Source organism: Pogona vitticeps, chromosome 1 (genome assembly GCF_051106095.1).
Source record: "Pogona vitticeps strain Pit_001003342236 chromosome 1, PviZW2.1, whole genome shotgun sequence".
Taxonomy (NCBI): domain Eukaryota; kingdom Metazoa; phylum Chordata; class Lepidosauria; order Squamata; family Agamidae; genus Pogona; species Pogona vitticeps.
The window spans coordinates 318,320,298-318,583,106 of NC_135783.1; the positions used below are offsets into that span (position 1 = coordinate 318,320,298).

The 262,809-nt window shown below is 40.7% G+C and overlaps 8 protein-coding genes and 2 long non-coding RNA genes across 20 annotated transcripts; 5 read left to right on the top strand and 5 right to left on the bottom strand.

Annotated features, from left to right (window-relative positions):
• Nucleotides 1–3,377: 3,377 nt before the first annotated feature.
• Nucleotides 3,378–22,628, bottom strand: FBXO33 (F-box protein 33). The gene is made up of 4 exons (XM_020807233.3): nucleotides 21,931–22,628; nucleotides 9,845–9,955; nucleotides 6,011–6,696; nucleotides 3,378–5,354 (listed from the first exon to the last, which is right to left on the bottom strand). The coding sequence occupies exons 1-4, from the start codon at nucleotides 22,611–22,613 to the stop codon at nucleotides 5,083–5,085; spliced, it is 1,752 nt and encodes a 583-aa protein (XP_020662892.3). The 5' UTR covers nucleotides 22,614–22,628; the 3' UTR covers nucleotides 3,378–5,082.
• A 10,049-nt stretch (nucleotides 22,629–32,677) lies between these two features.
• ZNF410 (zinc finger protein 410) lies at nucleotides 32,678–43,768 on the top strand. Its single transcript, XM_078392668.1, has 12 exons — nucleotides 32,678–32,895; nucleotides 33,765–33,954; nucleotides 35,031–35,166; nucleotides 35,800–36,018; nucleotides 37,258–37,449; nucleotides 37,738–37,897; nucleotides 38,395–38,576; nucleotides 40,315–40,404; nucleotides 40,831–40,956; nucleotides 41,515–41,652; nucleotides 42,514–42,646; nucleotides 43,097–43,768. Exons 2-11 carry the CDS (start codon nucleotides 33,922–33,924, stop codon nucleotides 42,636–42,638), a joined length of 1,401 nt encoding a protein of 466 aa, XP_078248794.1. The 5' UTR covers nucleotides 32,678–32,895; nucleotides 33,765–33,921; the 3' UTR covers nucleotides 42,639–42,646; nucleotides 43,097–43,768.
• On the bottom strand, nucleotides 42,745–57,386 carry FAM161B (FAM161 centrosomal protein B). Of its 5 annotated transcripts, none has more exons than XR_013544774.1 (9): nucleotides 57,206–57,386; nucleotides 55,734–56,047; nucleotides 54,678–55,228; nucleotides 52,547–52,869; nucleotides 50,413–50,540; nucleotides 48,379–48,546; nucleotides 46,588–46,683; nucleotides 46,366–46,499; nucleotides 42,745–45,510 (listed from the first exon to the last, which is right to left on the bottom strand). XR_013544774.1 is itself a non-coding variant. In XM_020807241.3 (9 exons), exons 1-9 carry the CDS (start codon nucleotides 57,272–57,274, stop codon nucleotides 45,432–45,434), a joined length of 1,866 nt encoding a protein of 621 aa, XP_020662900.3. In that variant the 5' UTR covers nucleotides 57,275–57,386; the 3' UTR covers nucleotides 42,745–45,431. The 5 variants fall into 5 exon arrangements, 3 of the variants coding, with proteins under 3 accessions (XP_020662900.3, XP_020662899.3, XP_078248760.1); XR_012082605.2 differs by having other exon boundaries at nucleotides 57,197–57,357; XM_020807241.3 differs by having other exon boundaries at nucleotides 46,588–46,687.
• An 81-nt stretch (nucleotides 57,387–57,467) lies between these two features.
• Nucleotides 57,468–71,262, top strand: COQ6 (coenzyme Q6, monooxygenase). 4 transcript variants are annotated; one of them, XM_072986412.2, is made up of 12 exons: nucleotides 57,468–57,742; nucleotides 58,643–58,777; nucleotides 59,698–59,756; nucleotides 63,030–63,153; nucleotides 63,654–63,734; nucleotides 64,197–64,304; nucleotides 64,414–64,476; nucleotides 64,712–64,819; nucleotides 64,974–65,176; nucleotides 65,707–65,822; nucleotides 69,743–69,909; nucleotides 70,562–71,262. In XM_072986412.2, exons 4-12 carry the CDS (start codon nucleotides 63,142–63,144, stop codon nucleotides 70,589–70,591), a joined length of 888 nt encoding a protein of 295 aa, XP_072842513.2. In that variant the 5' UTR covers nucleotides 57,468–57,742; nucleotides 58,643–58,777; nucleotides 59,698–59,756; nucleotides 63,030–63,141; the 3' UTR covers nucleotides 70,592–71,262. The 4 variants fall into 4 exon arrangements, with proteins under 4 accessions (XP_072842513.2, XP_020662902.3, XP_078248768.1 ...); XM_020807243.3 differs by lacking the exon at nucleotides 63,654–63,734 and adding an exon at nucleotides 63,492–63,622 and having other exon boundaries at nucleotides 57,507–57,742; XM_078392642.1 differs by lacking the exons at nucleotides 57,468–57,742; nucleotides 58,643–58,777; nucleotides 59,698–59,756; nucleotides 63,654–63,734 and adding exons at nucleotides 60,426–61,736; nucleotides 63,492–63,622.
• Nucleotides 60,195–63,494, bottom strand: LOC144588999 (uncharacterized). The gene is made up of 2 exons (XR_013544821.1): nucleotides 61,910–63,494; nucleotides 60,195–60,289 (listed from the first exon to the last, which is right to left on the bottom strand). It is a non-coding gene; the product is annotated as an uncharacterized LOC144588999 (long non-coding RNA).
• On the bottom strand, nucleotides 71,217–97,456 carry ENTPD5 (ectonucleoside triphosphate diphosphohydrolase 5 (inactive)). 2 transcript variants are annotated; one of them, XM_020807247.3, is made up of 14 exons: nucleotides 97,368–97,456; nucleotides 90,575–90,852; nucleotides 88,796–88,875; nucleotides 87,871–88,014; nucleotides 87,383–87,458; nucleotides 85,319–85,354; nucleotides 85,015–85,103; nucleotides 84,053–84,132; nucleotides 82,665–82,726; nucleotides 77,429–77,527; nucleotides 76,853–76,993; nucleotides 74,573–74,629; nucleotides 73,613–73,728; nucleotides 71,217–73,303 (listed from the first exon to the last, which is right to left on the bottom strand). In XM_020807247.3, exons 2-14 carry the CDS (start codon nucleotides 90,789–90,791, stop codon nucleotides 73,217–73,219), a joined length of 1,284 nt encoding a protein of 427 aa, XP_020662906.3. In that variant the 5' UTR covers nucleotides 90,792–90,852; nucleotides 97,368–97,456; the 3' UTR covers nucleotides 71,217–73,216. The 2 variants fall into 2 exon arrangements, with proteins under 2 accessions (XP_020662906.3, XP_020662907.3); XM_020807248.3 differs by lacking the exon at nucleotides 97,368–97,456 and adding an exon at nucleotides 96,492–96,623.
• Nucleotides 74,625–76,655, top strand: LOC144588994 (uncharacterized). The gene is made up of 2 exons (XR_013544804.1): nucleotides 74,625–76,016; nucleotides 76,400–76,655. It is a non-coding gene; the product is annotated as an uncharacterized LOC144588994 (long non-coding RNA).
• BBOF1 (basal body orientation factor 1) lies at nucleotides 97,433–111,482 on the top strand. 2 transcript variants are annotated; one of them, XM_020807242.3, is made up of 11 exons: nucleotides 97,433–97,592; nucleotides 97,690–97,957; nucleotides 98,387–98,452; nucleotides 99,073–99,216; nucleotides 99,949–100,029; nucleotides 100,722–100,792; nucleotides 101,042–101,186; nucleotides 102,099–102,592; nucleotides 103,702–103,806; nucleotides 108,422–108,487; nucleotides 110,730–111,482. In XM_020807242.3, the coding sequence occupies exons 1-11, from the start codon at nucleotides 97,546–97,548 to the stop codon at nucleotides 110,851–110,853; spliced, it is 1,611 nt and encodes a 536-aa protein (XP_020662901.3). In that variant the 5' UTR covers nucleotides 97,433–97,545; the 3' UTR covers nucleotides 110,854–111,482. The 2 variants fall into 2 exon arrangements, 1 of the variants encoding a protein (XP_020662901.3); XR_013544784.1 differs by lacking the exons at nucleotides 108,422–108,487; nucleotides 110,730–111,482 and adding an exon at nucleotides 106,087–107,627 and having other exon boundaries at nucleotides 97,439–97,592; nucleotides 103,702–105,377.
• A 785-nt stretch (nucleotides 111,483–112,267) lies between these two features.
• ALDH6A1 (aldehyde dehydrogenase 6 family member A1) lies at nucleotides 112,268–127,716 on the bottom strand. Its single transcript, XM_020807250.3, has 12 exons — nucleotides 127,601–127,716; nucleotides 125,342–125,401; nucleotides 124,813–124,887; nucleotides 122,293–122,454; nucleotides 121,314–121,392; nucleotides 119,203–119,505; nucleotides 118,508–118,629; nucleotides 117,866–118,055; nucleotides 116,120–116,301; nucleotides 115,188–115,367; nucleotides 113,886–113,984; nucleotides 112,268–113,733 (listed from the first exon to the last, which is right to left on the bottom strand). The coding sequence occupies exons 1-12, from the start codon at nucleotides 127,655–127,657 to the stop codon at nucleotides 113,629–113,631; spliced, it is 1,614 nt and encodes a 537-aa protein (XP_020662909.3). The 5' UTR covers nucleotides 127,658–127,716; the 3' UTR covers nucleotides 112,268–113,628.
• Nucleotides 127,717–127,812: 96 nt separating this feature from the next.
• Nucleotides 127,813–202,374, top strand: LIN52 (lin-52 DREAM MuvB core complex component). 2 transcript variants are annotated; one of them, XM_072986415.2, is made up of 6 exons: nucleotides 127,813–128,043; nucleotides 132,715–132,789; nucleotides 134,226–134,263; nucleotides 135,617–135,683; nucleotides 136,128–136,211; nucleotides 200,341–202,374. In XM_072986415.2, the coding sequence occupies exons 1-6, from the start codon at nucleotides 128,025–128,027 to the stop codon at nucleotides 200,394–200,396; spliced, it is 339 nt and encodes a 112-aa protein (XP_072842516.1). In that variant the 5' UTR covers nucleotides 127,813–128,024; the 3' UTR covers nucleotides 200,397–202,374. The 2 variants fall into 2 exon arrangements, with proteins under 2 accessions (XP_072842516.1, XP_072842515.2); XM_072986414.2 differs by having other exon boundaries at nucleotides 127,965–128,104.
• Nucleotides 202,375–262,809: the final 60,435 nt, after the last annotated feature.

The window sequence follows — 262,809 nt, forward strand, 5'->3', positions numbered from 1 at the left end:
TAAAACACAGTGGATTAGTATCCAGCCTCCAGCTGTTAACAGCCTATCCCGTTAGCCCTAACCAGCACAGACAATGGTGAGGAATAGTGGAAACCGTTGTGCAGTAACCTGTGAAGGGCAATCTTTTACCCACCCTTGACCTGAGCAGTTTAGAACCAGATTATTTGAAGGACTGTATACATCCTTGCTGAGTCTGCACAGGCCTTGAGAATCAGTTTCAGGCATCTTGCTGGCAGGGTAGATACAGTCGTGTCAATGCTAGCCTCGCCCCTTTCGAATGCTGTCTCCAAAGAGTATCAGCTTTTAAGTCAATTGACAAAATTTCTTTTTAAAGGCTCTATTCTGTTCAAGTTTGATAGGCTCCATTTTGCGCTGTTGCAAGTTTTACTTTGTGTTCACTTTATTATGGGGAGAGTCTTCCTTTTACCATACACACAAGGCCTGTTGTGTGCACTGTGGCCACCACCCAACATTTTTTTGAATAATACTTATTAACCTGTTACTTTGAACAGGGAGATTTCTGGCTCACATTAAGTGCAAGCCTGTGTTTCATTAATAGGATTTGACCCCATGTTTTAAATTTTTATAAGTATCTAAACTGATAAAGACTTTTTAAAAAAATCATGTTAATACAGTTTGCAAGAGCTTTGTCCAGAAATGCAAACTGAAGTTTAATTCTTTCCAGTTCCGCAGTTCTAAGATGATGATGATGATTAATAAGTACACCACCCACCACAATGGAATTCTAACATGCTAAACAGAATCGAGCAAAAGTTAGTCATGTGCAGTACTTTGGTCATAATAATTATTTTAAGCCAGATTGTGCCTCATTAGCTACAAACAAACATATAAGTGGAGATAGTCCAACCAATTTTGATCCTCTTAAAGGACACTAAACTTGGGAATAAATTGAGTTTCATCAGTGGAGAAGCTAAATCTTTCCTGAAGTAGATCCCTCAGAGTGCTGGCTACTTCCAACAGGTAACAAGTTGTTTTGGTCTTGTTTCTCTAGAATTTTTGCATTGCATTTGGACTGTTCCACTGTTAAGTTCCAATGCCATTTGCTTTTTAAAAAAAACTGTTGGTACATGAAGTTGACACAATAAAATAATTTGCAAATCTCTGATGTGCCATTTGCGATAAGTAGATAATTTTATAGGAGAGGGTGCTGAACAGTGATGGTTGTCTGAAAAACAGCACTGATTCAACACTATACCTGAGTGTGTTTTCAAGTTTGTTTTCCAGCGTATCCAATGGGGAAATCCATGCAACATTGGCTATATTATTCAGAACAGATCTGATTTGGTCAAAATGGTAAAATAGCAATGAAAAAAGTGTATGGCTTTCCATTTGGTTGAATGCATGAACACATTCAGTGTTTTGCTTGCAATGCATATGCCAACACTAGCAGAATCTTAAAGAGGTACACATTAGCATTAAAATTTAGTGTATCTAAAGACAGCATTAAAAAACACTCTAGAACAAACATTCGATGTGATGTGGCAGCTCTCAGGATACTGTAGGTGCTTTCCCTTTTTTCCATCCTGTAATCAGTATGTGTCACAAATGCTCCCAGTGGAACCTGAACTGTTATAGTTCTTCCTAGCCTAGGACCCAAAGCAGGCAATTTGTTCTACCTTATAATCTACACATTTCTGCACTTTTCTGGATGGTACTTAGATTTAGGGACCGTATATAGGCAGGGGAAATTAGGTTCTGTTAGTTTGTTAGTTAGTTAGTTTGTTTATTTAACTTATATGCCGCCCACACTACCCAAAGGTCTCTGGGCGGCTTACAACATTTTTCCATCTTAGGCGGATAGCCCAGCTGCGATCCTACCTCGATGTGGGGGCGCTCACTACCTTGGTGCATGCGCTCGTAATCTCAAGACCACTGTAATGCGCTCTACGTGGGGCTACCTTTGAGGCTGCTGCAGAAACTACAGGTGGTGCAGAATGCGGCGGCCAGATTACTTAGTGGAGTGAGAAGATACCAACATATTTCGCCCACTCTGGCCGCATTGCATTGGCTGCCCATCCGATTCCGCATCGACTTCAAAGTGTTGATGCTCACGTACAAAGCCCTAAACAGTTTAGGACCTCGATACTTGGCAGAACGCCTTCTCCCACCAAGATCTACCCGTGTCACTCGCGCGAGCCAGGAGATGAGGCTGAGGAGCCTAACGCCGAGGGAGGCCTGAAAGGAAAAGACTAGAAATCCGGCCTCCTCAGCGGTGGCTCCTCGTCTCTGGAACAACCTACCTCCTGAGATTCGCGCGGCTCCCTCGTTGGGTATTTTAAAGAAACAATTAAAAACATGGATGTTTAGGCAGGCCTTCCCAACAGATAATCCCTGACGACTTTTCCCTTCCTCTATAGCTCTCCTATTATGTTTAGTATCTTTTGTTATCTAAATTGGTTTTATATGTATATTATTGTATTATTCTTTTTGATGTTAGCCGCCTAGAGTGGTCCTAACACGACCAGATAGGCGGGATATAAATAAAACAAATAAATAAAATAAATAAAATACAATAAAAAGGCAAAATAAAAGGGCAAAATAATTAAAATGCAATTAAAAATATATACTCTAAAAATTGCCATGAGACCCACAGCTGATATTATTCAATTAAAAGCCTTTTGGAGCAGGAAGGTTTTGACCTGGTGCTGAAATGTCATCAGCGTCGGTGCCAGACAAATCTCAGTCGGGAGGGCATTCCATAGTCTGGGGGCAGCTGCCAAAAAGGCCCTTTCTCTACAAGCCCTCCCTCTTATCTCCTTGAGGAACGGCTCTTTCAAAAGGGCCCCCTGGTTAGATCTTAGTTTGAAGCATGAGCAGTACTGATGGGTCAGATAAGCATGCAATGTTGTTCTAACTTCAGCAGCATATACAAGTTTTAATTTGCTGGACTAATGTTGTGTTCAGTGTAGGGAAAGAGAAAATGTTGCTTATATGCAAGAATAAGCTGCTATTTTACTCTGAATCATGTCATCCCAAAAGTGCAGTACAAAATTTGTCAGAACATAAAACTCAAAAAGCTTAAAATATGTTAATGGTCTGCTTAACAGTACAACACAGATACAGACATTACATAGTTTTTAAAACACAATCTGATTTTAATATAAGCACTTGTGAGAGGAACTAGCTTTCTTTGTACTATACTCTGCCAGTTAAAGTATACCATGTCAAATTACTCTAATTGGTCTGTTTTTTGCTGAACTTATTTTCCTAAAATGCTCATGAAACAGACCAAAAATTTTTTTTAACTGATATTCAAGTTTTTTGGGCTTGAAAAATGGGAAATAGTTTCCAACAGAAAGTGTGATTTGTCTGATGTTAAATCTATCATGCTGACATAATAAAATATTTTGCAATGCTCAATTTTAATGCTTTATTCATTGATTAAAAGAATATACATTTAACATAAACCATACAACATCAGTCATCAAGTCAAACACTCAGCTGGTTTCCTTACATTTTCTGTCAGGAGTATACTTTAGTCTGATCACATAAGATAAAATCTCACCACATCTGGCATTTACACACACTGTGCCAGTGGATTCACTCTACTGATGTACATATAAAATCCGCATGGTATGTGCTCACTGGAGACAAAACAGCGCACACCTGTCAAAAGGTCATTTTAATATAAGATGGTAAAACCATTTGTAAAACACATATAAACTTTTCCATAAATAGAATCATATCTGGACATCTGTTGCATAAATTGTGTTTTCCAAAGCTTACAATATGGCAGCCAGGTCTCAGCACTGCTGGGCACCCACGTTGGCCACTTACTTTATTATTGCAGACTGTCCTTTAACATTAAATGCACAACATTCGTACCACTTAAAACTTGGTCAGGTGGAAGTCTCACAGAGACCACGTCTGTACCGCGGTTGCCCTGAAACAGTTTAAATCGGCTTTTAAAGCCTCTCAGATATAACAAGATTTTAAAACATACTTCATGGAATGTTCTTCATGCATCATAGCAGCTCATACCTGTGATAGGACAAGGTTTGTATCTGTTTTGCTTTTCCTTCCTTTACATTCACTATTCACAGTGAAACAGGTGCATGTTTAAGAGTTCTGAGGTTGCTGACTGAGCCACAGCACAGCTGTGTACCACAGGTCGAAATTCGACCTTATATATTACAATCTAGCAGTATCTGGCTGACCAAAAATTGGCCGGCCCCTGCCAGCATGTGGGCACTTCTTTATTTTAATCTATTCTTTGGCAGCTGACACAGGCGCTGACAGAGAAAATCCAGTGACTTAGTTGCTAGGGATTTCACGACTAATGTTTGTTTGCAAGCAAAGTAGACTTATAAATTTATATCTAAATTGTTACGGTTTTACCCCATCGGAGTGTATAGACTTAACTTTTTTTTAAATCTGGGCCCAAAGCTAACTTGTACAGAGAAGCTGACAGACCACAAGAAAAAGAATCTATAATACATCTACAATGAAGCTACAACTTATAGCTTTCAGAGTCAGGTAAACATCTGAAGGAGCTACACAGTGCAAGAGACTACTGATTCATATTCAAAGAGGAGATTGCAAAGTGGCAGTATTTCATGCTTCAGATATTGTACATGAAATCAAAGCAAAGATATACAGTAAATGGTATTGATAGTCCTGATTTCTTAAGGAAGCTTAAGTAGCATGCTACCAGTTTACATGACAATGACTACATTCAAAACCACTGGGCTATGGATAGGAAAAAGATTTTTGGCTCCTGAGCACAAAAACTCCGACAATAGTAAAATCAGTGAAGTTGCAGAGTTACTCAAAACAAAAGAAGAAAGTTAGCCGGCAACCTCAGACAACCTTCGGCCACATCTGAGTTTTGTTTGTTTTTGTAGACAAGTCCATTAACCGTGAAAGCCCTAAACATTGCCACTTTCAGCTTCTAAACCAATACCCGACTACGTTCTTTGATCAAGAAGTAGAATATACATATATAATTCTATATAGCTAATACTGATTAAACACAGCACAAGAGGGGTTAATTCACACTACTGAAAAACATAATAGGACCCTACTTGCATATGTAACCACAGGAACTGTAAATAAAGAGAGCTAAATGCCTTCACTGAAGCTTTGCATTTCTCTGTAAAAATGACGAGTTGGCTCAGTAAAGACACTGAGTAATTCTATGTCCATGACTGCATGCCAAGGTCGACCCAATCCAAGGGATACCTGCTCAATGAGATTGTGTACTGGATCCACATCCTGATCAGCGAGTTCACCTTGGTCAAAATCAATGCTTTCTTCTGTGACTTCAAGCACTTTCAAATCAGAGCCACGAAGACGAGCAATTGCAATCAGGTTGTGAGCCCAAACAGTATAACCTGAAACACAGAAACCAGCCATTATAAATTCAACAGACCAGATTTCATCTTTGTTTCCTCCCTACCCAAAATTTGTTTAACATATAATAGCCCAATAGCAAAGGCCTCATTATCCCTTCTTTCTCTCTAACAATTTCACCCAAGGATTTCTTTTAATAAGCCTCTCCTGCTATTGGTCAGCTTACCTACTCAGTTTCTAAAAAACCTGTACATATGGTATACAAACAAGAGGTTGCCATTTGTTTTTGTTGGGTTGTCTTTCCCCTCCCAAACATTTCTGGGTAAATGCAAGGAAATATTTTCTTCTGTCATATAGAGGGTGAACAGAATGGAAGGTAGACTCTATTAGAGTTTTAGATTAATCCAAACAAAAAAGAACTAATATTCCCTTCTTCCAATTAGAATAATTTTTTTAAACTGTCAGTCATGGATTCTAATTGTAACAGTAGTTTTCTCACCGTAGTCAAATACAGTATTCATATGCTCAGCGTGTAACATATCTGAGACTAGATAGAATACTCTTTCCCCTGCCCTATCCACTGGATTTTTCCCTTTGGGGAAAAATACTTGGGTTGAGATATTAAATGTATATCCACACAAATATTAATGGGTGTATTTCTAAAGTGTCAATGATTTGCACCTATAGAACTGCATACCATGTATTGCCAGAAGAGAGAGCCTTGTGCACCTCCAGGCCAGTAAAACCAGGGGATCTTCGGTCCGGTTGTCACTGAGATCTGGGAAGCCAGACATATCTATCACATCATTCATCAATATGAAGTGAGTGAGAAACTTATCATACTGCCTAGATATGAGATCAACAACGGCTCCTGAAACACAAGTGATGTAGCTGTCAAAGTGAATCCTCTCCAATGGGATACTGGGCTTAAGAATCCTTAACATATCATCACTCTTGATATCAAAAGCCATTATATACACCCGAAGATTAGTGCTGTTGCGCGTCAGTGCCTTCCAATCCTCATCTTCTGGCATGTTTTCCAAGGACTTGTGCATTACCGAAATATTGTGGACCAGAAGCGACAGTCGATGCAAAGGCACATGGTTACTATCAGCTAAGACTCTTGCCATTTCTGCCGTAAAATCACAGAAATCCAAGGCGAGTGAGCGAAGATTGACAAAGCGCTCCAATTCAACTGCAGTGATAAGAGTGGTATTACCAGGGATGTGGTTGTCCAGTAAACTCAGGTGCTCCATGGTGTTGGCAATAGGGTTTGAAAGAGATGACAATGATGTGGGTGTTACGATTTGCAACATAAACCCACATGACAGCCATTTCAGTTGCCTGCTATTACCCAGTATTTCTTCAAACAACTGCTGTATTCTGAAAGAAGAAACACAATAAAAAACTTAATTTTATAGTAAAAATGTTTTGTGGTCCAAGTTCAATAGATAAGTAATCAATGTACACTACTATTCCAAAGTGCACTGCCTAGACAAATATTAAGCAGCATGGTTGTTGTGGGTTTTTCGGGCTCTTTGGCCGTGTTCTGAAGGTTGTTCTTCCTAATGTTTCACCAGTCTCTGTGGTCAGCTTCTTCAGAGGACAGCCAAAGAGCACGAAAAACCCACAACAACCATTAGATCCCGGCCGTGAAAGCCTTCGCGAATACATTAAGCAGCATACCTCTGAAATAAAAACTGGATGGCACTAGTCACATGCTGAGCAGGGGTATTTTATAAATATTTTTAAAACTCTTGTAGGAGAATTCCCCCTGGGTCTGAAGCTCTATTTCTAAAAAGGAAAAACCCTTTCCTTTTTCAAAGCAGAAACTTTTTATTTAAGTTATGGCCACAAAGCTAAACAAACTCAAACCACAAATCAACTGCTACTCCATATGCAAAACATGGGCACACTATTGCTTCCTTCTTATACAGTACCTTAACTTCCACTCCACGTATATACAAACTGTAAGATCCACCATTTGATTCCCTAAAGAGAAAAGGCCTGGTTTTTGTAAGACTAAATTTATTAAACATAACTAGACATCCTTCCTCCAAATATGGATAGTTTAGACTGGACTACTGAATATTATGTAACAATAGATAAGACTGGCAATAGATAAGACTTCATGATGCAGTGGTTAAACTGCTGCAGCCAAAACTGTGCTCATTACCAGGTAGCTGGCTCAAGATTGACTCAGCCTTCTATCCTTCCGAGGTCAGTAAAAGGAATACCCAACTTGCTGGGGGAGGGGCAATGTGCAGCCTGCATAATTAACTTGTAAACTGCCCAGAAAGTGCTTTAAGCACTTTGGGGAATTATATAAACAGCATGCTTTGCTTTTTGCTAATAAGCCTGCACTGCAAATCTACTATTTGTAAACACTGGTGTTATCAATTATTATGCTTTCTTTCAGGTCTTCCTCACCACTAGTGTAATGCTACATAATGAATAAGGTGGCTAGTGTGATTATGCTGTAACGGTGTGTACTTGGGATGGAAATTAAGATACAAGAAGGATGTGTCAGTTATTGCATGTTATGAGTGAGGAGGTAATATATCCACAGATTGAATGTCCTCAGTTTTAGAGAATAGCACTACTTACAACTCTTCACTTTCAAATGAAAAGGCCCCACCCCTCTTTCTTGGGAATATCCTTGTTTTTTAAAACATAGAAATACACAGACATCAGATATGAAAAAGGCCTGTCTTTAGTGAACCAGGTAAGTTAAGAAAATGCAGCATAGTGGATTTGATAGTATTTGTATCTATTCTGTGTATTAGTACTTCGAATATCTTACTTAAAAAATAATTGAAATATGTGAAAAGTAGTTATCACAGAACAAATACCATAGAGCGAGCTTTGATTCCACCACAGTACTTCACTGATTCATTTGCCAATCACAACGCATGCTGAATTATGCACATGCCATTATGCACATGCTATTTGAATCATTCCTGACTTATATTTAAAGAGTACACAGGTTAGGCCAATAAATCCATGTTTACTATACTGAAGGAATAATAAAGTTGTTAGAAATTACATTCAGCCAGCTGTCAAACCTGTCAAACAGAAGTGCATGTATACCACTTATGAACCCTGCGCTCAACTTGCAGAGGAGTAATTTCCCTCTGAATTTTCTTCTGCAGCCTGGATGGCCTCAAGTTTACCTCTGGATTATATTATTGCTGTAGCAGGGGATAGAACTGTTCTTTGAAATCTTCTTGTTATGATTCTATAATTTCTTCCATGACAATAATTTTACAGAATAAGAACTTTTAATTGCAAATGGCTTATATAGAAGCTTGTCTTAGGATAAATTGTAACAAAGAATATACGTTTGGCAGAGTAGTGCTGTGATGCAGGATACAAATTGAATGAATGAATGAATGAATGAATGAATGAATGAATGAATGAATGAATGAATGAATGAATGAATAAGCGATACAGAGATTTTGAAAGCACGAATGTAAGACTCCCAGCCAGGGGCAGGAAGCTTATGTAGGAGTGCCGTCGCTCCGAGTTCAATCTAAGGAGACCCAGACTTCTCCCCCACCTTCTCCGCCTAGAAAGGAAAGCAAGGAGGTGGACACTACAGAATTGGAAGAGTTAAGCAAAGAAAAGGGTCAGAAACATCAAGGGGTAGACACCTGGGATCTGGTACACGAAATGAAACGGTTAAGTGTGTCAGCGGCGTCTGGGGGAGTTTTGGCGGGAAAAGGGAGAGAGTCGATAGAGGCGGGGCTGGAGATATAAAGGAAAGGCGGGAGGAAATCCCGGGCAGTTGGGAGATGATTTGGGTCCAGGATCCTTGGACAGGGAAATGGGAACAGGTTAAGGTACCCCATGAGGAGGAGGAAAGACGCCGACGACAAGGATTACAACCTCGCCCTTCTTATTGGGGAGAAACCGAGGCAAAGGAGTGGTGCTGACGTCTGAGAGAGGAGCGAGAGGCAGTGGCGAGAGAACTGGAGAACAAGAAAGCATGGCATCTCGCAGAGCTCCAGAAGATGGGGGTCTACCCGGACCGTGGCTGGCCAGGCCAGGAGAGGGTCCCCATTCTGGGGGTGGAATGGAGATGAAGAGACCTTACCGCTTCTAGGTACAGAAGGAGAAGAAGGAGAACCGTTGGTCTCAGAGAAGATATTATCTGGACCGTGGAACTTTGAAGAAACGAACCCTTTTATTTCTAATGTTTGGACACCCTTGCAGTCGAGGTTCACACCGCAAGAGACGTTAAACCCAGTTCAGAAGCAAGTTGATGTTAATGTTGAAATGTTAATAAATGAAAACAATGTTGGAGAGTTAAACCAGTCTCAATCTTTATTGGGTGTGACAGAAGACCCTAAAACCGAACCCTCACAACGAACACCTCTGCTCAATTCAGACCACTAAATATTCAGATAAGGTGACTTACCCAAATAACTATATTGACACAAACCCAGAATATTTACAAGCCAGTTTGTGTGAAACAATATACTCATTTGCTTTATTCCTGTCACAGTGCTGGAGTAATGGGAAAACTTACTGCTTAATCTTTTTGCCATCTGGATCCACTTTGCTGAGGTATGTATTCGATATACTTCCATGTTGTTGTAGAATGCTTATATCACCAAACAGACTTAATTTCTGGAGATTCCTATACATAAGAAAAAGACATGTGTAAGCCAGATGCAATATATTTGAAAATACCTCAAATTTTGTGTTCTACTATAGAAACAATACAACCAATTCAATACAGAAAACTAGATTTATTGAGGAAGAAAGAATTTGGTCCCTTCCAACCAAATCACATTTGAGCTAGCTATTTTGAGAAAATTAATACAGAACAGGGCTCAGTATTTAAAATCAGACATAATTTAGGGAATCACTTTCTGATCCATCTATCCCAATAGGTCAGAAATATTTCTTGTGAATACTATTAATAATGCATAAAGATGAAAAACCTGAGAGAGGTTTGTTGAGGGTGCTGGCAAAACACACCCCAAAACAAAGCCAGACTCGCCCCATCTTTGCTGTCTTTCCACAAGCAGCCAAAGACCTTTCTCTCCAGGCAAGACTTCCCTACCTGTGTGGGATTTTTAGATGGATTGTTATGCATTACTGCTTTGACTGGCTTTTTAGTACTACTTGTGGTTTCTATTTTTATGTTTTCCATTTCTCGGAGTGGTGTTTGGGATTTTTTCCTTTTTAATATTTGTATACTTATTGTTCTTAGCTTTAAATATTTTCTTTTAATGATGGAAAACACCATTGTATACTCATTGTTTTCAGCTCTAAATATTGTCTTTCAATATTGTAAGCTACCTTGGGTCCTTTTCAAGGAGAAAGGCAGGGTAAAAATATTTTAAATAAATAAATAAAACCCCCAGAGTGATATGATAGCACTTTTCAAATAAAGGCTGTCATATAGAGAAGGGTCAAGATACGTTCTCGATCATCCCAGGATGCAGGACACGCAACAATGAGCTCAAGTTAAAGGAAGCCAGATTTCAGTTGAATATCAGGAAAACCTAACTGTTAGAGTAGTATGACAGTGGAACCAGTTACCTTGGGAATTGGTGAGTGTTCCAAGACTGGAGGCATTCAAGAGAAATTTGGACAACCACCTGGCAGATATTCTTTGATTCCTATTCCTGCATTGAGTAGAGGGTTGGACTCAATGGCCTTATAGGCTCCTTACAACTTCATTATTTAGATAATCACCTGGCTGATGTGCTTTGATTGTATTCCTGCATTGATCAGGGGCTTGGACTTGATGGACTGGTAGGCCCCTTTCAACTTCACTTTTCTATGATTCTATGAATCCCATGTTTGCAGCAGATACAAGGCTTCTCCTTCTCCCAATGCAAAATACAGTGGTGCCTCGCTTGACAAGGATAATTCATTCCGTTCAAATTGCTGTTAAGCGAAATCCTTGTCAAGCAAAATTAAAAACCCACTGAAATGCATTGAAAACCGGTTCAATGCGTTCCAGTGGGCGAAATACCTGCTCATTTTGCAAAGATCCTCCATAGGGCGGCCATTTTCCGGTGCCTGTAAAGCGAGGAATCCGTCCTAAAGCACAGTGGGAAGCCATTTTGCATAGCGGGCGGCCATTTTAGAGCCGCCGATCAGCTGTTTTAAAATCATTGTGTAGCGAAAAATCGGTTCCTGAAGCAGGGAACCAATCATCATTAAGCGATTTTTCCCCATAGGAACATCCCCATAGCAAAAACTTCATCATAAAGCGTTTTTGTCGTTTCACAAGGTAATCAAGCGAGGCACCAGTGTATGAAAAGCTACAAAAAGCGATGCTATAAAAACTGAGGAAACTGGGGGAAAGGGAAATAAAATATTCTAGGATTCCCAATGTGCTGTAGCGGATAGAGTGACGGATCAGGACTCTGGAGAATGGGGTTTGAATCCCCACTTTGCCATGGAAACTCACTGGGGTTGTGGTAGACCTGGTACAAGCACTCCTTAAATATCCCAACTTGAAAACCCTATTAGAGTCGCCTATAAGTCGGTTTCAAGTTGACAGCACCGAACACACACACACACACACACAAAGAGGATCTGGAAAAACTCCCCCACTATGAAATGTTACTATGTTTCATCCTTTTCGCTTGGGAAAAAAGGGAGTAAAAAAGGTGGAGGCGTATAAAATTATACTTGGAGTGGAAGAAATGGATTCCACCCACCCACCCAATACCACGATTCACTGTCACCCAGTAAAGTTGTATGGTAGGTGAGTCACATCAGAAAAAGGTAAGTACTTCACCCACTTTTAGGTCAGTACAAACAAAGCTAAACACAGCCGAGCAAACACTGGTATCACTCATTTAACGGGTCTCTACTCAAGAACTGCCATATTTGATGAACATTGATCTGAAGACCACATACATGGTGCATCTCATATTACTGTATGACAATGTTTTGACTGTAGTGCTTGTTCTCAATAAATTATTTTCCAAAGAATTTTTAAGAGGTCATCTTTCATATCTGATCTTTATGTTCCACTTAGAAAAACCAGGCCACAAAAATAAGAATATTTAATTAGAAGTAGAAGCTAGCACCCAAGAACATCAAGCACTAACTATTTTTAGTACTGCAGCCTGGCATTTCTTCCTGCAGGTACTGTGGATGCTAAAAGAACAGCACTGTCATTTGAAAGTTGTGTGTGGTTGTGTAATCTATAGACGCTGTACTGCTTGAAGCCAAAATGAGACTAAAAAAAACCCCAGAGACGCCACTGCTTTGTCATTCTCACTTCTAACATTGAACACAGACAGTATATGATGTGAAGCCATTGTGCTGGGCTTTGCTTGCCCAGTTAGCTCTAGCTCTCATGTGAAGAAAAGGCAGGGAAATGCATGCTGCAGTATTACAAATTGTGTTGTACATTACAATAAAAATAAGCATCTCAAGGATTGGTGCCTGTCAATGGGAAGATAGAAAACTGCCTCATATACTGTAGTATGGTTACTGGTAGAGTTAGAATTTATCATCCCCTCCCTTATCCATAAAGTAAGGTAAAGGTTCCCCTTGACATTTAGTCCAGTCGTGTCTGACTCTAGGGCGCAGTGCTCATCCCCATTTCCAAGCCATAGAGCCAGCATTTGTCTGAAGACAGTTTCCACGGTCATGTGGCCAGCGCGACTAGACACGGAACGCCGTTACCTTCCCACTGAGGTGGTACCTATTTATCTACTCACATTTTTATATGCTTTCAAACTACTGTACTAGGTTGGCGGGAGCTGGGACAAGTGAAGGGAGCTCACTCCGTTGTGTGGATTCGATCTTACGACTGCTGGTCTTCTGACCTTACAGCACAGAGGCTTCTGTTATTTAACCCGCAGCGCCACCACATCCCTCTTATCCACAAACATATCATTAAATCTCTCCATATTTTAGAAGTGAAGAGTAAGTAACTCTTGCTATCATCAGTTTGGCTGAAGAGAAAGGAAAGACTGCTTTCTCCTCATCCCCTCTTCACTTATTACTAGCCAATATGTGTGTTTTTATACAGTCCTAAGAGCTGGCTCAGATCAAGAGGTCAACCACTTAGAATGCTAGAATTCTAACCGGCTCTACCTCAACTAAGTAAATGTGTTGGAGAGAGCTGATGTCTACAAACAGAGAAAAATAAGACATCAGACCAAATGGATTTTTCTGTTTATGCTCTTTTTAAAAATGCAAATGTCACCAGCTAAGATGGAGGCTGGTGGAGCTAATAATTGGAACTGCAAAACGCTTGGAGGGGAAATTAACTCATTCCTCATCCATAATTTGTATTGTGGTAGGTGGCAGATAACTGTTAGGAGTTATGAAATGCATAACTTAAACTTTCAGCTAAACACAGATAACATAATGCCTTGAAACAGTTCTATCTACTGTACTTTTAGGGATGCATGTTAACACAGAGTCATGGCATTATGATAAGTGAATGGGGCTACAGCCTACAATGTTCTCTGGATGCAAACTGGGAAGTTTTCTCAAAATCACTCAAACATGATCACTATAGAACTACAGCTATGCAGAATCATTAATAATGCAAAGTATTAATGGGTTCTGAAACACACTAAAAATCTTCTACATCCAGTAACTGTTGCTAGGGTCTTTTCAGTTACTGCATCTAATGTGCCCTTTTTGTTACAAAGTTCAGTGACAGAAATAAATGCCTTGCTTTACAGTTACCATGTTTCCCCGAAAATAAGCCCTAACCTGAAAATCAACCTTAATATGATTTTTCAGGATCCAGAAAAATCAGCAGTAGCTGAACATGCCCTAAAACAAGCTGAATATGAAATTCTATTTAAAAATACTGAAGTACTGGACACCAGCAATCATTATTTTAGACTGCACAGGGAAGTTGTTGAAATCCACAAACACCAGCAGAGTTTCAACAAAAAAGAAAGTTTAAAACTTAACAAACCCTGGCTCCCAGCACTGAAAATATAGCCTGCAAAACATCAGTGAACTCTACCCAGCTACAAGGACCGGTGATCACTACACACAAAAGACCAGCTAATGACACCCATCAATCAGTGACAGATCATCTCTCCCTTTTACCACAGCAATACACCCACAACAAAAAACATGCTGATCACCACAATCACCCATCTCCTGAAAAGGACAAAAGTTGATCCAACTATAAACATTCAACTATCCAAACAAACTGCACCAGAACACAGAGTTCTGACTCCTGTCCTCTGAAGATGCCAGCCACAGAGACTGGTGAAACATTAGGAAGAACAACCTTCATGGCCAAAGAGCCTGAAAAACCCACAACAACCATCAGATCCCAGCCGTGAAAGCCTTCGAGAATATATTTTTCAGGATGCTCATAATATAAGCCCTACCCCGAAAATAACCCCCAGTTAAGTGAAACCTCACTCTCCACCATTGTGCATCATTGTGCAGCAACCACAAGAAGATGACATGACTGTATTTGAATAAATGTAGATTGTTGTACATTTAAAAAAATCCCCTGAAAATAAGCCCTAATGCATTTTTGGATCAAAATGAATATAAGACCCTGTCTTACTTTCAGGGAAACACAGTAGTTACCTACTGATGCCAATGCAGTTCTTCATGTCTCACTTTCTCAGTTTTATCAGACAGCAGCTCTGATTAACATCACTTAATAATTTTTCTAGCGCACATCAAGATCAGACATACTTGCCCAGAAACTACACGTGACAAACTTAGCAAGATACTGGTGGAGAAAAAGACAGTGAAGTAACAGGAAGAACAGGTTCAGTATCTCTATAAGAGCTTGGCATACTTGAAACTAAGAGTGCTAGAAAAGTAAGGCCAGAGTTGCCATTCATAGACAAATTAAATCAGCACATTTTCACCTGCAAATATTGCAATTTTGCCAAATCAAAAAGGTTCAATCTACTAGTTTTCTACTATAATTGAGAAAAAGAGAAAATAAAAGTATTGAAAATTTTAAAGAGTATGGTCCTATTTTTCTTTTATTTCCATGTCTTAAACATTTACATGGAAATGCTAAGGCTCCAATTTGGCTTAAATGTGCATGATCGGGTCTGTGACTGCAAAATAAAGATTGTTGTTGGTGTTGTGAAATGTGCATGATCGAGACATATGACTATGCACGGCCCATAGTCTATAATGGTTCAAGTTACCTCTGGTTATTTACTTATAGGAAATAAGTAAGGCCTCTTCCAGTTTTGCAAAAGATAATTTAATAAAATTGGGTTTCAGATTTTTCAGCAGACAAGTGGATTTATATGTATTACCTGATAAAATGTAACCTCGCAATGGCGCTTCCCCCCTGCAGGGAGCAGGGACCTATTTTGATGGTCCGCCCTCGAAGGTTACTGGATCCCATGAGATTCCAGGATACCATGAGAGGGATTCCAGCGGCACTGTCTGGTGCTCCTGTCGAAGCTCTGGTTGATGGTTGGTTCTCCGCCGCCACTAGGGCTGTTGACACGATCGCACCCAAACGCCCTCTCCGGAGTAGAGCTCGGCCAGGACCCTGGTATAGCCAGGATCTACGAGCGATGAAGCGAATAAGGAGACGGCTAGAGTGCACTTGGAGGAAGGAACCGACGGTTTACAATAAGATTGCTGTCAGGATCGCAACTAACCGTTACCTTGATAAGGTAAAGGCTGCTAGAAGAGCTTACGTCGCTGACCGGATAAGCGAAGCATCCAACCGGCAGGCGGAACTTTTCCGTATAGTTCGCGATCTATCCGGAATTGGCCAGGGTGAAGGGCCTCCCACTAGCATCTCACCTGACCAATTTGCAGCGTTTTTTAAATCCAAAGTGGAGGCCATCCGCCGTGACCTTTCTCCTTTTTTAAATACAATGGATCGAGCAGAGATGTCCAGCGCTCCGTCCTGCCCGGTAATTCTCGATTCTTTTCAGCCTGTAACATCAGAGCTGGTAGACAAGGTGCTTGATCGCTGTCGGGCCACCACCTCTTCTCTCGACCCTTGCCCGGCCTGGCTAATCAAAGCAGCCAGGCCGGTAACAACTGAATGGGCCACTGCAATAATTAATGGGTCTCTCCAGGAGGGCAAGGTACCCCTTGCCCTCAAGGAGACACTCATTAGGCCCATCAGGAAGAAACCAAATCTGGCGGCGGATGAAATTGGCAATTATAGGCCCGTCGCCAGTGTGTCCTTCCTCAGCAAAGTGGTTGAGAGGGTGGTGGCAGACCAGCTTCAGGCGCTCTTAGATGAAACCAATGCTCTAGACCCATTTCAGTCGGGCTTCAGGCCACGCTATGGTACAGAGACGGCACTGGTCGCACTGCTGGATGACCTGTTGAGGGAGGCCGATGGGGGCAATGTGTCCTTGTTGGTCCTCCTCGACATCTCAGCTGCCTTTGATACCGTCGACCACGGTATCCTCCTGGGGAGGCTCTCCGAGTTGGGAGTTGGTGGCCTCGCACTTGCCTGGCTCCGCTCCTTCCTGGAGGACCGCCCCCAGAGAGTGCAGATTGGGGAGAATGTCTCGGCCCCGTGGAATCTCAATTGTGGGGTTCCACAGGGGTCGATCATCTCCCCAATGCTGTTTAACATCTTCATGAGGCCGCTGGGCGGGGTCATCAGAGGGTGTGGGGCATCGTGTCACCAGTACGCTGATGACACACAGCTCTACATCTCTTTTACTCCAACTTCAGTGGATGCCGTCCAGTCCCTTCAGTGCTGCCTGGACACCGTACTGGAATGGATGCAGTCTAATGGATTGAGGCTGAACCCGGACAAGACGGAGGTCTTGAGGGTGGGTGGCCCTCCCGTCAGCGGCATAGGTGACTCCCTTTCTTTTGGAGGGACGACCCTTGCCGCAAAGAGTGAGGTCCGCAGCTTGGGGATACATCTGGACCCGGCGCTAACCATGGAAACCCAGGTGGCGTCCGTGGTCCGCTCTGCCTATTTTCATCTATGGCGGATTGCCCAGCTGCGGCCATATCTTGATCGGGGGGCCCTCACTACTCTAGTCCACGCGCTCGTAATCTCGAGACTAGACCATTGTAACGCACTCTACGTGGGGCTGCCTTTGAGGCTCTTGCGGAAACTCCAGATGGTCCAGAATGCAGCAGCCAGGCTTATTAGTGGGGTGAGAAAATATCAGCACATCTCCCCCACTCTGGCTGCGCTGCACTGGTTACCTATTCGTTTCCGCATTGACTTCAAAGTATTAATGATTACATATAAAGCCCTAAACGGTTTGGGACCTCAATATTTGGCAGATCGCCTCTTCCCACCCAGATCTACCCGAGTCACCCGACAAAGCCAGCAGGGACGGCTGAGGGGACTGACGCCGAGGGAGGCCCGGAAGGAGAAAACAAGAAACCGGGCCTTCTCGGCAGTTGCCCCTCGGCTGTGGAACACACTTCCCACTGAAATTCGGCTGGCACCCTCGCTGGGTGTGTTCAAAAACCAACTAAAAACATGGTTATTCAGACAGTTCCTTCCCTTTTTTCTGGTTCTTAATGTTGCCATCTTGGATAATATTAATTATAATAATTATGTTAGTTATTTTTCTACATTGTTTTAATGTGTTTTAATGTTTGTAAGCCGCCCCGAGTAGACGTTGTCTAGAGGGGCGGGGTAGAAATTGAATAAATAAATAAATAAATAAATAAATATTTTTCTCTAAAAATAAGCAATTTTCAGAGATGCGGCTTCTGTGGTGTAGTACAAATACAAAAACTGGTAATTCCCACTCTCCCTCAAGACAAACTGCAGCCAACTGGGGTAGAACTTTTGCCTCATCCAGATACGCCTAAAATGAGTGCATGGAAAACAAAACATACGGACCTCCTGTGCTTTCCTCTAGTGCAGTGGTTCTCAACCTTGGGTCCCCAGATGTTTTTGGGACTAAAATTCCCAGAAGCCTTCCCCACTAGTTGCGCTGGCCAAGATTTCTGGAACTGTTGTACAAGAACACCTGGGGACCCGAGGTTGAGAACCACTGCTCTAGTATGAAATTGTGATTTAGCTTTTTATATGAAGCTCCCTACACTGTAAGAAGAATTTATGTTGCAGCAAGAATGTTTAGAAGTCTATTGTCACCCCAATCTATGAAGGCGATGCACAAATGCAATCAGTTTTTGCTGAGCAGCCTTTGGAGAATTGTGCATGCAAAGGTGCTGCCTGTTCAGATATTTTTCTAGATATCCTTTTCCACTAATTAATGCCACAACATAATGGAAATTATGTGTGCAGTGCACAACAATAAGAAGCACAGATTTAATGAAGATGCACATCCAACGTAAGTGGTTCCTGCTGCACTGTACAGTGAGGATGAGTGGGACAAAAGTGCTTATTACTCATGTTGCCCACAGACTGTCTGAACACATATCACACAGCTGAAGATAAGCAAGGGTGGCCCCATAAACGACCGGGGAGAGAGACTGACCAGGTGCCATATGCAAGTTTGTCTTTGGAAGAGCTGGATACAGTGACAGAAATAAAGAACAATTATTGGGCACAACACATTTCTTACATCACAATCCTATATATGTCTACACAAAAGTAAGTACTATTGTACTCTGGAAGATTTACTTCCAAGTAAGGATGCATAAGATTGCAACCTTTAGGCTTCTTCAGAAACTGGAACTTGCAATCCATACATAGTACCCTGGACCAGATACAAGATGTAAATAATCTTTAATAATATGTAAAGTTTATGTCCTTCAGGTACTACAGAAATGAAGAAGAAAATCTACTCTCCTCTACAAAAGTTATAACATTACTGGCATTAAAGGGCAAATGACACAACTCTCTGTGCCCACCAATTTAGTCTACATTAAAAACATTATTGAGATCCAATTTTTATAAAGCTTGGGCAAGCAGCTTGCCTGCAACAGCCTGGCTCCAGACTGACCAATGTTTTCTCCTGTATAACGGCTTGTTGCTATTTGTTCTTGATGCTCTTTCTCTCTTCTTCTGGTTGTCAACTTTTTCCTCCAATCAGCTCAACTCCCAATTTGGGAAGACAACTTTCCTTCCCTGCAGCTGCCTTTTCCACAGTTGAGTGTATGACGCATAGAATTATGAGTAACAATATGACTCTTATAGCAACTCACCTGGTGAAAAAATATTATGTGACAAGTTGTGATTTCCTGACTCACAGCTCACAAACTTACTTCACTATAGATGTAACCATGTTACCTCATGTGACAAAAGCTTGCACATCACAGTAGCCAAGACACTGAGAGGTAACTCAGGAAATTGCAGGTTCAGCTCTCATCTCACCTGGTTAAAACATGCCTTAATGATTTTATTTTATTTATTTATTTATTTGATTTGATTTATATCCCACCCATCTGGCCTGGTCGACCACTCTAATGTACTAATTGTGATTGTTTCATAAGCTGAACGATGATTTAAATAAAGTTCAACAACAGAATTTTCTTACACCTAAAACTGGAAATTACTTTAGTCAGAAAAAATGAAGAATGTGCTATCATACAGGACTGGCTTGAGAAGGCGGCAATATGGGAACGAGTCCAGAACCTCTTCTTAAAAAGAATCTTTGAATCTGGGCAAAGCAGAGAAACAAATGTAACAGAAAGAAACAAAGATACACATACATAGCCCTACATTTTCAATCAAATCTGGCTCCTCTTTCATTACATGGCCTTGAGAGAGTGGAAATCTTGGAAACCTTGAGTAAGACTGTAGTGTTAAAGGCTCACAAATGCAGAGCACACACTGAACTATGAGCACTTTGTCACATACTAGCTTATACTATTTTGACTCAAAGGGATATGAGCATAGATTTTGTACTGAGGTCACTCTGAAAAATTTGTGAGGTTCCTTAATTTAGGTTAGCCAAATATTTTGTTGTTTGTTGTTTAGTTGTTAAGTAATGTCCGACTCAGGTGACCCCATGGACCAGAGCATGCCAGGCCCTCCTGTCTTCCACTGTCTCCCGGAGTTGGGTCAAATACATGTTGGTAGTTTCCATGACACTGTCCAGCCATTTCGTCCTCTGTTGTCCCCTTCTCCTCTTGCCTTCACACTTTCCCAACTGCAGGTACTTTTCCAGGGAGTCTTCTCATCAGATGGCCAAAGTATTGGAGCCTCAGCTTCAAGATCTGTCCCTCCAGTGAGTACTCAGGGTTGATTTCCTTCAGAATGAATAGGTTTGTTCTCCTTGCAGTCCAGGGGACTCTCAAGAGTAGCCAAATATACCATGTGCCATAACAGAAAAATTTACAAGATGTCTATAGCATCTGATTTCATTTTAAAACTTCTGATATCTAAGATATCAGAACATCATCCTAAAAAGCAGAGACATCACCTTGCCAACAAAAGTCCACATAGTCAAAGCTATGGTTTTTCCTGTAGTGATGTATGGAAGCGAGAGCTGGACCATAAAGAAAGCTGACCACCGAAGAACTGATGCTTTTGAATTGTGGTGCTGGAGGAGGCTCTTGAGAGTCCTCTGGACTGCAAGGAGAACAAATGTGTCCATTCTAAAGGAAATCAAGCCTGAGTGCTCACTGGAAGGATCCTGAAGCTGAGGCTCCAATACTTTGGCCATCTCATGAGAAGAGAAGACTCCTTGGAAAAGACCTTGATGTTAGGAAAGTGTGAAGGTAAGAGGAGAAGGGGACGATACAGAATGAGATGGTTGGACAATGTCATCGAAGCTACCAGAATGAATTTGACACAACTCCGGGAGGCAGTGGAAAATAGGAGAGCCTGGCGTGCTCTGGTCCATGGGGTCACAAAGAGTCGGGTACGACTAGACGACAACAATATCTAAGAACAGGCATGACAAAGCCTTAATAATGCTTTTTTAAAATTTTGCCTGCAGCTTCTCACAGGATAAGGACAAGATTCTATTCTATCTTATTAACGCCTTAGAGTCTAAAAGTATGTTACAGAATAAGCCAGACTTGCCTACCTCGTACCCCAACATTTGCACCACAACTCTTATCAGCCCCAGCCAATATGCTTAGTAATGTGAAGCGCTGTCCATAACACCTGGGATTGCACAAGCTATAGCCCACTTCATCAGTTGCTAGCTTCTCCCCTTGATGTAGATGTCAGAATTATTACAGAAATGCTTTGCAATGGACAGGTCAGGAACGCTATCAACTGTTCATTTGCCTCCAGTCTAGGAGTCCAAAGCAACTCACAGGCTTTCGTTGCCACATCCAGCAAACGTATCAAATGAATTGAAAGCAATGGAAGCAAATGGCAAATATAATTGACCGGGTCCAAAAGCCCCCTCCTTCCCTGAGATGGGGTTAGAAGATGCTTCCCCTACTTGACCTGCTCGAGGAGCAGCCGCGTCCCTCTCGGCGGGGGATCTCTGTGGCTGCAAGTCAGTCGGCGACGTGCGTACGTGTGTTCCTGTCGGTTTCGTTTCCCCAGCGCGGCCACCGGCAACTTCTCCGCACCTCACCCCCCCCCGCCCGCATTCATCACAGGCGGGGACCCAACAGGTGGGGCTTCCCTTACAGAGGCGCAACTCCACCAAGATGAACTCCCCCCTTCCAGCCCCCCCAAGTCCGCCCCCCCCCAAGCCTTACAAGGCACACGGCAAAGTGCAGGGCAGCCGAAGGAAGGAAGGAAGGAAGCCTCCGCAGCCTCCTTCTCCTCCTTTTGTCCTGCCCCCGCGTCCCCCCTACCTGTTGTTGCGAACGCTGCTCAGCACGCACAGCACGAGCTCCAGGTACGTCCTCAGCAGCTCCAGCCAGCGAGGGCAGAGCGGCGCTTCCCCCTCCGAGGCCGCTGAGACGGCGGCGGCGGCGGCCGCGGCTGCAGCCGCCGTCCCTTCTTCGCCGACCGCGCTCCCGCCGCCGCCGCCCCCGGTGCCGCCGGTCGGGTAGTTGTCGGCGGCGAACTGGACGCGGAGCTCGCGCACGAACCAGCCGCACTTGCGCATGAGGAAGTCGAGGCGCGGGCGCTCGGCCGGGCAGACGCGCAGGCTGAGGCGCAACCGGGGCCACAGGGCCGGGTAGAAAAGGCACTCGCGCCAGTGGGAGCAGGCGGCCGAGGCCCGAAGCCGGTCCGGGGCGGCCAAGAAAGAGAAGATGTGAACCACCAGCTCGCTGGGCAGGGAGCCGGCGCCCACCGGCCCCCCGCACACCGACGACATGGCCGGCCCAGCCGCAGCAGCCGCCGCCGCCGCCGCCCCCGGCGGCCGCAGCCCCGAGCCCGAGCCCGGCCCCGGCCTCCCCTCCGGCTCCTGCGACAAAAACAACAACATCAATGACAAGGCGGAGGGAGGCGGGGCGGGACCGGACGGGACTCTGCTACTGCCGGAGTCAACCACCGCTCCCAGACGCGGGGGGAGAGCGAAGCGTACCATTCGGCGGGGGGGTGGGGGTAGGGAGGGAAGGTCTGGTGGGATTGGAACGGGATGGAGCGGAAGGCACCAACGCGCCGAGGACAGAAAAAGCAGCCCGGGCGGAGCATACCAACGTGTATCCAGGCGACGGGGGGTGGTGGGGAGGACGCCTGCTTTTATGACTCAGCAAAGAGAAGGCCCGGGAAGAAGGCGAGGCGCGTCACGCCATCGAATGAACTTGTCTCTGAGGCCGAGCGCTGCGCCGGTTTTTTAAAAAAGCAGCAACCATTTTTTTCCCTCTCTCCTCAGGGCCGAAGCGATGGGACAGAAAAGAAGACTGAAAGCTTTTGGTTGCCACAAATAAGGCGACTGGTGATGCTGCATTTTTTCGTAGTGCTCATGCCATTTAATTTACGATCCTCAAATTAGTGGGATAAAGCATTTGCTTCCAGATTAATAGTGATTTGACGATCGTGATAAATACCAAACATTGATGGTTATGAAATTATGATTGGCTGGCAGGGAGGGCTTTTCAATGGAGTGAGTGTTGTGCCCTGTTGCTTTGAAGTTGTTTTTTGGTGTTTATTTTGTATACCATTTTAGTGTGGTCTTTGATTCTTTTTAAAATTACTGTTTTTAGTTTTTAAATATTGCCTTTTAGTGATGTAAGCTGCCTTAGATCCTTTTTAAGGAGATAGATAAGTTAAAAATATTTTAAACAAATACTGTAAATAAATTCCTTTAGCCATGAGAAGAAGATTGGAACCAAAAGAAAAGACATCTGTTGGAGTGGGCTATAATTCACAAAACCTTATACGTAGTTCTTAAGATTTCAGAAGACTGTTGTGCTTATTCAAGAGGTTGACTCACAGACAAGACTGATGTGCTGACTAACCATTTGTTCACAGTGACTAAGGGCTGATCAGCAGAGGGGCGGCTGCTTCAACCTACCTTCATTCCCACAGACAAAGCCCCCCCCCCCAATCTTTTGGTGGATATTGAATTCTACCTCATTGTGCATATGTTTAGTTTCTTGTCACACCCACACTGAATCCTAAAAAAAAATTGGACTGCTCTGCAGTGAACAGAGGTTTGACATAAAAGTCTTCTTAATTGCAGTAGCCTAATCTAATTAATTCCAGTATTTATGTCCAATATTGTCTCAGAATCTGGACTGTTGTATGCTCGATGCTTGTGTCTCTACCCAGGATCAATTGAGGTGAATACTTGAATCCATAATTTGTGAGTTCATACACAGTCACCGTCTGCCAAATTGACGTAATAAAGCATGCATTTTTTTCAAGTGTCTTTTGTAACACTATGTGCTCTAACAACCATGGCAAGCATGTGTCAGAATTATATCAAATGAGGCATTTAGAGGCTAGATCAGGACTGTGAAAATGCACTCCTGTCATCCTTCCCCTCACTGATTATGCTAGTTAGGGTACCTGGGAGTTGCAGTCTCAAAAATCTTTGCTCACCCCTTCCACTAAACAGGATATTCTGTAGCTGAAACAAACATCGGAGAACAATTTGCTGGTGTCCATAATTCCCTTTCTCCCACATCATGAGGCAAAGGGGAAGCTAATTAACTCTTCGCCAGAAATACCCTTTTAATTCAAAGGGGCTTTTAAAAGCCTGCACCCAACCACCACTGAAATTCCCCACTCATTATTGTGTCTGAAGTTGTTACTGGCTGGCTACATTACAACCCCACCTGAACTAAAGCACTTAAGGACTTATACAGTGCCTTTCAGTTCAGAAACTGCAGTTGTACTTTGTTGGCAGTTTACATGAGGACATTCACAATACAAACCTTGAGCCTTCATATTAACTGAGATTAATTTATTTATTTTAAGTTGCTTACATTTACTATAATTTTATTATTAATATGATTTAATTAAAATATTTATTGAAATACCGGTACTTGTTTCATTTACACACTGCTTTTTTTCCAGTGCAAAGACCCAAAAAGATTTTTTTAAAGATATGGAAGTTATATTAAGCTGCTATTGAACATATAATAGTAAAACAAGAGCACTAAGGTATGATAATTAAAACCATTTAAAAAACATATCAAAAGTGTTTTAAAAATTCAGCATCTGCTATTAAAAGTTCCGTTCTCAGCAGCCCATTCAGTTGCCCAAAGTCTGAATGGGCTGCCAAAGACAAAAGGATAACAGGAAGAGGAGCCACCTAGTTTCCCTTAGAAAGGAATTCCTAGAACCTTGGGGTAAGGTAAAGGTTCCCCTTGACATTTAGTCCAGTCGTGTCCAACTCTAGGGCGCGGTGCTCATCCCCATCTCCAAACCGTAGAGCCAGCGTTTGTCTGTAGATAGTTTCTGTGGTCACGTGGCCAGTGCACTAGACACAACACCATTACCTTCCCACTGTGATGGTACCTATTTACTCACATTTTTACATGCTTTCGAATTGCTAGGTTGGCAGGAGCTGGGACAAGCAACGGGAGCTCACTCTCGCGTGGATTCAATCTTACAACTGCAGGTCTTCCAACCTAGCAGCACAGAGGCTTCTGCGGTTTAACCCACAGTGCCACCACGTCCCAGAACCTTGAAACCACCACCAAAAAGGCCCTCCCTCATGTCCTCAGCAGACATACCTTTGAGAGTCATGGGACTGAGAGGAGTGTGTTTACTCAAGAATATAAAACCCAGGGAGACTCATGTGGAGAGGCATAGCCCTTCAGACAGCTTGGACACAAGTTGTGTAGACTTTATAAGTCATAACCAGCACTCACTGTAATATAAGCTTTCATATATCTCGTCACTTGAGACATTTATATGCTATGCTCAGCTTCTAGAATGCAATATATAGACACAGAAGGAAAGGGAAGAAGTGCAAAGCCAGGAGGCTCAACAGTGCAAATGACAGATGTATCACACTAGTATGTGATGTAGAGATGAAAACAACATCTAGTCAGAAAGGCAAAAGGCCTGATTCAAAAGTCCATAAGAACAAAATGCAGAACAAAATGAATAGTTTACTTCAGGAGTGGGCGACCTGTGGTTTTCCAGACACTGGATCGCAGCTCCTTTCTTCTTCACCATTGGATTTGCTGGATATAACTGATGAAAATGAAAGCACAAACTCTGGAATGCTACAAGTTTTTTACCTTTAGCTTGCATAAATAGCTAGAGTGGGACGATTACTTTCTAGACTCAATCTATATTCAGCTCAACTCCAACAGTTTCAAAACCCACAGGTAAATTCCAATTCATTAACTAAGGATGGACTGGATAGGCCTTTCATCTGATACAGCACAACTGTTCTTATGAGGCTTGCTTGAGAATGTACTAAGTACGAACAATTTCTATCACCACATGAAGACATGAAGAAATATGCTTTGACGAAGAGAGTAGTACTGTAAGTAGATTTTATAACCTAATTTTGGAACAAGAGGAAAAAGAGAAACAGAAGGTTTGAAATAAATTTGGGAAAATGATTTAAAGACAGAAATTAAAACAGACGATTGGATAAAAATCTGGAGGATGAGAGTTTTAAGATTAATGTTGGTAAGAATAAAGGAATGTTAAAAAAATTATTTTAAGGTGGTATATGACTCCGGTGAAACTGAATATAATAAATTTAGACTATTCTAAAGCTTATTGGAAATGTGATGAAGAAATTGGCACGTATTATCATATGTGGTGGGAGTGTAAATGGATTCAGAAATTTTTGAAAATGATTTTTAAGGAAATATGTGATATATTTGGAAAATATATTGAATTCAGTTCTAAGATAGCTTTTTTGTCAATTTTTGAAAAGATAGAACTTGATTATTGTTCAAAGGAATTGATTTCCAATTTTATGACAAGTGCTAGAATATTAACAGCTAGATTCTGGAAAGATAAAAATGATATTAAATTAGAAGATTAGTATAATGAAGTATGGGACATTGCATTAAATGATAAATTGACTACTGAACCTAAGATGAAAAGAGGGGAAATAAGTTCAAATATTTTTATGCTATTTGGGGTAGATTTATTGAATTTGTATTAGTGAAAGGAAAGGGGAAAGCCTCTAAACAACAATCAATACAATTTCGGAAAGGAAGTTCTTATTAAAAGTATTGTTCCAGGGGTCCCGTGGGTATGGGGTGGTTTAGAATGGTTATATCAAGAGGCTTGCTTGAATCTCTTTTCCTGAAATATGGTGACCTTAAAGTCTGCAAAGAGATAGCTTGTTCTTCCACGGCAATTCAAATGTTGCCATTTTTTAGGGAGTAGTTGTATACTCTGCTTCAAGCAGAACAACAGACTACTGTGGATCCTTAATTAGAAAGTAGCAAGTTTTGTTTGGCAAAAAGCTTTGTGTGCTAAAGGTCTCCTCACCAGATGCATACCTGAGGTGACATGTGCTTGGCTGGATTCATGCATGGGAAGGCATGATATACCGTGATACAGCATTCTTTTTCAGGGCCTGACCAGTGGCTTTCACTATCTGAAAACTTCTTGCAGATGAAAGTATAGGGTGATATTTGTTGTCTCACTTTCTTTGCACTTCCACTCCTCCTATGTTTGTAGTCACAATAAAGGGTTTGTAAAAAATCAAGGGCTCTTTGTACTAAGTTAGACAAAAGGATGTTCTTAAGCTTCTGGAAGTTTTCTTGACAAATCTTGATTCTCTGAAACACATTGGACTATTTCTTCATCATGTTTGTCAGTGGAAATACAATTTGCCTATAGTTTGGGATAAATTGCCTGTAACGCACTCATAATTTTATTATACAGTTATTTGTTTGAGGTCCCTAGCTGAACTGGTTTAAATAAGCAATTACCATATTTTATAGTTTATTTTTATGTGTAAGTATCAGTATTATTCTACCTCATAGTATACAGTGGTGCCTCGCAGAATGAGCGCCTCGTATAGCGACAAATCCGCATAGCGATCCCTTTTCTGGGATCGCTAATGTGGAGGCATCACGTCGGCCCCAATGGGCGAAACTCACATAGTGAAGATCGGTAAGCGTTTCGCTTACCGATCTTCGCTTTGCAACGCCGCAGATCAGCTGTTCGGCGGTTCCAAAATGGCCGCCGGACACCCGAAATGGCTGCGCACAGCGTTTTTGCGCCCTCCCCTCGCTTACCGAGGGCGTGAAAATGGCTGCCGGACCCAGGAAACTTCGCTAAACGGTGAGTTTTCAGCCGATTTGGAATGCATTAAACATGGCTTTTTACTTTCCGTTGAACAAAGTTTTCACATAGCGAAGGTTAATCCGGAACAATCTTCTATTAGATAATACACTCCTAATTCTAATCCCACCTCAGATTTCTCCACACTCCACACTCTCCCTCTACTCATACTCTGACTCCTACACCCTGACTCTTACTCTCGCTGACTGACTCTCCCTCTCAGGCTCCGCCTCTTATAACCTCTCTCTTGGCTCTGCCTCTCAGTAACATGAATATGCATGAACAATTAACATAACAGAACATGAACCATTGAAATAATAAAGGGGCACACTACAGACCTCCCCCCTTAAATATGTTTGTTTGGGAGGGAAAACATGGTTTTCCTCCTAAACAAACAGGCACACTTGCATTTACTTACCATACAGCACAGTGTTCCCCAACCTTTCCCCGCCTTTGGAACAGTCTCCCTCCTGAGATTCGCGTGGCCCCTACGCTGGGTACATTTAAAATCCAACTAAAAACATGGCTTTATGTCCAGGCCTTCCCTCCTGCCAGCATTTAATTTAACTTAATTTAATTTTCCCTTCTTTATCTATCTTTCATTTACGATTTTTGGTATGTTTTGTTAGTAATCAATGTTTAGGTTTTACTTTATTATAATTGTATATTTTTTGTTGTTAGCCGCTCAGAGTGGTATAAATATACCAGATGGGAGGGGTATAAATCAAATAAATAAATAAATAAATAAATAAATAAATAAATAAATAAATAAATAAATAAATAAATAAATAAATAAATAACCTTTTCCGGTCCGTGGACCGGCTGGGGAAGGTGTGTTACCCCCCTTGCTCACGCACATGCGCAAACAAGCACACACGTTCTCTTGCACAGGTGGGCGCCTGCCCGCATGAGCACTGCACTGCCATTTGCGCATGCGTGTGGGGCGTGCGGGTCCGCACAAGCACTTGTGCACATGTGCAAATGGTGGTGCATGCTCATGCGGGCCCACGCGCACCAGTATGCATGCATACATGCTTATGGCACACGCTCGTGCAGGCAACCCAGAGCACACGTGCAGGTGCAAACAGGTGGCGCAGGGGTGAAGATGCACGAAGGTTGGGGGAGGTCTCTTTTGGTGGCCCGTTCTGGCCCAGGCCAGGGACCGGGACTGGGCCGGGGACCGGGGGTTTGGGGATCGCTGATATAACACATTTAACATAACAATTACTATACCTTATAATCTAAACATTTCACTACTATTCAACAATATACTTTACCTTATTATTTACATTTAACATTTTCAACCATACAGAACTCAAAATCATGAAACATTTACATAAATAATTAAACTGTGAATTATAGTCCATTTCAGTTTATAATAAAAGTCCTTGAATCATTCTTCACATTTCTGCCCATCAAATTCAATTTTTCATCACCTTTACAAACAGAACATAATACAGTGGTGCCTGGCTTGGCGATGTTAATTCGTTCCAGAGAAATCGCTGTAGAGCGAAATCATCAAACGAAATAAAAAAGCCCACTGAAACGCATTAAAACCCGGTTAATGTGTTCCAATGGGCTGAAAACTCACTGTCCAGCAAGATCCTCCATGGGGCAGCCATTTTCGCTGCCTGTAAAGCGAGGAATCTGTCCTAGAAAATGGGGGGGGACATTTTGAAAGCTGGTGGCCACTTTGATACCTGACGATCAGCTGTTTTTGATCGTCATAAAGCGAAAATCGGTTCCCGAAGCAGGGAACCGATCATTGCTAAGCGAAATTCCCCCATTTAGACCATCGTTTTGCAATCGCAATTGCGATTGCAAAAACCTCATCATAAAGCGATTTCCTTGTTAAGCGAGGCAATCGTTATGTGGGGCATGACTGTACAATATCAGCTTGGGCTATCCACCCCCATCAGTCATTGGGCTTTCGAGGCACGATCTGAGTTTCTGGTGCAAAGGCAAAATTGACAAAGTCCAAGTCTCTCACTTTTCCGTAGTGGTCTGGCCTACTGTGGACTGGTCCGGATGTTGTCATCTCCTTCAGATGGACATATGTCTGCAGGCACTCAGGAGTCCCTCTGTCAACCACTGGCTCCTTCCTCCATGACCTTTTCTGTTGACTGGTGGTCATCACCCACTCGGTTGACCCCTGGATGTCGTCTGCTGGTCATTTTATGGTGACGTCAGCTTTAAGTCTGACTTGGGGCTTCACTTGCTCAGCTAGGGAATGGACAGGCAGTTCCCTCTCCTTCTCCTGAACCTCTTTAGATGCATCCCTCTTTAAGGCATCAGGGCTTACATATTCATCCTTCTGTATCACATAATTGACATTGTTCAATTTTGTCACTACTTTATAAGGATCCTCCCAGGGAAACCTCTCTCTCCAGGCTTCTGTCTGATACTGTATCAATCTCAGCTGCAGAGGGTGAGGTTTGATACACACACCCTTGAGCATGTAAGCACTAAAGCACTCTTGACATGCTCTATTAAGTCCCAACCAAGTAGAAAAGCTGCTGGTATTTCGTCTGAAATGGCTACCTGCCACTTTCCAGACCAATTCCTATAGCCTATTTGAATCTCTGCCACTTTTAACACCACGGTTTCTTGCCCAATCCCTTTTAGGGTCATTGTTCTGCCTAGAATTATGTCATCCTGGGCTATCAGATCAGAATGTACTATGGAAATTTGAGACCCTGTGTCCCTTATAGAGATGTATCTCTTTTCTCCCACAACTATCTCTTTACCAGCGTTTCTGAGAAGGGTATTCTCATTTCTAATGTAAAAACAATGTACTACAGGGGCTTCAGGAATGTCCTCCTCCTCAAGATCAGTAGAAGCTATGGTTGTCATGGAAACAGGTCTCTGGTTACTTCTTCCCTCAGCCGATTCCACTTGTTTTAAACAATACACTTTTTGGTTTGATTATCAATCTTCCCTGTATTAGGTTTATTTTGCACACACTGGAATTGTAAATGGCCTGGGTGGTTGCAGTTAAAACATTTATAATTCTTTCTCTCATTCTGAGGAGATTTGGTGAACTTTGACTCAGGGTTTATTGGCTTTGGCGGATGAGGCTGGGGCAATTTAGATGAAGTACTACTCTGGCCTTCTCTTCCTGTTGTTTTGCTGAGGTAATTTTTATTAAAGGGCTTCTTATTGTTGTCCCGGTTTGGTCTGTTAATTCTTAGCTCTGAGAATCTGGGGTTCCTGTACTCATTAATATAATCTGCCTGTTCACCTGCTTCTAGTAGATTTTTAGGATTCTTGTCCCTAACTAAATAACGCAATTCCCCAGGTAATATGGAGTAAAATTGTTCTAATGCAATCAAATTCTTCATTTGTTCTAGAGAAGTGATCTCCTCCCTTTCCATCCACTTCTTAAGACATTGCAGCAATTTAGATACCCTGTGAATAAGATTCCTCCTGCCTTTTAGTAAGAGAGCAAAATTTTCACCTCAGGTGTTCAGCATTAATACAAAACCTTGAATAAACCATCGTTTTGTACGCCTCAAAATCTCTGGCCTTCTCTAAGGGCATCTGTGAATATAATTCAGCCAAATTTCCACTTATTTGAGCTCTCAAAACAATCATCCTTTCATCATCTCAAATTTCAAAGTCCCAGCAGGCGCACTCAAAAGCAGTGATAAAAGATTCGGGACAGTCCCCTCTTTTATATTGGTGAAACTTCTTAAGATCGATTTTTGAGAGAATTGCCCCTCCATCACTGTTGTTATTGTTAAGGTTATTGTTTGGAGCAGAAATTTCTAATTGTCTCATCTGTAATTGAAAGTCCATTTCCCTTTGCCGTAATTCCATTTGTCTTTGTTCTTGCTCAAAAGCAAATTGTCTTGCCTCTTGGTCAGCTTTTTCTCTCATTTCTAGTTCCCTTTGTTTGGTCTCTTGCTCAGCTCTGAGCTCTAGTTCCTTCAATTCTAATTCCTTGGCTTTTAGCATGAATTCCTGTTCCAGCTTCCAATTTTCAAACTCCTGGGTGCCTCAGGGGAACAAACTCCTTTTGTTCCTCTGAGGCACTCTCATCACTTTCCTCCTGTTCTATTTGAGTTAAATGGTCACCGTTTCCCTCTATTTCTTGAACCTCAGGACTCCCCCTTTTGGTACGTTTGGGAGGCATATTTACTTCTGGGATGATTAGTACAGATTTTAAAAGGTCCTGTCTTTCTTCTTTTACTTCCAGTCACTGAAATAGTTCTATTTCAAGCAAAGGCTTTCACCTCTCTTCCCTCAGATCTGCTCTGACCCCTGGCTTCTGTTTTTTTTCATAAGAGCTCTCTAAACTCTTAGAGCCTTGACCCTTAAGCTAGCCCACTGGGTCTTCAAATCTTGAGGTAAATACAGGAATTCTCTCTCTGAGTTGTTCCCTATCTTAGCCATCCCCCCCAAGATCTGGCTTCAGAAGCCCCCCCCACCAAGCTTTTCCTGAAAGCTCTAGTGAGGAACCAAACTTCTTTGCCACAGACCTCTGTCTAAAAGGTACCCTTGACTTAAGAAAAACTATTTTTAACTTAGGCTTGACTGGATTTCTTCGTATCCACGCTCAGGCTTCACTGGATTCCTTTGTATCTGTCCCTGGACACCAATTGTGACTACTCTCCCTCTCAGGTTCCGCCTCTTATAATCTCTCTTGGCTCCGCCTCTCAGCAATATGAATATGCATGAACAATTAACAGAACAGAACACGAACCACTGACATAATAAAGGGGAACCCTACACTAGTGTCCTGGCCCAAGCCATGCTCTGCTTAGCAAAAAAATCATACTCTCAAGTTTAGATGAACTCTGCATTATCACTCTAGTGTACCCTGAATATATGCGGGGTCATCAAAGCAATAAAAACAAAAGAGGGCATCTTCTTCTGGGGCGGAGCCGCTGTCCCATACGCATACGGGCAGCTCCGCCACGCCGTGACAGCAAAAGAGACCCAAGGGCAACCCATGTCACCGAGGCAAGGCATGACGCAACGCTCCGAGACAAACCGGAAGCGCCTCACTGGTCCGACGCTCCCCCAACCCTTTCCCAAGTCGTTCTCGTGCAATTGTTTGCTTCTCTCTATCGCTATGATTTTGCCTAGAGCGGCACGCGGCATTTCCGATGGTTGCTGCTTCATATCCGGACGGTCCTGAGATGCCGGTAAGAAACGCTTGTCCCGGGAAAGGGAAGTCGAGTTTACGCGTTTCTTCCGCCCTGCTTTCCTCCTTTCCTTCGTACATCCCGCGGAGAGGACAGGGAGCGGAGGAGCCCTCGGTGGTCGTCCCCGCGGCGGCGGCGGCGGCGGGAGCCCCGCGGCCACTCCCGCTCCCTTGCGAGTCCGGGGCTGAAGAGGGGAGCCCTTCCCTCGTCTCTGTTCTCCGTGCCGTGGGAGTGGCCTGCCGGCCTTGGCCTGGTCGTAGGGCAGCCGACATGGGCTAGGCGGCCCTTTCTCTTCCCAGCGCCCCTCTGCCTTCTTCGCCTTGGCCGCCCATCGGGGCGGGTGGTCCGCTTCCTGGGGGCGGTGGGGCAATGCCGGTGTGTGTGTGTTTGTGTGTGTGTATGTATGTATCCTCAGGCTGGCCTGGTTGTTTAGCCATTCAAATGTCGCCATTGTATTATAAGGGGTCGAATCGGGGTGGTGTTCACAATTGGAAAGGGGAAGATACAGTCTAAAGACAAGCCGATGTCTGTGACTCTTGATCCTTTCGACCCGGTGTGACCCTCTAGACTGTTTCATCTGAAAATACTGTAAGGTGCAATGGAGTAACGGAAAAATGTTTGTCCTGCGGGAACTGTCTTCTTTGAAGATCTGGGTCTCTGTCAAGGGGGCTTAACAGTTTCTGGATGCATCTAACAGCCAAGGGAATGGAAATAGGGAAGTGCCAAAAGAGTAAAGAGAATTCAGATTACAGGGCAGTTAAACATAGTTGTTTGTGATTTGGTGCATTAAGTATTAAAACATGGCAGTGCGAATAACAATATGGTAATCATATGATGTAATGTTTGTTTCACTTTATTTTATTTTCCAGGTGAAACTGAGCATCTGTTTCTTACAGCACCTCTTAAGAGGATCCTCACCAAAGTGTGAGGCTAGAATATGTGTATAAACACAGAACGCTGTTTGCTTTGAGCTATTAAGTTTTGTGCCTTACCAAAACCTGCTTTGGGAATCAGAAACTTGAATCGATGTTATCGGATGAGTTAGAATCCAAACCAGAGGTCAGCAACAGATAGATTTATAATTCAGTTACTGTATTCTGGAGATCATGTTACTGCAAATACTATTTCTAATGGTCTGTGTAGCGTGTATATGTTTACTATGCATGGCAACAGCATTGCCTGTTTTTGATTAAAAAGTCCCCAGCTTCTCATCTGATTTATATTAACATAGTGTAATTTGAAAGCCATGTGTGATGTAGTGGGTAAAGTGATGGACTAGGACTCAGGAGACCTAGATTTCTTCCCCGCTTAGCTATGGAAACCTACTGGGGTGGATGGGTTGGCACTGGTAAAACTACTTCGTAAATATCTCACTTACCTTGAATGCTGTATTTGGGTTACTGTAAGTCAGTTCTAACTCTGTGGGACATAACAGATATTTGAAAGCTCACCACTTGTAGATGCCACTTAGGCTGCATATTTAATTTGGAGTAAGCCCCATTGAACACATTGGGATTTATTTCTGAGTAAACCTATACAGGATTGTGCTGCATCTAAGATTTAATTTACAAACATTGTTCATATTCGATACAATTTTTATGCTACACATGTTGCCTGGCACAAACAATTCCTAACCATTTTGACATCAGAATAGCTACACTTAATGGCAGCTAGAATGACTGTGATGCTTCTCCTTAGACCGAAGTGTGAATAGGGAGTGGGATTTTAAAAGTAAAATTGTGCTCTGAAATATGAATAATCTTGTAGAATATATTGAAGTAAATTCATTTGGTAGTTTTGACTAGAGCAGTCCCATTGAATCAGTTTGACTTACATACTTCTGAATTAACAGATCCCATTCGTTCAGTGGATCTGTTCTAGTATGGATTAATAATACAGTATGATGTACTTCATCAGAAAGTAATGTTACAAGTTATGGCAAAATGTGGTCAGTGATAAAATAATGACATTATGTTGGTTTCTTGCAATGGCAAAAAATATACTTTTCAATCTCCAAATATCATTTTAAAACCATTTCTCTCTTTTGCTACCTTTTGTAGCTGAAGTTGTAGAATGGGAAGGGGAGCATTCTATGCATTCAGCACTGCATTAATACCTTGGCTTTCCCCCCCCAGCTGCTGGTTCAGTTTGTTCAGAACACATCCATTCCACTAGGACAGGGGCTTGTGGAATCGGAACCTAAAGATATTACCTGTCTTTCTCTCCTTCCTGTTACTGAATCCCCAGAATGCAACAGACTAATATTGCCAGGTAAAATCTGAAGCCTGAGTATTATTATTTTTTTCTCCTCCCCCTTTTTTTTTTTAAAAAAACTGATTCATGTGTTTTTGTGAGATTAACATTGCAACCCTATGCCTGGCTACTTAGAAGTGCAGAGCTTGAAGGGACTCTGTGGATCATCAAGTCTGGCATTTGTCAAGAAGACGTTGTGGGGGTATTGAATTTCCAGCCTCTAGCTCTGCAGCCAGATTCATAAACCACTGAGTTATACAGCAGTTGGAAGCAAGGGGGCACACTGTACTAGGTAATAGTGTATAGAACTGCAGCCTTATAAATCTGAGGGGAATCCATATTGAAGAGAGCTGTTGTGGCTAGAGCATTTTGTTTGGATGTGGGATGTCCCTGCAACAGAGATACAACTGTAATTTTTTAAAAGGAAGAAGGATTTTTGTATGGCTCATAGCAACTCAGTAGCTAGCAGTGTGCAAAAGTTGCTGGTTTTATTGTTGGTTTTTAGTGTTTGTGGCAAAATCATGATAACTGTTGTGGAAAGGATGCATCTGGTTGGTTTGTGTGGAAATAGAATCCTGGATAGTCCTCTGGTCTCATGAAAAGCTTTCTGCATTCAAAAACTTACATGCTAACTTTTTTTGCTTTCATTAGATGATTCCCCAAGTCACACTAGTTCTTCAAAGGATGTTTCTTCTTCTGCTGTTCTGAGAAGCCTCCAGGTGAACGTTGGCCCTGATGGTGAGGAGACAAGGGCACAAACTGTGCAGAAGCCACCTGAGCTTCTGCCAAGTCCTGATACTTCCAGCTTATTACAAGACCTCCAGCCCAGCGATAGCACTTCCTTTATTCTTCTCAATTTAACAAGAACAGGTAACTTACATTTTAGCACCTAGTTAATTTTTTCCTTAGTCTTGAAATGCAAGAGATGTACTATATTTTTCCGTGTGTAAGATGCCCCATGTATAAGACTCCCTCCACTTTTCTAACCCAAAGTTAAGAAATCTAAGTGGGGCTTAGCAAGTGTAGGGGGAAAGGGACCAAAGCACTGCAGGATCGCTTTGATCCCTGCTTTCTCCCTTCGTGCTAAGCCCCGCGGGACTTAGCAAAAGGAGAGGGAAAGGGATCAAAGCAATCCCGCAACTGCATGATCGTTTTGATCCCTTTCCCCCTTATATAGCCATGGGATTGCTTTGATCCTTTCTCCCTCCTTTTGCTAAGCCCCATGGGACTTAGTAAGCAGAGGGGAAAGCAAGGATCAAAGCCATCCTGCAGCACTTTGATCCCTGCTTTCTTTTTTCTAAGACTTGCAAGTTGAGGGGAAAACAGGATCACTTTGATCCCTGCTTTCCCCTCCACTTGTTTTTTTTCTCTCCTCAGCTTACTTCCGTGTATAAGACAACCCTCAATTTTTAGTCTAAAGATTTTAGACAAAAGTATAGTCTTATACATGGAAAAATCTGGCGTGTTCACCACATATTGTTATAGTATATGGTAAGTTTTTGGGACACAGCTGAATTTAAAATAGGAGTAGTATAAGTCAGCAGCCCCCAACCTTTTCGGGACTGTGGACTGGCTGAGCCTCTGAGGAAGGCGCCCCCCCGCAGGTTGGGTGCATGCGCGAAGCGGTGGGGGAGTGCCCACCCGCCAGTGCCAGCATGAGCGTTCCCCCACCCCTTTGTGCATGCACAAGGGCGCCTGCGTGCCCGCCCAGGTGCCTGTCCATCCCTTTGCGCAGGTGCTTGGGCACTTGGGTGCATGTGTGAAGGGGTGGGGAAGCACTCACGCTGGCACTGGCATGTGTGCAAAGCAGCTCTGGGGAAGGGAGTGGGGGGAGGAGAGGTCTGTCTTTGCAGCCCGGTCTGATTTCAGAAGCTAAATTTGGTCAGGTCTGGTGGACATCTTCCAGCAAGGTAGAAGGCAATTCTGGTTTGAAACCTTGGAGAGCTGCTGATAGAGTTCCTAATACTTGGCTAGATGAACCAGTGATCCAGTTTAGGAGCATTAAAGTCTGCTTCATATTAAGTGTCTATAAAAGCTCTTTGTTATATGATGGGAAGCAAAATATTTTGCTCATCTTATTAATGTCTGAGGAAATGGTTTCCTCCCTAGGCCTAGGTTCTCCCTCAGAGCACCTGGTGTTTGTCCAGGATGAAACAGAGGATTCTGGGAATGACTTCTTCTCCAATGACAGCACAGACAGCAGTACTCCATGGTTTTTACGTGTGCAGGAATTGGCCCATGACAGTTTGATTGCTGCCACTCGTGCACAGCTCGCCAAGAATGCCAAAGCAAGCAATAATGGTAAGAGGGCTTCTATTCCTGTCAGTCTTCCCATTTAAAAAAAAAAGAGTATGAGTTAATTTACTGCAAGATACTTTATATAACTGTTGATATTCTGCTCTTAAAATTTGCTGTTTAAGAATGAAATGCAACTACATTGCTGAAATTTGAGCATGCAAGTAACTTGAAGTATGGAGAAAGACAGGATTGGCTTCGTAGGGATGGTTGGACACCTCCATCAGAATTGCATCTGGGTTCATATTCTACTTCTCACACATCATTGCCTTACCATAATACCTTTTATTTCAGGTGAAAATGTTCATGTCTGCTCAGGAGATCCACAACCAAAAGAATCCAGCCCCATCCCTCACCTGCCTCGTGTGGAGAAAAAATTAAAGTGCACTGTTGAGGGCTGTGATAGGACATTTGTATGGCCAGCCCATTTCAAATATCACCTAAAAACTCACAGGTGTGTAGACTTCCGATACTGTGCATTTGCAGAGTTCTTCAGGCTATATAAGTATCCAAGCAGTCTATGTTTAACTCTTGCTGTGATACAATCTAACATTCAGATTCAAGGAAAGTCAGTGAAAATTCTGTAAAGAGGGAATCTTATTTGTATGCACACTGAAGACATCTTATAGCACTGTTTTTGAACTGTGTGGGGCTGTTTCTGGTTCGTAAGCCACTGATCCAAAAGAATTTTACTGTCTTGTTTTGCCTCAATTATGAAAGAAAATGAACAGTATGGCTTGGCATCTCTAAGCTTTTGACATGAACTGCTGCTTAAATTGAAGCCAGTAACTCTGGCCATAGCATTTTTAAGGTCCACACCCCTTGTTTTGAATTGAAATAAAGTGAAAATTACATATGACATTGCATTATGGACAGCCAAACAGCAACATGGGGACAGGTTACTTATAGTAATATGTATAGCAGTGTTAAGACAGCTGTTCTTTTTTTCAGGAATGATCGTTCCTTTATTTGTCCAGCAAAAGACTGTGGGAAAAGCTTCTATGTCCTCCAGAGGCTGAAGGTGCACATGCGAACACACAGTGGTGAGAAACCATTCATCTGCACTGAGCTAGGCTGTGGGAAACAATTCACAACAGCCGGGAATCTGAAGAATCATCTGCGGATTCACACTGGTGTGTTCCCCTCCTGCCTTTCCAGAAGTTTCTCTTATTCCAGTGCTCAAATATTAAGTTTTGCTCTGCACTTTTATCATAAAATTATGAACATAGTTCAGACTGTACATGTCGGTTTCTGTTCCCTACCCGCTGTAAAATATTTATTTTAGTAAGATAGAGGTTAATTCTGATTAGGCTAATAGTTAATATGTACTACACATGATGTTACTGTTATGTGCCATCAAGTCAGTTCTGACTTATTTCAATCCTGTGGATTAATAATATCTGAAAGGTCTTAGTGTTGCTGAAATCTTGCAAAAGGTCATGACTTCCTTTAGTGAGTCAGTCCATCTCCTGTTAGATCTTTCTCTTTTCCCATTTGTAATATATATAGAGAGAGGTGTACATGAAAAATAACGTCATGATCTGAAAGCATCAGTAGGGGAGGAGGTGCCCACAAATGGAACCCTCGTAAATGGAAGAGTAGATTGTTAATAAGCTTGGGGAACACCATGATTGGTGGCACAAAAATAAAAACTCCATGCAGTCTACAGGAGAGGACTTTAGCTTACCTTCAGTTCACCTCTAGTTAAACAGATCTCACACTGCAAAGCTGAGAAAGAATCTCTGCCTGAATCCTGCCTTTCTGAATATACTGGTGGACTGATTCAGCATATAGTTATTGTGACATGCAAATATGAAAGCAAATTAATTAGGAATGAAGAGTTGTTTCATAAGAATGAAACAACTCTTCACTCCTAATTAATTTGCTTTCATATTTTCATGTCACAATAACATTATGCTGAATCAGTCCACCAGTATATCTCATCCATTACTGTATATTCAGAAAGGCAGGGTTCAAGAAGAGGTTCTTTCTCAGCCTTGCAGTTTGAGATCTGTTTAACTAGAGGTGAACTGAAGGTAAGATAAAGTCCTCTCCTGTAGACTGCATGGAGTTTCTATTCATAAGAATGAAACAACTAAAAACTTTGGAAAAAATTGCAGTAAGAATTACAGTAGCTTGAAAATGAAAGGATATGGTCACTGTGGCAAAATATTCTTTTAGTGAGGGCATTCTGGATTAGCTGAGCGTAAATGGGATTCCATTTAAGAATACACTGTTGGACTGTTTGCTTGCTATTAGGTAAATGGCAGAAATCTGGGAAATAAAACTGGCTGAGAGCACCCTGGGTGGTAAAACAAAATAGCAAACCATACCTAAGTTTCTGGGGTGTTCTAAATCAGGCTTGGGTAAAATGTAGCCTGTGGGCGACGTGATTCCTCACAACAACCAAACCAAACTACATCCTGAAAAAATTTGGCCTTAAAAGTGGATAGACATACTTCCAGAAGCCATTTTGGGTGGGGGGGGGTGTTTACTGGTTCTGGGTGGCTATGGCCTTCCAGACTTACAGGGAGTGCTGGTGCAGCTTCGAAATCCTGAAAGTAGCCCTTTATATTCTAAATTGAAACAAACTGAACTTTGATCTGGATCCTTCATCTGACAAGTCAAGGGGCTAGAGATGCTTCTATGAATGTGTATATCCTGCGTTCACATGGAAAATTTGAACATTAATGTTTGATGGCCAGTGAAGAGCCTGGTATAAGTAAGTTCATAAACTAGAATTATACTTGAGAAACTGAAAAATAAGGTTCAAAAGTAGAACAGGAATGCATCTTTCAGGATATACTCCCATTTAAGTGGCTTTTCAATCAAGCAAAGCCAGTATCCTAATTATAACTTCTTGTAACACAGGGGAAAAACCATTCTTATGTGAAGCTCAGGGCTGTGGACGTTCCTTTGCTGAATATTCCAGCCTTCGTAAACATCTGGTTGTCCATTCAGGTAAGGAGATTTAATCTCTTCAAATGAGACATATCCAGTGGCATTGCTTTCCATGGAGACAGTCGCATATTCCCCAGCTTGTAGAAAAATGTCTGATAATTGCTTCTTTTCTTTTTATCTTGCTTGAGTAAGCCTGCTCCTTTTAACTCTGATGTTATTCAAACTGCATCTCATTGAATGTAATAATATTGTAAGATCATCTTTTCTGACCTGCACGCTATGAACTACGTATGGGCTTAACTGTGATGCAGACCTGAAGCTCCAAATAATTTAATTTTCTTGACAAAACCTGTTTGTGAACTTGTTAGGCTTTTTTTTTTAAGAGTGAAGTCTTTAAGTCTGTCTCAGGTTGAGAAACATTAACACTTCAGCACAAAAGTCTAATATCTTACTCCCTGCTTCAGTTGCTCTTGTGTCTTACTTCAGGAGTGAAGCCACACCAGTGTCAAATCTGTGGGAAGACATTTTCCCAGAGTGGTAGTAGGAATGTGCACATGAAGAAACATCACTCCAGAATTGGAACAGCTAGTAGTAGGCAGCACGAACAAACAGGTAGAGACCGACTAGTTTGGTAAATTATGAATGGGACCTTCAGGTTGTGTGGGGGGTGGGTCAGTTTAGAAGTATAAGCTGATCTGTAGGTTGAGAAGGGCTGGTGATAAAAATGGAGCCCTTGTTAGGAGGAGGTATATTGCACAGGGGTGGGAGAATTGAAGAAGCAGATAAAAACCTTTTAAATGGTGTCTAGGGTCTTTGCCTATATAGAATGGAAGGATTCCTTATGGTCCACAAACAATGCAGACTTTGATATTTGTGAGTCAAGTCTCTGCTTCTGTTCAAGGACAAAGATTCTATTTAGTTAGTTTCCTCATAAAATGTAACTTATCTGAAGTGTTCATGTGTCAAAATAGACTCCCTCAAAACCCACATTTTTACATTGACAATACAGGCCCCAAAGAGACAGAGAATAAGGAGAAACGAAAAAGCAAAATTCTCCACACAGTTCAGATTCTTGAGCAACAGAGGAATCCTTTTCTTTGTGGTGGTGGATGATACTGGAACAAGGCTCAGACTAACTGCTCAATGCGTAACAAATTATTTTTGCAACAGAATCACTGATGGGCAGTAGTTTGCTGGAAGACTCTGAAGTGCACAGCAAGAACCTGGTGTCATTAAGCCCTCCCCCCAGCCTTGGTGTGGAATCCTTGCACCTGCCAGACACAGAATCAATAATTGGTGTAAAAGAAGGTGAGGCATTGTTTCTGTCTTAACAGAAGGACTACTTGATATGAAGCAAGGGGATAAGTGTGGGAGGTTAGTAACATGAAATGATTTAGTGGACTGGATAAAGTGCAGTACTATAAACATTAGAAATAGTGGATTGAGGAAATCAGAGATACCTTTTTATACTTCATTTATAGCTTATCATAATTTCTACATTTTTTTTAATAAGTACAGTGTGAACATACTGTTGATTTCAGTGCACATATTCAGTGTTTTTCCTCCAGACAAAATATATGAGGGTAAGGTTTGAAAAAAGGAAATGTGATTTTTAATGCTTCTGTCCTTGTCTCATCAAACCAGATGTTCTATATTTTCCTTCTGAAAGTTATTTATTTATTTATTGGATTTCTATCCCGCCCATCTAGACCAAAGGTCTACTCTACAAAAGTTGGTGCTTTTTCATTCCTGACCAAAGCTGAATGTGTGGTTCTTCAGTAATCAGTTTTCTGCCTGTACCTAGACATGAGAGAACTATCTGGATATCTAAATTAGGGCAGGTACCAAGAGTGTATCTTACAGATAGACTAAAAAGGCCTCTGTAGTAGATATGAACAGTGTTCCAGTCTTGAGTGCAGATAATACACTGCCCAGCATTTACTAAAACAAAGCTCCCTAATGTGTGATAATTCCCAAAACTGTGGATACATATATTGCCTCCAGACACACTAGTGACATGAATACTTTAGACTACCCCCCCAAAAAAGTTTCTGATGTACTTCCAAAACAGCACATTTTTTGGTTTTTACCTAAAGACTTAAACACTTTGAGAAACAATACCCAAGGAGCATTTATGAGGTATAATTTATTTTTCTCTTTGATCTGCAGAGGTTCTTGTTGAAGCAACAACCAACTCACTCCATTCAGCATCTGATGTAGTTTTGCCATCTCATCACTTGATGCCCATGTCAACATCAAGGCATTCCTATGGGGTTTCTTCTTTACTTCAGTAAATCCACAGGTCAGTCTGGAAAGTTACCATTCTGTTTCAAATAGCATAATTTTTCTTAAACTTCAGGAAACTTTTCCTGATATTCAACATAAAAAAAAATTGTAACATTGTTGATCGTAAGTACACTATAGTTTTATTGGAGAATTTGACAACCTTCAGAACACGGCTAAACAGCCCAAAAAAACCTACAACAACCAATTTGATAACTCCTTAGATTTTAATTAGTATAATCCATTCATTTGTCTTCAAAATGTAATTTTGTAGCAAGAACTGGAAAAAAAGGTGGCAAAATATCCTGGATACATTTGTTTTTTGAACCATTGACTAATTTTGAGCCGCTTTGGGTCCCTTATTTGGAGAAATGTGGCATGTAATTAAACTAATAATAATAACCTTACTTTTCCATATTAAGTCCAAACAAATATTAATAAATGTAAAATGATTCTGTTGACTTTACAGTTACAAAAGGAAGAGCAACCTTTTGAAGCGAAGGAACAGGCTTGTATGGTGTGCTTAAGAAGCCATTTGGTACTTGAATTCCCAGAATTTGTGCTGTGCCTGTAAGTGTACTTCTCCTGACTTATCAGACCAGGGGCCTCCAGTATGGTTTTGCTTCAGACACTGGAAACTATTTTCTGAAGAGCGGAGTGAGGAGCTCATGCTGAAGTCTGAACAGTGTGCTATATGTTGCTGTTGAACCTGGGGCCCAAAAGCCAGGTGAAAATGCTCTTGTAACTAGTCCCAAGCCACTTTGTTTTTCTCCTGAAGCGGATCATAAGCTCAGCATTGTATCGGCTTGTTCTTCTTGAAGAAGTATCTTTAGATGGTAGTGAATTCTGCACTAAAGCACTGCAGTCCTGTTCTTGCTTCTGAATTATAGGGGTGGATCTGTGGTGCTCTGAGCTGGAGCTTCCATATCCCCTTGCTTTGTGTGGATACATTCACTAATGCTGCTTTTGCTCCAAACTGAAGACCTGATGTTATTCAGAGGAATGCCTCAGACACCCTTGCTTATCGCTGTGATATTTTCATTTCTAATTATTAGGTTTATTAGGGCTTTTAATTTAAACAGAATCAGAGGTAGAAACTATTCAGTTGTTCTTCTGGTGTAAATAAACTGTATACTTCCAATTCCTCGGGTGCTTGAGTGTGCCTTTATTTTGAGTAATTCAGATTCACATCTTTGCCCTATTCAGAGGTTCACGGTGGGTAACAAAGGACTTACAAACACGTAATGTCTTTGTGCAAGATCGGATATGCTTGGCTTATGGGCCAAACATAATTTTAAATTTCAATTTTTAATTATTTGTTGAAAGAGTCTCAAATAGGAAAACTGAAACATCTTGTGGAACGAGCCAATCTCTTAAGCACAGCACCAGCAGTCTCAGGCTTATATATTTATAGCTAGAAAGTCAAAATAAATTAACTACATATATAATCTAAACAAAGCTTGAATTGTAGCATCTCTTCCAAGATAACTACTGTATTAGGTGAATAAAGAACTTCAGACATGCTAGGATTTTCTAAGGCAGTGGTTCTCAACTTTGGGTAATCCAGGTGTTCTTGGACTGCAACTCCCAGAAGCCCTCACCACTAGCTGTGCTGGCCAGGTTTCTGGGAGTTCCAGTCTAAGAAATCCTGGGCTACCCAAAGTTGGTAACCACTGCTCTAAGGGAGACATGTGATTCACAGTAGGGCTTATTTCCCAAGGATGGAATGAGAGACATTGTCTAGCATTTCAGTAGTTGCTATTATAAACTGAAATGAAAGCCTCTTCTGGAGTGAAAGCATATCTGTAATTTATGTCTGTAGTCCTACCCAGACTCAGTAGGTATTCCTTCCAAGTAAGACTGCACAGAATCAGAATAGCACATCAGACTGTATTAGTATTATTATTATTATAAAGTAACCAGGATTTACACTCTTAATGGCTTCAGCAAATTTTTTGTTAGTCTTTTAGGGGAAAGTGAGGGAGATTTCTAGGGGGGTTTCTGTTCAGCTTGTTTTTTTTTTTACAAACAATGCAAGAGAGTTGCTGAAGGAAAAAATGAGGAGTGGTTGAAATCCTGTGGTGCAGCTGGACGTGCACAATGGAAATGATGCCATCATCAACAGATTGCCACTCCTTGAAGGTAGTTTCTGGATGCGTGCTATTCAAACACAATGGAACAAAGTCACACACACCCCGAAATCTACAAAGATAACCTTTAATCAGTGGCGATTCACCACTGCTGCTGATGTCCTCATTGTTCCACATGAAGAGCTGTGAAACCAGATTTCATCTAGCAACTCTGCTATACACTTCAAGTAAAAAGCCAGAAACGCTGAAAAATGAGAGGTGGTTGTGCCGGCTGAAAGACAAAGTGCAAACTCTAGTACCATTAGCAGATCATTGTGCATTCTGATATTACTACCACAGTATGGATTTGAGAATAAAAGTTTAGTCCAGAGACGAGACCTTAAGACTGCACGAGTACTATCAGCATACAAGCAGTCAGAGGATTGCAGAGGTCTGTGCCAGCACAGGAGGGTGCAAATATACAAGCAGGCTGCTTTACCCATTAACTAAAAGAGTTCCTGTTTGGAATAATAGTTCAAAGCCAAACCTCTGGACAATTTAACTTCTTAAATTGCCTAAAAGAAGCAGTATAATAGTTAGCATATACCATGATCAAACATTTTAATGAAAATAAATTTCAGCTTTCTTGCTGCAGAAGTTGTTGGAACCTGAATTAATTGATCTTGATTAAACAGAAGAATGATTGATAGGCACATGGAGAGTTCCACTTGATTTCTATTTTAATTCCAGTCTTCTTTTCCCTTCTTCAGACAGTTCCTTTATGATATCAGTATCCCTCTGGGATGTATGAATTCTGTAAATTAAAAACAACTATTCTGAATGTTGCACTCCATTGTCTTATTTTAGTAGGACTATTAACTCTGTAGTTGACAGTTGTAATATTATTTATCACACTGGTTCTTAACCTTGGGTTACTCAGGAGTTTTGGACTGCAACTCCCAGAAGCCTTCACCACCAACTGTGCTGGCTGGGGTTTCTGGGACTTGCAGTTCAAAAACATCCGAGTATCAAAGGTTAAGAACCACTGATTTATCACATGCAGTTGCCTGCCACTTTTTAAGGAGTGTACATACCGGTACATTTTTTCCTATCACCCTCTCAGTTTGACTTTCCCAATTTCAGCCTGTCTGATTTTATTATACAGCTTTCAGAGCAATCTGAAGGTCATGGGAGAGATTCATTGGTAGAGGAACGAACATGTCATAAGCATGGTCAGCCTACTGTAACCAGGATAGGTGGTTGAGAGATGGAGGATTCCTTTGTTTTCCCCATATCTCAGTCATTTACACCAAGGGAAAGAAAAATAACTAAAGTAGCTTCAGGCAAGCATAATGTACGGGCCTGATCTATGATCATGTTGGGGGAATAAGAGGCTATGAATCCTGGGGCTCCAAGGCTGCTCCTGATACATGTAGGAAAAACTTGTTTCAGGTCCTATCATGGATGGGAATGCTGTTAGGAGTATATCTGCACCTGTTGAGCTCTTTCTGGGTATAATGGAGCGTTCAGTTTAGAAGTAGTGGGCCACAGGCAAAGAGCAGTTCCATTACATCAAATTGTTTCCCAGTCTCTTGGCTAGCTTTAGGATTGCTTTGCATATCAGTATTACTATGCTTTTGTACATATGTATTATGTGTCCTGTAAATACCTTTGTGATGCAGAGTGCCCCTTTCTTATTGGACCAGTGGCTTTTTCCCCTTTATTTTTTACAAATTTTTCATTCAGCCCAAACTGCTGCAAGGTGTCTCGGAAATGCCTCTCCGCTCCCTGCTGAGCACTGCACTACAAAATCAAAGAGTAAGACATTATAATAAGATCTCTTTCCTCCACGAATACTTAGAATTGTTCTAAATGAATTCTCACAAATTACCTTTGTGACCTGTTCAAATAGATATGGTCTGTTTTTCACACGCATCTTCATCTCTTCTAATTCTTTTTTATACTCTCTTGTTCTTCTCTGGTCATTCTGCCTAAAAGAAAAGTTTCCTTACTACCAGAAATTATTATGACTAGACACGATTTCACTCATTATATATTGTGGGTGACTGGCCACATTTATGGTTATCATCTACCCAGAGATTTGCGAGTGTAAATATGCTGCTATGCAAGTACAAATGAGAAGTCTTCAGCCACACTTCCTCTAGGGCCTTGAAACTGTAGTTTCAATGCTGCTCTAGGTCAGGTTCTAAGAGGAGCTTTTGCTGAGGAACTCAGACTAATGCATAATTTGATGGGTTTTGCTCCCCCATTACTCAAATCTCAGTTAAACCGGCTTTATTGCACATTTAACAATTGACCCTACAATAACTTTTCGATCTCTTCTTTCTGAAAGCATACTAGAAGCACAATTCTCTCTCCATTACAGAAGAGGTTTTTATATTATATTTTCATATATAATATATTTATTATAATCTATATTATATAGCCCCTTCACGGATTGCTGCCTTGTCATGGCGAAGGGGCTTGAGTAATTCAGAGAAGCTATGGGCTATGCTGGGCAGGGACATCCAAGACGGACAGGTCATAGTGGAGAGTTCTGACTAGCGCTCCACCCGGAGTAGGAACTGGCAAGCCACTCCAGTATCTTTGCCAAGAAAACTCTATGGACAGAAACAAAAGGCTAAAAGATATGATGCTGTAAGATGAGCCCCTCAAGTCAGAAGGCGTCCAACATGCTACTGAGGAAGAGCGGAGGACAAGTAGAAGTAGCTCCAGAGCTAATGAAGTGGTTGGACCAAAACCGAAAGGACGCTCAGCTGCAGAAGCGCCTGGAAATGAAAGTCCAATGCGGCAAAGAAAAATACTGCATAGGAACCTGGAATGTAAGATCTATGAACCTTGGTAAATTGGATGTGGTCAAACAGAAGATGGCAAGAATAAACACTGACATCCTGGGTTGAACTAAAATGGACTGGAATGGGCGAATTCAAACGATTATCATATCTACTATTGTGGCCAAGAATCCTGTAGAAGAAATGGAGTAGCCCTCATAGTCAACAAAAGAGTGGAAAAAGCTATACTGGGGTTACAATCTCAAAAATGAGAAAATGATTTCAATGCAAATCCAAGGCAGACCTTTCAACATCACAGTAATCCAAGTTTACGCACCAACCACCAATGCTGAAGAGGCTGAAATTGTCCAATTCTATGAAGACTTACAACACCTTCTAGAACTGACACCAAAGAAAGATGTTCTCATTATAGGGGATTGGAATGCTAAAGTAGGGAGTCAAGAGATAAAAGGAACAACAGGTAAGTTTGGCCTTGGAGTTCAAAATGAAGCAGGGCAAAGGCTAATAGAGTTTAGTCAAGAGAACAAGCTGGTCATCACAAACACTCTTTTCCAAAAACACAAGAGGCCACTGTCTTCCACTGCCTCCCCGAGTTTGGTCAAATTCATCTTGGTAGCTTCGATGACACTGTCCAACCATCTCATCCTCTGTCATCCCCTTCTCCTCTTGCCCTCACACTTTCCCAACATCAGGGTTGATATATAATCAGGATTATATATATATATATATAATCTAGAAACCACTGATTGATTGATTGATTGATTGATTGATTGATTGATTGATTGATTGATTGATTGATTGATTGATTGATTGATTGATTGGAAGATGCATTATAGTATCTTGTCATCTATGACAATCAGAATACTGACCAGTTTTGTTTCAGCTTTTCTTTGTAAGTCTCCTCCAAGCTTTTATGGGGATCCATTGCTTTTGCTCGGGAATTCAGAGATTGATGCATAGCTTGACTTTTTTTTCTCTGTAGCTCTGCCCAACGAACACTTTCATTTTCCTTGTGCTTTTTATTTTCTTGGCGGAGTCTATAAAGACAGTTACATATAAAACATGCCGAACCCACCTTAGCAGTCCCAGATATCTGACTTTGGCTGATTTTGAAAAGCTAAATGGAATTGGGCCTGGTTACTACTTACATAGAAGATGACCAGGGATCCCCTGACAGGACTTAGAAAGAATCTTGCCTGAAACCCTGGACAGCTGCTATCAATCAGAGTTGACAGTACAGGGGTAGGTGGCCAAATAATCTGACACACTAAAAAGGCAACTTCTTCCATTCCTAAATGTGTTTCAGAATGAAATAATCAACCTTCCTCTAAACACTCAAGTCAGTATAGTGGTGCCTCGCATAGCGACATTAATCCGTGCAGCAAAAATCGCTGCTAAGCGATTTTGTCACTATGCGATTTTTAAAAGCCCATAGAAACACAATGAAACCCCTTCAATGCGTTCCTATGGGCTTAAAACTAACCTTAAAGTGAAGATCCTCCATAGGGGCGACCATTTTCGCTGCCTCTTAAGCGAGGAATCCGTCCCTACACACAGCGGGTGGCCATTTTTTTACCCGGTGGCCATTTTGGAACCGCCGATCAGCTGTTAAAAAACCATCGCTTTGCGATGATTGGTAAGCGAAACGGAACCGATCATCGCAAAGTGAAAAAACCGCATAGGAAACATCGCAATGTGATCGCTTTTGTGGTCGCAAAATCTTCGTTGCTATGCGGTTTCATCGCTAAACAGAGCGCCTGTTAAGCGAGGCACCACTGTATTTCTAAATTAAATAAGATGTAAATTATATGAAGCTGTGTTAGTTTTCTGTAATAAAGAGAAACATGTTCACTGATACCTTGAGACTAACTTTTTAGAAGTTTTTTTATCTCTGTCTTTCATATCTGAAAGCCTACTTTTGATGAACAGCTAAAATGGGAATGGATAATGGAAATTATCAGTTGACCTGGCCAGAAAATGTCCTCTTGATCAGTTTTCTACTTTTGTGTATACCAACTGAAAATCCGCATCTGGTGAAACAGCTTGTTACCCATAAATGTTTATGAAAACATGTTTTATGAAAAAAGCTTCTGAAAAATAATCTTAAAACATATTACCTAGAACAGTGGTTCTTAACCTTTTAGAAAGAAACGCCCCCTTGAGCTATTGAGGAAGTTATCATCGCCCCCTCCCTGTGGTGATGATATCTTTCTTTCTTTCTTTCTTTCTTTCTTATTTATTTATTTATTTATTTAAGACACTTAAATCCAATGACCCCTGAAAACAAAATTCAATTCCAAGAAAATGAAATGCCCCCAAAAAGTAACATTTAATGATTTAGTTGCAAGTGAATTTTAAGATGCAAAAAGAAATATAAAAAGGGCATAAAAACAAACCACAATGCAGGAACTAAAAATTTCAAGATGAAAACTCTGAAACTAAATTAAGATTGGAGGAAAATATATATTCATGCACACTGTAAAAAGGCTGCAGCCATCTTAACAGGTTTGGCTTGCTCCAGCGCCCTCCTACCGCCCCCCTTCTGCTCCAGCGCCCCCACGCCGCCCCTTTTCGTTCTACCGTCCCCCTGAAAAATGAAATCGCCCCCTGGGGGGCATTATCGCCCACGTTAAGAACCACTGACCTAGAATAATTCACAGATGTGATCCCTATTATTATTACAGTAAGGAACCTCATGGTGCAGTGGTCAAACTGCAGTACTGCAGACAAAACTCTATTCACAACACTGGTTCAATTCCAAATTGCCAGCTAGAGGCTGACTGAGCCTTCCATCCTTCTAAGGTTGGTAAACTAAGTACCCAGCTTGCTATGGGGAGCAACATGTAGCCTGCATATTTAAACTGTGAGTGCTGTATATAAAAGCAGCATGCTTTATTACTCACTTAATAGCAAACCTCCTCTTTCTCTCTGCATCTGTAATATATATTGGAAGGGTGTTACTGGAAAGGGATGAAAGACAGGTCATAGACCGACTTCTTCGTACTGGTACCTCAGAAGGCTTCTGAAAATCCTAAAAGAAAGAATACTTCATGCTCATTTTTTAAAAAAGCAACACTTTTTAGACACTACTTCACTTTAGGTTTACATGTAGGCATTCTTGATCTTGCATGTGCCTTTCTCTCATAACTAAATCAGATCCAAATTTAGGTACTGGTAGCTCTTCTGATGAAAGCAAGATTTCCTGCCCACTCCACTCTGCAATAGTGCCTCCATTCACAAAGCAAAGGACAAGAGGACGAGCTGAACAGAGCACATTGGAGTTGGGTGGATGGATGTGGTGGCTTTAATCCCAGCAACTCAGACGGAGGTACTTTGAACAGAGGTATAAAATTGTTATATACAGTAGGACCCCTTTATCCATGGGATCAGTATCCACTGATTCACTTATCCACGGTCTGAAAAAAATAAAAATAATCTAGGAAAAAAGTTCACATGTATTACCAGAACTGGCCACTACGAAGAGCAAGGGCCTGTGCTATGAATACTTGTTAGTGAAGAATACACTGTATAGTATCTGATAACGCATGTGAAAATAATTTGTTATGTTAAGGCTTCCTCTTTTTCTACTGGCCTTTCCTAGCTATTATTTATTTCTTCCAGTTAGTGTTCTTGTCTCATAGGTAAAGGTAAAGGTTCCCTTTGACAATTTTTGTCCAGTTGTGTTCGATTCTAGGGGGCGGTGCTCATCCCCATTTCCAAGCCATAGAGCCAGCGATGCGACTTAGACACGGAACGCTGTTCCCTTCCCACCGAGGTGGTCCCTATTTATCTACTCGCATTTGCATGCTTTTGAACCGCTAGGTTGGCGGGAGCTGGGACAAGCAACGGCAGCTCACTCCATTGCGTGGATTCGATCTTACGACTGCTGGTCTTCTGACCCTGCAGCACAGGCTTCTGTGGTTTAGCTCGCAGCGCCACCACGTCCCTTTGCTAAACCATCTTGTCTCATAGTACAGTATGTGCAAAATACAATGGTTTCCATTTACTGTAGTCATTTTGGCTTTAAGTAAGAATGGATATGACCTAGAACTCACTTATCTAAAGATGCCTCTGTCCACTTGAGCAGGGAATCCATTATTCCCCCTTCTAGCTTATTCAGCAGGATTGCCCAATGCCATTTTCAAGGATCTGCCATGATTTGTATCATATATTTGTATAAATTTCATAGTAAAACAAAATAGAAAAAAACACACATTTTATAGCACAAAATTTTCAGCTTTAGATTGCTGCTCAAAGCATCTCCACCTGATTTGCTGGGATTCCAACCATTACATCACCCGTCCAACTCATACAACGTGCCCTGTTCAGCTTGCCCTCTTACCTTTGTTTACAGAACGGAGGGACTGTTGCAGAATGGAGTGGGCAGAAAATATTCACCAGCATAGTTACCAATACATAAATTGGGATCTGACTTAGTGAGTGATAGACAGGCACATGCAGAGAGCAAGGAGCCTCTGAATCTGAAGAGGAGGAGATAGGAAGCTTTCAACTAAATTAAATTAAAGAGCAGCATTGTAGGTTGATAAATCATCATCAATTATGCCTGCAGTTACTCAACAGGATTTCAACCAATATATTGTGTGCATATTTACATTTACATATTTCAATCTTTTCAATGAAACAGATGTATCTTGCAATTTTTGAAGGCAGAAAAAATCAGAAAAAGTCATTTGGTTCCCCGAATCACTTGGTTCTAGAACCACTCCAAGCCCTTCTTAGGACAGCTCTGCTGAGACTGGAAACAGATCTTTTCTTCTCCTTTCTACTCTTTTCCCCCCAATAGAAAACATGTACTGTAATAACAGAAACAGCACTACTAGCATCAGAATTCAAGCATATATTAATATCATCATGGCTCTTTTTGTCTTGCCTCACAAGAAATTTGTTACTAATTCTGTCCAAAACTATCCAGTGGCTGAGTACATAGGTGGTAAAGTATATCAGGCTTTTCATAGCAAAGAGAAATTCACACACGACATAATAAAGAAATATGACGTTAAAAGCAATCCCTTTTACCATCATCTCCTGATGTTTGCAATGAAGATTAGATGTTCTCAAATGGAAGGGTTTATTATGAGTTGCTTCTTTATTTTCTCGCCTGCATAACGCTTCTCTCTGGAAGGCCCAGTGAAGTCCTTCAAAGTCAGGCACTGATGTGTTAATTCTTGGTTTAAAACTGAAGTTCCTGTGTATAAAACTCAATTTTTGTTCCTTATTTCTGGAAGCAATTCGGGATTCATTCTCCCTTTGTCTACTGCCAAGCTCAATAGGAGCCCAGGAACTTTCCAGTAAATCCTTGGCTCTCATCTCAATGCGGATTTTTCTTAAGAGTTCAGCTTCTATGGATTGAAAGCAAAAGTAATGAACATCCAAGTTGGGAAAAGATATGCAAATCTGGATACAGTAAAATAAAATCATTATTGTAGTAAGTGTTAATAGCTTAACAAATTACCAAATAAAAACTTATAAGATCTGTTTACAATTCAGTGATTAAAGTATTTGAAATCATGTAACTGAAATGTCCTTTACCAAATATACAATTGGTTGTTATGTGCCAAGTCTGAACTGACTTAAAGTGAACCTAACAGAGCTTCCAAGGCAAGTGAGATATTGAAAGAAGCGGTTTGACCAGTCCCACTCCCTTACTGAGCTTCCATGGCTGAACAGGGATTCAAACCCAGGGCTCCTGAGTTGTGTTCCATCACTCTATCCAGTAAACCAAACTGGGTATCTACATAACTGATTACACAAGATATATTTCCCAGTATAAATTAGTAATTTTCTTTTCCAATTGCACTCAGTCATTGTACTGTATTTGAAAGTGACCAAATTGTTTGTAGCTAAGCGTCAGACCATATACATTGCACGCAAGAAGACCCAGGTTCAAGCCCTGACAGTTACTAGTGGGGAATACCTCCAGCCTGATACCCTACTGACAATACTGGAATAGAGGCAAAATACTCTGACCCAGTATAAGGCAAGTTCCTAAGTACAAAGTTATTTGCATATTTTACACAATCTGGATGCAGAAGGATACTGGTATCCTTTTTACATATCTGCCCTAAATATTTTGAGCCCTTAATAGTTAACTGTGGTAATTAATGTTTTCATACCACGAGATCCCCAAATCCGGTAGCCATCCTGATTCATCTATTAGTGCCAAGCCATAATTATATAAGCTTTTAAAATTTATATAGTGAAATGTAAGTGCCTGCTAATGGATCCAGAGTTCTCTCTTTGCCAATTCAACTACTAGGTCCGACTTGCTGTTCTAGTAGAACATACTTTACAATATTCAGGGTGGATTTGATCTAAATCAAGTCAATTTAAATCACAATTAAATGACGATTTAAACGAGTCTTAGTAAGACTCGATTAAAATCATGATTTCTAAATGTAAAGACTCATTTTTGCTGGTGGTTATAATCTTAATATTTGCAACCAGATGAAGATTTAATATTTAGAATAATAATCTGTCAGATTAGTAAAACAGCTATATCTGAACAAATTTTAGTACAATAGGTTAATCGTTCATATTTGCAGAATTACTTAAATTGTTTTATTTAACTAAAACAATAATATTATATAGCATAAATATTTTTGTATTTGCTTAAACATAAATGTGTTAATTGTTTATACATAGATTTACAGAACAATGGGATTAAGGTTTTTTCCTGAATTTTGTTAATTTTATACTATTTTTACTGTGAAAAAAAATGCATGTTATCTCAGCCTGGATAGCTTGGATTAAATGAATTAAGTTTATTAAAATGTAAATATTGCATAATTATACAGCTTCATGCTACATAACTAAGTTCTATTTCACGCTGAATAACCTTTGAACTATAATGTATCTTAAATTGAAACCTATCTTTAGATTTTCCTTCAAAAGGATTTCATTTAAAAATTTGATTTAAAACTATATCTGATTTAAAATTTAGAATTTTGTTTTTAATTTCTTTTTCAAATCATCATTTTTGATCCACTCTGCAATATGTAGAATTATTTTCCTGCTCCTGCAGTTCTCTGATCAACCCTAAATCTGTGTAGCAGATTTTTCTCACTCAGAAAAGGGAATATATTATCGCTCTCTGTTTTTAGGACAGTCAAGCATGACTTTCCTTATGAAGACACTCTAAGCTCTTCACCTTTAAGTTTATCCCCAAGCATTGGTTCAAAGGCAGACTTTGGGATTTTCTTCCTGACTTTAGGCGCTGCTTTCTTAGATGAAGCCAGTATGTCCAGAATCTTATGTCTGGTGGCTTCCTTTCTCTTCTCTTCTTTTTCTTGAAAGGTGAAGGGTTTTTGCATTGAAAGGAGTAGCTCCCTCCTCTTCTGTGTTTCCACTTGTCTACGAATTTCATTCTTTTCCATTATTTCCTGATAAAGTGGCAGATAGACGTGTGCAGGCACAGGTTGGGCCCTGAACTGTTTCTGGCATTCAGCTTCTTCTTCGCTTTGCCTTTTGAACATGGCTGTCTCAAGTTCAAGCAATGTATGTGACTTTAACAACTGAGACTTTTTGCGAGCTTCTCGAAGTGTCATCTTGAAGGGCTGAGGAACAGTGATAGAAGAGATCCATGTGCCGGAGGCACTCATTGGTTTTGAATAGGACGAAGGAAGTGAAAGATTGTGCTCATCTTTTGAGCTATCTATGGTGAGGTCAGTCAAAGAGTTGAATCGCTTTGTGTTACCAGATCTAAGAATAAGATATAGATGTTATCAAGGCTGAATGCATAAGATAAATAATAACATTTGAAAATATTTTTATTTTGATTACATGAAAGAACTTGAGTATATTTTTAACACATACTTCAATGCTAAGGCAAGCTTTCATTGGTATCTAGTAATGGCAATCAAGTCTAAACGCTTGGGAGAGGTAGCTGTATTATTCTGTTCCAAGAAAAAAGAAAAGTACAGCGGCACTTTTAGGACAAGTATATTTATTTAAATGCAAATAATTGGAGATTATAATTCACTTTTTCTGACATTTGTTTTTGAAGCAATAGACTGTAGTCCATGAAAGCTCCCACTAGAAAAAATACATTAGTTTTATAGATTTTACTTTTGCTTAAGTCCACAGTGAAAATATTCTGCCTATCATGATACAGAATTAATCTTCATCTTAATTTCCATTTCATCTTTATTTCTCCAGTGAAATTTATCAATTCCGTAGAAAAACAAAATACACTGTTGCAACTTACGTTAACTCTTCATAGAACTTTGATGATAATAATCTTCCATTGCCTTGGAAAATGTCTTCTAGTTCTTTCTCTTCCTTGGATGATTCGTGGTTGTTTTCCAATTGTACCTGGTACATGAGACCTAGTTCTAGCAAACACTGTCTGTTTTTCCTTTTGAGATCCTGAAGTGATTGATATAACTCCTCATCTGAATTTGAGGTAGGTGTTAAGTCTTCATCTGACTGCAAAAAATCCAGCAATTTACTTCTGTTCAGCACAGCAACATTATTGCCTTGTTCCGATTCTGAATCAGAATGAGTTTTAACTGGAAAAACCTAAGCAAACCAGGACAAACCAAAGACATAAAATCCTATCAAAATTCAGAATTCAAACACACGGTTTGCATCATCAAGTAGCTCATCTGTAGTTACTACTAACTTGTATTTTTCAGTGAATTGGCCTGACTGGATAAGACTGTGATTCAATGTTGCAGTTCCTACCTCGCTTACTTGGGAGTAAGATCTTGGTAAAGTTTACATCTCAAGCCCAAAGAAATATGCATGAGGATCAGGCTACATAAAAACATTATTGGGGGAGGGGTGTTGGAGCGTTGTATATTTTTGTACTGTAGGTACCTTGTTTCTATTGCTTTTTAGTTCCAATATTTGTATATTTTAGCTCTAAAAATTTAGGCAGATTTTTTAAAAGAAGGTGTCGGCAACAATAACAATATTCCTATAATTATTATTCATGAAAATTCTTAAACTCTTTTTAAAAGGCAGAAAAGGACTCAAAACCATTTATTGATCCCAACTAGATCATATGTACTGAATAATTAACATTTGTTAAATTAACACTTTTGGAAATCCCATTGATTCAGTAAGTCTGCTATACTGTACTCAGGACCACGACAACTGCGTTTAACCCCAAGATGTCTTTCAACGCTGAGTGCATCTTTTATATTGACTGTTTCCACCTTTCCTAGGCAGATATTACTAGAGATCTGGGCAGTAAGTGTGCCCTTGTCCAAGTCCAACTGTCAGGAGACAGGCTGCATAGAAATACAATCAGCCAATCAATATTTTTTGCGCGAGTGTCGGGGCACTCTTGTCTCACTGAGCTACGCATCCAACCCTCCTCCCCACCCTCCTTGGGGTAACCAATGCAGCACGTAGTAAAACCGTCAGGGCCAGGCTGATCAGATGAAAAAAAAACGGGCAGGGTTCTTGGTCCTTTAACAGTTGCTTACAAGACGGACATTTCATCAGGGGCGACTCTGAACGCGAGCTACACTTGCTGAAATGTCCTCCTTCACAACACTTGCTGAAATGTCCTCCTCCACACAATCCTTAAAGGTACAGGAACCCTGTTCTTTTTTCACCTGGTCGCCCTCGGGACAAGTGGCGAGAACACGGAAAGATGCCACGCTAGGCCCTTGTTGCCATAGTAACGCCTCGCAATGACCGCCCCGCGCGCCTGTTTACCCGTCGAACCTCCTCCTGCTCCTCCTCGCGCTCAGCTTCAGCCCCGCTCGCAGGCCCCTCAGGGTCCGAGACCGTCATCTCCACTCCTGCGGCTCCTCCGTTCGTAGAACTCGTCGACCACCGACCACGCCACACCCCTTCATCGAACACCTACCAATAGGAACCTGCTTATTTGTTTACTCTCGCGATAACCAATGAGCGCTCGGCAGGGTATTCGGTCCCGCCTACCTAGACAGGGTTTAGGGTTTTTTTTCCCCCTCATTTTGTTCGGTTGGTCCCTTTCTGTTGTCAAGGTGTTCGTGAAGTAATTTCCGGCCGCGTGGGGGTTGCCGAAGTGTGTCATTTCCGGCGTAATGGCGGCGTTAGTGGGTTTGTCCCGGTGCTGTCTCCTTGGGCCTCCTCGTAGGCAACGCCTTTGGCCCCGCAGCAGACCTGGCAGGTCCCCGTTCCCTCGGGGTTCGATGAGAGCCAGCAGTTCGAAGGCGGTGTACGATGTGGTGGTGTCCGGAGGGGGCATGGTCGGGACGGCCATGGCGGCTGCTCTGGGTATGAGGCTGATCCGCTGGGAACGAAACACCTGGAAAGGCAGCTTCGTGGTTTTAAACTCCGCTAGTTCCAGTCCTCAGGCTGGGCAATAGTCAGTGCTGTCCCCATCGTAAAAACCGAGTCCTAGGACTGAATTACAGCTCTCCTAATACTTCCAGAGCCATCCTCCTGTTGCAAACGTTGGAGTATTTACACGAGGGAATTTAATAATATGGACTCGGATGTCATGTTTGTCAGGCAAATGCCTCAGATTCACAATGTTCCTGCTGTCAGCTGTTTCCAAGGGCACAAATATAGCTTTCTCTATAAAGGACATTGGTTTAGGCATTGCAAAGATTGTTGAATTTTGCAAGCAAAGAGTCTTGAGTGGGCTGTAAAAGTAACAAATTTTATTTGGTGGAAAGGCCTATAGATTGCAACACACTCCATCGTATACAGATGAGACATGAATTACTCTAGCCAGGTTTGAATTCTGAAAGATATAGTAACTCTCATCCATTTGTACCACATAATTTTAAGTCTTGATGTACTTGGAAGTAGAATGGTATTAACTTTACAGAAAATGTAGATATGAGAAAAACCATAATGTAATGTTGATTTGTAGAAAAGCTCAAATTGTGATTGTTTTAGTTTTGGGGATTAAGTGTTACAAAATTAAAGCTGTGAAGAGACATGGAAGTCTTGATTATGGAGAACAAAGCAGGCTTGTAGTTACAGTTTCCCTTAAGACACTCCTTCTCAAGGCAAGGTGACCAGAGATAGGAGAGGCAGGATAAGCATGTAAATCTTTACATTCCTTCCATGCTTAGAGTGCAAAGCCAGTCCAGCAAAATATAGACATTTTTGGGACGTTTTGTTGCATGGTATTCCAGATTTTTTATGAAACTGTTTTTTCCTAAGGTCATGATGTTCACCTCCGTGATAAGAAAATTCTCCTCCTTGAAACTCGCCCAAGGAAAGTGTTTAACCAGGTGTCAGAGAATTACAGTAATAGAGTCAGTGCTATCACACCTGGCTCAGCGACATTTCTCAGTAGTAAGTAGAGCATTTGTCAGATGTGAACTATGATGAGTGTTTGTCGGGTATGTTATACTTGGTGTGGGTATATGAAAGTACATAACATACATAACCCAATACTGTACAATGCTGTATTGGGTTATATTTGTGTGTTTCACGTAGGAAATGATTTACAGCCATTGTGGATTTGGCTTGAACAGCTTGAAAATTAAATTGAAACTTTGAAGGCAGCATAATATAATGGTTAGTGTGTTGGACTACGAATCAGGAGTTCAAATCCCCACAAACTCATAGGGTTGCCATGGGCCACTCACTCTCTTTCAGCCTGCTCTAGCTCATGGGATGTTAAGAGAATAAAATGGGGAGGATCAGCGATGAATTTGTTCTTTTGAAAAGAGATGGGGTCTAAAGATAGCAAACAAAATAAATAACAGGCTGCCTTCTTGATGATAAACAATGCAGAAACAAATTTTTGTAACCACCTGAAGGGCCTCTGCCTGTATACACATTGTTTAGAGAAAAGGTTTTACAGCAAGGAATTTCACATTCTGAGACGTCTTAGGGAAGCAGAATTCATCTGTAAAGCAGGATATTTTGGAAATAGAAAAGTGTGCTTCCAGTTCCAGCAGAAGGGAGTAGCACATCATAGAGCAAATCCTGCATGGGGAAATTGGCTATTAGAACTGCAGATACCAACATTGAAGTGTTGCTCTTGTCTCTTAAAATCCTCCACTTTCCCATCGGGTCTTCATAAAGTAATGGTAGCTGGGTGTGGACAATCTAAGCAAAATCAGCTCACATTAATAAGGAGAGTTGCAAAGAGCATATGTAAAATGGAGGATTTGATTTCTTTCTTCATCTGAAGATTCTCTGTTAAATATTTATGGAATCTTAGGATAATGTTATGATATCTTAGAATTCTTTTGTTTCTTTTCCAGGCTTTGGTGCTTGGGAAGATATATGTAATATGAGAATCAAACCCTTTCGGCGGATGCAGGTGCCTGATTCTGAAAAAAATACAGTCTATATCTTTATTTTTGTCTGTTTGTAGAATGTTTTGGTTCTTATAAGCCTGAGGTTTTTTTCCTACATTCAGAGGTGCATAGATTATTTCTATGTCATATGTGGGTACAAGGTCTTTGATGTTTCTAGGATCATGTGCAAAGGAGTCATATAAATCTTTGGTGGGAGATGAGAAAGATGTATTATCAGATAAGTTCTTCTTCGTGGCCTCTGTGAATCACACCCTGGGTGATCTGCACCTGCACAGAGCCTCATTGGAAAGTTCTAGAGTTTCTGCGGTAGCAAAAAGCACATTAGAATAAGGCCCCTGCCCCCTCGTATAAGTACCTTGGCGCCAATGCTCCCCTTTCAGTTTCTTTCAACCATCACATTGAGAGCCTCATAGTTCTGCTTCTGTGAGTAAAAGAGAGAGTTTATTCTTGATTCTTTCCTGTTATCAATCTTTTTTCCTTTAGACTTTTAGATCAAATTCATTATCAGAGATTTTTCTTTTTTATTTTGCTCAGCCTCCAGCCGCAGCCCCCCCCCGTCCTCATTTTTTCTCCTCAAATTATTTTCTCCTATTCATGGCCCCTTTGGGCCCTTTTAAACACTGTGTGGTCTGTGATAACAAAATGCCATTCTCCGACACCCATGCCAAGTGTCTTTTTTGCTTGGGAGAGGCACACCAGACGTCATCCTGCCAGCATTGTAAGAACTTCAAGCACGGAGTCCTCCATTCTTGCGTATCCAGATTAAAACTCCATCTTTGGGAACAATCCCTTCAACCAACCAAAATGGCCCAACCTCCTTGTAAGGCCACCTCACAAACCAAAGCAATGGAGAAGGCTCTTTCTGAAGCCTCAAAACAACGTTCATCAACCACACCATCCCACTCCAACACCAAAAACCCATAAATTAAAGCCTTGATACTGAAATCCTTCATATTGAAGCCCTCCACTAAACATCAAATGTCCACCGAAGCCTCTTCAGTTCTGGAGCCTTTTCCACCTAAAAGCATAAATCTAAAGCTGCAGTCATTTCTCAGCAGCCTCAACAAACCGCCAAATCAATCTCTGTTGGTTCACCTTCTGATGATGACAGAATCCCCTCTCATCAACCCTGCTCCCAATCACTGGATTGGGATGACAGAGTCAATCAATTAACATCTTCTCATCCCAGTCCTCAACACTGTTCTTTCTAACAAGCCTTCCGTAGTTGCTTCACCTGACAGGGTTGACTCTGAACAACAACTAGAGACTATACCTTATTCGTTAACATCTGCTCATCCACCATGACTGCCTCGGAGACATTGGCCCCAACAGTCCCTGGAGCTGCCTATTTCATCATGCATGGCTCAACATCACTATGACCGTGTTCAGCACTCTCACCGTGTTACCGTTTGCCCTGATCAGTGCTCGACTGGACAAACCACAACTGCCAATCAGCTCAACCATATCTTCTCTTTGCGGGCCTCAATCTCAACAGCCATCAGTGTCAAAACGGCCATATCACCGTGGCCCACATGGACTCCAACTTGCTCCCTACCTGGCACATAAAAGACCCAGGACAACTGAGCATTTTTCTTCTACACAGTTCCAGCCTCCTGATATTTTCCTGTTAATCCAAACGAGGGAAATAATTCCTCTCGCTCGACATCTCCAGCGTCTGTATACTCCACTGCTTTACCAGCTCATCAACAACCTCCATTTCGACATCACTGAGACACAGACTCTGATATTAATGATCCTCGATATCCATCCTGGTCCATGGACACTTGTTCTGTCCCTCTATCAACACACAATTTCTGTCACCTGATAGAACCAAGCCATCAAACTCAACATCACTGTGACCTTGAGTTCGACACAGACATTCAACCATATCAAATAATGTCCATGGACACTTGGATGACATCTCTCAATATCAAAAATCCTCAACACCGACAAATGACCTTGGCGTGACACCCTGCCTCTGGGTAAGACCGCTTTTTAGTCACCTAGGGTGTGATCCACAGAGACCATGAAGAAGGAGGATAGATTACCCACCTGTAATTGTAGTTCTTTTAGTGGATCTCTGTGATTCACACATCCTGCCCATCCTCCCCGCTGTCACGACACTTCTGCTTAATGTAGTGGCGGTTGATACAACTGAAAGGGGAGCCTTATTCTAATGTTTTTTTTTGCTACGGCAGAAGCTCTAGAACTTTCCTATGAGGCTCTGCGCAGGTGCGGATCACCCAGGGTGTGAATCACAGAGGTCCACTCAAAGAACTACAATTACAGATGGGTAACCTGTCGTTCTGTTTTCTCTTTGGATTCCTCCTTTGCTAAGATCTCAGAAGTGCGCAAAGAGGATGCCTCATTTATGAATTCTCACTGCTTTTGTGTTGTGTGAAGCTGTTTATTTTAATGAGATATATTTGACTATTTGTCAGGAAAAACAAAATAAAAATAAAAATGAAGAAAACAAAAACATTGTGGCACCATGAAGACTAGCTGCTATATTTTAATGAGCACTTTCATAGACAAGTCCACTTCCTCAGATATATGTTAACATAAGCTCATATTAAAATATAGCAGTTAGTTTTTAAAGTGCCACATTGTTTTCATCTTTATTTTATTCTTGCCTTACATGTTAGCACAAACTAACTCTTCTGAAACATTGACTATACAGTATTTTATGTGTGTTATACCCCTGCCATACACAAACACACACACATGTTCCAAAAATAAACTCTAGTATGATTTTTCAGGATGCTTGTATAAGCCCTACCCCAAAAATAAGCCCCAGTTAAGTGAAACCCTACCCTCCAGCATTGTGCAGCAATCAGATAACATGACTGTAAAATAGAATATTCCCTGAAAATAAGCCCTAATGCATTTTTGGAGTCAAAATTAATATAAGACCCTGTCTTATTTTCGGGGAATCATGGTAGTCCCATCGCTATCTGTTGTTCAGGTTTGTATTTTTCATCTTTGCATACGTCAGAGATAGGCTAGTGTGGTTCTGCAAATGTCGTTTGGCTGTAACTTCCACATCTTTTAGAGTATAACCTCTTGGCTATACAAGCTATGACTTCTGGATGTTGTAGGCCACAAACATTTGGAGAGCCACAGTTGCCCACTCTCAGGTACATTTGTGTTTTCTGTATTTACTAGGGGTTTTAAATATTGAATGTTATAACTAGAGTCCTAATAGAAAAGAAAATCTCTGTATTTACATATGTATCTTTTTTTGGTTTAGTTAGTCATATTTCTTTTCTTTACAGGTGTGGGATGCATGTTCTGATGCCATGATCATCTTTGATAAGGATAACTTGGAAGATATGGGTTACATTATAGAGAACAACGTTATCATGGCAGCTTTAACCAAACAGTTGGATGCAATTTCAGGTAGTGGCAGTTCTTCCTAGTCTTGTTGCACTGGGTGCTCCTACTAGGTGCTCTTTTCAATGGATTAGGCCTAGTGGAACTATAGAGGAGCATAAAAATTGATATGTTTACATTCTGCCAGATAGCTTGAGGTTATAACAGTTTTTGAAGTTTGTCACTTCAGTCATTCGCACATGTTTACACGTATGTTATTTGTACTTAGAAAATGAATGGTAGTAAACATCTGTAGAAATTCAATAATTAGTGAACTGTTCTACATGGGCTGTGTTTTGTTTTTCACTTCTTTCCTTCATTGCTGCCTGTCATTTGGTGACATTGAAACATTGTGTCCCCATCAGACCGTGTGGAAGTTTTCTACAAGAGCAGAGCAGTTGGGTACACCTTCCCCCTTCATTATCAAACCTCTGATTCAAGCCCTTGGGTCCAAATTGATTTAGCAGATGGACGCAGACTTCAAACCAAACTGCTGGTAACTAAGCCTTTATTTTCTGTTTAATCAGGCACCATCTTGCCAAGTCCTTTCTACTGGATTTAGTTCTAGTGTCATGTGGTGCTACACCACCAGCATGAGGGGCTTAGAGGTGAGTTGAAACAGTTAGATATTTAAAAAATCTGGTTATACTTGTGGTTATACAGTTGCACACTGTGATTTGATTAATGTCATCCTAAATATATTTGTTAGGGATTAATTAAATATGCTCATCCAAACGGTTTAGGAAGCAACAGTTTTTGAACATTAATGTGGAGAGCAACAGTTTTGGTTACTCTGGGTACCATATGATATAGCAGAAGTAAATTCCCACTTCTATGGTATTGGTTTTCCTTCCAACCTTTCTTCTGTCCCCAAAATCTACTCTACACGTCTGGAATAGGTTTTAGGAGGACACAGGCATTGCTGTTGAAGGTCTAGTTTGCTAGCATCTGGGCACTATTAGATTTTATCCTGTTTCTGATTAGCTACTGATTGTGGATTATGAGAGGCGAAGGGGTGGAGATATGTTAAAGATGTTAATAAGGTTTATATCAATCTCTTGTTTTCACAGATTGGTGCAGATGGGCAGAATTCTGTGGTCCGGAAAGCAGCTGGTATTCAGAATATTCAGTATCGCTATGACCAGTCATCGATAGTTGCCACTCTTCACTTGTCCGAGGTCAGATCCCAAAGAATTCAGCAATTGAGTTCCACGTTCTGAAAATACAAGCCAAAGATGGAACCTGAATAAAATTTCATCTTGCTTCTGAAATTTTTTTATGTTTCAGGCAACAGATAACAACGTAGCATGGCAAAGATTTCTTCCATCTGGACCAATTGCTCTTCTTCCGGTAAAGAGCTTAGTACCTTTCTATCCATTGAGTTTCCAGACTTTTTCTTCCCTTTTTCCTCTACTTGTTTAACTGTGTCTGTTATTTGCGTTTGTCTTTATTAATGTGTTTATTCTCTTTTTCTACCACTTTCAAGTTATACATTTTGGGGGGATGAGTGAGGGGCTCTGCTGAGATAAACGAAATAGGCGGTTACTTTGTTGTTTTTTTCTTTTATCCGCAACTTTTGCATCAGCTCTCTGACCCTGTCAGCTCTTTGGTTTGGTCAACATCACATGAACATGCATCACAGCTTCTGAGCATGGACGAGGAAAGTTTTGTAGATTCTGTAAATTCTGCTTTTGTAAGTATTACCCTCTTTGGTTTTTCTCTAACTTTTCCTTTTTGTAATGTACTCCTTGGTGTATTCTAACAGGAGACAGAAATAGTGATACCAATCTTTCAGCGTTACATAGTTTGGCTGGTATGCTAACAAACAAATTTCTGTCTTTATCCAGTGGAGCAGTGCACATCACTCAGACCTTATTGATACGGCTGGATCCATGTTCCAATCTGCTGTTTCTTTCCTGATGCCATCAGGGACTGCAGGCCGCCAGCTGCCTCCAAGTGTTGCAAAAGTGGACCCAAAGAGCCGAGCTGTGTTCCCTCTTGGATTGGGGCATGCAACAGAATATGTCCAACACCGTGTGGCTCTGATTGGGTAACTTCACACTGAGGAATTTAAGTGCTATAATTAATCTCTGTAAAGATGAGTTGATTAGGAATTGAAAGTGAAGGGTTCAAGTAAGGTGTTTCTAGTTGTCATAGAAGTAGAGGTTCTGGAAGTGTAAAATGTGTTTCTCTGAACTGGAAGGAAAGATGGGAGCTTATGCATCAAAAAGAACATGGCCTTGGATTCAAAGATAATCTTGCTTGAACATAAAACAGTTTCTGCTTGCCCAAGACAGACTTGCTGAATTAATTTTGATTTCTGTGTCCCACTGCAGCCCCCTCCAGACTATCCTTTGTTCTCTTAGAGGGCCACTGACTCTCAGAGCATTATATAGACACAGGAATACCCTGTTGTTTTTAATTCACCATTTATTTTTTGTAATTCTTTGTATTTGAGCAATCTGTTTATAGACATAAGGTTGGGTCGTGTAAAAACTGCTAATGGAGATATCCACTCTGGTATCTTTCAGTATATCTGATATCGTATTTTGTTCCATGACCATTATTATTTTCTTATAGGGATGCTGCTCACAGAGTACATCCTCTAGCAGGCCAAGGTGTAAACATGGGCTTTGGGGATATTGCTTGCTTGACACGTCATCTCAGTGCTGCGGCATTCAATGGGAAGGACCTAGGTAAGAATGTAGTAGAAACTAAAGTGTGGTCAGACAAAATGTCCCTTCTGAAGGCTCATTCTCTTTGCCATTCAGTTTCTAGGTAAAGGATCTGTCTAAGTTGTTGGTGTCTAATTTGTGTAATAACACTATGACTAGTATCCAATTTTTTTTTCTGTTGTAAACTGTAGAAGGGAGTGCCTTTCCTTGGGAAGGAGAAATTGATATAAGCACACTGACTGATTGATGAATATGGAAAGCAGAAAAAACAAAGTTGCAACATGACCATCTATGTTATTTGTATCACCAAAATTAGAAGGAACACACAGCATTGTAACCACATATTCCTTGTGTGTGTTTAGTCGTTTAGTCGTGTCCGACTCTTCGTGACCCCATGGACCAGAGCACGCCAGGCCCTCCTGTCTTCTACTGCCTCCCGGAGTTGTGTCAGGTTCATGTTGGTTGCTTCGCAGACACTGTCCAGCCATCTCATCCTCGGTCGTCCCCTTCTCCTCTTGCCATCACACCTTCCTAACATCAAGGTTTTTTCCAAGGACTCTTTTCTTCTCATGAGATGGCCAAAGTACTGGAGCCTCAGCTTCAGGATCTGTCCTTCAAGTGAGCATTCAGGGTTGATTTCCTTTAGAACTGATAGGTTTGTTCTCCTTGCAGTCCAGGGGATTCTCAAGAGCCTCCTCCAGCACCACAATTCAAAGGCATCAATTCTTCGGCGGTCTGCTTTCTTTATGGTCCAGCTCTCACTTCCATACATTATGACAGGAAAAACCATAGCTTTGACTATTCGGACTTTTGTTGGCAAGGTGATGTCTCTGCTTTTCAAGATGCTGTCAAGATTTGTCATCGCTTTCCTCCCAAGAAGAAGGCGCCTTTTAATTTCAGGGCTGCTGTCTCCATCTGCAGTGATCATGGAGCCCAGGAAGATAAAATTTGACACTGCCTCCATATCTTCCCCTTCTATTTCCCAGGAGGTGATGGGACCAGTGGCCATGATCTTAGTTTTTTTGATGTTGAGTTTCAGACCGTTTTTTGCACTCTCCTCTTTCACTCTCATTACAAGGTTCTTTAATTCCTCCTCACTTTCTGCCATCAGAGTGGTATCATCTGCATATCGGAGGTTGTTGATATTTCTTCCGGCAATCTTAATTCCGGCTTGGGTTTCTTCCAGTCCAGCCTTCCGCATGATGTATTCTGCATATAAGTTAAATAAGCTGGGGGACAATATACAGCCTTGCCGTACTCCTTTCCCAATTTTGAACCACTCAGTTGTTCCATGACCAGTTCTAACTGTTGCTTCCTGTCCCACATATAGGTTTCTCAAGAGACAGATAAAGTGGTCAGACACTCCCATTTCTTTAAGAACTTGCCATAGTTTGCTGTGGTCCACACAGTCAAAGGCTTTTGCATAATCAATGAAGCAGAAGTAGATATTTTTCTGGAACTCTCTGGCTTTCTCCATAATCCAGCGCAAGTTAGCAATTTGGTCTCGAGTTCCTCTGCCTCTTCGGAATCCAGCTTGTACTTCTGGGAGTTCTCGGTCCACATACTGCTGAAGCCTACCTTGTAGGATTTTGAGCATAACCTTGCTAGCGTGTGAAATGAGTGCAATTGTACGGTAGTTGGAGCATTCTTTGGCACTGCCTTTCTTTGGGATTGGGATGTAGACTGATCTTTTCCAATCCTCTGGCCACTGTTGAGTTTTCCAAACTTGCTGGCATATTGAATGTAGCACCTTAACAGCATCATCTTTCAAGATTTTAAATAGTTCAACTGGAATGCCATCACCTCCACTGGCCTTGTTGTTAGCCAGGCTTTCTAAGGCCCACTTGACTTCGCTCTCCAGGATGTCTGGCTCAAGGTCAGCAACTACATTGTCTGGGTTGTCTGGGATATCCAAATCTTTCTGATATAATTCCTCTGTGTATTCTTGCCACCTCTTCTTGACGTCTTCTGCTTCTGTTAGGTCCCTCCCATTTTTGTCTTTTATCATGTTCATCTTTGCGCAAAATGTTCCTCTAATATGTCCAATTTTCCTGAACAGATCTCTGGTCTTTCCTTTTCTGTTATCTTCCTCTATTTCTTTGCATTGTTCATTTAAGAAGGCCCTCTTGTCTCTCCTTGCTATTCTTTGGAAGTCTGCATTCAAGTTTCTGTAACTTTCCCTATCTCCCTTGCATTTTGCTTCCCTTCTCCTCTCTGCTATTTCTAAGGCCTCGTTGGACAGCCACTTTGCTTTCTTGCATTTCCTTTTCTTTGGGATGGTTTTCGTTGCTGCCTCCTGGACAATGTTATGAGCCTCTATCCAAAGTTCTTCAGGCACTCTGTCCACCAAATCTAGTTCCTTAAATCTGTTCTTTACTTCCACTGTGTATTCATAAGGGATTTGGTTTAGATTATACCTGAGTGGCCCAGTGGTTTTTCCTAATCTCTTCAGTCTAAGCTTGAATTTTGCTATGAGAAGCTGATGATCAGAACCGCAGTCAGCTCCAGGTCTTGTTTTTGCTGACTGTATAGAGCTTCTCCATCTTTGGCTGCAGAGAATATAATCAATCTGATTTCGATATTGCCCATCTGGTGATTTCCATGTATAGAGTCGCCTCTTGTGTTGTTGGAAAAGAGTGTTTGTGATGACCAGCTTATTCTCTTGACAAAAGTCTATTAGCCTTTGTCCTGCTTCGTTCTGAACTCCAAGGCCAAACTTCCCTGTTGTTCCTTTTATCTCTTGGCTCCCTACTTTAGCATTCCAGTCCCCTAGAATGAGAAGAACATCTTTCTTTGGTGTCAGTTCTAGAAGGTGTTGTAAATCTTCATAGAATTGTTCAATTTCAGTCTCCTCAGCAGTGCTGGTTGGTGCATAAACTTGGATTATTGTGATGTTGAATGGTCTGCCTTGGATTCGTATTGACATCATTCTATCATTTTTGAGATTGTATCCCATTACAGCTTTTCCCACTCTTTTGTTGACTATGAGGGCTACTCCATTCCTTCTACGGGATTCTTGCCCACAATAGTAGATATGATAATCATCTGAGCTGAAATCGCCCATTCCTGTCCATTTTAGTTCACTGATGCCCAGGATGTCGATGTTTATTCTTGCCATCTCCTGTTTGACCACCTCCAGCTTCCCAACGTTCATAGATCTTACATTCCAGGTTCCTATGCAGTATTTTTCTTTGCAGCATTGGATTTTCCTTTCACTTCCAGGCACGTCCACAGCTGAGCGTCCTTTCGGCTTTGGCCCAACCACTTCATTAGCTCTGGAGCTACTTGTACTTGTCCTCCGCTCTTCCTCAGTAGCATGTTGGACGCCTTCCGACCTGAGGGGCCCATCTTCCAGCGTCATATCTTTTAGCCTTTTGTTTCTGATCATGGGGCGTTCTTGGCAAAGATACTGGAGTGGCTTGCCATTTCCTACTCCAGGTGGATTGCGTTTAGTCGGAACTCTCCACTATGTCCTGTCCGTCTTGGGTGTCCCTGCACGGCATAGCCCATAGCTTCTCTGAGTTACTCAAGCCCCTTCGCCACGACAAGGCAGCAATCCATGAAGGAGACATATTCCTTACCACAATTTAATTTGCATTCCAGAGTGGCAACAGGTCTGCCCAATGGTGGGGGCCACACAATTTGTCATTCTGGGATGCAAACGCTCATGGAGCACCATTGCTCCTCAACCCACTCTTTTTGTTGGCCAACTTGATTATTTTCAGCAGTCAAAGTGAGATTGCCAAACATATTAGGAAATTGTGGTTATGTGGCAAGACTCCATCTTGACTAGAATGAAAGCTTAACTTATTTTGTCAGTCCTGTTAATGTACCAGACTGAGTTATTCTGTATGCTGAATCCAGTCTACAACCCTGACTTCAGAATCATTTGGGAATCCATCTACTCCATGTAGTAAACTCTGAAATGATCTCTGTTCCAGGTTCTCTGAAGCATCTGCTGCAGTTTGAAGGAGAAAGGCAGAGACACAATGTTTCTCTCATGGCTGCTATTGACTTATTGAAGAGATTGTACTCTACAAGTGTAATTCCTTTTGTGTTGCTTAGGACATGGGGGTTGCAAGCAACTAATGCCATACCTCCAGTTAAAGTAAGAACTCTTTTTTTAACATTGTCTTTGATACGAGGAGCCGAATAACTTGTCCAGAATGGTATTACGTTAAATAGATGTAATGGTGATTAGATAGCAGCTTTTCTAAGTATGTATCCCATTCCTATCTGTGGCAAAGTGAACCAAACAGTGTTTTTACACTGACTATGGGAGAACACATATGGTGCTTATCTTTCTTTATCTCCTACCTGTTTTGGTAGATTCAACATGTGTAGCAATTCATATCAAGTTCATAAACAATTCATATCAAGTTCATAAACAATAGTATGCTTTCATTTTGGCTTAAATGAGAAGAGGGGGTGTTTTTACAGCAGGACTGGAGATGTCATAGCCTGGAGGGCGTTTCTGGCTGGTTTTGTGTCTCACAGACAGCCACACACATATTGGCATGTGCTAAACAAAGGGCCAAGGGGTATTCTGAGGAAAGATAAAAAAGGGGACATGGAGAGCTGGAAGCCAGGTGTATTATTTTGTAGATACCTAGCTAGGTGTGTGTGTGTGTGGGAAATCAACTAAAAAAGATCATGAGGGACACATGATCCTGGTTATACATGTAAATACTGTATTAAGGAACTCTGAGACAGAACTTCATCAGGATTAAAAGTAATGTCTTTCTCTTTTCATCCTTTAGGAACAGATCATGGGATTTGCTAACAAGTGACAGCCTCATAAATCAAGTACTATTGACTGCTGATGGTTGCATGGACTCATCCATTATAAGACTATTACATTTCATCTAACCTATTTCAAACAGAAAAAAAACCTTCAAGACGTATGGCATTTTTACATTTGCTTATTCTGATGGAAGTTCTTCCTTCTTCCAGTGAAACTGGCAGTCGATTTTCTCCTAAAATGCCAATGTAGTCTTACTTATTACTGGGATATCTGGAACTGTAAAGACTGTTTGAGCAAAATGGTGTTATTGGAATGAACAGTAAAGTGTAGTTTGAGGGAAAGAGGCAAAAACCAGCATAGAACATGTGGATGTCTTCTGACACAGAAGGACTTTATCCTGCCTTCTGCAAGATCCAGTTCTACTGAAGAAGCAGTTCTGTCAGTGGAAGAACTTGGTTGGATTCCAGTCATTCTCCTGCTTCAAATGAGAGAGACTCTAGGGGCCAGCTTATTCATTTATCATGTCTTTCCCATTTTTTTTCAGTCTTGTCCTCTTAGACATATCTGGGATAGGGATATTGCTTACCCACTTGGTCTCAAGGTTATAAAATTCTATTCTACAGACAGAATAGCATAAGTAAGTCTCAGTGAAAGGCAAGAGTCCAAAAGTATTCTGTTAAAAATATTATTTTAATTACTAAAATAACATTCAAAGTTGCTTTGCCTTATTCATGTACAAAACAGTTCAGCTTGATATTAATCTAACTGTAGTACAGCACCAAGTAACATAAACATAGCTAATGTGCAAGGATATTTATGCTACCTTTTTACAATTTAGTTTCAAGACAAAGTGTGAATGTGTGTCTGAAGAGAGAATTTAAGGTTAGAAGTACCTGCCCTCACAGTGCTGCCTATCTGGACATTTATTTAAGAGGAAGGGCTCAGTCTGCTCACAGTTTACCTTAATTTTATTTTAAAAATTAAGCTAAACCAAAATAAATGTCCTTTCAAACTACTCTGCTACATTAAACATATACATTAGGTCATGTAAACAGCTGCTTTCATATCTGTTTTTTAAAGAAAAAAAATAAGTTCTTTGTTTCATTATCTCCTCCACCAAATTATACAGATAGTTTCTTTCCAACAAGGTCATTCTGTGCAGATCACTAATTCCTTGCACTGGGAAAGGTATGAACACTTAAGAAGGCAAGATAGTTTCAAATCACTGCTGGAATCATTGGAGGGAAGAGAACCTGTTTTTGTACTCCTTATGCAAATGAGGTTCACTGGTGTTGTGTAGGGAAGGAATACAGAAGTGGTCGTTTAATTAGCAGCAGAAGTTATCCATCTATCAAAGCACATGCACTTTAAAAAAAAGGTCCTGAATTTGCCAAATATAAATTAACTTTGGTATAGGAAGAGCGGTGCTCAGAAACTGAAACTTTTGCCTGAGATTAGAAATGAGGTTGCAGAGCATGAGTTCACACTAGGGTTTCACAAACTATCTTGCTTTGGTCAAGGGACCAGAAAGCATGTCTAGGTAAGCTCTGTCTTGTATTTTTTCAGGCACAACATTGCACATACATAAAATTGCAGGGTATTATGCAGACACTACAAGTTCCATATTCAGTAAGAGCACTTGGCCAAAAATGTTGACAAGTACAAACATCTGACATTGGCATGTCTTAATATTTTTGTTCCAAAGCTAATTATCCTTACTGGCATTGCTGAACAATACAAAGATGAAACACATTTTTACTGAGTAATCCTGCTGAACATTTTAACATTTGTGCAGCATAAGGAGGTACAAGGTGCTTTGCTACAATGGGAATATTAAAGGTTTTACCAAAGGTCACCCACCTGCCTGAGTACCTGTATACCTATGCTAGAGTCCTGTTAAATTCATCATTTTCCAAGAAAGTGCAAATTTTTAGAAAAGGTGGCTTTAGAAGCATGTCAGAGGCGCTTCCCTTTTAACTGATTATTTCCAAAAGGGCATCTAGATGTTTTGTATCATTAAATTGGGGAACAAATTGTTTGTGGCTTCATCTCCAGCAAATTTCTTTGTCTCCTAAGGTGGCCAAAATGCTTACAGAAAAGGCTGTGCTCTTTCTTAACTTTAGAGAAATCAACATAAAAGTGCACAAAATAATTCAGTATGAATTCCTAGAGTCTTCCCTTTGTTGCTACTCCTAGCTACTGACTAATTATCTTAAAGTTCAATCAGAATAGCATTTTTTGCATGTTTAAGGACCAGCTAATTGCAAAAACAGCTATTTGAATCTCAGTTGATGTGAAAAGTAAATATGCACTAGTTATGATGTTTTAAAACAACTTATTGGTTTAAGCTCACTTCAAATCTGCTTTATGGATAAAAAGGCCTATTCTTAAAAAAAGTGTGGAGCAAGACCACTGTTCTGATGGCTTATGGCCAAATAAATGCTGGACACTTTATACAGGATCTATTTTAATGCCCTGTGGGCATCCATTAAGCAATGAAATCATGGATCACTTATTTCTGTAGATAGAAGGCCCTGTTTCATGGCAGCTCAGAATCTGCTCCTTAAGGTAACCGATGCTTCTCCTTTGGTCTGTCCTTCACTGTACTTTTATATATAAAAAAGATTTTCCTTGTTTTAAGAAAATTAAACATCCTCCAGGCAATATCTTCTTACTGTGACAGTCCCAGGGATTGTAGAAGATGAAATGTAGCACCCAGAGCCCAGCCTGTTTCTATTTTGTTTACTTTCTTTGCCAGCTGTTAGAAAAAGATAAAAGAGAAGAGATTAGTTCCCCTTGCAATTGCATTGTTTTGGGCTCAGTACAAATCTAGATATAACACAAATATCTGCCTTTCCTTAAATAGCCACCTCAGCACCAAATGATACAGCCTGTCACATCACAAGCATATGTTCATTTTGATTAGCAGGCCAGTAACAGCATACTGGGTCTTGATGACATAGTACCACATACCTGACCACACTGCATATCATCATAATGCATGGAATGTAGTAGTTGTATCAGGAACTTAATCTGATTATGGCTTCTTCTAGCCACTTTTACTTGCCTGCAAAACTGTGTTATCGCCAAATCCAAAGCCCTCCTTTAGTAAGGCTGTAATGTAACTGAGATCCATACACAAAAATGGGCTGGCGGAGCGGTAGTTATCCAGATTGTCACATACTATAAAGGGAACATAAAAATATTAGACTAGCTGCCTAAAAAGTACATGTTATCTGTCTTACCAAAGAAACTGTTGTAGCAACAGCTATCTGATAAACATGGCAGCCTCCCAGAAGGGGAGTTGTGCAGTGGTTGTGTGGGACTGCACATCCCATAATCCCACAGCCAAGATACATGCCGAGTTGGAGTACAGCTGATTGGAGAAGGCTGTGTTCTGGAATCATAACTACTTCTCAAGTTGTTCTTGCTCAGTTTTCAAATGCTGGTAAGGAGCGCCCCAAGAAGAGGCTTAACTATAGTTAATGTCAGGGTAAAGTACTAGTAAACATGATTCTTGTAAATCCCTTTCCCTGTTCTCACTCCCTTTGACAAACAGTTAATGATTTGGTAATATGTATCTGCCCTGAGCAGAATCTGTTTCGTCTTGACATAGAAGAGGCTGGGAACAAAAGACTCCTTTTGATTCCTATTGATGTGTTCTAGAATTTAGAATATAAAAGCCATGCATCTGGAATGTGTCACATGAGATGAAATCAGATTTCTTACACTAAAAATGCTTATGAATTGGTAAATACCCCATTACACAGGCTTTCATCACAATATTATTATTCAAGAAGCTGCCTTCTAGGACAAAATCATTAAGCTATATCATCCCTGAAAAATAATTTTGTTCTTATATCTCAGGTTATGTTTCCCTCTAGAAAGCATAAAAGTTATTAAAATCTGAAGACTCGTCTGAAATCACATCTAAGAGGCCTGAATATGAACCCATATTAGGCAGTGTTTCAGGTTTCTGGTGTATTAATTTGGAAGACCCTATCTCAAGTCTCTAAACACAATTTACCTTCTTTGGCTTTTCTTTCGAAGTCTCTCACTTGCAAAACTCCACCTTTTTCATAATCTGAAATACCAAGACAAGGGTCATCCTGGGACTGAAAAAAGATCCTGTACAATATTGATAAACCGCAACTATGGGGACAAATGGTCAATGTCTACAGTACAAAATTATGAAACACTCAATAGTTTGTGAAAAATCAACACACACTAAATTCCTATTGGAAGATGAAATGCTGGCAGAAGACTCATAAATGCATTCCTTATAGCAGTGGTTTTCTTCCTATAAAGAATCCTTGCCATGTCAACTTGTTTGTAAGGAGGGTGTTCTACATGTCTGCCACAGAACTCCACTACATTGAGGGTTCTTGGTAACATTACAATATATTCTGTAAACTCCATGCACTTGTATGCCTCAGTGTTGCCAAGGGAGCATATGTCTCTAGAAGCCAATCCAATTCTCAGCAGCAGCAGGCTTTCAGAATACTGCAAGTTCGTTCTTCCTTTTAGGAGCCCAAATGGAAACCTACTGAGGTGGTAAAGGAATAAGGCAATACAGATAGAGAAATCACTGAGCAGGATTGTCAACTTTATTCATTTGGGGTCCAGGTTCTGACTCTGGCTACATCTGCTGCAACCTCTAAGTGAATTCTCATGGTTCATTGATTTTTCATAGGAAAAACAGATTACAGTGGTGCCTCGCAAGACGAATAAATTCATCTTACGAAATGCATTTTCCCATAGGAATGCATTGAAATCTAATTAATGCATTCCTATGGGCAAAAAAAATCAGAACAAAGTCAAATTTGGTTTACAAAGGGTTTATTAAGTGCTCTTTAAAGCCATACATACTGTGCAGATGATTTAAAAAATGTCAATCAAAAAAATTTAACTTTTTAAACATCATAGAAAAAATTAAAAATCAGCAAACATGAGGCAGGGAAAAAAAGGAAAACTCTTGTGAAGTACGGACATAGGAACATTTGTCTTGCAAGTCATCAACCCCCATTGCCAAAACCATTTGTCTTGCGAATTTTTGTCCTGCAAGGCATTTGTCTTGCGAGGCACCACGTAACCCCTGCTAAATTGCATTTTTTTTAAACTGAGAAATGCAATTTAAACTTGGTAATGATTATCTCTCAATATGTCAGCCACTGTTTTCTCATTACAGAATTCCCAATAAGCTTATAAGAAATATCAAGATGCTTATAAGAAATATCAATACCAAATGAATAAAGTTGACAATCATTGTTATCAGTTTGAAAACAATGGCCCTATAACAAAACAGAAACAAACAAATCACTTGAAATACGGTGCTGGAGGAGAGCTTTGTGGATACCTTAAATTAACAGAAAGACAAACAAGTGGATCTTGAAGCAAATCGAGCATGAACTATCCCTGGAGTCAAAACTAATAAAACAGATGCTATCATACTTTGGGCACATCATGAGAAGGTAAGATTCTCTGGAAAAGACAATAATGCTGGGAAAGGGTTAGGGTCGATATTACTGTGCCATCTGGACTGAATGTCTGTTTTATTTTTATTTCTTTGCTGTCTGACTTTACACTGTGCTTGTGATGAGAGTTTGGAGATCTTTTTTTTTTAAAGCAAGTTCCATATTGGTATATGTGGGGACATCTGCAAATGTGCATTTCTTTCCTGAAGTCTTGGGAAGAAGAGTCAACCTGAATGTTACATTCCAGAAAGTGCCCTGTGTCTTTCCGCAATCTATATATCTCTTTCAATCATCAGTATTGTAGCTATTAACTTGAGTTTCAACTTAGCTCCCCTGTTCTGTCATAACAAACTTTTAATTTAATGCTGTTTAAACTTTAGCATTCCCAATCCAACAGAAAAGGGATTTTTCCTAGCCTTTTCCCATGAAGACACACTTTCACAAAGAAGGACATCATCCAAAACTATGATATTTCAAGATACACAACAGCTGAAACACTACTTGGAACTCCGTTTGCTCCAACCTGTGTGAAAATCTGCAGGAAAAAATGCACACTATTATCTAACCAATGCTGTGTACAGATTTATTTTACTTCATGAGCTGGTCTGTCTCCATGCAGTGAGGCTGTATTCTGAATCCATTTAATACTATTGTGTTTCTAAATGAGACTACAGTGCTGAATATTGGTTTTATGGTTTGATGCCTGTTGTTTAAAATATGTTTTAATCCACTTTCTGAAAGATTTTCCTTGAAAAGAAAGCTAGGAACCAAACAGGTAAACTAACCTGTCCTTTTCAACAGTAATACAACTTAAGTAAAATTTTGCTATTCACCTATCAAGTCAGTGTCCACAGCCCGATCATAATAGTAGGAAAAGGCATAGAAGGAGCTTCTCTGAATCTCATCTGCTTGATGAAGTTTGCCTTGTACAACCCGCAACACTTCAGAATAGCAAGGTTCAAATCCTGTTTTTCCTGTGAGGATAAACATAAAAATATAAACATGACATGAGCCATGAATTCCATTGCAGTGCAGAGCTGTAACAATTACATTAGGAAGGGGAAACAGATGAAAGCACAACAGTGGAGTTCCTTTCTAAGGATTGAGTACAGAATTCTCTGCCCCTAGAAATATTTACTCTCAAGGGTCTAGCAGAATGCCTGAATAATCATATTACTTCAATGGAACAATACAAGCAATGCATTTAGATAACTTTCAAACTAAAGCTCTGTTTTCTAATCACAATTAATTCAATCTGGCCCACATTATTCAATGCAAGGCCTCTGCAACAGGTTCTCACAATCATATCCCAGGAAGCCATTTTTTAAAAATTATTTAAAAAACAAAGGCAGAACAGCCTGAGATGTTCTCCATTTACACTCTTCTTAGGAAACATCATCCTAACTTGCCTTCTTTCTTGCCACCATATCGGTATCTTACTCCCCCAAAGTGCCACTCTGCTTCCAGCTGTTTTGGTAAACAGGAACTCCGGAACATCCGTCCATCTGCTATACAAGAGAATAAAGAGAAAAAGAAAAAGGTTTGTTTTCTTGTCCCATCATGAGTATAGGAAAGGGAGTTAGGAGAAGTCTGGGTTTTCATTTTTTTTTCAAGACAAAATTGAGATTCTGCTGTCCTCCAAAATGGAACACTCTATCCAACAGACTCTATGTAGTCTAGGGTTCTCGCATTGAGCATATAGGTGGTATAGGCTGAAAATGCTATTTCTAGACACAACCACTACTGAAAATATATGGTGGGACAGGCATTAAGAAGACAGGGATGACAGGAAACAGAGTGGGCAAAATGTAGTGCACTCTTTGTTAAAACAGTCATGGCAGAATGCAAAAATATTAACCAAAATTATGAGAGGAGATTCTAAACCAGGAGTTTGTAAAACATAGGCCCCCTGTGATCCACCAGCGCCATTTCTGCACCCCTTCAGACCCACCTCAACCTATTTTTTAAAGAAACAAATTTATGCAGAAAGGCCTCTTGTGCCCTCCAGGGACTGTGGGCCCAATTTTGTTCTCAAGTAAGGACTTTTTGGCAATTAGGGTGCACAAGGGGGCATCCCTGGTTAAATAGAATTTTAAAAAGTTAAGCCCATTATTCAATTAACAAAAAATCATTGCAACTACCTTTACAGTTTGTAACTGTGACAACTCGCGGGTTCAGGGAGTCCCTCTCTAGCCACCCAGCCACACAACCCTGTTTATCTTGGACTGGAGAGTCATACGTGGTGATAACAAGATAACATGCCTGGTCCTGATGCCTCCCAAGACTCCACTCTACCCAGACTGGCAGTGGTTGCAGGGAGTCCAAAAATCCACAAGGTTAGACACTCAGAACCATTGCTGAGGCTGAGGAGCCTAACGCCAAAGGAGGCCCGGAAGGAAAAGACAAGGCATTGGGCCTTCTCGGCGGTGGCTCCTCGCCTCTGGAACAATCTACCTCATGAAATTCGCGGGGCTCCCTTGCTGGGTATCTTTAAGAATCAATTAAAAACATGCATGTTTTGGCAGGCCTTCCCAGCAGATAATTCCTGACGCCTTTTCTTTCCTCTTTTATTGTTTCTCTCACCCTATGTATCACTTTTACTACTTAAATTGTTTATATATTTTTATTGTATTTTTTATGACTGTTAGCCGTCTAAAGTGGTCCTGACCCTGCCAGATAGGCGGGATATAAATGAAATAAATAAATAAATAATAAATTGCTCCCACCTTGCAAGGTAGAAAGAACTACCACTACACCCGCAAAAACACCAAAATGTCAAGGCAAGACCTGGTTTTAGTATCACAAACCCTGAGACAAAAACAAAACAAAAACCCATACTGTTCATTGGAGAATTTTTTAAATATTTTATTAAAGATGGTGAAAAAAGATAAAAGGCAAAAGTTCCAAAAGTGTTTCAGAAGGCACTTGGAGCAAAAGGGACAATTCAAGACAAAAGCTGAGGTAGTTAAGAAAACCCACCAGAAAATAACAACACTGATCTAATCTAATATACATCAGTGTAGAATCAGAACAGTTCTGAAACACACACAGAATGCATCCTTCCAGATATGGCATTAATAGGACAGCAACTACGCGTAGCATATCTTGAGAGGTAAGCTAAGCCAACTAAAGTAATTTCTGAATCCCTTTTTATGCATTTCACATTCTGGACCCTTTCAGATCAGTCAGTCTCCACTGTTCTGCCAATCAGTCTTTTTTATCCTCTCCCTTCACATAGCTGAAATCATATTCCAAATTACTGCAGTGTCCGGGAACAAGCCAACTTGGTCTTAAAGACTTCTCTCACAAGAGATAAATTGCAGGCGTTACCTCCTTCTTGTTACTAGGCAGATACTGCCCCCCTGCCCTTAGCCAGCCTTTTCCAGGCACTGACAGAGAAGCCTGAATTTTCCAGATGGATTCCATGCTCTCCCAATTTCTTATTTTCTTCATAATACAGTACTCATGTAACCTTTTCACACAGCAAAGGAACATAAATCCAGGGTGTGGAATCATTTCTAAAGCTATGACTTCACTTATTAGCAAATAAATCACAGCACATAACCACAGAGTGCCTTTCTTCTGTCTTCTAAGGCTCTGCAAGGTAAACAAATCCAAAATCACCTCCACCCAAGGATTTGCTTTGAACTAGCAATTCCTTTCTCACAGGCAGCTTACATTATTTTCCAAAGTTTGGCTGTTTGCAGAGCTTGTATTTCAGTTAGCAGCATTTCACAGCCTAGGATCTGTTTCAGCCAGTTTGCATGACAAAACAGTGTACAAAGTTCCCATCTCAGAGATAACAAAAACTCCTGGGTGGAGGGGAAATGCACTCTGGACAGGGAACAAAAGGAAGTACAGCTGAATGCAAGTAACCTGAGAGCAGCTTTCCTATCAACACAGTCCAGACAATACAGATTCTGGGGACTGGAACCAAATAGGGGCCAGTTCTGAGGAAAGGCTGCTTTTATTTCATCCCTATAAGCCACATGGTGACAAAGTTCAACTTGCATTCAGTTCTTATGGATCAGCATTCCAGTCAGGGCTGACCCTACCATCAGGTAGAGTCACTTCACACAACAAAGGCTGGCAATAGCACTTTCCCCACCATCTATTCCCATTTTCCTGGCCTGGCAGTTTGGCAGCAGAAATGCCTGCCTGTTGTTGGCTCAGTTTGTCTGGCTGCATCAATCATCTTGGCCTTAAGGCACCAGAAACCTCCCCCCAGGAATGGCCCCTGACCATGTAAGCAGGAGCCACCCTAGGCTGTGCATGGCGACAGGCCTTCTGTGCAGGCCCATGGTATTTTCTCATGCCAGGCACGCTGCCCATCCTACTGCTGTGCTGCAGCATTTGTTCCAGAGGGTGGCAAACACAGCAAACTGCAAACCGTGGTCAGACACTGGAAGGCAGAGCTTTATGTGTCAATGTGAATGTCCTCAGGTGCTATGGATGATATTGTCCCACTGCCGATGGGAATGTAAGATTCAACTACCAGTGCAACTGGCTTCTGGACAGGGAATGATGGAAGAGGGCCTTTTTCACCTCAACACAGCAAAATCTTAGGCCAGCCAAGATTTTCAGCCCTCTCACTTACAAGAAAGGTCTGCAAGAAAAATGAGTTTAGATCCATATGAAAGAACTTCTATTGCTAGATCCTAAACCCTGAATACCTATTAGATTTGGGTATGATTTTAAGTACATACATGTTATGAAATGCACCTTCAGAAAGGAGTGCCTATTGCATCTGATTTTGTTACATCTGATTTTGCAGGGCAAAGGTGTGAATGTGGACACACCTTTTCTTCTGTTTACCAAAGTAAATGGAAATGTACACTGCCACCATCCTCAAGTACCCTCTCTAGCAGTGCAACAGAGAATGAAAATTTTGGAATAAAATCCATATGAAGAAACTATAGGTTAAGTATCTGTATTACAGTCCTCAAAAGCAAAGCAATGCTTTTATGCTCCAAATATACTGTGCCACACTGCTGTCTGTTTAGCTCTAACATAACAAATGAGTACAGAGGCAAACAAATATTCCATTGAGTAGAAAGCTGACATATTTATGTTCAAAGGAATTTATTCGCCCCTGGGCAGCTGAGAAAAAGAGATGCTAAGACTGCATAGGAAGAGATGACAGACTCTTCTTAGGCATCCCACAATCTTAAAAGACCATGGTAACACATTCTGTATGAGTGTCCTCTTCAGAGCACGAAGCCTGGGTACAATAATATGGAGGATAGGCTGTTACCCAAGCAGCAAATTCCCCCTCTCCATGTCGCTGAAATTGTCCAATGGAAAGGCAAGAGCCAATACAACTGGTTCCAGCAACATCACAGGAGTTGCCAAAATGACATGAACTGCCCCCGGGACTCCAGCTCTGGATTTTGCCTTGAGGTTTATTCCTGAAGCCTTTTCCATCAGTGGAGGCAGTGGAGGTTTGAAATCGGAGTTTTCCTTCTCCTGGATGGGCTGCCTTCCAAGGCTGATGAGCCCCACCTACCCGGTGACAGACTCTATAGGCAGAACTAAAAGGCTTGATCAATTGAGTAGGTTAGGTCAATGAACTACAGTTTAAAACTGCACATTAAAATTCCACCAGCCCTCATCTTTAATTGACAGGAGCAGCAGTGAAGGATGTGATACGATCTGCATGATACACAAAGCCTCACAATCATCTCAACTCACCCAACGCTTGAAGCCGTTTTACATTTCAGGATGAGATCATCAGGTGTTCCCACCTGGTGTATGCCAAGTAAATGCAGTTCACAATGTTCAGATGAATCTGATGGGCATGATCTAATCAAGAATAAATACTTCTGAATCCTATGTATTTCAGCAGAAGTAACCCAGGAGAGTGCTGGATTCTTCTTTCAAGTGAAAATATTAGAGTACTTTGTTCTTAATTGTGTTTGTTCCTAATATTAGAATTGAAACAAACTATCTGAAACAGGCAGCATTTCAGATTCATCGATGGATGAAAAAGAGGATATTAAGGAAGACTTTCTTCTTCCAGTTTTATATTTATGTTGTGACTTACAACAGCACTCCAATACACTACAGAACATCTATTGGTAATACATACAGTCATACAAATGTCATTAATTCATTGATTAAAAGCCAAGCAATGAGTACAATAACAGTCTTACATCAGTTGACAATACTAGCTAAAAGCAGTTGCCAACACAATAACCTGACGAACTAGTGGGGCTAATTTTTGGCCCCAAAAAAAGGAATCTGAGAAATCTAGATGGCCATTTTTCTAATAAAATGTACAACTGGCTGCCATTCCATATTTCAATCCAATGAATCTTCGTTTTTTTTAAAGTTTGCTCAAAATATAATACTTGTGCTCCCTGGCCTACTTCAGCCTGGAAAAGTCATCCCAGGTTATTTTTTTTAGCAGCATGTTATCAAATAAGTTCTGTGTCCTTGACCTGCCTACCAGAGGTTCTCTCACATCTTCCTCTTAGAATGTGGTGTTACTCCCACTACTGTCCACTTGCATTCTTTACTGTTGAAAATATGTGCTGTCTTCCTTTTCCAAACAAAATGCTGCCTGAAAGCAGAGAACCAAGCACAAGACACCTGACAATATAAGCCAAACAGACACATATATACAGTTATACTTTCTGACTATACCTTCCATTTCCAAGGCACCCAAAGTTGCTAGTCTTGCAGCTTTCAGTCCAAATCCCAGATAGCTGTAATGGACAAAAAACACTCACTCAAATTTGTGTCCATTTTGTTAAGTATGGAAAAGAAGCAGCAACCTACAGCAGTAACTTGGTTTATGAATTTAATGCATTCTCCAGGACGTTATGCAATGTGAAAAATTCGTAAACCGAAACATGGTTTGCTATAGGAACGGGGGTGGTGCTATAAATCTCCAGGCACAATGCATCCTGGGGAAACTTCCTTCGTACTGCGAAAACAAATCATGAACTGAGGTATTATTTTCAATGGATTTCCGTTCGTAAATTATGTTAACTGAAGCGTTCGTAAACTGAGGTACTACTGTATTTTATAAACATGGGCAGAAATACTCTGCTGAGTCCCCTGTCTTCTAAGCTCCAAATATGAAGTGGCAGCGTGCAGCTCTACAACAATTCACAAATGGACCTATTTATTATAAAAATAAAACAGCCCAAATTATAATGCCATTGTACAAAATGCTGATAAGGCTACATCTGGAGTATTGTATACAGTTCTGGTCGCTGCACCTCAAAAAAGACATTGTGGAACTGGAAAAGGTGCAGAAGAGATTGACTAAAATGATGACTGGGCTAGGGCACCTCCCTTCTGAGGAAAGGCTACAGCATTTGGGGCTCTTTAGTCTAGAGAAAAGGTGCCTGAGGGGGCCCACAATTGAGACATATAAAATTATGCAGGGGGTGGATCAAGTGGATAGAGGGAAGCTCTTTTCCCTCTCATGCAATACTAGAACCAGGGGACATCCACTCCAGTTGAGTGTCGGTAGAGTGAGAACAGACCAAAGAAAATATTTCTTTACCCAGTGTGTGGTTAGTCTGTGAAACTCCTTGGCACAGGATGTGGTGATGGCATCTGACCAAGATGCCTTTAAAAGGGGATTGGGCAGATTTCGGGAGGAAAAATCCACTGCAAGTTACAAGCCATGGTGGGGATGTATAATCTCTAGGCTTAAAAGGAATTTACTTTAAAATGCCAGGTGCAGGGGAGGGGTATCAGGAGACAGGTATCTAGTTGTCTCGTGTGCTCCCGGTGACATCTGGTGGATCCACTGTGAGATACTGGAATCTGGACTAGATGGGTCCTTGGCCTGATCCAGCAGGTATTCTTATGTTCTTATAATGAGAAGGAAGACACATGAAGCTAGGACTCTGCAACAGGCTTTTGCATTATTCTGGCAAACAGTAAAAAAATTATTAAAATGTAAGAGTATACTTTCTATATTACCAGTATTTATGTAAATGTTCCATTTGACAGGAGTTCAACAATAACCGTGAGTTCTGAAAAAAGAGAAACTAGTATAGCATCTCCTCACTCACCTGTGCGTATAGAGTTTAAAAGTGCTGTTGAACATTTGAAATGAGGTAAAGAAATCCGCAGGTGTTTGCTCCAGGGTTTCCTAGATAATGACAAATATTCAATGGTTTCTTTTACAAGAGAAAGGTTGGAAACTCTCTACTATTTTCAGATACATTATACACAGCCACAATGTCACTACTTTTTTTAAAAAAATAAAGGTCTCTCTATCCACAACAGAAAAATAATTTCAACAGTCACCTCCAGACTCACTAAATTTGGGTCACTTTTCAGAGGAATGGACTGAAGGATGTGACTGTGCTATATAACTTAGTCAAAATGTTTGCCACACTATTCAGCACTGATCAGGCCTCATCACAAGTACTACTGTATTTTTGCCATGTATAAGACACCCCCTTTTCCAACCCCAAATTAAGAAATCTATATTTTAAACATAAAACAGAACACATTTGTATTTAGTAATGGGGTAATATTTACACACCAGTACTGTCATGTTATGCATCACACATAGCTTTGAGCATATCACTTTATTCAGCCTCTGGGCTCAGAACACTCGGACGTTATGCGTTGCATCCGAGCATTGCCTACATGCTCCACCTCCATGGAAGTGTGATCCAATTCGTTTGTTCAGTATCAGCTGACGTAATTTACATAAGGCTCATGACTTTAGATAACCTGTTTGCAGAGGCAACATATGGGCAGTTTTGCAATTGCACAGTTCTCTCCTTGGCTTACTTCTGTGTATAAGATGACCCTAAATTTTTAGTGAAAAATAGCCCGTCTCCTCTCGGAAGTAGCCTGTCTCTGGTCTACTATCTTAAACATTATTAAGAGAAACCCAATAAACTAATGAATATTACTTAAGCAGCTTACATCTGGAAGAAACAAAAACAAGTAACTGGAGCACCTACAACCTATTATCCAACTATAATCCCAACGAATTGTGTTTATAGTTGCTTCTCACCTCCAACTGTGGCAAGAACGTGATCTGGGTTGAAGCTCCTCCCAAGTCCAAGGTCCCCACTGTCTGCGGGTTCTGGCCATACAACTGACCTGCGGGTAACGTTGCAGAAATTCAGAGACTGCCCATGTGCCATGCGAAATGCTATGTTATGTGGCCTTTGTGCTCTTGCATGGTTTCTTTGCAGAAGCTTTAAGAATGCAGCTTATGTGTAAGATTAATATACTGCCGTCAGTGCCTGCCAACTTATGTTTTATCAAGCAGACTCTATCTAAGATTTCAGAGTCAGTCAGACAACAGCAATTACCTGTTAAAAAATTCACAGTGATCCAGGCTAGAATACCTGTGAATAGGAAGAAAAAGCTACCATAAGTCCTTCCATCTTTAGACCACAAATGATTTCTATAACAATATGTAACCTTGTTGCACCATGTGCATTTATTTCACTCCTTTCCACATTTCCCCAGGTTCTGTTTTCAACTTTCAGTTTCCACTGTATTCTCATCTGAGACTTAATTAAGCTTACTTCTTAAAGGATATCTAACTTCAGTTTCTGAAGGTGCCCCTGCAGAATGCTGGCATTATCTTTACTTACACCAACTCTAAATGAAACTTCAGTTACTGCAACTAAACTGTCATAATAAAGACCAACTAACGACACCCAACAATCACAGTGACAGATAATCTCTTCCCTTTATCACAACAATACACCCACAATAAAAAAACATGCTGATCACTGTAATCACCCAATCTCCTGAAAAGGACAAAAGCTGATTCCACAGCTATAAATACTCAACTATCCAACAAACTACACCAGGGCACAGAGAGAGTTCTGACTCCTGTCCTCTGAAGATGCCAGCTACAGAGACTGCCGAAACATCAGGAAGAAAAACCTTAAGAACATGGCCAAACAGCCCGGGAAACTCACAACAACCATGTCATAATAAAATTATGGGTTGCAACTTGCAAGGATTCAGACTAAGCATGGCATGCAGTACATACGATGTGATAAGAAATGGAGAAAAAGGTAAACCCGCATGTATATTGTAAACCTCAAATTTTGTCTTTTCTTTTGTCTTCTCATGATTTGCCTGAAGTACTCAGTTTAATCATTTTTTGTTTCTGGACAGTGTTCATGCTTCATTTCATCACTAGCCACTTCAAGAACTGCGCATGTTTAGACTTGGGAAGACTGAAGGGAGATATGATAGCACTTTTCAAATATTTGCATGGTAGTTATACAGAGGAGGGGCAGGATCTCTTCTTAATTATCCCAGAATGCAGGACATGCAACAATGGGCTCAAGTTACAGGAAGCCAGATATTGGTTGAATATAAGGAAAAACTTCCTGTTAGAGCAGTACGGCAATGGAACCAATTACCTTGAGAGGCAGCGAGTGCTCCAACGCTGGAGGGATTCAAGAGAAATTTAGACAATCACCTGGTAGATATCCTTTGATTTGTATTCCTGCATTGAGCAGGGGTTGGACTTGATGGCCTTGTAGGCCCCTTCCAACTTCATTATTCTATGATTCTAAGCCATTGCCGCTTTCTATCAATAATATGAGATCATCTACATATTCTAAATTATTGGTATTTCTTCCACAAATTTTCACTCCATCTGAATCTAATCCAGCTTTTATATATGTTCTGTATATAAATTCAACTGACAAAGGATAAAATATATCCTTGTCTGATATAATTGCCTATGGAAAGCAATTTTTAAAAAATTCTATGTATAAATAGATTGCTTTGTTTCTCCGATCATGTCTAAAAAATGCAGCCTTGATTATACATAAGTAGGATAATGGTGCCTCGCTTAATGATTACCTCGTTAAATGATGAAACTGCTTGATGATGGGGTTTTTGCGATCGCAAAATGATGTTCTAATAGGAAAAATTCACTTCACGATGATTGGTTCCCTGCTTTGGGAACCGATTTTTCGCTAGACAACGATTTTCAAACAGCTGATCAGCAGCTCTAAAATGGCCACTTGCTGTGAAAAACGGCTCCCCGCTGTGCTTTAGGATGGATTCCTCACTATACAGTCACCAGAAAATGGCTGCCCTATGGAGGATCTTTGCTTTACGATGAGGTATTTAGCGCATTGGAATTCATTGAAGGGATTTCAATGCGTTTCAATAGGTTTTTAAAATTCACTTGACGACGATTTCGTTTAACAGCGATTTCACTGGAACGGATTAACGTCTTCAAGCGAGGCACCATTGTACTATAAATTTCAACCACTTCAAAGCAACAATAAAAACATCCTACTTTTCATTCATCCTTGAGGGACATATCTCCTTCTCTCTTGTTCCTATTATTATTTTTCCCACTTCATCCTTTTTTGTTTCTTCCTTTCTGGACCTACCTTCAGATGTTCCATCCATGATGCTAACACAATTATCAGGAACTAGAAAAGGTGATTCCTCAAAGACTGCCCTAACCTGTGGAAAAAGGGGGGAAACTGTTTTATATTCCTAGAAGTTGAACTCATTCTTGGAATGAAGAATGTGGATGTCACAATTTTTCCTTTTCTATAGAAAGCAATGGAATACAAAACAAGATGGGTACACATTTTATGTTTTCCAGTCAATACCTAAAGATCAGAAATTAAAAATAGGACTATCTCCTGCCCTGATGACATCCACCCTTAATAAGATTTAAAAAAAAACAAACAGCACCAGCTTTAAGAATGGCAAGTATTCACAGAAATTTACTGCTGCATTTGAAAACCACAAGTGTGTCAAATTCATGGCAGTAAGTCTATTTAGTGAGGCACTAAAGAAACCCATTAAAAACGTCCCCAACTTTTTGCACCTTGGTATCTCCTTCTCTTGCAATACAAGCCAATATTACCTCTGAGAGAAGAGCCTCGGCTTTGTGCTCAGCTAACAACCGCAGGCCAGCAGTGGCTTTCAGCACCACTGGGGTCGTCTCCCAATGGCTGGATGGCACAACCTCTTTGGCCATGTTTAGCAATTGTCTGACCGTTTCTGCTCCCTAATGGTTTCAGAGAAAGCAAGAAAAATATTGATAGGATTAGGTACAACACTAGCTTGACCACTTCCTTTAAATATTTCTGTTCTTTCCATTTCTTCCCCCAAATCCATCTTTTAGTGAGGATATTGGCTTAATTCTTTAAGCATTGCTCCCAACCAATCCCTTGTTACTCATGTCTCTCACAGCTCACTCTGTTATAGTGCTAGTTGTTTGTATTTTATTGCAAGCTGCTGCTTTTCTTTTTAGGGACCTCTGTTGGTACTTTGGGGAAGAAATGGCATAACCCAGTGCATGTATATTTTGCACCTCTAGTTAAAAAGATCTGAAAGAGTAGGTAATAGGAAAGAGCCTGGAGAACTACTGCCTTCCAGTCACAGAAGACAATAAGGGAAAGAGGGACAAGCAATCAATCATGACATAAAGCAGCATATCATATATGTATTCTACATACAGGATATATATGTATGGGATCTCCTTCAAATTCCAGTGATGGTTCTAGCTATTTTCCTGACAGCTGTAACTGTAATTCTTTTCCTCTTTTTCCTAGCTGTTTCTTTACTGCATCCTTTCCCCCCTGACATCTATTTTCTTTTTTGTGTTAAACCATGAATAGACAACTGTGTCCCTCCCAAATACTTTCACAATTGGCTCTGCTGAGGGTGATGGAAGTTGTAAGCCAAAAACATCTGGAAGGCCACAGTTGTCCTTCCCCATGTTAAACAAACCTTATAGTGGCAAGGTAGGGGAAAGGCCATCACAAAATTTCATAAAAACGCCTTACCTTCTCAGGCTGGTCAGCATATGCAGAGAGACCTGGCTTCACTGATTCAAAGATTTCCCCTTCTAACTCTGCAGGATTTTCTGCATAAATTAAATACAGATTTTCATTTAAAAGTTAAAAACTACTGAAAATCACAAAGGATATATCTGGAATCTATAAAATATCTAGGCTGCAGTAGTAAACCTTGTTTTCCTGAGAGGACAAGTTATCTGTTGCAGCAAAATGAGATGTCCAGGAATTTGGAAATACCTGCTTCAGGGAAACAGGGTAGTAATCTCGTGTGCTCCCAGAGGTATCTGGTGGGGCTACTTTGAGATACAGGAATCTGGACTAGATGGGCCCTTGACCTGATCCAGTAGGGCTCTTCTTATGTTCTTACCTTGGTGGATGACCTGCCCCAGGGACTGGATTGGGGAAGTGTTGGTTCTGCTGGACTTCCCAGCAGCTTTTGTTACCATTGACCATGGTATCCTTCTGGGGTGCCTTTTCTGGGATGGGTCTTGGAGATACTGTCTTACAGTGGCTCCAATACTTACTGGATGGCCAAATTCAGAAGATGGTGTTAGGGAGAATCCCGTTCAACACCCAGGGCAGCTGGTCTGTGCTGTCCCTCAGGGCTCAGTCCTGCCCCCCCCCCCATGTTATTCAACATTTACAAGAAACTCTTGGAAGAGGTTGTTTAGAATTTGAGGATTCAACACTTTCAGTATGCTGATGACACCCAACTCTATCTCTCCCATTTTATCCCCAGGAAGCTGTTCCGTGCTTAGACAAGTGCCTATTATCAGTAATAGACTGGATGAAGGCTAACAAACTGAAACTTAAGCTAAACAAGGCAGAGGTGTTCCTAGCCAGTCAAAAGGCAAATCCAGGGACAGGGATTCAGCCTGTAGTGGCTGGGGTTACATTCCCCCTCAAAGTCCGGTTTGTAGCTTGGGTGCGCTCTTTAACTCAACCGTGAACTTGGATGCACAGGTTTCAGCAGTGGCCATGAGTGCCTTTGCACAAATAAAACTGGTGCACCAGCTATGCCTCTTCCTTGAGATGTCCACTATGGCCACAGTGACACATGCTTTAGTTACATCCTGTTTCGATTACTGCAACGTGCTCTATGTGAGGCTGCTTTTAAGAATGTTCGGAAACTTCAGAATGCTACAGCCAGACTGCTTACTGGCACTAGTTACAGGGAGCATTTAATTCCTTTATTACAACAGCCTCACTGGCTTCCAGACTTGTTTCTGGGCTCAATTCGAAATGCTAATTATTACCTATAAAGCCCTATACAGCTTGGGTACAGGCTATTTTAAGGATTGGGCACCCCATATGAGCCTTCTCAGCTCTTAAGGTCTTCCGAGGAAGCCCTTCTCTTGGTACCAGTACCCTCCCAAGCTTGCTTGGTGACACAAGAGAGGGCCTTTTCAGTGCTTGCTCCCAAGATTTGGAATGTACTGTCCTGAGAAGATAGGTTGGTCCCTTGCCTCTTGTCCTTCCATTGTTATGCAAAGACTTTCTTTTCAAGGCAGGCTTTTAAGCAATAAGTCTATAAGGAATGCTTTGTTACAGATTTCTAAATGCTTTTTACAATGTTTTAAAATTGTTTTTAATTTTGATACATGTTTTATATTGTTTTTAATCTTAATATATATTTATTTTTAATATGATATTTATATGATATTTTAAAACTGTTGTTTTATAGTTTTAGTGGCAGCGTTATAAATAAAATAAAATAAAATGAAGGCTCCAGACATTATTCCTGAAAACCTGTTTACACAATCTTACCTGGGCTTCTCTGTATAAAGGTGTAAATGTGAATACGTGTCCCTGTACTTCCTGCATCAAACATGATGCCATAAAAAGTTTTCACACTGGTATTGGCAGGACACACCTTAAGTGGGAAGAGGTCTTGAAACCATGTTTCTGGATCAGGATGAGAAAGAATGCAATAAATGGAAGAAAGTGCAAATATGCCAATGACTGTGATCCAGGAAAGTGCCATCACAATTGGGAGCCTTGGGCAGCTGGTGTTTGAATCAGGACTTCCAGAGTTGCAGAAGATCCTGGAGAAAATAGATTAAAAGTAATACAGTTATAAATTAAAACCTTGTTAAAGGAGATCTCACACACAAAAGCCTCCCACATCCTAAAAACCGGCCTGCTCAAAAAGATCACGCTTCCAGCTACACAAACTGATTATCTAGATCCATTTCAATTTGACTTCAGACTTGGTTATGGGATGAAGATTGCTCCAGTTGCCTTGGTGAATGACCTACAGTATGTCAGTAAAATTAAACTTCTCAAACAAAAGAGACTGCCTCAATGCAGATAGCTTTATTTAAACTAAAAGATCTAATTATAATTAGGGGCTAAACAAGAAGACACTTACAGAGTCTCTTGTGGCACAAGACTATTTGATTATACAATGCTGAGCATTTCATAGCTTTGATACAAAACTCGTTTATGTCCTCGGAGTTTTTCATTGTCCTAGGAGTATGGTCAGTCCTTACCCAGCATAACGCTGCCTAGCACATGAGTAATTATATAAAGTTTATATTTTTAGCACATTACTCAGCACATTGTATCTCCTGCCAGCTCTCCTCTTTGACTTCTGTGAGACTAGAGGCCTACTGTCATGAACCAAAGTCTGGATAGTGTATCAGGCCTAAATGCTCTTCCCATCATAACATGCCATTTTCATCCTATATTTTTATTTTCCAAACACCTACACTGGGAATTTGAAAAGGGGAGTATGTCTCCGTCAGTTCTATTAGACCGATAAGCAGCTTTCCGTACCATCAACCATGGCATCCTTCTGGCCCTTCTTTCTAGGATGAGACTTGGAGACACTGTTTTACAGTGGCCCAGGTTCTTCTTGGAGGTGAGAACTCAGAAAATGATGCTGAGAAACTACAGTACTGCTTGACATCCTGGCCGCTGACCTGCAGGGTCCTGTTTTGTCTCTTATGTTATTTAACATCTACATGAAACTGCTGAGAGAGATCATCTGGACTTCTAGGGTTTGCTTTCACCAATATGTGGATGACACCCAACTCTATCTCTCCTTGCAGTCTGAGGAAGCTGATTCAGCTCTAGATACGTGTCTAGTATCAGAAATGGACTGGATGAGGGTGAATAAATTGAAATGTATTTCAGACAAGACAGAGCTGTTCCTGACCACTCAAAAGGTGGATCAAGCAACAAGGATACAGCCTGTGCTGGATGAGGTTACATACCCCTGAAAATCTGGTTGCACAGCCTAGAGATACTCCTAGATTCATCTCTGAATCTGGATGCCCAGGTTTAGGCTGTGGCCAGGAGTTTATTTGCACAGTTAAAATTAGTGTGCCAGCTGTGTCCGTTCCTGTAAAGGTCTGATTTGGCCACAGTGACATATACTCTACATGGGGCTGCCTCTAAAAAGTGTCTGGAAACTTCAGGGAGTCCAAAATGCAGCAGCCAGATTGCTAACTGGGGTTGGACACAGGGATCACACAACACCGCCCCCCACCCCCACTACAGTAGCTCCATTGGCTGCTGATCCATATGTGGGCAGAAGTCAAAGTGATGGCTCTAACCTATAAGGCCCTAAACGGTTTGGGCCCAAACTATCTCAAGAACTGCACCTCCCTTTATGACCCTGCTTGAGTGTTAAGATCATCAGGAGACCTTCATCTCATTCCTGTCACCTTCGAGGTGCACTTAGTGGGGACAAAGAAAAGGGCCTTCTATGTTCCTGCTGCCAGACTCTGGAACTCCCTCCCACAGGAGGATAGACTGGCCCCATCTTTACCAAAGAAAGCAAAGACCTTTCCCCGATTGAATGGCAGCTTGAGTGGGGTTTCTAAAATGAACTGTTTTTACCTTACTACATTGATTTTGCTTTTGTGTTGTTTTATGTTTTTTGGTACTGTACTCTTTGATCCTTTTACAAATGTATATTCATTGTTATTATTTTAAGTACTGTCTTTTAATTGTAAGCTGCCTTCAGTCCTTTTTAAGGAGAAAGGTGGGTGTGGTGACTGCCCACATCACTCATGCTATTCATATTCATGAGCTGATTTACATGAACCTATGAGAGGGCTGGAGAGGCAGAGTCAGCAGCTACATGAGGCTCAGCTGGAGAAGGAGGAGTCAGATAGGGAGGGAACAGATACTGAGAGAGAAAGGGTTATTCAGAGAGATAGAGCTGATTAGGAAAATAGGTAGAGAAGGTGGCAATGGGGTTGCAAGAGAAAAGAAGTACAGTACGTACTGAGAGGACTCTTGATGATTTGTTTATGTATAAAGTGTATCTGAGAAACTTTGTGTATCTGAGAAACTTCTGTTATTATTCAATCTCCTTCACTTCAATAAATAAGTTCTGTTTCTGTTCACAAGACAAGTGTTCTGACAAACATCATTTATATTGTGGATTGAGGTAATCCACTGGTGGCAACGAGAAGAGAACACGACATGAGCCTTTGTGAGGGAAAAACAAGCAGGGGTCACAAGGGTAAACACTACAGTGGGTTAAAGCTATTTTAAATAAAATCATAAATTAATTTTTTAAATGCACTTTAGGAATTTGATGCTCACTATCAAAAGGTCACTCTGTTTTAGTCTACAGAACAAATTAAATTATGTTCTATGATTCCATACAATAACACCGTACTCCCTTGCCTCATTTAAGAAGCTAAGAAAGGTAAAGCTATATGGAGCAATGGCCTGACTCACTGTAAGGCTGCTTTCTGTCCTTAATTAATCCAATAAATATCCAAACTGTTTTTCTCCTTCCTTAAGAAGCATTTGGATCTTCAACTTCAAGATGATATCTTAATAGTTCAGTCATTGGCATTAATATAATAATTCAGCTAAACTGCAACAAGGCCAAGACTCGGGGTCCTGACTGTAACACTGTGGGAAGGCTGGGCAGGCAAAGAACACAAATGTAATTGAGAGAATAATGGACAATAGGAATATCATCTGCTGCTGACGCCAGCTGCTCAGAGAGATCAGAAGAGCAAAAGAGACCATTCCAAGTGGCAGCATCATTGTCAAGCCAGCAGGGATGGAGAATATGTGGCCCTCCAGATGTTTTAACCCTGCAACTCCCAATAGTCTTAGCCAGCAGAGCCAGTGGTGAAGGATAATGTGAGCTGCAGTCTATCAATATCTAGAGGGCCAAGTGTGCCCCATCCCTGCAAGAGTTGCATACTGTTAGATAGCCAGAACAAAGAAGTGTATTCACCTGCAGTGTTCCTTCCTATGTATACAATTGTTTTTTTTTCAGAATCATTCTTATTTTTGAATTAATTTTTACTTCCAAATCAGATGCAAATACTTTTTTTGGTTAAACCTCCCCACCAATGTTGTCATAAACAATAGCTCTAGATCTAACAGCATCCCACAAACCCTGAAAAAGGGGTAACAGTAAATATATAAAAAATTAATATCTATACCCAACACAGTAAACTTACAAAAGAAAATTTGAAGTGAAATGCAAAACTCAAATCAGCTGTCTTTTGAAAACAAACAATAGTCATTTGACAGTGTTTGAATTAGACAACTGAATCAGAAACAAATACAAGAACTTTTCTCCATAGTAACAGGGAAAAGTAACACTCCTGCTGTTTATTTCCAAAGTTCTTAAACAATATGGAATCAGAACTTCACATTACAGCCCAGGTATTTGGTCACATCCATTGACAACACCTTTGGGGGTGGGGTAAAGCCATTTCCCTTATACTATTTAACATATTTGTTCTTTTTATTGCAACAATTTGTGTTAAACAGTTTGCTAAACTAATGTATGCCCATATCCATAAGTATTAATATTCAGTTTTCAATAGATGCTTCTCTGTTCTTAATTCTAACATGCACCATCCACTTTCTAATAAGCATCTGGATTGTATATCAGTCTTTCATAACATTCTCCCCACCTACCTAGTTACCTTTATAGCCAACCTTCGAACTGTCCACAGATGTGTGTACTTGGCATCTGAATCTATAAGAGCTGGACTGTTTATCAGTTCCTGCAGATCCACCTACTGGCTCCTGCTTCAATATCCTAAACCTTCTACATAGGGAGCTTGCCTGCTCTCTGCTTATTGTTTCATTTCTCTCTCCTTACAAGCAATCCCTTTAATTTATATCAATGTATAAACAATCTAAAATTAACCTTCAAGCCTCCCTTAGCAGTAATGTCTCACTTTCCCACTTAGATTTAAACCAATAAAATTTGACCCATGTGTATGCAGAACAATAAAGTCATCAAGTGGTCATCTTAAGGAAAAATAGTCAAGAAACAGTCTAATGATATATTTCATCCATATGTCTGTGGAGGGAAAGGGTGGCATAACATCATGTACTGTATACTAGATTTTGCTAAAATGAAAAAGCTGGTCTTAAACCTAAACCTGATATTTCTAACGCACAAGTCCCAAGCAAAACAAAACTTAGAGAAAGCATTTACAAACTGAAATCTGAACTACTATTAATTTCTTCTCCATCCTACTAGCAACAGAAAAGACGGTTTACTGTAATGAAACAACAGAACTGCAAAATTATAATCTGAATCAATTTTTAAAGTAATAGCAATAGCTGAAATTCATTATTCAATTTTAACTTTTTTCACGGTATTCAGCTTTACTAATACAGTATAATACTTGTATTTCTCCTGCCCTCCAAATGACATAGTTCATCCTGGTATTCTCAATTGTCACAGGAAACAAAAAACATCCCACAAGAAAAGCTCTGGAAGGAGATGGAATTTTTTTTTCCATATTAAAAGAAAAGGATTTCTAGATGCAGGAAATAAGTGTTTTCTGAGAGGTTGCTTTTACAGCACAGAAATAGAAATTGTTGAAGATCTTCTTTACTTCGGTTCAATCATCACTCAAAATAAAGATTGCCAACAAGAAATCAGAAGAAAACTTTGAAGAGAAGCTATGAGGAACATAGAAAAGATACCTAAGTGTAAGGAAGTGTTGCCAGAGAATAAAGTGAAGATAATCCATTCTATGGTATTGCCAATTAGTATACATTAATATGACAACTAAACAATGAAGAAAGCCAACAGCAGAAAATAGGATCATTCAAAATATGGTATTGAGAGAGAACTTTACAAACACCATGGACACTCAGAGGGATAAATACCTGAGTTCTAGATCAAATCAAGCTTGAAGTACTGTAAAATGACAGGCCATTATACTTCAGACATACTATGAGATTACAGTAAAGCTAGGAAACGTTCAGGCAAAAGGAAAAGAGAAACCTTGACCTAGAAAGAAAGCCACAGGCTTCAGTTTGCAAGACTTGACCAGGGATTTTTTGGTGGTCATGAGCTCACATGGTTGTCATAAACCAGAAGCAACTTATGCATAACAAAACTATGCATGACTAAAATTAAAACATATCCTTTCCGTTTACCACTTCTTCCTTGTCCCTCTACCTTTTCTAATACTGTAAATTCCTTGTCAAACTACATACTATAAGCCTCCTCAGGGAAAGACACCATCCTCTTTCACATGTAAAGCACCACACATATTGATCACGTTTCCTAACTAACATATTAAGTAATATATCAGTCCTTCTTCGTTATTATTATCTGATGGACTCAATTAAACTGCTGTAATTTAGGCAGCTTCTTTCTTTTCCAGAATGACCCGTTCCCCGCAAAATCTATTTAACCAGTCAAGCAGAAGTCACTATTTGTACGTACCTCTTTCTCAATTTCCAGTGTACAGTAACCTACAAGGCTGGTCAGTCAGTTGTGTAAGCAAGTTAAATGTTAAATTTTAAGCTGAGTACTATCTACAAACCTGGGTTTATCATTTATCTAATACAAAGAAACGGTGTCCAGGTTGCATGTTCTTTATGCCAGACAAGTTCAAGGGGTGGAATTCAGACAACTAAATACTCTTCTGGGAATTACTGCCATGTCAGAAAATGATTTACCAAATTGCATATTCATTGCAGATAAAGGCACAAAGTAAACTCACGATGACTAAGGGAAACAGAGAAACCCGTTTCTTCATCCTGTTATACAGTACCACGCTATGCCGATCCACAGCTCTACCTCAGCCATACATCGTGTAGCTGCGTGGAAAGCCTTACATGGCAGAGCCTCTAAAATACAGTACTGTAATATCTAGAATCGGAGTATAAAGGCAATACAGTATTTCTCTCAAGATCGGTTTATATACCGAGGAAATCAACCTGTATGTCATGAAATGGGCGTGTGTTTTACTGGTGCTGCTGACAACGACCTGCTTGCAAATCCTCGTATTTTTAAAACGGAAATAATGCCCAAAATGAATATCTGCTCTTGTATGCAAGGGAATGAAACGAAAATCAAGTCTTGAGGGAAGAACTCCTGTTTGCAAGATTCGTGGCAAATATGCCTGTGATCGAGCTCTGCAGAACCGGAATGGGGCAAAGGCAACGGAAGATAAGCCAGGGCGGCAGTTGGGTTCGGGGTGGTGGTGTTGAAAAACAGAGCCGGAGAGGCTGGCCGGAGCAGGAGCCCCGACCCTGCAAGGGGGGAAAGGAAGAACAAAACACCTCGACACCCGCCGGTGCCTAATTCTCCACTCACCGCCTTGTCAAAGCCCTCAACCTTCCACATCTCGCCGGTGCCGCGCGTCACGTCACACACGGCGCGTCGCGACCGGGAGGCACCCCGCTTTCGTCACTTGTCCGCGACAGCCGGTTTCCATGGAGACAGGCCGCCTCGGACCGAAACACCGGGTGGAAGGAAGGCTCTTCCGGACAACATGAAGGGGAAAGGAAAAAACAAAGGCAAAGGGGCGAAAGGCGGGAAGTAGGTAACCCGGGAAGCGGGCACATAAGGGGTGGTGATCCACTAAGGCCGCCCGGGCAAATCCTTGACGGGTGCGGTGTTGGTCCCTCTTCCACAGGGGGAAGAAGGCTGGCGGCCCCGGGAGTAGCCGGGCGGATTCGAAGCCCTTGAAGGAGGAGTCGGAGGCCGACCGGGCTAAAGCGGCGCTGGCGTTATGGGAGGCCAGGCTGGAGGTGACGGAGATATCCCGCAAGGAATACCGCGAAGCCGCGCGCCGCCTGGCTCGGAACAACGAGGAGCTGGACCGGCAGCGGCGGCGGCTGGAGAAGGACACGGTCGACGTGATGAGTTTCCTCAAAAAGCAGGACGCCGAAAAGGAAGAAATGGTAGGGACAGAGCAGTCACTCAGCCAGGCTTTCCACTTCAGAGTTGCTGGCTTTTACTCAGGCAAACGGTGGTCTCTACAGCTTGTGGGGCAAAATTATCTCAAAATAATCCCGGGGTCAAACCCTCGTGTGGGAAGATTGGCGGTGTCTGCAAACGTAGGGCACTTTTAGCGCTGCAAAATACAGCTTCCTCGACATTAAAGATGCCAGGAATGCAGATCCCTCCAGTTTTGGAATTGGGGGGAAATTGTTTTGACTCAGAACAGGTTACTCTTAGCAGAACTTGATATGGTTAACATCTTAACACTATGTAGAGTGCTTTTTAATGGTTTGGACTTGTTAAAGTGTGCTATGCAATTGTTGAATTTTCCCAGCTGGTGATAGAAGGCAATGGCTAGATTATCTCAACTTTCTCTTTTCAATGTGTAGATTGAGAAGCTGAAGCTGCAGGTGCATGAATTGAAAGAAAAAGCCAAAGAGGAGAATGAACAACTGGTGAATGGACATTTCTTCTGTCAGTGTCGGTTACATGGAGTGCTGAAGATCAGAATAAGCACCTCCTGAGGCTTAACCCTAACAAGATGAACACATCAGATAAGACTGTTTTGCAATACAGATATTAAGCCAAAGGGCCCTACTTTTAACTTGTTGCAGAGATCTTAAATTGTGATTAGAACCATAACTAGGTCTTTTGTCTTGCTAGGAAAATTGACATGTGAGGCTCATAGTATGCTAATTCTCACATCAAGGCAATAAAATGGGACAGCCCACTTACATATAAATAAATTATATTAATCTCAATAAAACTTACTTTTGAGCAAACTGACCTAAAATAAGGAATACAGAGTTATTACCACTAGTTGATCCATACAATTGTAGGCAGAACTGATATATTATTCGGTCCTAAAAAGCCATAACTTGGAAGCTTCATTTTGTTAATAATTATTTTAGCCTTTTTGTGGTACCTTTTCTTTGTCAATAGACATTTGTGTTTATTGTCTTAAAACCTACTGCACATCAGAGTGTTATCAAAGTGGTATGTGTGTCATTTTCCTGCTACTAAGCTGTTACTTAGTAGTTTTCACCTTTGTAAAAAAAAAATCATCTCATTGCAGGCTGCACAGTATGTCAAACAGCTGGAAGAGATGGAAGAGAAATTCAACAAAAAGGCCAGAGAAATCGGTATAATCCAAATTGAGCTGAAAATGATAAAGGAATTTCGTAAAAAGAAGGCACTTTTGGAGAATGAACTTGAAGGAGTAAGTTTATGATTAGTATCTACTCCAGGAGGCCAGGGCACATTCCAACCCATCCAGCCAGATTAGGTCCATAGACTTGTGGTTTTCTCTTTCTTGATCTAGTCTATTAACTTTCAGCGGGGCCCTGGGCGTATTTCGTTTTGCCATTCCTTTATGCCTGATGGCCAAAATTAAACTTCTGAAACTGAGTTTTGAACATAAGATTGAAATTAACTTCAAGCCAAACAACAGTTTGGTGGCTTCTTAATGGCATAAACTTTCATGCATGATATCTAATGAAGTAGGGTGCAGTCCACAAACCCAGTGTCTACAAAATGTTATCAATGTTTAATGTATCATAAGACTATTTGTTGTTTCCTGCCATGGATTGATGTGGCTTCTGCTGGAAATTTATAGGATGGGATGATGGCAACATTAGACTCTAGAGTTTTCAAATCAAAAAAGTCTTATACAATGTAACATTCTTGGAAGTGTTTTTGGAAAACAGAGGAGATAAGGGTCTGTGCTACTTTTTAAACAATAATCACAATGTGTGTTACTGAACCTGGAAATATTTGGAAGTCAGCAAACTATATAAGAGACGGGAGCTGCGGAAAGTGCAAAGATAACAAATCAGAAGAAAAAATTGGGCTATGGAAAGTGCTTGGATGAGGTAGGAATTAGGCATTATATCCTGAAAGAATGATTTTCTCAGTGGATAAAATAATAATTAAAAATCTCTTAAATTCATAGCTAAAAGATGCCCTGGATACCACAAAAAAAGAACACCAGGAAACAATCAGCATGTTGGAGAGGAAATTCCTTGAAGAAAAGGTACAGTTCTTAGGGCATAGTAGATAAACTACTTCAGTATAGCCAGTCCCAGCAAGGCTTTTTCTGGCAGTACTGTTGATTTCCTTTGAAATTATGGGGAAGTCTTAGTGAAGAAAGCACCACAGTTTCAAGATACACATGTATAGATATTGGAATCACCTGCATATATACTGAATAGAGACATAGGCCAGTATACCGGTAATCTTTATCCATTCTCACTGTGCAGCATTTATTGGGCACCTGCATGGATTTTTACTGAGCTTTTGCAAGAGGTAATGCATCCTTGTGTAGGTGTAAAGCCCACTCATTTTAATGAACAGTCTCTGCCTTTTGTAATGGCAAACTGGAGATCATGTGGTATGCTGTCCCAGCAATGTGTTATATTCTGTAGTTTCTAACAGTACATGGCCCATTAGAAATATTATATTACTCTGATCCAAATTCTTGATAAGGTATCACACTATCTCATAATGTTCAGAAATAAAATAGGTAAGAACCTGTGAGGGAAATATTTATATTATCCATGACAAATCTAAATATTTACAATAATACTTCCAGAGTATCACTCTCAAAGAGTGAGTATCACTCAAGGCAGAGTGGTAACATCACATTATCCACACAGTTTTGAAAACTAGACACTCTTTTATGCCTGGCTTTGATTCTCAAATATCCCTGTTGAATTTTTATTTCAGCAACGCCTTGAAAGAGAAGCAGAAAAGAAGATTATAATGTTGGCAGAAAGAGCCCACCATGAAGCCATTGCGTAAGAATTGGTTTGTCTATTCCTTAATCATAAAGAAGATACTAAAGCAGAGTACATTGTGGAACATCTACATAGGCGGTTCATTTTTATTAAGTAAGTGATAGTGGAATAGCCTTAACACTGAATATGTCCATAAGTGCTATCCATGTAAACTCATCTAGATTTTCAAAAAGAAGCATAGATCCAAATGTGTGTTTTAATATAGAAAGTTTATGGTGTCAACTAACGACTGTCTTTGACTTTGGTCAGGCAATTGGACAATGCTGGAAAAGCTGTTTTTACAGAGAATGTTCGTCTTCATGAGGCCCTTGGATACCACATGAAGGAAACAGAAGAGTTGCAGAAGATGAAGCAAAAACTGGAAGAGGACAATGCTTTTCTCTTGCAGGAGAAGGTTCTTGTTAATTACTCCTTCCTTTTGTCATTCTGAAATCTTTCTTGTATAGGCATAGTACCTTTCCACACAGAGCGGTTGTAGGTGGACATTTACAGGTGTCTTGGAGAGTAGAGGCTCTTACTCCATTATGTAAGTTTAGAAAGCTTTCTTCTGAGAAAGCATCTCATAGTCCACTAGTGGTTAAAATGATTAGGACTCAGGAGATGGGATTCAAATCGCTGCTTCGTCATGAAATTTAGTGGACAACCTTAGAATAAAGTAGTTACATTTTCTGACCCTGGCCTACTTCCCAGTTGTTGTGAGGAGAAAATTGAAGAGTAGGAGTGCCACATAGACACCCTTGAGGTCATTGTGGGAAAAGTGGGACATAAACATAATAAATAAAAAAAATTAGATTCTGTAATGCAAACAGTGTTTCTTACTGAAGTGATAAGAGATCTAAAATAACTTAGATTTAATCCCTTCAATTGTTGTAGAAAATTTGCACTTAAAGGTCAAGCTGGCTTGCACCCTTGCTGTTTCAGTTGCCTGTGGGCTAGAAGAAAAGCTAGTCATTTCACTGCAGAATATAAATATTTACTAACTTTACATATTAACTGAAAGGAAGAGCCAATCTTACATTTTTTAAAATATCAGATTCAGTATGGGTTTTGTAGAAGGTAATACATATATAGTTTCATCAGCAGTGTATTCTTCCATTTGTCTGAGACTGGCACATTTTGCAGCTAGGATGAGTTTACATAATTGACAATGTCCTGTACTCTAATTAACTGAACTGTAATTTATGACAGAAATGTATTCAGACTTGTAGTTTTGTTTATAATCCCTTAAAATAATGTCATTGACTGAAAGCTGGATAAATAGAATATTTATCAATTTTTCTTTCTTTCTTTCTTGATTTTTTTAAAGGAGACAAATGACCTTTTAGTTCAGGAAAAGATCTTGCAAATTACTCAGCAGAAAGCACTAATCCAGGAACTGCAAAATAGGGTGAAAAAACTGGAAGTTGCTGTTAATCACATGGCCAGAGAATTTAAATCAGAAGTTGAAAATGCACAACAAAAAGCTTTAGTGCAGAATCAAGCAGATCAGACAGAAATCGAAAAGCTGCAACATCTGTTGGAGATGAAAGATAGAGAGATAAGCAGAGTGAAGAAATTGGCCAGGAATATCTTGGATCAAAGGACCGAGGTAGAAAATTTCTTTTTAGATGCTCTGCAACAGGTGAAACAGGAGATCATAACCAGCAGGAAGTGTTATAAACAGGTGGCCCAAGCTGCATACCAGAGAAGAATGATGGCGGCATTTGCAGGGAAAGAAGAATATCCCAAAATCAGGACCTTTAATGACAATGGGCACAGCACAAATAGTGTGCAAATGGACCTTATGGAAGCAGAAAAATGGTACGTCTTATGAAATTGCAGACGTTTTCGTTTCTAGTCACCTTGGTTCAGAAACAGAAGTCATGAAATCCCAGCTTGAAATATCTTGGGGATGACGAAGGAAATTGTTTAATGTTGTGCTGGCAGTACAAGAGCAGAGCAATATAGGATTGTCTGCAGCTGAAAAAAAGGCAGAACTGAAGGCAAAAAGTCCTGAATTTTAAAAAGCCTGTTCTTCAGTTTACAATCAGATTTGGAGTAGTATATGTTTTTGTCCTTAGGATCAACGGTTTTGCTGGCAGAGATGGGAGGGCGGAGGGTGACATGAAAATAATTTGCGGGTTGTATTTTTGGTTCAGAACTTCCATTTGTCAATTCCGGATCTGATGTGTAGATATAGATAATTCAATATTAAATCAAGAATGGTCTCACTGTGTATCTCAGCCTGAAATCAGATCGGTCATCAGCCAGATTTGAGAGTAGCAGAAAAATGGTCTATCGATCCTGCAAAGTTTTTTCATCCAGGAGTAAGAATATAACTGTTTCTTGTCTGTGATATGACTGTCACTCACTTGCCTTCACATCACCTTATCTCTCAAACATATTCAATACACTGCATTATAGGAAGAGAAATATTTTGAATCTGTTAGGTTTTATACATACTACATATCTTCTACTACTATTGTTAAAACCATGATTGCAGTGAAGATATCTAGTTTGTGACATTGATTTTATCCTCTCTTTAGTATCCTATGCTGACAACCTTCTTTCTCTGCACTGACGTTTTCCAAAGTTACTTTAGTGTTTACATGTTTGGACTGTAAGCACTATAAATTAATGGGATAACCAAAACTAAACACAGTATTCCGTGTGAAAACTTATACTTAATATAATGTTCTGATACTCTGCTGCCAAATAACACAAATAGTATTGACATTTAGTATGATGAATAATGAAAAAATTGCTCAAAAACAAAAGATGGGTAATAGATTTTACGCAGTGTTCTCAGTTTCCCCAAGGCTATATAACCAGGTAGAATCTGCAAAACTAGTTTTCTTTGAGTTGGTTAAAAAACATTTTTATACACTCGGATATGCATTTCTTGATTATCTTCTTACTTTTCCTTGCAGGACAAATATTCAGAAAGGGAAAGTCGACATATCTGAATTAACCTGGGAGCAGAAGGAGAGTGTACTGCGGTTGCTGTTTGCAAAAATGAATGGCCTAAGACAACGGTAATTTTTGTTTGTTACTGAGAGCAAGAATTTCATCCACTTGGTAACTTACAGTTTCTCAGTTCAGCATTTGTGTGCTAAACAATAAGGCCAAGAAAAGAGATGGAATATATATACTTGAAGGAAAAAATGGTGATACTTATTTTTGTGAGTACTTCAGTAGAGTAAGTTTTGGCAAACACTAGTCTTTTAATCATTATCTCATGCAGTTTGAACCTCCAGAAAAATCAGTATTGATTCAGAAAAATCAATATTTTTGTCGATTTGGGTAATTGTATTCAAAGTTCAGAGAAGATTGTTTATTTGTTTTTGGACCACAATTCACAGCATTTTCCAGCAAGCCCATACACTTATCCTCTTTACTGAAGGACCTTAGGAGTTCTAAGCAAATAAAGTATCTTTCAGAATTCTACATTATATTTAGAAGAGAAGATTTAAAGCAGGGAGCCTCATGCTAAGCAAAGGTCATACTACAAAAGAGGGAGAGAAATAATGAGGAATAAGTACAGTGGTGCCTCGCTAGACAGTTACCCCGCATGACAGTTATTTCGCTAGACATTGACTTTTTGCAATCGCTATAGCGATTTGCAAAACAGTGATTCCTATGGGCGAATTTCGCTGGACAATGTCTGGTCCCTGCTTTGCAAACCGATTTTTGCTAGGCAACGATTTTGACAGCTCCCTCCGCACTCGCAAAACGGGTGTTTTCGGGACCTAAGCTTCACAAGACAGCTATTTAAACAGCTGATCGGCAGTTCACAGAGCGGCTTTCCTATGGCTGATCTTCGCTAGATAACAACGATTCTTCCCCATTGGAACACATTAAACAGGTTTCAATGCATTCCAATAGGGAAATGCTTTTCGCTAGACAATGAATTCGCTAAACAGCAATTTCAGTGGAACGGATTATCATCGTCTAGCGAGGCACCACTGTAATCATTAAACAAACAAACAAACCAAATAAATAGATCAAACTAGTAATACATTTATTTGACCAGTGTTAAGAGCAAAATGTAAATGTAGTGTTTTGTTTCTAGTACCTAATGTGACCATTTTAGAACATAAGTGATTCATCCATTAGCGGGAGAAAGGTAGCAAGAGAACTATGAAGACTGATAGTAATGTAAAGGCTTATCCTAATATATTACTATAGAAATAGATATGGAAGCAAAGGTTAACTGTTCTCTTAATTTTTAACAAAGAGACTGGGAAAAATCCTATACCACACATTGATCATGCATTTGATTGTTAAGGACAGTATGGGGTAATCCACCTTAATTGCATGTTTCTTGTTGTGTGATGTCAAGTCTGAACTGACTTATAACAACCCTAACAGGGTTTTCAAGGTAAGTGAGATACTGAAGAAGTGGTTTTACCAGTTCCACACCCCCAGTGAGTTTCCATGGCTGAGAGGGGATTCTAACCCTGTTCTCCAGAGTCCTAGTCCATCCAGTACATGACACTGACTATCTAACTTAATTTTTATTTTATTATTTCATTCAATTTAAATCCTGTCCCTCACTTAATTCAGGGACCCAAGGCAGCTTACAAAAGTATTAAAATTGCAGTAGGTCAGGGGTCTCAAACATGCGGCCGGGGGGCCATGTGCGGCCCACCAGATGATAGTTTGTGGCCCCCGCCTTGCCTGCCCCCCTAAAGTGCCCACGCATCCTCTGCTGTCAAGAATAAAAAAAAAAAAAACCTTGCCTCACTCACTGGCTCTCCCCCAAGATAGCACCTCTTGTACCTTCCATCCAGAACTGCAACCTGCCAGCCGGCCCGCCTGTCTGCCAGCTGGCAGGCTGCAGTTCCAGATGGAGGGTGCAAGAGGCGCTGCCTTGGGGGAGAGCCAGCAAGCGAGGTGTGCTGCTAGCCCATTTCCCCAAGCGCCCGAGCCACTGCTGAGCGATGCCTGACAGCGGAGCTCGCTCTCGGCCTGTCCTTGAAGAGCGCCTCCAAGCCGCCAGCAGCAGCTGCCACCGCCTCTTCCAGGGAAGCGGTTCTCTGCCTCTCTTTCTCTCTCGGTACCCCCAGCACCAGCCCAGCCAGTGGCCACCTCAGCACTTCCTCCTCCTCCTTTTCGTCCTGCTTCAGCCACCTCAGCCCTGGAGGCTTCCTGGGCTCGCCTCACAAAGTTTGATCCTCTGTCGTGGTGGGAGTAGCTGTTGCTGCTGAGTGGGCTCTTGCTCAGCTTGGCGGAAAATCTGATGCGGCCCAGCCTCATCCAGACTCTGCCTCCAGTGGCCCCCAGGTAAATTGAGTTTGAGACCCCTGCAGTAGGTAAATAGGTACCACCTCGATGGGAAGGTAACGGCGTTCCGTGTCTAGTTGTGCTGGCCATGTGACCACGGAAACTGTCTAGGGAAAAACACTGGCTCTATGGCTTGGAAACGGGGATGAGCACTGTGCTCTGGAGTCGGACATGACTGGACTAAATGTCAAGGGGAAGCTTTACTTTAATTCTTCCAACAATGAGAAGACAAGACTCGCTGGAAAAGACAATAGTGCTGGGGGGGAAGCATAAAAGGAAAAGAAGGCCAAGTATGAAATAGATTGATTCAATGAAGGAAGCTAGAGGCTTCCATTTCTAAGGGCTGAGCAAGGCTGTTAATGACAGGACATTTTGGCTGTCACTTATTCATAGAGTCACAGTACATCAGAAGATACTTGATGGTGCATAAGAACAAGGATAGTTTCTAACAGGACAAATTTCTATCATTGTTGTGCATCATAGCTATATTCAGAAAGAGGTAGAGGGGCCAGAAAATAACAACTTCATGTGTTTTCCAAGATGTATGTAGATGGCTTAGGGCTCATACACATCCATAAAGGGCCCATGATATCACTTTTGTCTGTTTGTTCACACACAAAAACTATTGTGATAGATGAGTAGGCATGAACTGACTCAGACATATGCATTTTGCACATCTCTCAGCCCTTCTATATTGTTGATGACTTTCAGAATACAATTTGGCTGGTTCCACATTGAAAACATACTGGCCAATGCCTATTTCTGACTCTTTGTAAAATATATACAGTGGTGCCCCGTTTGACGATTACCCCATTAGACGATGAAATCACTTGACGATGAGTTTTTTGCGATCACTATAGCGATCGCAAAACGATGATTCCAATGGGTTTTTTTCATTTTACGACGATCAGTTCCCTGCTTGAGGAACCGAGTTTTCGCTTCACAATGGTTACAAATAGCTGATCATCGGGTTTTCAAAATGGCTTCCTGCTGTTTTCCGGACCTATTTCCGGAAGATAGCAATGCAAAATGGCTTCCCCTATGGATAATCTTCGCTGGACGAGCAGGTATTTCTCCCACTGGAACGCATTGACCGGTTTTGAATGCATTTTAATTGGTTTTTTTTCCCTGCTTAATGACGATTTCGTTTAACAGCGATTTTAACGGAATGCATTATCGTCTTCAAGCGGGGCACCACTGAACTTTTCAGAATAAAACCATTAGATTGTGCTATATTTGGCGAACATTCACAAGGTGATAGGGGAAAAAAGTTTTGTACTATGAGTAAGGTTTCTCTGAGTAACAAAATAACCTCTGTGTAGACAGGTGGCTAAAATCCATGCAGCCTTTCCTACTACAGTATTAGTGTAGTAAGTTGCAGCTAAAATCAGCCTATTGACTCAGTGGGGATTTGGTGAATCAATTCCATATGTTCCAGTGATTCAGTGGGCCTATTCAGTTGTATCTTGCTATGCTAAGCAATAGAATTTCAGCCATGGGCTGTTAGTCCTACAATAAATCAGTTAACAACTAATCCTTATTAAGAAAGTTAAATACACAAGAAAAGAAAGCTTAAATCCTACTTGTAATGCATATGACCGCTCCTCAGAGTGTCAGGAAAAGAAAGGGAAGTGAGACTGATAGACTCAAAAAGAGACATAATCTCACTGTTACTCTGTTCCCCAGTGTTCCTTGTGGTCATCTGGACTAGATTAGTGCTAAGTGGTAGTCCTTGGAGAATGCCAGATCAACATTTTAAAGGTTTCATCTTAGACAAAGCAAGACATCTTCCTATTTACCTGTGGCGTTAAGACTTGCATATACTTAATACTTCCACAGGAAATTGTTCTGTTGGTTTTTGAAAAACACATCCTAAAACAAGTACAATAACTTCAACTTAAATAGACAATGCTGTCCATACAGCAGCTGTTCAAATGCCTGCTGATAGAGTACTGGTAAAGAAATCAGCTCTGACTCAATGAACTAGAATTCCAGAGGGGATTTTCTTTTCTTCATTAAAAAACTTTGGAAGTGTAGATAGTAGCATTTAAAAAAATATTTTGCTCAGTTTCTGACAACTTCCTTTCTAGCACATTCTCACATGTGTTAATTTAAAAAAAAGTTATTTTCACTCAGAAAAACTTAACATTTAAAAATATGATTAAATTTTAGGTTTATTTATTGGTGAGCCAGTGGTTTCTCATGAGAAATATTTGAGTCACAACCAAACAACAGTCTAGGAGTTTGATAATAAGTAATGCTTCATCCAACTTGCATAAACAGTGGAAGTTGGATGAAGCATGGAGGAAGTCACACCAAAAGCTCTACTAACTAAGCATTTTACTGGTTGTTTTTGTTTCATAGGAAATATGCTCAAGCTTTGGTTCCCATGACACCATCCAGTTTTCATTTTGATGAAACAAAAGCTGGGTAAGAAATTATATAATTTCCCGTTTTACAATTATCTTCTTCTAGCAGACTTTGAGTATACAATATAAAAAGAATGGCTTTTTGTTTTGTTTGAAATCTGGATTAATATAAGGAATGTATATGTGTGGCTGGTTGTGTAGATGTGACTGCTGATCACACTAACATGGGAATCCATCGTGTGCATCTTTCAGCAGAATAATGTAAGGCAGCAGTCCCCAACCTTTTTTGGTGTGCAAAAGGGCGCGCACACCCATGTGAGTGCCGTGCCACTGGTTGCGCATGCACACAAGCACTCGTGCGCGTGCGCAAACGGCCACACTTGTCTAGGTGCATGTGCGCTTATGTGCAAACGGTGGCACAGCGCTTGCACGGATGTGCTGGAGCATGCACACAGCCACAAATGGGCTGTGCGGGGATGAATGCGTGCGGGGGATGGGAGGTCTGTCTCGGTGGCCTGGTCCGGCTCAGGCCACGGACTGGCACCGGGCCGTAGACCTGGCGTTGGGGACCTCTGATGTAAGGGGAGCTAAAGTGGAGGTGATAATGATTTCATTTATTACCTTTACTTGAGTCCAGAAGAGTGTGGTTTTTTTCTGGCTTGTTGCTTGGAACATTGCTCACTTCACATAAAGTACATACTAGCTTGCTTTTTTCTATGAGTGGTCTTCAGGTCAGAAGCATATTCTTCTTTCATAAATCAAAGTTATCTCAATCAGACTCTCATATAGTTTCTTAGAACCTTAGGCTTTCCTGTACAAGCTATGTTCGTAAAGTTACCAAGCCAATATTACTTTAGGGCTAATGCTAGAGGTTGAAAGAGGCAACTGCCAGTAAAACTGCATGGTTTATCTACCTAGATATTCAATTTGCCAATCTATCTCTGTTATACTTAGTACAGGAGTCCCCAAACTTTTTCACCCTGCGGACCGGCTGAGGAAGGCGGGGCATCCCCCATGCTTGTGTGCACGTGTGAACGAGCGCTCTCTCTCGCACGTGAATGAGCGCATGCTCATGCACACGCGCAAATGGCGGCACAGCGCTAGTGCAGGCGCTCATGTGCCTGCGCAAATGGCGGCACGGTGCTTGCACTGGTGTGCTGGAGCATGTTTGCATGCACAAATCAGCTGTGCGGGGGTGAGTGCGTGTGAGGGGTGGGGTGGGAGGTCTGTCTCCGCAGCCCGGTCCAGCTCAGGCCATGGACTGGCATGGGGGCGTAGACCAGGGGTTGGAGACCTCTGCTTTAGTATACAGATTATATATACAAAGATGCATCATACCATTCTATTAGCATATCATTGTAGATGTCTGTATAAGATGGCACTTTTAAAAAGCTGTCACTTGCCAGCATATGACACCAGTTCAAGTTGTGGCTCCATGAACTAATTTCTGAATCAAGTTGTAAAAAGTTAAGCCCTGAAAATCCGTAACTTAAGAAAAAACTTTTTAAATGTACCAACATATCATCATTCTATTAAAAAGGAAGCATGTTTACTGCTATGTATAGCAGAGCTTACTCCTTCCTGTAGGATACTGAGTATCCAAAATCATAAGGCGCTTTATACAAAATCTGTTAAAGACTATGCATTCATAATTCAAGAATATGAATTAAATAGGAATTACATCTGGGCTCAAGGCCAGAGAAAATGTTCTTACACTCTTGAGTTTCACAGTGGTATGTTATATTTTAGGGATTGTAAATTGCATATGGAAGCTAGTTTGTCATCATACCTTATTCTGAATTTGAGGGAGGGCAACAGATTAATTAATTCATTGGTGTCTCACTAAAAATACATTTCTGAGTAAGAGCGGTATGAATTACTTGTAAGAGCACATCTGTTTTTAAATGGTGGTATTGGTTTAGGTAGGAGCTGTGATACTTGGACCACTCTCCAACCACTATAGAATGTTAACTTCTAGTAGTGTTCTTTTTTTACAATACTGTAATAGCTGCACCAAATTTTAGCTAATGATGAGCTTTAGCAGTTTTATTGGTAAAGCTGTGATTTGGCCTCTAAGATCACATTGATAGCTGAAAATAACATAAGAGTTTTCAGTAATAAGTTCTGTAAAAGTTGGCCATGAAAGGGAACTTCCATAGGTGTGTATCATGTGATACATGCTAAATGTGATTAAGGGTTAAAATACTGCCCTAGGTATGACCAGACTTGGTACAGTAGGTTGAAGATACAGAGGACAATGCTTTGGCTTAAGTATACTGATCTTACTGCTTTTTTCATTTCAGCACGGATGGAACTATTCCTGTCTACGCTTTTATTACGCAACAGGTACCACTGTCAGAATCAACTTCTCAAAGAAGATCATCAGTCCTTCCAGATATTCAGGTTATACCACCCTCACAAGATTAAGATGACTGTTTATCAGGGAACAACTGAAACAGTGAATGCTTCTTTTTTACATTTCCCCCTTGAAGTCTCTAAGGCAGATAAAACTGCTGTAACAAAATTGTAGACTTCATTCGTATAGATCACAATATATTTGTACTTAAATTCTTTCAAATTAACTTGAAAGATAACTGCATTCTTTTTTAAAAAAAGAAGAAAACTAATACATTTCTTCCAAAATGGAAGCCTTCTCATTGGCTATGTTTACTTCAGCTGTTCACTTTAAAAATCTTGTATTGGTGGATAGTGTATTCTGGTGTTTAAAAAGGCTGGAAAAAACACTGCAAAAGCATTTTCAAAACACCAAGCTCTATGCAATAGAAAATGATACTGTTCCCTCATCACATAGGGATGGTTCAGATGTAACCCCAAATATCTGATTTAGTCATATATGGATGGGATTAGCATCTTACCAGATGTTTATTTATTTATTTCTTGTTTAGTTAGGAGTACAGAAACTTTTATTTTCCTCTAAATGCAGTATGGAACCAGTTATCCATGCCTCACAGTTAGGTTGCATCTTGAGTAATGCAGTGTACATGGGATTCCTTTTAAAGGTGGTCCAGGAGCTATCATTGCTACAAAACAAACAAGAAACCACACAGCTGCCGAACTATCAAGCACTGCATGAAATAAATATATTCCAATCTGCAGTGGTTACTGGGCTCAATACAAGCTGTTTGTTATAATCTTTAAAACTTTAAACAGCTTGTGGTTTGTCCCATTATTAACATACACAGAGGCCCTTATAAGAATACATCACCTGCAACATATAATGTGCACCTGACAAAATATATACATCAAGTTTTTTACTCAAGTTGCTCCCAGCTAGTGGTATTTATTTTATTTATTTAAGTGTATGCACTTCCTTCAGAGTTATGTTCAATAGTCATTCTTGCTGCTTTTAGGTTAAGAAAATAACATCTCTTCAGATTGGTCTTTTTAACTGTTTTGATGCTTACTGGTTGATTGTATTGCTTCATTCTTTGATTTTAATCACTTTATTGATTTTTTTTAAGCAACGTGGTTAGCTATTTTGAAAATGGGCTGAAAGTATAAATGGTTTTGTCCAAACCACCACTGATCATGGTTTAGCACTAATTATTGATTTTAGTTAAATTATAGTTTAACCCATTCGTTGGCTAAGCAATTAAACTAACTAAACTAAACAATTAAGTGTTAAATTATAATCCTGTGCTTTTGTAAAAACAAGCTATATTTGAGGGAAAGCAAGAACCTCCAAAACTGCTACTTCCAAGGAGGAAAAGTGCACAAGCCCAAACTCAATCATGGTTTAATGTAACATCCAAATAAGGCCCCAGTTGAAATCAAAGTCTTTAAAGGAAATATATTTTTATCCTGAAGAAAACCAGAAGGGTTGTCGTTAATAGCTATTTATTAATGATTAACAGCAATGTGAGACCTAACTGAACAACCAATTTAAGTAATGATGATCAGATTTATTTTAAGTTCTTGCTAGTTATAAAAGGCAGAATATTGAATATGTGCAATTTGCTTGATTAGGCAACAATTTTTTCCCAAGTACAAAGAAACACTTTGTGAGTTTAAGAAACTGACAAAACACTTCATGAAGATTGGAAGTAGCATTACTGTATATTCTATCCCTCACAGTTAATCTATGCATGCCACCTTCTGCTGTGCAATTCGAGCTGCTCCATTTTAAGGAGTCATAGATGTCCCCATCTTGTAAGACGACGAACTTCCTTATACATAGTGCTAGAATCTACAGTTCTCCACTTACACTTATTCAGTGGGAAGTAATATGCCAGAAGACACTAGTGGAACTGAATGACTCTTAAATATTTTTCTTCATGCCATGCTGGTCTAGCTTCCCAGGAAGAAAGATCACCATGCACTCTGGTTACCCCAATATTTAGTAATAATAATAGTGTGTCATCATTTCATATGGCAACTCTTTTCTGAGTTTTCCAAGTAGAGAAAGGCCACACAGGCTGTTTGTTTTCCCAGAGTTATATTGGGGAATCAAACTCCCAACCTCTGGCTCTGCAGCCAGATATTTAACTGAGCTATCCAGCCAACGTTAATATTCAATATAAAACTATTTAGACATGTTACCATATAAAGCAGAAAATATCTTCATTCAGAATCTTGGATTACTGTATTTCTTTCATGCATGATGGGAGTTAAGATTCCTATTGCAAGTGAGGATTCGCTGACTCCTCACAAAACCACACTGTTATAGTTTGTGAGAATCCTGAAGACTACTTAGAATAGCTAGTCAGATTTCTTTCCCATTATTTACTTCAGTCTTGTTACCAGAAATCCAAGTTCTCTGATATACACAGAGAATTTCATGGGTAGGAGGCATAAGAGTTCAGTTAAGACTCTTACAGCTACAATGCGCACCAGATGTGAACGTAGCAAAAGCAGCAACTGTGAGGACTGCGTCTTAACTAACCATCCATGAAATACAGAGATCAGTTTTTCAATAGTGTCATGTAAGAACCTTGTCCTTTTACCTAATTATTCACTGTAATGTATTTGTTTACAAGAAGACAATTAGTTAGCTGATTCATAGCTGGAAAATCTAGATTTGCGTTAAACAGTCCTGGGCAGTTACGTAGATTTGAAACCAAAAGACCTGACATATAAGGTCTTTGTGTTTTTAGGACAGCAGGAAGTATCCAAGAATGGCCTGTACCACAGCAGGCAAAGAATACTTCCACTTTCAACCCCAGAAAGTATAAGCAGTTGCTTTTAGTTTCCCATGGTTGGCATAACGACAGCAGGCCTGGCAACAGTGGCATCTTCTTCTTTCCACTGAGAAGTGATTGTCTTCAGTTGTGTATAGAACTGCACACCCTGAGGAGAAAAGAGGTAGATACCAAGCTTCAATAGTTTTTATTCAGCTTGTCCTTCTTTGAATATCTGTTTTTTTACATGTCCTTTTACACTTCTAAGCAATAGATATTCAAAGTAGCATAAGCAGATTTTTAAAAAACTGAACAAATTACCTGCTTGCCATAAAAATTGGTGTCTCCCCTGAAGGAACCACGAGAGCCAGTGAAGGAGAACATTGGCAAAGGTACTGGAATAGGAACGTTCACACCAATCTAAACCAAAATCATATTAACAACATTGTTTATGCAAACACACGGGTAGAAATCAACAGACAATTTAGGGGGCACTGAGATGAACAGGGCTAGCATCTAAGTAGCCTGGAATCAAATTAATGTTGAGGTAGTCATTGAGGCATTTGGTATTTTGCAACCTAAACATAATCATTAAATATGTCTTTGCATTTCACCAATACTTTTCTTGATAAATGCTAGGATCCTAGTAAACAGTTTAATCCTTTCCGTCCCTGCTGATGAAAATTCTCCCAAGCTGCTATGTATTGGGGGGGGGGGGGGGGAGATTTAGCTCAACAACCCTATAGGCTAGCAAGGGAATCCAGTAACATATTTTCCTGTGCACTACCATGTTTAGGCTGGTGAAGCAAAATATATACAGTAAGGTAGTGTTTGCTCTTTGAATCCTGTTTCATGAGTTTCAAAAAGCTTCATCCTGTGGGAGGGGGAAAATGGTGTCATCCAAACCTGACATTCTTTCACCCCATTTACTTGGGACTGCTTCCAACACCCCTCAAAACATGTTTTTCTTTCTCCAGTATCAGAAGTCTATCTGTAGGACTTCGCTTAAAGGAAAACCTCACTTTCTCATTTTGGGATCTCAAAAATCCCATGGCCCTTAGCTGCCCTTTAGTAAACTATTTGCACTATAGACTAAGCCCTTCACACTGACTGCCATAGTCCTGGTACAACTGTCTGCAATTTGTGACTGGTGCTTGCATTTTTTTTAACATGTGCACTTAATGCTGAATAAAAATATTGACACTTTTAAGATTACATTTAATTTCACTTCCTTGTGACTAAAATGGCAACCGCCTTCACACGATTAGAGACAGGCACTTCAGCACAAAGAACAGCTGTGTGGATAGGGAAAATGTCTTCATACATGTGTTTACAATGTAAAGATTATGTATGTCAGATATCTTTAACAGCCCAGACTATTTCGTGAGGTGGCCATGAAGATAAAACATAAACTATTATATACCAGATCAGACTGTTCATCTATCTAGTCCAGTACCCTCCCACCCCCAGTTTGGCTGGCAGCATCAGTCTAAGGTCTCAGGCAGAGGTTTGTCTCAATGTGGCTAGCTGAGATTTTTTTTAACTGTACTTTACCATCGAGCCAATTGATTCAAATGGCACTCTGAGCTACAGTATTCTGTATGAATATTATTCTCTGCCTACCTGCCCAACATCCACAAGATGGGAGTATTTCCTAGCTGTGGCACCATTGGTAGTGAAGATCGCTGTTCCATTCCCATAGGGATTCTTATTTATTATCTCAATGGCTTCATCCAAACTGTCTGCTTCCAGAACCACTAGAACTGGTCCAAAGATTTCTTCTGTATAGCAAGTCATATTGGGCTGCAAAGACAGAAACAGACTAAATTGCAGCAAACAGAGAAATACAAAAAACATAATTTCATTTTTAACATCACTAATAAAGCCTGCTGCAACTGCTGCAATTCAGCTGGACTGCACTGGAGCTGTTCACCACTATTAATGATGGCAATTTTAATTGTATTTTTTAATTGTATTTTAACTGTATTTTAATCATTTTATTTTATTGCATTGAATTTTAATTGTTGTAAGCCGCCCAGAGACCTTTGGGTAGAGTGGGTGGCATATAAATTAAATAAATAAATAAATAAAATAAAATAAATTCCAGTGTGAGTCTGCTTACAGTATTTATATTGGGCTGTTGTTCTTTCATCCCAATTATTGTTTGATAAACAATCACTGTTCATGGTTGTTGTGGGTTTTTTGGGCTATGAAAAAGCCACAACTATCAGATCCCAGCCGTGAAAGCCTTCAAGAATACATTAATCACTGTTCAAGTGATCATTAATGCTTGGACCTTTCACATTCCTCTTCCTCATCCAGTGTGTAAAATCTGCCAGCAAAGAGAACACTCCATGCATACTGTGAAGCAAGCTTATCTATTTTGCCAAATAAACTGCTCATTTCCAACATTTCACGACCTCCCTCTCTGCCACCAATGAATGACAGGCTAATACCAGTCCTTTGGGGGGACTCTTTCCTGGAAGATCCTTCACTGAAGTTTCTTTTCCCTTCCTTAGCACAAAAGCATTTTATTTCTTAGCATATTGACTCACCGTAACTTTACTGAGGATAGTTGGCCCAACAAAATTGCCATTTTCAAAACCTTTCACTCTGATATTTCGTCCATCAAGAAGAAGGCTGGCCCCTTCTTTCACTCCACTGTCAATCAGTTTACAGACACGCTCCTTGGCCTGTGGGCTGATCAGGGGTCCCAGATCAGCTCCAGGTTGGTCTCCTATGACAAGAATTAAAAAATCTGCTTAAAACCTAAGATCTTTTCATTTAACGTCAATCTGGATGGATCTTTTTAAACAGTTATTTGCCCTTGCAAAACTGCTATTGATGCATCTAGACTATCTAAGTTGCAGAACCCGTAATTACTTATAGGTTCGCTTCAAACTATTTAAATGTACAAAATCCTTTTCTGTGCAGCTACTTATTCTTTGGGAGAGCAGGATAACAAGTTAGTGAAGTTATTCAAAATGAATATAGTCTTTGTTACTGTGTTAATATGTGGAGCTCTTTTTAACATTATAAATAAATGGCAACTACCTCCTTGGATCCCTGGAAAAGACCCTGATGTTGGAAAAGTGTGAATGCAAGAGGAGAAGGGGACGACAGAGGACGAGATGGTTGGACAGTGTCATGGAAGCGACCAACATGAATTTGACCAAACTCCGGGAGGCAGTGGAAGACAGGAGGGCCTGGCGTGCTCTGGTCCATGGGGTCACAAAGAGTCGGACACAACTTAATGACTGAACAACAACAACCTCCTTAGAGGAAAGCCAACATACAAGTTGGCGAGGGGGGGAGCAGGAAAGGTTTACTAGATAAAAGTTGTACTGGTCATCTTTCACAAAAAATATTTACTGTAATTTACCAAACCCTGAGGATCACAGACCAAGAGAGAAAGACATACACCAGGAGGGAAGCTTTTGCAAGGGGATCAAACCCCATGTCCGAGGAAGAACATCATTTTAAATGAAGACCAACTGGCAACATCTAAAGATGGTGCATCTAAAGGGAAATTTCCTGCTGTCCCTGCCAGAAAATATAAATTATTTTGTAATAAACCAGATAATAATACTTGGGAGGTGGGATGGGATGGATGGAAGAAATGTACAGTAGAGCACTGGTAGGCAGATATGCTACAATGCAGATGTTGCTTGCTTTCACCCAACCTCTACTTATATATTGATAATCAAAGCTAATGCTCCAAAACCTGCAAGATTTCAAGACTGTGTTCTCCATTAGAAACAGAATTTAGGGAGTGTTGGCAGTTTCCCAAAAGAAAGATGGGGAAAGAACATTTTGACCTCATCTATTGGTGAAGGGACCAAGAGTAACTAACTACAATTCAAACCAAAATACTAGCAAGGGAGGACTAGTCTGGCCTAAACCACATATAAAGCACCTGTAATAGTTTAGCATTTCATTCTAGCTTTGAGGAAGTGATTTCACATTTCTTCTCTTCATTTGTCTTGCCTTTCTAGTTTATAAGACTTTTATAATAAAACATTACATTTTATTATGCTGAAACCTTAATTTTGTTATGCTAAAGCCATAATACCAAGAAAATGCCGACCTTTCTTTTTAGTTAGCCCATGTGCAATATACTAATAATGTGAAAGATGATAGAACTATAATAAAACCCAATATAACACATTCTGATGTTCTACGTCAGTTTCCCTCAACTTGGTGCCTTCCACATATGTTGGATTATAATCATCATCATCATTCCCAGCTTGAGAAGGAGAGTCTACATCTACAGAATGGATTATACCAAAATGTACCGGTACCTGCATTAACCCGCAGCTTCTTAGCTCTCTCCACTAGTTCTGGCAGCCATTTCTGTGCCTCCCCCACCAGGATGGCAGTAGATAATGCCATGCACCGCTGCCCAGCTGCTCCAAAAGCTGCTCCAACAAGTTGGTTCAGAGTGTTTTCCTTATTGGCATCTGGCATCACCACTCCATGGTTCTTAGCTCCCTAAAATCATACAATTCCTCAAATCTTAGTAGATGTAACTAGCTCCAGCTCCCCTAGAAAATAAATTATTTATGCTACCAAATAGTTTTATTTTAGTTATTTGGCACACCATGATTCATCCAGAATATAGATAAAATCTTGGTAGAAAAGATTCACCAAATATATTTTTATCTTCACAACATTCAGCTTGAGTAGAACATAACTTAGTTTAAATCTATTAAATCTGAATGTTGTCGCAACCCCCAATATAAAGGAAGGAGAAAAGCTAATCAGATTTTTTTATAAGAAAGGTTTTGAAAATTTCTGCTACACAGTTATTTCAGAATTCTTGAATATACTATACTCATAGAGTATGATTAACCAAACTGAAAATCTTTTTTAAAATAATCACATCAAATTTTATAATTTTTATAAACAGGTATGTCAACTGGTGATTTCTGCACTGTATTTACCATATTGGCTTGTACTCTCTTTCCATGCTTAGACCCCCTTTCATAGATATATTCTCCAGCTTTATTAGATCCCACAAAGCTGATGGCTTTAATATCAGGATGGTCACAAATAAAATTCACAGCTTTAAACAAAACAAAAACAGAACCATTGTTAATCACATCTTATCATTAAAAGGCAACTAGTTCTTCTGCTATGGCAACCATCCTTTCTATCACCAAAAATCCCAGTTTATATCTCTCATTTGCTCCCTTCCCACAGCAATCTTGAGGTTCCCACTGAACTTCCTTAAAATATAAAGTTCTATAGCCTTTGGCTCAATATCTGGACTCACTATATCCATGTCTTTTTTGCTCCCACATCATCACACAAATGCATAGTCAAGGTTAGTGAAGATGAAGAAGTGTCTTTCATTACATAATACTGAAGTATTTTAAATCACTAAACGAACTACTCAAGTCATACCAGCAAACAAAAATGTTAAGAATAAAATAATCCCTCTTTTACCCCCTTTTTAATACATGCATATTGACAGAAAATATCCAGGTGGAAAAGATGGGGAAGATACTTTAAACTGATCCACAAATAATACAAAGGGCACAACTTGTGCCAAACAGTACCAGTCCCCTAGAAGACCTCTACACCCACAACACATCCCACGTTTGTATTATACCATGTACATCTGTTCTGCAGTTACCTTCATGTTGCCCATGAATGATGTTCAGTGTTCCATCAGGGGCACCAGCATCCTGCAGCAGCCTGGCAAGGAACATTAAGGCTCCAGGCACACGTTCTGAAGGTTTCATCAAGAAAGTGTTTCCACACACCATAGCCATGGGGAACATCCAAAGAGGAATCATAGCTGGGAAATTGAAAGGTGCAATGCCAGCACACACTCCCAGAGGCAAACGGTAAGTGTAAGTGTCCATGTCTTTAGTGATGGAAGGAAGGGTTTCTCCCAACATAAGGGATGTTATGCTACAAGCATGTTCAACAACCTCTGCAACACAGAGAAAAAGTGCCATTTTGAGATCTCCTGCTCTTCAGCTTCCAAGCACCCTGTTTCCCACACTGGCATAGTTTGATTACTCTTTCTCACTCTAATCAGTGCCAACACTTTCCATTCTGGCAGTGTTATGCTGACAGAAACATATACTATTCTAACAGGATTCTACTATTAACAAGCACTGTCACTGTTGTCAGAGAAGAAAATAGAACCACTGAGGAAGAGAGGAGCACTACCGCAGTGTTTAAATGGCAGTCAAGGCCCTGCTGATGACCCCAATTCAGTCCCGATGGGTTCAGGTAGTTGGCTCAAGGCTAACTCAGCTTTCCATTCTTCTGAGGTTGGTAAAATGACTACCCAGGTCACTGAGGAGCAAAGTGTTATTTGCATAATTATGTGGTAACCTCCCAGAAAGTGCTTTAGCCCCTCGATGGGACAGTATATAAGTTGAAACAACAACTCAAGCCCCTTTGATTGAGCCACAGTTCCTCCTCTAAATCATGCAGTTATGTTCCTTGTTCTAGAACAGGAGCAGAAGTGAGAGAAGCATTATTCACAGGTAAAGTCTGGACATCCCCGCTTTGTGCTGCCGCTCCAGCGTCTTATGCAATGGCAGCACATGCATAAACTGATTCACACATGACCCAGTTTACTGCTTCCTTTGACTTTATATCTGCCCACCAACCTGCAAAGTGGATTGAGGCGCCAGCTTTTTTGCCCTTTGCCTTTTTGTTGCTATACTTGAGCTGTTGGAGAACTGCAGTTTTGTCACCAGTCACAGGCTGTCTGTATAGGAAATTGGGCCACAAAAACAGCCACTGCTGATGCTATGTGGAGTATAACAGGGAAAGTGTGTTTTAAAAGGAATTATGACTCTTTACTTTTACTCTTTACTCTTATGTATCTGTACTCCTCCAGATTATAACCAGGAGTGATCCTGGGGAAGGAGATGATCCTGGGGAAGGAGATTGCAGGGGTTAGAATAGGTGACCCTTGGCAAAACGTTCCAGCTCTACAACTCCACAATTCTATGCTGCAATCACCAAAGCTCCAATTCATATTGCATTTTTGTTTCAGGGTATGTCTCACTCTTGTTACATATACAGAAATGTATATTTATCTGCATCAGTGTGCTCATATAACACTTTGTGCCTATTTTCATACTTTAGAAAAAATCCTTGGGGATGCTCATAGTACGAAATGGGGAGAAAAGAAAAACAGGCTCTCAGTCTATCAAACCCTAAACCAACTGCTTTGGAAAGTACCTGGCTCTCTTTCACTGGAGATACTTGGGCAGATGCTGGGCAGCCGTCTTAAGGGGATGCTGTTGTTGTATCTGGCCGTGAGCTGGGGCTTGGACCAGATAAGTACTATATATCCTAACGCTATGATTTTATGGGAAATGGGGAAACATGAAGAAGAATGAAAGCTGAAAGAATATAGAAATCACAACTCCAAGTTAGGTCCTGCTGCTGCAAGAGTGGTTTCTATCAGCAAAGGAAGCTGACAATTCTCTCACACCTGTGCAGCCCTCGTGTGCCCTCAAAAGCTGTTCCAGAGGATCTGAAAAATCTCTGGAGCAGACTCTGGGAAGGAACAGAGGCTGAAACGTGGAAAAGAGGAAGCAGAAACCTGTTCATACAATGGTGGATTCTAATCAGTTTATAAGGTTCAAGGAATCTATTGCAGAAAATTTAGGCAGTTCTTTTTCTAGGTTCTTCTTCCTAGAACTCATGTTATGCAGAAGTATCCCATGAAACCCATTTTCCAGGTACAACAAGACGCATATGCCAGCAGCTTACGGAGGCCTCGGAAGACATCTCCCTCAGCATCTGCCAGGGTCTTCCCTTGCTCCAAGGTGATCAGTTTTGAAATTTCTTTCTGGAGACAAAGAGTGAAAATAACTCATGAAGGTGGAACAAGGGCAAGTCACACAAACCTAGAAAAGAATATTGCAGAGATGGGCAACAGTGGTGCTCCAGATATGCTAGGTCTAAAACTTCCATCAGCCTAGCCATTCAGAAGAGATGATGGGAGTTATATGTTTTTAAAAAATCATCTAGAGAGCCACAACTGTCTGCTTCTGATCTACGGAATCAGAAGGGAATAGGTTGGACATTTTGTTCTACTGAAGGGCAAGCAGCCATATAAGAAATGGCTAAGTCACACAGCCACCTGAATAGACGCTTCCTTTTGCTCCAGTCCTTGCTGCACTATGCAGACCATGAATGATTCACCTGGGTTGTTCACCGTGATGACAAATTGTAATGCTGCCAACCACATTTCAATCCAAATTAGAAAGAAAAGCTTGTGAAGGCCAAGTCAAACTGACAAATCTGTGATTGCTTTATTGCCTGGCGAGAATCTCATCCTCCCATTACCCCATTCCAAAATATGTGTTCTGCATCACCACCACCACATACTATTGCCACAAGATAGCATTTTGCTGTCCCCATGGCAATGTGAACACTAATCTGGATGGAACTATGGATGGAGACCATGGTGGAAGGCCCAGGTTCTCCCTCATCTTCATAAGAAACATTCTATAAAGAGAAAACACCTTGCTATAATGTCAGCTGGCTAAAGAACAGCTGTTTCTAGGAAGTGATAATATCTACACGGAGCAGTGCAAGATACTTCCTAAATTGATGGAAATTGTTCAACGTGTAAATTCAGTGGTAAAAGTGTTATTTCTCATTTGCAACAATTCAGTAGATAAAGTTATTATAAATCCCATGTTATAGGCTAAAAAACAAAAGAAAACTCATAGCAGTTCCTCACCAGATTATCCTTGATGAGCTGTTGGTATCGCAAGAAAACTTGCTGTCGACTAAGAATTGATGTCTCAGACCAATTTGGTAAAGATTTCTTGCATGAAGCCATTGCTGCTTCCATCTCACTCTGAGTGGCTTTGGGAACACGGCCAACCACTTCATTGGTGGCCTGTTAAGAACAGCAAACTGAACATAATTATCACTGTAAATAAAAGATGACCCCAACCCACCTGAAAAACCATCTAAGCGCAATTAATACAGGGTGGAAATCCCCCTCTGATAAGGAAGAGGGTGCAGCTTTATTAAAGGCCCCACCATACCCAACAGAAATCTTGAGAAGTACAAATTTATTATCGACAGTTGGCCCAAAAGGTAGTATTCCAGGCCAAGAGACGCATATGGATTTGCTGTATACAAGGCCTCCTCCATAAGAATTAGGTAAAGGTTCCCCTTGACATTTAGTCCAGTCATGTCTGACTCTAGGGGGCGGTGCTCATCCCCTTTTCCAAGCCATAGAGCTAGCGTTTTTCTGAAGACAGTTTCCGTCATCACATGGCCAGTACGACCTAGACATGGAACACTCTTACCTTCCTACCATGGTGGTACCTATTTATCTACTTGCATTTGCATGCTTTCGAACTGCTAGGTTGGCAGGAGAAAAATGTACCAGTGAAAGGAAATAAGGTCTCTTACACACCTGTAATCCACCTACTCTTCCAACCACAAACTGGCAAGGGTTTGGAAATGGAGGACTGTCTTAATCATTTTCCTCTCCACCCTTCAACCTCACTTAAGATTACTCTGTATTCTAACAATTTAGATATATTTAAAAATAGGTGTCCACCAGCTGCTGCAGAGCTTTGCAGCCAGTCATTACTTTCTAGAAGTTAGCTTCAAAGTTAAATTCCATTATCTTTTCAATTGGTCATAATTCGAAGATGTTCATAGGTTACAAACTAGCCTTGAACAGACTGCTATTGTATTTAGGTACTTACTAAAACATAGTTGTTTTTAATACCCTACCAGAGAACAGAAGGCTTATTTTCATCTTTTTTTAAACAGTAAACCAGACTTGTAATCTTTACAAGCAAATATTTAAAAGTATTTTTGTTTCTACTTGCATCATAGGAAGTACATGTACATGATTCCTTTGGTCAAGTCCCACCCAGCTGAACTCTAGACTCTGTTGAGAAGACGTGTCCACAACTAAGTCTGTCCTAAGAGTTTTTTCCTTTAAAAAACATGCAATCTTTAGAACCATAAAGAATAATTTAAATCATGAGTCCCCAACCCTTGGTCTGCAGCCTGATGCCGGTCTGTGGCCTTGGCCGGACCGGGCTGTGGAGACAGATCTCCCACCCACCGCACACGCACTCCCTACGCACAGCCCCTTTGTGCATACGCGTGAGTACATGTGTCCCCCACCCCTTCGCGCACACACCATGCAAGTGCCCTATGCCTTCATGCATGCGAGTGTGCATGCGCTGCACGAGCGCTGCCTGCCCCTTCGTTCGAGTGCCTGTGTGCCCACACAAGCGAGCGCCACCCCTTTGCACATGCGCAGGGGTGCCCCTATCCCATGCACAGACCCTGCCCTCTGTGTCAAAAAGGTTGGGGACCACTGATTTAAATCATTTCTGCATATTTGCTAACAGATAGGCTATATATCTCTTTTCAAGTTCAGCTTGCATTCTGCGTGGACCAGGGCAACTAGAAGCAAGAGATAGCAACCCCAAAAGGCTCCACCTTTGTTCCTGCACATTTTTTTGCACTGTGAAATAAGAAGGATGCTTGGCTTCTTCTGTTCCTTCATCTTTGAAGGCATTATTCAAAAGACGGGGTTATAATTTCAAATACACAAAATAAACCTTGAGTTGGATGGAGACTAACAGCAAACTCTTGAGTCTTGGTTTTACAGACCATTAATTGCTTAGACTTCAGGGAGCTCTACAGGGGAGGAAAAGTAATTCCAGCTTGCTTTGCTAGCAGCATAAAAACACAGACCTTCAAGTATTTCTCCTACAGACCCAATGCTCTGCAGATGCCAAATAATACTTGGCATAAAATTAGTTGTAGTCTGTCCTAGAATGAAGACTTAGGATTCCATTAAGCAAGCTAATTTCAAAGACTATACAGATGTACAGTAAATGCATATCACATCATGGTTTGTAGTAAATTTAAATAGTTTTAAGATTAAAAAATTATCTAGATTATTTCAGCCAAAAATCAGGACTTTGTCACACCATGAGGAACCACTCCAATGGCAATCTAAATTGTCTTTTCCTAATTAAGAAGAAATTCTGTTTTCTAGAATTTTAAGGTTCTGATATGGAGCCAAGAAAGTAAGTTTTTTTAATTCAAGAGAAAGACAGTGGCACAACATTTCGAATTGAGACTATTTAGAAATACTCTTTATAGCATCATAATAAAATCTGTCTCTTCTTCTGAGTAGTTAGCTGCATAATTAAAAGGGGCTATTTGTCTCTGAAAGAAGATAAACACAAAAGAGAAAAATTGCTGCACTTACTGGGTTGTGGATATCAATCCATTCATTACTTTTGGACTCAACAAACTTGCCATCAATGAAGAGTTTGGTGGTCGGCTGTAGAATACAAAGTGCTGGTCAATGCCACAGGTAATGTATGAGGCCATGCTGCCAATCTGGTGAGACTTTTTCACACACTTTATAAAAACCCAACTGAATTCTTTCTATTTTCCCCTTCTCTCTACAAAACTGAACACACCCAAGCCATTAGGTCTATTGTTTGTTCCTCTGAAAACCAAGTGATTATTTTTCAACCTGTCAACATGAGTACAGATAGAAGAATATTCTCCTGTACATGACTGGGTCAAGAAAACTGGTGCTTCCCTACTCTCAGTTGTTGGCGAGAGTAGAAGCAGTCTGGTTTGCATACAATAGCCTCTTCTCAGGACCAGGCCAGAATTACATTTATTCTCTTGCACAAACCTAGGCAAGCAGTATATGGGAGAAAAGGAGACTTCAACAGCACCATTCCTCTTTTATTTTTTCTTTTAAACACCATACAATAACTCACCACTGATGATGATGAAAAGAAGGCTGAGGAATGCCAGCAAAAATTTAACTTCCGAGAGATCTGTAAGATGGAACAAAGGGAAGACAGAATTAACTCAGTAGAGCAATAATGTCTATCTAGGGCAATGGTGGATAACACACAGCTCCCACTTCATTTATTTTCCCAGCCCTCCAATGACCCATTTCTCCCAGAAACTTTTTCCAGCTGGGAAAAGCTGAAAGTAGCAAAAAGAGGGGGAAGACTAAATAAGCTATGCATTGATTCTTGGGTTTGCAAGAGCTAAACAGGGTTGTTAATAATTGGACCTTTTGAAGGTCACTAATGCATAAGTCAGCAATGACTTGGCAGTACCAGCACAACAATGACCTTCACTGCCCCCTCCACTGAATCTACTACAGTAGCAGTGAAATAAAGCAGTTAAAACAGGACAGAGCAAGTTCCGGAGCTCCAGTTGATGGTCTGCAGCACTCATCATTTCCTATTGGCTATGGGTTTATGTGGTTGAAGTCCAACAAGGTAAGATGTTTTCTGCTCTGCTTTAAAGGAAGATACATGCTTCCTCTACACCTTATTTACAAGTGGAATCATACTCACAAGCTTTTAGAAATACATTTCCACTTGCAAGGTGGACAATCATTTTTTTAAAAAAAAATCAAATTGATTTAAATAATTTACATTAAAATATTTTATTTAAACCATTAAAAAGTCAGATTTTTAAAAAATTAAATTGTGATTTAAATCAAATCCAGCCTGTCCACTTGGAAACAAAATATGTGAATAAGAAACTTTGTTTAAATGAAAAATCTTTTTCCCCCATCTCAGCCAAAAAGTATCTCCACTCACACTCTTGAAGGTGTCCAGCCCTAATCTAGGGTCACTGTGGGGACACACAGCCACTCAAAATTCAAACAGGCACCATGCACAAGCTCTTCATCAGATACAGTTCCCAGCCTAAGAAACGTATGGTCTAAATTTAGACTGGAAACAAGCAAGGCTAACTTTGAGCAACATAAATTACTTTACTGCACTGCAACTTCAGTATTGCATTACTGTGGTTTCTGGTTGCTAGACCACAAATCTTGTTACAGAACGTAATACGGACACAAAACACTGATGAGCACATTCCCTCTAGCCCAGTCTACTTTCGGTTCCATATTCATATTCAAGATGAAAAAGACCCTGATGTTGGGAAAGAGTGAAGGCAAGAGGAGAAAAGGTCGTCAAAGGACAAGATGGCTGGACAGTGTCATTGAAGCTACCAACATGAATTTGACCAAACTCTGGGAGGCAATGGAAGACAGGAGGGCCTGGCGTGCTCTGGTCCAGGGGGTCACGAAGAGTCGGACACGACTTAACGACTAAACAACAACTAATATGGAATGGAAAACCACTTCTGAATATTTTCTATCTGGAAAACCCTAAAAAGGGTTGCCATACTTCAGAATTGACTGACAATGCACATACCACAGTTTCAAGAACATGTTTTAAGAGGACAGCACTGCATATTCCTACTTATCAGTCCTCACCCAAGAGAAAGGTGGAGAACTACAATGCAAACTGCTTGAAGCAGAGAGGGAAAGTGTATTCCAGATTCTCCAGGATTGCAGTTCCAGTCCAGGGCTGATACGAATTGCAATCCTACACTACCTGGAGAGTCAAACACCTCCGACAGGGTTCTAAAATAAGGTGCTCTGACTAACATTTCCTATGAGAAAAGGGGGACACTCGGCTGTGGGCTTCTCAAATACCAACTCTTCCCAGCCGCACTCCTAAAACCATTTTCGACTAAGCTGATTTTGTTCCGATCCTGCAAGGTGCGCCTCGCGTCCTTAACCTAGACAGGCAGCACCGGTTGCAGAACCGATCTGGCGGAGTGTTTCCCGATATCCTGCAAACCCACTCGCGCGGTGAACCGACACACGCATTGGGAGCAGGCCACCGGAGACATGCACGCTTAGCTTAAGAAGTCCGCAAACCCCAGGCTCGTCCTAACATCTGCCACCACCCAAAAAATAAAACCCGAAGTGGCGTGAGTGGCCGCTGTGACAGACGACGAGGATCGGCCCGACTCCAGAACTCAATTCTGGAACATTAAATCACTTTTTCGTCTTCCGCTCCGATTATGTGGAGGAGATTTAAAAAGAACGAAAAGATCGTATTCGCCCTTCCCAATGAATTGACCAGCGCGCAACTGGCACGTGGGGGCCACTGGGGCCCCTTCCCCTGAACAAGCCCTGGGCCTCCGTCATTCCATCTCACCCTAAACCACAGGCGCCGCCCTGCCGTCGACCCCCGAACCGCCACGGCTACCGCCATTCCGCCAGCTCCCCCCTGTTAAAAGGCGCCCCGCCCACCTCCAGCTCAACATTCGCACTCCGCCCTAGCTTGGGGAGTGGCCAATGGCATTGCGCCTTCCTCCGTCTTCCCCGCCCACCGATGCTTCGCAAGCCAATGAGATATTTCCTATCCCTGTTTGATCCGCCATGCCTTTTACAAGCCACAGCGACAGGGCTGTAAACGCCTCCTCTAAACGGGGCCTGATTGGATGGTTCCTTTCTCCCTAACGTGACCGCTGGAGAGAGAAGGGGGCGGGACCAAGCTGTTCGAAAAGGGGTCATCGGGGTGTTTAGACTCCCGCGCGAAGGAAGTGGGGAGGGCATTGCATGTCACGTGATGGACTAAGATGGCGGTTTCTACCGAAGGTGAGAGATACTGTACTGATAAGGAAAGAGGTGTTTGGATGGTGTCAAATCTCCCCTGTCGGTACGGTAGAGCTGTAGTTTTCTGCTGTTTTCGACTTCGAATTGAGCATGCGTACTTGGATGGGGCAGTGTGAAGTTGCAGGAATTTGGAGTGAAATTTACTTCTGAATAAAATTGAATAGCTTTGGTCTGGAAGGTTGCTTTTTTGAGTAGTTTACATAGGCTGCTCAGAGCCAGAAATGACCATTATGTTTTGATGATTGGGAACTTTATGACCATCTATCTGCATGCTCACCCATAACCATGACATTTATGAGCGATGATGGAAATTGAATTGTAACGTCTAGGGGATGCCACGTTCTTCATTCCCGTTTTAAACTAAGATCCAGATTGATTTGATCCTTTTCTTGGACACTTTAGAGAGAGTGTAGATCTGTGGCAGACTGTGGGTGCTTGCACGCAAACTCAGTGGACCCTCAACTTACAGATGGCTCAACTTACAGACTTTTCAAGTTACAGACTTCTCTGGCCGCAAAATTTAGGTTCGACTTGCAGCCAGAGACTCGACCTACAGACCAGAAAAAAACCCAAAATGGAACAAAAATGGCTGGTTATGGATTAATCGGTTTTCACTGCATTGTAGGTCAATGGAGCCTCGACCTACAGACTTTTCGACCTGCAGCCAACGTTCTAATATGGATTAATTCTGTAAGTCGAGGGTCCACTGCAGTTCCATGTCTGTTGTCACTCTCTTGGGTAGTACAGTAGTGTTGGAATGATGTTCGATGGTGCTGCCCATTTCATCCTAGATTGGCTCATTATCGCATTTTTAAAATATGGAAGCCTCGGAAGTGGCTTATTGACTTTTTCTATGCAGTACTAACAAAAGTTAGTTTGAGTTTCAGTACCATTGTCTGTGAAATAAACTCCTTTGGTGTCACCTTCCATTACCACTGCTGCTCAATAGTTGTCGTTGAGGATTTTTTTGCTTCCATCACCATTGGAGCTACCTGCTCTCTTCTGCTGATGTTACTGTTAATCCTAGAGAGGGTAGATGCACCTTAATCTAACATTTGAGGTTTGACCAATTCATTTTGGAGGACCTTTGCTAGGAGTCCAGACTTGTAATTTGATTTAGCCTCCGGATGACTTTGCTCTCAATTTTTCTTACACACTCAAACTTCATCACCACATGGCAGCTACTGACAAAAAGATAGCATTAGGACAAAATATGGAGCAATAGGATGGTTTCCTGTAAGCAAAGGTGTTAGACAAGTATGTATTTTATCCATTTGTTCAATCTATACTCAGAGCATATCATGTGAAAAACTGGATTAGGTTCAGATGAGGCAGGAATGAAAATTAGTAGACAAACTCAATAATTTGAGATACTCTATGCAGATGACACCATATTACCAGCAGAAAACAGCAATGAATTGAAATGACTTCTGAAGAAGGTTAAGGAAGAAAGTGTGAATGGAAGATTAAAGTTGAATATTAAAAAGACAAAATATCATGCCCATAGGAGAGTTTCAGAACTTTGATGTTGACAATGCAGAAATTGCTGTTGTTAAAGACTTTCTGTACCTCAGTTTAATCATCAATCTAAATGGAGACTGCAGCTAAGAAATAAGTGAGAATTAAAAGGACAGCTATGAAGGAAACAGAAAAGATCCTTAGTGTAAGGATATGTTGGTGGAGGTGAAGGCCAAGGTCATGTACAGTATTTTGTGGTATTTCCAGTTATAATGTACATATGTGAAGCTGAATAATGAAGAAAGCCAATAAGAAAAAATGTCAGTTACTTTAAAATAGTGACTTGTAGAAGAGTTTTATGGGTGGATTGCTGAAAAAAAAAAGTTAATTCTAGATAAAATTAATCCTGAACTGAGTCTAAAAGCAAATGTGACTAAACTCAGGCTGTCATACTTTGGAAACATAATGAGAAAGCAGGACTTACTGGGAAAAATAATGCTGGATAAAGTTGATGGCAACAGGAAAAGAGAAAGATCAATAAAAGAATCCATGGTCTTGAGATTGCAAGACCTTGGCACAGGAGCAGGAGGGATATGACGTTCTGCACGATCCTCACACCCAAATGGCATATCTCCTCTACTCTGGCAACTTCAAGGCTAATTAGTTTGCCTGCAGTTGACAAAAGTGGCTCTTGCCTGATCTCTCCTTATTCTCTCCAAAGAACTTCAAGCTCAGGTCCTAGGCTAGCACAGCAGGACTTGTCCCATGTGGGACTTTAATTTGGGGTCAGCATGCTATGGATCTTGCTCTTGTTTGTTTACAGTGTTAAACAACTGTTCAATGAAGTTGGGCAGTGCAGCAGACTTGTACTGAGCAATTTTTGCCCTGGAGATTTGATGAGCTTGACTTCCAGTAAACAGATGCATCAGGTTCCTGCTCTCTGAAGTGAAAGAAGTTCCAGAGATGGACTGGGACTTAGTAGTGAGAGCACTCCCCTGTCACCTTTTGCGAACAGGGAATTTAGGAGTGGATTTCTTTTGCAACCAAAGAGGGGCTTTTGCTGCATTTGTATGTGTATCCTGTTTCGCCCATCATTTGGGCTTTCTATTTATTATTTTTTACTATTTAGAGGTGTTTAATATTAGTATATGGAGTGGAAGGTTTGCTATGTTGTCTTACTGTAAACCTGTTAGAATAGCGCTTTGCCCTAAGTGATCAGGTACAGAACATAGATATGCCACAAGCAGGCAATGGCCTTTCTCTACAGGCAAGCTTTTCCTGAGTGACTGGCTGCGTGAATGGGGTTAAGTGGATTATTGCACCTTACTGCTTTGAATATGTTTTTGTTCACTGTTTTTTAATATGATATTTGTTTGATTATTTTTAGTTGTTAGTTTTAAGTGCTGTCTTTTATGGATGTCAGCTGCCTCAGGTCCTTTTTAAAGAGAAAGGTGGGATAAAAAAATAAATGAATAAATAATCTCTGATCTTGGGACTGAGACCCCATAGCTAAGACACCAAGCCAAAAATGTGGACTTTTATGTTTCATTCATTCATTCATTCATTCATTCATTCATTCATTCATTCATTCATTCATTCATTCATTCATTCATTCATTCATTCATTCATTCATTCATTCATTCATTCATTCATTCATTCATGGATGGATGGATGGATGGATGGATGGATGGATGGATGGATGGATGGATGGATGGATGGATGGATGGATGGATGGATGGATGGATGGATGGATGGATGGATGGATGGATGGATGGATGGATGGATGGATGGATGGATGGATGGATGGATGGATGGATGGATGGATGGATGGATGGATGGATGGATGGATGGATGGATGGATGGATGGATGGATGGATGGATGGATGGATGGATGGATGGATGGATGGATGGATGGATGGATGGATGGATGGATGGATGGATGGATGGATGGATGGATGGATGGATGGATGGATGGATGGATGGATGGATGGATGGATGGATGGATGGATGGATGGATGGATGGATGGATGGATGGATGGATGGATGGATGGATGGATGGATGGATGGATGGATGGATGGATGGATGGATGGATGGATGGATGGATGGATGGATGGATGGATGGATGGATGGATGGATGGATGGATGGATGGATGGATGGATGGATGGATGGATGGATGGATGGATGGATGGATGGATGGATGGATGGATGGATGGATGGATGGATGGATGGATGGATGGATGGATGGATGGATGGATGGATGGATGGATGGATGGATGGATGGATGGATGGATGGATGGATGGATGGATGGATGGATGGATGGATGGATGGATGGATGGATGGATGGATGGATGGATGGATGGATGGATGGATGGATGGATGGATGGATGGATGGATGGATGGATGGATGGATGGATGGATGGATGGATGGATGGATGGATGGATGGATGGATGGATGGATGGATGGATGGATGGATGGATGGATGGATGGATGGATGGATGGATGGATGGATGGATGGATGGATGGATGGATGGATGGATGGATGGATCCAGCTATGTTTACTCAGAAATAATTTTTGTTCATTTGCATGTCTTGGTCCTATATATGTGAAAATAAGGTGGTAGCTGAAATTAATGTAGCAATCTTAGGGCAAGGCTTGATTTTTTTGTGCATTCCCTACAATCACATCTTGAGCTCCCCCCCCCCAAAATAAAGGGATTGGGTGCACCCTCAGGCAAATCAGACCTCTTGTTGTGTGGTCACCGGAAAAAAAGAATGAACCAATCCTCCCCTGCAACATGCCAAACTGCGGGACAAATGCTCACATGAATCCAGGTTTATAGTTTCCTTTTTGATGGAGGGTAGGCCTAGAACTTGTATCTTTTTGAATATCTGTTGCCGCCACAGTCATTTGTGTTTGTGCAGAGGTTGAGATTTTCAAGATGAATTGTGTTCAAGAGGACCACCATTTAGGTAGCTTATGCAGGAAGCAGGAGGAAATTACCCTGTTTTCATGTTTCCAGAGATTTCAATATCTTTTCTACTCATGGGTTCTGTATTGACTTTGATTTGAATGAATGGTGTAATCCCATCTAAAATTGTATTACTGCTAATTGGCTTGAAATAGTGGCTTCTACGTATGTTTATTTTACTCTGTGTCTGTATGATCTCATAAATGTATGGTACTGTTCTAGGCACAGACTTGGAAGCCTCATTGCTGAGCTTTGAAAAGTTGGATCGAGCATCACCAGACCTCTGGCCAGAGCAATGTAAGTTATACTCAAGTTCAAAGTGCAAGAAGCTGTGTGAGCAGGCATGATCTGTTCTGGCTTTGTAACCTGCATCTAGGGAGAGGTTATTAGTTACTGTACACAGTTACCAAATACAGTCTTGGTGCAGCTTTGCACCAGGCCATAGGGAAAGGACGTTTTTGGGCATATGCATGCAAAAGCTGAAAATTCTATTATCATTTATAAATCTATCAATGCCCCTGTTTTAAAAAATATATCCAATATTTTATAATGCTGGTTTGGTTGTCTAACATGTTTTTACTGTATAGATGCTTTTTGTCCCTTCACCGAGTGTCTGTCTGTACAGTACTCTCAGAATGTTAAGATATATGGGTGTAAAAACTTACGTTATCCATTCCAGGTTTAAATATGTGGTTCTGTGTGCATGCTTCTTAGTGTTGCTGTGTGTGAATAGAAAAGGAGAGAAGCGTGTAGAACATGTTCCTTTTTCTTTGTGTTGCTGTCCAGATGATGGGATTGGAATATATATAAAGAGGGGACATAGAAAAATTTCAAGACACGCATACTAGAGGAGGTTGATGGTTAAGAACAGTGAAGGGAGCTACAGTATAGCATTTAAAGGAGAGAAAGTTTGTTTGATAGCACGTTCTCTCATCTTCCAACTTGTTTCTTTCCTGTAATAAGGCAAGCTTCGAAAAACAAATCTAGCAAGTGTTCTTCAGCAAAGTTAAGTCTGAATCAGGGATGTGCACCTTTTGACAAGTAAGAGATTATCAATACATTTCGTTCGTTACACCTGCTTTAAAATACTTGTGAATGGATCTTGCAATTAGAGTGAAAGATGAGTATATCTGTCAATAACTTTGTTCACCACTTCAAAAAAAGTATATAGTCTTCCAGATGTAGCAGGTTTGACAGCACAAATACATTTGCTGTATCAAATATAACAGGGTGGCATGTGTATATCTATACAAGACTCCATTCATGTTGTAGGTAAAGCATTAACTTGTGACCATTCTTAGACTGGATCAATACCACCTTCGTTATGAACTTTTTTACAGTGATGACTTCCACGTGGGTCCTCTGAAGTCCATCTGAGTGCACTTATCTATAAAGTTTTATTGAGCATTGTGGGAATTGTTTCTGAAGAGACATGTGTAGGATTATTGAATAAGTGCTCCAGTTAAAACAGCATGAAGCTGCATTTTTTGGGGCAAAGCGAAAAACAGTCCTGAGCAGCGCATGCAGGTGTTAGAGAAACAAAATAATATTGCTATTGAGATAGTGGCAGAACTCAATGTATAGAGACACATCTTGGTGTGCATGAATAATCCTTGAATAATCCTTGATGCTGAATGCTTCTAGCAATTTAGTTGGTTGAGTTAGTAAGTTAAGTATGAAATGACAGAATGACGCTGAAGCATTGTATTGTGCTCTTTCTCTCTTGTTTCCAGTACCAGGTGTTGCTGAATTTGCAGCTTCTTTTAAAAGTGTAAGTAAATTCCAACTTGCTTAATGTGCAGTCCTGTACATGTCTATCCAGATGGGACTTTCTGCTGATTGATAGAGCCATTCACCAAATGGACTGCTGTCCAGCAGAGCAGAGGTTCTCTGCTGGAAGAAAGACAAGGAGAACCAATCTTTGAAAATTCCTCTCCCCAACCTTGAAGCCCCTCCCCCCACTCCTTGCCTTTCATGCTACTCTGAAATTTCCCCACCCTTTTAGAGCAGCTTTTCAGAGGGCTATGCAGATGAAAGAAAAATGGGCCAGAATTGCCTCTCATTGTTTTTGAAAAACCTAATGTGTTTTATCAAACAGGCAGAGGCTGTCTTTCTCAATACAGGGGGCTGAGGAGGAACTATTTCTAAGCAAAGATATTGCAGCTAGGTTGCCTGGGCAGCAACCTTATTAGTAGTAAAGGTAAAGGTTCCCCTTGACATTTATTCCAGTTGTGTCCGACTCTAGGGGGCGGTGCTCATCCCCATTTCCTACTCATAGAGCCAGCATTTGTCCATAGACAGTTTCCGTGGTCATGTGGCCAGCGCGACTAGACACGGAACACTGTTGCATGTAGGATGAGTAGTAGGATAGTACTAATTTAGGGATGCCACTGACAGTCAACAAATTAGATATTAATACTGTTATTTGATTATATATATTGTTAGATGATGTATAATACTGTTATGCTTAGACTTTCTTGGGCCATCTGTGTAACTTATATATTCTGATTATATGTTACGTCAGTTGAAGCTTCAATCTATATCCAGTTGTTAGTCTCAGCAAGAGACCCTTATAACAATCCCTTTGATTCACTGGGACTAACAGTTGTATTTAGCCCTTAGTATTCAAAGACAAGCAAACAAACCTTATTCAGAAACATGTTTAAAGTCTTAATATGTTAAACTGTTCTTTAAAAAAGAATAGCTTGGTGCTGTTTGTAATACTTATCGATGTGGGTAGACATACATATCTTGCACTGAATTACAACTTAACTACTGTATTTGTTGCCCTTTGCAAATTTTTGTTGTTAGAATAGAAATTTATCAAAAATATATTTACATCCTGAACTAAACCTACTTATTTTTTCTTAAAATGTTTCTTTTCCTTCTACATGGCAATGAAACGAAGGCTTTAAAGAATAAAGAAACTTCTTCCTTAAGGAATGTTGAGTTTTGCTTCTTCCCACTATTTTGTTTTGAGATGTGTTTTGTACTCTGGCCAATATGGATGTAGATAAAATACAGGCAATCTGTATTTAATAAGAAAATAATTTTTGGTTATTTGGCTTGAGATATTATATATCTCCATAATATATCTTTGTTATATGTATTTGTTTTTTCATAGCCCATCACAAGTTCTCCTCCTAAATGGATGGCTGAATTAGAAAATGATGATATTGACATGTTAAAAGGTAAGCTTCTCTTGTTGATGTTTGATGACAATTACAGTGGTGCCTCGCATAGCGAGGTTAATCCGTTCCGGATTAACCTTCGCTATGCGAAAACATCGCTAAACGGGACTAAAAAAGCCATAGAAACTTCGTTCAATGCGTTCCTATGGCTTGAAAACTCACCGTTGAAAACTCACTAGAGGTCCGGGATTTGATCTTTTAATCTTTAATTTAAACTAATTGGTAATTCTAGTTAGATGCATCCATTTGTGTACATTTAATTGGACCCGAGCAACTGCGTGAAGCAGAGAGGTCTGATCTTAAGGTAAACAGTTGGAATTATTGTACAAAGTATATTTTAAGAAATGACAGTTAATACAGTAGTATAGTGGTAGCATTATATATACATTATGGTGGATCATTGTTAAGTATTGAATGGCAAGTATCGAATTACCTTCATTTTAGAGCTGGGGAGTCTCACCACAGCAAACCTGATGGAGAAAGTAAGAGGTCTTCAGAATCTGGCATATCAGTTGGGCTTGGATGAATGTAAGTAGTATATAGCTACTGAAATATCTTTTGTTTCAGGGTTGTAATGTTATACTTGTTACAACTGAGCAGAGCAGGAAGGACGTAAATGTTTACTAAGTTTATATGTATGATGTGACATGATAGAAACATATTGATAAGTCACCAGGTGATTTAACACTTATAAAGTGTTTGAGATTGGACTACTTCTCCCAGAATCCCCACTAGTGTAACTGGTCATGCTGACTAGAGGACCTGGTGAGTTGTAGTCCAAAAGATAATTTGCCCTGCTTGAAGGTAATAGGAACTAGCTACGCATCCTATTAATTTCTCTGGGTTTGTAGAATCTCTTAGGTACCTCATCACCTGGACCACACCATACAAAAAGGGTGATCAGTGACATTTTACTGAAATACATCCCTGTCTCTCCATGTTTCATTCCTGATTCAACATCATACCCCCTCTAATATCAACACCAGTCTGTTCATGGGGAAGTTTTAAACCTTTTACAAATTTGGAGTCACAGACACAAACCATGGAATAAATGCTAACTCATGAAGTATAATAATGTGTTTTGTCATCTGTTGCACAAGGAGTGATTGAGTCACCTGCCAAAAGTCTCTGACTTTTCTTCCTTCTTAGATTTTTTTAATGGTGGTTTCTGCATACAGTGAAGATTCTGTTCTCTTTGATTGTCTTATTTTGGCTTTTCCATGGCCCCATGAAAGGTTTTGCAAGATGCTATAGTGTTAGGATGTATGGCATTAGTTATCAAAGGATTTTATTGGAATGTTTCAATTAAAATCCTTTGGCTAGATCTTCTGCAGACCTTAATGATCTCAAGACTATAACTCCCACAATCCCACACTCAGCGTGCTCAATTGCTGTGTTATCAGTAGAGTTCCGAGAGTTGTAGTTAAGGATGTGCACTGCAAACATTGGTATATTTGTATTCTCAAAGGCTTTCACGGCCAGGATCCGATGGTTGCTGTAGTTTTTTGGGCTATATTTTCTGTGCTCTGAGCACAGAACTCTATCTGTGCTGATAGCACGGACTGGGTTCTGACTCCTGTCCTCTGAAGATGCCGGCCACAGAGACTGGCAAAATGTTAGGAAGAAAAACCTCAAGAACATGGCCAGACAGCCCGAAAAACCTACAAAAACCATTGGTATATTTGTTTCATTTCCATTCCTTGGGAGGAGGGCTCTTACATTTTAATATTTTTCATGCAGCAGTTCTTTCATGTTATATTAAAAGGATCACCTCTTTCAAGTAATTTCATGTTTCCTTATTCATTTTTTTCTGCCACTCATCTAAGCAAACCCTAAGGTAATGGTTCCCATCCTTGAGTCTCCAGATGTTCTTGGACTAAAACTCCCATAAGTCTTCACCAATAGCTATGTTGGCCAGGATGCTTGGGAGTTGTAATCCACGAAAATCTGGATCCCACGTTTGGGAAGCGTTGCCCTAAGAAATTCATAAAAACTACTGGAAAAAAGCAAAGGCAAGGCAACAGTACATGAGAAAGAAAAATCATGATCAGACTTATGCAGATGCCCAGCCCAGTGGTGTGTTGGCACAGTCACAAATCTGCCCCACGCCAGCCCATGCAGCCCCACAGAAGCAAACGAAACAGTCCCCAAAGCCCCCCACCAACCAAGGCTATTAGAATTTCTTTCTCCACTACAACTTGATGCTTCTCTTCTTTTTTCGGAGTCCAAAGCAGCAGTAGGAAGACCAAAGAGGCTGCTAAAAACAGTCCAGGGAAGGGAAGGGAAGGACTAGAGAGAAGGGGAAATTCACATAAAAATTGGGAGAAGGGAGACCTAAAAATAATCCCAAGGAGGCATGCTGGCACAGGTAAGCTGTCTTGTGACAGCACCAAAATAATTCAAATAAATGAAAAAAGTACCAACCCCCCAAAAAATAAAGTAAAAAAGGAAAAGAGTTAATAATACAGTATGGAGGTACAGAGACAGGCAGGCATCACAGCACAAGATGGAGGGCAGTGGAAACTCCCATTCCCACAAGCAACAGCTGAAGCAAAGAAAAGCACTCCTCACTGAGTTCAAACCTATCCATACACTTTTACAGATTCAGCATTGCTGCTTTCCCCTGGATGTTCTCATTGGCTGCTGATAACAGACTTTATGACATTTTTGAAGAATATTTTCCTGGCCAATTTGACAGAAAGGGGATTTCTGTATACCCTGTTTCCCTGAAAATAAGACCTAACCTGAAAATTAGCCCTAGTATGATTTTTCAGGATGCTTGTAATATAAGCCTTACCCCAAAAATAAGCACTAGTTAAGTGAAACCCCGCCCTCCACCATTGTGCAGCAACCAGAAGAAGATGACATGACTGTATTTGAATAAATGTAGACTGTTGTACATGAAAAAAATAAAACATCCCCTGAAAATAAGACCTAATGCGTTTTTGGAGCAAATTTTAAGACACTGTCTTATTTTCGGGGAAACAATAGATTTCTTTTGTCAGTGCAAATTCATGTTTAAGAGGCTTTTCTTCATTTACATTGGGGGAAAAAATGATAAAGCACCTCTTCCGTATTTTTTTTCTTAGTTTAGATATCAGAGCTCTCAAGTACCTACCTATAGGTTACCGTATGTGGCATGAGAAATGTGTTTCTGCAAAAGTATTTGACTTCATTGTTGTGCCTTCATATGAACCCTTTGACCTGTACGCTCTGAGTGGGCAACACATGGGCTTCATGTGACTCTCACATCGTCTTTTGTAACCTGCAGGACCTTCTCCAAATCAACGCTGCCAAAATTCACCAACAAATTGCACACCCCACTTGCACTGCAATATTTAGCAACCACCTTAACATTTCTTTATAACCAACAGAAAATGTTTGCTTTAAAGGGTGTTTCAAGGTTTACCACTAATTAAGGTCCGTGAGGGACGTGGTGGCGCTGCGGGCTAAACCGCAGAAGCCTGTGCTGCAGGGTCAGAAGACCAAGCAGTCGTAAGATCGAATCCATGTCACAGAGTGAGCGCCCATCGCTTGTCCCAGCTCCCACCAACCTAGCGGTACGAAAGCATGCAAATGCAAGTAGATAAATAGGGACCACCTCGGTGGGAAGGGAACAGCATTCCGTGTCTAAGTCGCACTGGCCATGTGACCACGGAAGATTGTCTTCGGACAAACGCTGGCTCTATGGCTTGGAAACGGGGATGAGCACCGCCCCCTAGAGTCGAACACGACTGGACAAAAATTGTCAAGGGGAACCTTTACCTTTACTTTAAGGTCCGTGAAGGGGTGCAAAATCCCCATCCAGACATGCCATAGTTGCCCATCCCAGGATTATGTCACACTGATCAAAGCAATACATACAAATTCCTTTCCAAACAATCAGTGCAGCTGATGTGGCTGCACCAGCGTACAAATGTCTTTGTATACTGTTCTGTGTCTCATCCACTTTGTTGGGAAGTGCGTCTCTCTTGTCCCTGTCATGCAACCCACTATTAAAACTGCAAACAAATAACTAAAATACCAAAGAAAGGTAGCTGAAAACACTTCCATTACTTTAACATGAAGTTGTTTATTTGATATTGGCCAAAATCCTGTTGCTTAACATAGTAAATTGCACTAGAATAGGCCTGTTGAATCAAGGGCGATTTAGTGTCTCAAATGCACTGTAAATTCTAGAGTAAGACACAGATAGAATAGGTCCATGGACCTTATGGAGAAGTTGACTCATGAGGCAACAGGACTTTGGCTATTGAGTATTTTGTTTTGTGTGTAAGGTAATGAAATAATTCTCCAAAGAATCAGAATGAGAACAAAATTTACTTTCTAATAACCTCTAGATGGCAGCAGAAAGCTTCATAGAATTATTAAGTGGAAAGTATATTTGTTTGTAGTCTTTAAGATTTAGATAAGAGTGCCTCACTATAGTATTCTCATTATTATTTTTTTGTTAATTTCTTTTCAAAAAATGGTATCAGATACTGGCGCCATGTAACAGGTTAACACAAATTGTTTTCTTATAAATGTGCTGTTGTGCCTTTTATAACATTTCTTTTTAGAATTATTAATAAACTGCTCATTGGGAGTTTTCAGAGTCGGGGGTTGCACTCTTTCCCCCATTATTTTTCTCTCTCCCCTGAAGGTAGTTTTGAAAGTTTGTTCAGGAGCTGGTGGTTTAAAATTTCATTTCAATTTTAAGATTTACATTTATAGTTTAATGTATAAAATGTATGTATGTTTTTTTTATAATTCTGTTGCTGCATTTCTACGCTGCATTTGAAATGCTTCTGCCCTTTATGTATACATAATTGCTGATTGTACCTAGGATTATTTTCTTGTGGTTTGCTTATTTTGGTCCTTCAGAAAATGCCCAGGAGCCATAGAAAGCTCAGCCCTAAAGCAAATACCAATAATAGATAGAGAGATTGCTAGGAAATGGGCAAGAGGGGGAATAAGCAAGCTTTTTAAGGGAAGATATTCCATCATACTGAGGCCACTACAGAATGGGCCTTGTCCCCTATCCATATCCATAATTGTTGACCAGCTGACTTGTCCACAGGCCAAGATTCCAGCTTCTGAAGCAATTACATTGAAATTCTAGCAGCCTTATCAGGGTTTAACTGAAGAGTGGTAAACAGTTTCCCTTGTAAGAAGTCATAAAACTTCCAGAAGTCTCATACTTCAGGGATGGAGAGGGGGGAACAAACCATGTAATCCATACTCTCTTATACTGCATGGCTGGAAGGGACCCTGTGGATCGTCGAGTCCAGCCTTGTCAAAGAGGTACAGTGGAGAATTGAACTCCCAACCTCTGGGTCCGCAATCAGATACAGTGGGGTCTTGACTTAAGAACGGCTCGAGTTAAGAACATTTTGACTTAAGAACCGCTCTCATAGGAAAATATTGACTTGACTTACATACTTAGATTTGAGTTAAGAACTGAAAAAAAAACATGTGGGAGGCAGGGAAAGTGCAAAATGCGAACTTTCAGTTAACTGTTGGCCAGTGAAAAGGGTGCCTGTCTGCTTCCTCACTCCTCCCAGCGTTTAGAGAGTGGATTGGGAGACAGTCTTCAGACTGCCTGGTACTGTACTGCCTGGACTGTATTTTCTCTGCCTTCCCTGAACCTTTCTTGACCTAAGAAAAAAAGAAACAAAATATCCCCCTCTAGTGGTCGAAGGCGGAATAGCAGCTTCCCATTAGTTTCTATGGACGGAAAAGAGCAGATACGGATCAAATGGTTCTCAATGCATTCCTATGGGAAATGCAGATTTGACCTGAGAACTTTTTGACTTGAGAACCGCCTTCCAATACGGATTAAGTTCTCAAGTCAAGAGCCCACTGTACCTAAATCACTGAGCTATCCAGCCCACCTGTATGGCTGTCACCGCCAGCTAGAAAAAGTTCTCAGCAGTGTGGCAGTGCACATGAAGTGTCAGCAATGTCCTGGTAGTCATGGGCGGGATACTGTGATAGTACAGTCGTGCCCCGCTTGACGATTACCCCATTTAACAATGATCTGCTTCACGATGATGTTTTTGCGATTGCAAAACAATGTTTCAATGGAGTTTTTTCCCTTAGCGATGATCGGTTCCCTGCTTCTGGAACCGATTTTTTTCTAAATGATGTTTTTTCAACAGCTGATCGGCGGTTTTCAGAATGGCTGCCGGCTCTCAAAATCCCCCCTCCCGCTGTTTTTAGGAGGCATTTTTCGCAAGACAGGCACCAGAAAATGGCCGCCCTATGGAGGATCTTTGTTTCACGATGAGGTATTTCGCCCATTAGAACGCATTGGCCGGTTTCTAATGCATTCTAATGGGCTTTTTAATTTCACTTGATGAGGATTTCGCTTAACAGCAATTTCAACGGCACGGATTATCCTCGTCAAGCGAGGCACCACTGTATAGTCCTTGCATGGGCATGGGGTATTCTGCAGTGATAGCACCACCATTGCAGTTACTGTACAAGTATATCATATTCATTTTAGTTTTTCTAGTGGTGTAGGAAAAGACCTCCAAAAAGCAATCCTTAATCTCTTGGTGGACTGTGACTGTTAATTTTGTCAAACCCTACCAATTGCTAGTTTTGAAGATACACGTCTCAGGGGCGGGAAATATGTAATACCTTGGATTATGCTGAATTGCATGTGTTCATTGTACAGCTTAAACCAGTTGTGGAATGGTCAATATATGTAGTAAAATACAATTCTTGCTTCTAGACTACTAGGAGGGATGTGGTGGCACTGCGGCTTAAACCACAGAAGCCTCTGTGCTGTAAGGTCTGTAGATCTTCAGCTGTAAGAGCGAATCCACTTGACGGAGTGAGCGCCCGTCGCTTGTCCCAGCTCCCGCCAACCTAGCGGTTCAAAAGCATGCAAATGCGAGTAGATAAATAGGGACCACCTCGGTGGGAAGGTAACAGCGTTCCGTGTCTAAGTCTCACTGGCCATGTGACCACAGAAGATTGTCTTCGGACAAATGCTGGCTCTATGGCTTGGAAACGGGGATGAGCACCACCCCCTAGAGTCGAACACGACTGGACAAAAATTGTCAAGGGGAACCTTTACCTTTACCTAGAATACTAGAGTGAATACAGAAGTATGTATATTCCTGGTTTAGATTGTAGATTCCCCAGTGCAAGGGATGGAGTAAATTGCCTTTCAACTTGCCTTCTTACTGGGAAAAGAGGCTAAGTTTTGTTTATTTCTCACTGGGAGAGATACAGTTTCACTTTAAGGCAACGTGTCAGTCAATTGCTAAAATGCAAACAGATGTATACTTTTTTTGTTAACTTGCTGACTTACAGGAATCCTAACAGGTTTTCCAAGATATGTGAGATGTTCTCCATTGTCAATCGTAGAGAGTTTCCATAGTCATGCATGGATTTGAAACCAGGTCTCCTGACATATATACCTAACCCCTGAGTCCTACCCCAATACTTTATCCATTAAACCACCTGGGAATGTTTCCTGTAAGCCGTGCAGGTGCACAGCATCGAGCATGCGCAGCCGACCCAGTGTTCCCACCCATTTGCTTCTGGTTATTGCCAGAACTCCTGTGCACAGGGAAGAGCCTCCACACAGTGCTCTGGAAAGTTAGAGGGAATTTTGCCACCTGGCTCTCCATATACTTAGAAGTGAGACATAAGGATGTAGATCAGACTGCAATCGGCCGGCATCATCAGGACTGTTACACATCAGTGCTGTCTGAGGAAGTGTATTTTCATCCACAAGAACTCACGATGAAATGAAACTAAAAGTCTTTAAAGTGTGGCAATATTTTCTGTCTCCCCCCCCCCAACTATAGTGTAGCCAAAACTGTGCTCATGACCTGGGGTTCAGTCCCAGGTAGCCAGCTCAAGCTTGAAGCTCTATGGGGTGGTATATAAGCAGCACACTTTGCTTTTTGTGTTTTGCCAACAAGTCAGTGGATCCTTCTTACTAGTTTATTGTTAGGCTTCATGCAATGGGATAATCATGTAGGTTAAGAAACACACTTAAATTTAGAAAGGAGGAGGAGAAAATAGCTAGAAGCAGTTGTTCTGCTGTTGTGAAAGGTATAGATCAGAACGTGAACGGTAAATCAGAGTAAGGAAAGGTGAGTGGCCCATAGTCGCCTAGTGAGTTTCATGGCTCAGTGGGGACTCAAATTAGTGGAGACATGGATTTCTTGTGTCTTACACCATCACTCTAACCATTCCCAGGCTGGATTATCTTCTGGGAGGCACAGTGGGATCAAACTCCTGACTTCGGTCTCCTCAGCCAGCTACCTAACGTGTGGAACTATCCAGCCTCCGCTTACTGTATCTGTTTGACCTATTTATGTCCAATCTCTTTCTTTTTATAGTTGCTACTTGTAATATATTTACTATGTTCTACGTATAATTGTTTGTTAGTATATACTTATTGTTGAGGAATGTCATCTATACATTTGCTGGTGGCTGATCAGCTTCAGTCCGTTTTGGATGAAACCAAAAGGTTTCCCAAAAGCCCGTTCCAGTCAGCTTCAGGCTGCAACACGGTATGGAAATGGCATTGGTCGCCCTGCTGGATGACTTATAGTGGACTCTTGACTTACAGACGGTTCGACTTACAGACCTCTCTGGCGCAAAATTTAGATTCGACTTGCAGCCGGAGAATCGACGTACAGACCAGAAAAAAAAATGGAACAAAAATAGAACAAAAATATCTGGTTACGGGATTAATCGGTTTTCAATGCATTGTAGGTCAATGGAGACTTGGCCTACAGACTTTTAGACCTGCAGCCACCATTCCAATAAGGATTAATTCCATAAGTAGAGGGTCCACTGTATTGAGGGAGGCCGACAGGGGCAAAATGTCAAGGAGAACGGTATCAAAGGCGGCTGAGATGTCCTTGCCAAAGCAAGGACATCTCAGCCGCCTTTGATACCGTAGACTACAGTATCCTCCTGGGGAGGCTCTCTGAGTTGTGGATTGGTGGTCTGGCTCTTGCCTGGCTCCAGTCCTCCTTGGAGGATCGTTCTCAGAGAGTCCTGCTTGGGGAGAATGTATCAGCCCCATGGCTCCTCAGTTTTGGGGTTGCGCAGAGTTCAATCATCTCTCTAATGGTGTTTAATATCTACATGAAGCCGCTAGGGGGCGTTATCCGGGGGTGTGGTGCCTCGTGTCATCAGTATGCTGATGACACTCAGCTCTATCTAAATCTCATTTTTTCCATTGGCAGTGGATGCCGTTATGTTCCTTAAGTGCTGCCTGGGGGCTGTTCTGCAATGGATGCAGGAGAATGGACTGAGGTTGAACCTGGTCTAGACAGAGGTCTGAGGGTAGTCGCCCCTGTCATCAGTGGGTTGGGAAGCTCCCTCTCTTTTGGGGGAGTGACTCTCACCACAAAGTGTGGTCCACAGCTTGGGGGTCCATCTTGACCCAGCGTTTGCCATGGAATCCCAGGTAACGTCTGTGGTCCGTGCCGCCTATTTACATTTTTGACAGATTGTCCAGCTGCGTTCCTATCTTGATGTTGGGGCTCTCACTACACTTATCCATGCACTCATAGTCTTGATATTAGACTACTGTAATGCACTCTACGTGGGGCTTCCCTTGATATTGATGCGGAAACTTCAAATGGTCCAGAACACGGCGGCCAGGTTTCTAACTGGGGTGAAAAAATGCCATCGTATTTCCCCCACTCTGGCCACCTTCCACTGGTTATACATTAGATTCCACATTGATTTCAAGGTGCTAATGGTTACATAAAGCCCTAAACAGTTAAGGACCTTGATACCTGTCAGAGCGCCGCCTTCCACATAGTTCTATCCGTGTCACTCATTCTAGCCAGGCTGGGCGGCTGAAGGGCTTAACTCTGAGAGATGTCCGGAAGGAAAAGACTAGAAACCAGGCCTTCTTGGCAGTGGCCCCTCACCTTTGGAACATCCTGCCCCCTGAGATCTGCCTGGCTCCCTTGCTGGGAGTTTTTAAAGAATAAACTAAAGACGTGGCTCTTCAGGCAGGCCCTCCTGATGTTAACTTCTTTTCCTGTTTTTTCCATCTTGGATTATGTTTGCTTGTTTTTGTGGCCTTCTTGCTTGACCTTCAAGCCTCAGAGCACATGAAGGCAAACACTCTCCTCTTTAACACTGCTGCCACCAGGTGATCCCTAAATCACCATTACCTCAGAAAGATTCAGGTCCACTCTTCAAGTTCTTTTAAATAAAACTTTGGTTTATTGATTACAGAGATTGATTCATAAATATCTTCAGTAGCTAATCACACCTCAGAATTTCCCAAACTACACACACTATTACTTTCTATGACTTTTCTCTACTGCCTGACTCTTACATTTCTCTACTGACTCCCTGACTGACTCAGACTCTGCCTCTTATAGCATCTCTTTCAGCTCCGCCTCTCAGCAACATTAATATGCATGAACCATTATTACATAACAAACATAGACCATTACATAATATAACATGAACCATAGACCTAATAAATAGAGAACGCTACAGTTTTAGTTTTTTTTAATTGATGTTTTCAATGTTATTGTTTTTTTGGACTGTAAACCACCCAGAGTAGATTCACCTAGATGGGCGATATGACAGATAGACAGACAGACAGACAGACAGAGAGAGAGAGAGAGAGAGAGAGATAGGTCGGTGGGTGGGTGGGTGGGTCCGTATTTATGTTCAAAAGCCAGTGCTCAGCCTGCACTGAGACAAATTATGGTTTTGTAAGGCTACAGTGAGTGCTTAGTAGCAGAGGAAACTCGGCATTCTCTTTTCCTTATTCTGTCTAATTTGAGGATTTAATGGCAGATAGTGGCTCAGCTTAGTATTTATTTGAAAATGTTTGCATTGAAGGAGGAAATGTACTTCAGTGTTAATCAGAAATACCCTTCTGTGGTATGTACAATGGCTGCTTGTGTAATACAGCATAAAATGAAACCAAACTTGAAGTTTAAATAATAGAAGAGTTGCGATGTGCAGAGCAATGGTTCAGAAAAAGCTGGTTTCACCTCAGAGAATTAGCTTATTAAATTCAAAGGTGCCATCTGTTCTTAAATATAGTCAAATTACTTCAGCTGAAATTATTTACAGCAATTATTACATAGCTCTGCAGCATTTCTTTGTTCATTCTTTCATGTTCTTTTGCTTATGAATTCATTTTGTGTATTTTAAACTTTTGTGTTTCTTGACATGAACAAAAATACTCATTTTGGTAAAATATTCCATATATTCCTGCATCTGAATCAGTGTGTTATTACCAACTTTTACCCAATAATGATTATCCAGATTCACATAGTGTGGAACTTGCTTTATCTCAAAACAAAGGTTTCAAGGAAAAAAAGCCAATGTTCTCTCAGTCGTTACTAAGTTTAGTTGGCTGCTTCACAAGTAGAAAACATGGAATTTCTTTCTATGGCTTAATAATTGTTTTTATTTTGGCATTTAGTTCTGGCTACAAAGCTATAATTTTTAAAACTGCCACTGTTGTCAAGTAGAGAAGTACCAGAAGTGTGACTGACCTGAGATCACACAGTGATTTTCATGGCTCAGTGGGGACTGGAGTCAGTGGAAACATGGGTGTCCCGTGTCTCAGTTGATCACCCTAACCTGGCTGTTCTATTAAGAGGCACAGTGGAGAACTGAATGCCTGACCTCTGGCTCTGCAGCCATATACCCAACTCACTGAGCTATCCAGCCTCCTTACTGTGTCTGTGGTTAGTCTTAAAGGTTGATGTACTGATCCTCACTCCTCTTCTGTTTATAGATGATACTTCTGATATGATGTCTACTATGGTTGTTGATTCTATGTTTTTTACTGTGTAGATTAGCAATTTGTGGCCATCCAGAGGCCTTTGATTTCCAAATCCCATGAACTAAACAAACATTACTAGTGGTCAGGAATGATGGGAACTGGAATCTAAGGATGTCTGAAGAGTAAAAGGTTTCCTATCCCTGGCCCTAGATACTGATTTTTTGATAGAATAAAAAGATAGGGAATTCTTTTTCTACAATCAGGTCTGGCTTTCAGGTACTGTACACGTATCTGATGCACATAAAAGGTATGTTTTGTCATGTGTCATCAAGTTGCATTGACTTACAGGGATCCTCATAGGTCTTTCAGGTATGCAAGTTATTAAAGGACTGGTTTTAGCATTGCCACCTCCCAATGAGTTTCCATGGTAAAGCAGAGATTTCAGCCCCAGTTGCCTGATTCCTAATCTGCTAGGCTGTCCACTGCACCACACTGGCAAGGTATTGAGATGTAGGAGTTGAGGCTGATGTTTTTAAATACATAGGAACAGACAAGGCTTTGTTGTTTCGAAACACTGAAACCCATGCATTAGTCTGGCATGCTTACTTCAGAAAAAAAAATCCAGTGAATCTGAGACATGGGATATCCATGTCTCCACTCATTCCAGTCCCCATTGAGTCATGAAACTCACTGGCTGATCTCAAGCTAAGCCATCTGATTGATATGGATTAAGACAACTCAGATGATACAAGGCTACACATATTTAGAAGCTACTTTATAGCTTTGGGAGTCCAAGGAAGACCTTGAAATAATATAATGTACTGTTGTTGATATGTAAATATTTCTGTACATGAGATGAAATCTGTGATTATTTCTATTTTTGTATTATAATACAATAAAAGATATTTCCAATAACAGAAGGGTATACTATCCATAAATTTGTGTCGAACTGGTCACCTGGCCATAATAAACAAATAAATACAGTACATAAAATTGTGTTTGTGAATTTAGAAAATCAGAGTTATTGTCTACCATCTTCATTTGTCTCTTTCATTGAAAACCTGGTGTAGGAATCATATGTGCCCCAACATATCTCATACCAAAAAACAAAACAAAACAAAAAAACAACAGAGTTAGAGGGTTCTTTCTCCTGAAGAATGGCAGACTTTCTAGAGTGAAATCTGCCCAGTAGAACATTCTGCCCAAGGAGAAATACCAGGAATATCAATACTGTCCCATTCTTGAGAGGTTTTTAACTAAAGATTATACTTTAGTAAAGGTATTTGCTGGTATCTAGAAGAGGTATGGTTGACTAATTCACAGCCCAGTTGTTTGCTTTGAACCAGAGCTAAGTGATGGGACTGACTCAGAAGCAGTGGCACTCTCTAGTTTTCCATTAGGTTGTATTTGCTAGAAACCAAAGTTCACTTGCAGAGGTCATGCCAATGTAAGGGAAATGTCATCACCTGCAGCAGCAGATTGCCACTAATTAAAGAGCTCCCTACTTTGATTCCTCCCTGCGTATTCACTTATCTCATTGCATGCAAGTTGGGTACCTTCACACATGACCTTGCATTGAAATGGGGAACTTTCTAATGGGTGGCAATCTGTGAGACCCTCAAAATGTGAACAAATTCTCCCATATAGGGTGCAAAGGGACCTTTTGAGCCAGTGATTTTTTTTAAAAAAATTAAAAATTGGAATAGGGGCACTGGGGACCACGTTTGTGCCCGGGGTTTGTAGTTACCTTCCCAGAGCTACCTCAGTGGAAGGAGCCTGTGCAAGAAAATAGGAAGCAGTATAGGCCTTTAAGAAACTAGCCCTCTGTACATAATATTTAGTATCTGATATTCCTGGTTATGCCCAGGGATATGTTACCTCTCATAGGTTTCTAGCCGAATGCTTTTTCTCCTGCATGAGATTTATTCCTGTGGAGATATAAGAGAGGGCCTTCTCAGCCAAGCGCCTCACTTATGGAATGTCCTCTCCACAGAGGCCCCATTGGTACCAACTGGTGTTTTGGTGAAAAGTTCAAACCTGTTTTTTCATAAAAGCTTTGGAGGAGTAGAAATAGCCTAGCTGGGTTACAGAGATATGCTATTACAGTACATGGTTCAAATGTGTTTTTAATGATTTGAAGTCACTTTGAATCCTTTTGCATTGCTCGTTGTTTACAAGCGATCTGAGATCTTTTGGTACAAGGTGACATATAAATGCTCAGTTAGATTGATGGATAGATGGATCTTTTTCTCATGGTGGAAGAGATACCTCTCTCTAAGAGTTGACTAAGATGCCTATGATGTCTTGCAGGATTTATACAACCCAGCTTAAGGAGCTACGGAAACAGAAAGTAACTCAGGGCAGGATCCCTAGTTTTCTTCCATCAATAGAAACATGTCTGTCAGTGGAATGAGAAAAAGTTCGTTGATCATTGACTCACCCATACTGCTCTGGGGCATCACCAACCCACTGGGGTAATTTTGGGTGCCACAGGAACTACGGTAAGAAGGGGTGATCCATAAATATCCCATCCTTCCTTATTTCACTGACAGAAACTTTCTATTGATAGAGAAATACTTGTTTGATTTTCTCCCCCACCTCAAAATAATGGCAGCACTGTGACAGTAGCACCTGTAATATTTTCTTTAAGTTTTCTTATTCATACCTGGTTTCTCTCAGCCCAGTTCTGATAATTTTGGGTCTTATTTTAATGTATACTAATTGTGCTATTCACCTATAAAGGAGCAAGATAATCACCTGCCTCTTTGTTGCATTGCTCTAAAAATAATGCTGCTGCATGAGCAAACCATGCAAATACCAGTTTAAAATTAGGATGAACGTAGGACCCTTGAATTGGCTAATTTTGACATATAATGTTGTTAACTACCTGCGGCCAGAAGATCATGACCCCAATTTTTTATCACCTCTATTGGATTGCATGCCAGTTTTAGAAGTGAAGGAGGTATAGGAAGTTTTAATTGTACCTGTGTGATTTATCCTCAGTCAGCTCTTTAATTTCTTCTGGCTGTCTGAGGTTTCCGACATGCTGTAAATTTCACCAACTTTTTCATTATCTGCAATTTCTTTATGACTTGTGAATCGGAGTGGAGAGAGAGTGTGGATTTACAGCAGAGATAAACATGTCCATAAAGTCTGTATCTGTGTCAGTAATTGTACTGCTGTCAGTGACTGTCCTGTTTTACAGGCCTCTCTTGGGGAAGAACACACTTGGCTACTAGTGGCAGTGTAGGGTTCACCCTTTGGTTAGCATTAACCTACCAGAATATGAGGTTGCAGTGTTTGGGGTAAAAATTGAGATTAGATAGTGGTGGTTATTTTTTGTCTCACTGGTAAACTAATAACTGACTGAACTATACTGTATATAATTAAAAGGAAAGCAATGAAGAAGCTGCTTCATGATATAGTATGATGTGATTAACTAATAATACAAAAATGCTGCTATACATAGGTACGAATTGCTTGCATGTAGTATAATAAACATTGTCTAACTGTCTCACTACAGTTTCTAGATTAAATACTTCTTGGGAGACTGCATCATAATTGTCAAATGTTATTAGTTTTTTTGTTGCTTGTAGAAGGAGATTTTAGGAGAAAGTGCTTTTTTTAAGCACTCTTAAATGTGCCAAGTGTTCAGTGTTTACTATTTCTACTTCAAATCATTTTATTTGATAGTGATCATTGAATTTTTTGTGACAGACATTTCTGAGACTTTGTTGCTTGTCTTAGTATAAGGACTATTAGGTGTTTGGTGCTGCAAAATGGATTTCTGACATTTCAAGATTATTCATGATGTTTTTGTAGAATGTCTCATTCAGTTGTCAAACACCAAGAAAGTGCACGGGGTCCAGCGCTTCTGATATATTCTCCTGCCAACCAGATTCAGAGAGTGAAGAATGAAAAGCTTAAAATAAAGCCTCTCCTGGCTCTGTTGGAATATAATGGACTGTTTGATAGCTCATTTCCTTTTGCTTGTGTCAGTGGCTGCTAACTTTGAAACTTATCACTGATACTTGCATGGCATCTTCTGGAATAACAGGGCACACATTCTCACTTCGTAAGTGCAGTTCTACCCTGTTCCCCCCCAAAATAAGACAGTCTTATATTAATTTTTGCTCCAAAAGAGCATTAAGGCTTATTTTCAGGGAATGTTTAATTTTTTTGATGCACAATAATCTACATTTATTCAAATACTGTCATGCCATCTTCTGGTTGCTGCACAATGGTGAAGGGTGGGGGTTTCACTTAACTGGGGCTTATTTTGGGGGTAGGGCTTATATTACAAGCATCCTGAAAAATCATACTAGGGCTTATTTTCAGGTTAGGTCTTATTTTAGGGGAAACAGGGTACATGTTACACTTAAATTGCTGTCAAGATCTGCTATATGCATAGAGATTTTGGATGTTAGAAATCGGCTGACCTCAGGTCATCTGGGTTTCACAAACACAATTTGATCACATCGCAAGTGGTGTAGTGTTTGTCAACTCACCTAGATTTAAATATATGAAAGTAATGGCAATATAGGCCAGAACATAAAGTACAATGGGTAATAAGGATCTGGGTATTCATGGGAGTTTTTTTCTCCATCCCTCTTTCCTCAGAAACATTTTTTTAAAAGTATAAGTAAAAACAAAATAAAAATAGAACTAATAAAAAGACAAAAACTTGGTGGCACCTTAAAGACTGTTATATTTTAATATGAGCCTACTACGGATGAGTCTACTTTCTCAGACATAAGAGAGAGAGCTACTATGGCAAATATTTATATATAATATCAAAAAACAGAGATTGTGGTTGGTTGGTTGGTAAGAAGGTCAGTGGGCAACACCCTTTAACAACAGGGTGATAGCCTGTTTGATATACAGATATATTTCATTGAAGCTTTTACTGCAAAAGATGTAAGAACCTCTGACATAGAATAACAATAGTAGGACAACATGAATATTAATTATACTAAGAATACTGGCTTTTTACAAGTCTTTACCTTTTTTATTTTTTACTTTTGTTTTTACCTGGCTTTTTACAATTGTTAATGACCATTCCTTTATAGGAAGGTTTGTAAGTAGCTATAATGTTATGTGAATTACTCCAGGCAATGGATGACAAGAACAGCATGACAATAAGTTAAGATCCTCTCGTTTGCCTTTGAAGTTTTTAAGGTAGATCTGTTAAAGAGCAAATTACATCTGGGATACACAATCCAGTACAGTTGTTGCAGTGTTTATGTTCAGTAGTAGCGAGTAAGTGAATCAGTGTATTTCCGGTATAGTGTGGTGTTAAGATGTCCATGTTTTAGTTTTACAGTCGTGTCTAGAAAATGCACCTGTTAACATAGATTGTCCAAGGATGAGTTTTGATGTTCAGATGAAAGTTATTGAAATCCTGGTGGAATTTCTCTAAGGGTTTCTTTCCATGGGTCCAGATCAGGAAAATGTCATGAATGCACATTAAACAGAGGAGTGGCTTTGGTTGTAACAATTAAGAAAGTGTTGCTCTAGGTCAGCCATGAATATGTTTGAAATAGTTGTTTGTGAGTACAAAGTCACAGAGGATGGTGATTTGAAATCAAATTAAAACTTGTATTTCAAATGTTGTACAGTGGTATTTATTATTGCACGGTCCTGACTAGTAGATATGTGAAAAGGCTGTTGGCTTTTGGGTGGAAGATTTAACAAATGATGATAATCAGAGCATATACTGTTACAGTATATGTTTTTGCATGTTTAGTCAAGAATAAGTTCCCCTAGGTTTACTGTACTTATTCGTAACGAAAATGTACATAGGATTACTACTTTAGTTGTGATTGACGTAGGAGTTTATTTTTGGAACATACCATATATAAAGATCTTTATCATGCAGATAGCAGCATTCGGACCAGATTCTCGATTTCTTGAAACAATTTAACTTCTTCTGAATATAAAGGCTTGCAGAGATCAACAGCAGCTTCCTTTTCTATCCCGTCAGCTTAGTCTTGAAGGGTTCTTGTATGTACAATGTAATATATACACTAGAGCTCTGTGACAATCTCTAAGTGCCTCATTAACTCCTGTATGCTAGAACAAGATAAAAAAATGTCATCAAGCCCCTATCAGATGCCTGCTATAACCTGCCGCAAGCTGGAGTGCCATTAGTTTAAATTCTCAATCAAATGCCTTGAGCTTAAGGAGCAGTGATTAAACATGGAGTGTCCCCCGAGGGCTTTACAGCTGTCGTGGGGGTTGGGGTGGATCCCCTCCTTTACCAGCCGGAGAGTCTTGAGCCAGAGGTCCCAGTGGGGCGGGCCCTCTTCAAACCTGCACGTGCCTGTCCCAGCTGTTCCGCTTTGCCTAATGAATTGCTTTACAGGGAGAATCTGGGTATTGTCATCACAAGCTGCTTTCCCTGGGGACTCGAGCCAGCCTCAGTAATGACTAATGTTAGTGATAGTAATTGAAGTGTGATAGCTCTCTGGGGACTATGGCCATGCTTGATGCTGTCGGGCACCTGTAGCTGGTACAGGCCTGTAAATGGCTCAGAAGTAATTTTTAATTGCTCTAGTTTCTTAACTGTACATTTATGTTTACTCACATAGATGTTAATACTTCTCTGGTCTTTCTTATGGCTATTCCAGCACAATTTTCTCTCTTGCAAGACTTAGGGAGGCCTTCTGAGCAGGGTTAAAAGAAAAGGAAGAATTAGAGGAGCTTGCTGGAGTGCCATAATCTCTCTTGCCACATATCTGTTGCCCGCTACACATAGGAAGTGACTTTATGAAAGAAGCAATCTCTCCCATCAATGGAGGCTCTTGCCAGGGTTTGGAAGCCTGATTTTCTGGCATACCAAATCAAGGGGAGAGCTCCCCTTTTCAGAGGTCATCTTTTATGGGTGAAAGACAACAAAATCGCAAAAAAAAGAGGACCAAGGTTGTACAGTCATAGCCATTTTCTTTATATGTCTACTTCAACCCTATTTTAGATGAAACTCTGCTGCTTTGGTAGCTCTGTGTGTACTCCATTATAGCCTTTTGCCCAGCAGTGCCTATTGAACTGCTGCCCCAAGTAGACGCTGTCAAGGGGGGCAGGGTATAAATTGAACGAACGAACGAACGAACGAACGAACTGCAATGAATATTCTCAATCAGATGTTCTCTATGTAGGATAAGTAAATGTGCAAGAATGGAAATGTTTAGACTTTTGTTATTTAGACTGTCTAAATAGGCTTTGAGTCTATATTGACTAGTCAGTGGATCCACATATTTCTGGACTGAACAGAAATGAAGTTAACTTGTTCTTCACCACAAGCATTTGGGGACAGAGGATGGGATGTCCACACCTGAATCTTGAAAAAGTATGTTCTGAATTGTGGTTGAAACGTTTTCTGATAGTGGAAGGAGAGACAGTGCAAACCTGATCCTTGCCAAGTCTTCTGCAACTAAGCTTAATCTAGGTTTTAGTGTCATGATTGCACTGGGTGAGTTAGATGTTTCATAAAATGTGAGTCACAACATCTAATCACAGACACAAAAGGACTAGAATTAAAGGTTCCACCAGGGATATAGTGCCATGGTACTTTAGTGAACAAGTTTGTAGCCATGTTTGTATCATTTATCTCCCATGTCTCATCTCTAGCCCATGAGCCATAAGAGATGTGGAGCACTGCTTCTGCTGCTAATTGCTCTACAGTCTCCCAACAGAGTACACAAACAAATATATAACCCCAGATCCCAGGGTGCTTGTGCATGAAACTTTGTGGGCTTCCATTCCTACACCACTATCAGGTGAAATTACGGAAGTACTTGTTCAAGCACCTAGATTTGCCTTTTCTTATTTGCAGGATATTCAGTTATCTCAGTACATTAAAAAAATTGAGAGAATTGAAATCTTTACAACTCTTGATAAATTTGTTGTCTATCACCGTCCATTTCAGATCTTGGGTCCTGTTGGTATGAGATGTTTGTATACTGATAGCAGTGTCTCAAGATGTACTGAATACACTCAGCTTTGAAGATACAAATTATTTTTCTTAAATATTTTTCTTAAACAGCCCAGTTTAGCTGTTCTGTTCTCTCTGTCTCTCTTGTGTTCTTTCCCCCCCCTCAAAAGCACCTGGTTGCTTAGGACCTTTTGTACAAAGATGAAAAGTGAATCTTGAATGTTCTAGAGGCCAAATGCAAAATTCTTAGGTCAAGTAATATCGGATACCTTGCAGTTGTGGCCAGGTATATATTGGAACCACAAAACGCAGCATGCACACCAGAATCAAAGAACATGAGAGAAAGTGCTGACTAAAGCAACTGGAAAAATCGGCAGTAGCTGAACATGCCCTAAAACAAGGTGGACATGAAATTCTATTTCAAAATACCGAAGTACTGGACAACACCAACAATCATTATGTTAGACTGCACAGGGAAGCCATTGAAATCCACAAACACCAGCAGAGCTTCAACAAAAAAGAAGAACGTTTAAAACTGAACAAACCCTCGCTCCCAGCACTGAAAAATGCAGCCTGCAAAATGTCAGCGAACTCTACCCAGTCACAAGGACCGGTGATCACTGCACACAAAAGACCAGCTAATGATACCCATCAGTCACAGTGACAGATCATCTCTCTCCCTTATCACAACATTACACCCACAACAAAAAACACGCTAATCACCATAATCACCCATCTCCTGAAAAGGACAAAAGCTGATCCCACAACTATAAATACTCAACTATCCAAACAAACTGCACCAGAGCACAGACAGAGTTCTGACTCCTGTCCTCTGAAGTTGCCGGCCACAGAGACTGGTGAAATGTTAGGAAGAACAACCTTCAGAACATGGCCAAAGAGCCCAAGAAACTCACAACAACCGTAAAAGTGAAAAGTTGTTAAATATAAAGATACAGTGGTGCCTTGCATAGCGGCGATAATCGGTGCAGCAAAAATCGCTGCAAAGCGATTTCATCGCTATGCGATATTAAAAAGCCCATAGGAATGCATTGAAACCCCTTCAATGTGTTCCTATGAGCTTCAGACTCACCTTTAAGCGAAAATCCTCCATACAGCGGCCATTTTCACTGCCCGGTAAGCGAGGAATCTATCCCAGAAAAGAGCGGGTGGCCTTTTTTTTTTTAACCCAGCAGCCATTTTGGAACCGCCGATCAGCTGTTAAAAAATCATCGCTTTGTGATGATCAGTAAGCAAAACGGTACCGATCATTGCAAAGCGATTTCCCCCATAGGGAACATCGCAAATCGATCGCAAAAGCGATCGCAAAAAGTTAATCGCTATGCGATTTCGTCGTTAAACGGGGTGCCTGTTAAGCGAGGCACCACTGTATTTAATAACACTGCCAGTGGGTTTCACTTGAAGGCTTGAATGGCAGCGGAATTGATTTTGTCAACTACTTCTGACCAAAATTCGGGCATCACTGGACATTCCCATCATATATGAAAATATGTTTCTACCCTCCTGCACCTTCTCTGGTATAAATTATAGGTTTTTATAGGTAACACAAGGAGTGTAAAATACCATCAGTACAGAAGTTTGGTAGTAGATTCATTTGGTCTAGCCAAGATGTGCTTAAAAGACTGACATTTAGAATTTATTTTATTTATTACGGTCAGGTGACCAGTCCACGAAATATATCCATGGCTGAAACATATAAAATACAGTTAAAAATATACAAAAAATTCACAAAACATACCGTGTGGCCAAAATACACAAAATGCAGCTCAAAAGTGTATGGCCTGACATTGCTCATTTGTGATATTGCAACTGTCCTGCTTCCGCACATTTTTAAGGATCTTATTGGAACAGAAATAATTGAATAGCATTGACTGTATATTTGAGAGATGCCACAGACATAAATTTTGTTCAAAACTGCTTATTAATTAGTTGAATATGGAGGCCCTTAATATCAGAACAATCTAGATTTAGAATATATTACTAAGAGACACTATAAGGAAGATACGTTCTGTCTTTTCTACACATCCGATAATGTAGTTCCTAGTAATAACATTTCATTGTACAGTACATATATACTAAAAATGCTTAGAGTTTTGTTAATTGCAACATAAAACTAATGGATATACTCAAATGCTTAGTTATGTTTATTCCTGAGGGGTCCCTGGCATTTTGTTTGACTGTATACTTGTTTTCTTTATCAGCGGTCTCAGTCATGTCTATTATGTAACATTTACTTCACTGGTAGTGAGTTGATGGGGAAAGTTTGGTCTATTGCATCAGTAAGTTGACAAGAATATAGATTAACAAGAATAAATGTTCCAGAGTTAGAAAAAAGAAGTGGTTCAATTTTTCTGCTAGATGAACTGTAAAGTGATTTTTCCTAGGGTCACTGTGTGTCCTCAGCTATCTTATTTTTTAAACCTAGATCTTACCACCATTCTTACTCTGAAATGGTCTATGTTGGTACTCTTAACATTTTTTTTAAATATATGAGAATACTTAATATTCGGTCAGTAAACATTCAGGTCAAATGCAACCATCATAATTAGTTATGTATATGCTTGTTTTCTCAGTATTTTGCTCTAGTTTAACAAATCAATTTTAAAATCAATTTTCATTAAACCACTGCACTGTTTGTACAAATAAGACTATTAATGTGGTAGCCTTAGACTTGGTTATTTTAAGCAGCGTGCCTGTTTTGAATAACTTTCTAAACTGTATTCCCTTCAAGTGCACTGGAATGGCTTTATTTTCACTCCGATTTGTCAAGAATTTCAGCTGATTTCACTTAAGTTCCTTGTTGGCAGTTACCATGAAACTTCTTTGACCCCAGCTTGGAAAATTAGGTTCTGAAAAAAAATTGCCTTTATTATAGGCTGTTTAAGGGTAATGTCTAAGAAATAAACAGCAACTTCTAAAAAATAATGTTTGTATCACAAAGTGAGGCACATCCAACTGGCACTGTTGCAGGTATGTCCCCAAATTGACTTAAAATCCTTTAAATTTTGATCTACAAAAGCATTGGAAAAACTGGATATCCATGAGAAAATTATGGAAATAATGGAGAAGGTAGTGATCATGGGAGTTTAGGTCTTCAGAATATATCTCCCAAGCCAGGTGGAATCTAGGTACTGATTTGCTTCCTACCCTGTACTGTAGAAGGCTACATTGCTGTGTTAGAATGTCAGTGTTATACTGTCCACTCCGCTAACAAAATACTGTATTAATGTTGACTGAGCTGCTGCAAGTACAAGAGTACAGAAGAAGTATCATTGGTTGTGGTAACAAAATACTTGAAACAGACTCCTCCCTGTCACACTCCCCAAAATTATTGGATAGGAGCTTCCATCATCTCCAGCCCTATGTATTTGGGGAAAGTGATCAAAAGAGTGCAGAGTGCTTCTTGATGCTCACACAGCTGGTGTTGGTAACCAATATGAATTTTGCATTCATATTGAAATGCTCATTACTGCTGGGTTTCTCTAATTTAAACATGTTTTATTTTTCTTTCTTAACCCTCAAATCTGCCAACATTTTTTTAACATCGCTGTAATGTTATGGTCCTGCTTTTTAGCTTGTGTGTTATGTTACTAAATTGCATCCAGATTATGGCAACCCTAGTAGGGCTTCCAAGTTATGTGAGGTATTTCAGGAGTAGTTTTACCAGTGCCACTCACAGTGAGTTTCCAAATCTAAGTGGGGATTTCAGTACATTCATTCTTCTGAGTTCTAGGCCATCACTCTGCCATCACATGTAAGAAATTCCTGCTGCAACTTTGTTCTCTGTTGATTCATTTGTCAAGGCCGGGTAGGTGGGGCTCGTCAGCCATGGAAGGCAGCCCATCTAGGAGAAGGAAAACTCCGATTTCAAATCTCCACTGCCTTGTGGCTATATCCACTGATGGAAAAGGATTCAGGAGTTAACCTCGAGGCAAAATCCGGAGCTGGAGTCCCGAAGGCAGCATGTGTCGTTCTGCCAGCTCCTGCGACATTGCTGGAACCAGTTGTATTGGCTCTTGCCTTTCCATTGGACCATTTCAGCAATGTGGAGAGGGGGGATCTGCTGTTTGGGTAACAGCCTATCCTCCATATTACCTTACCGCTCAGAGTGGTACCGACCTACCAGATGGGCGGGATATAAATCAAATAAATAAATAAATAAATAAATTACCCGGGCTTCATGCTCTGGAGAGGACACTCCTCAATTCAGAGCATGTTACCATAGTCTCTCGAGACTGAAGGATGCCTATGCATTTGTCAAGGGAAAGTCAGCTCTTTTTGAAGAGAATGAACTGCTTAGAGTAATGTTTAATCCAGATTCAGTAGATCCTCACTGTGTTTTGCAATGAGCATGGGTTTGGTAGTACACATATTTTTCTACATGGAAGAATTTAGAGGTATCTTTTTTCAAAATAGGGTTAAAGTCTGCTCAACTATTCTTTTAGTGATATAATTACAATAATAATAGAATTTTCTGATGAAGACAAAGACTTTTTAAAGAAGGTATTAGGAGCAGAGTAGAGAATAGAGAAGACTGTTTAGTCCAGGCTTTTGAAAGTTTCACTTTCCCATTTACGTTAACAATTTCCTAATTGCTTAGTAAGTTCAAAGTATTTTTTAAATTAAATTGGGAAGATAAAATATTACAGGAGGCCTAAGGCCATAGGTGTTGAAGATGGTTCACATTTGCTTTCCTAAAGAACATACCACAATTATTTCAAAAACAGCTGCTGGAAATGAGAGCAGCCCCATTAGCACAGGAGGCTTAATTACCAATTTTACCGGAATTGCATATATTCAGTTTGTTCCTTGGATCTCTCTGCCATATTTTTACTAGAACAGTGACACACCATTTAATGAATCTGTGCTAGTCTTCCAAGTTAATTATTTACAGGTACATCAACAAATGCAACATTCATGGGCTGGAACCCAAACCCATATCTCTAGGTCATCTGCTTTCATGAAAGGATTTATGCTTCTTCTGTGTCTTATGGCAGCTCTACCAGGTTCAAAGGGGTACTTCTGTGCGGCATCCCATGAAACATCATTACCTCAAGGGAATTATGCTTATATCCCAAGAACAGAACAGCTTGGGTGTAGCAGGAGAGAGTATGAGAACCCCACTCGAAGAAGAGGCAGAGAAGTGACTATTCTGTTTGGGATTGATAATTTATAACATTTCAGGTTATAAAATAATTCAAATGATTTTTAACACATGCACTACATAAGCAAAACATATAAATCAGGACTATCTGTGCTAAGTCATTTGTTTCTCTTAAACTGAGATTCACGTAATTCCATGGGACGCAGTCTCCTGCAGCCAATTAAGTGTCCATATATAGTTCTATCTGAAAAACGCAATAAAAGTACGTATGGCTAAAATCTTCTTGCAGTAGTCATGCCAGCATCACATTAACTGTACAATGTTTAGATGCAAATTGCCTCTGTTTAAACAATCTCTAAATATTAACTGCTGCTTTCTTAGTTGCACAATTCACTGCGCTATAGGTAATGCTCACTGTGATTCCATAACTTAAAGCACTTTGCCTCCAGAAGTTACACTATCAAAGTTACGCATGCGTAAGGATACCAGATTTTGCCTCCCGGCTTTTTTTCTAAAATGTGAAATTGTCTTGTACAATTTTTTAAAAATAGTTTTGGTGGCTTTGTTCTTAGTACATTTAAAAATTATATTTTGAACAAAATGCTTTTGTGACTTAGAATTCCACGGAGGTATTTTTTTTAGCTGGGAAGCAATGGCGAGCCAGTCTGTGCTCAGGGTCTTTGGACTTGTGATTCTAATAAGTGTAATAATGCCTGATTAGTGATGAGCAATCTAATGACTCCTGTGGAACCAGGTTCCTTAGCCCCTAATCCATGACCATGCTGAGGGTCACTGTTACAGTGCATTTCTCAGGATGAACCACATGTTCCCTGGGCTGCCTGCTGCTTCCCTGTTAGAATTCAGCTTGCCAAATCTTTAGCACCCTGTCTCTTGAATAGAATTCAAAAAGACACTTAGATTTCCATAAATAAATTAGGAATTCAGTGGCTTCTTCTGGCTAATCAGGACAGGCTGATAAACCTTGCTAGCTGTTTAATAAATGAATTGTGACTGATTACCTATTAATATGGACGCCTCAGGAATTCACCCAGGGGGAAGCAGAGCAGTGAAATAGAGAGGGCCATGGCCCCTTGGGAAATCAGGGCTTCATGTTTGTAGCTTAAATATCTCTGTGAAGTATCAATAAGGAGGTAATTGAATTTTGAACACAAACATGAGCGCCGGATGGATGAAGAGAAGAAGGGGGGGGGACTCTGATCGTCTCTTCTAGGCCCCTTCATTCTTCCCTCCCCTTTCCCTTGGAGACCATTCTAGTGAAGATAGATGCTAAATCCATTAAATAAAGATTAGACTGTGTCATGGTAGAAAATGGTAGCTTAGCTAGATCTCTGGGCAAATTGGGACCTTTAGCAATACAGAAAATTAAAATATACATTTTTAACAAGTGTGCTATCGACACGCTAATAATGGTTGCTTCGCTTGTGGGGTTTGCTCACCTTTCAGATTTGCTTTTGTTTTCTGTATTGCTTCCCTTGTTTTCTGTACTGGATTTTTTTTTATCCTTAAACAAGTGTAACTGTAGCTTTTTCAGACCATAACCAGGTGGATTTCCCAGGATCTATTACTGCCTTATAATCTGGAAAAAGAGTCTAACATATTAGCACGTAGATGCTATGCTGTTCTTAGGATTCAGTATAAACTCTTACACTGAGAGTGTAAGTGCCTCCTAAGAATGAATGGTGGGAAGGAACAATTTCAGATTTAAGAAGACTCCAAGAGGGATACTACTATGTCCACATAGAATCTTATTAGCAATGTAGCCATTGCAGTAAAAACATTCTTCACCCTAGATTAAAGTGAAAAGGTCTGAGTATAGCACTCTAAAGTATTGTCTGGTTATTAATTATTATTTGCATTGCTGTGTCACTATAGATAGAACATGCTAGTTAGGTGTGATGAGAAGTACAGATGAGATGGATTAGAGCAGTGGTTCCCAATCTTGGGAAACCCAAGTGTTCTTGAACTGCAACTCCCAGAAGCCTTCACTGCTAGCTGTGTTGGCTGGGTTTTTTGGGGAGTTATAATCCAAGAATACCTGGGTTACCCAAGGTTGGGAACCACTGGATTAGAGGGAAGGATAAAGCTAAAAGGAGGATGTTCTTCCAGTGTTGCCATACTTTTCCCTTTCAAAAGTCCTGAAACTAGTTTTCAGGCATAAGAGCACAGGAAGATGCTGTGTATTGACAGTCCTAGAGATGGGCACAAACCAACAGTTCAACAGTTCAGCTGAAGGCCACGCAACTGATCCATGGTTTGGCACCTCACCTCCTCTGGTGGGCAGCTCAGAGGCAGCTCCCATAGGAGATGGAGCAGGGAAACCAGGGTGCTGCTTCTGAGTGGGCACCCACTGGAGGGGGTGGGGCATCGAGCCACGGATCAGCTGTGCAGCCATTGGCAGAACCAATACAAACTACTGAACCAGCAGTTCATGCCCATCTCTACTCCATCTAATGTAGTATGGTCAACTCCAACTGGCAGTGGCCATCCAGAATTTCGTGCAGGATTGTTTCCTGACCCTGCCGGGGAATGTGTAGCATCTCCTAGTCTAAGAGACAGTTCAAGTAGTAACCAGGTCCAGCCCTGCTTGGCTTCGCAAATCAGGTAAGATCAAGTGTGCTCAAGATGGTGTGTTGCCTCATGACTGCCAAATTACTGCACCTATCCTTCTGAAGCTTTGCAGGTTTCTTGCCTAGGGACTCATTGTGCACTTCTGTATCATTCATACTTCCACACTTATAGGTCATGTACCCTTTCCTGCAAATGTCTTCCAAAAACATGGAGGGAAGAAAGGGGAGATTAATTACAATACACATCCATGTAAGGATTCCTTTTCCATGAAAAGAATTCCACCCATTGTTTTGCAGCACTACAGGTTTGCCACTTAGTGGCATTAGTTGGATGGTAACCATTTTTAAAATCCCTTTGAAGATAGTCTGCTTTTAACCCCCAACTCCTCTACCTATACAACTGAAATGTATTAGCTATGATTTCCTTCAAAAAGACAACTGTGCCTGTAGATTTCTTCTGATTCTTCTAAGAGAGGGAAAATATTATTGGTAGTTCCATATTCTTCAGAAATATAGTACAACTTTTAAAGGCAAAAAGTATCTTACTTGTCTGCAGCTTGGCAGACACAGTCTCCACTTACCTTACAACTAGAAACTCCTGTAGCTGCAGATTTCATCCAATTCTGATTCAGAGAAAATTATTCACTTATTTAAAATTTTGGTCATATTTGAGCAGGATACATACACTAATGGATTTCCAAGTCTTGACCCAAATTGCATTGGATTTCTATATTAAGTATTATGGGTTCCAAACGCTACCAATTCATATTAAGATGAGGTGAATTTCTGAAAAACACCGTGCTGATATCCCTGAAATAATAAAAAGATTGTTCCAGTGATATAGAGAATTTAGTTATTTTGTCTGTAACTGGATTTTAGTGTGCTCATGAATCTCTAATCTGAAACATTAATTTTGTCAGGTTGGGTTTTTTTATGATAGTAAAGGAGGTTGAAGAATCCTTTCTAGTACTGACCAATCACTACTTTTTGTTATAAAGAATCAGCATTGACTGATTCATTTTTTAAATTTTTCAGGAAGTCCAACCCTGTTTGTCTCTCCCTCCCCCCAGTTCTTCTAGATAAGGTAGGGCATGAGTAACTCCTACTTGAAATCCTGGAGAATAACTGCCAGTCACTGTCAATAGTACTGGGCCAGATGGGCCAGTGGTCTTCCTCAGTATAAGGTAGCTTCCTATATTGTGTTGCAATTTCTGCAAGATCAGCTTTGCTTAGAAGATTGATTTGTGAGGTCCTCATTCTATGGAATATCTACTTCCAGTTTTTTGTCCTGATGGTTCAGAAACCATTCTTCCTCTGTCCTGGCCTCCTCTTGCAGCATGGCATCTCAGAATATCTTTTTACAGTCGGATATATTTGTTCTTTACTTCAATGGAATGCCTGCTTGAGCAACTTGAAGCGGTCCCATTAATCAGTAGGTGGGTCCCACTGAATAGCAGGAACTCCAGGGGACAGGGAGTTCTGCCCACCCTGTCCATAACAGCTATAATCAAGCTGTTGCAGTTGTGCTGTTGCTAGTATTTAATTCACCAAATATGTGCTGTGTTTAATAATTACTTGGGGATTTGGCTTTTATGGCTCTTAACAGTTCTGAGGGAAAGTAATAATCTGAAATGTCTGGCATTTTTGGCAGTATATGTGATGTAAGAAGGTAAGATGGTTTCACAACTGCCTTATACAGCCTATCCCAGCTGGTTTTCTTTAGCTGTATTAACCACAGTTCCCATCTTTCCAAGCCAGTATGCTATTAGGCATTCTGGCTAAAGCTGATGGACTCTGTGATCCAGCATAGATAGGTTGGCATTGTGGAACAATGCTTTTAAAAAAATCAGCCGTGGCTTTAAAATTAGTATTGCACCTTTCTAGGGCTCCATGATCAGTGCAGGTGGTGACAGCAGCCACAAAATTAAAAGACGCTTGCTTCTTGGGAGGAAAGCAGTGACAAACCTTGACAGCATCTTAAAAAGCAGAGACATCACCTTGCCAACAAAGGTCCGAATAGTCAAAGCTATGGTTTTTCCTGTAGTGATGTACGGAAGTGAGAGCTGGACCATAAAGAAAGCTGACCGCTGAAGAATTGATGCTTCTGAATTGTGCTGGAGGAGGCTCTTGAGAGTCTCCTGGACTGCAAGGAGAACAAACCTATCCATTCTAAAGGAAATCAAGCCTGAGTGCTCACTGGAAGGACAGATCCTGAAGCTGAGGCTCCAATACTTTGGCCATCTCATGAGAAGAGAAGACTCCCTGGAAAAGACCCTGGTGCTGGGAAAATGTGAGGGCAAGAGGAGAAGGAGATGACAGAGGACGAGATGGTTGGACAGTGTCACCGAAGCTACCAACATGAATTTGAGCCAGCTCCGGGAGGCAGTGGAAGACAGGAGGGCCTGGCGTGCTCTGGTCCATGGGGTCACAAAGAGTCGGACACGACTAAACGACTAAACAACAACAATTGCTACTTTCAGATTAGAGACAAGTTTATTTCTTCTGGTCTTTTTAAATAGAGTTGGGCAGTGCTGGAGAGTCTGGCGGGCAATGTTTTATTCCCAGGACCCACCAGGGGTACCACTAGCCCAAGAAAATGAACATTTAGCATTGGAAAAGACAGCAATTTCCATTTTCCAGTATCCTTGCATCCCATTTTAGAGCAAAATCACAGTTCCTAGAGACTTCTATAAATGGAAAATGACATTTTTTACATATCCCCTTTTTGTCTGGGATGGCATGGGGGTCTCAGGTACCACAGGAGCTTTAGAAACAGCCTTAGGAACTGCCTGCACCCCATGGGCCACGTTTTGCCCACCACAAGGCAGAAAGCATCCGGTTAGAAAGACATTCCCATCCTTAACCAATTATATTGTTTGTGTGTTGTTTTAAGGGTGGAAGAAGTGATGGGAAAACAGAAGATGACAAGTGGAAGTCAGTAGTGTGGTTTGACACACACACATAAAATTCTGTGTATGCAGCAGGACACCCGTTGTCAATCAACCAATCTTTATTGAACAGTCACAAACCCATAGTCTGTAGTTACTCATATTCACCCATACTCCTAGACTGTTTCCCCCTATCCCTTCAGTTGTAAATCACATGTGAAGAAAGGAAGAAATTTTGAAATTGCACCTTCTCATGCTAAGAATAGAAGCAAACAGTAAAAGATTAAATTATCAACAAGTGCCCATATGGGTTTGGAGCACCTGGATTTGGAGAAAATCTCTAGGAGTTTGAGATTCCTCCCAGGAATCAGTCTGATCACCCACTCTGTGTGTGGATTTTTATACCCTTCCCCATATGCAGCTTTGGGTCAGCTATATCATTCCAGAGCATCAGCAGAAGGAGGAACTAGTAAATCACTTCTAACTGCTTGATACTTTGAAAACCCAAGGAGAGTCACCTTGAGTTTGAATTTTGGATCACATTTAAGTGTGACTTCATAACCCTTAATAATGAAATCATCCTCATTATTCTGATACAGATTTATTGTCCCTTGATGGTAAGAATTCCATTTTTCTAGGGACAGAATTTCATACCCATATTTTTACGTTCTAAAGGCTGTATAGCCTGTGCAAAATGATCTTTGTCTCAAAATAATAGTTATTACGTATATGTTACCATAAGCAAATTAAGTAACTTACTGCTTGGGCATGACAACATCTTCCAGTGTGTATATATCTTCCAGTGTGTGTATATATATATACACACTGGAAGATGTTGTCATGCCCAAGCAGTAAGTTACTTAATTTGCTTATGGTAACATATACGTAATAACTATTATTTTGAGACAAAGATCATTTTGCACAGGCTATACAGCCTTTAGAACGTAAAAATATGGGTATATATATATGTTTTCTAGTATATTGTTATTCAACATTTATATAGCACATGACAGCATTTTAAAGTAGCAATATCTGGCATTTTATCTTAATAGATTTTCCCTTTCCCTTATAAATGAAATTGCGAGTGAATTTTTTGGCTAGAATTTGACTAATTCTATGATGTCCTTGTGATTGATGAAAAGTAATTGTATCTCAGCTTCCTCCTCAGGTAGACACAGAAGTGAGATCCATTCTTTGATGCCCTAAAGATGAAAAATCTTGTTATCTAGAACTAAGTCTGTTAAGCACAATGATACTTCTGTCTTCCTAATACAGAGTGACTGGACTAGTAATGAGTATGTAACTGTAGATAGGACTTAGATGCGTCCAAACCTGTGTTTCAGGAATTCTACACCATTATTAGTATGCGATATAGGAAGTGGGATGCCTAGTGGCATTGGGCTATACTGTTTACTTGGGGTGGAAATTTATATATTGGAAGAGTGCCCTGACCATATTTGATTCGGGATCAGAGGGGGCTTGAGTCTGAACTGCCTTCCTTTTGGAGGCATAGCATCAATAATAACTTTTTTAAAAATCAAGGTTTTTTTGAAGAATATTGTTTATGACTGACAAAGATAAAATGATTTATGTTTGAAGCTATGAGCCATAGGTTGGAGCTGTATTTTCTCTGTTGAAATTTTAGTCTTGAAGACATAGCCTGATATTTAAAGTTTTCTTCAAGGGTTGCTTGAGTAGAAAGACAGAGTACAAAAATGTAGAAAAATGAATGGCATTATGCCTTTCCTTTTCAGGATTGGGAAGTGCCACAGAGGAATAGAGAAGTTTAGGGGTTTGTGAATAATTTTTTCCTGCTTTAGGTTCCACGGTGGATTGTGACAAATGCTCTGTACCAACACTATTTGTTTACATCAGTGGTTCTTAACGTGGGCGATAATGCCCCCCAGGGGGCGATTTCATTTTTCAGGGGGGCGGTAGAATGAAAAGGGGCGGCGTGGGGGCGCTGGAGCAGAAGGGGGGCGGTAGGGGGGCGCTGGAGCAAGCCAAACCTGTTAAGATGGCTGCAGCCTTTTTACAGTGTGCATGAATATATATTTTCCTCCAATCTTAATTTAGTTTCAGAGTTTTCGTCTTGAAATTTTTGGTTCCTGCATTGTGGTTTGTTTTTATGCCCTTTTTATATTTCTTTTTGCATCTTAAAATTCGCTTGCAACTAAATCATTAAATGTTACTTTTTTGGGGCATTTCATTTTCTTGGAATTGAATTTTGTTTTCAGGGGTCATTGGATTTAAGTGCCATAAATAAATAAATAAATAAATAAATAAATAAATAAATAAATAAATAAATAAATAAATAAATAAATAAATAAATAAATAAATAAATAAATAAATAAGAAAGAAAGAAAGAAAGAAAGAAAGAAAGAAAGAAAGAAAGAAAGATATCATCACCGTGGGGAGGGGGGTGATGATAACTTCCTCAATGGCTCAAGGGGGTGTTTCTTTCAAAAAGGTTAAGAACTACTGGTTTACATTCATATCCCAGACTTACTTCTAGGAGCTCAGAACAACCATTTTAGTTTAAGATTTATCTTCTGTAGAACAAGGGAATTTGATAGTAGAGCAAACCTTGAACCTGGGTTTTCCCATATCCAAAATCGTCACTAGCTATTTAACTGCACCATGAGCGTCTGTTTGTTCTGAAGTAGTCTGACACATTCTGAACAGGGCTTCAAGTATCTTTCAAAACCTTTTGTGCTTGATGTGTATTAGAATTATGCATTATGAATTAGCTAAAATAAAGAAGGGCTTTCTCTTGTACTTGACACTGGTAGGATGGATTGTGTTCAAGAAGTAAGCTGCCTTCAAAGGAAAACTTGAAAGGTCCAAGTAAAAAAAGACTGGAGGGAAACTCCCTGTAAATTTAGTATGGTATAAAAATATATATTACAATCAAGTACGTACTCTTCTAGGTATTTCTGGGGAAAAAAAACAGCTTGGGGGATGATCCCCTGTTTAGATATGCACTATTGCATGATAGCCAAAATCTTTTTGCAACATATTCTCAATGCTGAAGGAAAAACCTTTTCTTTCAGTAATAGTAAGAGTTGAAATACTGTATAGGAGACTGTTCATTCTTGTAGAGCTACATCCTTAAATCAATTATTTCTAGAACACCATGATGGACATTACCAGAGCGTGATGACTGAGGCTTTGACCCAACATGCCAACATTTAAAATATGAAAAAAAAAATGTGCTAGAAGAATGTGAGTCTTCCCATGTGGAGTTGAGATGCCACCTGCAGCTACTCCAAACAGAAGAAATACAAAACAGATGGGCTCTTTACAAAATTAATATGGCCTTCATGTGCTCCAACCCAAGCATTTCACCTTACTGTATTCCTACATCCTTTCCTGGTGTGTGTCAGTCTGTAATAAGCATGCTGAGTGACGCTTCCAGCGAGAATGAACCTGATAGAAGGACGAACTGCTGGATCTTCCAGACCATGGCCCTTGGGAGCCTAAGAAGCCAAACCCCAAAAGAAGACAGCTCAGTACCTGAATCAAAGAAAAGAATTTCAAAGAATCCTATACATATTAACCTCTAAACCAGGGCTGAGGAGTCTTTGGCCCTCCAGATGTTTTAGGCCACAACTGTCATAATCTGGTAGATGGTAGTTTTACAAGAACCCATAGGGTAAAGGCATCAGTGTAGTCCTTGGCTATAGGAAACTCTCCTCAAGAGGAGTCCTCCTCAAAAATAAATGGTCTCCTTGAGGATGACCTCTTGAGGAGACCTTCGGGGCAAAGTTCTTTCTTCCAGGGAGATCAGTGAGTCTAATGCACATGTGTCAAACTGAAGGCCTGCGAGTTGAATCCGTTTCATGTGGCCCTCACAGTGTTGCCTGCTACTGTGCAGTATACAATACGCAGGTGTTTACTTGGTCACCCATAATGCTCCACAAGGATGCTGGGTATCCGCCTAGCGCGGACTCTAATCCCAGCACTCCAAGCAGCAAAGAGTCAGAAAGTGCATCCGCATGGACGGCGTACAGCACCTTGGGAAATGTAGTCCTTGCTATTGCCCACTCCCGTTCTTATCTGCTTGCTATTATTTCTAGACTTTGATCATAGACTTTTACTTTCAGAGCTAGTTATTACTTATGTTATTACTGAAACCAGTAATAATCAAATAAGGAGGATTATATTTAATATGATAAAGAGTAGATACATTTATATAGTCTAACAGATACATCCGGCCCTTTGAGGGCAACCATAATGCCGATGCGGCCCAAGATGAAATTGAATTTGACACCTCTAATACTACTTCAGAGTTCCTTTCCTAGTAGGCCAAATGCCTACAGCTGAGCTCTGGCTGAGGCTCCAGCAGCCCAAATACAGTGGTGCCTCGCACAACGAGTGCACCGTAGAGCGATGAATTTGCTCTACGAGGACGTTTTCGCGCGATCGCATACCGATGGCCCCTGTGGCCGAAAGTCGCAGAGCGAAGGTCGGTAAGCGGTTCGCTTACTGACCTTCGCTTTGCGACCCGCCAGTCAGCTATTCGGCAGCTACAAAATGGCCGTCAGAAGCCACAAAATGGTCGTGCGCAGCATTTTCGCGCCCTCGTTAAGCGAGGGGAGGGCGCGAAAATGGCTGCCGGCCATAGGAACATCGCTGAACGGTGAGTAAAGGAGCCGTTCCAATGGGCTTTTCTGTCCCGCTCAGCGATATTTTCACACAGCGAGGGTTAATCCGGAACGGATTAACCTCGCTGTGCGAGGCACCACTGTATATAGATCTTTGTCTAGAAGTAGGTTTTTAAATAGAAACAATGTTACTTCTTGCTCCTGCCTGTCATTGACGCCTTCTTGCTCCTCTCTGGACTTAACCCGTGCTGGTAATTGCTTGCTTTGACTTTTGGACTGCTTGACTATGTTCCTTGGATTTTCCCTGCTTGTTTTCTTATTCATTTAGACTGGTTTGGCTCTTGATTGGTCTTCCATGTTTTCTTACCATCTTTTACACATAATGATAGGCATGTACAGGCACAAATGTATAGTACAAAAAGGCACTTCCATGAGTCCATGTGTGTGTCCCATAATATACTGAGCTCACTGTTTTTGTACCATAATCACTATCGTGGGCAGAAACAAATGTTCTAAAATATTTACCCGAGATTTATAAGCTGACTTTCCATTGATAATATGAAAAATGAAGTGAAGCAATAAACACACTTTTCCTATTGTCTTGGTGTTACTTGTTCTCTTGAAATTTCTGTTTAGATTGCAACCAGCACCCTTCAAGAAGCACATGTTCCTGCATCAGCATGCCAAATCACAAATTAGTTTTAATACTCTTTCAGATTACTTTTTATTTTGAAATTAGGTGGGTAGCAATTCAACATAGGACCTTTTGATTGTAGTAGCATTTGTTTTTATTGCCTCTGTAATAAAAAACTTTTTTTTATTATAGCTCCCAGCAGCCTTTATCCACCACAACAGCAGACTATCCTTAGCATTAATTTCTAATTTATCAGCTGTAGCATTATGTTCTGTCTCTTAGAACAAACAGTCTCATTTTGTTATTCATAGTAAATCCTCTTCGTCATTTTAGGACTGCAGAGCTGGAAGGGACCCTCTGGATCATAAAGTCTAGCCCCTGTCACAGAGTCATAGTGGGGAACTGAATTCCCAATCTCTGGTTCAGCAGCCAGATACCTAAACTTTTTCCCCTTTACCTTATTCTGTGGAATTTTGGTTTCTGCTTGTCCATATATTGAAATGTCTGGAAAATTTTTATTATTATTATTATTTTAGTTCTTGCCATCCTAATTGAACCCATCTTCTGTATTGCTTTCCCCTACCTTCTTGGTAGTCATTTTAAATTCAAATCCTATGGGAGAAGTATATCTGGATAATACAGCTGCTGGATAGTTCAGCTGCTTAGCTACAGCCTCATGCCTTTTCTCCTTCATTCCACGTTTTGCTCTCTCTCTCTCTCTCTCTCTCTCCTTTTCTTTCTGTCCCTCTGTCGTGATATTTGTTCAGCATTTCTCCTGCCTACTCTTTTCCTTACCCCATTACTAGCAGTTATTTCTGAGTTATTCCCTCCCTTCCTCCCTCCTTCAACTGTTTGAAGATGTCATTGCCCCTTCAATATTGCTTCTGTGCCTGCTGATGGTCTACACACATGATAATTTTCTCCTGATTGCATTTCTAGGCATGAATTTGAAACATTATTTCCCTATGAAGGACAACAAAGAAGTATATATGGATTTCTGCATGTCTATTATGTGGGTAATACTGTGCAAATCCCAGAATTAGCAGTACTGGCTGGATATAGAAATATCTGTATTCCAGAAGATCTGTAGAGCATCAGGTTGAGGAAAACTGTTCTGGCTTATCAGTTATAATCTATATGTTTCTTGGTTCCCTTGAATATGAAGGCAAAGTTAAAACATGTGAAAGACTGCCGAAGTCTTAAAAGCAGTTTGTCACCCTGTGCTTGAGTGAAATTGGTTAAAACTATTGCTTTGGCACAGAACTTGTTTTTTTTCTGTATACTGTATGTCTATCTAATTCTAGAAACTAATTCTAATGCCAGGTGTGTTATCCTACCAAAATCAGGAATAAGCTGGTTTGGGAGAAAGTTCGGCTTGCAACATCTGTGATGAAAATGGCTAGACTTAATACCAGCTGGGCTGTAGCCAAGAGAAGTACAGTGCATAGCTGCTTCGGTATCTGAGCACATCATTAACCTCTGAGCTAAAATGTTACATGCTTTACTATGAATTAAAGAAGTCAGTTCTCTTGACTGGATTAGAACAGAAATAAAGGGACATTTATAGAAATTTCAGAAAAGCAAGTATGAAATAATAAAAAATAGTCTTGATCATAGAATACGATCATAGAATATGAACAACTAAGTGGACCTCATATATACCCTGGTACAGTGGTACCTTGATTTACGAACTTAATCCATATTGGAACGGTGGCCGTAAGTCAAAACATTCGTAAGTCAAAGCACCATTTCCCATAGGAATGCGTTGAAAACCGATTAATCCGTTCCAGCTGTTTTTTGTCTTTATGCCAAGGCACGGTTTGTATGTCAAAGCATTAGTTCCCATAGGAACTAATGCAAAGCTGGTTAATCCGTCCTCTACCACTAGGGGGAGAAATTTATTTTCTTTTTTCTTCTTTTGACCTAAGATGAACTTAGGTCAAAAAAGGGGCAGGAAAGTTGTTTTTTTCATTCATAAGTCAAAGCTCCGTTCGTAACTCAAAGCAATATTTAGCATCCAGAACTGTTTGTAACTCAAAACGTTCGTAGGTCAGGGCGTTCGTAAGTCAAGGCATCACTGTACTTGGAGACATAGGTACTTGTCAGATTTTCAGAAAAAGCCCATTATAGGTCATATGTAAGTCATTATGAAAAAGTGTTCCTACTTAAGACACATACCCACATTTCCTTGAATAAGAATTTGTTCTTCATCCTCTTAACCTTGCCTGTCCAAATTAACTATGAAACCCTACATCCAGATGAGATCTTCTGCAGGGCGCAGTTCTTGCCAGTTTTTTATCTGCCCTTGTACTGGCTGTGAAACCTTACAGCATTTATAAAAAAAGAGACGCATATGAAGCAGGATAAGGCAAGAACCTAACAGGAAAGGGATCTGTATGGTGATGAAAAAAAATATTTCTTATCTCTCTCTCATCAAACGTTATCACAACTGCACTAATCCTAAATGTGGCAGCTCTAAACGGGAATGTTGTTTTCCATCCCAAATGGTCACAAGTGTTCTCCAGGAAATAAGCACTTTTCCCATTTCATTTTAATTGAATGATCAACTATAGTATTCTATACTTCTCCTTTCTCCTTTGGCAACTGAAGCATTCTTGCTTTCTGCATTTTAGATTTTATGATTTCTTGCTCTTCATTCATACATCTTAGTATATTGTTGGTCACACAACTGATTCAAGCAACTGATTCAAGCAATTGATAGAAATGTGATGAGGCCACATTTCAAGTACTCCTTTCATTTTTACAGTAACCATAAGTCCATAATTCCATGCCATACAGTAAAACTATTGCCATTTTTTGCTAACCATATTAAATTTCAGATTTCTGCTGTTGTGCTTCCAAATTTAAATTCTGATGTTTTGTTGTCTTCAGATAACTCTTTAATGTAATCATTGTACACTGTGATTTAGCCTTTATTGTTAAGTATTAGAAAATTGTTGCTTCATATCAGTAGTGACCATTACTGTTGTTGTTTTAATGTATCTGTTGCTTCCTTGACCATTTTTACACATTAAAGAACTCATGGATGTTGTCTAGTCTTTTAATTCTGTACATTGTGGTTTTTGTAGGACAATTCAGGTAATTACTATTTATGTGCAGTTTGCGCAACATTTGGAACTTTTAAATATGAAGTCAGGTATATTTTAGCAACAAAACAGAATGTGTAAATACTTGTTTATAGAGATTGGCTTTAACATGTATCTTCTGATGGGATTGTGTCTACAAGATTTTATTTTGTGATATAGGATGTAAATTCAGCTCAGGCTTTGAGCACTGTTATTAAACCTTTCCATGAAAGTCCCTTGTGGCAGCTTCATAGAGCAGGTGGCCTCTATTGCATATGGCGAGTCCGGAGTTTGTGTCTTATCAGAACATATAATCAAAAAATCGCTGAGGCTATTTTTCTCTCCTGGGGAGAGAACAGCCACACTGGACTGTTATGTTTGAAACTAATTATTAACCTACAGGAAACGTCATTCAGCACAAATCCCAGCTGAAAGTGCCTAGGTAACGGATGTTTCTGGGTAGCAGGCCAAGCTGTCATTTGCCATTTTAATAGATAGTTCATTTGTTAGCCCATAGAATCTGAACTTATCTTTTGGGATTTTACAGAATGAACTTATTTTTTCCCCCTAAGCTCTTTCCATCAACATGTACATGGTCTAAATTACGTACATACATCTGAATGAGCAAAATGAGTCACTAGTTCCTCTGCTTTGTTATGGCATGACAAATGCTCCAGTGGTACCAGATCACAGCTTCTTTAAAGTCTTGATTTTCAGATTTACATAGAAACAAGTTTCTCTTCACCATGATTCTGAAGGCGTATTTAAAAAACTTGCAGGGAATATCAATTTATCAGTACAAAGAATTTGTGTGTCATGTGATTTCCTATTTCTTTATGGTGTTTACTATTTTTTGAACTGTATACTGTATCTCCTCTTGCTACCACTATGTGTCGTACCAAACAGTTAAGTGACACTTAACTATGGTATGACTTTACAGAATGCCATATAGTTTGCCTTTTCCTTTCTGAGTTTGATAGTACAGTATTTGAATTCACCACTGGGACGGCAGCTGCATGTCAATTACAGTGGACCCTCTACTTAAGGAATTAATCCGTATTGGAATGGTGGCTGCAAGTCGAAAAGTCTGTAAGTCGAATCTCCATTGACCTACAATGCACTGAAAACCGATTAATCCCATAACCAGTGGTTTTTATTCTATTTTTATTCCATTTTGGTTTTTTTCTGGTCTGTAAGTCGATTCTCTGGCTGCAAGTCGAATCTAAATTTTGCAGCCAGAGAAGTCTGTAACTCGAAAAGTCTGTAAGTCGAGCCGTCTGTAAGTCGAGGGTCCACTGTAAATCTGCCTGCTTGTGCTTCCTACCATCTATGGCACCATCCTCAGTGCAGGATCATAGGCTATTCATGGGTAAGAAATAGAAGCTGGGGAGTATAAATTCAGCTTGTAGCTGGATAGGTTGGCTTCCTCATATGCACACAAATTCCACAGACATCATCCAGACCTGCAGAATTTTTTGTGTATGTTATGTAAGGAGAGTTTGTGGAGTAATTAAATATCTGAGCCTGAGTATATGTAACCACCACAACGCCCAGTGCCATGATGGCTGGCAGCCTTGGCATTGTCTCTGTCAAGAGAGAGAAAGGTAAGTATGTATACATAAATTGGCTGAAATCCTGCTGCTTAGCATGGTAGTTCTGACTAGAATAGGCACATTGAATAAATGGAGATTTGTTCAGCCAAGTGCAATGTAAGTTTCTTTGATTCACATGAACCTCCTTTAATTGCAGCTTCCTATGCTAAAGTAAATTGCAATTAGAGAAGCCCTTATGAATCAGTGGAAATTACAGATGGGTTGATTCACTAAAGCCCCTCTGATTTAGTTGGCCTACTCTAGTGTAGTTACTACACTAAGCAACAGGATTTCAGCCACAGAGTAGTAAGTAGGAAAATCCATGTTTGGACACTAGGGACACTACATGCACACATCTCTCTTCTGGAATGCATTTAGTATTACATGACCTTATAAATGAATGATACTGCTTGGGAGAAGTACAGTACACAGAATGCAGGCTAAATATGGCAGATATTATTTGAAGATTTTCTGTAAGTATTCCCAAGTAAAAGAACTCTGTTCATTTCTGTTTTCTCCAAATCCTTTTTTGTATGTTATCTTGCATTTAAAAGATAAAATCCACTGAGATGTATATTATAAAGGATTCTTGTTCTAAGAGAAAAGGTATCCTTTATGCTTTGTCTGAGTAAAATATTATCCTGTCCAGAGTAAGTGTATGCCTATTCTCCCAGACTTTAGATTTGCCTACCTACTTTAAAGATAAAGATGCTTTGCTCTTCAACCTATTTCACCTATGAAGGATGTACTCTTTAGTTATGACGCTTGCAGGTGAGAGTCTTTATTATTTGCTTTGCGTCCTTAAAGTGGTGGTAGTACCGGTGACCACTGATGAGCTATTGCAAGGTAAGAACATCGCCATGAAAAATGTCTCTGGTGGGCTGTGGCTGACCAGTATCGCTGAGGCAGGAACAATGGCTCCCAAGCAAGACAATTTCTATATTACTAAGTATCCTTCATGAAGGGTTAGTAGTTTGTGTTGAAAACTGAGGACAGATGCTGGAGATGTTTCTTTATTCGGTTAAGAAAAAATCATACTGCTTTTTGTTTTATAAAATCCAAACATAGTATGTGATAGTTAAATCTAGTTACATACAATAAAACCAGTTAACAAAGTAATAAAACAAAGACGAAATAATAGAAGATCTAATTGAAATAACCAGGAGCGACTAGTTAGTTCAATAACCAGGACAATGCTGGGGCAAACAAATACATATGTGTTATGCACATTGTGATAACAATATCATTAATACTAGAATACTGACAGTTATGCAGCTAATATCATAGCTCCTAATTTGCTATCATAAGCGTTTGCATATCTCCGGCCTCCCTCTCTCTCTCTTCCCTAACTTTAAATAGTGTTTATCTACCTAAATGTCCTTTTTATTCAATTCATGATGTTTCATATTGCCTAGTTCCACATAAGGTTTTTCTGCGTGTGTGTATCTGGTTTTATTCCAAGATAAATATTTTTAGCTTTTTCTTATTTTTTTTCTCATCCTGAAACTAGGGGGCAGACGTAACAAGCACTGGGAAAAGTGCACTAAATACACTACAATTACATTGCAAAGTGCAGCAGGCTTACAGTTCTATAAAATTTCCAAGCTTTTTTGGTTTTCTCAAACATAAGAAGGTGTTCAAGGAAAACTGGACTCAAAACATTCCTTACTGATCCTAAATTAGATTTCTCAAAACAGTATGTATATAAAAAGGCACTTGTAAGTAGTAAACTACTTACTTAAAGCAAACTAGGAGGTTGCTAGGAAATAAATATATAATCTGATTCAGTTAGCAGTTCATTTATTGATTTAGATTTGTGACTTGGAATAATTGTGATTTCAACAGGAGTTTTCTTTTGATCAGAGCTGGATTTGAAACTCAGAGTTTCAAAACAAGGCCGCGAATAACAAGGAAGTTTGAAATTAAAAAGGTGATTTTAGAGTCAGGGTTAACTATAGTTTCTTCACACTATACATCACTGTGAAATGTCATAGATATCATGATGTCATAAAGATCTTAAATGCTATTAAAGCAGGAAGAGCTACTTCAACAAAAGGGAGAGTAACTAATAGCTCACAGCATGTAATATGTCTACAGGACTTGTCACCACATTTTACAGTTTAATAGATAAGATCTTCTCCACTCCTGCTCCCAGAGAGTAGTTCTGTATGTCTCCATGCTCCAGTGTGTTGAATCTGCATTCTTGAGAGGTAAGGCTCTATTAAAAAATAAATAATAATCGCAGCCCCCTCTCTCCCCCTTCACCACACTCATTTTCTATAATATGGTAATGATATCACCGTAGCAGTAATTACGGGTCATCTTCATTTCTTTCATCTCTGCTGGTTCTGATGGCTTCATTCCTTTGACGAAGAAGATTTGGCTTTGGGTACTGTGATTATTTTGTTAAGCATTATTCGAATAGACAGGAGTGAGAGAAATTAATCAATCCAAATGCAATTAGCATCATGTTTAACCCAGTGATGGACGTCTCAAGGTGAAACAGCGAAGGGAGTTTCAGTCATTATTATTCAATCCAGTGGTTCTTATCTAAATTATAATCAAGAGGGGTTTTATTGGCTTCAAGGAGAGGAGATGTAACTCTTTCTCCACACCAAGTGTCATGAAGATCATGGGTCATGGAAAAGGGTCAAACTGGCTACTACCCATTTCTAGGTGTCAGAGGTATACCCCATACACATATTTATCTTAGTATTTAGGTTTGTTGAAACAAAATAGCCATATTAGTGTGATCTTAGTAACTTTCATCCTACTGTTTTTATGTGTTTGCCCTTCAGTGTGGAATATATTTGTTAGGAACAACATGCACTACTTGTCTGTATGCAAATCAGTACAGTCTGTGGGTGGTCATCTCAAGTTTGTATTTCATGAATTACTGTGATGTGTGATGTGATTAATGTTCAGTGTGAAGGGGGCAGAAAGCAGAAGGAATTCCCAGAGTACAATCTGTTACCAAAAATTAAGAAAGTGGATAAGAAAAAAATAACAGAACTGTAGAGCTTGAAGAGACCCCAAAGGTTCTCTGGGCCCAGCCCCATGCTGAAGTCAGAAATCCACAACTAAAGCATGCCTGATGCATTACCATCTAGTTGGTGTCTTAAAACCTCCATTGACGGGGGCATCCACCAGCTTTTGAGATAATCCATTTGGTTATTGGACTGCTCATACTGTCAAGAAATTCTTCCTAATGTTTCGTTGAAATATCCTGCCTTGTCATTCAAATCCATTAGTTCACGTCCTACCGTCTGAAACGTTATAAAGCTAGGTTGCTTCATCTTCTGCATGACAGCCTTTGAAATCCTCAAAAATGCTGCAGATGTCAAATTATCTCTCAGTCTTCTCTGGGCTAGATATATCCAGCTCCATCAGTCTTTCTTTCTTCATTGGTCTTGGTTTCCAGATCCTTTACTGTCTTAACCACTTTCCTGTGGACAAATTCCAGAACTGCTCATATTATTCCAAGTGAGTTCTGAAAAAAGCAGAGTACAAACCTGCCTGATTGCTATTAGCAGTCTGTGAGAGTGAGGCCAAGAGTAGAGAGACACTCAGTTGAGTGCCGTCCCTTCCACAGACAATAATTTTTTATTATTATTTTTATTTATTAAATTTATACCCCGCCCCTCTAGACCTTGTCTACTTGGGGCGGCTTACAACATAAAATAGATCTATAAAAATATATATATAATCATAAAATACAATTTCTATATTAATTAAAACAATTTAAGAAAGGATACTAGGTTAGGATAAGATAAGAAAAAAGAAATGAAAAGAGTTAGCTGACTGGAGGGAAGGCCTGCCTAAATAGCCAAGTTTTTAACAGTCTTTTAAAAACACCCAGCGAGGGTGCCAGCTGAATTTCTGTTGGAAGGGTGTTCCACAGCCGAGGGGCCACCGCCGAGAAGGCCCGGTTTCTGGTTTTTTCCTTCCGAGCCCTCTCAGGCCCCTCAGCCGTCCCTGCTGGCTACAACGGGTGGTTCGGGTAGATCTGGGTGGGAAGAGACGGTCTGCCAAATATTGAGGTCCCAAACCGTTTAGGGCTTTATAAGTAATCATTAGCACTTTGAAGTCGACGCGGAAACGGATGGGCAATCAGTGCAAAGCAGCCAGGGTGGGGGAGATGTGTTGGTGTTTTCTCACCCCACTCAGTAGCCTGGCTGCCGCATTCTGGACCATCTGTAATTTCCGCATCAGCCTCAAAGGCAGCCCCACGTAGAGTGTGTTACAATGGTCTAATCTCGAGATTACGAGCGCATGTACAAGAGTAGTGAGGGCCCCCCGATCAAGATATGGGCGCAACTGGGCAATCCGCCATAGATGAAAATAGGCGGAACGGACCACGGACGCCACCTGGGTTTCCATGGTAAGCGCCGGGTCCAGATGTACCCCCAAGCTGCGGACCTCATTCTTTGCTTCAAGGGTCGTCCCCCCGAAAGAAAGGGAGTTGCCTATGCCGCTGACGGAAGGACCACCCACCCTCAAGACCTCCGTCTTGTCCGGATTCAGCCTCAACCCATTCGATTGCATCCATTTCAGTACAGTCTCCAGGCAGCGCTGAAGGGACAGAACGGCATCCACTGAGGAAGATGAGAAGGAGATGTAGAGCTGTGCATCATCAGCATACTGGTGACACGAGGCTCCACACCCCCTGATGACCCCCCCCCAGCGGCTTCATGTAGATGTCAAACAACATAAAAAGTGAGGTTCAGACTTCTACCATCCCCACCCCTCGAAAAAGAGAACAACGGGGCACTGATACCTGGAAACTGGAACAAGAGTTGCGCAGGTTGGAAATGGGGCCGCCTGTCCCAGCAGAATTGGCGGGAAGAGACAGACGTCAGAGTGTGGAAATAGAGGTGGGAACAGCAGAAATAAAAGGGGGAAACAGTCAGTTGCCGCCAGGTTGGGAATGGGTATGGTTACAGAAACTAGAGACCGTTGGGGTGAAAGAGCTACAAAGAAGCAGCCTCTTCGCCTACCAATGGTTAGCAATTTGAATTCCCTGCCCTTTCCCCTGCCTTTTTGTGTTCGTAACTGGAAGCTCCGGCTGCAAGTCGAAGCAAAATTTTGCGGCAAGAGCTGGTCGTAACTCGAAATGGTCGTATGTCGGGATGTTTGTACGTCTAGGCACCACTGTAGATATAAGATGCTGCAAACATTACTAAGTAAGGTCAAGTTTGTCCTCGTCACTTTAGATATGCAGTGTTGCGACTTAACATGTCCTAAGTTCAGAGCTTTAGCCAGAAGGAAACAAGTTATAACTCCATGCTTCAGCTGCTACTTTTTAATTAAAAAAATAGCAATTCATCACCCCTCATTGATAACAAGCATCTCATCTTGGAAATTGGAATAAAAATGATAGCTTTGCAAGGACAAAGTGTAGACAGTGTGTCTCAGCCAGTATTCCATATATGAAAGAAAAATGCTGTAACAATGAAAAGAACAGAATTTGGAAACTTATTTTTTGAATTAATTTGATCTTCCGGTTGGTTGCCAGGAGATAATTGTTGCTGTTAATTTGCTTGAACATTAACTTATTGTTACACACATTGAAGAGAAATACTGTAGAGAGAAATACTCTCTAGTTCTTCCCAGTGGCTAATTTCAGTATTGCATCTTGAATGTATTTTTTAATACAAATGAAAGTACAGAGAAGACATTTGGAGCAGACAAGGGAAAAAGGTTTCCCTTCTGCATCACATGTGGCCGTGTCATTTTTGTTTTGTTTCTAATTTAGCAGCTTTCTTTCTAATTCATCAGCTATTTCCTCTCCTGTTTTTTTCAGAAAGGCTATATGAATTTTAATTTTTGTTTTTATTAGGTCCTAACCCAATATCCAAAATGGGATTGAAACACATACTGTCTATGCTGTCCCAAAACATTAAACTCCCTGAGATGAATTAGGTAGTGTGCCCCTTCCCATGAAGGGATGAGGTGATGCTGCAGGTTAAACCACAAAAGCCTCTGTGCTGCAGGGTCAGAAGACCAGCAGTCGTAAGATCGAATCCCAGCTTCTGCCGACCTAGCCATTCGAAAGCATGTAAATGCAAGTAGATAAATAGGTACCACCTCGGTGGGAAGGTAATGGCGTTCCGTGTCTAGTCGTACTGGCCACGTGAGCACAGAAACTGTCTTCGGACAAAATTCTGGCTCTATGGCTTGGAAACGGAGAAGAGCACCGCATCCTAGAGTTGGACACGACTGGACTAAATGTCAAGGGCAACCTTTACCTTTACCTTTACCCCTTCCCATGTAAAAATGCAGAGCACCAAAGTCAGCCAGGTTATTTTGACACAAGGTATATCTCCCCTTCGTTAGCAGTAGAAATGTGAAATAAATAGTCCAAACCTAAATAACTAACAATTGTTGGTTATCTGTTGATCCTTCTGTTGCGATTTGATAACATGAATAATGTAAGGGCTTCCTTTCCTGCTTAAAAACTATAACAATGATGATAATGAAAAGAATAATGATAATGATTTAAACACAATACCTCCAATCTCTGAATAATTTGCCAAATTAGCTGAGTCACTGTAGCTGCTTTCAGTTTCTTTAGAATGAATTATTTTTCAACCATTGTTCATTCTGTCTTTGACGAACTTACAAAGCGAGCATCTTATGACGTGTTCTTTAAGTTTTTTCATTCAGAATCTTTTTTGCAGTATGCATTTTTTTCTGCATCAAAGTTTTGTGGTTGTAGATTTGCAGTGGCATGAGAAGCCTTGTTTCTGATATCATGCCAAAGGCAACGTATTATGGAATGGGGAGCTGTAGGGGTGTAAATATTGTTAGAAAGACCCTTAGCTACACTCATGGACCATGAGTGTGAGAGCAACTGAGTGAGATAGATTTATTTCACTCTAGTAATAATACAACACAATTCTTCTAATTAAGATGAGGAATGATACGTGCAAACAGTTTTGCCAGATTTGAATGGTTTGAAAAAGAAGAAGAAAAGCATGCTATGTTAGCATTGTGCAGCTGAAATATGTAGCGACTTTAGAGTCTTATTTTACATGTATTCTAAAAGATTCCTACATAGGCAGTGCTGAGGTTCATTACCATTAATTCTAACATACAGGAAATAATCCAATTGTTGCCTTCAATGATATTAATCAGCCATGTTACATAGAATAATTGATTATAGTGAGTGTATTTTTAGGATCAAGGAGTAATTTTTTCACAGGAACACAACACTGTAGTACTTTGATCAGAACACATTTGTGCACACTTGTGAATTCTGTGAGCCAAATGAGAAATAAATGCAGAATAAACAAATGAGGAAAACGTATATTCCAGATGTCATAAAAAGAACCATTAAAAGCTCCTCTTGTAAGTGCCTGTGAGAAATATGATATTTTGTTTCTTTTCAACTACTTCTAATAACCGTAGAAGCCTATAAAATATGTATCAAAATCTTTGAAATATAAAATTCTTGATATCTTCCTCACTAACTTTCTACATTCTTCTCTCAAATCTCAATTCCCCCCCGTTAGTTTATCATCACTGCTTCTCCTAGCCCATTGAAACTGAGAAAACTGCAACTGCAATCTGTAATTTTGATAAACTGTGGCCAAAATCTTGTACTGTGTAAAAAAAAATGACTTTAGGAAGAAAATTAGCACAAATTAAGACATCTCTGTAGAAATTATCTATTGCATGTCAAGTTGCACAACTTATCTACAGAAACTTCTTAACTTGAGCCACCTCCCCCCAACAGTTATGCCTGTGCAACAGGATTTTAGTCTGTGGTTCAAAGTGGATGTTACAGTTAGCCTGTACAGTGGTGCCTGAACTTACGAATGTACTGACATACAACCATTTCGAGTTACGACCAGCTCCGGCCGCAAAATTTTGCTTCGACTTGCGGCCGGAGCTTCTAGTTAGGAACACAAAAGGCAGAGAAAAAAGGCGGGAAATTCAAATTGCTAACTGTTGGTGGCTAAGAGGCTGCTTCTTCGTATTTCGCCCCAGCAGTTAGAGAGTGTGCGATCAGAGGAGCCTTCCTGGTAAGATAAGGTGCTATTTTTTAAAAAACTGTTCTGGGTGTTTTTGCAGCATGGTTTTGGGCTGGGGGGATTATGTTTCTGTGCTGTGATGGGTGTTGGGGAGTTTGTGAGTTTTTTTGGGTTCCCCCCCATTTCCGATGGGTTTTGGGGGGTTTGGTGGCTTTTGGGAGTTTTCCCCCCATTTACGATGGGTCTTGGGGGGTTTGTTTTTGTCTCCATTTCCAATGGGTCTTCGGGGTGTTGGTTGCTTTTTGGAGTGTTTTTCCCCGTTTCCGATGTGTCTTGGGGGGTTTGTTTGTTTTTTGGGCTTTGTTTTCCTCATTTCCAATGGGTCTTGGGGGGTTTGGTTGCTATTTGGAGTGTTTCTTCCCATTTCCGCTGGGTCTTGGGGGGTTTGTTTGTTTGTTGGGTTTTTCTCCCCATTTCTAATGGGTCTTGGTGGGGTTGGTTGCTTTTTGGGTTTTTTCCCCATTTCCGATGGGTCTTGCATGCTTTCCTTCCTTTTTGCCTTTTTTTTTTTGCATTTCTCATGTGTTCCGTTTGCTTTCTTTGCATTTCTGATGTACTCCCTTTGCTTTCTTTGCTTTTCCAATGTGCTGCGTTTGCTTTTTCCTTTGTTTTCTTTGCATTTCTGATATGCTCGGTTTGTTTTCTTTGCATTTCCGATGTGCTCACTTTGCTTTTTCCTTTGTTTTCTTTGCATTTCCAATGGGTCTTGCGTGCTTGATTGCTTTCTCCTCCTTCGGCTGGAAGGTATTACTGTAATTGTATTTCTGATGGGTCTTGCAGTGATTTTTGTTGTTGTTATTTTTTTCTTCGGCCGAAATGGATTAATTGCATTTCAATGGGAAATGGTACTTCGACTTACGACCATTTCGAGTTACGTCCATCTTCTGGAACAGATTATGGTTGTAAGTTGAGGCATCACTGTAGTTAGAAAAGAGACTTCCCTAAATAGCACAAGACACCAGTTTCTCCTGAAATGAGCCTTTATCACCTCCAATATCATGAAATTAGCTTTCTCTGCTTTGTCATTGGCCATGAAAAGTAAACATAGCCTTCGTTTGCTCAGGTGTAAAGTTGTAATCACATTGCTGGCACATTCAAATGCTATGAATTTTTAAAATTAATTTATATTCGCGAAGGCTTTCACGGCTGGGATCTGATAGTTGTTGTCTGTTTTTCAGGCTCTTTGGCTGTGTTCTGAAGGTTGTTCTTCCTAACGTTTCTGCAGTCTTTGTAGCCGGCATCTTCAGAGGACAGGAGTAGATGACCAGAGCAGAGAGTGCTACCCCTGTCCTCTGAAGATGCCAGCCACAGAGACTGGTGAAACATTAGGAAGAACAACTTTCAGAACACGGCCAAAGAGCTGAAAAACCCACAACAACCATGAAACTAATTTTCCCTAGTTTGACACTGAGTCAGCAGTGAGGTGGATTGTCTCAATACAAGAAGCCACAGGTTTGAGTTTGGAAGACCTGAAAAGGCCAGTAAAGCATAGGACCCTTTGGAACTTAAGAATTCGCAAAATTGCCGTAAGTCAGAATGCACTTGATGACATGTAACATATCAGCAGTGAACATTAGAAGTAGAAAAGTGTTTTCTTGCACTTTACTAGCCACTGGTGAATATTGTTGTTTTTATCACATTTTGTGAACTGGGCCTGGAATGGGTGAGTGACATGGAAGACCAGCAGTTGACTTCACATATACGTGAACGGCCATGAGATTAGCTGCCATGATGAATGAAGATAATAGGAACTTATCTTGACAGAGGTGGGGTGGAAAAGACTATTATGCAATAGGAAGTATTTTCAGAAATAGATACAGTATTTCTATATCTCTCATAAGCTTCTTAACAGAACTCAATGAGATGTTGGAATAAAATGAAACCTTACTAAAATCTAGCTAGAAAAGGGACTTTGTACACCAGTACCTTGTCATGTAGGAAAAATATACTCTTCAGTATTTTACATATGAAAATAAATCTGTGTTTCTATGCATGAGTAGACGGGCTGGGGCAGAATCTAAAAAGACCAGCGAGTGGACAATGGCAGAGTCAACAAAATCTGCCTAAGATGTACCACACACTATACTAATTAGATTACCCTGAACCTATTTAATAGACAAGGAATAATGTGGCACAGAAAACATCATTAACCCATTAAATCATTACTTAAACATAAGAAATTCAATTTATACAGTGATGATATATCTCCCATGCAGATTAAAACTCTAGCATCATTCTTTAAGAATTGTGTGTGTTTAGTCGTTTAGTCGTGTCTGACTCTTCGTGACCCCATGGACCAGAGCACGCCAGGCCCTCCTGTCTTCTACTGCCTCCCGGAGTTGTGTCAGGTTCATGTTGGTTGCTTCGCAGACACTGTCCAGCCATCTCATCCTCGGTCATCCCCTTCTCCTCTTGCCATCACACCTTCCTAACATCAAGGTCTTTTCCAAGGACTCTTTTCTTCTCATGAGATGGCCAAAGTACTGGAGCCTCAGCTTCAGGATCTGTCCTTCAAGTGAGCATTCAGGGTTGATTTCCTTTAGAACTGATAGGTTTGTTCTCCTTGCAGTCCAGGGGATTCTCAAGAGCCTCCTCCAGCACCACAATTCAAAGGCATCAATTCTTCGGCGGTCTGCTTTCTTTATGGTCCAGCTCTCACTTCCATACATCACGACAGGAAAAACCATAGCTTTGACTATTCGGACTTTTGTTGGCAAGGTGATGTCTCTGCTTTTCAAGATGCTGTCAAGATTTGTCATCGCTTTCCTCCCAAGAAGAAGGCGCCTTTTAATTTCAGGGCTGCTGTCTCCATCTGAAGTAATCATGGAGCCCAGGAAGATAAAATTTGACACTGCCTCCATATCTTCCCCTTCTATTTCCCAGGAGGTGATGGGACCAGTGGCCATGATCTTAGTTTTTTTGATGTTGAGTTTCAGACCGTTTTTTGCACTCTCCTCTTTCACTCTCATTACAAGGTTCTTTAATTCCTCCTCACTTTCTGCCATCAGAGTGGTATCATCTGCATATCGGAGGTTGTTGATATTTCTTCCGGCAATCTTAATTCCGGCTTGGGTTTCTTCCAGTCCAGCCTTCCGCATGATGTATTCTGCATATAAGTTAAATAAGCTGGGGGACAATATACAGCCTTGCCGTACTCCTTTCCCAATTTTGAACCACTCAGTTGTTCCATGACCAGTTCTAACTGTTGCTTCCTGTCCCACATATAGGTTTCTCAGGAGACAGATAAGGTGGTCAGGCACTCTCATTTCTTTAAGAACTTGCCATAGTTTGCTGTGGTCCACACAGTCAAAGGCTTTCGCATAGTCAATGAAGCAGAAGTAGATATTTTTCTGGAACTCTCTGGCTTTCTCCATAATCCAGCGCAAGTTAGCAATTTGGTCTCGAGTTCCTCTGCCTCTTCGGAATCCAGCTTGTACTTCTGGGAGTTCTCGGTCCACATACTGCTGAAGCCTACCTTGGAGGATTTTGAGCATAACCTTGCTAGCGTGCGAAATGAGTGCAATTGTACGGTAGTTGGAGCATTCTTTGGCACTGCCTTTCTTTGGGATTGGGATGTAGACTGATCTTTTCCAATCCTCTGGCCACTGTTGAGTTTTCCAAACTTGCTGGCATATTGAATGTAGCACCTAAACAGCATCATCTTTCAAGATTTTAAGTAGTTCAACTGGAATGCCATCACCTCCACTGGCCTTGTTGTTAGCCAGGCTTTCTAAGGCCCACTTGACTTCGCTCTCCAGGATGTCTGGCTCAAGGTCAGCAACTACATTGTCTGGGTTGTCCAGGATATCCAAATCTTTCTGATATAATTCCTCTGTGTATTCTTGCCACCTCTTCTTGACGTCTTCTGCTTCTGTTAGGTCCCTCCCATTTTTGTCTTTTATCATGTTCATCTTTGCGCAAAATGTTCCTCTAATATGTCCAATTTTCCTGAACAGATCTCTGGTCTTTCCTTTTCTGTTAAATTCCTCTATTTCTTTGCATTGTTCATTTAAGAAGGCCCTCTTGTCTCTCCTTGCTATTCTTTGGAAGTCTGAATTCAAGTTTCTGTAACTTTCCCTATCTCCCTTGCATTTTGCTTCCCTTCTCCTCTCTGCTATTTCTAAGGCCTCGTTGGACAGCCACTTTGCTTTCTTGCATTTCCTTTTCTTTGGGATGGTTTTCGTTGCTGCCTCCTGGACAATGTTACGAGCCTCTATCCAAAGTTCTTCAGGCACTCTGTCCACCAAATCTAGTTCCTTAAATCTGTTCTTTACTTCCACTGTGTATTCATAAGGGATTTGGTTTAGATTATACCTGAGTGGCCCAGTGATTTTTCCTAATCTCTTCAGTCTAAGCTTGAATTTTGCTGTGAGAAGCTGATGATCAGAACCGCAGTCAGCTCCAGGTCTTGTTTTTGCTGACTTTATAGAGCTTCTCCATCTTTGGCTGCAGAGAATATAATCAATCTGATTTCGATATTGCCCATCTGGTGATTTCCATGTATAGAGTCGCCTCTTGTGTTGTTGGAAAAGAGTGTTTGTGATGACCAGCTTATTCTCTTGACAAAACTCTATTAGCCTTTGTCCTGCTTCGTTCTGAACTCCAAGGCCAAACTTCCCTGTTGTTCCTTTTATCTCTTGGCTCCCTACTTTAGCATTCCAGTCCCCTAGAATGAGAAGAACATCTTTCTTTGGTGTCAGTTCTAGAAGGTGTTGTAAATCTTCATAGAATTGTTCAATTTCAGTCTCCTCAGCAATGCTGGTTGGTGCATAAACTTGGATTATTGTGATGTTGAATGGTCTGCCTTGGATTCGTATTGACATCATTCTATCATTTTTGAGATTGTATCCCATTACAGCTTTTCCCACTCTTTTGTTGACTATGAGGGCTACTCCATTCCTTCTACGGGATTCTTGCCCACAATAGTAGATATGATAATCATCTGAGCTGAATTCGCCCATTCCTGTCCATTTTAGTTCACTGATGCCCAGGATGTCGATGTTTATTCTTGCCATCTCCTGTTTGACCACCTCCAGCTTCCCAAGGTTCATAGATCTTACATTCCAGGTTCCTATGCAGTATTTTTCTTTGCAGCATTGGATTTTCCTTTCACTTCCAGGCACGTCCACAGCTGAGCGTCCTTTCGGCTTTGGCCCAACCACTTCATTAGCTCTGGAGCTACTTGTACTTGTCCTCCGCTCTTCCTCAGTAGCATGTTGGACGCCTTCCGACCTGAGGGGCCCATCTTCCAGCGTCATATCTTTTGTTTCTGATCATGGGGCGTTCTTGGCAAAGATACTGGAGTGGCTTGCCATTTCCTACTCCAGGTGGATTGCGTTTAGTCGGAACTCTCCACTATGTCCTGTCCGTCTTGGGTGTCCCTGCACGGCATAGCCCATAGTTTCTCTGAGTTACTCAAGCCCCTTCGCCACGACAAGGCAGCAATTCATAATATTACCCATGCTGTCAGCAAACTATAATAGGAGAGCTTGTATACTCCTTACATTAATTTACTCCTAATTTCCCTTGTTTTCTAACAACACCTCTTTATATAGACCATGGACCTTTCTTGTCATAGACAGGATCTTCATGCTTTTTCTTCTCCTCCTCCTCCTCATAACTGCATTTTGGATTGGTCTCGGCTAACTAGGGCTCAGCTCTAGGAGGCACAAGGAACAACTCTGTCATGTTCTGAGGGCCCCCAAATACCAGGCCCATATAAACTGTAATTTTAAACAAACTGTAAACATTCTGGCCAATAGAGGGTAGAAAGGGAATTTTTCAGTGAACCCATTTTGTAAGAGAAATGGGGAGGCCCCTCATGGATGTGGCCCTACAAGGTCCACGGATGGGCATGTGCAACCCCAGATGTTTGAAAGTTCTCCACCTTTGTTCTACAGCTTCCAAATCCCTCAGCTTTGGTCATAGTCATTGTTGCTTCTGGGAGTTGAAATATGACAACTATGGCACAAAGGTTGTGAACCAGTGGTTCAGAGGAAAGATAAATTACAGTAATATCTTGAAAGTTTGTATACCTTGAAGTATATCAGAAACAAAACAGTTAGTTTTGTTGATTATTGATGCTATTTGTTGTTTTTGCTTTTAATTATATTTATATCCTGTTTACCCACTCATAGATAGTGCTTAAGGTGTTTACAGACATCATAAAAAATAAAAGCAAGTGTAATTATAAAATCATTAGAATCAAATAAAACCAATGCGACCATAAAATCCCATTAAAATCAGTTAAGTATACAGTTTAAATAATCACAATTAATTAAACAGTTATTATAAGCCAATGTGTTTTCATACTCTTTCCAAATTATTGAGAGTGGAAATGGGTTGCAGTTCTGAGGGAACTGCCTTCCACAGGCTGGAAACCATACAGGAGAAAGCCCTCTCTTGTGTGTCTGTCAGACAATTGGACTTCTCCTGAAGGTAACGTCTGAAGAGAAACAACACCTGAGGACTCAAGATACATAGTTCGTTAAGACAGCGAGGCCATAAGTGATACAGTCTCTAATGGAATGGTTCCCAATCTTGGGTCCCCAGGCGTTCGTGAACTACAATTCCAAGAAATCCTGGTTAGCACAGTTAGTGGTGAAGGCTTCTGTGAGTTTTAAGTCCTAAGAATATTTGGGGACCCAAGGTTGGGAACTACTGCTTTAACGGATAAAACCAATACCTTAGATTGGGCCTAATAATCACTTGCAGCCACTGTAGCTCTTTCATATGCTCTCAGTACCATGTACTGTACCAGTTAGCAGCTTATTTGCTGCATATTGCACCACTTGAAGTTTCTGCATCCTCTTTAAAGCTAGTTAGGCAGCATTGCAGTGGCCGAGGCATTACATAACTAGGGCACTGATGAGTGTTGTCAAATCAGATTGAGTTAAATGTCATAACTGCACAATAAGTGGAATTATGCAGATGTACTCCTTGTCCCTGGCTCCATCAGAGAATACAAGAATTGCAAATCAAGGCATAATCCCAAACTATAAACTTGACTTGTTACGTCAAGCACAACCCTTGCTGGGAAAGCATCAATCTCATTTTTGGAGCCTGACTTCCTATTGTCCAGCAGCACCTCTCTTTTGTCTGGATTTGATCTCAGCATGTTCACCATCATCCAGTCCAGACAATATTCAAGGTATTGACTGCTGCCTTGATGTTAGATGACAAGAAACAATAGACTGGGTGTCATCCTCATATTGGTAGCATCTCATCCCAAAGCTACCAAATGAGATCTCCAAACAGTTTCATATAGAAAAGGTAGAGTGCTGAGGGACTTCACATGGTGTCAAGCAGTGCTCCAAAGCAGGGGGTACTGGTACAACCGCTGGTGGCAAAAATACAAACGTCAGACTAAGTCTCAAGATGTCTAAAATACTGGCAATGCAAACTTTATTCTTATCTTAAAAATCTCAGACTTGATGCATTTTGGCTGTGGCCTTCAGGATCCAAGAAAAAAGAGCTGTAACTATCCCTAACAGCTGTTTCTAAAATAATATATATATTTATTTTATGCTTAGCTCCTGAAGAAGGCCATAGCTGAAATGTGTCAAGCCTGAGCTTTTTAGAGCTGTTGTCAGTAGTTTTATATGTCTTGAGACTCAGCCTACCGTTTGTTTGACTTGTCAAACAGTCCTCCCCAGCCCCACTTTTTGAGTGAGGGGGATTTGAGTCAGTACAATACAGTGCTCCCAGTACCCAGTTTAGCAACACAGTCCAACAGGATGTCATGGTCAATGATACTTGAATACTACCCTGTATCCAATCCCCAGCATAGACCAATTGCCAAAGAAGTCTCAGTCTCAAAAGAGTGTTTGAAGTGGGTCCATATCATCGTGAGTGTTTGATGTCACAGGATCGCTACCATCTCAGCTATCTTTGGCAAAAATGATAAATTTGAGATTGGCCTATAATTAGTCAGAACATCTAAGTCAAGGGCTTGTTTATCTAAAAGGAATTTTGTAATACAGTGGTGCCTCGTATTACAATGCGGATTTCCCCATCGCTAATGCGAGGGCACGCTCGCATTACGATGGGGGAACAGCTGTTCTGCGGCTCCAAAATGGCCGCCGGAACACAAAAAATGGGTGCCGGTACACCCAAGATGGCCACCGTAACAAAAAAAAATGGCCGTTGGCACACCCAAGATGGCCGCTGGAACAAAAAATGGCCGCCAGAACACCCGAGATGGCTGCCGGAACAGAAAAAAAGGCCACTGGTACACCCAAGATGGCCGCCAGAACACAAAAAATGGGCACCGGTACACCCAAAATGGCCACTGGGATGCTCAAGATGGCCGCCGGTACACTCAAGATGGCCGCCGGAACAAGGGAAAACATCGGAGAACGGTGAGTTTTAGGCCCAATTGGGATTTTTGATCCGTTTTACGATGTTTTCTCATAGCGAAGGTTAATCCAGAACGGATTAACCTCGCTATGCGGGGCACCACTGTACTTTCCTTTTTATAGGAATGGGCAACCCTTCCTATAAGGAAGCATTAATCATAAAATCATAGAATAACTGAGTTGGAAGGGGTCTATGAGGCCATCAAGTCCAACCCTCTGATCAATGCAGAAATCCAAATCACAGCAGATCTGACAGATGGTTGTCTAATTTTCTCTTGAATGTCTCCAGCGCTGGAGTGCTCACCACCTCCTGAGGTAATTGGTTCCATTGTAGTATTATTCTAACAATTAAGAAGATTTTCCTGATATTCAAACTAAATCTGGCTTCCTGTAGCTTGAGCCCATTATTATGTGTCCTACACTCTGGGATGATTGAGAACAGATCCTGCCCATCCTCTGTATGACTATCTTTAACTGTAACATAAGTCCCACCTTGGGAGATTGGCTAACCAGGAGGGGCAAGGATCGAGGCAAGTAGTAACCCTTGCTGTTCCAAAATCCCTGATTTAAAAGTGAAAAAAAAATCTTAACGAAGGCAAGCAGCACCTGGATTTACATTAATCTGACCTGCTCACTTATCACAATCTGAGTGAAGAAATGCAATGTGATTTATCTGCAAAACAAAAGCTATGCAAAGCACCACCTGTCTAGTTACACGGGTGGAAAGGACCATTGCAGAGTTTGGAGAAGTGTCACTCGTCTGCTGTCTGTAGATGGGATAGTAACAGGGACATGGCTTTCTTGCAACCGCAGCGTAACTTTTTAGATGTATTACAGCTAGTGGTACCTTGCTAAATGACAACCCTGCTAAACTACAAATCTGCATGACGATGACTTTTTGCGATCGCTATATCGATTTGCAAAACAGTCATTCCTATGGGCGATTTCCCCTTAACGACGATTAGGTCTGTGCTTCGCGAACCGTTTGTTCGCAAGACTATTTTTTTTTGGCTCTGCAAAATGGCTGCCCTGTGTTTTCCGAACCCATGCTTTGCAGGGCAGCCATTTTTACAGCTGATCGGCGCTCACAAAATGGCTTCCCTATGGGCGATCTTTGCTGGGCAAAGAGGTATTTTCCCCATTGGAACACATTAAACCGGGTTTCAATGCATTCCAATGGGGAAAGGGTTTTCGCATGACGACGATTTCGCTAAACAGCGATTTTTCCAGGACGGATTATCGTCATGTGGGGTACCACTGTAATTTGTGGTCTAATTCATCCCAGGTTTTTCCCTAGCACAGCTATTCTCAACAGGGGCCCTGGCACATTTGAAAGAGGCCACAGACTAGAAACAATTCTTCACACACCACCTTATAAAGTTCATTATGTAATTTATGTAATCCTGATTCGGCCTATATTTCTTTCATATTGTGTTTATGGCTGTAACCAACAAAGGGTTAAGAATGGCTGCTCTAGCAACACCTTAGCCACCATCCTTCCTCTATAGCTTGGGGAACATGGAAAGTACCATATCTCAAATCATAACCAGTTGCCCATTTGGCTTAATATTGTCTTATTCTGACAGAAAATATCTCTCCAGAGTTTCATGCTGGGGGGCCATATATGGAGTATCAGGGATTACGTGTGGAACGCTTTGTCTGCCAAACAGATACCCTGCCACTGAGGTACATTTTTTTTCTTAAGGAATATTTAATTGTGTTATCCGATACGTATTTCTTCATATATAACACCCCTGCTTAGGATCCTTAAGGGTGATAGCTGCTTACATAAGTGTAAGTCACTACTTTCATTACTGGTTTTATCACTGTAAATCCTCCATTATTTCCTGACTGTCCAGACCTCATGGGAAGGCTCTTTACGAGATGTTGGGGACCAATGAGAATGGAGCCCCAGCGGAGGGTTCTTTTCTAATTAAATTTCCATTGGAAGGAACATCCGGAGCGGCAGTTTCCACTGTGGATTGAAGGCCAAACATTATGAGTCTTTGTCATTTGATTAAAAATGTTACTTAACCTTTAAATTGCTACAGATATAAAGATAGCCCTGAGTTTCTAATGTAATCTCCTCAAAGTTAAAATCAGGAAGATCTTTGTGTAATGAAACCCATATGTCATAGTGAAAGGATGCAAAGCGCTGGCAGAATGGGCTGCTCTCGCAAGAGATTCTGCACCCAATCTTGTTAACTAGGGCTGCTTTTGGTAATCCCTCATCTCCTCACTTGCAAGAAATCAATCTGTACTACTGAATCTCTTCAACCAGCAGCCACAAAATTTACTGCGGGAGGCAGTTTGGGGACAGTTTGTAGTTGGAAAGGAGACCAAGGCAACAAGGCTAAATAGAGGATTGAGGGATTGAAGTTCCAAAGAGGAGATTATATTAAATTGTGCTCCACCCTCCTAGCAACTGGAAAATTAAGCTTCCAATTTTGGCTTCTGCCTCTTCTGTTCACTACCTGGTTGGACATATCTATTCTAAAGCAGCAAATTTAATTCCTGGTTCAAGAGCCTCATGTTATTTATAGCAACCCAATGACTGTTTCCTAGGTAGTCCCAGGAAAGGGCGGATTTGTTCCAATACTCAGTTTTATTGTAACCTAGGCCGATTACATCCTAAATTGGTGTTTTCTGTGGTCTTCAGTGCCCCCACTTCCTCATCTAACTGAAGGGATTAATTTGTAACTGAGCTATTGCAGTCATATCCATTGTTGATTTTCTATTGTAGTGATACATGTACTGCATAGGATGGATTGTAATTTTTGTCCTGACATGATGATTCATTCTCTGGTTGCTGGCTGATGCTATGAAATCTGCATGAGGTCCCACCTCCAGTAGGCATGTCCTTTGGGTTAGGCATGTTTTTTAAAAAAACATTTCTATGACTTCTAGTACATTTTGTCGGCTATTCAGTTAGTTAAGACTCATGTCTGTTAAGTAAACAGTATACCGAGTAGCATATTTCTCTTGTTTCTTTGAATAGTCTGTAGCAAGAGCTATTAATGTAAGTTTTATTTTATTTATGGGTTTTTTTGGATGCCTTGCTGAGTTTTTTTTCCTGGGCTTTCTTTTTGTCTCCTGAGCACATGGCCTGGGGGTGGGGCCTGGGGGTGGGACTTCCTGATTTAAAAGAGCGTGTCCCAGGACCGCGCGCCGAAATTCTCAAATTTTGTATCTGGCCTTAATATGGTAAATAGGAAAGCCAATGAGATTTGCATAAGCCGGGTAGTCAGGAAAGTTTTAAGGATCAGATCATACTTTTGCACTATTAAAGAGCAGGCCGGGTAGGTGGGGCTCGTCAGCCATGGAAGGCAGCCCATCTAGGAGAAGGAAAACTCCAATTTCAAACCTCCACTGCCTTGTGGCTATATCCACTCATGGAAAAGGCTTCAGGAGTTAACCTCGAGGCAAAATCCGGAGCTGGAGTCCCGAAGGCAGCATGTGTCGTTCTGCCAACTCCTGCGACATTGCTGGAACCAGTTGTATTGGCTCTTGCCTTTCCATTGGACCATTTCAGCAATGTGGAGAGGGGGGATCTGCTGCTTGGGTAACAGCCTATCCTCCATATTACCTTACCCAGGCTTCATGCTCTGGAGAGGACACTCCTCGATTCAGAGCATGTTACCATAGTCTCTCGAGACTGAAGGATGCCTATGCTATGTGTTTTTTTGTTCATTCCTTCTGCATCGGGGATATGGGCCACAGTGCCCTTATTTTCCTACTTGTTTCTTGACCGAAACAACTATAAAGTATCTAGAACAAAAAGTCTAGATGAGGCATCAAGAATGTTAAACTGGAATGATGCAAAACATAAACACTGAGGCAATTTTCAGTCTATGTCCCCATGTTAGGATGAGACAGGGCAGGGGAACTTCAGTGGGGAAAGCTGTGGGCAACCAAGTGCCTGTGATAATGGGATGGAGCTCTGTGCAATCTGAAGTTGTCCCATGTTCCTGAAAAGGTATGGTTTAGATAGTGCCAGGCAAGACAAGAACAGCACAGAAACAAAATTGGCAAGAAAGATTCAGAAACTTCTTTACACACAATTTGGATGGCGCTTGATGGGTATGGAAGGCATCCTTAATAGGTACAGGGAACTTCCCTCAGTTCTGGATTATACATTTTAAAATTTAAAGCCTAGTTGCCTCCTTAGTGTGTATTGAGAAGAGGAATACAGAACAGCAGAAGGCTGTCTCCTGTTCCTAATGGGATTTTGTAGCAGCATGTGCGAGTTTGTTTCAGAAGTCAGAAATGAACAGATGTTGGTATAAATTACCTCTGTGTCTGATGTCTTGCAAATTAAAAGCGCGGTTGGCATCACTAAACAATTTCACCAGGTGGGGGGGGCAGGACGAGCGGATGATGATTATTGTAGCAGGTCGGTAAGAATCCTTAAGCTGCGGCAGAGCAGGATAGCAAGGATAAAGGAATGAAGAATAAAATGAGAGGTCTGTGAATTAATCAGAAATGTTAACATCTCAGATGACAAGCGAACAGGAGGGCACGTGCTCTGGAGCAGCCCCCAACTCACAGTAATTTCACTTGGAGCACAGAACTAGTCAATGCTTGTGGTCTGATTTATAGGGTGCAGCCCTCTTCAGGGGCGCATAGTTGTCATACATTCGTATATCTCCTATATGGGACTGGTGCTCCAGAAAACTTCCACTCCATCAGCAATAATGCTGTAGTTTGACATTACCTGAATGAGAACAGCGTGTGGGGTTTAATTCAAAGTGAAATTTGATGAATCTCAGACTTTCAGTAATTGTTTCCAAGTTTAGTGTTTTACTATCCCCCCCCCCCCCGCAACGCACATTATACTTGTGGTGGGTGGTAGGGATGGAATGACTGGAGAACACAAGTGTTTTCATTGCATTTTCCCCTGGAGAGCTTCATAACACTTTAGGGACTTAGAACTTGGTAAGCAGGTATGTATCATGGCACTTTATTCACGCAACCTGCATTTCCCTACCTAGCAAAAGGTGTTTATCATAGGAAAATTTGGAATACTGTACATGTATCATAGACCATTCATTTCAGATCTCAAAATCAAGGGGCAGTTTAGACAGCCCCATTAATGCAGTAAACTGTAGACTGAGTGACTGGTTTTGAGTCTTCTGTTTCTGGGTATGGTGTGGTCAAGTGCCTAGTTGACATTTCTTATCTTGTACCATATACAAATGAGATGGAAAGATATCTGCAAATTTGGGGGAACCCAGGGTAGTGGAAGTCTCAAAAATATTTAGGGGAAACTCCATGGAGGAACAGAGAAGTCCTCCAAACAGTGAGGATTAAACATGCTTGGCAGCCACAAAGTGCTAAATTGAGGACACAAGATAGTGGTGAAATAATGTATTCAGGTGAAATATGGTAAACCAATAGGTTTAGGGCTAGTTCTTTGTTTGACTTGAAGAAGAGATGGGGATTACCTTTTAGACTGACTGGGTTGTAAGAAGAACACAGGGGAACCCTGTTATATTATCTGTGCTCTTGAAGCAGTATTCCTCTACACTAATTAACTTCTAATACTGGAGCTGAGCTGAGGGGGAAAATACTCAAGAGGTAAGAAGGGTGGAATCCATTTTATTTTTGTTTCTCCGCTCTCAAATTAATATAAAAAGAAGCAACCTTCCACCCCCACTTCTCAGCAAGCCAATCATATATAATGAGCGCATGGGCAAGTAGCTTGGGCTTCAGTCCGATTCTCTAAGTCATGCATTGTGTCCTTTTGCTCTTAAACAAGAATGCATACTCAGGATCTCTTAACTCAGATCTGGGTAGGCTACATTGTGAAACAGTGTTGTAGTATTACTGGCATGAACCTCAGACTCATCAGCTGCTTTGGTGAAACTTTGTATCAGTTTTCAGATAACCACAGTTTAGTGTTGTACCTGAATCCTAAACAGTGGTTAACTGTGCTGTATTAAAACAAGCCAACTTAAAATTGACATTGGTTGATTTCAGTAAACCATAATTAAAATTGATCATATTTGGCTGGTCTATTAAAAATAAGCTGAAGTTGCAGATTCAGTAGGAACAGAGTGGATAGACAAGCTGACAGCTGCAATTTTTTTTCATCCAAATATAGTCACAGGGTAAAGTAATGCTGAGTACGATTTTTTTAAAATTAAAAACTCAAGAGTGATTCAGAAAGATTCTAGGTAGGAAAAAAAGCTGTGCATGTGAGACCACTTTCAGTCCACCCCTGTTATAAACTAATCTGATGGAGTGCAAAAATCCCCACTGCTTCTCTTCTTTTTTGCCAGATCTCCCACAAGGGAGTGGGGTATAAAATACTCATAAGATACTTGAATTAGTAACTGCAATATGCTTTCATTAATTACTTTGATAAAGTTTAAAAATCTATTGCCAGTTAAGCAGAGTTCTGAACTCAAAAGAGTTGTTTTCCGACACCCAGTGTTCTGATACTAAATGTAATATATAAGCCACCATGATTAGAAGCCTTGTTTACTTCATCCTTATCCCCAAATTCTGGCATTATGAAAGAGGAAGAAAAATGTGCCTGTCTCCTTCACGCAGTGACCACCTTTTTGAGTTCTAAATAACAGCTAATTTGAGTTGGTTCTTTCTGTATGTTTTCCAGCTTTGCAATATTTTCTATATGTGCCATGACAAATACACACAGTATTTATTCAATGTATAGTAGTATGATAGACTTGTACAAAGGCACTGGCTAGAATCCAGTTGCTTTGCATAGTAAATTGCACTAGAGTATGCCAATTGAATCTATGGACATTTAGTCAATCAACTCCTCATAGGTTTCATTGGTTGAAATAGGTCTACTGTAACTGTGACTATGCTACAGTAAGAATGAGTGGAATTTACAGAGATCATTTCACTTACCATTGGTACAATAAGCCTACTCTAGAGCAGTTTTTTTATATTAAACACGATATTTTGTTATTATATTGACTAGGCTTTTTAAAGAAATCCTTTTCTTAGTGGTTTCCAACATGGAAGTTGCCGTTCTCAGAGCTACTGCACATAGTGGCGTGTGAGAGTGGGGAAGCATTTAAGGAGCTGTCTACATTGACATTAATGTATTTTTCCTATATTAGTGAATGGCTGCCATTAAAGGGACGAATACAGCACTACACTTGATAGCCACATTTCAGTGTTAACAAAACCTAAACCTAACCTTCACTGGTATGTGGTCTGGCCCTCCTTTGCCAGATGCCCACAGGGTATTACATACCCAGGAATCAGACTTCTTTTTGCATATACAGTACTTACAACTAGAGTTACTGTTGTTGTTTTTTAAAACTTATCAGTTAAGAGGTAAATACTGAAAAAAAGACAGTGTTAACTAGAGATAGACAACATTAGAGCATCTTCATTGAAATCCTGAAAGCTCAAGTCAATAAGATCTCTGTAGGAAAGTAGCTGTGTAAAAATTCTGCAGTGCTTTTCCCAGAGATTGATGACACAGAGAGAAACATATAAAATTTCCCTTGCTGTATTAAGCATTCAGGGAATGACAATAACAGTGAGAGTGAGTCCAGCAGTGCTGTATAAACTCTGCTCTAATGCTCCCTCCTCCATAGATGATCTACTTTGGGGGAATATAAACCCCATTATGGAATAGCATTCAGGGACTGTCACTGCCAAGGGACAGTGGAAATGCTGTCTCATTTATGTTAAAATCATAAGCATCTAGAAACAAGTAATCTTGAAATGGAAAGAGACAGAAGCCCATAATCCCTAAAGGGTTATCACATCTAGCAAGATAGAGAAAGAAGAGTGAGATTCTAGATTGTGGCATTCATAGATGGGCAGAATGAGGAAACTGGAAAGGAGATGTTGAAGTTAGCTACAGTAGAAATAAATGAAGTGGGTAAAATATAAAATGCAGGCACTTCCAGATTCCTAAGAACTGTAAACCACAGTACAACTTATTTCTCAGCTTTTTCTTGGTTTTGTTGCCATTAGGCACACAAAAAAGCTCTTTAAATTAATTTCATGAGTGGTCTTAACTATTGTATACTGTCAAATTTGTCTTGTTCTTACGTTAAACTTCTCTTCCCTTCACCCCCCCCTTTTGTTTTTTCAGCAAGAGAAATGACTCGAGGAAAATTCTTGAACATCTTGGAGAAACCTAAAAAGTAACTGAATAGATGTATGGAACCAACTACACATGTCTACCAGAAAATTTCTGACATTTCTACATTATTTGAAATAAGAAGACCAGCACTTTGCCTTATTAGTTTCAGAAATACTTCTGACTCTCGCATCTTTTCTGAAAAGAAACAAAGACTACCGCCAGATCCCCTTAGTAGGAAAAGCTGAGGTTCCTGCCAGAAGCTGCTCTTGTCCTTTTGTCAGAAAATTTTAATTTAACAGAAATTTAGGCCATATTCTAATTAAAAGCAATAGCCTCATTTAGCTGCAGTGACTAGCAGCATACAGTATATTTAAAATAAAAGCAGAGATAGTTTCAGTATTAGTTATGTCTTTGTCCAAGAATGAAATGTTATTTCCTTTTCTTAGCAACAGATATTTCATAATTGTAATTATCTTTCTGAAAGTCCCTACTGTTAAACAGGACACCGGCATCGTCTAGAGATGAAACAGAATTTGTGTTCATATTTGCTTATGAAAGGACTGCCTAACTATTTTTAAGCACTCTGTATAAATTATTATTATCCACAAACACAGCAAACAAGGTATATTGGTTACCATTCTCTTTCCTTTTATGGGTCACATAGCTGAGGAGCCATATGCCAATAAATATTTTTTTCTTTTTGGTTTTCTAGACTGATAGGTTATAATGGGGGATGCAGATGTGTGCCTTGTTAAATAATAAGAAAAAACACCTGTGCCATAATAGTCAACTTCAGCAGTTTATTTTTTTATAATTATTATTTTTAACAATCAGCTTGACTTAGCTAGACACTCTTATTTCTGGAAGAAGTACATGTTTCAATGAACAAAGCAACTTTTCAGTGACAGGCCTCCATGAAATAGAAAGAAATTCTACCGTCTTGTTGACTTTGCATTATTGTATCCTTTTACAGCTCTAGAAGACAATTCTTCTGAACTCTCTCTGAACTTCTTTCTCTCATGGAAATATAGTAGGAGAGAAACTGATTCAGTCTTCGTTTTCAAATATTCTGTAAAAATTGCTTAATTACTAAAAACATGAGCAGGGCTTAAGTCAAAATGAGATGCTAGTAACTCTTTGTGGAACAACCTAGCAACGGTTAGGCACTTTTATGTCTATTGATCTCCATGAGACAGTAGAGCACATGATTGGGATATGGCCTATGTATTTTAGTAAAAACAAGATATGTCTATCACAGTACATTCAGGGGGCCCTTCCTTTTTTAGCATGTTGGTTCAGTAAAATCTTTAAACTGTTGAAGTAAGTGAAGGTGTATTTTCCTCCCAACGTGGTCACCTACTTGTAGGATAGGGATTCAAACATTAAAAGGCCACAATAAAGCTGATGGAGAACCAAAAGTGCAGAATGAGTTTGAGAGGAGGAAACTTTGGTAACAGGTTAGAGACAATGATATTTAATTTTTTTTTATCTTGACATAAGGTGTTATAGGCTTTTATATGTACGTAGCTACCCATAGCAAATTAGTGTAGATATGCATATGAGCTTTTTTCTTTCCCATTGATTTCAGTGGGACAGATTTTCATAAGTTTCCAACTTGCACATTGAAAACCATCAGATATAAAAGTATTGAACTTGGGCTGCATCATGCTCTGTATGAATGTTTGTAACTGTTGAAGGCTCCTCAAAACACATTTGGATCCTGTGAAACTGAAAAGTTCAAGAAGTGCGTTGGAGAAGTCCATGCTGCCAGTCCATTTATGAATAACAAACTTGATTAGATGTTAACTCCTCTATAGTTGAAAGAATTTCTATTTATTATGGACATTTATCCATTGTGGACAGAGCAGCAAATTGTGTATGATTCTGAGTGGGGATATTTATATATTTATATGTTTCTTCCATAGATATTGTAGGAATGTATTTTTATACATAGCATTATTGCTTGCTCTGTTATCCTAAATGAGTAATCTGTATTATGGCTTTGTGTTGTCATAAATAAATGAAGTGCATTTTCCAAGGCAATCCTGTACAATGTGGAATGTTTATTTCATCAACAACTATTAGGTAAATGTTCAATGAATCTACTTGGAATTTACTTGGAAATTTACTTGGAAATGTTTCATTGAATGTATATATGCTTGCTTTGATTATGTACCATGCAAGAAGGTAGAGAAAAAGTGTAGATGGGTCTCAGAGAATACCATCCAAACAGCCGAGGAGAAAGACAGCTAAAGCAGTGAGTAACCGTGAAGAGGTGAGATGATGAATGCTGACTTCCAAAGGGCAGCAAAAAAATATAGCGAAGTTTACTGGAGAAGGAGTTTACTGGGAGAAGTGTTGTACACACTAGGAATGCATTTGCACAAATTAAAAAGATTCAAGTACAGTGGTGCCTCGACTTACAACCATAATCCTTTCCAGAAGACGGGCGTAACTCAAAATGGTCGTAAATCAAAGCACCATTTCCCATAGGAATACATTGAAACCCCATAAATCTGTTCCAGCTTAATAATAATAATAATAATAATAATAATAATAATAATAATAATAATAATAATAATAATAATAATAATAATAATAATAATAATAATAATAATAATAATAATAATAATAATAAACCAAACAAATGATCAACCTGGGATTACCTCAGGAGATCTGCATGCGGATAAAGGATTTTCTGACAGATAGGCCATAGTCAGTAAGGATGGGATCTCACCATTCTTCTACCCTGGTACTAAGTACAGGAGCTCCCCAGGGCTGTGTGCTAAGTCCCTTCCTCTATTCCCTGTACACACATGATTGCACCCCACTGTATAACACCAATGCAATTATTAAATTTGCGGATGATACAACAGTGGTGGGGCTCATAAATAAGAACAATGAGTCTGCTTATAGAAAGGAAGTACAAAGGTTGGTACTTTGGTGTAAAGAAAATTATCTCACACTTAACATCAAAAAAACTAAAGAACTCATAATTGATTTTAGGAGGAAGAGAAATGTACATTTACCACTGTACATAAACGGTGAGGAAGTGGAGAGAGTTGGTAGTTTTAAATTTCTGGGTACTTACATCTCAGAGGACCTCTCATGGACTATAAATGCCAACATGCTAATGAAGAAGGCACAGAAGAGGCTGTATTTCCTGAGAATGCTTGGCAAGTTAAATTTATCTCAGCATTTACTTCTGTCCTACTACCGTAGCACCATTGAGAGTGTCCTAACCTATGGCATTCTGACATGGTTTGGGAGTAGCTCTGTAGCAGACAAAAAAGCTCTACAGAGAACCATTAAAATTGCCCAGAATATCATTGGGCTCCAGCTACCAACCCTGGATGACATCTTCACATCCCACTGTCTTAAGGAAATCACATAGCATCCTGAGAGACTCTTCCCATCCTGCTTATAACTTTTTTCAACTGTTACCATCTGGCAGAAGATATAGAACAATTAAGACTCGGACCACACGTTTTCTCAATAGTTTTTATCCCAGAGATATAATTGCAATTAATAATGAGCTTAAAGACCACCAGTAGTGAATAATTACCGTGTTACTTGGCCTGCAGTGTAGATGTTTCTATTTTTAGTGGGGGACTTTTAGTGGGTGGGGAGTGTTTGGGGAATTTTATGTGTGTGCATGTGTCTGGTCTCTGGGTGTCTGTGAATTTCGTTGTATGTGTATATACTTACAATGACAATAAATTATTATTATTATTATTATTATTATTATTATTATTATTATTATTATTATTATTATTATTATTATTATTATTATTAAATAGAGCAAGCCCCATCGGAATGTGATAGGGCTGGAAAATAATCACAAAAAAACACACACACCCACACACCAGCCCCATTGGTACGCGATGGGGCTGAAAAAAAATCACAAAACACACAGAGACACACACAGCCAGCTGAAAAAAAATCACAACCCCCTCACAACAACCAAACAGAGCAAGCCCCATTGGAACACGATGGGGCTGGGGAAAAAAAACCAAAAAGCATCACAGCACAGAAACATAACCCCCCCCCCAAACCCACCCTGCAAAACAAAGTAAATGTACTTACTCAGGAGCAGAAAGCAGCACCAGGCAGTTCAAAGCCTCCTCTGATGCACACACTCTAACCGTTGGGGCAAAAGAGCTACATATAAAGAAGCTCTTCGCTGACCAACGGTTAATACCTACATTTGAATTCCCCGCCTTTTCCCCCCACCTCTTTTCTATTTGCAACTCGAAGCTCCGGCCGCAAGTCAAAGCAAAATTTTGCAGCCAGAGCTGGTCGCAACTTGAAATGGTTGTATGTCAGGGCAGTCATAAGTCAAGGCACCACTGTATCATTCATGGCTCACAAAGGTGTTATCAAGGATATGCAAGAGAAAGAATTGTCTGACCAATAAGAACAGATGGTGAGAATATATGGCAGAACTGTATGCCACCAAGAAAGAGGGGTAACATCAAATTGAGGAGGGGAAGGAAATAGAACAAAAGCAGCTATACTTGATGAAGAGGTCATGTGGGCAATGAACCAGCTGCTAAATAGCAAAGCTCCAGAGGTTAATAACACCCCTGTAGAATTGCTGAAGCCAGTATCAATGACAATTATTACAGTCTTGTGCCAGAAAATTTGGGAAACCAACACATGGCCACAAAACTGGAAACAAACTGTTTATTCCATTACCAAAAAATGTGATTGTTCTGACTATTGCACGATTGCTCTATACAGCAATACCTGGCACCAGTCATCGAAAGGATTGCCAGATGCCCAAGCTGGTTTCGATCACAGTTGTGGCACCTGTGATCACATTGCACATTTCAATGGATAATGGGAAAATGTTATGAGCATCAAAATAATATCTACATGTACTTCATTCATTATAGGAAAACTTTCGACTGTGTTGACCATGACAAACTATGGAGAGCCCTAGAAGATCTTGGGGTGCCACTACATTTGGTGAAATTGGTGAAATCACTGTATGAAAATCAGGAAGCCATTGTACAAACTAAATATGGAGACACTGACCAGATATCCCTCTACTATTGGTTCCTCCTCTTTCTCACCTCCCTCTCGCTCCTCTTTCCTACTCTTTTTCTCATCCATTCTCAGTTGGGCCACTGTTGGTATCAGTGTATACGCTGTCTCACATCCCTCTGTTGTGGGTGCTTGAGGTGGTTCCTCCTCACATCTATTGAGTTTGTTGGGATTCTACTCCCAATTAAGTGTGCATAAACATAATCCTGAATAAATTGCATAGGATTTGTCTGTAGGTACATTCATCCTTCTCTTAAATGGAAAATGTTAAAAGCTGTTTTTGAGAAATTGTCTTAGAAGAATGACTGGAATCCTGTTAGCCACACGTGCTGGCTTAATTCCATCACTGTGAATTGCCACAAATTAAGACACCAAGATCAGCATTTACTGTCTCACACCATTTGTCTTATTTGATGCATGGTAAAATGTCTATGCCAACTTGTTAATATGCACCAATTTGCAGCCAAAATTTAATCCAATAGAGTTAAGCGAGCAGAATTTTTCAGATGGATTCTGACTATAATTGTTTGTTGACCTTTATCTCTCTCTGAGTATATTAACAAAACCTGTATTAAGTGCATTTTTGTGATGCATGTTCTTTTTGAAAGGGTGAGAAGTATAAAATGTGTATGGGATTGAAAAAGAAAGAGCAAAGCACAGTTTTTTAGAGCTCTGAATGGTTTTTCAAAGAGATGTATATATATTTTCAGGTTACAAGCCTATGGACACCTAGGATTAAGTGATGTTAAATCCTATAAATGTTAATTCTAAGTAAACATGCATGGATCAGACTGTGCAGATAATGTCTTCCAAGGAAACGGGAACTGTATTCCTCTGATAGCCCAAAACTGTAAAAATCTCTGGTTCTGAAATTCAGGCATCCAATCTGTACTTCCCAAGAGGCTCCAAAAATTATATGGAGAGAGTCTGTTTAGAATGCTATGATTAAGGTTCAACTGAGTTTGAGATTTGGAATCAGATTATAGCAACTATACCTCATATCCTCTACAAGAGTCCTATGTTATTTAATATACCTTATGAAGCTTCTTTTGTGTTTTATCACCCAAATGATAAATGAAAGAACAAGGTGGATTCCATCTTTCAGTATACTTTTTAATTTGCTTGCTTTCATACATGTGAAGAGCAGATTGTGCTAATCTGGCCATTGGAATACAATTTTCATCCCAATACTTTAGTTCTTTGGATTCTTCAGATTGCCATAGTCCACAGTGGAAGTACAGGGTCCCCAGTTCTTCGATTACAAATCCTGGCCAGCACAGCTAATGGTGAAGGCTTCTGTGAGTTTTAGTTCAAGAACACCTAGGGGCCCAAGATTGTAAACCATTGCTCTAAAGTAGAAATATTTAAAAGTGTTAGCTTTGGAATACCATGTTTTAGCAAGCTTGGAGAAGAGCAGGCAGTATGCTGGCGAAGTCCTATGAGAGTTTGTAGTCCCACAACCACAGAGTCATCATGTTCCCCTCCCATGATTTATTTAATCTGTGGAGAAAAATGGAACAAGAGAAAATGAAAAGTTATGGGCAGAGCCAGTTCTCCCATTAGATTAAAAGAAAAACTACCTCACATGAAAAGGTCCTCTTGGAAAGTTGTGGTGGCAAACAATCAGAGGAAAGAACCCTGTATGTGTGAACAGCCTGTCCTGCAGTGTATCCTATAAGCAATTCTGCTGCTCTCAGGTGTGATAAAAGGATGCTGTCATGTCACTAGAGCAGTGGTTCCTAACATTTTTCAAATCACAACCCCCCTTTTATAATAGCCAGGTAATATGCAATGCCTCTGCCATGTTTGCATAAAATGGTATAAAGTCATTTGTTCTCCGAAAGCAAAGACTTATTTTTCTTCTAAACGGAAATATGTACTAACTTTGACGTCCTGCTCCAAAAGTTCAAGGAAGAAATAATTTAATAAGGGCTACGACACATATAAGGTGACCAGCAACCTTCAATATGTGAACTCTTTATATGTCTACAGCACACAGAATGGAAGAAAGTTACATCATGTTCCTTACTGGTTGTATTAGCCTTGGTTCTGTGTAAAAAGTCATTCGTTCACCTGTTTTATCAGGAGAAAGGAGTTTGGCTTTTGCAGTCACCAAGGAGTTGCATTTAAGATGTATTTTCTTTCAAAGATCGTGTTTTAGCTTTCCACTTCACAACAAAGACCTCGTGGCAGCTAAGGTAATAGATCAAATGCTAAATAACAACATTGCATTGTTCTCTGACCCAGCACTGTGTTCAGAGCCATTGGCGCTGGCCAGCTGATTCTCACACAGAAGATGGATTGCTGTTTTCTTGATTGGTTTTGTGTTGTTGACCTCTGACCTGCATGCTGACTTCTCTAACATTTTGCCCCGAGAGCAAAACTGTGGTCTTCCCTGCTGTCTCTGTTGCAGACATCATGTCAAGGGAAGGCAAAACAGGGAGGGTGATTCCACTATACGTGACCATTTGCTATTGTGAGATGCTCAAGCTGCATCGGAGTCAAGAGAGTGTAAAAGAGAAAGGGGATAGTTCTTTGCCGGCAATGAGCACCACAGAACCCTTCCCACCCCACCTTGGTCACGATCCAGTTCCTTCCGATTTCAGAGCCAAAACTTGAGACCTGGGGCAAGCCTTTTTTGTAATGACTGCAAAATGATGGGTGGGGAAGAGAGAGAGAGAGAGAATGAGATTGCAGGGACACAAGAATTAATTTAAAGACCAAGAACGTAAGTAGTGATATTAATGCAGCATCTCACTGAATCCAACACTGAGAAAATTTAATTCAGTTCTTTTTTTCCCCAAAGATATTTTCATATGTCCAAATAGGAATGAACACGAAAGCCTGAATCTTAGGTTCAAAAGCATGCAAAAATGCGAGTAGATAAATAGGTACCACCTCGGTGTGAAGGTAAACTGTGTTCCATGTCTAGTGATGCAGGCCACGTGACCATGGAGGATTGTCTGCGGACAAACACTGGCTCTATGGGTTGGAGATGGAGATGAGCACCGCCGCCTGCAGTTGGACATGACTGGACAAAATTGTCAAGGGGAATCTTTAAGATTTCTATAAAGATCCTTATTGGACTTCCAGGGGGAAAAATCAGTTCCCTTTTTGTCTTGAATAGGTTTCCGGGAGCTGGACTGTCTGGGGTTTCTGAAATGCAACACACAAATTCTGTGCTTAAAATACTAACATTTTATGTGTCCTTCATTATTAAAAGCTTTTTCATTTGTCCATACCATTGGGCTTCCTCAGGCCACATCTTGGACTCTTCCCTAATGGCCACACCTTCATTTTGTTTAGCCAGATCAATATGTGAATACATTCATGTGTCCCTGTTTCATCTATGAAAAGTTGGAGGGTATGATGTCTGTTGTTAACGTGTAGGATGTCATTATACTATTAAGTAATTTAGACTAAACATACTACTAAGTCATTTTGACATGGCCTAAAGTGAAAAAAGCTGTTTCTTTCATTTAGTTTTGCTTTTCTTTCCTCATGGTTAGTAATGGGACTGGTTAGATATGCCTTGCTTTGGCACAAATAAAAGTCACATTATGTATTCTACCTGGGTGTACAGTGCTGTACCCAAGGTATTCAGTGATGAGGTAAGAGATGAATTTGTATTTCCAAGGTAGCTGTTGTTTCCTTCATGTGGATCGGAGAAACCTTTACAGGTCTGTCTACTTGCCTTTATCTGTTCTTATACCAGCAAGGGAAAAGGCTATTAGTGGTATAGGACAATTGTAGTGACAGCAGCAGGAATATGTTACTTTTCAAAGGCCAAAAACCTATTGATGGTCACATAAGAATTCTGTAATTTGCTGCAGCTCGCTGTTGAGTTACTGGGATACGTCTTGGTTGAGCCTCTACTCAGACACCCCAGCACTTCATAAATTAGCCACAAATGAGTTTGCAGACATTACGGGAACACCAGTATGATTCTGGACAACGTTCTACAGCTTTCACAAGCAATCTGTTTCTTAACTTCATTCTGGATGTTCTCTACACACCATTCAGATTCAAGGCTCAGCAGTCTGCATGTGCTGCCAGTTCTCATCTGTCTCTGCTACTTTCCTCTTAGTTGTTCAACTGAAGGGAGGCACCTCTGTAGATATGATCACACACACCCTTGCCATTGTACACAGTGGTCTTACTTCTGAATATACATGCAGAAACCTCCACAAGGGGAAATATTACAAACAGAAGATAAGGCAAGGAAAGGCTTCTCCATATGTATTTACTTCTATCTCTTTTCCTGTCATCCATGCCAAAGTCAAATGAACATTTGTCTCTGTTGTGAATGTATTAAAAGTAAATGCCTTCCTTCTGGAAAACTTTACAGTTGTGATTACACTATGAAAATCAGTGTGCAGAATATGCTAAGGAGTCTCTCGAACTCTCAAATACCCGAAAGTAATTCACATGCTGCAGATAAAAACTTCAAAACAGGTTGGGATGTTGAGCACTGTACTTATATTTTGTCTCTACCTTTATGGACTTGTCTTCTTCCCTAATATCCTTTTTCATATATTTTTTAATACAGATGAATAACTTGCAGTGGCAAATGGTGTAATCCCCATAATTAGAGATACATGTGTAAATCTGTGTGGCTTTTTTAAAAAATGCTGTTAAACTGCTTTTGTTTCCCTTGGAATTAAAAAGTTACTCATACATTTAATAAATGTCAAAATAAAATGAAGGCAGTTTGTCCTCCTGGCAGAATTCTATGACACCAAGAATCCAGAGCTGTTGCTTAAGTGTTGATCAAGGAGTTTTTCAAGACCGCAAGCCCTTGTAAAACCCGGTCCAAATTCCAGTGTCCATAAGGTTCTGTACAGTAAAGAAGCTAAGAGAAAAGAAAGAGAGAAAGCAGTGCAGAAGTACAAGGCAATGAAGAACGTGGACTGATGAAGGAGTAAAAGAAAAAGGGTCAAGGACAGACTTTGCCCCTGACAATTATGAGCTGCTGTTTGGCATTGTGGCAATCTTCCCTTTGAATCCTTAACATGTAGTAATCAGGCCTCAGTAGGCAGAGACTGTTTTCTTACTGCTGTCCACAGCTGTCCCATTTTATGTGTGTGTCTTTTTTTAAAAAGTCTGTGGCACTTCTTGTTGCATTTGTTGTGGTGCAGGCAGTGCTCTTGGCTGTTGCTTGTTAAGAGAAATTTTCCCCGAAGTCAGACCTATGGTAAGAGCCGTGTGAAGCGGAAGACAATTAGGGGCTTATTAGTGTCCTGGGGAGACGTGTAACTTGTGTTGCTGGGACTTACCAAAACAGCGAGGGTCTTATGGGCAAGCTCCAGCCGAGAAAAGACTGAGGGATTGTCTCACCTAATTATGGGGAATGGGCCTCTTTGTGTTTGTGATTCGGTACGGTTGTCCGATCGCTTTTCTCTGGCTGCTGGCTCAGGCCAAGCTGGAAGTGTGCTAATTAGAAGAGAAATGGACGTAGTGATCCTGTCAGCTCTTGTTACCGGCAGGGACAAAGCGGAATATTATTCTGAGGCAGTGTTTTGTGAGTGTCCCTCTTCCAGCTCTCATTAGGAGAAAGGCTGGTGGATGAGGGGGGGATCCCACCACATGGGCTGGCTAATGGAGCACCGGCACCGTTACTGTGCTAATTAACGGGTGCAAGGAAATGCTTCTTCAACCAGCAGCTATAGCCATTACTTCCAGCACCTCCAGAAACTCCATGTACCTTGCTTTGGACAAGCAAAGTAGTTGCAGGAGGGAATGGAGTTTATACTACAGAAACTTACCAGACTAGTTTAAACATTTATGTATGAAGGCCTGTGCAATTTGTGATGCAGCAAGGTGAACATTGTTCATGAGCTGTGAGCTGTGGCTTGACTTCCTTTGTATTTTCCTTTGTTTTGATTTATTTTATTTCCAAGCCAAGCACTCGATGAGAAGGGTCCCCGGTAGACCACCATCAGTGGCTGCTGGGTTGCATTTAGCTAGCGAGTTATATATGGTGTAGACCTTCTTTGAAGTCAGAGCACTGTAAAATTACAACCAGTAGAAAGCAAGATAGAGAGGTAGGGAGGTTTTCCCATATTCTGGTCAGGAAAAGAAATAGAGCTGTCTGACATAGCCAAGGGACTCTCATGGGGCCTGCAAAAAGATCAAGCCCAGGGTTTGGTGTCACTCCATACTCCTTGCTGGATTTGCAGTTAATATAGCATTTCACAATTTTAAACTTGCAACAGTAGAGGTTTCCATGCATTCTTTGCCACCCATTATTAAAAGACAAGGTAGTTTGTGGAATATTTTTGCCCAGTTTTAGTTGCTTGACAATTGTGGAAATCTGAGGCTGTGGCTGTGGTATCCCTCTATATAAATGTCACTACAGCAGCATGATTATTATCTCACAAGAAAGTGTTTAATGTATGTAGCAGATTCACAGGGTGTATCTAGGGTTGAAAATCATGTTTGGGAGTGCTGCCTTTGCTGAAAAATGTGTCATCTCCATTGCCCTTACATATCTCTGTGATCAGCTCTCTCAGATGTTTACACTGATGTGCAACAAAAGTATGGGCTACCAGAGGCATGTAGAAGGATTTCTCTGTTGCTTGGAATGCGCAAACCTTGCTTGAGCCAAAATCCTAATGAAAAAGAAAACTATCCACAGTGATATATTGTGAACCATCATCCCATACATTATAATCACCATAAAGACGACATCCATAAAATAATACATGCTGTCCCCCATCACTGAGAGCCAGTATGGTGGAGTGGATAGTGTGAAGGTAGCAATAGTAAAACTACTCTTTACAAACCTTGGGAACTATATTAGGTTCACCATAAGTCAGATGCAATTTGATGGCACTTGACAACAACTACATTCGCCATAGTCACAGTACATTTATGTTTACTGATTGACTTTGAGGCTACAAGAGGTTAAGAGGATGAGTGACGTGTGATGAGTTTCAAATCTGAGCTGAGCTGTATTCTCAATTTGTGGCTTTAGACAAGCGACCCTCGGCATCTCTCCATCCTGCACAAGAGTTCCTGCTCGCATACCCATCATGTTGCTTTTCAGCATCTTGCTAGCACAGCATTGCACTAGCAGCCTTCTAAAGATTCACAAAATATCTTAAATTTCCCCATTCCTCACATAACCAAAGAGCATGTAACCAAAGGATTGGTATATTAAGTTTTTCTGGCAATCACACAATCTGTGGCAAATAATTACGATTTCTTTCTTTTACAGCTTTTGTTATAGCAATATTGATCTAATGAACTGCTTCCTATTAGGGATGTTCCTCAATTGTGTCAGAAATGCAGTCCAAACTAGATATCCCTGTTAGTTTGTTTGTTTTCTTGATTAAAAACTACTGCACTTATAACTCGAGATCTTGCCGCCATTTCTTGATAGAGACAGCCTTTGCACTGTTTTTCCATCATTTCATGTTTGTTAATGTTATCAGGAGCTGTATAGCCACGTTTGTAGCATGATCATCACTAGAAGTAGCCCTGGCATTTTCTGGTATGTTAAGTAATTAACAGTGACTTAAATAGCAACCAATAAGGTTGTCAGGTCACAACTCAAAAATCCTGCTTGTCTCCACTTACTAGGTCAGCAGCTATTCAAAGAGGAACTGCCTGGGTTCTCATCCTTTTACTTGGCCTTAGAACTGTGAATGAGACCAGCAGGACCTCTGGCTTCCATGCCTACTGAAAATAGTATTATAACATTGCTTGGAAATATAACCTTTTCAAAAATGTTTTGAAGCTCTTCGTTAAATATTTGTGTCCTACTGCCACCACCCACCTACTATGTGTGCTGTAATTACTTGCTGGCTTTGTGTCAAGCATCTCCTCTTCTATCATAGTCTCTTAAAACCCGATCTGCAAACCTCTGCTTGTCACACACAAGGGTCCTCACACTGGCACTCCAGCACCAGTTCTGGTCCTGCACCAGTGGTAGGCTTGACTCCAGCTTCACTACAGGTTCATCATTTGCCATCGGCTCTACAGTACTAATATATTTAATGGGTTCTTATCACTCAAGATGAATGTGGCCTATTAAATGTCAAGCTCGAAACCTTTCAGAGAACCTGTAGACGGGCATAGGTGATATGTACAAATGGCATCTTATATGGGTCGTCTAGCTATGCTAAGGGGTGTTCCTATCCTTGAGTCACATAGCTTGATATTACTATCTTAATTTCCACTGAAGTTGGTGTTTTCACTGAAGTTAATCTTTTTCACTGAAACATTAACTTCACTAAAAGTAGTTTCCCCCCTTGACATACCAACATATCATCAGTACATTATGAAACCCGACTAATGCATAGCCTTGAAACTCGACTAATGCATATCCTTGAAAAAAACTAAGCAAATAAAGCACCGTATGAACCCAGTTGAAGCCTAATGAATAGTTATCTAGTGGTTGGAAGCATGATTTCTTCAGTTTGCTGTCCTGCTCGACTGATGTTAAGTATCCATATTGTTTTCTTTGGTTAGTTATTCAGGGTATCCTCCATAGTATAGAAAAAAATAAAAGAAATAGAGCCATATAGACTAAATTTTATTGGCAGTTCTCTGGTGAGGGTTTGCCACATTTCTATATAACCTCCTTCCCAACCAAATATATTGAGTTTCAAAAGGAGGCAATGGGGGAGGGGAAACTGTTTTGGCTGACTTTGTTTGATGACTTGGGATAGAGAATCCAACCAACAGTTAGCAAGGGTGGAATTTCAAAGCTACACCTCTAACTTGTGTTTGCAGCCTGCATTTTGGACTTCAGTTTTAAGACACAGACCTCGCACAGATGTCTGCCATGACTTTGGGACTTCCATATATTTTTTATCGTACCATCCACAGTATATTGATACACTGCCTGATGAATACTAGCATAGGTTGAAAGCTAGCATTTTTAGCGGTCTAATAAAGGTCACCTGTCCTGGCTTTCATCACCTTTAAGAAGCAATTCTTATCAGGAAAGCCTTCCTGGTTAAATTCCTCTAGTTGTGCAGCAAAAGTTTTCAGGGATTCAAATAACAGAATAGCTTCAAGTTCCTCAGAGCAGTCTACCCTTTTTCTTATTAACTGACACTTAAGAGTCTCAATAACTCACTATGAGACATTAGTAAGAGGAAAGAATAAAAACCTTTACATACATTTGAATAGATCAAACAGCAACTGACAAGGCATGACTGCAACAGACTCACTGCTTCCAGCAGCCTCTAGAGAGGAAAAAAGCAGAGAGCAGGGGTGAATTCAGAGGCAAGGAAAAAAACAACTGGTTAGTGCTGGATAGAATGACAGTCACTCCATCGCAGAAAGATCCCTCCCAGCCAAACCTATTAAAGGCAGCATGCAAGGCTGCAAAAACTCAAGAGGCAGAGTGTGTTGAATGGAAGATTCTGGTTCGAATTCTGGTTCAAATTATAAATAAAGGCACATAAATAAAATAAGGAAGCTACCGTATATCACAGAAGTGAGTACACCCCCTCACATTTCATAAATATTTTAGTATATCTTTTCATGTGACAATACTGAAGAAATGACACTTGGCTACAATGTAAAGCAGTGAGTATACAGCGTGAATAAAAGTGTAAATGTGCTGTCCCCTCAAAGTAACACAGCCATTAATGTCTAAACCACTGTCATTTCATCAGTGTTGTCACATGAAAAGATATACTAAAATATTTATGAAATGTGAGCGGGGTGTACTCACTCCTGTGATGTACTGTATATAGATATCTGTATAGAACAAATGGGTCCTAGATCAAATCAAGCCTAATTCTGGAGGCAAAAATGTTGAAGCTGAGGCTGTCCTACTTTGGGCACATCATGCAAAGCCAGGATTCTCTGTAAAAGATAATAATGCTGGAAAAAGGTAGAAGGAAGCAGGTGAAGGGGAAGAGCAAATACGACATAGGCTGAATCCCTAAAGGAAGCTGCAGGCTTGAGTTTACAAGAGCTGAGCAGGGCAGTTGAGGACAGAACATTTTGGAGATCACTCATTCGTAAGGTCACCATGAGTCAGGGGCATCTTGATGGCACATAACAACAACAACAACAACAACAACGATAGATTTCTTATGCTAACTAACAAAGAATGACATAGGTATTATTCACTGTATTTTGTATGGACAGGTTTACTTCATGTAGTAACTTTTGGTAAAAGGCATTTCAAATTATTGGACTACCATGCTAACCCATCGAGATCTGGGATTATTTACTGTAGATGTTCTTTTCTAGTGGTCTCATTGATTGTGCAAAGAAACCACTGTTTTTACTATTCAGAGGATGTTATCTCATGCCTCACAGTCTACAAGCTAAGAATCATTAATGTAACTTACAACTGATGGGAAATGTTTCGTTCATAACTGACCTAGCTTTCCCTTTATTTGTGGAGCTGTCCACTCACCAGCAATCACTTCAACACTGCCCAGTAATTAGAAACATAAGTATATTAGGTTTCTTCTCTTAGTTTCTCATATCCTACGTTCTTTTACAGTAGTGGTTCCGAAGCTTCGGCAATCCAGATGTTTACCTGGAGACCCCAGCCAGCACAGCTAGTGGTGAAGGCTCGTGGGAGTTGCAGCTCAGAAACAACTGGATTACTCAAGGTTGGGAACTACCATTTTACAGTATGTGATTTTTTAATAACATTAAAAGCTGATCAGGACCTCATTATCTCACTTGAAGAGCACCAGGTATTGCTAATGCATAGATTGTACTATCGTACCTGCACACATTTAGCAGAATCACATTTCCCCTCATCTTCTTTTAGACCCTCTTGTACGGCTGTTAGCATTCCTTCTCATTGGTTTATTGTTCTCTGTAGCAACACTGACTGTTTAATATAATTGCCATTTTTGATGCATTTCTTTTTTTTCCTTTTCGTTTAATTCGTTGAATCTAGTGTTGGCTGCCGAGTCTGGGACTTTGGCCAAGGTAGTAACGGCAGTATCACCTGAGATGTGTACTGGCTTGCAAAGTGATAACAAGATTAAAGCTCAATGCCATAGTCAAATGGTGTATTAATATATAAAGATGGGGAGCAGAGTCAAAGAACTGGTCGTCAATCAAGGAAGTGAGTCAGAACATAGGACTGGATGTGCAGTGCAAAACAACCCTCTTTTTGAAAGACTGCCCAATCCAGGTCTAATATTAGGGGGGAAATAATTATAAAAAGGGAAATCAGGAAGACTGAAATTGTTCATCTATAGTTAGCATTGTAAGACAATAAACTAAGCTGGCATGCAGATCAGCTGATCACTGCCTTTTCCACTCAGATAAGATACCCTGTCATTTTATATGCATATTTGATAGGCTTAAAAAAAAGGAAGAACTAACCAAATAATCAGTTATTAGGATAAAACTGACATGTGCTGGATTATGGTGAAAGCTACAGAGTTCCAGAAAAACATCTACTTCTGCTTCATTGACTACACAAAAGCCTTTGACTGTGTGGACCACAACAAACTATGGCAAGTCCTTAAAGAAATGGGAGTGCCTGACCACCTTATCTATTTTCTGAGAAATCTCTATGTGGGACAGGAAGCAACAGTTAGAACTGGATATGGAAAAAGTGATTGGTTCAAAACTGGGAAAGGAGTATGACATGGCTGTATATTGTCTCCCTGCTTATTTAACTTATATGCTGAATACATCATGTGAAAGGCTGGACTGGAGGAATCCCAAACCGGAATTAAGATTGCCGGAAGAAATATCAACAACCTCCGATATGCAGATGATACTACTCTGATGGCAGAAAGTGAGGAGCAATTCAAGAACCTCTTAATGAGGGTGAAAGAGGAGAGTGCCTAAATGGTCTGAAGCTCAACATCAAAAAAACTAAGATCATGGCCACTGGCCCCATCACCTCCTGGCAAATAGAAGGGGAATATATGGAGGCAGTGACAGAGTTTTCCTTCTTAGGCTCCATCATCACTGCAGATGGGGACAGCTGGCACAAAATTAAAAGATCCCTGCTTCTTGGGAGGAAAGCAATGACAAACCTTGACAGCATCTTAAAAAGCAGAGACATCACCTTGCCAACAAAGGTCCGAATAGTCAAAGCTATGGTTTTTCCAGTAGTGATGTATGAGAGCTGGTCCGTAAAGAAGGCTGACCGCCGAAGAATTGATGCTTTTGAATTGTGGTGCTGGAGGAGACTCTTGAGAGCCCCCTGGATTGCAAGGAGAACAAACTTATCCATTTTGCAGGAAATCAACCCTGAGTGCTCACTGGAAGGACGGATCCTGAGGCCGAGGCTCCAATACTTTGGCCATCTCATGAGAAGACTCCCTGGAAAAGACCCTGATGTTGGGAAAGTGTGAAGGCAAGAGGAGAAGGGGACAACAGAGGATGAGATGGTTGGACAGTGTCATGAAAGCAACCAACATGAATTTGACATAACTCCGGGAGGCAGTGGAAGACAGGAGGGCCTGGCATGCTGTGGTCCATGGGGTCACGAAGAGTCGGACGTGACTAAAGGACTAAACAGCAACAACAACAAGGATAAAACAGAGTACCTTTTAGGAATGAAAAGGTAGCCTGACAATCAAACATACTTTTAAAATGATTATTTGTTGTTCTTATGTGTCATCAAGCTGCCTCTGACTTATGACAACCCTGTAAATGAGCAATCATCAAAAATGTCCTGTCTTAAATTCCTCAGTGCTTGTAAACTCATACTTGTGACTTCCTGTAGGGAGTCAATCCATCTTATATTCTGTCTTCTTTTCCTGCTGCCTTCAACCTTTCCTAGCATTATTGTCTTTTCCACAGATCCTGTCTTCTCATAATATGCCAGAAGTAGGACAGACTTAATTTCAACATTTTTGCCTCCAGAGGTCGGAAATGAAGTAAATAATGCTAAAAATTATATGAGTTACCATTTTTACACATGTGAAAGTAAGCAGAAGATTTGGGTGTGATGCAATTAATGTTTTTGTCTCAGAGTTTAGAATGGGGGAAAACATATTTATCAGTGTAACATTAAACTGATTATGAGTGGAGAATCTTTGAGAAATGGAAGCTGCTGCACCTAAGGTCTGTGAAGTTTCTGGGAGAGGAGAAACACAATTCTGGAGTATCAGAAAAAAAAAACTGTCTATGGAGAAATGATCAAGCAATTCTCTCCTGCCTCCTATCTAGGACTGCCAAATCCTAGGGCATCTCCTAAAGTCTTATGGGCTTATATAGTCTTATCTAAGCAAGTGGCACTAGTGAAAGAAGTTTGATTTGTGCATGTGAATGTTTGGGCTTCCATTCCCTATGGGTGTCTAGTCCCAGAGGGTCAGTACAAAAGTGTTTGAATATATCTTCTGCTTGTAAGTGTGTTGCCTGGCTTGCCCTGTGCCAGCAGAAGGACTCATCCCTGTCATATTGCAAGGAATAGGGTCCTGCTGAACTTGCAGTCTCATGCTTGTCTCTCCTCCAATCTCTTCTGCCGCCCTACAACCATTGATTACATCACAGTACAACCAGATATTAGAAGACTGCTAGTTTGGGCCCTAAAGCTGAAGTATATGCTAATAGAAAGTATGGTGCATTGAGTTAAATGAGACTTAGTTCTGAGCTGAAAAGTGTAGGATTCTGCTTAAGACAGTTCTTAACTTAGAGGTGGGAAAAGGCAGTATTTCTACTGAAAAGACAGCAGGCCCAATAACAAAGATTTCTACTTGGCATGGATCACCTGAAGGAAGATGGAAACTAATGAGAAGGAACATGTATTACAAACACTCTAAACTTGGGCAGTGCTAATTCCCTAAAGCAAATATTAACTCAAACTAATAACTAAAGATATGAACAAAAACAGCAAATTGAGTGGAAAACAGCACAGGTTTATCAAAAAAGACATAGTGCTAAATCTAAACAAATTTGACAGATTTTTGCAAGAATACAACTAAATAGTGCATACAGAAAACTCGTTACTTTAAATAGAAGTAATTTATATTAATGTAGTTCTGTCTAGGGAATGTATTAATTTGAAAGAAATGGGCAAGAGTGCCAAATGAGAAGGGAAAAGATCATTTTCACTGTGGCTTTTGTACTGTGAAGGAAGTAACCAGCAGAGCTCTTCATGGTTGAGGTACCCAGGACCTTCAGTAATGACTGTTGAGAGGAGAAGTAGGTGCATGGGCTAATTCTGATGACAACATAGACATTTTAACATAGATAAGGATAAATCAGTTGTTCAGGATGACTTAGATCGTCTGTTCAGTAAATCTTAGTGAAGGAAGGCAAAAGAAACAGTGTAACCTGTTTGGGCATTTGTTAAGCATTTTTGTTGTTAAAAGAAATAAGAATACATTAACACCATTATAGAATGGGCTGTTGATACCCTCACATGGAGAAAGAAGGACATCCATATAAGCAAACAACTTTACCCCCAACAAAATATAAAATTGGTTTTCTGAACCCAATTAAACCTCTTTGGATTTAGATTTCATTTTAATGTTGTAACTGGCAAGGTTTTCTTTTTGTATTTTGCCCTCCTCAACTCCGTTTGACTTGGATCCCTTGCCCAAATTTTTATTTTATATTTTTCTGTGCTGTTTGTTGAACACCGTGATCTGGATTACAAAAGCAGAAGTAAACATGTTGGTCTCCAAGGGCAAATCAAAATCCACAAGCAGAATATACCTTTATTAGGACCAGCTACAACTCCATAAAAATGTGCAAACATTTAGTTTCTCCCGATGTCTTCATCAGATTGTGTGATTTACATCTATCTATCTATCTATCTATCTATCTATCTATCTATCTATCTATCTATCTATCTATCTATCTATCTATCTATCTATCTATCTATCTATCTATCTATCTATCTATCGAACAAAGGAAGAAACATAAAAGTCCACATTTTTGGCTTGGTGTCTTAGCTATGGGGTCTCAGTCCCAAGATCAGAGATTATTTATTCATTTATTTATTTATTTATTTATCCCACCCTTCTCCTTAAAAAGGACCTGAGGCAGCTGACATCCATAAAAGACAGCATTTAAAACTAACAACTAAAAATAATCAAACAAATACCATATTAAAAACAGTAAACAAAAAAACATTCAAAGCAATAAGGTGCAATAATCCACTTAAAAACCCCATCCAGGCAGCCAGTCACTCGGGAAAAGCTTGTCTGTACAGAAAGGCCATTGCCTGCTTGTGGAAAGACAGTAATGATGGGACTGGGCTGGTCTCCTGTGGAAGGCCAGGCTAGGGGGCAGCAGCAGAGAAGACCTTCTCTCCAAACGCACCTGGGAAGGTGGTGGGATCGAGAGGAAGGCTTCTCCTGATGATCTTAACATTTGAGTAGGCTCATAAAGAGATACTGTATATAGTCATTGAGATAGGTTGGGCCCAAGCAGTGTATGATCTGGATTGAGTTAATTGTTCTGTGGGAAGCTCGAAAATGAGTATACCTGCATTATTTAGGAGGATAGATGGATGCCCTGATCACAAATCCAACTTTTCTGGTAGGAGAAAACTAATAAAATATGTTATAATACTTTCATAGATTACCTAATAGTAATTTCAAAAGCAAGGCCACTGAGAACCAGGCCCCAATTGTGTCACAGTTCAGCAGGATTTTAAAAATTAGCCTCCTTAAGGGAGGAACCAATTGCAATTTGGAGTACAGTACAAAACCACTGCAACTTGAAGAACAAGCAACTGAAACTCTTTTGGGGGACTATACTATTATGTTAAAAAGAAGGGCAGTGTGCTTTTATGAATGAACTGTTGTAACATTCATTATATTTAGAAAGGGTTTACGTTGACCTATATGGATTTCTGGGGGCTTGTTTCATTTGGGGGTGGAAGGGCAGCCTATATGAGTGACTTATGTGTTGGAGGGATGAGATAGCTTAATGCTGTTTCTCTTTAGCTCTCTTGTTCCTTTAAATTGTCAATTTAATTTCGGTAACTTATATCAGACCTTTTAAAAAAAATGCTTTTTACAACTTGAACACCCAAAAGGCAGCACAGGCAGTTGCAAAGGAATGCTATTTATTAAACACTGATTATTACTTAGCCTATCTCTCCTTTTCTTTTTTTTTTCTTCCTTTCTTTTTTTCTTCCTTTCCCATCTTGGACTCTGTGATCAATCTGGGTTTTATTTTTATGTTATATGTAAACCGCCCAGAGTAGACACGTTCTAGATGGGCAGTATATCAATCAATCAATCAATCAATCAATCAATCAATCAATCAATCCAATCAAACAATCAAACAAACAAACAAACAAACAAACAAATAAATAAATAAATAAATAAATAAATAAATAAATAAATAAATAAATAAATAAATAATGCCTATGCATGTTATAAAGGTTGACCACTAGTATCATTTCATCCTAGGCTATTATTTCACTAGGCTTATTGATTAATATGATGGAGGATGCTCAGTTTTACAAGAGCTGGGATATAGTAGTTAAAGTGTTGTACTGAACATAAAGATTCAGGTTCAATTACTCGCTGAGCCAAAAAAACTCACCTGAGTGACCTTGTGCTGGTCTTTCACTCTTGGTCTAACCTACCTCACAGGATTGTTGTGAGGAAAAAGTGAGGAGAAAGAAGAGAGTTATGTATCCTAGTGGAGCTTGTTGGAGGAAAGGCAGAATGTAAATATAACAAACCAAAACATAAATAGGGGCTCTCCGCATAATTTAAGCTTTAATGCAACTGTTTCTTGCATTTCATTCTCTTCTGGCCTTGCTTTGAACCATACTGTAGCCTAGCAAGGTTCATTTGGTTGCAAAACTGGGAACAGCCTTCTTTCTCCATTGTGATGTTGTGATGCCCATCGTGAGGAAAGATGTCCCCATTCCATTGAGGTTAGTAGGGGCTCTGTTGGGTGTTTCGGGCCTCAGATAAATAATTATTTGTTTCCCCAGGTATTTCCCTAATTATTTTCCTGACTGTCAACAATATCAGCTTTCCCTCATTTTTAATGATGAAATGTTCATTGCCACAGTAAATTTGTTAGTCTAGTCAGGACCTTGTTTTTTGCTGCAACTGCCTAACATGGCCACCCCTCAAGTTCTTGCATCTTAGATGCATTCTCCTATTAACTTGTATTTTATGGGCCCAGGTCCTCTTACATAGTTCCACTTATGTAGTACAAATTGTATAACTTTGGGAGGTGAATTGCTCCAAGTTAGGAAACCACTATATATATATATTATCAATTATATAGTGAGTTGTTTGGCTCAATGTACAACTTATAATGTCTATGGAAATGTCATAAATGTCATTGTCCCCATAGATGTTGGGGCAATTTGCTTCCAAAAGCTACACCACTTGTGTAGCGATGTAAGAAGCCTTTGGCCATTATATTTTGACTGATGATCCTTGTGCTGCAGGCTGAAGAGCACCCATTTTGTCCCAGGTTCGTCCATCTCTTGTTGATATTCCAGGGATACTTCATTCAAACCTCAGGTACATCCCTTCTTTACTTTGTAATATAAGTTTGAAAAAGAAACAAGATAAAATCGTTTTACTGAGAAGTTTGATCACTTTCTCCCCCTGCTGCCATGCAATGGTCTATCTCCTGCTGCAGTAGGTCTCTCTGTTCCTGTGGACTCTTTACAGGAAGGTCTGCAGGTAAATTCCAGCAGTTTCACCAAGTTCTTTAGAGCAATAAATAGACAGGAGCATGATGCGTGTGGGAGGGTGATTGCACATCACCTGACCCCCCTTTTCAGCCAATTCGCTGAGACAAGACGTCAAATTAATGAGCCCTCAGGACTGTAATTAGCTGTCAATTACCTCAAATTAATCAACTCTTCGCCTAATTAAGCATTATCGGCAGGTGGGCAAAAAACGGGCCATTGTGTGGAAGCCATGAGAAAAGCATGGCTGGCAAACTTGGTTAGTATCAGCAGCGCATTCCCTGCCTCGCTGCACCACAGACACCAGGACAGCCAGGCACTTCTTAAAGGCACACAACCCCCTTACACATCTCCCTCTCTCCATGGGACACACTTTTTACCAAGGGTCCCTACCAAATGCTGGATGTGATATAAAGTTGTTGGAAGAAGATCAGCTCCATCTTCTCCTTCAGGTCCGATGTACAGAAGTATCAATGTGGTGTGCACTTTGTCCTATCACCAAGATGCCACCAAAATATCAGAGGAAATTAAGCTTGGTATCTTACAGTCCTGCTTGAGTAAGACAAAAGTGTTAGGCAATAGAATTCATCAGATCTTCTCTGGTTCGTGTGACTTTCAAGACCTAAGAGATCTTGAAACAACACACCCACATCCACTGTTGCAATGTTTAGTGTGTACAAAACTGAACTTGAGGTAATTCAGGCAAACACGAAGAACATTTGTGCAGAAGTGTGGCAACTACTACTTTAAGGAAGAATTGCCAGAGTTGTTTATGACTCATGTGCAAGTTATGGACTCTTGACTCCCCAGAATTGGTCAAGGGTCTTAAGCTCCATGTCAGCTAACAGACTACAATAATCGATGGACTGAGGCCTGTCAACATCTTGATTTTATTTGGTATAAGCCAAGCTTTCCCAACCTGGTATCCTTCTCTGGTTCTGGATGCCATTTGCTGCCATCAGTGTGCACAAGAATGGTGCAAGTTGCCATCAGGAGCATCTGGAATGCACCAGGGTGGAAACGCTTGGTCAAGACTGCCAGCCAACAACAGAAAGTCCAGAGTAGATGTGCCATCTGCTGGCCTACGTTGAATGTAAAACTAGAGTAGCATGCCTTCCTGTCATGCTTATACTTGTCTGCATAAAGGAAAAACATGTAATATTTATTAATATTTTAAGAGTTCCCCACCTAGGTTGTTTTCAGTCAACTCTGCAGTTTTTAAAAATCATTATTCTTGCATGGCGTGCAGCAATGCTTGTCTTCACCAGATTTTTGTTAAAGAAGTCTTGCACATTGGTTTCTTGTATAGAGAGTGTTACTTACATTGATCTTGAGAACTCTTGAAAAACAGCATGTTTAGAGCTGCCCCCAGTTGGTTTGCTGCCTTCCATGACATCAGAGGGACCTCAGATCTAAAACAATATGCAAAGTCACCATCTTGATCCTTTCTTCTAAAAAAAAGAGGGTGGGGGGTAAAAGGAACTGGGTAGAGATGGTAGTATTGACAGCTTTTGTATATCTGATGAGAAATGGTGCCATCTTGTCCTTTGGCATGGCAGAAAAATTCCTGGGGGCAATTCTGTGTTTTCGCTTTTGTTTGTTCTGCTTCAATCTTTCCCACTATTTTTCCTCACATAGCCAAATAAATGCTTTGAAAGACAACTAAAAATCAGCATTGCACAAGCTTTACTTAAACTAAAATTGATACAGAATTTCAAAGAGGGGGAAAACTAGTTCTTAACCCGGGAAATTGTTTCTTCTGAGTTATGAAAATTTCTCATTATACAGTATAAACAATTTGCATCATGTCACTGCTGAGATGGAATTAGGAGAACAAACCAAGAGGGGGTGTTTCATAAATGATTTATTAAACTTCTGGAGCAACTAAAGCAACAATAACAGGTCATACAAAAGTAGGGTGTATTTCAAATCAAATTTACTGCAAAAATGCTAAAATGAAAAGCTTTGATTATATCTTAAAATCCACTTTTGTGTGGCTAGATTATCACCCGAAGCAGTGGATTTAGTGATCATCAAGATTAGGTCAGAATCCCCAGATAACAACCTGGAATGCACAGGATGTTGATTTTTGATATAATACTGATAGTAATAGTGATCAGCACTTTACTGAAGAAACTCTGTGTCAAGGATGATCTCAGAAACTGCTTGAACATGATAACCTGTGATAATCCTCTTCATATTTGTGCCCCTCTCACTTGAAATAATTAATTGCCCAAAAAACCCATCTCCGTTTGCTGGATTTGTTTATGTTTTTCTGTATGCAATTTTTATGCTGCCTCACCATACCAAAACCACTTATTCATTAATAAACTCTCACGTCTCACCTGTCAAACTCAATGTCTTTTCTGGCTAGTATGATTTGAGATCTACCAGCAAAATGAAGCGTTAGGCTCATTAGAAACAAAGTGGTTAACATAGGAGATGCCCATCTTTAGAAAGACACTAGATTTTCTGTTTATCCATTCCCCCAATTCCTCTTATCCACCCTGGGGAATCTTTAATGAAAAGAAAACTGAGAGGTTCCTGGGAGGAACAGGTGAGGTCCCTGCAGACCAAAGGGCAATGAATGTAGTCTTCATTTGTAAAAAGGGGGAAGAAAGAAGAACTGGGCAACTCCTGAACAGCTGATACCAGGCGAAGCACAAGAGATTATTAAACAGTCAATCTGTGAGCACTTAAAAACACCACTGTCACTACTAAGAGCTGATACAGTTTGTTCAAAAACAAGCCAAGCCACACTAATCTTCTCTCTCCTACTCTCTCTTGTTCTACAGTTACAAATTTGCTCGTTGTTGTTATGTGACACCAAGTTGCCAATGGTGACCCTATGAATGAGTGATCTGCAAAATTTCTCAGCAGCCCTGCCCAGCTATTGTAAACTGAAGCCTGTGCTTGCTTTGGGGAGTCAGTTCATCTTGTATTTGGTCTTTTCCTCTCACTTTCAGCTTTTCCCAACATTATTGTCTTTTCCAGAGAATCCAGCCTTCACATGATGTGCTCAAAGTAGGACATCCTCAGTTTCATCATTTTTGCTTCCAGAGTTAATTGGAGCTTAATTTTCTCTTGTAGTCGTTAAGTCGTGTCTGACTCTTTGTGACCCCATGGACCAGAGCACGCCAGGCCCTCCTGTCTTCCACCACCTCCCAGAGTTGGGTCAAATTCATGTTGGTAGCTTCGATGACACTGTCCATCCATCTCATCCTCTGTCGTCCCCTTCTCCTCTTCCCCTCACACTTTCCCAACATCAGGGTCTTTTCCAGGGAGTCTTCTCTTCTTATGAGATAGCCAAAGTATTGGAGCCTCAGCTTCAGTATCTGTCTTTCCAGTGAGCACTCAGGGTTGAGGTTTATTCTCTTTGCAGTCTAGGGACTCTCAAGACTCTCCTCCAGCACCACAATTCAAAACCATCAATTCTTCGGCGGTCACCCTTCTTTATGGTCCAGCTCTCACTTCCATACATCGCTACTGGAAAAACCATAGCTTTGACTATGTGGACTGTGACGGACAGGTCAGTAACCCCTCCTGTCCTTCACAATGGAACCCTGATTCAGGAGCCAATGGTTGAACAGAAGAGGCAGAACTAAGGATATATAAGAGAAATGGAAAACAGTTAAAGATCAGTTAGGGATGAGTTAGGGATATGAGTTAGAGTCGGGGACTTCAGTTAGGGATGTCAGTTAGAGAGAAGCAGTTTAGACAGTTGGGACCAGCCTTGTGTTAAAGAAGACTAGAGAGATAGAGAATAAGATAAGAAATGAATAAATAAATACCTTAATTAACACGATTATACATAGGCAAATATAAATGTTATCAAAGCACAGCTGATTGAATGAATAAAATAAGACCATCCATGATTTACTTTATATGATTTACTTATAAAGACTTAGATAAACATTGTTTTATTGAATAACACTGATTTAAGAGTCATATTTGATACAGTGAGGAATAGCTCCTCTGGTGGCAGTAGAAAGGGTTGAAAAGTAAATGTCACACCCAAAATTGAACCTGGGTTGTGTGGAGAAACAAACAGGGGAACTGGGTGTGTGTGACATGGACCTTTGTCGGCAAGGTGATGTGTCTGCTTTTTAAGATGCTGTCTAGGTTTGTCATCGCTTTCCTCCCAAGAAACAGGTGTCTTTTAATTTCGTGGCTGCTGTCCCCATCTGCAGTGATCATGGAGCCCAAGAAGGAAAACTCTGTCACTGCCTCCATATCTTCCCCTTCTACTTCCCAGGAGGTGATGGGGCCAGTGGCCATGATCGTAGTTTTTTTTTATGTTGAGCTTCAGACCATTTTTGGCACTCTCCTCTTTCACCCTCATTAAGAGGTTCTTGAATTGCTCCTCACTTTCTGCCATCAGAGTAGTATCATCTGCATATCGGAGGTTGTTGATATTTCTTACGTCAATCTTAATTCCGGCTTGGGATTCATCCAGTCCTGCCTTTCACATGATTTATTCTACATACGTTAAATAAGCAGGGAGACAATATACAGCCTTGTCGTATTCCTTTCCCAATTTGAACCAGTCAGTTGTTTCATATCCAGTTCTGTTGCTTCCTGTCCCACATATAGATTTCTCAGGAGATAGATAAGGTGGTCAGGCACTCCCATTTCTTTAAGGACTTGCCATAGTTTGTTGTGGTCCACACAGTCAAAGGCTTTTGTGTAGTCAATGAAGCAGAAGTAGATGATTTTCTGGAACTCTCTGGCTTTCTCCATAATCCAGTGCATGTTAGCAATTTGGTCTCTAGTTCCTCTGCCCTTTCGAAATCCAGTTTACACTTCTGAGAGTTCTCAGTCCACATACTACTGAAGCCTGCCTTGTAGGATTTTGAGCATAACCTTGCTAGCGTGTGAAATGAGTGCAATTGTACGGTAGTTGGAGCATTTTTTGGCATTGCCCTTTTTTGGGATTGGGATGTAGACGGGATCTTTTCCAATCCTCTGGCCACTGCTGAATTTTCCAAACCTGCTAGCATATTGAGTGTAGCACCTTAACAGTGTTGTCTTTTAAAATTTTAAATAGTTCAGCTGGGATGCCATCACCTCCACTGGCCTTAGCTTTCTAAGGCCCACTTGACCTCACTCTCCAGGATGTCTGGCTCAAGGTCATCAACCAAGGTCATCTGGGTTGTCTGGGACATCCAGATCTTTCTGGTATAAATCCTCTGTGTATTCTTGGCACCTCTTCTTGATGTCTTCTCCCTTGCATTTTGTTTCCCTTTTCTTCTCTGCTATTTGTAAGGCCTCGTTGGACAGCCACTTTGCTTTCTTGCATTTCCTTTTCTTTGGGATGGTTTTTGTTGCTGCTTTCTGTACAATGTTACGAGCCTCCATCCATAGTTCTTCAGGCACTCTGTCCACCAAGTCTAGTTCCTTAAATCTATTCTTCACTTCCACTGTGAATTCATAAGGGATTTGGTTTAGATTATAACTGACTAGCCCAGTGGTTTTTCCTACTTTCTTCAGTTTAAGCTTGAATTTTGCTATAAGAAGCTAATGATCAGAGCCACAATCAGCTCCAGGTCTTGTTTTTCTGACTGTATAGAGCTTCTCCATCTTTGGCTGCAGAGAATATAATCAGTCTGATTTCGATATTGCCCATCTGGTGATGTCCATGTGTAGAGTCGCCTCTTGTGTTGTTGGAAAAGAGTGTTTGTGATAACCAGCTTGTTCTCTTGACAAAACTCTATTAGCCTTTGCCCTGCTTCGTTTTGAACTCCAAGGCCAAACTTGCCACAACAAGGCAGCAATCCGTGAAAGGGTTGATTTGCTCTAGGACCCACCTATTTTGTGTTTCTGGCTGTCAAAGCTCTTCTCCAGTACATTTTTTTAAAAAAACACCTTCCCCCCTCCCTGTCAGCTTGCTTTTACTTCCCAGTTTTCACACTCATATATAGTGACTGATAACACAATAGTGTGGATTATCTTAGCTTTGGTCTCCAGCGTCACATCCTTATACTTTATATTTTCAATTCCTTCATTGCTGCCCTTCAAGTTTCAGCCTTCTTTTGATTTCTTGACAGCAGTCTCCAGTTGGATTGATGATTGAGCCCATGGTATAGAAAATCTCTATTTCTGTTTCTTCAGTGTCAACATTAAAATTATGTAGTTCTTCTGTAGTTGTGATTTCTGTTTTAAATATTAAGAAAACAAAAAACTGAGGTCCTTTGCCACTTCATTCTTTCACTTTCACTAAAAGTAGTTTCAAGTCGTTGCTTGTTTCTACCAGTATGATAATGTCATCTGCATATCTTAAATTATTATTTTTCTTCCACCAATTTCCACTCCACCTTCATCTGAATCTATTTCACTTCACCAAATCTGAAACTATCCATATGATAGCATATCCTTCTGCACAAGAGCTTTGTGGCATAGTGGTCAAACTGCAGTACTGTAGTCAAAGACTGCTGTGACTTGAGTTAGATCCTCATGGGCTCAGGTAAACTGGCTCCAGGGTTACTTAGCCTTCCAAGGTCAGTAAATTCGCTGGTCAGGGGTGGGCAATGTGTAGCCTGCATGATAAAATTGTAAGCAGCTCAGAGAGTGCTTTAAGCACTGTGGGGCAGTATATAAGCAGCACATTTTGCTTTACATACACACTGAACAGGTATAGTGATAAAATGCACCCTGTGGGAAACGATTTTATCCACATTCTATTTCAACTGTAGCTTCTTTTCCACAGTACAGGTCATGTATCAGGACAATCACACCAGGCTAAGGCACACCTATTTCTTTTAGAAAAATCCATCATTTCTCAGGGACCACACAGTCAAAGGCTTTACTCTGCTTTAAAAAGCAAAGACTGATCTTTTTCTGTAATTCTTTGGTGCAGTCCAGTAACCAGTGGATATTTGCAATACGATCTCAAGTGCTTCATCCTTTTTTGAGATCCAGCATGAACATCAGGATTTTTTTCATATTTATAAGGTAAAAACACCTTTGTTGCAACACCTTGAGCATCATTTTACTTCCATGGAAAATTAGAACAACGGTCCTATAGTTAGTGCAGTCCTTGGCATCTCCTTTCTTGAAGATTGGAATGTAGATTGAATGTTTCCAGTCTGCAGGCCATTGTTTTTCTTGTTAGGATTTTGACAGATCTGGTATCTGTAGCTTGAATAAATTCTATCGGGATCCCATCTGCTCCTGGTGATTTATTTCTTCACAGTGGTTTCAGAGTAGCTGTCACTTCACTTTCTAGAATATCTGATTCTTCATCATAGGATTTAAAGCTTTCTAAGCTGAAGGTCTATAGCAGACTTTCATAGTGATTTCACTGCTGTTTCTTTCTCTGATTTTTACTCAAATGTGCTGCACCAGCCTTCCATTGTCCAAGGTGTGAATCTAATTGCAAGTATACATGTCCTTTTCATTTCCTTCTATTTAGCCTATTCTTTTAAAAACAAATTATACCATTCTATCACTATGTTTCAGTCATGACTGTCGTCCCACCAGGTGTTGGTACTGCCTGTTAAATCATATTTACTGTCCTATGTTAAGAGGGTCATCTCATCTCATTCCAAGCTCTGTGAATGGGTATAGAAACATCTATACTATCCCACTGTTTGTTCCCATTCATTGGCAGGTTTTAATATCACAAGCCAGTTTCCTGGTGTGTCACTGGTGTTCTTGTTTGTAGTACTTGAGGTCCCCATCCTCTGGAAAAACATCTCCCTCCCCAACCCACTTCAGTATAAAGCCCTCCTTACCAAATTTATAAGACACTTAGCAAAATACATTCTTCCCAGTCCCTGGCACATACAATCCAGAGGTCCTTTTTTTATAGAAACACATACCATGGTCCAAGAAACCAAACCTTCTGCACAAGGTTTCTCACCTTCCTACTCAAAACCTGTGCCTGGCATTCTCACTTGTACCCATATGAATCAGAAGGATGGGATACTGGTCAGTGGGTCTGATAAGTCTTAGTAAACTCTTTGTCATGTCCGAGATCTTCACACTAGGGAGACAGCACCAGTCCTGAGCCTTCCTGTCAGATCAGCAAATTACACATCTGTGCTTCTCAGTAGGAAGTCACCTACTGTCTCCACATACACCCACTTCCCCTTCTGGGAAGTAGCAGGAATATTTCCATCTATAGCAGTGGTCCCCAACCTTGGGCCTCCAGATGTTCTGGGACTAAAACTCCCAAAAGCCTTCACCACCACCTCTGTTGTCCAGGATTTCTGGGAGTTGAAGTCCAGGAGCATCTGGAGGCACAAGGTTGGGGACCACTGATCTATAGGACTCACCACAGCCCCCTCCCTGTTTTCTAAACTTCTGACTACTCTCCCTGTTCCAGTGGCCAAGAATCTTACATCTTCTCTGTGTTTTAGTGGCCCAGGATAATTGTCCATAGGGAACACATCATGTCTTGTGTAGCTTCAAGGACAGAGCACACACTTCTTCATAGTCCTGCTTCTACTCTGTTACAGTCCTTTGAGTGCTTGCCTCCTGTACTGGGCATTCTATTTCTTCTCTAGAGAAAAACACACACACACACACACACACACACACACACACACACACACACACACACACACACACACACACACACACACACACACACACACACACACACACAGACACACAGACACACAGACACACACACACACATTGTTCTTCTGACCTCAGGATGGAAGGCTGAGTAAACCTTAAGCCAGCTACCTGAGTCTGTCAGAAATGAACTCAAATCATGAGCAGAGTCTTGGCTCTGAGAGAGGATGAAAATGGCACCAAACTGGTAGAGGTAGCTGATATTTTGGAAGACAGAATAAGTATTTATGGTGAGGTCCGAATAAACAAAATGAATTTTTAAAATAGTAAATATAGCCTACATTTCAGCAAGAAAACTGAAATGCACAAATATGGGATGGTTGACATCCAGTTCAGCAGTAGTACATGTGGAAAAGATTAAGGGGGTCTGAGTAGACCATAAGCCAAACATGAGTCAACAGTGTATTATGGCAACAAAAAAAGGCCAATGCAGTCATATACTGCATTAACAGAAGTATCCAAATCCAGGGAAATCATAATTTTGTTTTACTCTGCTTTGGTCAGTATTGGAGTATTATTATGTTTGGTTCTGGGCACTCCATTTTAAGAAGGATATCAACAAGCTGGAACACATTCAAAGGAGATGGAACAAGATTGTTTTCAGCAGTTTCAGGAACTAGGGCCCTGAGCAATTCAAATTACAAGAAAGGAGATTTTGACAAGTATCTATCAGCCTTTACTAAGCTGGACAGTTTATAAATATCTGTCAGGCTGTCTCTCCTGAAGAACGACTGTTTTCCCTGTTCCTCCCAGGCCTTGCTTCTTGAAGTGGCCACTGACAAAGGGGTTGGAATTGGGCCTTCTTGGTGGTGGCCCTGGCCCTATGAAACACCCTTCCACTGGATGTACACCAGACCTTGTCCCTTCTTACTTTCAGAAAAGAAACTTGCTAAGGCAGAACTTTATTAAGAAGCTTTTAAAAACATGCTGCCTCTGAGATAGGAGTTTTATGTTTTGTTTTGGTTTTTGGAGCTTAGTTTATGTTGCCATAAGATTTTGCTGTGTTTGTCGCTGTCTCTATTATTCTGTTATTTTATTGTGTGGGATGATGATGTTGATGTGGGTTTAATTTCCTTTATGTTCACCACCCAGAGTACTGAAGTTCTACTAAGTCGAGCAGTATATAAATCTAATTAATTAATTAATAATATGAGCAAGAACGTCATGGTAGTAATAACTGTTCAACAATAGCACAGATTACCTCGGAATGTGGAAAACTCTCTTTCATTTGAGGATTTTAAACAGAGGGCAGATGGCCACGCACCAGCAGTGCTTTAGCTGTGCATCAGCACAGGTTGACTAGATAAATTTTGGGTTCCCTCCCAGCTCTATAATTCTGTGATTCTATGAAATAAAATTTGATAGTCTGATGGCACCAAAATGCTTTTTCTGTTTTTGCTGCAGTGTTCCACAAACATGTATACTTTGTGTGTGTGTGTGTGTGTGTGTGTGTGTGTGTGTGTGTGTGTGTGTGTGTGTGTGTGTGTGTGTGTGTGTGTGTGTGTGTGTGTGTGTGTGTGTGTGTGTGTGCATGCTAATGGAAATAATCTACACAAAATCTGAGTATTTTTGTGTACTGTATATACAATGTATGTATATATACATGTATGTGCATGCATGCGCTGCTAGAAAATCAGGGATTCATTAATACAGTAAACTAAATTATATATAAAGTATACATGTGAAGTAAATAATACACATACACACAAACAATGATCCCTCTCTATTTCCCCACGATTATGCAACCATTTAATGGGTAATCAAAAGCTCATGTAGAGCCCTACTAGATCTTTATAGCATCACTTTTTTTGAACATCTGTTTCTCTGCAACATGTGTTTCAGTGATGCTAAAACTTATTATTTATTTGAAATATTTTTACCCACCTTTCTCCTTAAAAGGACCCAAAGTGGCTTGTACACCACTGCTTGTAATAACTATTCTTTGCAAATGTATCCCTGAGCAGGGGGAAGAAGCAAGTTAATTAGTCTGAAAGTGCTAATACGTGAAAAATAAAAATAGAAAAATCACTGTCACTTCTCTCATTATGCATTTTACACTGCGTCTCAAGATGGAGACTATTGGCTGAATGAGCTAGACGAGCCTAATGTCTAGCTGCTAGACATTGCTACATGGTGAAGATTCACCTAGGATTTGGGGAGAAAAAAGCAACAGCTCATCTCCTTTTCTGAAAACATAACTGCCAGCTGTTATTGAGATTTGTCTCTTGCCTTGGACAAGGCACACACATTCCTGGGTAGGCAAAAAGCAGCAGTAAAGAGAAGTCTGACAGCTTTAATATTACCAAAGGGGGAGATTAATTTTGGGTGAGTCAAAAAATGGGGCAGGTGAAGTCAAATCAAAAAAGGGCTGTGTGTATATACCCAGAGGTGCTTGTCAGCATTCCTTCATGGATGCCTGGACTCAGCCCTGGCAAAGAAAACAGTTTCCAGAGGGTTTTGGTTCAAATTATGCCCTGCTGTTTTCCCAGTCCTATCCTAAGGATGCCTCAGTGTGTGATATAATCACACACCTTCTGTGTGGTTGAAGCTGAAAAGGGCATCCTGGACTGCAGAGGACAATCCAGTTTTCAACAAGTGGGAATTGGCCAGAGGCCAGCCTTGCAAGGCTGATCTGCAAATAAAGCCGCTGTACCCAATATAGCAAATTATTTCAGCAGAAACCTTGTGCATTTTTCTGGAAAGAGGTGGCACAAACATGGGCACACGTGAGAGAGGGCATCTCCCCCACAGCCCTTTTCCCCCACTCTGTTTCCTGGCTTGAGGCTGTAACCTTAAGACTGCTCCCTCCCAAAGGTGTCACGCTCCGTCTTTGTGTTTTAATTACTGTCCATTTTAATCTTGATTTGCATGTCGGTCTCTCGGAAGTGGGCCATGCCAGGGGTCTACAAAGCCCTTGCCAGCAACTCCCCCAATAATAAACAGGAGGAGGAGCAGGAGGAGAAAAAAAGGCTTAAGGAGCAAATCACTTGCATGTTAATGAGACTGTTTGCTGGAGTCAAGAGAGAAAACAGCAAACAAACAAATGGACTGAATTCCAGCGGCAGCTGTTTGCTCCTTAATCTCAGATCGTCAGAGCTGCCCTTTGATGGGACACAATCTACACAAACGATTGTGCTAAATCTTCTAATCTACGTCCTCATTATTACATCCCTTCTTACGCATGTAAATCAGGGACAAACTCATTTTAATATGTAGATAGATTATGGGAGGGGAAGGGAGGGGAGCTATTAATGGTGTCTGTGTGTCAGAGTCGGGGAGGGGGGATAGTAGTAATAAGGCGATTGGTGGTCAGGAAGGGGGGGTCTGTCTGTAGAAAGACACCCAGAGGAAAAGTGGAGGGGGTGTCGCTGGCCCAAGAGGGAGAAGCTTAAGAGGGGGATGACTCATTCACTCTCCTGGAGGGGGCCAATAAAGCTAGCAGCACTTTGAAGGAGGAGAGTCTTTAGCAAAGCATACATAAGACAATTCAATTAAACAGAGCGTGACAAGCTTTGCTAGGAGTGACGGGGGAGGAACTGGAACACACTACAAAATAAAATGAGAGTTGCTATGAGGATTAAAGCAGCAGCAGCAGCAACAACAAAACTGCACAGGAGTGAAATTCCATCCAAAATACTGTACAGATGAAGCAAGACAGAGGAAGTGACAAAATGGCCTTTTATATAATTTTGTAGTGACAACAATAGAAAGAGTTGGTGATTTCAGAAATAAGACTCTATGGAGTTTGTTTTTATTGTTCAGTGCACAGTGTTTAGATGAGCAGGCACTGTAAATATCACTTCTATGTATTTCTGTGTAGGCATGTCATTGTAACATGAAAAGGGGAGGGATACTGGTGGAAGAGACGTCTACTGCCTTACTCAGAATGTGTGTATGTGTGTATTTAAGCAAGTACAAGAAAAAGGAAAAGAATTGGGTACTCCTGGTGTCTCTCTAGTTCAATACAAATGAACAGCTGGCCAAAGGATTGCTTCCCTTTGGTTTTCTATAAAACTAAAAAATTGTGGTAGTTTAGGTGAAGTGCATGTAAAGAATGCTAAAGAAAAAACATCCACATTGAAAGTGTCAAAATATCATTAAATATGAACTGTATGAGGAAGAATGTCCTTCAAAATGCATTCTTTTATTTTTTAAAAAAATAATTCTAGGGCTCAGTTACACAGGGTAAAATTTTTTTGAGTTGGTTTTAGCCTCAAGCCTGAAATAGAATTTTAAAATTCTGACTACATGATGCACAAGGAAGTGCAGACTTTTTTTGCCCAGGAAGTATGTATTTTGGTTGGAAAGCAAGGGATTTTCTCAGTTGTGAGAGGGTCATTTATTCAAAATCACTTGTGAAATTGGTTTATTTTGAATCTTTTTGGCATATGTGAATGCCTCTGTTGGTGTAAATTATTTCTGTGGAGTTTATCAAGTAATGGATGCCAGGATCAGGGGTTGAGGGCTGTAGCAAAACCTTGCAGTCTGATCTGAAAAGAGAAGAAAAGGTTGGGTGAAGGAAAGCCTTCCTTCCCTCCTTCCATGCCTAGAAGCTGATGAACTGGATAGTTTCTCTAGTCAGTTTCTCTTTATCACTCAGTTCCATTCCCTTCCCTTTCACCAGCCCTGACCCAGTTCCATGTTTCCTCTCCTTCTCTGCCCCCCTGTGTGTGTGTGTGTATGTGTGTGTGTGTGTGTGTGTGTGTGTGTCTGTCTGTCTGTCTGTCTGTCTGTCTATCTGTCTTTGTACAGTGGTGCCTCGCTTAACGAGTGCACCGTATAGCGATGTTTCCGTATAGCGATCCCTTTTTCGGGATCGCTATACGGAAACATACCCGATCTTCGCAATGGGGAAAACCCGCATTGCGAAGATCGGGTATTGCGGCGGCCATTTTGGAGCCGCCGAACAGCTGATCGGCGGTTTCAAAATGGCCGCCGGAAGCCCGGAAATGGCTGCTGGCAGCCGTTTTCGCGCCCTGCCCTCGCTTAGCGAAGGCGCGAAAATGGCTGCCGGCACCTGGAATCCTCGCTGAACGGGTAAGTAACGAAGGTATTGGAACGCATTAAACGAAGTTTAATGCGTTCCAATACCTTTCCCCTACCCGTTTAGCGATGATTCCGTATAGCGAGGGTTAATCCGGAACGGATTAACCTCGCTATACGGGGCACCACTGTATATGTGTGTCAGGCTGCAGAGAAAGCTTGCAGTCTGATCTGTTTTTTTTCTATGTGTCATACTGAACTAGTGCTATGCCAGATTGCAAGAAATAAAACAAATATTAAAAATAACTCCACAGCAGCAGTGGCTAGTGGCTGTAGGAGACAGCCAGTGTGAAGGCGGGCAGGCGCAGGACAAAGCCTCAAATGCAATGATTCTAAAAGCCTGTGTAATCACCTCAATTGACATACAGTACAACACAGTTTAAAAACAGATTAAAAGTTTTCCCAAGAGGACACACACACCAACCTAAAAACCATATGACTACCACATGACTTTAAACCACCTTCAAAAGTGCTGAACCATCTGTTTTTCATAGTGTTACTGTGCCCTAAGAGAACAGACAAATAACACACACAGGGCCACAGTTGTGCCTGTTTCCTTCCTTTCTATTTTTTTTTAAAAGTTGGTTTTGAACATATACCATTATTTACTTACCAACAAACATCATTTTTGTCATGTATTTTTGTGGTTTGTAAGTCTTTTAAGATTTAAGCTCTAAAACACTTTTAGAGTTTTAAATAATTGCCAAAACAACTTATCTAAAATTTGTATTTTTATATTTCTTCTTGTTCTTCTTCTACAAACCATTGAATGTCATCTTGGTTAGAATGATTTTGGATGAGGCAGCTCTAATTATTGATATTATGCTATATCCTACCAGTCTGAAAGGTTCTTCAGTCAGTAAATTCTTGCCTTGGCTTTGCTTTCCCCCCGTTCATTTCCCCATGCATGATCAGCTGTAACAGCCCGCATCTTTTGTTTATCATTGCATCCCCAAAATAATTCTAGCTTTCTGCATTTTATGCATTTAATTCTCTATTAATAATTTATTCATTTTGCTTTAATACCTCTTCATGAGACAGACTCTTGATCCAAGAAATTCTTTGCATCCTGGGACAAACCAATTTTTCAGATGCTTCTATCTTTTCAGCTTTCTTAGGGGCCGGGTCAAAGGCCACAATTCCATGCTAAACACACTACCCTACAATGTGCATTTTAAAAACCAGTTTTAACAACAATAACCTTTGAACTGCAGAGCTGGAAGGCACTCTGTGGATCAACTCCAGGCCCTCAAGGAGGCAAAATGGGGAATTGAACTCCCAAGTCCCAACCTCTGACTCCCAACTCCCAACCAGAGACCTAAGCTGCTGACTATCCAACAGTTTTAGGGGGTTTGCATATTTTTCCCTCTGTCTTAAGGAAGTTCCTGTGGGTCACCTCTGTTCTGATTTGTCCCAGCTTTCATTCAATTGAATTTCAAGGTACTTGCATTTATCAACATGGTCTACATTTTATACCTATATTGTGTTATCTTTTTGGACAGAATCTAACCCATAGAACCTAATGGGACTTACCTCTGAGGAGACATGCTCAGAGCTTCCCTATTAATCATATTTATTTTCATTTGTATGCCACCTTTCTCCAAATTAAGGGACTCATTATATAAATAAAAACAATTTGTTAAAGCTGTTAAACACACACGCACACACACACAACCCCTTTTAACCCCAGATAAAAGAATAATAATAGTGTCCAGCATATCTGATTAAAAGTAGCCAATTAACTGTTAAACATCAATCTTTAAAAAATATGTTCACCTGTCACTGGAAAGACAAAAGACAGGGGTCTACCCTAGTTTCCTGGAGGATGGCATTCTGCAACTTGGGAGCAGCCACAGAAAAGGTTATCTCTCACATTCTCACCATAATTAAGGGAATACTTTTCCGATACCCACCATGAACTGCTTAAGTATAATGGAGAAAACCCCCACCTCATCTATTTATTATCTACCTATGCTTCGGGTCTCTATATCAGGAGAAAAGTGGCACAGAAATGAAATGAAATAAAATCTATACTTCATGTGTGTTGCGTTACAAAAGATTTTGTCCTCAAAAACTCACTGCCGATGCCAAAAGCATGACCCATAAAAAAATTCCAAAAAGAGTAGCCCTTAAGAACGCTGGTGTGGGCAGATACAGTAGGATGTGAATTCCAAAAATGGCCATTATCCTGTAATGGTATGAAAAGTTAGCTGCAACTCCACTTCTGGCTTACACTGGAAGAACAAGAATTTAATAGCATTAGGAACCATCTGGCTTTTCCTCCAATGAATTCAAGTTGGCATACATGACTCTCTTCATCCTCTGCGTATACTCACAACAACTTTCTCAGGTAAATTAGGATCAGACTGTATGGCTGGTCCCTTCTGAATTGTGTTTTGCTCTATTTTTCTTTTCAAATTTAAGTGCTGTTCAGTTATAATAGTATTGCACTCTGTAACTGTCAGCATAGATGATGGATTCTTGAGGTTTTGGCTACAACCAACTAAAACTGTACTCTGTAAGAGATTAATAAACACCACAAAATTAACCCATGGCATACTATTAGGTGCCAGTAGCCTTTATCCATCCATATAGTACCTGGAATTATTTTTGTTCTTGGAAGATGATATATCACATCATACATTTATTGAACTACTGGTAGTTATTGTTTTTGGAATTGATGAATGTGAGACAGAAGGTGAGAGGGATGGCCCACTCGTCGGAGAGCCGTCCCTCCCTCACAACAAGAATAAGGAGGAGAGTCCCACACCAGAACCTGCGGCAAAAGTTCAGCAAGGGACAAAAATAGGGGAGTTGACTGAGAACTTGCAGGGTGTGACAATGAGAGAGGTCCAGGAGGAAAAGGTGGGAAAAGAGAGAAAAAAGAGGGTGGAATTGAGGCAGGAAGAGGTTAAAAAGGAGGGAGAGTCAGTTGCCAGCAGGCTGGGAATGGGTGTGGATGGAGGACCCCAGGACAGGATGCTGGGAGAGGCTGAGAGTGCCTAAAGAGGAGGCGGATTACAGAAGAAGAAGGGAGATCCCCCCTACCCTCTTATTGGGGAGAAGCCAAGGCGAGAGAGTGGAGGAGGAGGTTGAGAGAAGAGAAGGAAAGAGTAGAGAGAGAAAGGAGAGAGAGAGAGAGAGAGGCTAGAATGGAGAATAAGAGATATGAGGAAGAAATACTACAGGGAGCATCCTGGGAGTATTGAGACTCCAAGAGACAAACCCTGTGGAATGGCGATCGGGATGACGAGATTGTGCCCTTTCTGGAAGGTTTGACAGAACAGACCATGAGAGACTGGGTCCCTGCTGATTTACCAGGACCATGGAACAATAGTTATGGCAACCCATTCCTGTTTGAAGATTGGAGACCCCTTCTGGACCCATTGGCAGAAGGAGAAAAGACTCATAATCATGTCAAGACACTTATTTATTGCTAAATGCACCAATAAATCTTTCACCTGTTTTGAAGCAACAAAAATGTACTGATTTCTTTGGACCGAAAGAGGAGCCTAAAGTCAAACTCTCACATATTGGCACCCAACGTGGGGGGCCTTCGTCATCAGGAGGTCCTACAGAAGACTGGCTCCAGAAAGTAACAGATGGACAAGAAACCCTAATTAAACAACTAGCAGATCAACAGCCATTACTGATTAACTAATTAACACAAACACACCTGGCCACACCATTATCATCAGGGATGACACAACAGAAAACACTGATAGTAAGCCAACTGCCCATAGAAACACAAAAGATGGGACCACATGATGACCAGGTGGTGTTCCTCAACATGTTTGAAAGATTAGCAGCAACGGCACAATGGCCAAAAGAGCACTGGGCATTGATCCTCACACCATATTGGACACAAGAAATAGTGGACACGCTAGACCCGACAGAAGCAGGAGACTATGAGAAAGTCAAAACGGTGATTTTAAACACATTGAACTTGAATGAAGGAGCATACCAGAGGAGGTTTAGAGATCTATGAATACGACCAGGAATCTAGCTGAGAACCCTAGCACAGAAAATGAGGTTCATTGCCACGAGGTGGGTGTAACCTAAAGGAAAGACTGCCGATCAAGTATTATAGATTGTGATTATGGAACAACTTATATGAACATTAGGAGCGGGCCCCAGAAACTGGGTGATGAAGAACAAACCCGCCAACCTAGAGATTGCTATAAGCCTGTTGAAAGACTATTTAGGAGTGGAAGAACTGTGGTTTAACAGAGGAATGACGCAGTTAGAAAAACCCAAAGGCAAAGACAAGATGGCCAACACAGCAGGGAGCATGAATGTGAGAGGACCAAATCCCCAAGGGTACCAGAAAACCTGACCAGACTGGATAGAATTTGTCAACCGGACGGGTAGCAGGATCCCAAGACCCACAATCACGGTGGAACCGAGTCAGGCATGACAACCCATCACCTGGGCTACACTGAAAGAATGTATGTTGCATGTTATGGTTGCGGGCAGTTCGGGCACATTAAGAAATACTGTCCAACTGAAGAATGTGCATAGGGAAAACATATACTGTATGCCCTCATGGCCAAGGTTGGTACAGACGATCATCTGGGCTGGGTAGTAAAGGCAAAAGTGAATGGAGTATGGGAAAGGGCACTCATTGATATGGGATGTAGCAAGACCCTTATAAGAGACTTGCAGGGGGATAGACTACCCAAACAGATGTTTATCAAATGTGTCAATGTGGATGTCAAACCTTATGGAGTGATAGTAGCCCAAATTGAGATAGGAGACCAGATGAGAGAGATGGAACTCGGGGTGGTACGCGGGTTGGAGAGACAAATGCTATTAGGAAGAGACTGACTGGGAGTAGAACTAACTTGAACAATAGCTGAGGTGCACAATGGGGAAGCGGAAAATTGTATGTTAGAAGAAATGTTAACCATGTCCAGGGATCAACTGACAAACTGGCAGCAAGATGATATGAGACTGGAAGAGATCCGGCTAAAGGCGGTTCCGGAGGGAACTACACAAGAGGGAGAAGTAAATTTTGAAATGAGTGTTGTACCGTGTAAGCAAAACAGACCTTGGGGAAGAAACCCAGCTAGTAATACCTGAGAGATTTAAAGGATTGATATTAGGACTGGCCCATGATGTGACATTAGCAGGACACTTGGCAGTACAAAAAACATTGGTGAGAGTGCAACAGAGGTTCTTCTGGTCACTCATGGCCCAGGAAATAGAGGACTATTGCGGGTCTTGTCCTGAGTGCCAAATCACACAGCCGAAGCCTCAACCTGTGGGGGGGAGTTAATACCGATGCCCCTAGTGAACTGACCATTTGACCGTATTGCTTTAGATATTGTGGGACCTTTAGTGAAATCGGCAGGAGGGCATCTGTATATTCTGGTGATAATTGACTATGCGACCAGGTACCCAGAAGCAATTCCCCTGCATACCACCACGACGAAGGTGTTGGCCAAAGAGCTGCTAGGGGTATTCTCCAGAATGGGGTTCCCTGAGGAAGTCCTGACTGACCAGGGGTCCACCTTTATGAGCCTAACCTTCAAACAGATGTGGGAGTTGCTAGGAGTAAAACAGTTGAAGACATCCATTTACCATCCGCAAGCGAATGGCTTGGTAAAAAGGTGTAATAGAACTCTGAAGGGGATGCTGAGAAAATTGGCACAAGAAAAGCGGAGGCCATGGCATATGATTCTGGCCCCACTGATGTTTGCAGTGAGGGAGGCAATCATCAACTGGATTTTCTCCTTTCGAATTACTGTATGGGAAAAGTCCTAGGGGAGTGCTGGACCTCGTCAGAGGGAAATGGGAAGAGGGGGAAGACCTATCCAAACAACAGATAATGGAAATAAGAGAGAGCTTACAGACCACTTGGGACCTGGCCAAGGAGGCCTTGGGCAAGACCCAGGAAAACCAGAAGCATAGATATGACAGCAGGTGAAACCTTGAGGGTTCAAACCGGGTCAAAAGGTCTTAGTGTTGCTATCCACAGAATTGGCCAAACTATTTGCAAAATGGCAGGGGCCCTATGTGGTTGTGAGAAATATTAGTGAGGTGGATTATGAGGTGAACATGGTGGATAAGAAAAAGAAACTGTAAGTACTACATGTTAATTTACTAAAACACTGGGTAGATAGAGAAACCCTCTGTAGAGATTGTGAAGAAGAACTGGGGCCAGGAGAAGTAGGGATGGAAAGGGATATGTAGATACTTACTGATGAAAGGATAGAACCTCAACAAGCAGCTCAAGTACGGCAGATTGAAAGAGAGTTCCCTGATGTTTTTACTAAGAAACCAGGACAGACCCCAAAACTGCTGTACTTCTCTTTTTGTCCTCAGGCAGTACCACTGAGTAATTGCAGTGACTTTTTCTTCTTGAGGTTGTATCTCCCCTCCTCCCACCAGGAAGCTCAAATAATCTACCTTGGATCTGCCTATTCTACATTTGTTAGGTTTGCCGTAAGTCCTGCCCTCCTCAATTCTTCCAGGACCCTGCATAAGTGACTCAGATGCTCCTCCCAAGTAGAACTATATACAGTGGTGCCTCGCATAGCGAGGTTAATCCGTTCCGGATTAACCTTCGCTATAGCGAAACATCGCTAAACGGAATAAAAAAAGCCATAGAAACGCATTGAACTTTGTTCAATGCGTTCCTATGGCTTGAAAACTCACCGTTCAGCAATGTTTCTTCATAGCGCCGCCATTTTTGCGCCCTCGTTAAGCGAGGGCAGGGCGCGAAAATGCGGCGCTGACCTTCCGGCGGCCATTTTGGAACCGCCGATCAGCTGTTCTTCCCGGCTTCGTTATGCGAAGATCGCTAAGCGAATCGCTTAGCGATCTTCGCAAAGCGAAAAAACCCCATAGGGGCCATCGCTGAGCGAATGCTCCAGCGATGGCCCAGAGTGCCTCGTTAAGCGATTTCATCGCTCAGCGAGGCACTCGTTAAGCGAGGCACCACTGTATAATGATATCATCTATGTAGGCAGCAGCACAGTCTTGTACTGGGCGTAAAACCTTATCCATCAGATATTGGAACGTTGCAGCTGCCCCATGTAATCCGAAAGTCATTCTGGTAAATTGGAAGAGGCCCCTCAGGGTGAAAAATGCTGTTTTCTCTATCTTGGTCCCTTAAGGGGATCTGCCAGTACCCTTTCATAAGATCTAATATTGATAGGTACCCTCACAATGAATACAGCTCAGTTCTAGGGGGAAATCAGGGTGGAGGAATACATTCTTACACTGACCTCATGAACAATCAAACACTCTGTGTTTTTTCTTTTTTCTCTTAGCATCAACTCATTGAGTCTTTTGAAAAGCAATCATTTGTGTGGGAAAATATTGTCTTTATACTTGTTGCTCCAACAGCAAAAAGGAAGTTGTGTCCTATCATTCTGGACATAATCCTCACCCTCACCATCATATATCCTCAAAATTGAGAAAAGCAGCAGGTGGTGTGTGGTATGAGTGGAGGAAAATAATTTGGTGGCCAAAGAAGGGCAAAAACGATTTTGGTAAATAAATGTTGAGGGGAACAAGCTCAGGTCTGTGTATCAAATTATCTAATGGAGGAGCATCTTTATAGTTCACATCAATGCTCTAACCTACAAGGATTTTATTCTAAGTTACATGAATCTGAAGAGCATTTAAATCATCATATTGCTTAGGACAGTAGATGTGCTGGCAAGGGTTGCCTGAGAGTTTTAGTTTTAAAAAGTAATGTTTCCAAGTTCTGATGGTAGTCCTGTTAGTGAAGTACTTCAACTTACCAGGTCTCTACTCAAAATTTTTAAGAAATCCTGAATTGCCTTAGAAAGTAAAGAGCATCATAATGTCCAAACCTAAATGGCAAGATGCCAAGACAACATCTGAGGCCAGAAGTATTTAGCTTGAACTGGAGCAACATCGTGGGAGACAATTATTGCAACCTTCTTTCCTGCAAAAAAATATTAATTTGACAGCCACTGAAGGACTTTCACCTCCATCTCTTTGAGTGGGCAGACACAAAAGACTACAGAACTTCTACACCTTTAACAGTTGTGTCTGGATAGCTCAGTGAATCGGATACCTGGTGTGTCAGGAGCTGATTTCCCACAGTGTGTCCCAGGAGAAGATCCAATTTGTATTGCCTTGAGGAAATTGTATAATTCTAGAGCAGTACCAGAAGGAGGAACTGGTAAATCACTTCTGAATGCCTAGGAAACCCTGGCATCTGTTGTCATCATTTAGAATTCATATGGCAGCTCATAATTGCTACTTTAAAAGGACAAGCTGCAACTGAATTTCAGCATCATCATGACATAAGCATGCGAGCTACACTGGCTTAAAAAAGAACACTAATTTTCTGCACAGATGTTGAAGATGCAGGAGTCTTGCCTCTTTTACAAATGGACACCCTGCCACTTCACTTAACTCAGCTTAATCTGTAATTCTCACAATTAAAAATCAATGGCCTGTGTATCCATGGGCAAGCTGCACTGTCTCAGGACACTCCCATAAGAAGAGAATGATAAGCCACTTTTGCATATTCTGTACATTGAAAACCCTGGAAAGAGTCACCATGAGTCAGAATTGACTTGATAGCACACAATGATGATGTTGTTATTCTTTTCTATGTGCTATAGTATTTGCTTCCTTCTTACTGAACGTGACTAGATCCTACTAACATAGTGGAGATTTGGTGAGTCATTTCATCTAAGTTCCTTTAATTCATAGTGAGTTCCTCTAATTCATAGTGAGTAACTGTGACTTATTAGGCTAAGCAATAGTGTTTCAGCCACTAATAGACATTTTTATTTTCATATATCCATTTTGTTCCTTAAAAACTGCTAAGCACCAAAACCAAAACTGATGTGGTCTTAAAAATTCTAGAGTATTACTATGTTCATTCATTAACTATAAGGTATGTGCATTAATAAGTTTTCTTTGTGGAGTGGTTCTGTTCTCAGGTAATGAAGCAGAGCCAGAACATTGGGAATTACTACTCATTACTGTACACTGAGAATCACCGTTTCCCCAGTATTGTTCAAAGTTTACCTGAAACCCCTGGAGAGATTATGAGCAGAGACGTCATCAACATGCACATTGTGCCCAACTCTAATTTGGTTTTTGTATGTTACTGCAGTAGCTGCCTTGCCTCTGAAACAGTAATTAACCAGATAAAGGTTAACAATCTAAAGCTGACTCCAGATAAAATAGAATTCATGAGGGTCTGCATATAATCTTATTGCAGTGGGATATCAATTTTGGCTGTGGCTATACTCTCTCTAAAAGAACAATCAAGCAGACCAGGGCTCACTCTAGATTCTTTATATCTACTGAACAGAGCCTGAACAATGTACTGTTTTGGAATACAGCTCCCAACCCCCTCCAGCCAGCCTTTTGGAATTCTGGAAATTATAATTCTTTTAAAAAAATACTTTTTCCAAGCTCTCCTTCTGGATCATTCAGTGCTGACTACAGCCAGTTGATCTCCATCACTTGTTAGGCCTCATCTTGAGTACTGGATACCTCACTTCAAAAAGGACACTGACAAATTGGAGCAAGTTCAGAGGAGGCAACAAGGATGATCAGGGGGCTAGAAACCAAGCCTTATGAGGAAAGACTGGAAGAACTGGGCATGTTTAGCCTTGAGAAAAGAGGAAGGGAGGGACCAGCAGTGGCAGATGTGTGAATGGTATTTTATTTCTTAAGGAGCGATATGATCACACTTTTCAAATACTTGAAAGGCTGTCATACAGAGGAGGGGCAGGATCTCTTCTCGATCAACCCACAGTGCAAGACAGAGAACAGTGGGCTCAAGTTACAGGAAGCCAGACTTCAGTTGAATATCAGGAAAAACTTCCTAACTATTAGAGTAGTAAGGCAATGGAACCAGTTACCTTGAAAGGTGGTGAGTGCTCCAACACTGGAGGCGTTCAAGTTAAATTTAGGCAACCACCTGGTAGATATCCTTTGACTTGTATTCCTGCATTGAGCAGGGAGTTGGACTTGATGGCCCTTCCAACTTCATGATTCCATGTTTATTGGTTTGGGGCAGGAACTATATGATTTTGCCAAAATTTTATCCACTTTGTTAACAGGAAACAGTCTAGTACCACAACCAAAAGATAGTAATTCAAATTACTGTAACTATTTGCATCAAAGCTATGGAATACCCAAGGTTACAGTTACGTCTCATGAAGCAAATTAAATGGAAATTCTGGAGGTTATGGGATGGACTTATGATTAATGTTCCCCAAATGCAAGACAGGAGTCCCAGTGGATGAATGATAGATGTTTACAGGATTTAGTATCTGGTTTTCGCCCTCTGTGAGATGATTTCTCTCTTCTAGTTTCATTCACCAATGAGAGGTCAACAAGGAATGTGTGTATTTAAAAGTCCAATATATGTTGTGGATTTCTCATACTGTATGTTTTGGATGAGTGTAAGAAACCAAGTACAACCAATCTGGGGCTTGGAGATTTCATGCCATTATGGATGCAATTCTGTGCCCTGTTCTCCAGGAGCATGCCCTACTGAATGTAGTGAATCTTGCTTCTAAGTAAAACACTAACCAAATTATACTGTAAATTTGGCAATAACCTCAGCAGAAAATAAATGAAGGGGAAAAACATTTTGAATGGATTAAAGCAAAGCAAAAGCAAAGTGTGCTGCTTATAAACTACACCATAGTGCTAAAGCACTTTCTGAGCAGTTTACAATATAATTATGGAAGACAGGAAGGCCTGGCGTGCTCTGGTCCATGGGGTCACAAAGAGTCGGACACGACTAAACAACTAAATAACAACAACAAATCTCACCCCACCCACCCCGAGCTGGGTACACAATTTACAGATATCAGAAGGATGGAAGGCTGAGTCAACTTTAAGCTGGCTTCTTGAATCCACAGGGATCAAACACAGGTTGTGAGTAGAGATGTGGGCATTTGTATACAAATATGAATACCCCCATACAGCTGGAGTTAATGAGGGTCTGGCCCCTGGGGTTAGACTGTCCACTCATGCATCTGCCACCGCCACCGGCCCTGCTTTTCCTTCTAATAACTCTGGAGCGCCCAGTTGGCTAACCACTCATCAGCCTTGCAGGGAGACACATCTTCCCTCCTTCTGCCAGGAGTGGCTAGCCCACCAGGTGCTCCGGAGAGATTGGAAGAAAGAGCCGGGCCGGCGGCGGATGCGTGAGTGGATGATCCAGAACCAGGGGGCCAGACCCTCGTTAACTCCAGCTATGCAGAGGTATTCGCAAATACCCCCATCTCTGGTCATAAGTAGAATTTTTGAATGCAGTACCGCAGTTTAACCACTGTGTCATGGCATTCCTTAATTAACGCTATGGAAAGTGTGAGGGTTCGATGTTTTGGAGGTCAGTCACTTTAAATAAAGAACGAGACGGTTTTAACAATTCAACTGGTTCTGTATTTATTGGAACATCAACAGTAACTGGAACTTTGAGAGGAACGGTTTCTAACGTCTCTTGTGGTGCAAACTCTGGCCGCAAGGGTGTCCATAAATTCCCAACAAACGGATTACTGTCCTCCATCATCCATGGTCCCGTTACGTCTTTCTCGGGTATCAGGGTCTCTCCGACCTCTTCATCTGGACCAATCAAGGGAACTGTCTCTTCATCGCTGCTCCAGCCCCATAAGGACGACCCCTCTCCTGCATCTGCCAACCACGGTCCGGGTAGACCCCCATCTTCTGTAACTCAGCAAGATGCCATGCCTTTTTCCTCTCTAGTTCCCTGACAACGGCTTCTCTTTCCTCTCTTAACCTACGTCTCCATTCTTTAGCTTCCGTCTCTCCCCAATACGAGGGACGGGGTTTTAAGCCTTGCTGCCTTCTCCTCTCCGCCTCCTCGTGGGGCACTTTCATCTGCTCCCACTCTCCAGTCCAGGGATCCTGGACCCAAATCAATTCCCAACCCCCTGGAATCTCTTCCCACTTCCCTTTTATATACCCGGCTGCTGCCTCTATCTCCTCCTTCCCCATTCCCGCCAAATCTTTCCCGGGTCTCGGTGTCAGGGTTAACCCCTTCAGTGCCTGTACCAGGTCACTGGTATCGACTCCTTTATCTACTAACCTCCTGACTTCGGGTATCTCTCCCAATTCGTGAGTGTCCACCTGTTTATCTTCACGTTGGAGTGGGGAAGGAGGAGGGGATGTCTGGGTAGTCTGGACCTGCGACGGGAGCGACGGCACTCCTACATAAGCCTCCTGGCTGGGGACTTCACAGAAAGCAGCAGAAAAAGAGTTAGACCAAATATGAGATGGACTGACTCCCTAAAAGAGCCGTGGGTTGTCTGTAATTGCTGAGCAAGCTGGCTGAGAACAGGACATTTTGGAAAATGCTCATTCATAGACTCGCCATGAGTCAGAGGCGACTTGACGGGACATAATAAGAACAAACGTTATAACAGATACCCAGTGTGGTATAGTAGAGAGTGACAGATTAGGACTCAGAAGGCCTGAATTCAAATCCCTGCTCAGCCACAGAAACTCACCGGTGCTGTGGAACAGGTAAAATCACTCCTTAACTATCTCACTTAATCTCTCTCTCTCTCTCTCTCTCTCTCTCACACACACACACTCATTTGAAAGCCCTATTAGAGTTGCCATCAGTTGTTTATGACTTGACAGCACCTAACAACAATCTTTACAATATGATCAGAGTAAAAGTAACATAGAAACCAAACTTATACAGTATTGAAGAGTAACAGTGGTCCCTTTGGCTCTGTATTATCAACTGTGACTGTCAGGCAATATTCAGGCTTCAGGTAGAATTTTTTCTTAGCTCTGCCTGAAATTATTTATGACTTCTTAATAGCCTCTTTTTTAGCTTCCAAAATCAGACAGATTTGTTAGGGGTTTAATGAAATGGGCAAACAACACCTGTTCATTATGGACTTGATGTCCTTATAGCCCCTTCCAGTTTCATGATTCTATTACTGTATTTTATTATTGGGTCTGTGGTGACATTATACTGATCATATTTTTTTCCATACAGAAAAATTACAGACAGCCTGCTACCTCCAAATATAAGTGTCTCTTTTAGACATAGCTTCTCTTAGTTCCTGTGCTTCTTTTCTTGTCTGTGACAGAGGCCACAGGCTATCCTCTCAACCTTGCAAGGACCAGCTCCCAGAGATTTCTGATTAGGTCACTGGTCTTGTAAAAGCTGGGCTCTCCCCTCCCCCACCTCTGTACACAACTGTTCCTCATTTACATAAATTATCTCTATTCAATTATCTGTCCAGATGTCCGAATTGTGCCATCAGTGATCTGTGAATGAATTAAAAATGGAATATAATTTAATAATAACTGATTAGAAGGAGATTAGTTGTTATATAAAAAGGAAAAACCAAGAGATAGCTAGTTGCCCTTAATCCGAGCCAATCCACAATAATTATAGAAAATACAGTCTCTCTCTCTCCACCCCCACCACCTTGATCTGTCTGTCCCTCCCTCTCCTTCTCCTCCAGTCAATTTTCTTTCTCCTTTTTATGTTCTCCTGTTAGCTGCTCTCTTTAGTTTTCAGTTTTTCTCTAAAAATATTTTCTTTTTCCTGTATCAGACTCTCCACTTTCTCTTTCTTACCAAGCAGGTCTTTTATTAATCAATATAAACATTCTGTCATCTGGGACAGCCCATATATTAACTACAGACTTCTTAATAGCATCAATTCAATGAGCGTGTCCAGTTGTCCTCATTTCTTCTTCCCAACAGTTATTTCTTAAATAATATTCTCTGTTTTGCCTCCTAAAGTCTTGCCACTATGAGTACTAACAACTTATTACTAATTACACCTACATTGCAGAGCATTTGCAGAAAACACAGTACAAATCATAGCCCAGAGGAATTATAATCTACATTAGACGGACAAGATGGCTGAGGAAGTGAGGCCTGAAACTGATAAATGGGTAGTAGCAATTGAGACAGGAGACAGTCAGGTAGCAGGAAATATGCTGGATTTTTTAAAAAGTGTGTCCTTTCAGGAGGTAATTGTTGAAGGAATAAATCTTGAGAAAGTCAAGGAAGTATATTGTTGAAGAGAAAGAAATGTTTCATATTTAGATAACAAGAGAGAGGAAAGACAAAGCTAGAAGTTAAGCTTCCGTGCCTAAAATAAACAGCAATAAAGGGGGGAAGTGAATACAAAGAAGAGATACGAGAGACCAGAAGAAGACAAGAAGAAGAAGGGAAATTTTAGGATTTTAAATGATCAAGAATCTTAAAACAGATATAGGGGGAGTGCAAGGGGACAAATATGATTTTAAAGATGAACGGTGTTATAGCATCTTTGATAGATTCTTGAATTAAAATATTAGCTCTAATAGAAACAGCAGGAGAGATGAAAAGTCTGGAACTGCTGTTTCCATTTGGACTTAGTTTAGGTATAATTCCTATACATTTGTGTTGGGGTGAATCCACATAGTCATTCATGAATTGCATACAGTTGAATTGATATTTTAGGGTATTGAAGATTCCACCTGTGGAGGAAATTCTTCTATGCATTGGACACCCAAACCAGTTGAGGAAGATATCTTGGATTTTTATTTGAATTTGAATTCAAAGGGGCACTTGAACTTTGCAATTCTACAAGCAACTTCTGTTTTGGTGCTGTTGACTAGGACAGCGGTCGCCAACCTTTTTTGATCCGCGGACTGGCTGGAGAAGGCGGAGCACTCCCTGCGCTCGTGCATATGCACGAGCAAGTGTGCATGCATGCACAAACAGTGGTGTGGCACTCACATGGGCGTAGGTGTGCTCATGCAGTGGTGCAGCGCATGCATGGCCATGCTGGGGTGCGCACAGCTGCACAAGGGCTGTGCGGGGGTGAATGTGGTGGGGGAGGTCTGTCTCGGCAGCCCGGTCCAGCTCAGGCCATGGACTGGCACCGGACCACGGACCGGGGGTTGGGGATCTCTGGCCTAGGACTTGGGTGCACAAATTGTAGCTTTTTGTTGTTGTTATAATGGCTCCTGTTATCTCTTATATGCCTGTGAATAAGAAAAGATTCATTTTGTGAAATTGTATTTTCAAGGTTCATCAGTAGATATCTAAGCAATAAACTCCATAGAACTTTACAGTTTTACACCATCAAGTTAGAACTGATTTATAGTGAGCCTAATAAGGCTTTCTAGCTATGTGAGATATTTAAGGAGCAGTTTTACCATTTCCACAGACCCAGAGAGTTTCCATAGCTGAGCAAGGATTTAAACCCAGGCCTCTTGAGTCCTAGTACATCACACTATACCACACTGAGTGTCTGACATTAAAAGACAAAATTCTGACCAACTCCACAGTTACATGTGAGGCCCAGCAAGGCAGCACAACTTCTGTATTCGGATATATAGCTCTGGGCTACATTACTCTGTCTGCACATTTAAAGAACCAGGAGTACCATTCCAGCATAGTCTCCTATAGAAAGAAACATTGTCAGTATGTTGTTTGGTCAGAACCCAAATAAGCTTCTAGAATGAACTTAGTGAAGGCAATGGGGAGTAAAGCCATCTTTTGTTCATTTAATACCATGTACTCCACTGTACCTACCCCTTCACGGATTGCTGCCTTGTTGTGGTGAAGGGGCTTGAGTAATTCAGAGAAGCTATGGGCTATGCCAAGCAGGTTCACCCAAGACGGACAGGTCATAGTGGAGAATTCTGACTAAATACGATCCACCTGGAGCCACTCCAATATCTTTGCCAACAAAACTCCATGAACAGAAACAAAAGGCTAAAAGATATGACACTGGAAGATGAGCCCCTCAGGTCAGAAAGCATCCAACATGCTACTGAGGAAGAGCGGAGGACAAGGACAAATAGCTCCAGAGCTAACGAAGTGGCTGGGCCAAAGCCGAAAGGACGCTCAGCTGCGGATGTGCCTGGAAGTGAAAGGAAAGTCTGATGCTACAAAGAAAAATACTGCATAGGAACCTGGAATGTAGGATCTATGAACCTTGGTAAGCTGGATGTGGTCAAACAGGAGATGGCAAGAATAAACACTGACATCCTGGGCGTCAGTGAACTAAAATGGACGGGAATGGGCGAATTCAATTCAGACGATTATCATATGTACTATTGTGGGCAAGAATCCCATAGAAGGAATGGAGTAGCCCTCATAGTCAACAAAAGAGTGGAAAAAGCTATATTGGGATACAATCTCAAAAATGATAGAATGATTTCGATATGATTCCAAGGCAGAACTTTCAACATCACATTAATCCAAGTTTCAGCCTCTTCACCGATGCTGAAGAGGCTGAAATTGACCAATTCTATGAAGACTTACAACACCTTCTAGAACTGACACCAAAGAAAGATGTTCTTCTCATTCTAGTGGACTGGAATGCTAAAGTAGGGAGTCAATAGATAAAAGGAACAACAAGTTTGGCCTTGGAATTCAAAACAAAGCAGGGCAAAGGCTAATAGTTTTGTCAAGAGAAAAGCTGGTCATCACAAACACTCTTTTCCAACAACACAACAGGAGACTCTACACATGGACATCACCAGATGGGCAATAACAAAATCAGATTGATTATATTCTCTGCCGCCAAAGATGGAGAAGCTCTACAGAGTCAGCAAAAACAAGACCTGGAGCTGATTGTGGCTCTGATCATCAGCTTCTTATAGCAAAATTAAAGCTTAAACTGAAGAAAGTAGGAAAAACCACTGGGCTAGTCAGATATAATCTAAACCAAATCTTTTATGAATACACAGTGGAAGTGAAGAACAGATTTAAGGAACTTGATTTGGTAGACAGAGTGCCTGAGGAACTATGGATGAAGACTCGTAACATTGTATAGGAGGCAGCAACAAAAACCATCCCAAAGAAAAGGAAATGCAAGAAAGCAAAGTGGCTGTCCAACGAAGCCTTACAAATAGCAGAGAAGGGAAACAAAATGCAAGGGAGATACGGAAAATTACAAAAAATTGAATGTAGACTTCCAAAGAATAGCAAGGAAAGACAAGAGGGCCTTCTTAAACAAACAGTGAAAATATAGATTAAATAATAGAAAGGGAAAAATCAGAGATCTGTTCAAGAACATTGGAGATATTAAAACTCAGCAGTGGCCAGAGGATTGGAAAAGATAAGTCTACATCCCAATCCCAAAGAGGGCAGTGCCAAAGAAGACCCCAACTACCATAGAATTGCACTCATTTCACACGCTAGCAAAGTTATGCTCAAAATCCTCCAAGGTAGGCTTCAGCAGTATGTGGACCGAGAACTCCCAGAAGTACAAGCTGGATTTCAAAGGAGGAAGTAAAGCGCAAATTGCTAACATGCGCTGGATTATGGAGAAAGCCAGAGAGTTCCTGAAAAACATCTACTTCTGCTTCATTGACTACGCAAAAGCCTTTGACTGTGAGGACCACAACAAATTATGGCAAGTTCTTAAAGAAATGGGAGTGCCTGACCACCTTATCTATCTCCTGAGAAGTCTATATGTGGGACAGGAAGCAACAGTTAGAACTGGATATGGAACAACTAATTGGTTCAAAATTGGGAAAGGAGTACAACACGGCTGTATATTGTGTCCCTGCTTATTTAACTTATGTGTAGAATACATCATGTGAAACGCTGAACTGGAGGAATCCCAAAACGGAATTAAGATTGCTAGAAGAAATATCAACAACCTCAGATATGCAGATGATACCACTCTGACGGCAGAAAGTGAGGAGGAATTAAAGAACCTCTTAATAAGGGTGAAAGAAGAGAGCGCCAAAAATCGTCTGAAGCTCAACATCAAAAACACTAAGATCATGGCCACTGATCCCATCATGTCCTGGCAAACAGAAGGGGAATATATGGAGGCAATGACAGATTTTACTTTCTTGGGCTCCATGATCACTGCAGATGGTGACAGCAGCCACAAAATTAAAAGACGCCTGCTTCTTGGGAGGAAAGCGATGACAAACCTAGACAGCATCTTAAAAAGCAGAGACATCACCTTGCCAACAAAGGTCCGCATAGTCAAAACTATGTTTTTTCCAGTACAGTGGTGCCTTGACTTACAAACGTCCCTACTTACGACCATTTAGAGTTACGACCAGCTCTGGCTGCAAAATTTTGCTTTTACTTGCAACCGGAACTTCCACTTACGAACAGAAAAAAAGGCAGGGGAAAAAGGTGGGAAGTTCAAATTTCTAACTATAGTTGGCAACGAGGCTGCTTCTTTGTAGCTCCTTCACCGCAGCAGTTAGAGAGTGTTCGATCGGAGGAGGCTGCCTGGTAAGGTAAGGTGCTGTTTTCTGCTTTTAAAACTGTTCTGGATGTTTTTGCAGCGTAGCTTTGGGCTGTGGGGGGTTGTGTTTCTGTGTTGTGATGGGTCTTGCGGGGGTTTGTTTGTTTGGGGCGGTTCACTCATTTCCAATGGGTCTTGGGGGGGTTGGTTGTTTTTTGGAGTGTTCTTTTCCATTTCCGATGAGTCTTGGGGGTTTTTGTTTCTCCCCCAATTTCTGATGGGTCTTGGGGGGTTTGGTTGCTTTTTGGAGTGTTTTCCCATTTCTAATGGGTCTTGGGGGTTTGTTGGTTGGTGCTTTGCTTTTTCCCTATTTCTGATCTGTCTTGCATGCTTTGCTTGCTTTTTGCATTGCTCTTTCCCCATTTCCGATCTGTCTTGCATGCTTCGTTTGCTTCTTGCATTGCTCTTTCTCCATTTCCGATCTGTCTTGCATGCTTCGTTTGCATTGCTTTTCCCCATTTCCAATGTGTCTTGCACACTTGGCTTGCTTTCCCCCCCCCCTTTCAGGTGGAAGGGATTAATCGTGTTTCCAGTGAGTCTTGCAGTGATTTTTTGATTTTTTTTCCTTTGGCTGGAACGAATTAATTGCATTTCAGTGCATTTCAATGGGAAATGGTGCTTCGACTTACGACCATTTTGACTTACGACCATCTTCCGGAATGAATTAAGTTCGTAAGTTGAGGCACCACTGTAGCGATGTATGGAAGTGAGAGCTGGACAATAAAGATTGACCGCCAAAGAATTGATGCTTTTGAATTGTGGTGCTGGAGGAGACTCTTGAGAGTCCCTTGGCCTGCAAGGAGAACAAACCTATCCATTTTGAAGGAAATGAACCCTGAGTGCTCACTGGAAGGACAGATCCTGAAGCTGAGGCTCCAATACTTTGGCCATCTCCTGAGAAGAGCAGACTCCCTGGAAACGACCCTGATGTTGGGAAAGTGTGAAGGCAAGAGGAGAAGGGGACGACAGAGGACGAGATGGTTGGATAGTGTCACCAAAGCAACCAACATGAATTTGACCCAACTCCTGGAGGCACTGGAAGACAGGAGGGCCTGCGTGCTCTGGTCCATGGGGTCATGAAGAGTCGGACACGACTTAATGACTAAACAACAAAAACTCCACTGTACTGCTGGCTAGATAACTTACTTTGAGCTTACTGAATTTGAACAGAGTTTGGAGATTTGATCCCCCAGTGTCTGTCCCTGAAGACCCAGCCTATGTGGCCTTGGGCAAGCTACTCAGTTCCAGAGCAGCCCCAGAAGACACCACAGGTAAAGAGCTTCTGAGTACTGTACTTCTTATCTAGAAAGCCCTGAGAAGGGTACCCTAATTCAGAATCAATTGGACGGTACTTAATTATACTCCACTGTATTAAATGTTGCTATTGCTAACTAAACATTTGTGTTTCAGAATGGCAGGAACAAAAGCTAGAAAACATGAACCATTACAAGTTACTATAGACAAGAAGTCAGATGCAGTTGCTCACTTGATTTGGATGAAATTACTTTAAGAATACTTCAGTATTATTCCCACCAAACAGTACTCAAAGGAACATCACCTTTGAATTTGCATACGGCCATTGTGACCAGTAGCTACTGATCCACTAATGTTTGACTTGTACTGTACTATGAAGTAATGACATTTACAAATTAAAAATAATACAAATTAAGCTCGTGGCATAACCCCTTAATGATAAAAGCAGTGTAATGTGAAGTATAGTTTAACTAGATGTTATATAGAGCAGATGTGTTGAATTGTCTAGCACTGTGGTCCCCAACCTTGGGCCTCCAGATGTTCTTGGACTACAACTCCCAGAAGCCTTCAACACCTCTACTGGCCAGGATTTCTGGGAGATGAAGTCCAAGAACATCTGGAGGCCCAAGGTTGGGGACCACTGCGTTCTGCTTGTAGTATTTGTTTTTTACTTAGAGACTGAAGCATAAAAACTCACCACAAATCACATTTTGATTTTTCGAATCTTAATTCCAAATCTGGATATTAAATAGATGCATAAAGTAAGGACTATGAATTTTTTTTTGGCACGTTTTCTTTTTTAGTATATTTTAAAATATATATCCAGTATACATAAAAGGTTTAAACAGATGGCACAATAGCAAAGCATACCCTTTATCCTTGACCTTCGTTTACAGTAGTAAACAGAATTTTGATGCTATTACTACTAGTTTTTCTTGTACTGTGTTAATCCTAGTTGTATCAGCAGCACTATAAAGTGTTAAGGTCATGAAAATGCTAGTGACAATTTGCCATAAAAAGACAGCCAATGTTTTTAATATGTAGCTAAAGGTCTATCTACACTGAGTATTTGTTCAACTTTCCTTGTACTGTATCCTAGTATCAACATGATGCAAGGCTGAAACTAGTGTTAAGACAGTCAAAGTGGGACAAACCCCCATTTTTCCCCATGGGCTAGCTATTTATTTATTTATTTATTTATTTATTTATTTATTTATTTATTTATTTATTATTATTTTTTTTATATGCCGCCCACACTACCCAGAGGTCTCTGGGCGGCTTACAACAATTAGAGCTTCATTTCCACGGCTGGTCTAAAGCCCTACTCAACAGGTATTGTTGTCGTGTTTTTCATGGTTTAAACACTCAGTCTGAAAAGTCCTACTTGCACATCAGCTATATACATTAACAGGAACTCAAAATTTTCAGGATTCTTGTTCAGGTTAACCACCTAAACAGCAGCAGACCCAGTGCTGAAAGTGCGAAGAGCATGATGATAGAGGGAACAGTGCTGCCATCTAAGTGTGTTCAAACTGCCAGACTACACTACATATTGGTTCAACAGAACTGAAGTCTTCAGATACTGTATCAAGAACAAGAGAAAGAAGTGGTAAGTTCCTTTACAGAGGCAATTATGTGAGACATTATATAGTGCAATATGCCTGAATTGGTTCACAAAAACAAACAAATAGCATGTATCATAACATTAATGCATCATAAAACTTATAATAACAAATCATATAAAAATACAATTAATTGGTCAATAGTAATATCATAAAGAGTACAGCGTCATAGTAAAATTCATTAAAAGATATGACAAAAAGTCCTGGAATAGTGTTTCTCAACCTTTTGAAAAACATGAAGATTTCATGTCCCTCTTCCAAACCTTACTTTCTCCCAAAACGTTGCTGAAGATTTCAAAGGTTGTAACATGAACAAAACTATTTGTAAATTAAGAAAATATGTAAATAAATGCATATTATTGGATGATATAGTAACTGTGTACTAAGAATGCACTTTTGGTTTCCAAATAAAATAATATATAGGATTGAATCTGCCCAAGTTTCACATATCATTTTTGAAATCCTGATATAGTCTCCTGGAGGGGAAGCCACATGGTTTGAAAATCAATGCCCTGGGAAAACTGAAATGAAGTTTTACAAATATTTAAGTAATAGCTTTATAGGGCACTAATATGGTTAAACGTGCTTCTAAAAATGCACTATTAGTGACAGAATTTTGTCTCTTAGCATACACTTAGAAAGTAGATTGATTGGCCACTGCTCCACTGCCAAAAAGGAGAACAGACATCACCAAACAAGATGTCAAACATGGCCACCCTGACAGTAAGATCATGTTAACTGGGCCTGATTGGTCTGAACATGTTTCACTTACCATGCTTTCCATAATTCCTCAGTGGAAACTGGGATCTGCTGTGCACTGATGGGATCCATCAGTATATGGCAGAGGCTTTGTGGGTGTTTAATGTGATGGGTAAGAGAAAATCCAACACAGAACTGTTTTACGTTTGAATCATTTGTTTACCACCTTTCTAAAATTACAAAAGAACAGATTTAGAACATTTTAAAAAATTGGAAAGATCCTTTAGAAGCAGATCCAAACATTCTCTACAGGATGGTTTTTAACACATAAACACTCCAAAAGACCAAAGGCTATTTCGAATGGCCGCCATAGGCTCAACATTAACCTAACTTGGAGAAAGACCCACAGAGGAGGCACTGGTACAGGAAAGGCCCTGTCTTGGGTATCAGCGAGCCCTCTTCTTGAGGTGCTGGGCCATGGGATGTGTGGTAGGTCAGGTACCTACGAAGGAGGAAGCAACCTCTCAGATATCCTGTCCCCAAATCTTTGGGGACTTTATAAATAAATCAGCACCTCGAACGGAACCGGGCAACGTGCCCACGATTTCAGAAGAAGGATTTGCAGCGTACCCACCGACTAGATAGCCAAATACTGTAGTTATGTCCTCTATTCTTTCCCCCTCTCCTTTTTTTTAAATAGCCGGTTGGAGGAGAAACTTTTTGAGGCCCGGGAGTTTTCTGCTGAAGGGTAGGTACGTGGCTGACAGGCCGCCCTCACCTGAGGTGCTTCAGGTAGTAGGGGGTACGGCGGGGTTCCCGCCAAGAGTTGCCAGGCAGAGCAAGGTCTCGGCGGTAATTAGCAGCATTAGAAGAAAGTAAGTCCCCCGCTCTGATCTCCAACCTCGAGGCCACAAGGTCCTCGGCGCTTCTGCCTCCCTTTTTTCTTTGCAAGGCTCCCTCATAAGCCCCGCCGCAGCAACCAGCAGCCGGTCGGCCTCCCGGGCCCCGCCCCGTTCCCGCCGGCAAGACAAGGCCCTTATTCGTATTTTCCAGCAAATTATTAATTGTTGCTTTGCATTCGCCGTTAATGCTGCTAATCCGAAGGGGCTCCGTGTTTGCCTGCGAACCTGTTGCCAGGCCCGGCAGTTTGGGTTTTGGAGGGGGTGGTGGAGGCGAAGGAAGCCCCGGGCGGGGTGGGGGGGACCCGACCAGTGGAGCAGCTGTAATTATTCCCCAGACAAATCTCTGCCAACGGAGGAGGACGAGGGAAATCGCGGCCCATATTGCACGGCCTGCCGCCCCCACCCCGCAAGGATAATTTGAGACTCAAATCCCAGCAAAGACCTGCTACAAATTGCTGCAAATTAAGCTGATTTTGCCCCGAATGAGGGATTTTCTGCTGCAGATCAACCGTTCCCGGGAGCTGATGAGGTGGGGGATTAGAGAAGGGACTGAAATCAAAGGGGCAGGATCAGGCGGAGGGGGCTGAGAGCGGAGTGGGTGGGTGGGGGGAAAGGACCAGAGGGAGAAAAAGAAGGGAGGAGGAAGGAAGGAGGGACGGGAGGGCGAGGCTTGGCCTTGCAGTGAAAGTCCCGAAGCATTAGCAGTTTATTGATTTCTACTTTAGTGACATTTTATTCTATTACCAAGTTTCCGATTAGCCTTAAAAAAAAAAAAAATCCGAGGGAAGCAGAGAAGGCATGTTGGGTTTTGACCTCAGGGCACTTCCTTTTATCTCTCCCTGGTTTTAGGAGAGGGGATCTCTTTCAGTTGCCAGACTGTGTAGGAAATTTGGCCATCAGGTATTAGAGCGTCCACATGTCAAAGCATCTCAGCCTTATTAGCAAGCACTTCTGGGAAGATACCCCCTATTTGGAAACGTTTTAGTATACATATATTTTGGCTCAGAGTACAGTGCTGCAAAAGCATAGATGCTGTTATAGTTTTTGCAGGAATAAAATCCTTAGGAAGGAATATGTATTTGTATCACAGATTGTAAACTAGCTAGACGCTCCTGCCTCTGTGATTCCTACCTCCATGAAATACAAAATACTGCACTCCTTCCTACCTAAAGTGCATGGTCATTATTAGTTCAGGGGGGAAAGGGTTGATGGACATTATCTCCCAAATTACCATATAATCCCATATAGGGTTTGGACAGTGATGAACACTGTCTTCAGTTCAGTCCTGGACACAGAAATATACTCCCATCCCGTCAAGAACCGGAAATGACATGACAGGGGCAAAGTTGTCTATTCATCCCTCTATCAGCTGTGTTTAGAGTTTTTTTATAGTGCTTCAAAAACCTTCAAAATTCCTAAACTAGAGATGGCAACAAGACAAAACAAATTAGTGTGTAGACCTCAAATAACAATCTCCTAAGCATACAAATGTCTAAGTTGGGAGCCCTGTTAGCTGGAAGCAGCAAAAACAACCAAGATTAACACATATACTTGCATTTTTTTTACTACACATAAAATACATTTATTAGTGTTGAGAGTGTCATAGGAGTTCTGGTTAGTTTTTCTTAGTTTATCACTCCACATTCGTCTTTCTTAGAAAATATTTTCTGTCTCCAGCAGACGGGCTAGTCATCCCATTACTTTTCTCAGTTTTGGTTTCATGATACACCTACAGGAGCAGAAAAAGAAACATAGAGGATTCCCTTGCCTCTCCTAATTGAGAATTACTTCCAGTGTCAGAAAAAAATCATGTAAGAATTTGGCCTAGAGCCTAAATGGGTAATTTGTGGAATTATTCAATGCTGTCTCTTCTCCGTCCCCTCTGTATCTTTTACTTTCCAGTAGGTCCTCATTTCCATCTGTTTTAAGAGGAATGCATGTTTCTGGTATCTGCAATTGCACCATTAAAGATTTTATGCTATGCATGTTAAAATTAAAAAGATATATGTGCAGATAGTCACTACAAATGTAATCAACTTGATTTAATACTAATAGGAACCAGCAAATGGAATTTATGACTTAAAAATAAGTGATTTTGGGGGGGAAATCATAAATACAAGTACTTTGTGAAAAACAGGGGGGAAATCTCAATCTGAAGAGTTTATTAGAGTCTAATCCCTCACCAACAAACGAAACTGGGGCTGCCCACCCAATAATCCCAACTGCCATTAAAATATTAAAGATAAATCTAATCGTCTCTTTATCCAAAATAAGCGACTTTTACATTGAGAGAAAATGTCTAACCCTTTGGGAAGAGAATTACTACTAATGTAGCAAATGGAATTCAGTCAGGAGGGTGCAACTGGTTTTAAAAGCAAATGAGATGGTAATAGAGATAAAGCATGGTATGACAAATTAAAAGCACTCATTTTCACAAATTAAAATCCCCATAAAGAAGGTGTTGTGAATAGGACTCTACTATTGTCTCCTTATCCAAAGGTGATTTGTCCATATTGAGAGAATGCTGATTTAATGTTCGACAAATGAAAGAGGGTACCTCAAATGCAGTGTTCATTGTCACCTCCTAAAAGCCTGTTTCCACAGATAGAATATTTCCACAGATAGATATTTCCCTATTTATTTCTCTCATTTGTGAGTTTATACTGCTCAGAAGATTGTGAACTGTGAGAATCTAATGGTTTAGCATATCGTTGTTGTGGGTTTTTCGGGCTCTTTGGCCGTGTTCTGAAGGTTGTTCTACCTTATGTTTTGGCAGTTTCTGTGGCGGGCAGCTTCAGAGGACGGTACTCTGTGCTCTGGTGTAGTCTGCTTGGGAGTGGAGTATAAATTAAAGCCTTTGGCGAATACGTTTAGCATATCCTTATGAGATCTGTGATCTTTCATGGCTGAAGATGTACACTTCAACTTTAGTTCAAGTCTTGCTCAGCTTGGAATTCACTGGCAAGAAGGCACTTGAGGACAGCAGGAAAAGAAGACCAAATATGAGATGGGTTGACTCCATAAAGGAAGCCACAGCCTTGAGCTTACCGGAGCTGAGCAGGACTATTGAGAATAGGACATTTAAGAGGTCATTCATTTATAGTGTAACCATAAGTTGGGGGCAACCTGATAACATGGAACAACAACAATGACAACATTGGCAAGACAACATAGGAAACTCCCTTACACTGTTCAGACTATTTGACCATCCAACCTACTGCTTTGACTGGCAGAAGTCAGAAGAAGTAGTTAACAAGCACCATATCACTTTGAAATGACAGGAGGGATGGAGTGTGGGACCTATTTGTATGTGGTAGACAATGGCTCTTGCCTTTCCTAACTTAAGCTTTTTATATTGTGTTAGATTATGCTTATATTTTATTCTGAGGGCTGCAGAGATCACCAAAATTGGCAAGAAGTGCAAGAAAGTAAAAAAAGCAAACGAACAGAAGGTTACTATTATTTAAATAAGGGACATGGTGGCGTTGCAGGTTAAACCTTCTGACCCTCTGTGCTGCAGGGTCA

What these genes read in the sequence shown, in the direction of transcription:
- FAM161B (XM_020807240.3), bottom strand. Translation starts at nt 57,274, where the DNA reads ATGACGGTCTCGGACCCTGAGGGGCCTGCGAGCGGGGCTGAAGCTGAG. An exon ending in AGCAGGAGGAGGTTCGACGG is followed by an intron (nt 56,048 to 57,196) that starts GTAAACAGGCGC and finishes TGGTTTGCTTAG; the next exon opens with GTTTTTCCAGTTAAAACTCA. An exon ending in GCTTGGGGATAAACTTAAAG is followed by an intron (nt 52,870 to 54,677) that starts GTGAAGAGCTTA and finishes TTCAATCCATAG; the next exon opens with AAGCTGAACTCTTAAGAAAA.
- ZNF410 (XM_078392668.1), top strand. Translation starts at nt 33,922, where the DNA reads ATGTTATCGGATGAGTTAGAATCCAAACCAGAG. An exon ending in CAACAGACTAATATTGCCAG is followed by an intron (nt 35,167 to 35,799) that starts GTAAAATCTGAA and finishes TGCTTTCATTAG; the next exon opens with ATGATTCCCCAAGTCACACT. An exon ending in TCATCTGCGGATTCACACTG is followed by an intron (nt 38,577 to 40,314) that starts GTGTGTTCCCCT and finishes CTTGTAACACAG; the next exon opens with GGGAAAAACCATTCTTATGT.
- LIN52 (XM_072986414.2), top strand. Translation starts at nt 128,005, where the DNA reads ATGTCACGTGATGGACTAAGATGGCGGTTTCTACCGAAGGTGAGAGAT. An exon ending in GTGTCAAATCTCCCCTGTCG is followed by an intron (nt 128,105 to 132,714) that starts GTACGGTAGAGC and finishes GTACTGTTCTAG; the next exon opens with GCACAGACTTGGAAGCCTCA. An exon ending in TGATATTGACATGTTAAAAG is followed by an intron (nt 135,684 to 136,127) that starts GTAAGCTTCTCT and finishes CCTTCATTTTAG; the next exon opens with AGCTGGGGAGTCTCACCACA.
- COQ6 (XM_020807243.3), top strand. Translation starts at nt 57,550, where the DNA reads ATGGCGGCGTTAGTGGGTTTGTCCCGGTGCTGTCTCCTTGGGCCTCCT. An exon ending in GGCCATGGCGGCTGCTCTGG is followed by an intron (nt 57,743 to 58,642) that starts GTATGAGGCTGA and finishes TTTTTTCCTAAG; the next exon opens with GTCATGATGTTCACCTCCGT. An exon ending in ATTCAATGGGAAGGACCTAG is followed by an intron (nt 65,823 to 69,742) that starts GTAAGAATGTAG and finishes TCTCTGTTCCAG; the next exon opens with GTTCTCTGAAGCATCTGCTG.
- ALDH6A1 (XM_020807250.3), bottom strand. Translation starts at nt 127,657, where the DNA reads ATGGCGGTAGCCGTGGCGGTTCGGGGGTCGACGGCAGGGCGGCGCCTG. An exon ending in GGCGGCGCCTGTGGTTTAGG is followed by an intron (nt 125,402 to 127,600) that starts GTGAGATGGAAT and finishes TCCATCTTACAG; the next exon opens with ATCTCTCGGAAGTTAAATTT. An exon ending in GAAGCTGCGGGTTAATGCAG is followed by an intron (nt 116,302 to 117,865) that starts GTACCGGTACAT and finishes TTCTTGTCATAG; the next exon opens with GAGACCAACCTGGAGCTGAT.
- FBXO33 (XM_020807233.3), bottom strand. Translation starts at nt 22,613, where the DNA reads ATGGTACGCTTCGCTCTCCCCCCGCGTCTGGGAGCGGTGGTTGACTCC. An exon ending in AGCAGCGTTCGCAACAACAG is followed by an intron (nt 9,956 to 21,930) that starts GTAGGGGGGACG and finishes TCTTATGTATAG; the next exon opens with GAATCTCCAGAAATTAAGTC. An exon ending in CTCTCTTCTGGCAATACATG is followed by an intron (nt 5,355 to 6,010) that starts GTATGCAGTTCT and finishes TCTGTGTTTCAG; the next exon opens with GTTATACTGTTTGGGCTCAC.
- BBOF1 (XM_020807242.3), top strand. Translation starts at nt 97,546, where the DNA reads ATGAAGGGGAAAGGAAAAAACAAAGGCAAAGGGGCGAAAGGCGGGAA. An exon ending in AAAGGGGCGAAAGGCGGGAA is followed by an intron (nt 97,593 to 97,689) that starts GTAGGTAACCCG and finishes CCTCTTCCACAG; the next exon opens with GGGGAAGAAGGCTGGCGGCC. An exon ending in ACGCCGAAAAGGAAGAAATG is followed by an intron (nt 97,958 to 98,386) that starts GTAGGGACAGAG and finishes TTCAATGTGTAG; the next exon opens with ATTGAGAAGCTGAAGCTGCA.
- ENTPD5 (XM_020807247.3), bottom strand. Translation starts at nt 90,791, where the DNA reads ATGGCACTTTCCTGGATCACAGTCATTGGCATATTTGCACTTTCTTCC. An exon ending in TTTAAACTCTATACGCACAG is followed by an intron (nt 82,727 to 84,052) that starts GTGAGTGAGGAG and finishes TGTCCATTACAG; the next exon opens with CTATCTGGGATTTGGACTGA. An exon ending in GGGTGCCTTGGAAATGGAAG is followed by an intron (nt 77,528 to 82,664) that starts GTATAGTCAGAA and finishes TCTCTTGTATAG; the next exon opens with CAGATGGACGGATGTTCCGG.